Source organism: Atractosteus spatula, chromosome 18 (genome assembly GCF_055471065.1).
Source record: "Atractosteus spatula isolate fAtrSpa1 chromosome 18, fAtrSpa1.hap1, whole genome shotgun sequence".
NCBI lineage: Eukaryota > Metazoa > Chordata > Actinopteri > Semionotiformes > Lepisosteidae > Atractosteus > Atractosteus spatula.
Genome location: NC_142723.1, coordinates 14709106 through 14968948, shown reverse-complemented (window position 1 = coordinate 14968948; position 259843 = coordinate 14709106). Strand labels below are relative to the sequence as shown.

Below are 259843 nucleotides of genomic sequence, written 5' to 3'. Positions count from 1 at the left end.
GAAAATGGAGCCCTGTTTCTCAGATGGGGAAGAAGGGGGACTGGCTGAAGCTCTCCAGCAGGAATGGGACACTCAACAGCGCATCTGTAATGTGGTATCAAGATGTATGGTGATCCTCTGACCTGCCATGATCTTGTAAGAACTGTCATGTTGATGAAATAAAGTGATGGTGTCACTGGATGCCTTTGTATACAGCCATTAAGTTCTATGAACTGTTCTCTGGTGCTGTGGTACTATCGCATAATTGCCAATGCTTTATTGGGCTGAAGATCTGTGAGAGGACTATCTGATCACAGTGCCTGCAAGTGTAGCTTTTTTCATCATGTTCAAATATCTATTAAGTGTAGTGCTTTGTCAATGTTGCCAGTTCAATTTGGGGTACTATGGGGATCAGTGCTGGGACCAATATTCTCTCCCTAGCTCTTGCTGCTAGGTAGGATAATTAAAAAAAACACAATTTACTTTCATTCATATGCTGATGACACTCAAATATACATTTTGTTTACACATTACTTGTCTATTATCACTTTCTTTAATTGCAGTGAGGAAGTAAAGACTAGGATGTGACAACCTTCTTCCTCAGTGATAAAATTGAGGTTCTGTTGTTTAGAGGCAATAATACTGATAAGACTACTGTAACCTCAGCACCTAAGTCAGAGGGTTTAAATACTTGCCTCAAGGCAAGTAACCTAGGTGTCATATTAAACACAAGGCTCTCATTAAAACAGTATTGAAAACATGCTTCCTACAGTTCAGAAATACTTCAAAACTAAGGCAGTTTGTCTCCACTCAAGCCACAGCCTACTGCAATGCCCTACTAGCAGGGAGCACCCACCACTCTTTCAACACCTTACTGTGAATTCAGAATGGAGCAGCTAGACTTGTTACTAGGAGCAGAAAGTATGACCATAAACCCCCCCATATTTCTATCTCTTCAATGACTTCCTATCAGGTACAGGCTAGACTTTACAATCTTTCTACTTACTTGTAAGGCTCTCGGGGGTCTGGTACCATTATCTATCTACTAGAACTTATTCATATTTACCATCCAAGTTGCCTGCTTAGATCAGAGAATGCAGGTCTTCATATTCTATGCATTAATTAAAAAAAAAAAGGTTGGCCGTAAAGCCTTCAATTACAGGGGTCCTAGCTTATGGAATGCTCTCCAACCCCATATTTGGGATGCAGAGTCAATCTCGGTCTTCAAATCCAGACTGAAGACCTATTCCTTCAGCCTAGCTTACTGAGACTGTGGCTGCTCGTGACTTCCTCTCTAAAAACAGGGTTGCGAGAGTCTTGGCTTTATCTAGAGCACATACCATTTTTTACAAAAATGGAGTGATAGATTACATCAATTTCAATATTTTATTAGAAATTGTGGCAGGCATGTAATTACATGGTAACTTAACATCCTGCAGGGGATTTCACAAAGCTTGCATTAGTATCCAAGACGTTTCTTGGAAATACTTAAGCTGTGAGACCACAGCAGTATCTTATTGCAGGACCTAATAGTATAATCTTTGTGGTTTAAGGTTAGTAGCCCACTGTAGTCATTTCATACTACACTAAAACTGGAGTGTAAGACCTTTAGTATAGATAGTGCTTTGCTTCATACCCTAGTCCATGGAGGAGGATTTGTTGGAAGTTCATGGAAGTATAGAACTGGTAGGATCACAGAAATACATATTTTGTTTTATTTTGCAATTAAATAGAAGAGAGCAGGTTTCCTAGGAGCGGCAGGGCTGGGGGTCCTGGAGGTCTCTTGACAGACTCAGGTGTGGATACGATGAAGACAAATTTTCATTATTAAGCACCTAAGAACTAACCAAATACTAAAAGAAGTCGTACCTTTTTGTTTCCAGTTACATATTATCTGGTCCAAATGGAATGAAATACAACTATTCCAAACAAGAGACTCATGTGATGCCTTTTTCTCAATAAAACAACGTATTCTATAAGGAACATTTTTTCACATTAAGCACCTTGCAATATCCTTGCAATAGTGCTGACAATTCTAGCCAAACTGTTGTGAATTTGTTTAGTTTCAATTCATCCTCAATTGTATACTGTAGATTATCATCATTTACCATGAGCAGCAAACGGACAGCTTAGCTTTTAAAAGCTAGTACCTCTTAGAAATAAATACCCTAACATTAGGAGAGAAACTTCAGTTAGTAAACTGTACAGAGAAAGGTGAGTAAAACCTGCAATAGCAGCATTGTTTTTAATCTGCCTAGTTCAACAATAAATACAATTTCATATGTATATGCTATATACATACGTTAGGCCTCCTACGTTTGTGGTTTGTGAAGCGTGGGAGCATGAAAATCATTGAACATTATCCAATCAACCCTTTTGATCAACCTAAACAAAGACTTACACTACTCCAACTCAACACCAGGTACTACCTTAAATACGTTTAATGGGCTAAATAAAAACCATGTGATAATGCGGCTGTGAGGCCTCCATTAATCAGCTAATTCAAAAGAGAATGCACCTGATGAGAACCCATATACAGACAGCAGTCTCAAGCGACCTCTAGTGGCGACTATCTTCACTACAGCCGGCCTGCAGCAGTCTGCTTTTAACACACGCCATCTCTGTCAAGCATAACCTTTTATGAAAACCTAATATACACATCTAAAAACATTCAAATAAATTAACAGTGCATCCATGCCAATACTCTCATATATGCATTTCAGCATAATGACTTTTTTTGCACACATACTGTGCTCAAAAATAATAAAATCGAGGTGTGAAATGACACCCAAGAACTCCTTGTTGAAATGCCTTGTCATTTTCTTAAATTAGACAATCATCCCAGTATTGACCATTTTCATATTAAAGGCATGTTTTCAGCAAAGGAGCTATACTGTTACATGACGAATTACTATTTCTCAGTGATGCTCTCACGCATCTCAGAGTCTTTGAATCCAGATTACCGAGTTATTCAAGGACAGACCATTATACTTGTGTTTTTAAAGATTATATCAAGATTAAAGTTCCAAAATCTGAGCAAACTACAGCGTGGTTTCATTAAAAAAAAACAGCTAAATGTAATTAGCAAAGTGACCTATTATACAAAATCAGTAGACTTTTTCAAGCTGTTTATGTTACCGTCTTTTTTCTCTAAACACGTATCCATTTGTTGTGCGTTTGCATGAACAGTAAAATTAAGTTAGTCTCCAATAACACTGTAGTCACAAGAGCTACAGGTTTAGCCCTAAAATGTTAACATGAACAATTACGTGTTCTTAAGGCCTTAACTAGCACGTCTTAATACTTCGTACTGTAGCTGTGTAAATACTTTTTTAAATCTAAAGGAGTAATCAGTTTCTCCTTGTATTCGTTTTAAATACGCATATCAAGGGACATGTAAAGATTCGACCCTCTTTGGGGTCACGTGTTTAAAAATACTAAGATTAGCAACTTCATATATTACTAGACCTTGTATTATTTTATGCAACGTAAATTCGGAAACGTGAAAAAGAACCAGAAAATAGTGGAAGAGGCACTATGTACTAAATTGACCTAGGTACTTCATAACACATCTGCAAAATACTGCAAACGTTTACCGTCTTGAAGACACTTGAAGACCTCGGAAAATATATTTGAAAATATTTTCACATAAAATAATTTAACATACATTCAAGTTTTTTTTAAAGAAACGTCGTGCTTCAAGTGCAGGGAATGGTTGACAACATTAAATTGTTAATTTTTTTGTCAATTAACGACACTCGGGCAAATCCCAAAATCCAAACAAATTATATTCCTTCTACACATGTCATCGCTTGTAAATGACGTTTTACTTAGTTTTCCCTGTTAAAATGTCTCCTCTTTCAGTGAGCACAGTAACACTGACGGAGTCCTGCACTGTTAAAATGATGCGCTGTACAGTATGTACACACTGTGGCGGTCGCACCTCTCAGTCACCGTCAACACAGCTCAAGGCTCTTCTAGCAGTTGAATTGAAACCGACGAGTTTCGCACAAAAACAAAGTCCAAAGCGGTCGGAATAAACATCATACAGTACAAGATACGGGAAACTTATATCTACATGCCTATATACACAACAATGTTTTTTAACGGTGGATTCTGTTGTCAAACATGACATTTCTCACAAGAGCTCTGCTCTAACGTGGTCATTATAATGCTGTGAGAGTAAGACGCAAAGGTTGCCTTCTATTTAATTAAACAAAATGTATATTTCTGTAACCCAACTAGTTCTATACCATTAGGAATTTAAAACGTATCCTCCTTCATAGAGGAGTTTCTGAAGATTTTCAAGTAGGTTTGAAGAGTCATCTACCCTTCTCATCGGCTACCTAGAAATCGATATGATTGGCTGCTCAGTTCCTTACTGGCCAATAGGAATTCAATAGACACCTCCCATTGACCAATAGAAATAGTTCTTCAGATATGAACAACTGACCAATAGGAACTCCAGCTACTCCAGCTGAGAGGAGAGCTACCCTCCGCGTTCTGTTTTGTCCAAGAAAAACAGAGTCAGGAAGAAGATCTGAAGAAAAGCAATAGTATTAAGCAAACCTGGGCCAACTCAGGACTAATACAGCACCTGAAGTCTAGGCTTTTACTGAAAGCTGGGGTGGGGGAGAGACCTCTAGGTCTTCCATCTTACCCCTTGTTGTAAGAGGTTTAAGCACTTGGATGATGTTACATAAGGTCCATAAAGATTAAAGTGTAGGGGTGTTAACCCTGGAGTCTTGGCTCAATTCCCATCTAGGTGAACCACCTGGCCTTGTTACCCCTTCATTTAATTTCTCACTTCTCTCCCACAGATCGTCTGCTGGTGCAGAATGCTTGGCATGTCTCACCTTGTGCTGCTACATTTCCATAACAGCTTACAGTAAGTCAATTCTAGGCACTATGTAAAGTACGTCAGGATGAAAAGCATCATCTATTTGACAGGATAGTTTTGTACTTTTGTTTTTGTGAAGTAGGGAAATGAAAGTATACAGCCTTTCAAAACATGAAAAGAGTATTAAGCCCTGAAATGGTAAGGTACTGTACAGCTCTGCTCTTCCACAACATGTCTGGATATGTAACACTAATGCAAGCTTTGTCAAATCCCTTATCTGTACTAGTGTTAAATGATCATGTGAAGAGGAAGTGGGGGCAGGCCTATACTTACAACACCCTATATGAAATAGTTATACAAAATAGACACAGAAGAATTAACTCCTGTACCCAAATGCAATTAAAACTAATTCATGCAGATAGACGTACTCTCGTAACAAACACGATGGTATGTTCTAGATTAAGCGGAGGCTCTTTCAACGCTGTTTTTGGAGAGCCTGAGCACAGCGGGTTCTACATTTTATTAAATCATTTAGAACCTGGCCCAGGTGATGTCAAATCACAAGAAAAACAGACCTTGCAAGACAAGGAGCAGTCAGTGAGTGATCAAATCACAATAACTCCCCCCAGTGCCCCAAAACCAACTTTTAAATGTCCCCTTTCTTGTTGAGTCTTCTACAGATGAGGCATCTCCAAAGGGCTGAAGGGTCCTGGACAGGCTTACTGTGGGATTGCAGGGCTCTTGTACAATTGGGACAGACCAGTTAAGTTACTCCACACCTTCGAAAGGAGACCACATGGGATCCCTCAGTCCTGTCAATACTAGTGTTCTGCAGTTGCACTACTTAGGCTAATTAACCTGTACCTTATAGGTATGACAAGAGAACTGAAACACCTTGGTTAGTGTAAGGCATCATTTGTCCCTATTGAGGCAGAACCAGTACATATCCCTTCTTATACACATTAATTTCCTCCAGATGGCACCATTGTCTAGGAAAAGCCCTGAATGCACTGTTATTACCAATAACTGTCCTGTTAATTTATCCTGAAGATCAGTGGCAGATTATCCACTGGTACCAGAGGACAGTTATTACAAGTTAATGGCTGTATACAAAGAATTTTTAGTGACACCTTGGCTTTATTGCACAGACAAGATACAGATTGTTACAAGAACATAACAGATCGGAGGATCACAATACAAACCCAATATTTGGCTCCATATTACAGATGCAGTGTTGTCCCATTCCTGTTGCAGAGTTTCAGCTACCAGTCTCCATTCTTCCCATGCAAGCAACAGTGCTTCTCACCCCCCGATCCCCAAGGGGAAAAGAAGTTTCATGACCAAGTACAGACACTTCTGAGACCATGCTACTATGACCAGTATAGCAGTTCAGTACCAACATTTCTACCCAGTCCATTCACACTCTGGAGTCCCCAAGCTTGGAAAACAAGAGCTCCTCAAACTTACCCAGATCATGAGCCGTCATTGAAGGACTTCCACACCACCCCCCAGACTCATCCAGTGGATATTCTACCAAGAGGCACCTCACTTTAGTACAGAAGGACTAGGTTGGGATGAGAGCGTCGCTCAAACAGTTACCTTCAATTTCTCCCCATTTCAACAGCCAAGCATAGCAGTGCCCTACCTGGGATTTCAGCATAAGACTCCATCCTCAATGGCTGTACAGCAGGATCAAGCTGGGTTCGGTCTTTGGGAACCAGCTGGGCTCTTCCTGGTATACAGCTTTCCTTAAGAGCCTACAAACCTAGTCTCTTGGATACAGTTCTTGTGGAACCTTTGCTGCAACAGCATGCTGCCAAGACATACAAGACAGATCAATACAAGGTACTGTATACATCTGTGAAACCACACTTTTGCAGATGTTTCATTCAGCATCACTTACTAGGAATTCAGCAACAGCAATTTACTCCACAACATTAGCTCATCCCAACAGTTCACCCATGAGCCAGCATACAGACACACACAATCTCAGTACATGTAGCTCTCCCTACTGGACAGCATCACTTACTGCATCTCCAAGCTACGGCTCAGCTTGTCATGTTTCAAAGAGGACCAACCAGCTTCAGGAACAATCTGTTTGGTAAGTTCTGAGGTCCTGTTTCCAAGCCGTTGACATCTTGTTCTCCTCAAACAGATCCCACTGTTGTAGCACTATAAGAAAATTAACAATAAACACTTTTCCTGTTCTTCTCCAGCTCAAACCATAATCTAAATGCTTTTTGCCCAGGGCTTCACTTTTATAAGCCTCTTCATTAATTACAGGGGCGTGGCTAATTCCATAGGAACCAATCGCAAAAGCCCTACAATCCTCATGTGGAATGCCCAGGTGTGTCCAGCTTAATGATGCACACCTGCTTCCAGATCCCTGCCTGCTCAGAAGCCATCTTGGCTCAAAGAAACACCACAGCCTGGGCTTGAGCCAAAATGTCAGGTTCCTACAGAAGCCTTCTACGGACACTATGACATTCCATTGATATCTTTTCCTTGAACATTATTAGAAGTGTGTTCTTTCAGAAATCTATTTCAGAAATAACTTAAGAGAGATTTTATTATGGTTTATAAATATATTAATATATATGTGGAATATATACACATTTGTGATTTTAACTCTTAAATCACTTCAGCCCCCAGTATTATTTCTCTCCCCTTGTCAGAACTATGATTGGAATGGTGCTCTCAGTTGATGTATCACAAAGGAGAAAGTCAGAGCTGAAGAACCCATTATAAAAACATGCTTTGCTAATAAAGTCTTCTGTATTTAAAAATAATAATGATTTATGAGAGTGTTGGAATTTCAGTTAATCATCAATCAGATCGCATCGGAAGCTATAACTCACTACCTGAGTTGTATGGAACAATAGCTTCTTGGAATTCCAAGCCATTCCAGATCCTGAGGATTTTCCTCTCCGGCACCTCCATCATTGACAAAGATACCTTGCTGACGAGCAGAGATCAATGGAGTCTAAGAAGAACTCCATGGTAATACCTGGCCTTAAACTTGCTAGGTAGACCAGTCCTTTCCAGAGATCAGCCAGCAGCCCTATCACCCCCAGCTCACAACTTACAACCCACTGAATCTCAGCAGGTGTGAGCCTGGCCAGTACCTAGATGGGAGACCTCCTGGGAAAAACTAAGGCTGCTGCTGGAAGTGGTTTTAGTGGGGCCAGTAGGGGGCACTCACCCTGCAGCATGTGTGGGTCCTAATGCTCCAGTATAGTGACAGGGACACTGTATTGTAAAAAGGTGGTGTCCTTCGGATGAGACATATTACAGAGGTCCTGACTTTCTGTGGTCATAAAAAATCCCGGGGCATTTTTCAAAGAGAGAAGGGGTGTTATCCCAGCATGCTGGCCAAATTTCCCATTGGCCTTTACCAAACATGGCCTCCTAGTAAGCCCCATCTATGACCTGGCTTCATTACTCTGTTCTCCTCCCCAAAAACTGCTATATAAATGTAAGCAATTAATATTATTATGTCATCCAAAACTCAGCTTACATAAGGATATTCTTCACACCTTGGTTGTTATTGAGGTCAGCCTGAGAAGGAGATGCTGATCGTGCTCTTGACCTTTTCAGGAAATTCTTCATCTCCTGCCAGGTAAGTTCTGACTCTTCAAAAGCACTGGTGGGTCTGTCTGGTTTAGCGAGTGAAGCCATCGCCTCCAGCTCCTCCTCATGTCTGGGGTCACTGTGGGTTTGAACAAATATTCTTCCACCTCCTCTTTTGTAAACTCCAGCTTTTCTGGTCTTTTGTCCATTTATCCATTTAGTTTAGAAATGGGGTTGAGAAATTTGAATTTATTTGAATATAATAGGTTCTTTTTGTGGTCTTTGTGGCAATTAAAAATCCCAGGGCGTTTCTTGAAAAGAGTAGGGGTGTTACCCTGGTGTACTGATCAAATTTCCCATTGGCCCTTAGCAATCATGGCCTCCTAATAATCCCCATCTATGAATTGGCTTCATCACACTGCTCTCCTCCCCACTGATAGCTGGTGTGTGGTGACCGTGCTGGCGAACTTTTGCCACTGTTGCATCATCCAGGTGGATGCTGCACACTGGTGCTGGTGGAGGGGAGTCACCATTACCTGAAAAGCGCTTTGAGTGGAGTGTCCAGAAAAGCGCTATGTAAGTGTAAGCAATTATTATAATTATTATTATTACTTTGGTACAGTGCACTAGTGTTAAAAATCATGCTAATGTAGTAACTGTAGTTAACCAGTTAAATTAAGTTGAAATAATAAAGTGTGAACTACTTTGACATGAACCAAGAGAAACATGAAAGGATGTCATAGGGAAGCGTAGCTTAAATTTCTTTACACAAAGAGTTGTGGGAGAATAGCACAGGCGATCCAGCCATGTTGTTGAAACCAACAGCCTGTCATCTTTCAAGCAATGGCTGCATGAGATTATCGAATCAAACCCTTACCGGTAACCAGAAGAGCTACATGGGTTGAATACTGTCCTCTCATTTGAACTTTATCATGTTCTTGTAACTTCGTAAATGAACACATCAGCTGCATGTCTAATAAGAAGTACAATGGTAGTAAATTAAATGCATTCTAAAAAACAAACTTTTTGAAACTTGTAACTCATGGGGGCTACTGAAAACATGCTCGATTTCTTTAACAAGTTTCCAGGTGGAGCCAAGAAAAAAAGCCGCCTGCACCGTCAGTCTGTAGCCACGCCCACTCGAATGACATCTCTCGCAGGCCACGCCCCGCGCACCTGTGCGCCAGGTTCTGCTGGAGAGAGCGGAGCTGAGTGAGTTTGTTCCGCGTCTTTTAGGATTATTTTTCGTTTATTTTAATGTAGATAAAATGTAACTTATGCAATTATGTAGTCTAAACCTCGCTAGAGAAAGGGGAAAAAAACGTATTTTCGTTGGGAGCTAAATAGCATTTTTTAATGTAAGTCTTTTCTTTTTCAACACTTCTTTTATTTTTAACAAACCATTTGTGTTACATAGACAACGTGTGTATTCCTTTTACATCTATGAAAAGTTCTGTTGTAGCAGTAAAGACACTGCTGTATTAGGGGAAATGAAAACGTCGCTTTTCTTAATTTCTTTATACTAATCTTTCTCTGTTAAACATTTCGTGACCTTTATTTAAAAATCATGCGTGTGCGTTGATCCAAACTTAAAATAGCCTACCTAGAATTGTGTTTTTTTTAAAAAACATTTTCAGAGAATGTTGTGTGATTATGTTCTTATGTTCGTGCTAAACTTTTCGCTTGAAACTAAAAGTTTTTAAATAAATTCTGCTGTTTTTGTGTTTTCAGTTTACTGTCTTCGGGTAGGACATGATTCGCACTAAATAATGGAAGTGTTAAACGTAAGTATAAACATTTTGTTCATTTCTTTACACGTATGGTATTAAAATAAATGTTGCGCTATTTGCACTGGAGAAAACGCCGTTTGCTGCTAAGAAATTCCAGCAGCTGAGCCAAGCGGGCAGGACATGCTTGGCTCAGCTGCTGGAATTATCAATGTAAGTATAAACCTTTTTATTCGTTCACACGTATCATATTGAAGTGCGCCTTGCGAAAAGAAGACTCAAACTAGGCGACACTAGATTTCTCCAGGGCAGAAGTGGTTTTAACGACAACACTGTAGGCCTGATGTTCATAGAAATCTTTTTCAACTAAAGCTGCGATTACTTTCGCTTTTTTGAAGCGCATAATATTGATAAATAAGAAACCGCTTTGGCTTCCAAATTGCACCTCTACAATTAAAACAAAGAGTCTAGAAAGATTTAGGTTCATTATTCATGTTTTAGCTAAGTTGTTACAGAGAAATAATATGTTAATTAAAATGGAAATGAAAAAAAACATTATAATTTGTTTCTATTTAATCGATTCACTGTAGCTGTATTGATTGTTGTGCCATTGGTATTCACACTTAAAATGTAAGCCTGAGTACTTCGATACCTGTTACACCAGCCTAAGCGCTTTATTCCAGCTGTAAATCTTTTTAAACCGTTTCATCTTCTGAACATGTCAGTCGATACAGAAGCTCAATCTATCTGGGATAATTCCGAGATCCTGTTTGTAAGAGAAAGCACAGCTAATACTGGTTTCTGTTGTTTTGCAGGAAATGCAACGAAGTTCCAGTCTTCATTCCGGTCGCTGCCTCGACAGATACCTTGGAGAAACAGTAACGTGCTGTATGTTTCTGTTTTAACATGTAGTTGCTTGCAAATGTTTTCTTACTCTGTTGACTTGTAACAGTATTTAGCGTTGATGTAGCCGTGCTTTGACACTTTGTAATTGAAATGCATGCTCATTTTCACTTCGAAGCTTGTGCATCCGACGTATTGTAATGCTTTGTTTTGTATGCCATTTTCGCTCAATAAATCGTTGATTGAACCTTGATTTTGTTCTTTGATTTGTTGTGCAGAGTTCTGTACCCCCTTGGCCCTGAAAAACCCCGATGTTGGTGAGTTTTTTGGCGGAGAGATTTTGCTAACAGTTTGTGGCCGCAAGGGGGCACCCTATCGCTTTTTGACTTGAAAAGGTCAAAGGCTACCCCCTTTTTAAGCGTGTCCAGATTTTCCCGCCAAAAAACTTAGTATCTGGGGTCTTCTTCGGGGTGTGGTAGCAATCAAGCCGAGCCTCGCCCACCCCCCCTCATTGGAGAGGGGTAGGCGGGGGCTGGCTGATTGACCGCAGCTCTAGCCAAGCCCACTCGCTCCCGGCAGGAGAGGATGGCAGGCTGGTGGTGGCTTTGGTCCCTGCAGAGAGGCAGGTCTCCTGGGGTGTGGACTTAGAAAGCTGTCAGTTGCAAGCTGTGACTGATAGGCTGAGTCCGCCCTGGGTGCCTCCTCTCTCTCGGGCCGAGGCCATCTCCAGCCTGCCTTCCCCTCTTGCTGGGAGTGAGGGGGCTTGGCTAGAGCTATCCTCGGTTCTCCTCCCCCCAGGGCTAAACCCACGCTCCCTCCTAGGGACCCTTTCCCCCCATAGACCATCTAAAAAGGCGGGAGTCTTCGCACTTTTCCAGGTCAAAGTAGTGCGGTGCGTGGCGCACACTGCAAGACAACCCTTCGCACCTTCGACAATACAGGAAATGAAATGAGAGTTTTTATTGCAGAATTCACAGCACATACAATAGCAGCAGTCAACAAAAACATGCAGGTCAAGAATAAAATACAGCACTGAATCGGGACATTACAGATCAAGCCACTGGTAACAAAAATCAAATGTAAGAAAAAGTATACATTGTCAAGAAAAAATTGCCGGAGATCGTCGGAGCGCCGAGAACTGAAGGCACAGCACATACAATAGCAGCAGTCAACAGGAAACATGAAAGTTAACAACAGTATATATCGGTATACAAAGGGTACACTACAGACTAAGCCACCAATATAAAAATAAAATTCAAGGAAAAGCACACATTGTCAAGAAGAACTTGACAACGCACGATGAGTTGCTGGAGTGGATTGGAAAGGAGATCGTCGGAGCGCAGACAACCAGGAACCGCAGAACTGAAGGCAAAAGAAAAAGGATCAAGTTAACAAGATATCGGATTTGCAGAATCGATTAACTTGAAGTTCTGAAGTCTTAACTTTTTTAATAAACCGCCCCAATAAAGAAACATACAAACACGCTCAAATTCAACAAGAAACCAGTAGGTAACAGCATGAGAAATCACAGATACATCCCAGTCCCACTACTCCAATATTTAGAAAGTAGCTTCAGCCTATTATGAATAAAAGAAGCCATAAAAAGAACCAGCGATTTAGTGTTTCCTATTTATATTCAGCAAGAGCACAACTAAACGAAAAGAAGTGATAACGTTAGAATAAAACCGTACTGGTGTTAAAATGCGTGTCGTCTTTAATACACAAATGTAAACACTATAGCGTAAGATAAGAATAAAACTTACCTCGGAAAAAAACTTCATAAATGGAGGCCGGTTTTTGAAATCCTTTTGTCACCTGAAGAAATAAGAAAACATACAAATTAGCACATTTAATCTTGGCAAAAGTTTATCATTTCGGAACGGAAAGCGAAAATATAACCCAATTAGGAAAAGCAGATACTATCAGTTAGATACACAGTTACTAACTTTATACAGCAAATGACTGAAGATAAATTACAGCTTTTTTCGTTAAAGGAAACAGAGCTAGAGATACCATGTCTTTAAAAAAATACTTACATGAAAGGTAGTATAAGAACGCTGAATGCAGACTTTTACAACTTCATTTCGGCGTCCTAAAACACAAATTAAATAGAAACAAATGCAATTAACAAAAGTTGCAACAATACATTTTTGTCTAACTTTCCTCAAAGTAAAATTTTATTTTTTTGCATTTAAAATAAGAAAATTAGAAATAAAACGCAAACGCACCTCACGCCGCAGAAACTCATCCCGCCGCCATCTTGCCGGGCGCACCTGAGAAATCAAGAGTTTTTATTGCAGAATGCACAGCAAAGACAGTAGCAGCAGTCAACAGGAAACATGCAGGTTAAGAATAAGGCAAATCGGTATACAAAGGGTACACTACAGATCAAGCCATGGATATCAAAATAAAATTCAAGGAAAAGCACCCATTGTCACGAAGAACTTGCCAACGCTCGTCGAGTTGCTGGAGTGGAGCTGGAAAGGAGATCGTCGGAGCGCAGAGAACCAGGAGCCGCAGAACTGAAGGCAAAAGAAAAAGGATCAAGTTAACAAGATATCGGATTTGCAGAATCGATTCACTTGACGCTCTGAAGTCTATTCACTTTTTAAATAAACAACTGCCCCAATAAAGAAATATTCAAACATGCTAAAATGCTTTAATAAGCCACTAGGTAACTTTTAGTGTGGATCTCAGATACAACCCAGTCCCACTACTCCATTTTTTAAAAAATACGTTCAGCCTTACAGAAGATCTATTTTTGAAATTCTACTTCTAAATTTAAGATCAAGTGCCACTAATAGCGTTTATCATATTCGATTTAACTCGACGCATTGAAAACCATCGTGCAAATAAGTTGGTATTATCCATCTTTACCCAATGGATTCAATAGATAAATAAAAGAACCAGCGCCTTAGAGTTTCAATTTCGATTCAACAAAAGCACAACGAAAGGAGCAGAAGTTATATAGTTAGTATAAACCCGTTCTGGCGTTAAAACGTTGGGAAATACGTGTTGCCTCGTCGAGTTGCACAAATTCAAACAGTATAGTGCAAGGTAGAAATAGAACTTACCTTGGAAAAAACACTCTCATAACTGGAGGTTCGTTCTTGAAATGTTTTTCTCACCTGGAGAAATAAAAAAACATACGAATCAGTATATTAAACCATCACAATGTTTTATTATTTCGGAGCGGAAACCGTTATTATAGCCCGAATCCGACAAGCGGAGATTTCACAGCTACTAACTATGTAAAGCAAATGTTTGAAGGTTAACTACAGCCTTTTTTCGTTAAAAGAACCAGACCTTATCTTATAAAAACATACTTACATGAAAGATAGTATGAGCACGCTGAATGCAGACTTCTAAAACTTCGAGAGCACGCTCAAACAGAACACTCATTTCGGCGTCCTAAAACACAAATTAAACAGGAACAAATGGAATTATAACAAAAGTTGCAACAGCAATATATTTTTGTCTCACTTTCCTCAAAGTGAAATTTGAGTTTTTGTATTTTAAATTAAGAAAATTAAAAATAAAAAGCAAACGCACCTCACGCCGCAGAAACTCGCCCCGCCGCCATCTTGCCGGGCGCACCTGTGGAACAGGTGGACGGGGCGTGTCCGCTGAGGAAGGTCACTCTGGGGGCGGGCTCGGCTCCTGAATGACAGCTCTGCACTCGGTTACAAGGGCTCAACACTCACGCTACTGAAGATAAATAGAAAATTTAACTTACCAAATCACACATAAAGCATATAACGGCTAAGGATTTTCAGAGAACCCAATTCAGTGACATTCCCCTACAAAACTGTTCGCCGGACTCGTTTAGCTTGTGGCCGGCTGGTCGAATCAAGAGAAATGTGCTGGAGAGAGACCCCTGTCGCTCCTAGTTAGGACTGCACCTCTCTTTCACTGCTACTGCCACACCTGTCCTGAAGGTGTCACAGTGGTATAAGGGGCTGCTTTTTCGAATTGAATTCCGATCTCTGCATTTATAAAGGTCTTAAACCCCCCATTTTCCCTGTTTTGGAAGGCCCCGAAAATGGAGCCCCCCAAAACGGCCGGCGTGGTAGAGAACAGCCACCTTTACAAACTCACCCCGACAGCACGAGAGCTACACCCGGGGCTTAGATCTCAGACTGACGGGGAGGCTCGGGGCTCGACTTCAACTCACACGACTCTCCGGGAGTCGATCTGCTCTCTGAACTTTAGACGTGTCCGATGGTTCAGCCCGCGGAGCCACCAGGCCGGCCACACAGAATACCGGCCATGTACATCTCTTATTCAGCCTAAAGCCCAGTCACAGCCCCGAGACGAGGCGGTTTCCACTGTTTGCTCTCTTTTCAAGTATTAAGGCTACTGAGACGCTTTTGTAATGCGCTTTTCTAGCCTTTTTTTTGCGACTTGACATAACTTATGTATCTATTCGATTGACATTTAAAAATAAAGTATCAAAATTTGCAGTAGAGTTGGGGGAGCCTGTATTTCATGTCTGATGTGAAGTCTGAGAGGATGAAATGTTGATGTTTTTCCTTTGAACGGAGTGTGTAAAATGCTTTTAAAGTCATTTTTAAAAACTACATAAACAATTAAATTAATCAAAATGTTTTATACCGCAGCTGGTTTCTGGGCGGAGTATCCCTTTAGTTCCTTTATACCCGTAGGTGTCACAACATGATTTCCATGGGCGTTTGACAAGGTTCCACATAGAAGTTTAGTCCTTCAGAATAAAGATTTAAAAATCAAAAGCGATGCATGTAAATAGAATGTGAACTACTGTATGCCTAGAAAACAGAATAGTGATGAGGATGTGATGACTGGTTTTGCAATCATTGGAGCATCACTTCGCTCAGTATTATTACTATTAGAGACGCTATTATTAATATACTATAAGACATGAAAATTGCTGTTGTCAAGTGCAAAGAGTGCAGGTGGTAAAATGTTGTCTATGAATATCAAACAGCATTTACTGTATACACAGTTTACACAGTGAAAAGTGTTGGGGAACCACTATCAATGAATGATGTACCTGTACCAGAATCACAGGTGAGATTGACTATCAAACCCTAACAATATAATTCTTACTGCTTCATCCAAACTTAAAATATAGGAATTCTGAAACACTGTTTCTGATGCAAGGCTGACAGTAATTTCTAACCTTTGACTATTTATGATCTGAATCCCTGGGGCTGAATAAAGTATTTTGAATTCAATGGTACAGAAAACCAATCGGAAATGTTCAATTAAAGTTTCAATACCTAATCAAAGGGGAATCATAATTACTTGTGATATAAGACATGGTTCAGAGACCCTTGGATTCTCAGTCTCATTGACCCTGCATAACAACATCAGAAGACTTTATTTTCTACATTCACAAGGTCAGGAAGCATCTCGGAAAGGAAGATTATATAAAAAAAGATTTTTCTACGGAAAAGTGAGAAGAAAGCAGCCATCCCTGAATATCTGGATTTACCTGCTTCAGGAAATCAGAAGGCTGGTCCAGAGGCTGGCTCTACATAAGAAAATTATTCACAGCCAGGACTTAAGCAGTGGGATGTATCAACTGTGCACACTGCTTGCATGCTGCAGTATTTGCGGAACCTGTCGTGCCTGAGACTGCAGCCCATTCAGACAGAGCTCTGTTTCTAGTTTGCTAGAGCCTGTCCATCGGTCTGCTGGGCGCTGGCTGATTAACACCTGAGACATTGGAGGAAACTGCCCGTGCAGAGTCAGGGCCAGCAGAACTTTGATCTACAGCTTGCGCAAGGTGTTCTGCAGCCTGAACAGCTGTCAGAAAGTGCTTACTTACCTCTCTTGAGTGACTGATGTTTGGCCTTCCAAGCAATTTTTAGAATACCTGACTTCGAAGCCTCCACTGGTATTTACGACCTCTTTGGATTTCATGCTGACCTTAGCCATGGGCAGGCAGTGGGCACAAAGCTCTCAGACTGTGCTCAATAACAATCGACTCAAGTAAGTCACAAGAGAAAAGAGGCAGTAGCTGGTACATCTAATATTAGCATTACAATACAGAGTATTGGCAATTAGCTGTGCACAATATGCAATGTCTACAGCCATTATATAGTTAGTGCTAAAAATCCCCTTAGCACTTTAGGTTACTTAATGTATTTTGTTTTATTCTTTGAAAAGCATTTAAAAATGTATAAATAACTGAATACTTACAGTCACTTTATATAGTATATGGATCAAGGATAAGCGTCATAGGATGAGTCTGCTAAAAAGGATATGAATTGCATTGGGCACAACAATTAAAGAAGTCATCTAATTCTAGACTTTGGATGGAAAGATTCCTTTGGGAAGAGAACAGCAGTCTGAATGCAGTGGAAGGGTTTGCTTTTGGTGATTCGTTTCTCAGTGATTCTCTCTTACATACCTACGGTTACAGACACGAGGAGGCCATTTGACCCATCTAGCCAGGTCTGACAGTAAGTCACTGATTGATCCAAGGATCTCATTCTCTGAAAAGAAGCTAGGTTAGCATCTTGTTCCCCACACCTCTAACCCTTTACATTAGGGCACCTCTCCTCTTCTGGGTGTTAAATGCGCTTTCCCATGCTTTCCACCTGTGCCCTCTGGTCCAAGCTTGAACAGTGTCTCCCAGGGATTTAAAACAGCGCCTGAGCCACATCAACTGAGCCACTCACCCCTGTACTCTAAGAGGCAAAAAAAGTTGGTTTTTTTTGTCCTTCAATGCACTTGCATCAGCAAAGTATCTTATCATTCAAACCCATCTTACTGTACATAACAAAAAAACAACAACTCCGGCCTATTAACTACTTCAAAAGTGCAAAATACAGAACAAGTGTATATCACCATCATGATGTTGCTCTTTTGTTCTTCCATAATAAACAAATGAGAATTGACGTGGTACAGTATGTTATTCCTTGCAGATAATAAGTGAAAACTGTTAACTTTAGAGCCAATTAAACATAAAGACTTTTTTTTCGCTTATTTGTAATGCTGGTCAAGCAGTTTACTGTGTGATGCATATATCATGAGTAATGAGTAAATACCCTGTTCAGGTGTGGAAACAAATGGCTCTTCCAAATTGGGAAATATGAAAGAACACAACTGGAAACTCGACATTAAAAAGGAGCTGTCATTTTCTCAATTTCATCCAATATTTTCAGTCAGCCAGACTTCGCTACCCAGCTACAGTACCGTGGAGAGGAAGCCTAACCTCTAAGTGAGTTCAATCGCCCTTTTAATGGGATGAAATAAAAAAAAGATGTATCCTGACTTCCACTGAGACTCCAACTCAGCCCGCATTTTAATCTGACTTGCAAGGGCATACATGTTACTTATCTCAAACGAGTAGACAATATTGATTTTAATTAAAAAAACGCATAACCATAATAATCACGTTCATCAAGTTAATGTATTTTATTAAGTTTAAATACATTTAAAAAATCAGAAAATGGTACATCTTTCAAGTACCAGTACACAGACTTGTTTGACACCAAGTATTAAATACAACATGTAAATACTGTACATAGGATTATTATTAATAATAAATAAGCTAAACAGATAGACCTCTTCATCTAGAATCCTAAAATCTTAAGTAATCTGACAGAAGTCACAACACTGCGATCCCAATGTAGTCACACTCCATTTTTAATCTTTCCGACAAATTTAAAAAAGTATCTTAAATTACTATAAAGATTCTGAATAGGATTAAAAAAAAGATAAATTATCAGTAAACACTAAACAACAATACATATACAGTATTTCAGTAAAGCAGCAAAACAGTTTTTCTCTATTGATTCAAACCTGCATGAACACAAGAATTCCAGGAATATTGTGAAATATCAAATGTTTTTTTAAGTACCTGTACAACACAATTACAATTTACAAAGGACAAAAGAACCATAGTACACTTCTTTTAAAGGTGTAGCTTATTTCTGGAGCATTAATTCAGCCCAGGTCAGTTTGTTCATACTGTATATAACAACATAGTCTAAAGCGATTGCTACTTTTTATATCTGTAACGTGATAAATACATATTTGTTTCTTATGCATTCATAAAATAAACATGTATCAACATTGACCTCAATCTATAAGCTTATGTTTTTTTAATAAGAATGTTTTTCCATTTTTATTTTCTGCGATTAGGATTAGGCTGAAAATTTGGCAATTAGTATCAGAAATCAAGAATGTCTTCACCATAATGCCATAGAAACACCAAGAATTACAGACTCTTAAGCTAGTTTACCATTATTGGTATCAGGGATACCAGATCAACAACCTGACTTCAGTTATTCCCTGATATTTGACAATTTACCTTTAATTTTATTTTGCTAGATCTTCCTGCATTTCGCTGTATTTTCACAGAGATTTCCTGCAGTGTGTATGACAGCAGGATGTTTAAATTATTTATATTAAAGAACACTGTGTCATAACAGGTGCTGCACTGCATATGGTAGTCTAGCAGAGTAAAGCATGGCAAAAACACAGTACAAATAGAAGAGAAATAGGGTAAAACAGAAAAAATCACAATAAAGGTGCAAAACAGTTGAGGTTACAACAGTAAAATTTCAGAAAGTTCAGTTTTCTGAGGGTCACTATACAGCAGAACCTACGGACTAGACCCTTACAGAAATCAAGCAAGGTGACTGCACACAGAGAGCTCACGTTTAAAACTTTCACTGTACGAATTTGAAAAAAAAAAACAACGTAGATAAAAGACACATTCAAGTTCACATTGAAAACTGCAGAACAGCATTAATAAGTGTCAAACAGGAACACCTACCATTCTATTTGACACCCGACAGGTGATGAAAGAAATTAGAGAAAATGTTGCTCAGATCAATATGTTTTGGCTGTGCATCCAAGTTCACCTCTCCTCACTTTTTGGCTTTGCATAACAAAAGGTTTTTGGCAGCTCTCCTGCACCTGGGCAGTCATACAAGCTTTTGTTTAATTTATGGGCAGAGGCTCTTAAATGAACAAAAAAAAGTAAATATTCAAGAATCTGAGCTCTAATCAGGCTATGGCTTACTTTTCATTTAATATATGGTGCAGATACAGTCGTTATTTCTGATCAATTAAAAAATCTTTACTTTCTGACTATAAACTAACCTAAGAAAGTGCTGTTCCCAAATGATTTATAGCTTAAACCTCGAAAATAGTTCTCCACAATTGATTAAATGCACGTAATACAAAAAAAAAGTTTGAAGCAAAAGAACAAAACAGTATCAGCTTAGAAATACCCCTAACGCGAAGCAACGTCATTGCTTTTAAAATCTAACAATGCTGCAAAGGTGCACATTTTAGAGATAACCGACTTTGAAAAGATGGGGTTACTTTATATAATGAGTAATGCGCATATCGATGAGTAATGAGTAAACACCTTCTTCAGGTGCGAAACAGCCAAAATGTTGTGTTTCTTTTTCTCTGTTTCCACGGTGGAATAAACCTTTACCTGTTCCTCTGCAGCCTACGCATGCTGACGGAGCTCTCTTCTTGGACGTCTATTATGAGTAATGTAGCATATGAGTGACAGTGCGGATTGCTGGTCAGATTCTGCCACAGCATATACTGTACATTAAAACGAGACTAAAAGAAAGAAAAGGTATCCATACTTTAAAGTAACATCACAAATTCACATTCTATTCTGATTGCTAACTGTAGGAACAGCACTGTATACCTCTTCTGAATTCTGACCCTGAACGGGTATTAGCTTCGGAGAAAGGACTAGGCATTTGACCAATGCCAGAACTCAGGAAATGCATAAGCCATACAGGTTTCAGTTCTGTTCCCTTCAGTCAGAAGGTTTTATGAATTTACATTTAAAATGATCCTCCTCGTGCTCGCGGAGTGCTGACTGTACGACCGACCAGCGACGACCCTCTCTCCACTGGCACCATATGCATCGCAAATTTCCAGATGTCAGCTGTCGCTGGCATCTCATCTCAATTTCCTAGCCACACTTCCTGTCCGACAGCTGCACCACAAGGTCACTCTCGTGTGGTAAGAGATCGCTTTGCCTGCGCCACGAGAAACACAACCTTTACCCGCTCGTGAGATGAGTGTTCCATGATGATCTATTTATACTCATTGGCTTAGAGATACATTCTAAGTTGCAGAGGTGGGCTAGGATCAAGTGGGATATTGAACACTGATAAAAGACAAAACACTTCTACGAACTAGGTCAGAGAAACTGCTCTCAGCATTTAGATGTGCAAGTCCTGTAATGACTCTCCCTAAGGTCCACATCACTGAAGGTATGCAATCTCCTTAAAGTCAACATCAAAACCGAGGAAGCAAAACTCTTTGACATCAACGTTCCATTGATGCAGATCAAACCAACATAAACCAATTAATCCCCTATTGACTCACCCAGTTCTTACTACAGATAGATATAGGTAAGGGCACAAAGTTCTTGTTTACTAACAGTGACCTCTATTTGTTTAAATCACTATTTTGTGCTGAATTATTCCACAACAAACAAAGGGAAAAGACAATGAACAGACCATCACTTTAACATAGCACTGCTTTACAAATACACTTTATATAAAAACAAAGGCAAAGTTTGGCTCCTTATATCTCATACTGGACTACCACTGCACCCAAGCAGGTGTAGTTGTTGCAGCCCTAATTTCTCTTTTTAAGTGGTGAATAAAATGATTCATGATAATTATCTCACAGACTATAGCTGTCATAATGCATATGTACAAACATTAAATTTACCATTTGCTGTACGGTAATTAATGGTAATTAATGGTGCTGTCATTTAACATTTACAGCACAAATACTGTAATATCCACCTAAAATATTCCAGATGTATAATTATCATTAATTCCAATGAGCATTCATTTAATGCTGACTGTGAGAATTCATTAACAAGAAGTGAGTGAATATTTACCGTATTTGAATTAAGCCGAAAAAAAGCAAAACTACATATTTAGAAAGTTTTAATGCAATATACGTTATTTAAGAGACTGAATTTTGTTGTCAGTTGCAGGCAGGTTATATGTATGAAGAAAATAAGTTATAAAGGAGTTAAATCTATAGATGTCAGAACCATAGCCAATATTAAACAGACATGCACAGGCATCCAGCAAGGGTGGATAGCAAGGAGGGCCTGAATCATTTTGTGAAAAGAAAAAAAAAATACTTCAGCCCAGGCACACTTTGACACCTCTTCAGTCTACCGCACAAACACGCGTTTGAAAAACCAAAATCATGGAACGATTATGACTTGCAACATCCAGAGCTCTTCATCTCCTTGTTGACGTAGTCATGCAGTTTGAACTTGGGCTCATTCGGATTCCTCATCGATCTGTGCTTCAGTTCTCTGTGTCGGGGACAAGACAAGGGCATCGCCACGGGAGCGAGGGTCATGATCATGATGCCACTTTACGCAATGCAGTGCAGAAACGCAGACTTCTCTAGTGTTTGTAGCATCACTCAGGATGGCCACTCAAAGCCTAGTGTTGCTGAATCACGTCGAGCAGAGGAACAAGGGGATTTATTTATATCTCGAGGCTACCACTGCTAATTTGTAAGAGACCGATGTTTAGATTAGCACTGTCAGAGCATGGATTGTGCAAAATGAGAACTACGTGGCGTGAGCTCATTTTTAATAGTTTTAATAAAATTGTAGCACTTCAGCAATCAAACTAAACAAATGCCTTTTCTGGCAAGACATAAGGACATTGGAAGGGATACAATGACAGCTCAATTTTGCTCATAGTTACTCTGAAGGCAATCCTACAGGAGTAGCAATGACATCAGACATTACAGATACACAGTGATTTGCAAGTAGAGATTCTAGCATCTGTTTGTTAAGGTGTGAAGGTGATCGTTAAACGGAGAGTTACAGCTTGTGCACTTTAAAAACTCACTTTAAAAACTCACTTTAAAAACTTACTTTGCCACGGCTGTGAATGCCAAGTCAACATTAAGACCAGTTTTGGCACTCGTCTCCATAAACGGGACCCCAAAATCCTGTTGGGGAAAAGCCAACAATTACCAAAATGAATAATCCTAAATATCTTCGCAAGCGCAGAGAAAAATTAATCAAGCTTTGCAGATACGAGCCTCATCTTGGCTCTTAATTTAAATTAGACACAACATGCCATTTTGTGTCTAAAATACATTCCCGGGTGTTCACGAAGAGCTCTTCCAACCCAACCATCTGCACAAAGCACCAAACATTGAGCATTTCGAATAAAGCAACCATTGCAAATTTCTTTTTTAAACACTACAGAGATTCTGCATGCCAGGATAAAATAACGGAGTCTCTTTAGCAGTAAAGCAATGTAATGATGCAGTATATTGCATTCAGGGGGTGAAGGGGCTGTAGATGATCCTGAAATCAAGGGGCCTCAAAACTTGGACAATTTGGGCATTTTAAACTGGCAGTAAACCATTATTTGGTTGTCTCTTTTATCACAAAGTGCCTGGCTCAATTCTGGGACTACTTTTCTTCATCATAAAACTGAACCACAGTTCACATTAGACAACAAAACGTCTGTATTTTATTAACGTCACAACAAACTTAACCATCAAACACTTCTACAAAAAACTGCTTGCTTCATGCTAATAGTTTTCCAAAAACAACTGCCTTATTGAACTAAAGACATACAGTTTGTGGCTTGTGCTGCATTGTGGATCATGGCAAATGTATTTCAAAGAATGTGTAGTACAGGTAGTTTCACAAATATCCCCTATCTACTTACTCTTCCTTACTAGTATGCTAGGTAAATTCCAAGGAGAATTTGGGCAGTGGAATGGTATAGATGCAATAGTGGCAAACTTAATGCAAAAAGTGCAGAACTTGTTTCTCAATGAAACGTTGCCCAGCTTGGATCAATATTCAATAATGCAGTTTATCTGCAGATCCAGATATCTATTTGCATGAGGCTAGCAGTAGTAATCCTTTGTCTTTGGGCATTTCTGTAGATTTTATTCAAGCTGCAGGACATAATATTATTAATGTCTTTATATTTATATTCATATTAAAATATGTTACTTTCAAAACATTACCTCTCTTTTTCTTACAATCTCAGGAGGTCTCAGGAGGCTTGGGAAATAATCTCATACAGTACAAGAGAGAATACTTAGTATTTTTATGGTGTAGTTACAACAGTGATGTGGCTTTTTTGCAGATTCATGAAGTTTCACACGACACCGAACAGGGGGGGAGATCTACTAGTATTAAATGTTTGGGAGCAGGGTCTTTTTTTGGCATAAAAATCAGCAGTTTCTCACAATCAGACCTATACTATTTTCTTAGGGATTTCATCCGGAGTCTTAAGCAAGTCTTTAAGCACAATTAATTTGCCATTGTGCAGTTTCGTTTTCCTTTTTTTTATGGTTTTAAATTAGCTGCATGTGTGGCCTATTAAAAGCGAATTAATTTATTCACAATGAAAACAGCTAGAAGGACATGATTAATAATAAAGAGAACAGGACCCCCGAAAAGCCCCCGGCTGCCAAGGCGGGCAGTTTTTAGGGCAAACCTACCTTTGCCAGCTTTTCTCCCTCTTCCCTCTTCACCACCCGCTCATGGGTAGCGTCCGCCTTTGAAAGACCAGAAACACTCACATTTCAGTCCTCCAGCACTGTGTATTTCTTTTGCCAATACAGCAATTCATTCAGCAACGCAGCAACATCCTGTAAGTGTGCCCGTTCCAGTTTCAAGACACTCCAGCATTAATCTGAATCCCCAAAGGGATGATGAGAATATCTGGAAAATTCAACATGGGATCTGAACGCAGATCAGGGAACTGAGGGTGCATAATGAATGTGGTTGACTGGGGAGAAGGGGGTTAGATGCAGGAATGTGAACGTTGCAGATAGCAACTAATGCTGCAAAACGAAATCCCAAACCACTCATTAATATCACCATGTGACTATTTCTTAACCAGTGTGAACTTTACAACAGAACCCATTCAGTGCTCAAAGAGAAAACCGGGGCTATTTCTATGCCAGAGCACAAGCCAGAATGAGTGCCCCCTCTTGAAATTCATTCTCCTCCTCATCATCACTTGAACTCCCAATCATTGTTTTTGGCTCCTTTTTGCTGTTAGCCGTTTCACAGTAACTCAGCATGTGAGCTCTGGAATTCACCAAAGACACTGACAGTTAAATCAGTTTGCATTCTGCCTGGCAGTGTTCAAAGACATTTAGAAGAAAACGTCAGCTACCACAAAATAGTCTTCCTGATCGGACCAAAAGAAGTTCAGAATTGGCCTGATTTTCTGATAAAAGCTGTCATTGGTGGTGGTGGGGAGCAACTGAATTTGACTGCCTCCCGTAACTTCTGTTTAAAATCTGTTTGATCTCTTGAAATTCAAGAGTCCCCCGTAAGTAATAATCAAACATTCCTCACCTTGTTTCCCAAGAGCATGAGAACTACATCTTGCTGTGCATATTCATGGATTTCTGTAAGCCAAGCCTGTTGAGAGAGAAAAAAGCAGATTGAGCCGATGAAGCTTTCAGAGGAATAATAATTACAGCCCGATCAGATGTTGTGGGATCTAAATATTCCACGTACGCAGACTGGTGAAATATGTTTAGGAATTCCACTTCTACTACTGATAATCAGACATTTGGGAAATGAACCTCTATCTTAAAAAGACATATGACAAGCAAAATAATTAGATTAGTAGTGCTACAGCTGAAAAAAAAATGTCCGTTGCATAACAACATTAGAAAGGTTACAAAACACAAGAGAAAACCATTCAGCGCATTCGGTCATTAGTAGCTAATGAATCTGCGGATCTCATCTAGTCGTTTCTTGAAAGAAGCCTAGGTATCAGCTTCAACCGCATGGCTGGGTAGCTTGTTGCATACTCCCACAATCCTTTGTGTAAAGCTGTCTTCTGTTCTCAGTTTCAAAAGCTGCAATGCAAACAGATCATGGACAAGTGGACATGCAGACAGTTTGCTTCTCTTCCAATGTGGAGGACTGTTTGGCTGACCTCTGGCATTTCAGTAAGATATGAAAACCTTAAAGTCAATCCATGGTGAAAATTATATATTAGATAGAGATTTGCCAACAGAGTGTACCAGCTCATTAGAAGTACGAGGATCTGTGACTGTCCTGTCCGCTAGGGTCTGACTGTCCTGTCCGCTAGGGTCTGTGACTGTCCTGTCCAGTTTCTCCCTCCAGCAAAGTTTTCTTATATCTGTGACTGTCCTGTCCGCTAGGGTCTGACTGTCCTGTCCGCTAGGGTCTGTGACTGTCCCATCCAGTTTCTCCCTCCAGCAAACCACAGGCCAAAGGTGACCTAATCAAAGATGTACAAAATATAATAATTAACAAAATAAAATGACCACTTTAATAATGTAGGATTTCCTAATTAACTCATGGTGAATAAGGGTAGTAATTTGAATAACCCATAAATACACTGTGTCTTACTGTGTATTTCTCACCAAGTATGGCATTACATGTGTAAGAGTAGGGGCCTTCCCCATGTCCTGGCTAAATCTGCAGTAGCAAGGAATTCTAATTGTTATGGTCAGTGTGACTGTGACGAGTAAAAGATGACTGTCACACAGAGTGCCTGCTCAGTTTTAATGGCTGAGACACAAAGTCCATTCTGCTTGGTATTGATTGCAAAGGTGAAAAGAGAAAAAAGAGACCAGCTGAAGATAAGATGTCCTAGAAAGTGTTGTAGAGACGGTGTAACTAGCTTCCCCTCCTGGGGAATCCCAAATTACCTTAACATCCAAGAAAATGGAGAAACGGGGGGTGTTTCCCTCCCTTTTCATTCACCAGCAGCTGAGTTACAAATACACTGTGAAATACACAGAAATACACTGTGACCTACAAATATAGGTCTTCAAAAGGCATGATCAATGCTACCAACCATTCAGAAAAGGCACAGAGCAGAAGGATTCATGTGCTGGTTGAATGAAGACACCGTTTAACGACAGGGAAAAGCTGCCTTGCCCAAGAGACAATTCAACAAGCCATCTCTATTAAACCCGAGCTGCTTCAGTAATTCTAGCAAGCAGATTTGGACTCAAGTGACAAGGTGAATAAAATAAAATTAAAACAGGGCAATTGGTGCCCTTCATTGATATTTCATTGAATCCACGATTGGGCAGAGACTCTGCAAATGAAATTTAACATTAATGCTGTAAGTGCAAAGTGATCCACCTCAGAAGCAGGAACATGCACTATACTTTACATATCGTACGGGTGATCCTGAACTGTAGATGAAAGAGTCTGGGGTGTCCTCATCAAAACAATATGGGGAATCAATGAAAAAACATTTTGAGTGATTGAGTAGCTAGAGAAAGACAAGGACTGCAAAGCAAAAGAAGTTCTGCTCAAACCTCATGTAAAATACTGAACCCCCTTTTGACCACCACACCACCCAAAGGATGTCATATCCTTAGAAAGAGCTCAAAGAAGATCAAGAAGATAGATTCTTGGTCTCAGGCAATTACAATGTACAAACATATGTACAGTATGGAACAAAACAGATTCGGACCAATAATGTAAAATCCTAAGTGGGTATACTTTCTGTCCTTCGAATGAGACCATTTCATACTCAGGAACCATTTCATACTCTGTCGTGAAAACAGAGACATAGGGGAAACCAAACAGGAACGAATCTAAGAGAAAGGCTAGGAAAGGTTTCTTTACACAAAGGCTGGTGGGTGTCTGTAACAGGTTTTCCAGCCAGGCAGTTGAGACACAAACTATGGACTCTCTTAAGGAAAGACTGGAGAAAAGTTTAAATTGCCTAAGCTTGCTAACCTACCAAACTAGCAAGATGGCCAGAAATTACTTTACCATTTACTTTCCAGCATTTTTTGTGAGTTTTGAGTAAGTGCAAACAAGTCTGTTAAAAGAAAAAAACTAGAAGTTAATACAATTGACCAATTAGTTAATTGCATCTGTGTAAATATAGTTACAGTAAATCAGATCCCAACTTTAAGTGTTATTAGCTGATTTCCTATTTATTTATTGTGTGTGATTATTTTTCTTGATTCTTTCAACAACTACAATTTTTTAAATAAAAAATATCACATCTCCAATAGATTAGATACTGTATTGCCACTTGAAGTACTATGACATTATTGATCTTGGTACACCTTATACCATAAAAAACAGATCAAGTAACTTCATAGCGTTTAGTTAAGTTTGATCTTTAAATAAACATGAAACATCATTTCAGATATGTAATAAAGGAGTTCCAGTCATCTGTGATTTATTTCATGTTGTTCATGTTCATGCTATCGTGCTTGAACACAGCCCAAAATAAAATATTTCTAATATTCTGCAATGATGACTAAGAGAGACATTTATATGTACGAATTTCCTGGAGCAATCTGAATAAAACACCTCACTAAGGAGTGTCCCACATGGGATTCGAACCCACAGCTTTTCAGTTCTGAGTCCTGAGCCCTGAGCACTGTAGGCTGCTGCCTTTTATAAGTGTTTAATCTAACCACACTAAGTCAATTAAAATGGACGGGAGGGTGTCTCTAGGTGTGTGAGTATATTTCCTCCCTGCAGAAACATTCCAGTCATTAGGAATTCAGACCATAAGGCAAAATTAATTAAGAAAAATATGTTTTTTTGTCAAAGTCTCTCTCTTTGCATGCTGCAATGTGGTGAGAGATGTCACGTGACACTGTGAAGATGTCTAGCTTTGCTGTTAAGAACTGCTGGCAGGTGGCAGTCAGATGGTTAGTATACCTTCCACCGGCCACAAAGGGGTTAACAAAAAATGCAGGGATTCCTGGAAAACTGAAACCTAAAAGCAAGATTATGCTTTGAAGGTCCTGGCCCTTTTCATACATCAAGCAGTTTTCATGCTAACTTGACTGAATGGCCCTGTACTATTGAGTGAAATGTCATGTTCCCAGTTCAGTTACCCCATCAGACACTTAACACTCCTGCCAGCTGTTCTCTCCCGTACATCAGCGGGTGACTGTTATCTCAGCTGAGACATTATCATGAAGACCTCTCGGGCCCATGACTATGCTGAAAGAAGCTATTTAAATGTAAGTAGTCACTTTCCTTTTCCCATCAAATCACTGAGGTGTTGAATTCTTTTTAAAAGAGAACCGCACAGCCCTGCATGTTGAATATTGACTTCCTCAAATGACTGCCGAAGGGAGTCAGTTTTCTTATTCAATAAGCATTAAAATAATTTAATTGGCCTACGTGTACAATTTGATTTCTATACAGCTGTCCTTCTCGCACAAGAAAATATATTAAATAATCTCTGGCGTGAAAACTCCTAATGCCTATTAACTGCATTGCTGACAAAAGTATAAAATCGCTTTTAAATTAATTGTGAGTAAAGACGTTCATGACAAGCTATTAAATACAATGTAATAAGTTTTATTCTGCTAATATGAGGCTCGCATATCACAACATTACCCATCATGTTGCATGTAAGTGACTGCATTGTGACCTTGCTTTGAAATTGTCTCCTTCTGGAAAGCTTTGTGTAAATCCCTGGAATTTACTTGGCTTTAAACTGATTCCTGTACCCAGGATTTTGGTTTGCTGTGTAAAAATGATCTTGAAACTTGATTATTTGGTTGCTTTTTCTATATTGGCTGTCTATTAAGTTTTTCGTGTCTTTTTGCAACCTAGCTTTGAAAAATCCGTTTTTGTTAAAAAAGACACAGCATTTCACATGCATTTCAAAGAAATCATTTTGCCGAACCATGAGCAGTGAAGTTAATTTTTTCTGATCTTATTAGCATTTTGCTGTTTGGCTGTTAATATTCACAACCTGTTTTTTTATGTTTCATGTTTTTCTTCTGAGAACTGCTTGAAAGCTTCTTGCTGTAAAGGCTGTGGAGGATACACACTGGATTTAATGCTGGCACAAAAGTCTTCTTGCACACACAGAAAAAGAGTAGAAACTTCAGTTACAGTTCAGCACCTTGGACAGAGACAGAGTGACATTTGCCACACTTTTACAGTAGTTTTATAAACAACGGAGCCTGAAAACAAATACCTGTCCATATAAGAGTGAGAATACCTTTTTTTTCACTAATAATACAAATTTTCTTAATATCTCCAAAAAACATGGACCTCTCACAAGTAACAGCACCCAAAATTGCAGGTTAAGGTTTACAATAGTTGACTGGGGTCCTTTCAGCTTCCTGATATATGGATTCTAGTGACGTTCCAGGTGCCTACAGACTTCTAGCAATGTCAGTGAAAGATGTGCTATTCCTTTGGCTGGTGCTAACTCCCTGGTCAGGCACTGAGGAGATTGTTTCACGACAAAAAAAACAAGGGGCTCTCTGCTGGCTCTTTCTGTCCTGAGTGGTTACAGAAGTCACCATGAGACAGCCAGGCTCACACAAAAATTGACAACAGCAGAATGACAGTTTGAGACCGAACGAAAAAATGTCTAACCTTCCTAGGCATGACCACTTCAAGCCATTTGAGAAAACATTATCGATTTTCATTAGTGGTTGGTTCACGTTTGTGGTAGCAGGGTGAAGGATGTTAAGTCATTTTGGAAAAACAAATCATGTCTTCAGGTTAATGTTTTTAAACTTTACAATTAGAGTAGTCAGGAAGCACGATTAAGCCTTAACACGACTTCATATGCAAGACAGAAAGTGCTTCTTAATTAAGTATGAAGAACTGAGAGCTGTATTCTGAATTTCAAATAAGCTTGAAAGGCTTTCTTTAGCGGTCCAGTGATTTCAGGACTTTTCAAAGCTGTGGATCATGATCAATTAGGATTATGATTATTATAGTTAGAACATTATGAATTAAAAGATTTTAGAAAAGATGAGGCTGACCAAGCTCCCAATTAACAGTTTTACCAGGATGATTCAGATATACTCAACACCGAATGGAAGGACTAGACAAAAAAGTCTTCATGTGGATACCACATGGCTTGCACAGAGATGGGAAGGCCAAAAAACACACGACACAGCATGACACATGTAACTATTGCTTGTGGAGCACCTGTACCTCAGAGCAAAAACAGTCCCGCAAGTAGCACCACATTGTAAAATGCAATTTCAAATGTAAGTTCTGCAAATCAACTGCCCTGAAAATAAGAAGGCTGAAAATTTGTTGTTGGAGCCAATACCCTTGTTTCATTCACGAAACAGCTGGATGAGATCCGTGGATCAATAATAACTACCAAATGGACAACGTCAGCCAAACTGGCTTCCTCTCATCTGCAGCAAATCTCATGTTCTTCAGAAACTCCACAGCAGTGGACAAAATCCGCGGTTCACTTAGGCAATTTTTGCATAAAATAAGAGATTTGTTCATAATTGCTCATAATGCAGAGATTACTGTGAAACTATGGAAGAAGAATCACTTCTATCTTTGATAGATGGGACAGAATGAGTCTCATTGCTCTCCTACCAGTTTTATGTCAGGCTACATCCTTGCTTGGATTGCCACATGTGGCCTGGATAAGGGATATTGGCTCGACAACATCTCACAAAAACATCACAGTTAACACACTGACAAAACACATTAAAACCACACACACAAAGTTTGTCAAAGAGACAATCAAAACAGCTGGGTATTTAAAAATCATTCTATTTGTTACATGTACAGTATGTATACACTAATGGTGCTTGTCCAGACGTCTCTAAATGAATAAGAACGCTTACAATTTAGAGGAACTAAACAGTACGGTCTGGTTGCTAGCAGCTACTCAATCCAACGACTGTCTGCAGAATGATTTGGCCCTGAGATCCTTTTAAATTTGAAAAAAGTAGCTGATATTCAAGCTACCACAGTTTATTGATTTTTTTTTTCTTGTATAGAACTGAAGGCTCAGCTGACAACTGTTAAAACGAAGCAGAAAAATAATACAGTACATTCCTTGAAATGCCATTGTTTACAGGAGTTTTGAAAATCCTTCCTTGCTGTTGGTATTATTTGCCCAGGGATCACAACACATTCCATATTTGATTTATTTGACTCTGCTTAAAATAAAGATTTTTTCTTTTTTTTTTCGAAAGTTAGACTTGAAAGGCCAAAGAATAGACATGTATTCTCAACATGCCAGACATTGCCATAGAAAAGTAAAGAGATGGTATTCGGAAATTGCTTTAACTGCTGAAATACAGCCACATCATTTAAACTGGTCTTTAGCGTACTATTACCTTAAGGTCAGCCTTTACAGACGTCCTCATTGATGGTGAGTGCAGACTTTTCACAGCTTGACTTCAAATCCAAAATACACAGGCTTGAATCACCCCTTAGGGCTTTCTCTATTCACTTCAGTTACTTCTAGCCCTGGTAGATATATTTTAGTGCTTCATAAAAGTGCTGTTATATTATTCTTCATGCCCTTTACAACTTGAAGCTTGTGGAAAAAAACGGCCAGTGTTTTGAAGTCTCCACTGCAGGTTTGAATACACATCTTCAAGAGAGTGGGCTGACTGAAACCATATTGCGATATGGAGGGGTAGTTAAGCAGAAATTAAAAAAGAAAAGTGGTTACCTTTTAGGAGGCTTTGTGGCACAATGCAGTTACAGTATTAGTGTTGCCTTGTAGCAATGGGGCCCCAGGTTCAATTTGAGACCTGGGGTGCTGTATATGTGCAGTTTTTATGTTCTCTCTGTGTTCATGTGGGTTTCCTCCCACGGTCTGAACACGTATTGGTAGGTTAACTGGCTTCAGGGAAAATTGGCCCTGGTGTGTGTGTTGGCCCTGAATGTTGGAGCACCATAACAAGAGAGATTACCTTAGCCTTTCGCATGAAGTTTTGGTAAAATGTCATTATGCAGAACTGAAATCAAGTAAGGTAGAACTTCAATATAGCTTTGGAAATTTCTACAACCTTCATCGGACCAAACAACATTGACGGCTTAGCATTCGTGAGACATGACAAGGGTCAACCAGCTACTGTATAGTGAGCGACAGAAAGTCGTAGCATATTGCCTTTATTGAAAAAGCAAATATGGTCAACAGCACTTAGATGTCAAGGCCTGTCAGAGAGTTATCACGGGTGCACCTGAAATAAGAAACTCAATTCCTCCACATTACTATTGCAATCAGAACAGGTCTGCATCACTCTTTGCTTGTCCTTGCTGGGCCAGAGTTATGAATTTTCCCGAAATACTTTCTAACAAGACAATAGGGTCCTCTGTTCATTTTTGGCTAGGATATGAGCCTGGCAAATTTCACTGATGACTTTCAAAATATAGTTAGCTCTTCTAACAAAAATCACATCTGCCTTTTAATTAAGCCCTCGAGCTGTGTATACATATAGTTGAGTCACTGTCCCAGTTATTCTGTGTTACACAAAATCAGAGGTGAGGGATGAGGGATGAAGTGAAGGACTTTTGGCATATTTTCTCACTTGAATGGGACAGCCCTCTTTTGTTCCACCATCAACAAAAGAATAATCCTCAGTTCAGTGTGTGATCAAATAAAACCAAACAATAGCACACTGCTCCTACACAATCATGGAGATGGCAAGATGTTGTGAGACTTTTTTCTCCAGTCTGGTCTTAGGGCATCGACCAGCTGTGGAATGGACCACAGCTTTGAACCAAGAGCTGCTACAAATAGTTGAACAATGGCTTAATACAAATGTCACCCCTATTTGTCAGAGCAGACAGACTCATCTATTATATTCATGGAGCCTTCACTCTTAATCAGAAAAGTGCTCAATGCCAAGCATTTTGTTTTTCTTGAAAGGCTTTCAGGTATTTGATTAATGAAGTGTGTGAATGTGAGTCATTAATTTTGGAAAGACATTTTTTCCCCCCACAAATAACGACAGCAAATGAACAGAGTAATGATTATAGTAACACTTGTTCCGTTAAAACATTTCCTGCTTTTCTTGTTACTGCAGACAGCCCTCAGGTGTGTACATACACAACAAACACTATTTTCAATTGGCAATTTGTTTCTCTCACACACTCTGCAATGACAGCAAAAGTCATTCAAATGGCCATTTAAAATTGCCCTTAATTTCCGTGAATTAAATCATTCTGCACGGCATCTTTTCTTTGAAAAGAAACAGCAGACACCTCCTCTGTTACCAAATCTGTCACAAGAAAAGCAAGTTGTAAACACCAAATCTGTACAGACAAAAAAGTGCTCAGAAATAATAAAAAAGATGTTTTAATTCACCCTACATTATTTTTGTTCCAGGATTCAGTCATTATCAGCAAGCATTTGCAGCTGAGATGAATAGGCACCCTATGATTAATAGCTTATTATAAAATCCTTACTGAGCCCTTGTGAATACTAAATAAATACTGCCATTTAAATGGGTGAGATGCTTTCATAAATAATTAAGATACGAACAACTGTTTTTACATTAGCCCTTCTCTCCAGTAAAGGGCATTTCAATATGTATCCATAGAGCTTTGGACTGTGGTATGGCACAGGTTCTTTATAAATATTAGACATATAATAACATTCCAACGTTTGAAAATATTATGTACATAGAACAATATTCTTCATTGTAATCCATTGATTCATATCTAGAATCCATGAATAGGTAATTTTACATGTACCAATACCTTTTGTATATGATCAGTTATATTCTGTACACCTTTTCATTTCATTTTCATGTATCTAAATACTGACAATGCGTTTACACATTCGTGGTCACACTGTAAATAGGTAACGTCAACCATAATAGTGAATCCTAATCCAAAGTCCCTGACGTGTCACAAATGATGGCCATAAGAAGTGGGACGATTATCCTGTAGAAAAACATTAGACATTAATATTTACACACGATTCCTTTGTCAAACATTGTCTTCTAACTGTGATGGATTTATAAGCGAGCAAATGCATCTGCTTTGAGAGTGACAATCAAGAGCACAGCTCTTGATCAGGACGACTCTTAGTATCTCTTTGGCACTGAGCAGTTGCAATTGTAGTTGAGATACATCGAGGAGAGATTCTCTTTTTAAAACCATTTCTGACGTCTTGACTGTCTTCAGAATGGCTGGATGCTATCAGCACAGTGCACCTGGAGACAGAAGTCAGTAATATAGACTTGCATTAAAGTCAAATTTCTATGAGACCATTTATTATACTTCGCCCTACAAGGAGTAAAGCCCTCTGTAACGGGGGAAATACTGAGCACTGAACTGTAAATATTGAAACAACATCCTCTTGAGCTCCAAAGCACATAATCTCACCTCATGTGTTCCACAGCTTTGAGCACCCAATTTCCGTACCCTTCTCCAAGGAAATGCATAATTCTTTTTTTAAAAGATAAGGAATATAAAAAACCCCACAAATATCAAGTTTAGTTTTCAGTTGATTTCCACACCATTATGGAAGCTATAAAAAACACATTCATTGTTTTAACTGCCAAGTGCATATCTGTACAGAATAAAAGGTGGGTAAGAGTACACACACAGTCTCTTGGCAAAGGAATTCTGTTTTAGCTGTCAGCTCACACAATCAGCAGAGGGATTCTAGCTGCTCACACTCGGAGAGTTGCTGAGTAGCTCATACTGGAACATGACAGAGATAACTCTTCACAGAGCTGTAACAGAGGACTATGAATAAAAAAACCTGCATATTCAATTCTGTCTTTCTTGCTTGCAGCACTATAATTCACTGTGGTGTCACACTTACAAACCGACTGGCACAGTCCCAGTGCGTATTGTAAAATATGGAAATATGCTCTGAGAGAGACCTTTTGAGATTCATTTGGGTGCCGTAGACCAGAAAACAGGATACTTAAATGGATTCTACTGTTCTCAGTCTAACAGAAGGAAAAGGGAACCAGAGCATGTTTCAGTACCTCTCGTGTAAGTTTTATTACACTGAAACAGCATTCCAGTACTAAACACACTTAAAATGCAAATCCCTCATTTTGAAAAGGCCAGTTTCCGTACAGGTATTACTGAAATAATGCTTTTAATGTGTCAGTTCTCATTTGCAACACCTGGCAGAGAAACTTAGGCTTCCCATGTGCCGTAAGTGCAGTACATTTCTTACTGGGATATTGTCTTTTAATCAGCTATATCCCAGCTCAGAAGAAATGTTGCGACCCATGCAGCCTAGTAGGTCTGTAATACTTTTCAAGTCATATAGGACACTCACACCATATGAGACCTGTTATACGCGCCCTCTCTACAAACACCTCCTATAAACTTTCACAGTAACCTCAGTCACAATCTCAGTGATGACCCCAATCTCAGCAGGAACATCTTGTATGCAGTTTGCTTGTGGGGACTGCTATCTTTCAGACATGGCCCAGAACCCTGTGCTTCAGAAGAATGACCATGTGACACAACAGGTTGATAACACTTTTCAAGCTCTATATGAGTCTGCAACTGTAATAAGCTCATACTAATTGACCCATGTGATAAGAACACATGAAGAAGAATATTCATTCAAATATGAGAACTCTTACAAACTTCTCAATAGAGTGAATAAGTTTTTTCTCTTCAGCCTCATTTTAGTATGTTCTGCATGGTTGACAGTGCTGTTTACATGGTGCTTAAATGCCAATTTATCAAAAGACCTTATCTATCCATTTGCTGACAAAACAGTTCTGGCTTCAAGCACTAAACATTACTCTTCTGTTATCTATGCAAACAACACATTTCTGTATTCTCATCCTAAATGTCTTCAAGTCTGGAATATGAGGGAAAAAGAGATGCAGTTGGGATGATTTGTTTGTTTTTGAGTGGCTGCAGTAACGGATTAATACAAAGATTAGCAGTTTTCTTCAAGCTCTTGTGAGAAGACTTCATCACAGATGGGAAGAAAAAGAAGGTTGCAGAATTTAATTTAATAATTTTGAAAAGCAACCGGAATTCAAACCAAGGGGAAACAGAAAAGAGACCCTTCTCTAACACGAACTGCACCACTGAATTCTCATTAAAATTAATGATCCAGCCCCTATCAGAGCCTGTCAAAGGACTGGGTTAGATGATGCACAAAGACTATGGCAGAAGAGGGACAGTGTTATATGAAGCCCGACCCTATTGGTAGCTTAACTATTCTCATCAGGTGCTGAGCAGCTTTAGCAGAAACACAAATAGTACACAAAACCAAGTACAATGGAAGAGAATTGTTTTTGTTGTGTCCTTCTTGATACGCACAGCTGGCTGGCTCTCCACCTTCCACAGTGTTTCAATGAGAGAAAATTGTTATTTCTGTCCAAGATCAAGATGTTGTTGAGCTGAAAGGACTAAAGCAGTCAGGCAGTGTTTAACTGCAGTAGAGGGTATTTGCAATATTTTTAAATGGAGACTAACCAGTATTGTGCTGTAGCACATAAGCAGGAATACAGAAATTATGGGCATGTGGATACGGTACATTGTCAGGTTAAGGTTATAGACAAGTAATTATCTAATTATCTTCAAAAAGAATGAAAAATAACAATATTCAGAACATCATTCACATAAGGCCAATTTTCTCAAGATGTTCAAACGGAACATAAATATTCTCTTTGAAACAATTAAGCTGTTTTGTATTTTTTTTACCTTTATAACCTACAATCCTTTACCTTGAAAGTTCCATTGATAAGACTGTTAAACAAGATAAAAGACCAAACTAATTCTTCAGGAATCCTACTCACAGGAACATGCCCATATGAAAGCAGCCTGAAATTAGGGATAATATTATGTGACAGTGCAATCAATATATAATTAAAGCACTTCTTTGTTGTATTCAAGAATACTGCATGGTTAACTTAATAGGGATCGCTTTTCATGCCCAAAGGAGAGCAGACAAGTCCCGTCTTTCATCTCAACCAAAAACATTCAGATCGTATCTGTTTTTCGCAAGAGAGAAAACGAGTATGATAGAATGGGAATATAATATCTTGATCTTTACATGACTCAGAGGGAAATGAATTCAAAGAGTGAAAAGAGTCTGAGCTTTTCTTCTTACTGACAGCACTGTCTGATAAGCTATGAATGATAACTCTATTGATTAACCATACATCATTTGGCCAGCAATTACTGTGATGTAACCCTCAACCTTCCAACAACATCTATACAGTGGGTATAGTCCTAAGCAATTTTATGAACCTATTTTCTCTTGGTAGTCAGATCCTCGCAGATATTGGTCTTGCATCAACCGACTTGCTTCTTGGCAAGAATTAAAAAGTGCCCTGTAGGATAGAAACGGAAAACTAGGGAATGTGCATTTAAAAAGTGAGGCACTACTTTACACAAAGGGTTGGCGGGAGTCTTAAATGAACTATCTAGACAATTTATTGAAGCTGACACCCAAGAAACAGCCGGCTAAGTGGATCAATTAAACCACCAGCAAATGAACAAGCTTGATGGGTCAAATGGCTTCATCTTACCTGTAACCTTTGTCATACTGTTCAGTAATGATTTATACCATCTATCCGAACAATGTCCCGAGCAAAATCTGGGGCTTCAATTTATTTGGGAAAACATTTTTTACTACTAGGAACTTTGTACAGGTGACAGACTGTGGAATCTTCAGGAATGTAGTTCATTCTTTTCAAGAGGTAAACATTTCATCTACAATGGGAGTTGTGAGTTTTAAGTCACAGTAATTGACTAAGGTGGATAACAGTTTTGCATCTTTTACCAAAACAAGTGTTGTTCTCAAACTTTGCTTCATCAAAAAACAAGACTAGAAATGTTAAGTTTAAAAACACATCACACATATCTGTGAGGTAACTATTCTGATCCACCTGCAGTATACATAGTATACAGTATATTTATTACAAAGAAATGTCTTTAAGAGACAATTCCCACTGAACTGGGAAGATGTACTGTACCTGGGAGAACTGATGTACAGTAAAGTAAACATGAGAGAGCCAGGGCTACTCAAAAATGATTAATACAGCATTCTAACCAAGTATATGTAAATGTAACTTGTGCTTGAGCCCTGCGGTCAGATGAATCAGTTTGTTTTTGTCAGAGCGCACACAGGACTAATTGACCTGCAGCAGCTGAGATTTAATAGCACAACTACAAAGAAAGAAATAAAGTGATTACAATACTGATGAAGGTCTGCTTAGCCTGCCATCAAATAAATTCTGTCACTGCATGAAGGAGTTTTACTAGAATAATGCAACAGAGTTTTGCTGCTTTTTACAGGACCGGTTATCACTATAAAAAGTTAAATTTGTTTAAACTCATTAAGTTAAAGCCACCCATTTATCCCTCTATCACAAAGCTGCTTCAGCCTACAGATGAGCTGAAAGGGGCTTGGGCCTAAAGCAGCAGAAACAGGGTGCAAGATGAGGCTACATGCTCAAACTCATGCGGAAACACACAATCTCCACACAGAAGGAGCCCCAGTTCAGATCAGAACCCAGACCCACGATTCACTGAGAAAATGTGATGTGATAACAAAACCTATTGTCTGGCAAAGGTTGAACACCGTCTGAAAACCAGGGTTTCAGTTACCTTAGTGACAGCATTTTAGTTTGATGATTCAACGATTGAAGTGGATCAAAAAGCAACAGAAACTGAGGTATTGCTACATTCAGGCCTGAGAACAGGAGGTATAGTACTTTGCATGGAGGGTGGTGGGTGTGTGAAACTTACTGCCAAGAAATGCTATACAGTACATGCTGAGTCACTGGGAGACAGGGTTCCTGGACTGCGAACCACTTACGCACTACTCATTGAGGAGCAATACGCTGCCATGTTCTTTCTCCACATTCGCTACTTTTTATTTGTTCTGTTGATGCGGTTTGTAAATCTCCGTCTCTTCCATCTGTGAGCTATTTACATCCCACCACCTGCTTCTATTTGACCAGTGCCTGTGTAGATGAATCCATCCAGCACGGCTACCATCCCAGCTGGCACCTTGTTTCATTTCTCTCCTCCTGCCCTCTCTGTCCAATGCACCTACTTCCACTCCCACACGTGTCCTTGTTTTCAGGGGTTGTACAACAGCTGGTGCACCCAGATAACCCAGCCAGACTTCTTGATAAAGATGTGTTGGAATATGCCATGTTCTCGGATACTTTTCTTTTTGTGAGTAGAAAATTTGCGAGGTCTCCTTCAAGTTGTGCCGACAAATGTACTCTTTAGGCACTGGCAGGTCAAATCGAGAGGCAGAACCCATTAAGTTTAATTGGTATCTCATCTCCCTACAGCTTCACACTGAGTAAACCGATATGTCCTGTCGAATCGGTCAGAAATGTTCAGCTTCACATCCAGCTGCAGTCCCCTGTTTTTTATTCAACAATAAATCTTTGAAGCACGTCTCCTCGAGCGCGCCATTTAACTGTACACGAAACAGCAACAGTTTAATGTAACTTTTTGAGAAGAAAAAAAGACAAGTCAAACTGAAGAAAGAAAACTCACTGGGTGCACTTGTCTAATAAAGTCAAGTATGAAGTGAGGTGAAGACTACAGAGGTGGAAAAGACATGGACCATACTTCAAAGTTTAGATAGAACGCACACAATGAAACCAGCTTTTCGTTCAGTATGTTGAACTTGTGGAAGAGATATATAAATAAGGCTATTATTGCACTGGTGAATTCAAAGACATACAGCTTATCTCCATTTCTCAGAGTACAGCTTTTCATAACTGCAGCATTCCACAAAGAAAATCATTTAATTAGGTGCGAGACAGATGACTGTATTTCACCGCTTTTACACAAGGAGTGTCAGTTCTAACGGTTTGCTTTTGTCTTGGAGTAATTTATTATGATTATTACAGTAGGACAGAGCACACATCCCTAAGCTATAGCAGAAAAAGTCGGACAGTTTTTTTTTGTTACCGATTATTACAGATGCAATGCAATGGATGCTGTTTAAGATTCACACCTACAGCCCAACAGCAGAGTCAGTTTTTCTGGTACAGAAGCACAGAAGATCTGCTGTGGTCTGAAAGTCCTGGGCTCAGATCTCTAAGCCTATAACCCTCATTCTGTCAGTCACTGACCCAGCTACATGTGCAAGGCTTTCCAGCATTGTATATACAAATCACAATGTCTGTGCTGTACTATTTACAATAGGTTGAAATTCTGACTGGGTGGTCACTTTGAAGGAATGCTTCTTATATCACATATCTACAAATTTACCATGCACTTGGGCATTTTAGGAGGATAGGCCAGGCATATCTGCTGAGAAATCAAGGATCAGGGCTTCAATGTCCATGCAGGATGTGACTAAAAAGCTTAGTCACAGAAGTACATCATTATCTACAACCAATTTAAGCAGCATGCATTATGAAATGTTGATGGGATTAGTTTTTTTTCTAGTACTTTGTTATTATACTGAAACCAGAATCAGAAGTGCTACCGGTGCTAACAGAAGGTTTTGTCCTCAAGGTAACATGATTTTGTTAAAAAAAAACATGGTTATTTTTGTTTTTAAATCATCCGTCCTTCCATTAACTAACTGCTTCTTCCAATTCAGGGTAGTTGGAGCCAGAACCTATCCCAGGAAGCAACAAGCACAAGGCAGGGTACAACCTGGATGGGACGCCAGTCCATCACAGGGCAGACAGTCACACACACTCACACCAGGGCTGGTTTTCCCAGAAGGCCATTAACCTACCAGCAAGTCTTCTGACTGTGGGAGGAAACTTTAGCACCTGGAGGAAACCCAGGAGAACATACAACCTCCAGACAGATAGTGCCACAGGCCAGGAATTTAACCCTGGGCCCCAGCACTGTGAGGCAATGCTAACCACTGCGCCAACGTGCCACCGATTTTTAAAATATAAGTGGCAACTTACAATATAATAATACAATATAAAATGTTAAACACAGTCAGTCCAATTAAATATACTTTGAAATTTAACCAAACAACTACTACGGTACTAATAGCTGCACAGCAACTATTGGAAATACAAACAAGACACTTGAAGCATTTTTTATTCCACTGAGATTTTCTGACACGTCAAAACGAGGCCTTCCGGGTGCTCTGTTGCACAGTTTCTGGTTATCAAAAACTGGTGACCTTTCTCAAAGCGCACTGTCTGCAACGCTGGATTTTTTCACCAACTGGAATTTGCTACAAAGACAAGGAAAGAAGAAGGAAATCCTAATTAATAAAATAATCTGTATTCGAAAGAACTGAAGTCATTTGATAATGCACAGCACTTGAAAGGAAAAACAATAATCCATAATTATATAGAAACAGCAACGAATAACTTTCTTCTCAATATAAGTTAATAGAAGAAGAGATCCTGAAAATACTAATACAAGGTATGGTGTCTCAGTTTTCTTTCTTTTAAAACATTTTATTCAGTTTTATTTTCTTTGTAATTCCATTTCAAACAGAGCTGCTTGTTGTAGACAAGTATGCTGTCATATTGACGTTTTGCTCTTTGTAAACAACTCAAAGAAATGAAAAAAAATGTATGCCTTCTCCATACTCCGCATCTCTTTTTTCTGGTTTGCGGTTTCTCATTCCCCCCTCACTCTCATTTTGCAGTCTACAAAACATTCCAGCATGTTTCACAACAGTCTGTAAAACTACAACTTCTCCTAAACCATGGGCTACAAGAAATTCACTGCCGCTACAGGAGAATAGATACGGATTTCAGCACCATTTATATTACTCACACGTAAACCACAGGCATGCCAAGCATTAGTTTCTGAACAGCTGAATTATTTTGGCTTTTTGCAAACCACAGGTTAATCAGCACAACCTGTTTGCTGGTGCTCTTGAAAAATGAGCACTAATACTTTCAGTCAGGGTCAGTCTGAACTCCTCCCACAAAACACAGGCTGAATAATCAAACTGTTTCATGTAGGTTATGTAGGAAAATATTCAGTTTTCTTTCATTATCATTATCATTAGGCTCTCTGCTGTCTCCACCACCACATGCTCCTCTGAATCAATGAGTTAAACTAAGCTAATCTGATGATTTTCATATATCATACTATATGATCTATATATACAGTATGAAAGAAATTCCAATTCTATTTATACCACCACAAGTATATCTAAAGGAGAACAAGCTACGTGAACAGTTCTGCCTCACAAAGAATTTAAATTCTAATGTGGACAAGAACTCAGGTTTTAAACTCCAATCACCCTGCAAAATCTGTAGGTAAAAATGGAAGCTTAATGTTGCCAGCCCAAAAAAATCTGATGGTAGTGACCAGCACATAACCCAGGAGGTGTTCACCGGAAAACTGACTATTTCACACACAATCATGGCAAATACCGCAGCTTACCAACACAGTCACACAAGAAAACCTCAGCATGAGAGTATACTTGTCTACAACAAGCATCTCTGTTTGTATGCCTGGCTATGTTAATGTTCCTTACACATTCAGTTATAAATACTACATTTTCCCCAGATAACTGTTATGTCTACATAAGACTTCTAATAATGAGGTTTCTGTGCAAAGTCAGTAGTCTATCTTTAGAAAATAAAAAAGAAGGTTTGAAACTGATACAAGAAAGGACTTTTTTGATGCAGATTAATAGCACCCAAAGTGATTTGGCTGGAAAAACCCCTGTGTGTTAGAACACACGGAAAAGCAGTTGCACAGAATCTGAATTATTTACAGAACTGCAGGTTATTGCATCTTCAAAGTTAATCAGGAATGAAACTGGGCATGAAGAAATACAGTCCTACAATTTATCGTTACACCGTAGAATTGCAAAGATAAAGCTGTTGGAAAAAAAGCTAAGAACAGAGATTTACTACAAAATTTAAAAAATTACATTTCCATCAACTACACATTGATATTCATAATCACATACTGAGCATCAGGAGACATTTATCACTCGATTATGCGAGAGTTGATTGTGAACAGGTGAAGTGGCGATTTAACTGCAACATGTCAAGCCTGGTGTTAATCAAGAAAAACAAAGAAATAATACGCCTCACTTCTCAGGAGAACACATTTCCTGCTGATAGCTTTGTTGCAGCTATAAATAATAAGTTCCTTTTTATGTTCAGCATATATCATGTCTTTACAATTTCAATTAGCGTTCACATTCCTAATTCACATCCCGTACCTACAGATAATCACGTATATTATATTACAGGACAAAAACAACAGAAATGTACATTTAATTTTAGCTCACTACAAAGGGAGTAATTTGTGAGCTCCCTTCAGTCAAAATAGAACCTAGGTTTTAAGATTAGTGATTCAACCTATGGCTCGTATTTAACAAATCTAAATCGACATATCATTTTGTTTTACTTCCTACACCCAGTCCAGGGTTCTTCACCAGTTATAGGGTACTTACAGTAAATATTAAATTGAACCAATAGGTCTTTTATCATGTGCCACCATAGTTATCTGCTCATGTATAAGCAATTAATTTATAGAGCAGAGTACTCTAGTTTATCACCTAAAAAAGAGATTGAGTTACAATTTAGTTTTATGCAACTTCCTACACTGAATAGGAGATATACTTAAATGCACTCTGGATTTAAGTAAAATGTATGTCTGGGATTTTGCTATTTATTGAGCTAATGCCATTTCTCTGTAGGGTTTTTCTTATCATAAAAAGATCTTGTAAACTTCCATGCTACTCAAATTGACTAACACAGTAAAGCCAGAGGACTCTGAGATGCTTTGGAGCTTAAAAAATTAGTTTGTTAAAATCTATTTTCCGAGCTGTGCACTGCTAGGAGCAGTGGGTAAAATCTACTCTATTCGTGTACACAAGCACCAAGGGCACTTCAAAATCTGGATAGGGGTCACAAGTACCAATATCAACACAAATTCCCTCTCTAGCAGAGCCGTGCTACAGTATTTCAGAGAGACAGGCATTAACAAAACCTGACTTTGAATTGAAAGTTCATTGTAACATCAGATTCTCTCCCATGAAACAGGCTTTAAACAAACGTATGGCCATTTCTCCTCTGTGTGTAAAGTGTTCAAACCACATGTCCCTTTTGCATTTTCAATTGATTTTCTGTCCAGCAACTGAAAACTTGTAACTGCTAGTTTTAAGGATGAATGCCGACAACAAGCACTTTTAAAAATGAATCACGGTCATTAAACTGTTTCCCTCTGGGAGGTCTTTGCAGTAATAATCGGGAATATAAAATATCTTTATTTTAGTAAAACACATTAAATAGCTCCAATTACCTTTACCAGTGGGTGGTAATGCTTTGTCTTGTCTCTGGTGAATTGTGAGTTTTAGACAAAAAGCACAGTTTTATGAAAAAAAAGGAGGGGTGATACATTTCATTCAAAATATGAGCCCTACTTTGTACTACTTTCTTGATGGCCTGGACCCTGTGCACTGTTTCACTGAGCAATTTCACTCGGTCACCTACATACAATTACAGCGCAACCGTTTGAAGCTTCTTACATATATTTTCATTCCCTCAACACATCTGGTTTTTGGAAAGAGAAGGAATTCGCTATTACAAACTCGACTTTTTCTCGGCGTACAAAGCACTTTGCTAGAGTTTTTAGCACTGGGGAGAAAAAGAAAGCTTCTAACACAGCAGATGAGGAGGCCAATAAATATTCCCGTTTTTCCTCCACTGTGAAGCCTGATTTGTGTTAATTTTGCACGGAGGTGCAAAATATTACAGGAAACACGTGCATAGTGAAGACTGTAGCACAAAGAGCTTCAGGGAAGGCAGGAATCTAGGCCTTGTCCCTGAGGACATCTCTGGGCTCAATGAAAAGGAAAACGAGACTGGGTCTTGCAGGAAATCTCAGTCATGAGACTGCCAGTCTTGAGCTGATTAGGACAAAATTAATAGGAAGATGTGAGATCTATCTGAGACATTTGGTCCCGGACTTGAACACGCTCTTGCGCTTTTTAAATCCCTTTGCTCTTCTGGAGCCCAAGACTCCCATGATGACTTCAGTGTACCAATGACTCTCCCTCCCACTAATTTGGAGGTGCTGCCCCCCCATTTAATTCCACACCCTTCTAGAGATGCACACTGTGATCAGGTGAATGTCTGGGTTTAGTGACTTTAGAACAAAAGTAAGGTAATAAACGTAAGGATGCCATTCAGCCCATCCTGTCTGTTTGGTAGTTAATTGATCCAAGGAAATCATCCATCCTTCCAGGCTTCTCCAACACGGCCGGGTAGCTTGTTCCACGCTCCGACAGTTCTTTGGGTAAAGAAGAGCCTCTTGTTCTTGGTTTTAAATGCAGGTCCTTGTAGTTTTGCCCTCTGCTTCTGTTTGTTCTGAAACTGTCCACTGATTTGGCTTCTTCAAGCCGTTTAACAATTTTAAATACTTGTATTAAGGCCCCTCGTAGTCTCCTCTGTTCAAGACTAAATAGGTCTTGAACTTTGTTCCCAAAAGCCGGCGATTAAAAGTCAGGTGCTCCAAAACTTTACAGCTTCTTCAGCAATTCAGAGACCCATCAGTAAATGTTCTGTGAGGAGCAGTACAGTCTGTCTTGACAACTTTCTGCAGTCACTCATTTGAGGACGAAACTGTCCAAATTTTGTAAACCTCCTACTTGTGAGTTATGAGCTGTCAGATCGCCTGCAGCGTTCATTTCTAAAATCCAAAACAGAAACAGCTGAGTTTACAGTGCAAACCAGAGAACAGACACCATGCCCATGACATCCTTCCAGGCCAGCAGCCACTCCATCAATGCCAGGATCTGTTTCCGGCACAGCAAATTCACAACCTCTCTAGCAACCAAAGGACAGCAAGGGGCAACGTACTGTTACCACTGTCAGCTCAATGTCAAATCTCCCTGCATACAAACCTGTGAACGCAGAACCAGAAGATGAACTGACAATTCATCCATCTGTTTTCTAACTGCTTTATCCAATACTGGATTATGGGGGGGGCCAGAGCCTATCCCAGCAAGCAGTGGGCGCAAAGCAGGATACATCCCAGACGGGCTGCCACACCATCCCAGGCAGATAAACACACACAAACTCACACCAGGACCAGTTTTCCCAGAAGCCTATTAGCCTACCCGGTATGAGTTTGGACTGTGAGAGAAACCCAGAGCACCCTGAGGAAACCCATGCGTACATGGGGAGAACATACAAACTCCAAGAAGATAGCTCCCTAGGAACTGAATCACTGTGCTACTCTGCTGCCCAGAATCGTCTGAAATGTCCAATTATGCATTTATCACGGTGCACAGCCACAGACGTCTACAAGGTTGACTACGAGGTCATATTGGAGAGATTGAGAATGCAGGCAGACTACCCTGACCCACCCACCCTCAAACCATTCCCGACACAGTCCTATGCTAACTAGGGCTCCAGGCGCCCCCTCAGTGCCTGGAGGTTTGGGGAATCTCAGTCACAGTCGGCTAGTAACATGACACTGGGCTGCCTGGGCCTTAGAGCACAACCTGAACGCAGGCAAATGCCAACTACAAATGACTTTTACTCCTCTATTCTCTCTAAGCTTAAACAAAGGTGAATGAAAAATATAGTCACCAACTTCATCATGACATTGAGTTCCGCCATAGGTCAGTGAGAGATCAGAGAGAGGCAAATCGAGCTTGTTCTTCACTTCCAGATGCTACAACGTGAAACAATTTAATTTGCACCCACAATTACTCTGACGCCATTCAGTTACGGTCTGCTAACATCTGCTCTCATTTCTTTGTGGGAAGCCAAATGCTTTCTCTTGCAAGCTAACATCCATCAGCTAGGTCCTACACTTTAATAGGACAACACATACTGTATAAACTGGTTCCCTTTTCCATTCTGGACTGTAATCCCCACTAAAAACTGCATCATTCCTTTTGGTACCAATAACTATACAGACATTTTTATGGCTTTTTTCTTTTATCCTTGCAAAGAAAAAGACATAAAAAGAAAAAGAGCTCTAAAACTATCAGCGGCAACTGATGGCACCTGACACAGAAATAACTACCACTGCTTGCAGTGAAATTTTACTGTTAACTGATGTATACTTAGAGAATAAAACTTTGACTTTGAATGTTCCTTGGTAATACCTGTATGTGAGAGATTTGTTTTTTAAAAAAGTGTTTGTCTTACTTTTTAAAATCCTTAATTCTGTATTGTCTTTGCTCTTCAGTATTCTTTAGTTTTTATCATGCTAATGGTAAGCATGCAACCCTAGCACATATTTTATTCTGTATATTCAAAGTAGGTGAACTCATAGAAAATTGCAAGTCCAGTGGGAGCCTTCAGACTGATTAACCCATAAAGAAGCATCATATTAAAGGTTTTTAATACTACAACAAAGGACATCAGAAAAAAATTACAGTTGCAGAATTTCAAGTTCCTTGTTCATCATTACTGACAACTGCAGGACAACTGTTACATGATATACAGGTAGCACATGACTCACTTGACACTTTTGAACAAGTGTGGTGACAGAACTGGATGACTGTGTTTGAGAAGGGGGACTCTTATTTTTGTGGCACAGCACTGTATTATGCTACCTAATAAAATAAAATTGAACATTCGCTAATCTGTTTGGAGAAGCATTTTTTTCCCATGCTTTGCAGAAATGTCAGTAATACAAATCCTCAAACCTAAAAACGATGCCAAAAACCCAAAGTGAAGTAAGGGCTAAAAATCATCTAGCGTTTTAAGTGATGCAATAAACACAAATGACATTCAGTCCCCTTGGAATTCGACATTGCCACGTGACAAATCAACAGTCAGTCATTATACTTATCTACTGTATATCTAATGAACACCCTCCTCTATTGTTCTGTGAGGAGGCTAGGCTTAATTCCCCCCAAAAATGGAAACTACATACTGTATAAAGGATTAAATTATAATTACAAGTACACAGACCTTGAGGGACTGGCCTTACAAATTCTGCAGGCAGCAACTGTTACCCTCCTTCTCAACCAGTTAATAAAACTGATGATTGCATGCAGAAAAAAAATTAAAACTGAAATTAACATGCCAAACCACATTCATTTATTCACCCTTTATCCGGTAGCTGTGGCCTTATAAATATTAATATACCTTGGCGCCCCTTGGCCAAGGTATAAAAAAAAAATCCTGCCATGTGCTCAGACTCCACAAAACAGAGATTAGATTTTTTTTTGGCTGACGAAAAGTAAACCACAGTCTTGATACAGGCCTCATGAGGATAGGAAAGTTATTAAACTGAATTAAAATTCCCTAATATAAAGGTAAGGGCTTACCTGGGTTTGTAGTCATCAATGGAGAAAATACATTTCAGAAATTGGAACCACGAAAGAGAACAGTAGATCAATTGAAAGGCCATGTTAAGGTGGAGTGCACGGGCTGTCTCAATTTCTTTTCTAAAACTAGCTTTCAGAAAGATGTGCTGTAAGAGACTCAGTGAGATACCTCTGTGCCTTAAAATCGATCGGAAATTATGTTTTTAAATGGAGAGCACTAAAAAAGACAAAAGGCAGTACAGATGCAATCTCTTGCAAAGGGTTTAATGATGTCCTGTGATTGCAAAATCGTTTTTTTCCAAAACAAGAAAAGCAAAAGAGGCCAGTTATCAGCACACTGCGGAAAGCGCAAAAGTATTTATGAATGCCAGTGTGACATAATAAGGAATGAAACAATCCTAATGCCACTGCATTTCATTCAGAAGAGCAACGCAAATTATCTGAGAGTCATCCAGTAATTAGCTAAGGATGATCAACTTCTAAAAGACACATGCAGAACTTCCCACTGGAGCCACTTCAAAAGTTTATGGAATGCGGTGTATGGACTGTCATGATATCAACAGGTGATTTACACAAGTAATCCTGTCAAAAAGTTCATACTCTAAAGTATAGTAGGATTTTCACTAGGATATCAATAGTGTGTCAGACCCAGTAGGCCAACATTATTTTCCCCAGTAATGTATATCAGGGATCTCCAACCCTGAGTCCCAGTTACCATTAAATGATCAATTTCTGAAGGCCTGGAACAATTTAACTGTGATCAATTTAACAGGTGCCATGTTCAATTAATTATTCTAGAGAGAGAGTACAAAAAGCAGAATATCATTTATCCCTGAAAGACCCGTGTTCTTTCAGTGAAACATGACTTGCTTAATTGATGAACTGCTCAAACGAGTGTACCTCATCTTCAAGTAACAGGTGATTTAGGGTGTCTTTAAATAACAGCAGGTTAAACTGATACCCTGCACCGCCTGGTGATTTCTTGTATGTATATAGCACATATGGGTGAGGATTCTCTTCATCTACCACTGAACTGCAGCATCCAATAAGAGTGATGCGGACAAATGAGGATCTTCAGGAATGTCAACGTATACAAGCCCAGAGTAGAACTTAACTAGGATACTCAGTACTCAGGATTTCTGTTCAAGGTCTCATCAGTGGGATGGCAAATCAGAACAGTGTGACAATACTGGGGGGACTGATTTGAAAATTCTGGCCCAAAGGTAACAGCACCACCTACTGGTCCACCTACACGTGACATTTCAACCTGGTTTTCTCTGAACGTCTGCTAACTAGACCCAGACTTGTTTTGGCTTCTGATGTGATCAAGCAGCTACAAGGTGGTGGTAACATTTCCTTCTTTTTTTTCAGGTTTTTCAAGTTTCCAAAGCATTTTATGAAGAAGGACTACGACCCTAAAGGAAGGTAGAAGATACGTTTGCTCAAGAACAGCCTTTAAAAATGATGGGATTCCTTGAAGAAAGAACACTCTCCCTTCTCTTTCAGCTCCATTTTAAAACCCTCCTAAGACGCTGCACAGGCAGGTTTTTACAAAGGTCAGCTGAGGTTTTCACGATGATGCCTTTTCACACAACAATATGGTGTAATTTTGTGAACACTGAAGCAAAAGATATAATTTACTCCAAAACACAACATCTTAAGGCTACAAGGGAGTAAATTAACAACATTTCCCACCTTTTTTATATCCCCAGTGACGTGAGACACAGCAATGTTGGCACAATCATAAATAATGCATTGTAATACAGTAGTCCATCCTTTCCCAGCTCCTCTGAGCCTGATACATAACATTTTATATCAAATTACAGCAATCCACTCAACCCCCTCCGATTCAAGTGATGTTCTGTGATTTCAGGCTGTATAATATTTTGCTCTTCATCTGAAAACATTTCACAGAACATTATCTAAAAAGCTTTAATTCACAGGAGAAACACACACTTTAGTAAGACCTCCTCAAGCCAGATCTCTTTCTGAAGAAGCTGCATTAATTACGCATCAGTACTGAGCAGCAGAATTTCTAGATGACACATTCCATCCATTCATTTTCTACCTGCTTCATCCAATTCAGGGTTGTGGGGGGAGCCAGAGCCTATCCCAGCAAGCAAGAGGCTCAAGGCAGGGTACAATCTGGGTGGGACGTCAGTCCATCGCAGGAGAGACACACTAAGACACAGACACACACTCACACCCGTGCCGATTTTCCCAGAAGCTAAATAACCTTCTAGTATGTTTCTGGACTGGGGGAGGAAACTAGAGAACATGGAGGAAACCCTGGCAAACACGAGGAGAACATAAAAACCCCACACAGACAGCATCCCAGGCCTGGAATTGAACCCTGGGCCTCAGCACATCAAGGCAGGAATGCTAACCTCTGCGCCTCTGTGGCGCCCATGACACCAACAGATCATAAATAACAACTTCCACAGAAAACAAATCTATTATACGACAATAAAAAACTGGGTTGCAAAAAAGAATCTCAAAGAGCACTGCAACAACCGCCTGCTGTCCAGTTCTGCTCGACAGCTGTTTTCCATCCTGGCGGAAGATAAGCACAGTGGTATTGGAATATTTCAGACAGTGCAGCAGTGCCAAGAACAATCATGCAACTACAAAGTTGATACAGCAGTGCAATTAAGTTTTCCATACAGCCCCTGTCTTGTGTCTTATGAAAAAATGCAGTCTTAAAAACTCCAGTATACAAAACATCAGGATGGTGTTACGCTGACTTGCCAGCACAGAATCCCAGAGTTCCCTGCATCAGCAACAAGCCTCAGATAGCTCAACCCGTGGAGGTCTTTGTACCGAGTGCAGCTTGGGAACTTCGGTATAGTTGCTGATACTGCTGGTTCTGATCACAGCCACAATAAGTCTACTGTGACACAGGAATTGTCAAGTGACAAGTATCAGCAGGTTTGGCTGACTACGGAGTTCAGACCTTTCCTTGACCTGTGCACCTGCATGTTTTATCAAAGAGAGCTGTGCCGAATTGTGGCCCTGTGGTTAGCGACGTGGGTCAGAGTTTGAAATAAAGTAGATGATGACAGGTTTTGCAGATCAGCCAAGTATGCATTGAATTCCCATCTCTTGCATTCCTATGCAAGTGGAAGGTGAAGCTGAAATAAGGTCAGCTTGGTCCAAGTTTGAGGAGAGGGTATAAAAATGATTGGCAACTACGTTTTAAAAAAAAAAAAATACCTTTTTACATGCTTTTTATGGAGAATGTATGGCACAACATTTTCACCATCACAAATAATGGATTTTAATCCAGGGAATGTGAAAAAAAACAATCTTAATGCTTAATATATTATCTTTCGAACTAGGGGTCTCAAACTTCAAATTCCTGCGAGGGCCTAGTGTGTTCTAATTTTTGTTCCAACCCAAATAATAAATTAAACAATTACCCTCATTAGTTTCTAAATTAGACCACATCTTTAAGGTCTTTTACAGTTGATTACACAAGACCTTCACTTCATTAAAGATAAAGTTACCAATAAATCAACTCATAGTCCAGTTAGAAACATTACAGTTATGCATCTACTTAAATAAATTAGACCAACAAGGTAGCTGAGGATCTTGAATTAAAATCAGAAGACATTAGGCCCTTCAGGAAGTGAACTGGAGACCGCTGGTTTTAACCATACCACCTTTCAATAGCATTTCCAAACCTAAGGAAAAGCCCTCCTACACAAACATCACTCTGAAATGAAAAACACTTTTGCATGACCACATACAGTTCAAGAATACAAGCTTACCTTCTTTATTTAATAAAATCACCTACTGTGAAAGCTGTCCTGCGAAAAATAATTATCCTGCTCACTGGTATATAAAATCCCAGCGCGTCTTCTTGGGAGTTATAAGGTATTGGATTGTTGTTATCTCAGCGCTGTGCTGGCCACTCCATCAACCAGTCTTAATCTCTTACTCTTTTTTTGTGCCTCAACCTCACATTGTGTACCTTCTTCAAGTACGAAATTATATGTGCTAGGAAAGTCACCCTGCTACAGAAAGAAACCACCCATTCTCTCACTGCTCATTGGAGTTTGAGACAGGGGTGTCTAATCCTGATTGTGGAGGCCCAGTGTGTCTGTGGGTATTTGAGGTTTCTTTAAAGCCTTGGCTCCCTAGAGCTGGGAGAAGCTGTTCAGCTGGTCCAGTGAAGCCAGTGAAAAAAAACACAGGGGGAACACACAAACTCCAAGCAACTAATCACCTCACATCTGGAATTAAACCCAGTACACCCCAGCGCAATGAGGCAGCAATGTGCAAACAGGCCTCCCTGTAATGAGCTCAGTTCATGTAAAAGAAACGGATCTTAAAAGAAATCTGCAGAAAGATGTTTCATACTTCAAGCACTTCAAACACACAAACATTTTCTTTGGTTTGGTCTTTCTTAGTAACAACATGCCAGTCATATGCATTACACAAAGGTACTATATGGATGTGTTCACCTGAGCCCTGATGTGTACTAAGGCATATTATTTTAAACAACCTTGTTCAGCAGCCTCATATGGATCAAAACTTAATTGGCCATTGAATGCAATCTCAATTTATCAACATCAACAGTGGCTTGGCAACTCTTGTAAGACAATAACACCATGCATTATCACCCATAAAACAGACGGGAGAGGGAACACACTTTGAAGATTGTGATTAAGCTGATCAAGCTGTGATTAATATTGTTAACTCAAGGTGACTAATTGGAGGCTTTTATTAACATTTCTATAAGCACATTACTCTTGCTCACAGTCTCTGCAGTCTTACAGTATATGTCATTATCCTTGCTGGAAGAAGGTTTTCTGCACTAAAATGAAGTGGAGCTTAGCTAACAAGAAATACATAAAAGTTTAAAGTGCAAGTAAAACAAGCAAAATGTCAGTTTCAGTAATAATGTGACAGATAATACAGCATTAAATTGCATCAATTGCATTTCTCCACTAATAAAAAAGGTGACCTGGAAACAAATCAGAATTGTAACTGCTAGAGGTACATATATAGCAGGTTTATTTTTAAAGTCATCCTAAAACGTTTTGAAAGGGCCATTACTGAAGGGTAAAGATGATACTAAATTGAGATAAATGTATCACTAAATAAATTTCCTTCTCTTCATTTATTTTGTCTTAAAGACTACTATATCCTGTGGATTAAGTGTAGTCAGATTTTCATGAAACACTGCACCTACCTCTAATTTCAGTACTAATTCATAATACTACTGTTATCATTCAATAACTTTTACAGATTTTACATGCATATAAGGAAAAGCTGCAAGTGATGGGAGGCCATTTGGCCTATTTAACTCATCTAATGTTTGGTAATGTGATTAAGTGAGGGGCAGGGTCTTAGAGGGTGTGTCCTTTGGGCCTAGAGTTTTGAGAAGCCTCTACCCTCTTTGACTGTGTCACATCCTCTGTGCAGGGAAGGTGAAGAACTACACATCCCAAGATGCATTGGTGGAAATGGGCTGCTCATTTCCTGTCCCTCAGCTGTGAGGGATTAGCTGCCTTCCTGCTGGCTTTAAAAGGGCATGGCAAAGACAAGGTAGGCTCTTTTGTCTGAACAGGACCTGAGACTGGCTTTTGGTGATGTATTATGTTGGATGCTAGAAAGGACAAAGTGAGTAATGCTGAAGTTTAGCATTTATCTCAAGGATTCTATTTACTTCTATAGTTCTTCCTATAAAGAGGGAGCTTTGGTTGTGTTTTTGGGTACTGTTTTTGTCATAGGCTTGAGGCTGAAGTACTTTGCAAGCTTTTCTTTAGGAGCACAATGTTGAGATCCCAATTGGCTGTAATAACTGCAAACTGATCCAAGGGTTTCATCCATCCATCCATGATTTGAAAAGAAACTATGGTATGAGCTTCAAAAGCATAGCTGTTTGGCTTGTCCAAACACCCAGAACCCTCTGACAAAAGAAGTGCTACTTGTTCCATTTTAACTGCTCTTCCATGTAGTTTCCACTTTATATCAAATTGTATTTTGAAAAAGCTGTTGAGCACTTAATTTATGAAGATATCCTATAATCTTGGTTTATCTGATGCACCAAAACATCACAAAAGATAATCTGCAAGAACTGAGTGGTTCTTTGCATGTTTGAAAGTACAGCCTAATGCCAGTTTCAAAAATCAAACTGATTCAGTCACTACATTCTGCATGTAGAAAATCTTCTATTCTAAATTACAGAGGCTGATAAATGAGACATCTGCTCCAACACATGATCTTAAAGTGAAAATTGAAAGCTTTAGTAAATCTTGTGAATTACACAGCCAGGCAGAAATCAACCAGACCACAGCTGAAGAAACTGAGGGCTATTCGGTTAACAAATTACTTGAGAATGATAGTCTGGCAGGTCTAGTGCGGGGTCCTTAAAGATCATACAGGGGCTTGGTGAAACTCGGGGAATACAGTAAATGAAGATTAAGTAATCGCTGCTTGGCAGTGAATATCTTTGTCCCCATTCCCACTCTTTCAATTTCATAAAAATTGTTTCCCTAGATTTATTGGATTCTAGTAAAGGGCATTCACCAAACCATTTTTTCCATTAAGACACTACACTGGCTATAATATATTTTCCTGCTTGCCTGTCCTCCAAAAAAACTTTATATAATTTAAAAATGGGGAGCCAATTTGCCCTCCCTACCCAAAAAAATCCTCCCCAAAATATTGCAAGTGGATGTAGGTATGAGTTTATTTTACACAAGGCCTTTCCCGACAACCAAAACAGCGATGCAAACATCTGTTCTACTTGACTCTGAACATGTGTTTGAGTTTTTTTGTACCTCAAAACTTCCTTCTAAGTTCCCATCAACGTTGCGTTTAGGAGATGTGCACTTGGGCATTTATATAAATGCAAACTAAAGATGAATATGCGTGGTAAAAGAATTTTCAAGGCAGAAAGTATTTTACACTTTCCAACTGCTCTGAAATCATACTATCACATAAATCGCATAAGTCACATACTGTTTAGGTGCATATTCCATACTACAGGAGTCTTTCTTCACACATCAACATACCTCTACAAGTTAAATAAAATGAATTCTCATTTTAAAGCATTTGGTTTATCACCTTGGGGCTTTTCCACAGAGAATTTTAGTCGTTTGTACTCTAAAAGGCCCTTCCACTTTTTTCTAAGAGTCTGCTGCAGCTGAAAAAGGCATTTGTTACTATTCCGATGGTGTGTTTTTCGGAATCTTCTGTTAGGGTAACCTCACACAGGCAGGTTTTTATCTATGCCCGGCTACCACCACATGGGTGTGCGAGGTTAATATTATCGCAGGGAAATTCCCATCTTGTTAATACAGTGTCACGGTAAGGGCGCCAAATGAAATACAAATTTTAATGGGATGAGACGGTGAAACACAAAGGTCAGTGAGCACTATTGGCAAGATGTGCAGTCAACACGTGTAGCAAGCAATCCAAAGGATTATAAATTTACTGTTTTAAATTTTAGAATTGGTGCCGAATTTTCTGGAGCTCTTATGTTACTTTGGCCTATTTTAAATCAAGAATTAGACCTGCCCTACCATCAAAAAGTACAAACCTGGTACTTTATAGTATTTTGTCTATAAGTGGCTTCTTGTTTCTGCTGAAAGTCACCATATACTATAGAGTTTATCATTTGTGGGTATGTGGGACAAAATGGTTGTTTAATCTGAGTTTACTTAATGGGTTTATTCAATAACATACTGTAACTGCAAAGAAACTTTGCCATGTAAAAAAAAAAACATTAGTTTCTGAAGTGACCATCTTGAATGGTGTTTTGATTAAGGAGCAAAAGGCTGTTGCATTTTGAAACAAATAGCATGGAAACTAGAGAGCAAAAAAAAAAACTGTTCCTTGAAATGAATTCCTGAAAATTGCCAGTGATTTATTTTTTCAGCTTGTTGAGGAAGAATACCTGTGAAAAACAACTCTGACATGACGTCCTAATTGTGCAACTTTGAATAGTGCAGTGTTTCTGATGAACCAGAAAAGGCATCCTTTTTTTCCCCCCATTTGCAATTAACTGGTTCAGTGGTTCAGTTTTGTTTCACTCTATAGATACACTTTGTGGTGCCTCACTTTATAGATGCCCTGTATTCAATTCCAACTAAAATATAAACTAGATTTTTTTAATTCCTGTATCTCTACCTTGGATTGACATTTTCTGTTTTTGTATATCTACCTGTATATGCTCACAATTCTCAAGTGTGCTGTGAAAAACACAGCCTTTTCCCTGCTGCAATTAGTCGAGTTGAAATGGCGCAGAAACAACAGCCCAAAGACATGTCTGCATGTATTTAAACCCCAATCTCCCGCTACTATCTCTGAAGGCAAGCGAGCCTGTGTGAAAGGGTAGGTGGGAGACAGACGGAGATTAATCTGTCATTTCCCTGTCATCTCTAAGAATGGTTCGTGGCTCGCTTGAGTTGTTCCTGAACCCCTTTCCCTTTCCTAAACCGGAGAGTAACCCCCCCCCCCCCCGTCTCAAATGCCTCATTTACATGACAGGTGCTCCAGAATGGAGACCTTTAGCAAGGTCAGCCTCCGCGAGCGCGCGGTGATGTCACCGTCAAGCCGGCACACCTGTGACGCGCTCCAGCGCTGAACGGACTCCAGATGGGTGAGGGAAGGAAGAGCATTTGATCTTGCCGGAGCGTGACGAGGTAAGAGCTGGCTTCGAAACAAAGCAAGCTTTATTAACTGCAGTGGAGCAGGGAAAAAGAGAGACAAGCAAAATGAACGCATCGTAAGCTGTTCAGCTTACTTCCCCTATGTTTCATTAAATGTGAGGGGAGGACAGCGATTGTACAGGAAAGAATAGTACCAGCAGGCAGTACAGGACCTCAGAAATTCATTCAGAGCAACATTGCTGCTCTGATCTATATATCCCTCGTATTTGAAATAACCAGGTTAGTTCTCTGGCTGCTGCAGATCCCATTATTCTGGGAAAAGAGTTTAGAGCTCCTCTTCAAATATATAGTCATGAACCCCCACTTGTTAGGATTATTTTAAAAAATATCAAGTTCATACATGTATATCCAGGCATATTTAACTTCAGCCATCCATCAAACAGTTGGCCATTAGTCAAATGCAGTTTGTGTGATTGATTGCTCATTCTATGATCATTGCTATATTCCACTCATAGGCACTTTTTCATTCAATGCTATTGAGCAAACTAGCACGTTCTTATGATTAGTAGCTGCATTTATTTTCCCACACTTACAAAAAAACAACTGTACCCCAAACACTGTATAGGAGCCATGTAATCAGAAGATGAAAGTGTTAACTTCTTTGCTCAAAGAGGTGTGTAAGTGTGGAATATGCCACGCAGCTATATTGTTACACCCGATAACCTTGCTTCTTTCAAGAGGCGTTTGCATCAATTAACCCCTAACAACAGGCAAATTGGCCTACGTTCCTAATTACGCTATCATGTGGCCAAAGTAATAACAAGCAAGACAATGACAATCTTTCAAATGATCAGAACAGAAAGGTTTTGTATTCTTTATTCTTTAGCTTAAATTCAAAATGTCTTCTCTAAATCATTGGCAAAAACAACAGACCAGAAAAAACCCCATCAGGAATAATTAATGCAAAGCCTGTTTGCTCTGACTGACAAGTTAGCCCCGAGATTAAAAGATGTGACTTTTGCAGGCTCAGAAGTCGTTGGGAGATGAAAGGGAGAAGCTTGGTTTCAAGCAAGATGAAATCGCTCTGATCCACTCTAAATGCACTTTAAACCAACAGCTCCTCCAACGAGCTTCTATGGGGGAGGGGTTGGGAGGCGAATTCCATCGAGTGGTGATGAGAATTTTTGTGGGGTATCTATGTTTGTACGAGACCACAAAATAGCTCAGTCAAATGTAGCTTAAGGTGCGCAAATGAGCTTCTTTACACTAATGTTCTGTACTGTGTTTCTAACAGACTCCCACATTGTTACAGAACAAGAAACACAAGACAGTTTTAAAAGAACAAACCATCCAACCCTTCGGCGCTAATCGTTATCTTGCCACAGTCCCGGGCACAGTTCTGAAAGACGCCAGTGTATCAAACGGTACAAAAAAAGATCTTGGCAAAGTCTGCCAAAGGCATTCTAATTTATACAAACCAACCAGGAAAATCGGATCGTTCCACATGTCTGGTGCTTGCTGCCCTGAGGATTCCTTACAAACGCCTGACCCCTTGCATTCAGTAGAGTCAACACTGAAACACAAACTGGAGGACACGACTAAAACTCAGAGCAGCTGCAGGTGGTAAAAGTACACTTTAAGGGCCTTTAAAATAGTAAATATATGGAACGTACTGTATCTAGCCATTTTGTTAAAGCTGGTGTTTGTGTGTGTTTGCATTTGGTTATGGACACTTATCTCTCAGCTTCTACATGGAGGTGTCTGGAGTGAGTTTTTAAGTGCTTACCTTTTGAAATTGCAAAAGTATTGTTTTGCAATATGGATATGAACAGAAGCCTAGTGGATGCCGTTGCCTTTCACTGACATCCTACAAGAATAGCAGACACCTGTTTCAAGAAAGGAAGTTGAATGTACAAAACGTTCTGCCATTCTCTAAACCCCAATATCACTAGATACTCCTACTGTATATGTTCACCTACCCTTTTACTACTAATACTTACACTATATCACTAAGGTCTTTAATTTTATTTCAGGGTTAGTAACAAAGTTTGCATATTACATTAAGACCAGAGTGCGACTGTCTCTAGTGTGACTTGTTCAGTCACGCTACTTAATGGAACTTAATGTGTGTATTCAAACGTGTTTAAAATAATAAATAGCAAGTTAATGAATACACAGCTGCAGTTCAGTTCTTTGATAGGGGAAACAATACTGTTTCAATTCTTTTTTTTTTGTGGCGGGGTCTGTTCAGGTGCATTTTCATTCAGGTGACTAAGTTGATATTTTGCTTCAGAGGATCGTGTGTTTGGGCTAAAACGTTCTAAAAATAAAGGCTGTATCGCGAGTTGTTCTTTCAAGCCTGCCAGGCACAGCCACAAACCAGGTGTGAAGCAAAAGAGGCTTTTTTTTTTTACTGCAAGTAATAACCCCATCTGCTGTCAAGGCACTCCGGTTCTTTTAATGCATGACAAAATGTGTGGCCATGGAAACAGCAAGGATTTTTAATTGCGCAAATGATGAACAAAGCCATAAATAAAAAATGATAGCCACCTGACAGCCACTTTTGACTGATGTGCACTGACATCCATATGGATGGCACAGGCTGGGAATCTGTCATTGTGCGCTGTACCCACCCACTAAACTGGCATCTACAGTCCTGTGGTTTAAATGAGGATCTTCCTTGCTGACGGTGCAAGAGGATGCCCTAATGAGCGCGTGTGTCTGTGGGCTGAGCGCAGTCCCAACAGCAATCCAAACACCTGGCAGTGAGCCATGGGGATTTTATTTGCTAGGTTCGAGACAGCTTTGTTTTTCCCTCGGAGAACTGTCGAAGCAGAACGATTTGTTAAAGGTAAATGTTACTAATTTATTACAGGCAAGTCACACTCCAGTTTCGCCTCCCGTCTCCTTTGGTTTTAGCTGTTGCTTACACTCCAGAGCTAAACGAATAGTTAATTGGTTCATCTGGACATATTTAGCACTTTATTTCAAGGTCTTTCACAGCGCATAATTTATGGGACAAAGGCGATGGGGAGTATACTACACTCACAACATTTTTCTGCCTGGAGAAAACTGTGGCAGCAAGCGTGTCTTGGTAACAAAAGCAATTAGACCAATTAAATAGCTGAAGCTGACCTGAACTGGAAAAGCCAAGATGTTGCAGTTCTGAATCAATTAGATCGGCTCCTCCCTACCTGTTTGGTTCCGTTCTGCTAGTTTTTTCATATTATATCACACGTCAATATAAGTAGTCATTCTTTCAATCCCTTTACTACTAATAGTGCTGCATGACCAAACTGCTTTACAATGAAGCCACCTACACAAAACATTTCCCTCCAGCAGATAGGAGGTCTGTCTCAAGACTTTATAATCCAGGGCTTAATGACATACCAGTGTGACTATAAAAAAGCATTAAGCTGGAAAGGTAAAATAAGGAGCTCCCTACCGCCTCTACGTTACTGCAGTGGGTATGAAACTGTATGGGGTCATGTTTAATTGAAAGGACGATGCTACTAAGAACCGTGAACAAAATTAAAAGGCTGCTTTGGAAGTAATGCATTCAAATCCTTAATCACTTTGTTCTTCTTTCCATAAAATCTTTACAATTTTTGTCCCCTGAGGCGTTCAAAGAGAGAACAGAATTAGCATTATCTTTTTATATTTCTGCTCATCCCAAAGATGACTAAATCCCGAAATTGAACGCTGCCCCCTCCTGTGCTCAATCTGACAAGAACCGGTCAAAGCAGTGATTGTTAAAACTCGCAGCTTTAAAGAATTAATATTTTAACTTAAATGAGAGGGCCAGCATTCATCAATTTTTATCTTGGAGGTAAAATACCTGTCATTAGAATCCAAGGATGTTTCTTTGATGTATTCAGCAAAACTAAACCTAAATGACTGTTGTTAGAGTAACACTATTAGCAATGCAAGTTATCTCTGAACGGAAAAATGCCAACAACTCAAGAACAGTATTGTGTACAGATGAGAAAGCTTGATAATTTTGCTTTTATTTATACTATTTGTTACATTTCTTTCCTTTGTATTTTTTGCATGTATCGTTTATTTTCCTTCTACAGTATTTTTATCTGCATTATCTCAATTAATGCTTTATCCATGTTCACTGTATTGTTAGATTTCTGTATCTTATGTATATTTATCACTTGAATGAGTAAAGCCTATCTAGTGTGTCCAATGTTGATCACTACATTTAAAAAAAAAAACATACTTGTTGTATTAAAAAAAAAACAACTACTGTCTACTGTAGCAAACCAGTTCCATTCTCGGGCTACACGAACATGCTAAAGGAACCAAACTATTTTAGCCTTCAACTCTGGGGATATGGAGAGTCCACAATGGACTCCTTTCATTGGTCACTGTTCCTATGTTCTTACTGCACTGTATGTCACTTTGGGTGACGGACACCACACTTGCTTAATAAACATGGCACTTTGTCAGGCTTTGATTGGAGCACGTGGATTGTATGATTTGGGCTTTATAAACCCCCCCTAGAATAATAAGAAGCAATTTCTATTTTTAAATTACTTTAGTGCATGCCTGTCTCTCCCTGTGAAACTCTGTGTTAAATCCTCGAGTGGTGTCATTAAAAGCTACTCATCTTGGAGTTCTGCAATCCATACGGCTAACAGTTTGAAAGGATACATTCTTTGATTTGCTCTCTCCATTTTCACCTTCTCTGTGGAAAATTTGTGAATTTGCAATATGGATGTTAAACGCAAATATTAACTAGTGGATGCAGCGTATACTCACAATTTTTCTGCCTGTAGAAATGTCTTGCAGCGTGTCTGTGTTGGTAACAAAACAATGCGATCAATTAAATAACTGAGACCTGAGTTGGGAAAAGCCAGTAAGATGGTGTAGCTCTGAATGAACAAGGTCTACATACTAATCTCTGATATCAGCTATTGAACAGGAAGGCATTGTTTTAGAGTGTCATTTTATTTGATAATGTTTTGTGCTTTTAGCAGGGCATATTATTAATTGTGATAGTGAGCAGTATATTTTGCAGGGTGAGAACTGTACAGTAAGAGATTGAAAAATAAATTTACTGCATCGCATATCAGCCTCATTTCCACAGACATGCCATTCCAGAAGACTTTCATTTGGGATAGTGCCCATGTACAAAATGAGTGAAAAAGGGTAAAATACGTTTAGAAAAAAGCTTTTTTTTTTAAGTCAACTTCTAATAAAAGTGAAGAGAAGAGTACACAGCTAACGATCACATCAGCCATCCAAAGGATCCGTGAAGGTTTATTTAAGTGCAACACTCTTAACATTTTTTTGTAAGCAGACCTTACTTTAGACATGGCAAGATTATGTACACACAGTTTCACAGGTGTGCTATTATAGGTCATTAACAAGAGGAGTTTTGAAAAGCTCATCAGTCCCAAAATATTCACACATCCACTCAGGCACAGGTTTATGGAAGTCTTCATCAATTAAATGAAATGTCATCAAATTCTGAGCATTGGTCTGTCTCGGCCATCTCAGTCAGATTGCTGAAAATGCACAAATGAAATAAATTGGAATGTGTTGTTTAACAAGAAACCTACTAAATTCTGATGCTTTTGATCCAGTGGCTGTAGAAGAGTTTCAGCAAAGATGTGAAACTGCACAGTGCCATATTCATCAAGCTTGAGAAGCAACATCCCGACTGATTTATACTAATTGTTGTGGCTTTAGAAAGATACTTTGGACATTTGTCCTTTTTGGCAGCTGAACTAAAGAAAAAATCTTAACATTAAATAACTTTTACTGTATATGAGATAGAGCTTTGAGTTATTCTGTCTTAGAAAGATAGAAATGCAGGGAATTTATGTGCTCAGTCACAGCAAACAGCTTATAGAAATTAATTTCTAATAATAAGGGTACACCAAGCTCCTTTTAAATGATGTCTACAGGTTTGGAGTCGTATGACAATGTAGAAAGTTCGTAGTTTTGCACCCGTAGTGGGAGTATTGCTGAGCACTTAGTAGGTACTCAATGTAAAGGGACAGCTAATTACAGTATCTAGAAAATCTAGTAAACCAAATAAAACAATTTTAGAACTTGAGAATGTTTTCTTTAAAAACAGATACTGTACTTTATTGCAATGAATTTCTGCCAAAAACAACCATAAAAACAGGTATACTATTTGTTTGTTTAATTATAAATATTAATTCTGGCTTAGAAACCTAGAAGTACGTAAAACAATTTCTGAATTTTAGAATGCATAACGTGTTGCCTCAGATATGTCTGTTTTCATCTGGGACATTTCCATGGTCACAGAGTCTGCAAAAAAATGATCAAGAACGTTCTGTTACAGGTGAAAAACACATGCAGTTCTGTGTCACAGCTTAGTGCCAGTCCCCTTTATTGTACTGCTGTGAATTCTCTGGCCAAATGGCCTATTCACGTCAGAAAAAATTTATACTTCTGACAAGAGGCCCCAACTGTTTTCTGCACAAATCGCCTGAAAGATGGAACAAAACTGCCAAACGTGTAAAAATGTCACAAAACAAATACCAAGGAGCAGTTTTCAGATATTCTTAATATTAAGAGAAGCCATGCCACTTTTTGGAAAGTGTGACAGAATAACAACAGCAAGTCTAATTTCTAAACAAGCAAGTTTCTTCACGAACTGGAAAATATTTATCAGAGCAGTACAGTCTCACTGTGAGTATAGCTACATAGAAAACTTTGATTCATCCTTGCTCGAATTTCCTTCCTCTCGTAAGCACACATTTGCATTAACATTTTCTATGCAGAGTACCAGAAAATCACCCGAAAAACAGAAGCCATTACTGTCACTCTTCTGTGTCATATCAAAAGCACACTCTGAAATCCAAATTATAGGGTTGGACTATGGATTCTTTGCCTTTCTGTCTAAAACTATGCCCCCCCCCCCCCCCAATACTATGTTTTTATTAAGGCAGAAAAACAGATTGAGAAGAGGTACTGTTGCTTAAAATGTTACTAACTGGTTTTAAACAAGGGTTTAATTTTAGCCTGGAAAATAAAGACACTGTTTCCTGGCTCTGTTCATTTCTTTGTCTTATTTTAGAATCACAGCTTGGCTGCTGTCATTATTCATGTGTCTACCACTGTTTTAAAAAAAGCCCTGCTCAAGCTCTTGGTACTGTTAGGAGCACCTGCAAACAGGGCAACGGAATGCCACAGCCAAGGAATTTGGTAGATCCTTTATTTCATTATTGCCCTGTTCCTGGAATTTGAGAGCTGACACATTTTCTCACAGAGTTTTTTGGGAGACCTATGCAAAGGGTAATTTTCCCTCTCACTTTTCAGATGGCCAGGAATTTGATTGGCAGTTATGAGATTGCAGCCCTTTTAAGACATTTCTGGTACAAGGTGGGTGACTTAGTTCCTCAGCTTTGCTATGCCTTGCCTGCACCTGACATCATTCGCAGACACTCTCCTTTCCACCTTTGTAAATAAAAGTATATATGTTTAGGCTCAGTCATCAGTTTTCCCCCTTTTGGTTCCCACCCATCTGCAAGAGCCAATTATTATTCTACCTGTGACTCATCACTGAACACCCCCACACTGGTGACGGAAAAGACGAGACATGTCCCCCGAAATGTGCGTCATCGAGCCATCTGCTACTTTCTGTACTGTGAGCCTTCAAATCCTTTTGCACGGGGTGGAGGACACATTCTTTACCATCTCTGCAATCACAGACAGGAACACCCCCAAGCACCCAACCCCAAAGACACTTCTCTAACTACACGGCTCTGTATGGGACCTCTCAAACGCCCCTGCCCAAAACTCTCAATAAAGGCGCGTCAAGCTTGCTCCAGCTTAGTGCCTAGAGAATTACACATTCTAATTGGATAATAAGAGAACTATTTATACATTTGGAAAGTATTATACAGTAAATGGATCTGGCTAACTTCAGCAAATAACCTGATGAGCATTAGAGTTTATGGATATTCAATTCATCTACATTAGCTCTCTCCGTACCAGCAACAATAATAAGTACTTACAGCAGTAAGCAGTAGATGGAAAGTTGTATTTATAATTAAAAATATAATTTATTTTGAAAAGTAGAAACATAAGTGTGATGTTAACCAAGGTCATGGCCCCTGAATGAAAAATAACTTGTCAGATCAGCTGGCAGATCTCCTTACTGAAAATATACAAACTGCTTTGGAATGAAATCACTCATTATATGAAGACATGTTGAATCCAAAGCAATACAAAATGCATTTATAATAATGCTGAGGCATTAACAGTAAATACTCTGGATTATAATCTGTGGGTTGTGGGACAGACAAAAAGAAAAAATGGCAAAATGGAAAATGTTCTCAAACGAGCATTCTTGAGCACCATGTTCTAAAGATGTCTAATTTTGCTCCCATCTTCTCAGAGTCAAAGGACAGTGACACACTTGCTAGGAACTCAAAGGCCTATCATGTTCTAACAGCGTCCTTGGTGCTGATAAGGAGATAAGAAAACTTTCAGATGTTTTACCTGGGATTTTGATAAACTGAATTGAAATTCTACACTGATGCAATGTCCGATTGTTCTTTCCCTTTAGTGCACCAAGGAATTGAAATTTCTTTTGCATTGGCTGGAAGCCTGGAGTCCTGTTTAGGGCATGATCCTGCCTTGGGTTGTTGCTCAAACAGGCTCTGGGCAGCTGTGACTCTCTCAGGGAAAGAGCAGCTCTCTGTTAATGGATGGTATCAGCTAGAGGGAGGCTGCCGCTTGCAGGCTCATGGACAAATCAGCTCCTTTAAAGAACACAATTATCATTTTTAATGCCTACAGTAATTCTGATCTACGCCAGTTCATTCAAAATCCCAAGCAAAAACAGATCATGTTCCAGCAGCTGAGCCTGCAGGCGGCAATATCTGAAACACTGTAATTTGGCGATGTGATGGGAAGACATATTTCACCCCCTGAACACTGAGGCTTGTGCGGAGCAAAGACATTCTGCTGGACTGTGATTTGAAATGAAATAAGCCCGGATGTACTTTTAATAAAACCCAATTCCTTTTATTAAATCAGACCCAATATGAAATTCATTTATTAGGTTTTATGTACAATAAGGGTACCACAGAAATGTAAATTTCTTCCTGGACGCACTCAGGTGACACAAAATGTTCATAATTTAATTGACCATTATTCAAACCCTTTGGTTGTTTTGGTTCATCGGAAGCTTGTCCACATACTGCCAAGGAAATGCACTGTCTGACATCCACAAAACAAACCAGACTAAGAGATCAAAACAACTCTGAATCAGAATATATCTTGGTGAACTGATTCACCAAGTGAAATTCATAAGTGATAATCAGCTAGGTTGGCACTAAAAATGGAAAGAAACTACTCAGAAGCCAGTAGGGTCAAAATTATAGATAAAATTATAATTGTATCTATATCTCTAGGAGCTTCGTAATTCTATATGTGAAGTATAGGATCCTGATAATGTAGTCACTATAAGTATATCCCGCCTTGTGCCCATTGCTTTCCAGGACAGGTTTGCAAGGAAAATGGATGGGATGGATAATAATATATAAGAATTCCACTACTGGGAATATATCTGGTGAAGCAGCTGGAATGAAAGTTTCATTAGGAAACTGTTCATGAAATACAGGCTGAGAAAAACTGGTAAGGTGACAATTCTCTTCTAATTACAGAGTTAAATTTAGTAAAGGCATCTCCTTTAAAAAAAATTGAATTGTATTCATTGTTGTATTGCATTTAAAGGACCATTACCCTAATTTCTTAATAAAGTTGTTCAATACTGACCTGCAATTACCATGGGATAGCTGTGCAATAATATTCTATTATTATTAACAATAATAGTTTGTAACCGGAATAGTATCGTCACCCTGCCAGCAAGGGCACACTCTCACAGCATTTACTATTTACTATTGCTGTTAGTTCCAGTGACTACAAGTCCTTTAAAACCAAATCATTATCAGGATTCAGTTATATATTAAACTCCATTTCACTTTTATCTCCTTCCAGTCTTGTTTCTCCCCAGTGCTATCACACCACTGAGAATTAAGCGATACAGCTTGTTGCATGCCAGCTCACAGCAATAACTGGCCAAAATACTGTCACACTGGATCTTTTTAATTGCCAAAGGCTGCAGTTCACAATCCAAAGCAAAGTGTTCTAATTTTTCTACAATGTGCTTCCTAATCTCTTCCAATTCCAACTAGATTTATGCAGTTAAACTGTACACAGTCACCATCCAACGATCTGAGAACAGCAGGCTGGATTTGATCCAAGTTCATTGAACCCAGATGGTGTTTTTAACAGGAGATCTCAGGAGCATCTGTCAATACACTGTCATTTCTCCTGGTTCATGTCTGAGGTGCAGTCTAAAGTAGGGATGGAGAATCTTTCAGTCACTAACGAGCTGCCTGAAGATTTGACTCCAAAGATGGAGTCAATAAGGTCATAATGGTAGACCCAATTGAATAAAAACCGTAATATATAAACTCCAAAAACCATCTCTCATGACGTTTAAAATTAGATTATCGAATAGAAGGTCAGTGGTTAACATGTTCGTTTAATTCACCTAACAACAACTACAGCAATACGTTAAAAAAGGGACATGCTAAATTTCAACACAACAGCTCTAAACCTCCACATTGCTAGAGGGAAGCTGCACTTTCTGCAATCAATACTTCTTGGCACCTAGTTCACTCAACACGTTCCACAGCGTAACAACGCCTCACACTAACTCAGGAGACTGCACCTTTGAAAAGCTGTGTTTGTAATTCATTCATTATCAGGACTACATCAACACCCAAGACAGTGAAAGTGAGTCACACTGAAAGATATGTGGATGCATTTGATTTTCATCTTGGCGAAAAAGGAAATGTTTGCAAAGCCCACCTGCAAGAAAATAATCTGACAGTATTAGCCTTTCAGTCAGCAGCAGGAATTCTTATTGCCTCTACATCCTGTGTACATTTGCCCTCCACACCTTCCGAATCTTATTTTTCATGGCAACTATTAACACTCCTCACGCCACCTTTGGGGTTTTTGTAAGAAGGTACTGTTCTAATACATTCTGTATCATGCCTGTTGCTGAGAGGTGTTGTTTACTTCAAACTACTGTTACCTACCTTCTGTCTGTCATAGCTGTTTTGAGCACCAGCACCTCCTATCAGATAGACTTCATCCAGCTACCAGCTGTGTAATTTCGATTGTAAAAAGAGTTACTAAAGATCATCTAGTAGAAGCAAAATCTATTTATTATTTCAAAGCTAACATCAGTAATGCCAGGAATGAATATAGGTCTGTGTATGGAGAACAGTAAAACAGGGCTCAACTTTTCCAAGTGAAGATCACTGTGTTAAGCTGCTGTTGCACTGCAATTCTGTGTTAAGCTGCTGTTGCACTGCAATTTCCCTCACGGGATCAATAAAGTATCTATCTATCACTTGGAAAATAGCAGACAGAGAAGTTCAATTAGCGAGTCAACCATAAAAACATTTAAAAGATTACCAACAAGAGAAGGCCATAGGAATGAGTTCTTACAAAAGTGATAATCACCTGTGGTTGCTAGCTTTTATTAATGCTAATTCATTAATCACAACTGAAAGTCTCTTTAGACTGTTCTGTTATTACTGTAACATGAAATGGCCACAGCAAGTTAATTTGTAGATGGTTCTTTGTGATTTTGTTTTTTCTGTTTACACTGTACGCTAAAGTACTGCCAACAGCAACTACTGTACTAGGCATAAGGACTGAAAGTGCTCTCTTGCTCAGACTTATCCACACCATATGCTTTAGATGTTTTGTGATTTGCTTTCTGGGACGTTTTGTACTGTATATTAAGTGGAAGTGCCTATTTACGTTTACAAAACAAACCCAGTTTTATGTACTAAAGTTCAAAGGTAATTTGATATAAAAATGTTGTAAAAAGTAAATAAATCAGGGTTCATCTTGTGCTGTATTGATTGGCGAGTTGATGGCAGCTTGGTAATTTGGCAGTGAAAGATTTTAGCCCAGAGCTAAATTTTTCATTTTTACTCCTACCTGTCGTTCCTGTTAAATAGACCCAGTTTCTACATCTAGACCCAATGCATCTATTAAAAACTGACAGGTTCCTGTTCAAACATCCATAAAATGTTGCCGTCCTATAAATGCGAAGATTCTTTCGGAACAAAACACCCAAAAGCATTTCTGCACTTGGGTTTTTTTCTATATACCACATGAACCAAATATACTGTATTAATGACAGTTGATAAAAACATGTAGGAAAATCAGCATTCATACAGAAATACAGCAGACTCGCATATAGTTCTTGACATAGCACATATACCCATAATCATGTCTAATCAGAACCCTCCTACTCCTCTCCCTTAAACAAGAAAAATCAATTGTTAGTGTATTAGTATGCGTATGTATATAGTTTAAAGTATTATGAAAACAGTAATACAGCAAATACAGTACTGTACAGTATACCAAATAGATCAAATAAAATGTAATAATAAAACGCAGGGAATACAGCAGATGCAAAGCTCCCGTGAATAGCCTTCTCTTTGTCGTTAATTGCACGAATGGAAAATTAATTCTTGCCATAAATACTCGCCAGACTGGTCACTGTCATCCCAGCCCTTAACTTACTCAAAATCGCGATTTTAACTCCAAATCTGGCACTTTTCTCTACTTGTCTTTCCCTTTCGTCCTTGTTTTTGGTTTACAAGCCATACTGAGGGCGATGCCACATGAAGAAGAAAGCATCTGTGTGCTACAGGCTCAGTAGCTAGTTCCCAGATTTGAACTGGCAAAATTTCCCTCATTATTTGGTTTTCCATTTATTTTTTCTGCGCCAACGTACAACTTTTTTTTTGGGCGTAAAACGCCAGTTTACAGTACCACAAAGAAGAGAGTGAATGGTTGGCTGCTGAGGCTGGTGGTGGATACCAGGGAACCCTGAACCGAACAGCACTGGCTGGGCCATGAGGGCGTGGCTGTGATGGCACAGGCGTGTGTCCAGGATGGACAGAGGGATCTTGGGGAGGTGGACCGTGGAGCTGAAGGAGGAGGGAAGAAGATAGAGTGGAAAACCGAGGAGGAAGTGGAAGGGCAGTCCCAAAGAGGATCGTCAGGTGGACCGAGAGATTTAGAGAATGATGTAGGGTCTGCCGTGTGGCCCAGCCAAGAAACGTGATCTCCTGAGAACGTGCTGAGCTCTGTGATTGTGGGTTCGAGTCTGGGTCATGTCACTAGCTGACTGAGACCGGGGGTCCTTGAGCAACAGCCCCCGATTGGCTGAGTGTCACAAAGGGTGAGATCATATTAGCCAATCAGGGCTCTCTTGGCTGCCTGGTGAGGCCTCCTGGGTGCTAGTGGGTTGTCAGTGCTGCTGGTGAGGGACGAGCTTTTCCTCTGATTGGTGTGGAACCTCCAGTAGGGATGTTTTACCCATGAATTGTTAGAGGACAAGTGTCTCTAAGGCAGGAGGGTTGGACAAATCTGTCTATGCTGTGCAAGGTCCCAGGGTTTGCATGTCTAAAGTCAACCCATAAAAAACACACAAATGGCTGACGACTATATACTGTATTGTATATTGTAAAAAGTAAATAGAGAAAGGGACAGAGACGGCCTAACCTTGGGGGAGAGAAAGGAGAGAAAGGAATAAGAAAGTCCATGACATTCTTGGAAAAGACAACAAACACTTCATAAACTAAAAAGTAAGAAAAAATAATTGTAGAATGCAGAGTTCTTGCTAACATAACATCTCGAGGTTTCAAGAAGAGAGAATGAATGTAATAATTATAAATTAGAGATGAATGTTATTTCCCTCAAATAAATTAAAACATTTCTTTTGCAGAAAAAATATTCTCTTTTGTGCAGGACCAAGTATTATCGATGTTTTATGTTGGTTCACAAAGCAAAGGATCTGAATAGATTCTAGGCTTTTCAGAAATCACCAACATAAACATGTTTTCTGACTCTTTCAAGGCAACATTTCAAAGGAGAAATTACTATCTAATTTACCTGTGAAACCTTGCGTGGTGAAACGCTTTCTCATACAAATTCTCCCAAGGTCAGTATAGACTTCCAACCTTCAGGACTCTGATAAAACAAACAGGAGCTAGTGCTTCACTATTTTAGCTGTTTTAGAAGCAAATACATTTCTCCTTATATAGCTGTAAACACAACACTAGCTCAGAAATAGCTCCTGAAGAAACATGGTTTGACTTACCCTCTGACTCAGGGGTGTTTAACCTATGGGTCTCCACAATCCTCTTAATTACATTAAAATTTCCTCCTACCCAAGCGTGCTTTTTTTAATTGGATTTAATTGAATTTTTACTTGAATTAAAATTAAGGAGAAAAAATATTTAATTACAATTCAAAAACAAAAATGGTGTTATTTCTCAATGATTACTGAAAACCCAGAAAAAAACAGAAACAACATGTTTTCAAACTTTGTTTAAAAATGATTGCTTAGAAACCCGAATACCATCTGCATGATGAAAGTACCATCTTCATTAAGAAGAATAATATCACACTCCCCTGTGAAAAGTAATTAGTAGATATGAAAATGTTTAACGCATCTTCTCTTAGACATTAAGTATAATTCCTCATCTTTTAATCATTCCTGGGTTAAACAAGAATAACATTAAGACATATTCCTGACTAAATACAAATACAAACACATTTTAAGCACTGCTGTCTTCTTGAGCAGCTGAACCAAATCCGCCCAGACACTGCGCTAGGATTTCCAAACACAAACAGAATCACTAAAAGAGTCCTGGATCAAAGTGGGGGGAAAAAAGAAAACGGATGCAGCCTTTCAAATACACGATCACAGTTTGAACAATTTTCAAAGCTTGTGCCAAGTCGAGTTTTACATGAATGTGCTGCTCTCATGTGCTGTTCTTCCACTATTTTGTGATTTTGCAAAAACTGCTGTGTACCACCAACGAACTTGTTTATCACAATAATATACTGAATCTGTCTGTCTAACGCTAAAAGGGAATGAATTCAAAACTGAGTCTCGGGTCGCAAAGATGACATGCAAATTTAATCTGAGTCCTGGATTAAAAAGGTTAAGATCCCCTGCTCTAGCTGACCCAGGGAGATACAGTATGTGTCCTGTCTCCCCAGGCAACTCCCACTCACTGGTCGATAACCCTCAGGGGTCTGGTTCCAGAGCCATGCCTCTATATCATTTTATGTAACTTCATTGACTGCCTGAAGTAAAAAAAAAAAACAGCCCTGAGAGCCACACAGTCAGAATAATAAAGCTTAGTCCAAAGTAATCTGGGAAATGACTTTCCTAAAATCTGCACTTGGTGTTGAAAGCCAAACAAAGCATGGCAGACTGCGGTACAGGCATTAAAAAAGGATGTCTGGACCTTTTTGAAAATTAACTAAAGGCAGTTAATCAACAGTCGTTATTATGCGTGGTTCCTAGTGGAATCACCATGTGAAGTGGCCTGAAATAAAATTCAATTTCCCAAAAGTCTCACTTCTGAAAGAGACAAGATGTGCTCCCTTTTCTACAGGAGGGCTGAACATCAAACATTTAACATTAATACGATCTTTACTCTTGATTGTGTAGAATATGTAAGCCGGCTGAAAGTGTCTGTCAGTCAGTTTCCTGTGTGTCGGTTTTCTCTTTTTAAAATCTGTGAAGGAAAAGGAAAATTTTAAAACCTACTGCAAACCAAATTCTTTTTTTAGAATCTAGTAGAGGGCTTAATATTGCCAGACTAGGGCAAGTAAAATCTATATTTCATACACTGCATACAGAAGAATAGCGAAATATACATCATTTATCTCAATACAGCTCTGAAACGTATGCCTAACAAACAGATAACCACTGACTCTCCAGCTCGGGAGCTGACAAGGAACAGCATGGAGTTATTTTATGTGATTTTTACTCCCACTTGGTGTATGCCCAACTGACTCACATCCAGGGTGAATAACGGGGCTATCTGAAGCTTTTCAGAATGTCACTGTCTGGGAGGGATGAACAGCGTTAGAAAGAGAGAAAACTAATTTGAAATGTGTGCTATTTTGGAAGCTCCAGAAAACACCTTTCTCCACATACAGCAAGCCTATAAACATATATAACATTACAATGCAAATCAAGTTGTGTCTTAACAGGAAATATCTTATATATAAATATTATGTAACTATATTAAATAAAATCGAAAAATAATATAAAATATAAATTTCACTTCCAAATTGGAATCATGGTCAATCTGGAAGAGGTCAGCAGATAAAAATGTAAATGACAATGCCTTGTTAAATTATATTGGCGAGCCTCTAGAAGGACTGGGAAACAAATTTTCTGAGTGATTATTCGGTTAAGAGCAAAAGGCAGGGGAAGAAGTGCAGCTTTAATAAGGACGTCTGAGAGCACAGTGCGACAGAGCTCTGCTCAAATAAACACCTACCCTGATCATTTCATGTCTATTCCAGATTCTCAGGGGGTTGCAATGAACTCAATTATACTGTACCTGCTCCCCCCACCTTTTAGCAATGCTAAAAATTCTCAGTTTCTCCCTGTTTTCCCACAACTGTCTCAAATAAAAGTATTTTTGTTTATTTTAAAATTAATCCAATCAACCTGTGAGGCTTCTAAATCGCCATTTCCAGCTTGGAACTCATCACAGCAGTGTGTTAAGACACGGTTTTCTTTTTTATGAAACAGCATGCCTTGAATTTTAAATGAGAATTCATCTGCTCTGCTCTCTTGAAGGAGCCTTCAATAAACAGACTCGACTTGTGCTGCTCCAGCACTCTATTTCCGTGGGCACACTGATGACATTTCAATGCCCAGAGAAATGCAGCGCACACTTCCAATAGATCACGCAGAAGCAAGGAAATAGACGCAGCCATACCATGTACAGTATTAGCAGCAGAAGACACACAGCTAAAACAGAATACAAACATTTTTTCCACCAAAACCAAGAACAACTAGTCTAGAAATGAACACAGCCAGTGTGATATCATATAAAACAAAGTCGCCATCATTCAGCACTAACTTCAAGCAAATCATGTGGAGTTAAAAAACCATTGATAGAATCCATGTTATGCAATTCACTCCATATTTATACCTGTAGACTATCGGTGTGCCTGAGTCTTAATCCAGTTAAGTGGGAGTCAGCACTGTAACACAATTAGTAAAGACAGGGCCTAAAATCGAGAAAGGGTCACACTCCAGCTCCTCATGGGAGCTGGCAAATTTAGCACAGCCTTTGAAGCTCTCGGCCTGTTTTGGGGAATTGGGAGGACATTTTTGGGGCACCCAAGCAAAAACCCACACAAGCACAAAAAGAACATGCAATTTCCAAACTCAGAAAGCGCCCTCACCTAGACTTCAACCGAGATCCATAAACCTGCAAGCATAATCTCACATCCCTAGGTTAGGGACTTGTAAAAACAGACATTTAACCTCACTACCCATGAAAATAATCGGGTTTTTTTACATTAAACTTTTTAATCAAAAATTATGTAGACGTTATTTGTACTTCAACAAAATGGGAACTGTTCTAACACTGAATCTTCAAATAGTCTTCCTGCACCACAGTGAACATAAAAAGACCCATAGCAAAACAATGTGATGCCACCACTACAGTGCCAAATTTATTCCCATAAAAAACGACTGAACACATTGTTTTCTCTTAACGAATGAAGGCCAGGCTTAAAACTGATCACTTCTTTTTCAGCTGAAGTGATTCCGTTTTGAGGGGGGCGTCACACAAACATTTTTATTGACCTTAGAAGAGCATGTCAGTCTTTGTTCCAACTAAGCAGCAGGGAAATACTTAGGGAGTTGCATTAAAGCTGTGAGACAGTGATCAAATCGTCTCAGCCCCGAGCAACACAACGCATCCTCCAAAACAGAGGTGATCTCCGATATGCTGAAAGGCCTCGCTCCCATCCCACTGGGGAATTCGACAACATCCAGTTTCCTGGGAAATTGCATCACCTTCTAGCAGGTTCAGAAAGAGGCACATGGCAAGGAGGATAAGATGAATGTTATAAATCTGCAGCCTCCAACTAAACTGATGTTTTTCGGATTTGAAACGTAATCACATGAAAACAAGGCAGCCGTCTCTCCTCAAACTGAGTTTTAAAACGCACAGTTACTGCAGCCCCATTCTGCCTGTGGATCCTGGCACTCCGTCACTGCTGACCTGCTCTGTATAGTCTCACACTTCTACTGAATCTCCTTTTTTAAAGCGATCATTATCGCCACTACAGAAAACAGCAGTTGTTCAAAGCTCTCACTGGTTTCCTTAATGATCCTCTTAATGCTGTTGGCTTCCTGATGATTTTTTTTTGTTGTCGTTTCTGATGTGTTCTTTTGATTTTGGTCTGTGGACATAAAATAATGGAGATTTTTGATAATAATAATACGAAGAGGCTCTGTTTGACACCATAAATGTATTAATTAACTGGATAATTTAAACCAGCAATCTCCAGGCTACAGGTGCCAAGTTTGTGATTATGAATCTTTTCAAAATGTGAAAACTGCAAGAACTTAAAACACACTTGTGTTGCAAAGAAAAGAATGTACAGTATTATTCCTAAAACTGATGGTTTTCTAATTTCGCTTAGTCATGTGGACTTAAAGTTAGACTTTGCAGTTAAAGGCGCCATACACTTTTAATTTGTGTTTGTTCTGTCAATATAATGAATGGCTGTGAAAGTATCAGAGGGGCACAACACCAGCTTCTACTGTTTACCATCGAAAGCAGCTGTTCTTATTCATTACTGCAGCCTGCACCCCACTAGTTCTCAAAATCTGTTCTCGCACCACTTATCCAAAATTGTTGACGTAGTTTACTTCTTTAAACCTAAGATATGTCATAATTATAGAACGAAAGAGGCAGAATTATGTTTATTTAAATTTCACAGTAAAATTATGAATGTATGAAAAATGAAAAAAATTTTTTACCTTAAAATACCTAGTTTTGGTGCAACCAAGTAATTGGACTTACATACCTGTACGTTATTTGTGTTTTCAATGATTTACCTTGAAAACCCCCCCACAAAGGTTAACTCTTAACCCCACCCTGCTGTGCACCCCAGGTTAAGAACCACTGATCTAAAGACACAACTCTTTGAAGCTCACAGTACATGCCAGCCCTACCTTCTTTAGCACCATTGCACAATTACTTTCCAATTCTTTTTGTCACGTCCAGTCAAGGAAAGAAAAGCTCGGAGAAAGCAATGGTTTGTATGTCTCTATCTGTGAAATCCTGTGACAGCTGCTTAGCGACTCAAACCATTGAGAAACAGGGCCTGCGCAATCGGGACCACTGACACCTCCAATGTTCATAACAAATATTCGCTTTCAGACTTAACTCTGGTGAGATGGAAATGGCGCTTTTCCTCAGCTCTCAAGAGAATCGACTATCTAAAACACCGGCTTGGTGGTTTTGCGAGCAAGATTACACAAGCCTGTGCTGTCTTTCTACAGTCTCAGAAAGCACCTGAGGTATGAAGAGAGAGACTTAAATCACATAGTCACAGATTGCGCGGATGAGTTACAGCCTGTGGGGTACCTCACAGAATTCGTTTAAGCTCCAACAATATAGCTGGATGCTGCTTTGATATACTCTAGGAGGCTGCTTCTTTTGAAAGCCTCATAAGTTTTCTTCTTCCCTTCCTAATTCGTGCCCTTCCTTTGGGCCAGAGAAAGGCCTGACCTCATAGCCCAGACTTGGAATCTTCCAGATATTCCACAGTGGACAATGAGACAAAATGTTCCCCACACAATAACTCCAGCAATCTGCTTTGTACCTTGACCTCCCAATTTAACTGCACAGCCCCAGCAAAAGCCAACTAATTCAATCAAAAAGCCAGTATTGTTCATCCTGACAAAGCTAAGGCTTTATCAGCAAATGAAAGCTAACTTCAAAGCTGTGATAAGGGTACATTTCACCAGTAAAGGATACAATGTATAACTAGAAAAAAGACCTCTCAAATCTAAATTGAACAATTAAATGAATGCCGATTATTATGTATGTTTTAAACATCAGAAAGATATACAAATTATAATTTCTAAATTTCAACGTGACTGCCTTAGTTACAATTAAAGATGTAAGTGGAATAAAATCCTTTTATTCACAATACAAAACCAGAACCTAATTATCTCAGCCTACACTGAAGCTAATCAATTTAGAATTATTAATGAACAAAAAAATCACACCCCATCAAAACATTTGTTCACACAGAACCTGGAGAAATAACAGGCACTTTCTGAAAGCAGTTTCCCAACAGTGCTCAGGATTTCAGTTTAGGCTTAAAGGATCACGGTAAGATTTACAGTGTCAGTGGATCAAAAACAGGAGCCTACCTGAATGTTGTCAAAGGACGTTTTGTTGGTGACGTCATACAGCAACAACAGAGCTGGAGAGGGGGGAAAAAAGTGAATTACGAGATTTTTAATTGCTTAGCAAAGGAAATATGTCCATTTCAACCAATGCAACAGGAATAAATCAAAACACAAAATTAGATGGTCTGAATCAGTTTAGCAAAGATGCATGTTTAAAGACACGGCTAAGGTGCAGAACAGTAATTATAAAAATAATACAAGACAATTACTGGATTTCTAAATGACAGTATTTCCAATGCATACATTACTAGGTGCTCATTCTCTAGGAACGTTATTAGTTTAAGCATTGCAAATTTGCTAGCTTGAATCTGGATGTGAAACAAGATACTGTGGATAATGCAGCGTAAGGAGCAGGTGAGATCCGATTCACGGTAAGGTAATACTGGTGTCCAGTCCTTCCTTTCATTCGCTGCAGTGAAGCCTGAGAGTGGAACCTCTCCCTTGGCAGAGTGGACAGAGGAACAGATACTAAGTTGCGCTCTTTGTTTAAATAAACGAGGGGCATCAAAAACGCTGACGTTAACCGTCTCTTCTTAATACATTTTACTGACAGGTCGGTAATTATTTCCTGTAAATAACAATCAAATCCTGTAATCACCTAAGAGTTCATTACACTCTTAATATACGTTATACAGTTTGTGATGTAGGAGTTTTTTATGTGTTATGTATGAATATAGGTAAAGTCTGTCTTTATGTAGCAGCCAGGTGACAACAATGATAATGCTCATTTTGTTTCAGTTGTAAATAAGATGTGTTAGAAGAGGTTAATATATTTTATTATGTTTACTTAATTATACTAGTATTACAGTAAATGTAATACTAATTAGAGTAATATACTATGCCCGTATTGCTTAACAGTCTCCTCTTAATGCTTCTGGTGATCCCATGTATGTATTGCTGGGACTGTAAAGATGCAACTAAAAAGCTTCATTTGAAAATAATCACTAAGAGCTTAAGGATATGGGCAGAAACTAATTGTCCATATCATATCATCTGACACAGTAATATCTTTCTTATTTTCTTGATTTACAAGAGCAGTTAATGTAGCAGTTTTTGATTAAAAACAGTTCATGAAATGTAATTTGTTAAGCAAAGGTATCTCTCAGAAAGTGATTCATTATCATCAAATACAGGAGTAACAAACCCTCGCACCCTCCAGAATAGATTGTTAAGATTGGTTTCAATCGGCATAATTAAAGTTTTATTTTAATGGCACAATCCATAGTAGAATATTTTATTCTGAATTACAAAAGGGCCCGATCATCATAAAAATTCAGAAAGCAATGCAAAAGGTTAAAATATGCTTAAGATGCACAAATTCTAGAAGCTTTAGAAAATTAATTTTAGTATTTTTTTCAGGAAGTGCAGCTCTGAAAGATTCCACAATGAACAAATAATTATTCTAAATTACTGTCAGGATATGAAGAATAACTGCTGACTTGCCTTCATTCATATACAGAGATAACACAGTCATTTTAAAATCTAGGTCTGGAAATTACTAGGTGGTCAATAGAACTGGAATGTTTTACAGAACAAGAACTGCTTTTGAAAGTTTTTATCTGTCTTCCACAGACTGCATTACAAAGCCCAACTAATTAAATCATCCAGACATAAAAAAGAAACATATTTGGACCTTCGCAAAGGCATTGTGGCTATCTCAGACAAGGCAAGCTTTAAAGATTGATGAGCTGTTGTGGTCAGTCAAAACTGACAAAGCAAAAGGTTAATGAAAACATTGAAAGATTGAAACATAACCTTAGCTCGCAAAGAGCCCCTTGCAGACGAGAAGGAAGCTTAACAGATGAGCGTTGATTAAGAAACAAAAAAAAAAAACAAAGACAAGCACATTTTTGCATTGAGACATCAGTCCAGCAAGCAGTGGTGCTAAAGATAAATAAAGCTGACAAAGTTCACGACGGTAGGTTAGCGTTCATACAGTAGCTCAGGGTCCTCAAAGCACAACAGAGACTCCTGAGACTTGATAGGCACATGCAAGCTTGCAGTGACGTCAGAAAACACTACTACTCCTCCATCAAGTGGTGACTCTCCCTTATGGCACAATGGGACATACAATGTATCAAATTGTGAATGAATCTACAGATGGACATAATTAGGGGTCTATCTCAGCAGTACAGGGCTTTTGCTGAAGACGCTGGAAACTAAAATAGTTGTCAATTCCTAATATATTGGGTATATATCAAAAAGATTTGCCAATTTGACAAAGAAAATGACAAGCCCTTCTATTGCAATTACCTTCATGGGACAATGCTTTTCCTGCTTATCAAGGACAATGGAACTCTTCAAAAAACACTGCTGTCAGCATTTACTACATTACTTGTATGAAAAACAAATAGGATTTGCATGCATGCTCACACATATAATTATACATGCAGCCCGAGTCATACATAACATGCCATTTATGCCAGAATGTTTTAAATTATCTGCTTTTGAATAATATTGTTAGGATAATATGAAAAGAGGAATTATACAAAGCAATCACCAGTAGCTAGAAAATGAACAGCAGCTACTAGCAGAATTGCACACAACAGAATCGCACATATCATATTCTTATATCACTTCATCTGTGATATTCTTTACAAAGAATCTCACAAATGAACCACCATTTCAGCGAGCAGGAATCTGTAGATATCTGACACTTGTCCAATGTTCCACATTTACAGATGATATGACAATATTCACATATTCCACTGGACAGGCTGAAACCAGGAAGGTTCAGGAACATGCTCAAGGCAACCAACACAGGAAAACTAGAGGAAACATGGAGCTGTTTGGTGAATAATCCCTATAACTTACCCACTAGATCTCACGCCCTCTTTAAAGGACCTATGTAAGCTCATCAATAAAACATTAAACAGCTTAACTGTCAGAATCCTCAAATAATTTCTTATAATTAATTTTCCAAAGATTTGCATTCTGGGGAGCACGTTTAAACGACTTATAAATGTAAGCATGTGCCGACCATTTTGAAAGCAAAATACTTTCTTTCTGAAAGGATCATGTCCTTGACTTGACCATCTGTTTAGCGGTTGAGTAAATATTACAAAAAAAGCAGGACAGTCTACTAACGTTCATTTATTAAACAGGTATATTTTTGTCAAAATAGCAAAATGACTGGCTGCGTCTTCGCTAGAGGTCACAAGGTTGATCAAGTTGATGACAGATGATTTTCTATATAGAGAAATCCATTCAAACTGGCCTACAGAATGAACATTTTCTGAAAATCAGACTAAATCATTTGCAAGTTGAGATATTATATTAAGTTATTAATTAGTTCATACAAGCCTCCTAAATGCTTTAGGCAAACTATGACAGTGGTCCCTTGGGGCACTTTCAACTATAGAGAAACTGGATGCTTAAATTTCCTCTCTACTCACAATAGCAATAATGTCAAAACTTACAATTGTGTGGAGAGACCTAATTCTGTTGTTCAGTGATCTTACTATGAATGGTACAGCTCTCAAGGTCAGTTTCAAAGCTTTCAGTCTTATGGAATTAGGTCATTTTTCAAAATCAGCAGACATCTTCTTTACACAGAATCCCACTAATGAACCACCATTTCCGTGAGCAGGAAAGTGTAGATATCTGACACTTCTCCAGGGTTCCACATCTACATATAATATTTCCAAGCTGGACAAGTGACACCTCCACCTACAAAGTGATTCACTGTTTAATATTGCTCAGCCAACTGGTAGTGCTCTTTTTTACATGATATAAGGGACCTGCTCATAGAATAGGATTATTTTGATAGAAGTCAATAAGAATCATTCAACTCTAGGATTTAGCTATTTTTGGCTGTAAGCAGTTTGAGACCTGCTGTAAGCAGTATTTTGATCTATTTTTTGTGATTACTGGTTCAGAGATTTACCTAATGCGATTGACAACACATCTATAAGGCAGTGCCAATGCAGAACACACTCTTGATATTGCTTGAATGAAATAAAAATATGGCAAAATCCGTACAACAGTGATGCACAGACAGCAAAGAATCCAACTAGACATGAATAATTAACAATTTTGTTCTCTATTAGCAACAACTGAACATTCCAGAAATTATTTTTTTTTTACAGTTTACAATCATTCAGTCACTGGATAGAGGTACAAACAAAGCAAGAAACATTAAGCATTTTATTATTAAATGTGGCACAGCATGTCTGGGGAGTTTGTACGGCTCTGAGCCAAGCAAAAAAAAAAAATCTGAATCAGAATTGGAGCTGAATGAGAAAAACAATTTGCTACATTATAAAAATCCAAGCCAGAATTTAATTATAGTCTAGAGCTTTAATTGAATTGACAGCTATTAAAATGAGCTTTGAAAGATACTGTACTACCACGCTAGATTCCTTAATGTCTGTAAATTACCTTGCACCATTTAAATCTCATATCAGAGAGCACGGATTTATCATTCTGCAAAACAGCATATACAGTACTGTGCAATGCACTAGACCGCTTAGATTCAAGCATTAACGACAAACTGTTGTTTTTCTCTTCTCTTATTGGAACTGTTTCATAGATACACAGTATCAAAGGGATTTTTTTTTAAAAATGTTGCATGCACCGACACTGAATTTGATCTTGAAATTAATGTTGATCCAATTCTCCATCGCAAAGGCTTGTGCTATTTTTCTGGACCTGTCTCAGGTTAAAACAAGTAGCCCTATATAGAAAATAGTCATGTTTAAACAAAAATGATATTTTAGCCTTTCCAGAATAAATATCCCACTGAATTATAAATTCAAAATTCTAAAAAGTGACATTAAGTAGCTATTTTATGGAGCATCCCTGAAAACATATTGTTCCTATTTTAACAGTATGTACTTATGATTCACTCAGTTCATTGTGCATCATTCAAAAGAGACAGTTACAAAAACGCCTTCAGAGTAATGTCCTTGAAAACACAGAGAAGAGCCGTCGTGTTACAATGTGACAACAGCATTATTCTGGCTTTAGACGGGCAGAACATAACTTGCATTAATAAACAAATGTGTACCCTTCTCCCATCTCCAGCCATGCAGCAAGCTGAGTTGTTAAAAGATTTAATTGGCAGATTGTTAATCAGAGCTCTTAGCAAACAGAAACTGCTCAGAGGCCCACTCAATTGTTTTTAACAAGAGTCTCCTTGTCAGCTGTCACTCAGAATGTTCTGCTGTATTACAGCACAACAAGGTAGACAAATGAACATTCCAAATTTGGCAGCTACTTATTCTGCCTGGTACTGGGGGTGAAATGTAAGTTAAATATGTCAATGTTGATAACATCAGTCTGAGCTGGCATGGACTAAGGACATCCATCCACGATCCAACCATTTCTTCCAATCCAGGTTCATGGTGGAGCTGGAGTCTATCCTGGCATAAAATGGGCGCAAGGCAGGATACACCCTGGATGGGACACCAGTCCGTCACAGGGCAGACACACAGACATGCACACACTCACACCAGGGCTGATTTTTCCAGCAGCCAATTAACCCACCACTACAGTATGTCTTTGGACTGAATATACAAAGCTCCACACAGATAGCACCCCAGGTCTGGAACTGAACCCAGGGTGCCAGCTCTGCTAACCACAGCAGGAGTGAGACCCCTTTCCGATTATCCTCTACTGCAACACTGACCCCATCTTAGCTGGGACTGAGGGCAGCAGGGTGGAGCAGTGATCAACGTTCCTGAGTTCTAACTAGAAGACTATAGGTTCAAATCCCTGCTACTGCCATGGTCTCCTTGATTAAGGTACTTCACTCAAGTGACTCCAATAAAAAAACCTAACTATATAAAGATAAGAAAATATAATTTTCTTTGAGTAAAACTATTAAATAAATCTAAAAACGTTCTATACCGTAGCACTGAAAAACTGCCAAGTGTTTCTAGTTATTTTAAATAAAAGTGACAGAAATGCCGGGCTTCTACAATTTAAAAAGAGAGTCTTTATTATCCTCCAGGGGAAATTTGTTTCACAGCAGGCAGCAGACAATATATAGACAACAGACAAACAGTACATAGAAACATGAACAAGAGAATCAACTGTTGAGCAGGGTTATGGCCAGTGGTTTCAATAAGAACTTGAACTTGTTTGTTTTTGAATTGGGGATTCTGTATCTGCGTTCAGAGGGTAGTAATTGGAACTCATTAAACAAAGGCTGTGATGGGCCCTTGAGGATGGAATATGCATCATGCAGTATCATATCATCGTAACTGATAGACGTGGGACAGATCTGAAAGATCAGCACCTTCTGATACCGTTTGACAAGACTGCCCAGTTTCTTCTTATTTCTCCTCCAGATTCCCAAACCAGTAGATGAGGGCAAAAGTCAAAACAGACTCAGTAAAAGACTGATAATTCATTGTGGATCATGTTTTGTCAATCTTAAAAACGTTTAACCTTTCTTAAGAAAAACAGATGCTTTGCCCTTTTTTGAAAACGGAATCGACCTCATAATTTAACGTGCACTCCACATCACTTACTAAATACATTCATCTACCATTTACACGGATTCTCCCCTGAGGCTTGAGTGGTTGTTTAAGAGAGATTCAACTGCAAATAGTTTCGTTCACACCAAGTGGCAAACCCAGCTACAACTGGATCACTGTCCCCCTCATCTACTTGCAACAAACTAATAGTAACAGAGTTACTTAAAGGAGACAACAGTGGGGGAAAACAGTGGAAAACGTTCTTGACTCTTCTGCCTGTAAGGAAACCAGTAACTCAGCTGTCAAGATTAAGATCAAGACGAAAATTAGACAATAGCTTGATTGCCAGTAAATACGACTGAATACAATTACATCTGGAAGAGAAATCTACAAATGGCAACCTAGCATGAGTCTTGTTTCAAGATGCTGGAAGACAAGGGTATCAAGTAACATTGTTCACACCCCTATCTGCCCTATAAGCAAACTTTGCCACAGTCTCGCTTTTCATAATCTGTTCAAAAATGTTCATAACCAGTGAGATGAGGGCAACTGGTCTATAAGCATTGAGTACATGAGGAGTCTTGACTTTTGCCACTGAAACCACAACTAATTATTTCCAGATCTTAGGAACCTTTTGCTGATTTAACGACAATTGTTAAATAAAGGGAAAAATGACACACAGTTGTCTAGTGCACCTTTTAATACTCAACCACCAACAGAATCAGGATATGGAGACTGTTCATTTCAGCCCTTCTTGGTGCTTAAGAGTGTAAAATAAAATAAACTGCACATTACGCTTTGTTTTTTCATAAAGACAATTTGTTAAAACAAATTCTTGTTTCAGGGCAGCACGGAGGCACAGTGGATGGCACTGCTGCCCCAGAGCGCTGGGGCCCTGGGTTCACTCTCAGACGTGAGGTGCTATCTGCGTGGAGCTTGCATGTTCTCGCCATGTTCGTGAGGTTTCCTTCCACAGTCCAAAGACACACTTGTTGGTTACCTGGCTTCTGGGAAAACGGGTCACGGTGCGAGTGTGTGTGTGTTTGTATCTAGTGTGTGCCCTGCGCTGGACCGGCGTCCCGTCCAGGATGTACTCTGCCTTGCACCTGTTGCTTGCTGGGTTAGACTCCAGCTCCCCAGCAAACCTAAACTGGACAATTCACCCTGATCGGATGTTTCGGAAAATAAATAATGTAACAGCTCATTTACAGGGCTAAACGAGCTTCAGTTCGATCAGTGCTCGAATGCTGCCAGGTGACAAGACTATATATTTTTACCGCCCTGTGTGCTCAGCAGCCAATACTTGAGAGACAACAAATCGAACAGATTGAACCCAGTTCAGGGATGAACTGCACAAGCAACTACTAAAATGAACAACTGACCTAATGCTCAAATTTCTCCTAGGTTTATTAAAGTACAAACATGTGGCATTAAAGTGCTTTATATAATCCAAAAAAAAAAAGAAAAAAAGACAACTAGCATGCAATTACTGGTTTAAAAACAAGCCAATGACCTCTATGTATAATAAGTCTTGAGTGAGCTTTTCCCCTGGGGGAAAAAATGTCAATATTATCAGCAGTGACTCAAGGAACCTGCAGCATAAAGTATCTTTCTTACAAAGGAAAAAGGGTTCTTTAGAGCTTTAAGTAACTTTTCAGCTCCATGCACTTACAGAGGATTTGTGAAGGCTTGATATGGGAATGGGAGAGAGGCTGCCATTCACTGCTGTAGAATTTCATTCTCTTATTCTTTTCAACAGTTTCGAGACCTTCATGCCGCAGTTGCTAAGAAACTGTGCAGAGTTGTGCGTCAGGTTAAAGAACGATTACATACTTTGTTCTGCAAGGTCCGTTTTTGATAGAATCCCCCATCACTCAGAAAGGCAACAGAAACACATCTGCAGCATGCGTTTGAGCCACTGCTCACATTCAACCTGAATCAAATGGATTCAGAAAAAAAAACACATTCAGAAATGATAGTGTTTACTCTGTTTTGTAAATCTGCCAGTTATGTTTCCATCTTTTTGTCATTTTAAAGCTACCACCTCTGTATCTTAGAAAGAGCACAAGGCCCTGTACACACTCTTCATCGACATGGCCGCCTGTCAGAGGCATTAATGTTTCAAAGTGGTGTAAGCAGCTCCAGACAGCTTGCAGGGCAGTCAGTAGAGACTGGAAGAGTAATGCATCTCTCTCTCTCTCTCTCGCAACACTGCTAGCTTAATGGTGCCTGGCAGATCTCCAGGGTAACTTGCATGGCGAGCTGAAGATTCAATGGGAATTTCTGGGAAGTCAGCTGTAGATGCGGAGCAGGTTCAGACTGGTGATGTCACATCCTGGCACTCTGAGCAAGTGCTCTTTCAACATTTATACCCCCACTCATTCACAGTTTCGAGATACTCATCACGTTGTCTTCAGCACCATTGAGACATTTTCCATTTTCCAATTGAATGTTTTCTAAGGAGAGATCCCAAAGGTTTCTTCCGATACTTGCCCTATCAAAATTTTCTCATGACACACTTTCAGAATTTAAATCCCTAAGAGAATAAGCATGATATTTCCAATAACTTCATGTGATTGTGCCTCGTTCCAAAGCACATGTTAGGTAGTCTGAAACAGTGGTGTAGTTTCTTAAAGGATAACGGTGTGTCTAATCTTGCTCAGGTGAACTTAAGCCTGTATTCAGCTTTCGCCAAGAACAATTCATCACCAAATTACACACCTGTCCAGTGTGAGTTTAGGTGTGACAGACACAAACTAGCTTTCAACTTGTTTTTCAACATCCTGGCCTGTTCTTCTGTTTCTTGCTGGAGACTCAAACTCTCTGCGATTCTGACCGACCTTTCTGTGAAACTGGCAGGTAGAGCCCTGTCTGGACACTCATTTTGCCACCTTGTTTAGCAGATGCCAGTTTGACCCACAAGCGCCACAGTTTGCCTCAGGCCATGGTTTAGATGCAGATTTATTCAAACGACTCAAGAGAGGATTCTTGGGTCAATGGCAATAGGAAAAAAAAACACGGCAGTCCCAGTCCCTTACTTTTTGAACATTCTTTTTCTGATGTCCAGTCGCTGAGACTGCTCATCCGATTACCAAAACTGGAGAAGGATGATTAACTCTTGTCTGTGTAGGATTACTTACATGTTTTACTGAGCCTCAGAGATGATTCTTTCTCCAGTTAACTACAGTATCTTACTCTGATTTTGTTTTTCTTATTAACTGTTATACTTTGTCAATCATTTTACTTTGACTCCGATTCCTTTTCACAGTTTTTTTTTCAGTTATTCAGCAGAGTTTGTTTTTTTTACTTCTTTTTACTGTGTACACACTTTTTACTCTAACTTTCCATCCCACGACACACTAACAAACAGCAAATATTAAAATCTGATGGCACATTGCCCTCAACCCCACATATATGGTCCATTATTTGTAATATAATAAACAAAACTTCTTTTGGTGTTTAATCTGATTTTGCCTCAAAGTACAGAGTCACCTTATCCTGACAGGAACGGACAGCAGTAAAACACAAAGCTCCTCCTCAGTCGTTCTCAGACATTTAACGTTTTATTTTTTATGTCTGAGAAACTAAAACCTGAACTTGCACCACAGGTGATTCCCACATGAACTGTCTTAGAATATGGATTCTCTCTCTTGTGTATCCACTGAACATTTTGCTTTCTTCATAAAACATCGAAGCTGAACGTTTCTCCGATGTCATCATGTGACTTTTCCAAAATTCCACGGCCTCACTTGTTAATGAAACACCGGTCTAGAGTGGGACAGCTACCTCTCCTTTCAGTTAACGTTAAAATCCATCCATCCAACTGACAGCAATCGCTTCCGTCAGTCTGACCTGGTATGGACGAAAGTCCCCCATTCATTTTCTAACCATTTCATCCAATGCAGGGGCACTGGAGCCTATCAGCAAGCGAGGATACACCCCAGAGGGGACAACAGGGAAGACTGTTGAACCTGCCAGTACTGTATGTCTTTGGCCTGTGGGAGGAAACCCATGTGAACACAGGAACATACAAACTCCACAGAGACAGCACCCCAAATCTGAACCTGAACCTGGGACCCTCCAGTGCTGTGCTACCATACTGCCCAAGCAGTAAAATCATTTTGCAAATAGAGCAATGATACACGCACTAAATTACAGATTTCCCCAACTACTTCTTGTTAGCACAATGTGAAAACATATTGCAGATGTCTCGGAGATATCCCTGAAGACTTCCATGTGCGTTGAGCGATGAGATTTAAGTCAGACAAGGATAGACGGAAACTGGCCTGCAATGGGACTGCATGATACCGTGCATGCTCAGAAATCCAAGATAAATAAATCAGCACGCATTCTTTTCTGTAAAAGTGATAAGCAGCTTGGCATATTGAGTCAGAGAAGCGTGGCTCTTTAACTATCAATTATTAATGATAACAGCACTGTTCATCAGAATTATTATTGAGATTGGCATTGGTTTGGAGGTAAGGGGAAGTACTAGCTAAGCACTTATTTAACAACCTGTTTGTGCTACGCAGTCAGTTTCATTGTCCCTGTTGTGCTGCATGTCAGCTGGCTGGTTGCAGCTCATTACCCTCCTGCAAGTCCACTTGCTCTATACAGACAAGCCTCTGTGATTTGGGTTCCACAATAACTGCCCTATACTTGACATATTTGTGGATGAAGGACCTCGCTAGCCAACCCCACTCGGGTATTTGAACTCCTCAAGCTCTATTAACTTTCTGAAAACAATCCAGTACTCTTTGAAGCATGCTGTATTTGAGAGCAGGTCTCTCTGAAATTCAGGAGCATGAAGGGCGAATATAATAGGAAAGAAGGAAACCTAACTTCTGAAAACATGTCACAAAAGCTCAGCAGCAGTCTATTAGTGCTGATTCTGGGGGAGCTTCTGAACACTCTTTTCTTTCTTTCAATTAAAGGGCATTTTGGTAAACGTACAGGACGTATGAATCAAAAGTGTAAGTTCACAATGTTCTCAATCTTTTAGCTCACATCTTTTTATGAAACTTTTACAATACGTCAAGAAAACCAAGTGAGAAAAGTTTCCAAATTATAAATCCCCTAAACTGCTGATTCGAAATCCTCACACCACACAAACACTCTAAACCACAGAAATATATCAACTTAAAAAAATACAGGTGCAGAAAGCAACAGGCAGAAGGCAGGGTACACCCTGGACAGCACACCAGTCCATCACAGGGCACACACTGGCACAAACACACACACTCACACAAGGGCCTGTTTCCCCAGAAGCCAATTATCCCACCAGTATGTCTTTGGACTGCGGGAGGAAACCAGAGCACCTGGAGGAAACTCACACGAATACAGGGAGAACATACAAACTCCATACAGACAGCACCCAGATCTGGAACTGAACCTAGTGCCCCAGCTCTGCGAGGAAGCAATGCTAACCACTGTGCCACCTTTAAGCAAACGTAAAAAAACAACACATATTAGTTAGAGGAGAAAAAGGTACCAATATGTAATTAAAAGGCAATTCCACTGTAATGGGATAGCACCCAACATTACTGAATAACTTATGCAAAAATGACCTGTCCAGCAATGCCTGGTCAATCATATGACATCATTGACCAGATCTTTGACCAACAAGTGCTAAAGTCTCCCATTAGTCCACTGCCTGTGAATTCCTTCAGGTTTCTGTCCTGGAAATGAGCTGCACTAGGAATGCTGGTCGCGTATTCACACTTTATAAGCATGATACTGCCTGGCATATGGGAAATTCAGCATTCACAGACTGTGAACTCCACACTCATTTTGGGACTGCAATATATTTTGACTAATGTGAAAGGGCACGCATTCATGCATGACTACATTAAATTAATTTTACACTTTGAAATGTCAAAACGTATCATTTAAAGTTACAATAAAACCATGATATTATATGAGAGCATTAAACAGAAAAAGGTCCATTTCTGATTCCTAGCAAGTAGTTTTATTGGGTATGTTATTAGATAACATAATTCTACAGCCTTTTGTCGATAAGGAGAAAACACAACATAACTGAAGAATGTGTCTAACTACAGTTATTTTGGGTATGATGAATCAGTAATGTTCAATGATATGTAGGGGATGAAAGACGTTACAGCGCAGTACAGAGAAGGTTTAAGATGAGTTTGCTTGTGATGAAAAAGACCCTTTCTGGAAAACACTGAAGGAGACATGCACAAGGTGTATTTCCCAAAAGGTGTAACCCCATGTTATTACCATGAATGGGAGTTGAGTATGACCATTCCACTTATGACTCGATGGCTATTCCTGATGATATTATTCCCACCTTTCAGCTATTCCTGAGATGTCATGTACAACAACAGGTGTCTGATGAAAATTCACTCAAGTTAGGTCAAAATTCACTCAAGTCCGGTCAATAGTAATGAACCCACCAGAGTCAGGATTTCTACAGATATTACAACTTCTTCAGTACATTACTAAAAGTCCTTAATCTCCCTTTCGGCACAAACAAATACAACCCTAATGCCAGTGTTCAGTTTAATCCACAGATTTAGCTTTAATTCCCCACACGATTTTAAACTAAAACCCCCCATTGTAACTAGAAATCCTTCATTTCCTCTTTTAATCCATGAATCTCCTTCTTCTCTCCGACACAGAGGGACATTTACAAATTTGAATATAATACGCATTGTTAACATCTTTAACAGGTTCCAGGTGCTGAAACCGAAAGTGCTGCCGCGCTTCAATTTTCTTCATTGCGTTGGATGAGGGCAGGTAGTGAAGGCAGACCTGGGCCTTTGGTTTAGCAGACTTAGCTGCCGTCTAGGGAGTGTCTGGTCTAAGCCCACAAAGAGATGTGTCACATATGGGGCATTATATGGAGACGCATATCTTTGGACTACAAGAGGAAGCCATCAGACAGAGAGCTGCAGACTCCCAATATAAGGTGCAATAGTCCAGCATCAAACCCTGGACTCAAGAACTTTGACACAGCAACACTGTCTGTCATGCTATGTGCTGCCCTATAAAAATGCTATTAAAAAATTACTTACGAAAATGAAAGATACAGTTATTAAAAAAGTGTCTCAGTGCTTTATAATAATAATTATAATAATTGTTTACACTTATATAGCGCTTTTCTGGACACTCCACTCAAAGCGCTTTACAGGTAATGGGGATCCCCTCCACCACCACCAGTGTGCAGCCCCACCTGGATGATGCAACGGCAGCCATAGTGCACCAGAACTCATGACTACACCACACATCAGCTATTAGTGAGGAGGAGAACAGAGTGATAAAGCCAATTCATAGATGGGGATTATTAGGAGGCCATGATTGGTAAGGGCCAATGGGAAATTTGGTCAGGACGCCGGGGTTACACCCCTACTCTTTTCGAGAAGAGTTTCCATAGGTATACAGTACACAAAGATAAATTCTTCGCTACCCAGTAAAGCATTCCTGAGTACAACTTTATCATTAGCTCTTGTGTTAATATTGCCTTGCCACAACAGCTGGTGTATTAGAAATATTCTACAAATAGTAATATTTCATTCCTGCATGCCACTGCTAAATTACTAATCAGCACCTAAGGACTGACAGAAACAAAGACAAATTGCTTAGCAGGCTATTCAGACACAGATGCAATTTGAAACCTGCATTAATTGGCTACTGCACTCCTTTAAGACATAATTAAGAAGTAAGGACTGCTCTGTAATTACACAATACACCATGAACACAAACTCGCCACCCTGCTCAGAATAATGATATAATAAAGAGTCCTGCATAGACAGAAACACAGAATCATATAAAATTTTAAAGTACACCCACAGTGCCAGGTGCACCTCATCACAGTTAAATTATTTGTGTTTAGCTATAACTTTGGGTACAGTACATCCTTTCCCATTTATACTGTAGGTCGATTCAATATAAAAGTGTGGAGAATAACAAGGTGCAGAGACGCTATTTATAAGCGTATGCTTCTGAAAGTTTCTTGTTCCTGAAACAGACCTGATGCCGTCAAAACAGGCTCATACTGTCCAACAATCTTCTCAAGGTGCTAATAAATTCTGTTTCTGATACTTTTCTTTTACCCCTTCTGGTTCAATCCTGCATTTAAAACATCATAATCAACCCCTTTCGGGAAAGCTTCAACTGGATGACAAGGTTAAGGTCCGTGAGCTGTTAGGACAAGGTTCATGGGGTTCATTTAGGTTCACAAGGGTTTTCATCAGGATGAGACATCCGCAACAAAATGTGTTTGAATTTGCTGGTGTGTTTAAATTAATTGTGTACATAATAACATACATTTATTATGAAGCAAGCAAGAGAAGGCCATTTGGCCCACTGTGGTCCTTTTGGCTGCTGAGAGATAAGTGATCAACACATCTCATCCAGGCACTTATATGAAAAGCAGTAAGGGTTTCATTTTCAACATTTTCACCAAGGAAGCTGGTACAGACTCCTTCACCCCTTGGTGTAAAGTCTCTCCTGCGTACTTGTGTCCATTGGTTCGCCTTTCACTGTTGAATAAGAAGTAGCCAACTGGGCTGGCTTTGTCAGTGCCTTTGAGGACACTGAATCCTTAAGTCTCCAGGTGTGAGTCTAAACAGATTCAGTGCGTTAAGTCCCTTCAGAGTACAATATTCCTTTAAAACCCAGGAACTGATATCACTGTCCTACTCTAATGATTGCAGTGCAACAAAATGATTTTTGTATCGCGATGGCCAAACTATGTCCAATGCTTTGTACTATTTTAATATAGCATTGTAACATTCTAATATAACTGACAGTCTTTTTTAGTAGCCCCTTCTAGCTCAGCGTTTCCTGCATTACACCTAAAGTTCACCTGAAAACTTTCTTGAATGATGAAAAAACTCTGGCCACTGATTTTTTAGCCTTCGATTGACTTACTCTTGGGGTGTGCCTCGGGCAGAATATATTCAAACCTTTTCCAGCCCTCCTCCGCTGATTCTGTATCTGTCCAGTCCCATTCCACTTTTCTTAAGCATTGTCTCATGAGCAAGAATCCCATGTGCACAGAAACTTAACAATACACAATCTATAATTGGCTCTTTTTTTGTGGAAATTTCCAGTATTCTTTTGTAGGTAAAGAAAACTATCGTTTATGCAATGGGATCAACCTGGGAGTTAATTATCATCATTATTTTCACAGCTGTCCTCTTCAGAAAAGAACCTCATCAGTCTCTTACTAGCATGCTGACCGGTAAACGTGTGAAAGATAACGTTCTAATTGTTCACCATACCTATTACCAAGTGTTACCAAGCATTAATTAAAACAGCCCGAAGGCTTCAACAGATAACATATTCCCTGTGTTTTTTTTTTAATTTACAAGACAATAGAGCCTTTTGAGCGCCACGTTTTTACAACACTACATAATAAAGCAAAATAAAAGCAGACAACAAAAGTTGAGTAACAGCTGCTTCTTTATGACAAGTCTTTAAAGTTTGAAGACGACATTTCATTCCACATCCTGACCACATTCTAGCCTGATGGCGCCAGGACCTGGAAATGCATCCAAAAAGGATATCAAGAGGCGTCTCTTTATGGAAAGGCTCCTGGGATTACTGAACAAGTGACCCAGCAAAGATGTTGAAGTCTATACCTTGGCTTCCATCAATAGTTGGATGAAATCCTTTGCTTTTTGAGACATTCAGCCATTTGACATGAAAGACGTGGCCTTTAATTTCAGGAAGAACTCTCAAGTCTCCCACTCCAACCTGCACCAGGGGTGAATCAGTGGATCTGGGAGATAAATATAATATTTGAGAACTCCTAAATTGTGAGGGAAACCTTGATTTTATTTTCAAAAAAGGGCAACAGCGTTTATTTTACCTAAGGAAGGTCAAACATTTTAAGGTCGATATGTATAAATGGATCATGTTTTAGTGGTCTTCTATTGAATCGGTTTGAACTTGCACCCTGATTTTCTGGTCTGGGAATGTGAAACTGAGGAGAACCAACCGCGGAGGACGGTCAAACCGTGTCAGAAAGACACTGGTGCTGATCTTTCGGCCCAATCCCCTGTCTGTCACTGACGAGTTTCAATTGAAGCACGTTCCGTTGTAGAGGACCCTTAACATCCTTTGTTTCATGAATTCCAATTACTCCACTAACTGTCGAATGCACTACATATATTCCAATTTAAAAACAAATCGGTTTGAGTTATCATTTATACCTGTGGCTATCACCGAGCTGAAATTATTTTTTTGCATATGCACATGTGTATTGTTTTTGGGTCTTCTTTATATTATCTGGTGCGGCAAAACAAACTGCCCCTCTTTTTCTATGGATCAGTTGGCCACAAATTACCAAAAGGGCTAGATCTCAAAAGGTGTGAAAATCGCTATATTAACACAATTCTATGCATTATACACAGTACAGCATATGCAAAAAACATGTAATGGAAAAAACAGTGCTAAATTGTGTTTGTCATACATGCAATGCTTCAAATATGTCTGAAAGCTTTCAAAATTAAGAATTACGGATTCAACTTTTGGTGCCGTTTGGAGTCTAAGGTTTACTAATGAAAATAATGTAGGAAAGGGCACATGGTTTTCACCATGTACACACAGACTGGCGCTTGAAGACGTGCTAAAACGTAAAACCAATTCCCTTGCAGAGATGGATTATCTTTCTGTTCCATCTGTCCACAGTTTTCTGTAAAAGAGCCCTATTCCAATATTAATTCAATTAGCTCTACCGACACCCAGCCCTGGGAAGCAACACCGAGGATTTAGTTTGGGGAAAATCTGGAAATGATCTCATGTTGATGCTGCTGGTGTTCTGCCGGACATGTGCAGTAATTAGTTAAGAAGAGCTTCGTGATTAATGAGCATTCAAGTTGTGCTGCTGTACTACAGTAGCAAGGCTCATCCTTCTATTTCATATAAAAACATGCCCTCAGCAAAGAATATCATCCCTAGTCTGAATCTAAAGCTTTTTCACAAATAAACATGTGTCGGCTACACTTCCAGAGGCCTGACAGACAGCAGAGTGAGTCTCGGCCAGATACAGCAGGAGCAGTACACAGAACCAGCAAGCATACAACAGACACAGGTATTATAACGATACGAGTCAACAGCTGATGCATGATGGCGAGTCTTCCAGTTGTTGCACGTTTATTTTTCAGAAAACAAATATAAAGGAACCTGCCGGATTGACATAGTTGCATATTAGTGTGTCTAAACAATTTTCTAACAGTTTGAAAAACGTAACACGACTTAATGGAGAATACACGGGATCCTCTGTGGCAACAACAGTTTGCATCTCTTCCAACATCTCTGTGCATCACACCAGCTTTGCATTTACGGTAAATGGGAGCGGCAAGCTCAGGCAGGACTAAAAAGAAACGCGGCACACCAGTTACTAAAATCAGACTTACCGTGAGCATCCCGATAGTAGGCATGGGTGACACTGCGAAACCGTTCTTGTCCGGCAGTATCCCATATCTGCACAAGAAATCAAAATAAAAGTGGGAGTCGTACAGTAACTTCCGAGCTGCAAACCGTAATTTCTTAAGAAGCATTTACGGTCTGTAATGAACAGGCAGTGGTTCTCCTAAAAAAACAACAGAATTCCTGCCCTACAAAATAAGTGAAGCAAGTGCAAACTGACATATCCGGTGTCGTGTTCAATGAACATGTGAAAGGATTGTTTATCGCATTTTTATCACACGTTTATCACGGGAAGTTCCATTATTCTAACTTTTCACTTTAACCAATTACTACTAAAAGACACATGCAGTATGAAATAAACGCACATTCAGCACTCGAGGACAGACGGTCGCCATTAAAGCTTAATATTTTAATTAGCGGGTAACTACATCTGCGTAAATTTCCCACAGGTGTTCCAAGTACAGTGCTAACAGAAGGCACATATTCATCAGCGTGTCTTTAATAAGGTCATTTAAAGGAATGCCAGTGCAATCGAACCCAAGTAACCGAAGAAGTAAAGATAAGGAAAGAAAAATAAAGATCTAAGCATTAAGTTTAAATTGAGACATGTGTGATATGCAAATCCGCGTTTCCCAGTATCAATACACGCTGTATAGTTATTAAAGATCCATGCTACTGTATAATAACATGCCATGTCTGAAATCTGAAATAACGTTGAATATAAAGTAACTGTAAAACTACTCCAAGACGCAGAACTACTAATCAGGTCAGGACACTTGATTTAACTGTTTTTCATTTCTTATTTCTCCGGTAAGGGACGTGACTACACAAAGGGAAGTGTTGGACGTCTGCAGCCAACATCTTCTCATTTGTCATTGTGATCCTTTATTTATAGCCCACAGGATATATTTTTTATATGTTTTTATTTCCAAAAACAGTTTTAATCGTCTCTCAAAATATTGCAAATGCATGTTGCAGTGAAACTGCTTTGTAATAAACAATGTAACGCAAACAACAGCACTTTGGCCAAAAACTGCACAACAGGTGAAAAATATTTATACCCGCAAGATCAAAACACAACACTACTATGACAAAACACAAAACAATCGTTTAATCGTTTCTGAAAATATCGCAAACGCATCTCCGATGTTATTGAAACACGATCATTAAATGTGTTTTCACTGCAGTGAAACTGATTTCTAATAAACAAATAGTGTAATGCTGACAACAGCACTTGAAACAGAAACTGCACAACGGGTGAATAATATACAGTATATTTTTACCAGCAAATTCAAAACGGAACCCCGCAGACTATAAAAATCGTGCCGTTCTTTTTTATAGTTGTTCAACAACTTTCAAATTGTTATCCAAGGTAGTAAACATTTTAGAGAAGACCCAGAAAAAGAATTTCACATCCTGGGTGTGCCACAACGTGCGAAATTGACTTTTGAAGAAAGACCATAAAATGCATCTGTGTTTTCATGACGTGTCTGTTCTGAACATTTCCTTCTAATGCGTGTATCCTTTCCAGGATCGCATTGAGCTAGACTTCTATTCGGGATAGGGGATGGATAAGGTTAAGAAATCAGACTGTGACATACTGTACTTGGATCGTTAAGTTTCCAATTAAGGTTTAACAAGATGGGCCATATAAAGAATAGCTAGACTTGAGGAACAATTTCCAAGTCTTCTTCCACAAATGCAGTTTAATTTCTTTCCTGCTCAACTCCAGAACCATAAATACACGTTTATCTATTTTTTAAGTACCCATCCTTTATAAAACTGAATAAAAACCACAGGCAGTATGTAGGCAGATATTTTGACGTCTGCATTTTTCACCCACTCAAATCAGGTTGGAATAAGCACTACAGATCTCTATGGCAGTGATACTCACACAGCTGATCAGACAGAGGCAACTGCCAGGCAGAACTAACCTGAATTGAAATTTAATGGGCAAAGACTTGCAAAGAGTATGGATTTAGATCAGCATAAGCAATACTCGATTCGATTAATAATCAAGAGGAATGCTGGCACTTAAAGCTGCCAAACCAGGAGAGAGCACTACTGCACTCCCCTCATAATTACATGATGCACCATACAGTGGTAAACGAGCAAGATGTCTTGTTGTATAATTAAAGGACCTAGAAGGCTGAACTTTCTGCACCTTCGATTGTGATTCAGAATTATTACTTACAGCCATCAGACAGCAATGAAACAGCAGAGTGCCTGCACAAGCAGATTAATTATATGTAGAACTATTTCTGTGAGGTACCATGGACCGGTGACCCGCTGTGCCCAGTACTGAAAGTCTGATTACATTCATACGGAGTTTAGCTTGTGAGAAATTATGCATCATCTTTAGAAAACAGATTTTAAGTGGGACTCAAGTAAAAACACACTGGGAAGGCCTGAGCTCTTCATCCAGACATGGCAGGTGTGAGTTTGTGTTACTGGCTGACTGTCACTGGGTTTGCCCGTGCCAAGTGGTGGCACGCTGTTAGGATTAGAATGCCAAGGCACTCTTGAATCCCACTCAAGCAGTGACCCTTGTGCCTTCTGGGCACTTCTGGACACCTGCAGGAGCTCAGCGACACCACTGAGGGACACATGTATCCTCTGATCTGTGCTCACCCCCCGATTGGTCGTTTCAGAGTTTGCACTGTGACAAAAGGTGAGGAGTCAATTAAGAGTCTGTTTGTAATTCCTCGTTGTCCCCGTGTGGATAGGAGGGCTGTTACAACATGCCCAGGCATTGAAACACAATTTGTCGATTCTACATAGAAGAACATGCAAACCCCACAACAGATGGTCCCACAACTCAGAAACCCACCCATGACCAAACTGAAGAGAAGCGGTTACAATGAATTAAAAGCCTTAGAAGAGAGTCAATCGAATTCTTGTTGAGCTCATTGTCGTCACTGCCTAAATTACTGCTTCTTGAAAACAAAAGAAGTTGTGCAAGTCTTACCTGTAGCTTCACCTTCACTCCATCGATGTTCAACACCTTGTTCTGAAAAATAAAGGTTGAATTAATGCACTGAATGCAAAGGAACCATGAGATTCACGGGGATTCAGCAGTGAGCATACAACCAACAGACTGGTCTGGTCCCCAAGGACAGGCAGCCCGGTCATTAATAATATCAGAAATGTACATTTTAAAACGTAAAATTGCCTATTTGTTTCCACTGGTTTATAAAAGTGTTCAGTAATGTCTGCCTGAAATTACCCACATTCTATAATAATGGATTTTCCAGTCTCAGTCGTTACCTTTTAATTCCTCAAGGGAACAAGAGATAAATTCTGGGTCAAAAAAGAAAAGGATATGAATGCCCTTACAAAGGAGTCTTTCTGCCCGGATGCGTTTTGTCACGTTACACTGGCCAGCTCAGCTACCTCTGAACAAAAGAAAAAAACTCTAGACATTTGTATCACTGCATTAAACTGCAGACTTAGAAATAAAAAGGAACACCTTCACACCATTTCAAGGGGCGCGTGAAGTTTGTATTTTCAAAAGAAAAATGTATAAGCATCAGTAGACTGCTCACCAGTTTGTGTCAAGTGCATCGTTTTTCACTTGTGTGCTTGACAAAGGACCAGACACTGTGTTATATCTGAGATACTGAGGTGATAATCACTATTGTAACTAATGTGTGAAGATTAATTATACTATTAGGCAAGTTACACATTCAAAATGTACACAACAGTTTCAGTATACTGTGATGAACAGAACAATGGGAGAGCTATTTTGTTTTGACAACACACAGTTTTGCCATTCCCAGCGAAGAAATTACTATATGCCTGACCTAGACTTCAGCAACATTTCTGCTCAAAGCTCTATGTTAATGTACTGCTCCCAAAACATCCTACCCTACCTTTCACTTTCTACCAATAATTTCTGTCTCTCTGGTGCTTTACCCAAGTGTCTAAGTACAATTATATTTTTTTTATTTGAATTCAAGTAAAATTAAAGTGTAAAGCTAGCAAAAGGTCTTAAGTTTTGTCAAGTTCTCAAGTTCTGCAATTAGAGAATGAGGCTAGCCGGGTAGGCTCCGGCTTCCCGGAACACCGTATGGTATAAAGCAGTTTGGCAAATGACATGACTTTAGGTCAGTTGAGAGCAGATCTCTTTCCAGTAAAGTTTTGCAGAGGATCCATTTGTACATCAGGGCATTTACTGGGGCAATAACAGTTAAGTACCCAAGGGTACAACAGCAGTGCCCTTCTAGTAAGGAGCCTCAGCACTCTCTGTGAGGAGTTTGCATGTTCTCCCGTGATCACTGGGTTTCCACCAGGTGCTCTGGTTTCCTCCCACAGTCCAAAGACACACTGGTTGGGTAACTGGCGTCTAGGAAATTTGGCCCTGGTGTGAGTGTGTGTCTCTGTCTGTCCCATGCTGGGTGTACCCTGCTTTGTGCCCACTGCGTGCCGGGATTGGCTCTGGTTCACTGAACAGGGACCCTGAATTGGAAGAAGCAGTCAGAAAATGGAAGGATGAATAATAAACTACAGTTAAAAGTTACTTCAGGTTATTTGGAAAAAAAAAACAAAACATTGCATCTAGAATGCTTTTGAACACCATGCCCACACATACACATCCCACTAAAAATCCAGGTCCATCACACACTCATTTAACCTAGTTCTGACATTGATTAATTTTGGAATTTCTGCATTGTCAGCAATGAGTCAGTCCTGGGTTTTCACAACTATTTAGCATCAAAGAATGCTGAATTAAAGGAACACAGACAAGCCTGTGCTTCTTCACTCTGGGGCTTACATTGAAGCCAAGCTGTCCGCTTACAGCTTTTATTTTTCTAGAACAAGGAAGAAGCCAAAGTCGCTGTTTCTATGTAGATATTCCCATATTCCCAATTTAGGTTTTTACATTTTTTAGACATTTCTCAAAAGGCCTGTGTCTGGAAACAAACAAAAGAAGTTATTTTGGAGCCTGAATACCAACAACTAAGAGAAAAAAAATGCGTGTGTGACTATTAATCAACACTGTGATGATTGTCAGAGTGCATTGCATCCGATGTAATTACTGCCCAAGACCTGTGTAGAATAAGGTCGTCTCATCTCAAGCAGAAAGTTTCACATGTAATTACCGGGAACATGGTAGGGCTTGCAATAAATAAATGCCTGATAAAAGATACATGATTAATACCAAAAGGCAATCAAGCCCAGTTCAAGTAAACAAAGTTTAAATTAGTTCGAAACACTGATCATACTGCAATGTGTCTAAACACTGGTAGACAAATGCAGATACCTTTTGCAGAGTCAAAATGTATGTTTCACCAATAACACAGACATTTGTCCATTCATAATTATATACAAACACACACTGAGATAGGCCTAATATAACTTCATTATTTTAATCAAGCGTGACAATGCACTCTGTGAAAGGAATAAGAAATGTCCCATTCCAAATCGAAATAATTTTTTTTTATTTTTTCATTTGTTCCCTTCTGGTTTTGTTCTTTATTTTGATGTTATTTGAAATGCAATAGTTCCAGTCTGTCAATGTTCACGAACTGTCTGCAGCTAAGATTCTGCAGTAGTGCTGTGCATTAAAAGAAGAAAACAGGACTGTTTGCTTTCATTCGATACAAGGAAACCCCCCCAACAAAATTACTCTTCACATTTTGTACAAATAATTGGCCACATCTGATTGAGGTGATCTTCCCATCTCACTGCCCGGAGATCTGGTTGATTTTTGGTTCTTTTCAAACAAGTGAATAAAAACTTCATACATCCATGTACTGTAAAACCAGAAAGCAACAAGCTGCAAGCAGCATTTCGGCATTTTACATTTCATCACCTTTCATACACTCAAGACGTATTGTGATTAAAAGTGAAGCAATGTTTAAAGACAAGAATCATGACTTAATGTCATGAAACACCTCTCAAAATTAAATCTTTAACATCCTTTAAATGCATTTGTACAATTACTATACATGTCCATTACAGGCAAAGTGTGTATAGAACTGTAAGGAAACAGCTTTAACAATATTCAGTACTTATTCTATCCTTTCTGCCAGACCCATGCATATAACCTGAAAGATAAATATATTAGACCAGGACATTTGAGCTTTTTTTCCTTTATCAGAGGGTACCTAGTAAATAAATAAATTACATCCTGAGGCCGGTATCTTCTGTCATTTCTGTCCTTTTTTAAAGCTACGATAAGGGTGCCATTTTACCGTCCCTGAAGTAGCTGTACTACTGTAGCTGCCTTAAGGTACTATCCTTAGAACAGCAAGAGAAAGGACTTTTACATAATGAATTGTTACCTTATGCATGACAGGTCTGCAAAATACCTTTTCACTATATCGGTTTTAGTGCTTATCCCAAAGTTCACCTTCACAGACAAATTGCGTCATGGCATTTTATGACCAGCTTCTACAGTCAAAGACAGGAAGCATCCATTCTCCAGCATAAAATACGTAAAACAGGGAAAATGAGCGCAAGATGGGTTGCGTTCAAGTTTTAGAAAAGATCAACATACAGAAAATGCAAGCCTATGAATATAATGTTCTTCTTGAAAAACTACAGTGCTAACCCAAGGCACAAATTCATCACAACCTCTAGACCTCAGTAATAAGCTAATACAAGAAGCTAATAAGACACACAATACACAAAACAAAAGATGTCACATTCCAGTCGTCAATTATATTTGCATTTATATAGGGAGGAATTTTTGAGTAGGGACTAAAGGCTGTTTTATTCCACAATCAGTTTAGAATGTAAGCATAGTTGTGAAGGACTCTCTATTTTATCAGAACTTAATGCTTACCACATCAGGGCAGGCCACCATTGGTAATTATGTGTGTCGTACTGTATAAAATGGTTTGAATTCTGGAACTCATTCCAGCTGTAGTAGTCTGGAAATACTAGTTTGTATGAGCTACTGTATGTCTTGCATGCTTATCCATCCATTTTCTAACCACTTCATCCAATTTAGGGGTGTGGGGGAACCAGAGCTTATTTCGGTAAGCATCGGACACAGGCCAAGGTCCACCCTAGGTGGGACACCACTCCATCACAGGGCAGGGTACACCCTAGGTGGGACACCCCTCCATCATAGGGCAGGGTACACCCTAGGTGGGACACCCCTCCATCATAGGGCAGGGTACACCCTAGGTGGGACACCACTCCATCACAGGGCAGGGTACACCCTAGGTTGGGCACCCCTCCATCATAGGGCAGGGTACACCCTAGGTGGGACACCCCTCCATCACAGGGCAGACACACAGATACACATACTCACGCCAAGGGCCATTCTTCCACAACCTACCAGTGTGCCTTTGGACTGTGGGAGAAAACTGGAGCACCCAGACCAGTCATGACCTGCAGGGTCTCCTGGTCCTGTTATGGTAACTTTAAATGCTCAGTGATTATAAGGTGTATTAAGTCAAAATTCAGTTAAAGTGGATACGTCTTAACCTTAATTAGTACAAATCTGCATGTCTGTTTTCTAATGTTTAAAAAGGAATGCTTCCTGTAAGGACTAAAGGTTATATCTGCTGGATATGAGCAGGATTTGATATCTGTACAAGTGGATACTTTCTCTCCTCTAGGTGTGGTTGTCCTTGGGGGCTTTAGGGCCCAGGTTATAGAAAAACTCTGAGGCACCCTAACTGAAGAAATTTGAGCAGTTCAGAATTAGAAACCTATAAATTAAGCTGACCTGAGGCCAGGTGAGTTGTTCACTCCTTTTTAGGGTATGTTAATATTCTTTTTTAAACTTGTTGTCAAATTTTAGACCTATAGTAGCCAACCACCTAATGCTTTTCAAATAACCCATTTTGAGAGCTTGAAAGTTTTCAAGACATACCCAACTGACTGGGTCACGTGACATGTAACCAAAGGGGAACATGTGAGTAACATGTTTTCACAGTACAGTGTCAGGAGGTTTGAGCAACATGTGTTTTTTATTCCTTTTACCTTTAATAAATATCTACTTTGAGCTCAGAGCAACTCGAATCAATAATGTGCCTCTTCTTCATTTCTTAGAAGCTTGCCCTTATTGATCCTGTAAGGTCTTCTGAGACATTTAACTTTGGTTTTGTCTTCTTCAACACAGAATCTGTCAGCGTGATCTGTCTCCGAGATCGCTGCTTGGAGAGCGATGTTAGAATCTGTGTTTGGCAGGGACTTTGATTTAAAGTTGCTTGAGGATGTGGCCTCTGTGGGGGTGTGAATTAAGAGGTCTTTATGAAATTAGTACACAACATCATGGCTGCTGGAATGACTATTGACTAACGATCTTCCTTAGAATTAACAGTGCTCATTCATTATTGATAATGTCTGAAGGGGACAGGTCTTATCCAGAATGGAAAAAAAACATTGATCGAGACTAGGAGCAAAGGAACTTCATTGATATTTTAAATATGTGCATGTAAGGGAAAAGTGCAGGTATTCAGTGTAGCAGATATCCTTACATCAATTACACTAGAAGGACAAAAGTCCAATGAGATGCTATATAGAATCAGAATACCTATCCAAACTGCAAATATGTAAGAAAAAGACTTCCACAACCACAGAAACAATTTAAGAAAGAGGTGTACCGGTAGGCTGCATGGTTTTTCACCGAACAGTGAAAACCTGGACAACATACTGTTGAGGAAACAAAGGATGAGCAAAAGGTTTCAGTGGGACAGTCATATGAAATAAGTCCCAAGTCTGTAAAAGGTTCAGATTCATGGGCAAGGGTCTATTCACTGTTCGATATACCAGCATTTCTAAATTTCCATCACTTTACTGCAACAGGCAGCTTACTACAAGCAACAGGAGGCGTCTGCTTACTTTGCCTGAATAATGTAATCATTCCAATAGCTGCTGCCTTCATCATGAGAGGTTTTATCAGGAATGTGGGCACTGAAATTCTATCACAGGTCTTCAGCAATACAAATGTTAAAATCACTGTATCATAAAAGGCAAGGAATCACTGGAGAAAAGACTAGATTTTGTCCTTATTTTGCAACCTAGATGCTGTACCACCTCCAACCAGCAGAGATCACTCTAACCTTGGTTCCTCCCATCCCTACTGATGAAGCCATGGACAGCTCTCTGTCACAGCAGTCCAGACACACTCCAAGCACACACACTTTATTGCTTCTCACTCACAACCCACAACAAAACTTAGGAAAGTGTGCGTAAACAATGAGTGCATTCCCAACTTTAGCATAATTTGTCATCAGAACGAAGGCTGAGTCACAGTGGCTGAAGTCACTAAGATAAAATATAGAAAAAGTTCAAAGAAATGTCACCCCTTGGCTAGAGTCACACTTGAACAGTTTGGATCTCAAGCTGTCGTTTTTCTTTTATTTGAGCAATTATTTTTAGCAAGATAGTGCAAGCTCGTATCTGCTGTAAACCACTTCTATTAGTGAAACAGACATTGCAGGAGGTAAAATCTAACTGACATCCTGAGCTCATCTGTAGCCTTTTACATTTCTTGCAGCAAACTACAACAGCTACAAAAGGCTCAGATCAAAAAGCGGATAGAGCAGAATAATGTACAGCTGTGTTACTGCAATGGAAATGCCTATAATCCTATTTACTACACATCTAAGCCTTTCAAACATTTAACGCTCACACAGAGACATGGACACCAGCACAGCAGAAATTCATGTTGCAAACAGCTGAGCTCAGAGGTACTGTACTGCAATCAAAGTACCTGAAAGCATAAAGGCTCAAGCACCTAAAGGAGAGTGATGACCACAATTACAGGAATTTAAGAGGTACAATACCCATATCTCTCTAGGGATAAAACATCACGATTCCATTGTAAGCCATGAGTCTCCAACCCTGGTCCTGGAGAGCCCCAGTCCAGCAGGTTTTATAGATAGTACTTTAAATCATCAATTTCTAAAGGCCTGGAACAATTCACCTATGAGAAACATGTGGAGTGCTAAACTACGTATTCTAGAGATCGTTTGGGACAAAACATCAGCATATCCTTCAGATCTCAAAGACCAGTGTTTACCCTTAATTGAAGCATTACTTGTTTATTGATCAATGACACAAAGAACATTCCTAATCTTTACAGAACAGCTGATTTAGGGTGACCCATGAGAATGACCAGATTGGTGCTCTCTGTGTCCGGGGCTGCAGTCATAAAACCAGTATGGCAAAAGAGGAAAAAAGAGGGAAAGAGAGAGCGGATTAACTGTAAATCGTTCCCAATGGAAAATCACTCCTACCTCCAAAAAGTCAGGACTGGCTATGGAGGTTTTACACGAGCTTGCTATAACAAAAACCACATGCCTGAAAAAGCACAGGTGTGTTTGTTAATCTATTGTAATTCCAAGTTTTATTTTTAACTAATACCTGGCCCTGAAATCAGTATTGTGTTTACACACTACTGTTATCACTGCTTTTTAAAAAGGGGGGTTTAGGGGACCTAGGGGTAAACTAAGTAATCCCCTTAATATCCAGGAAGACCTCAAAATTTGCTTTAGTTCACACATTGTTTCAGGAAATTTGTCAGATCAATTTTACTTTTAGGGTGACACTGGTACGGAGGGTAGTGCTCCTGCCCCACCACTCATGAGGTCAGTTCCAGACTGTGGCACCTTCCGTACGGAGTATGCACATTCTGCCCACAGTGGTCTCTTCCTCCAGTTGAAACGCATGTTGTCTAGGTTTATGGGCCTCTCCTACTTTCTCTGCGAACGCGTGCCGTAGCCCTGTAATGAACTGGCATCGCGTCCGGGGTGTAGTCCTGGGCCTACCAGGTTAGGTTCCACTGTCCTACGAACATATGAGAAAAAAAATTACGAATGGATTGATTCGTTACCCCTTCTTCAGAACCTTTCAATCTTTCATGCATCATTGACAGCTCCTTCACTTCTCGTCCATGACCGAACTGCTGCGATGACCTGACCTTTGAGCACAATAGATATACTGCTTGACAGCTTTAATGTTACACAGGGACTGTACTTAAAGTGATATGCTTAAACCGCATTGCCTTGGCAGTAAAATACGAAATCTTGGTTCAGGAAAGCTGCCATTGTACTTCTTAGCACAGGTAGGTCTAAGAAGAAGAGTGTGTGTGACCAGCCGCTGGATTTCAGCTTTTTAATTAGCTTATCGAACTAATTCTCCACATGACTGTTCCAAAAGATATGCCTTCCCATCAACCTATTCAGCTACTAACTAAACATCACCTATAAAACCCACTAATGTGCCCCCTATGGGTTGGAGTTAATAACCATTCACTCATTTACATTCATTAGTTGATACAGTAGGAAGATTCTGATTAGTAGAACTTTTATAAATTACCTCTTATTGTATACAGAGGTTAAAGATTTCTGCTAGAGCAAGCATCTCTTGGTGTTGGACTCCAATGAGCTGAGGAAGCACATTTTAGAGGAGGCATTGTTGCAACAACAAAAGACCACAACATTAACTTTCCAATACTTCTGCAGGGGCATTTTTTTTCTTCGTTCCTGCTGGGAGTCAGAGTGTTGCATAAAAACTAATGATCAGGCCAGAAAATGCAAAAAGTGGAAGTGTGTAAGGATACTTAATGAGAGAGAACAAATCATTTTAAAAATGAAGATCCTATAAGCCAGTGCTTTATGGAAATGCAATTTCTGTTGTAATTCATCATGCTTGTATAAGAAGAACAACCAAAAATAAGACCTGTCACAGATATTTCAAGCTCCAGATTAAGTAATCAATGTTCTCACAATCATTAGCCAAACTGCCACAGATAAGGCTGTTTTTCTGAAACAGTCCTTTTCTCTTCAGGGTTCAGTTCAGATTCATCTCTCTTTACTTCACCGATAAAATTATTTGCTTAATGAGGTCTTTAAAATTGTCTTGAGCTCTTTCAGCAGTTGTAGACTTCACGCTACCTTTCTTTGAACACCCAACTTCTTCGGATCAGACAACAATTAAATTACATCGTTTTAATAAGGAAGAGTAGTAGTTCCATTACGGGTTTAATTAAGTAATTAAGGTTAAATAATTAAGAGAGAACGAATGAGAGCATCCTGAGCACAGTGTTTGAAAACCAATTCACACAGGTTCTCAGCAATATGTAAGCAATTGCATAACGTCTAAACCCAAGCTTCAAAACAAGTAGTAATAATAATAAATAATAATAATGCAAGTTTTTGAGTGTTTCAATTAACTTAAAGCATTTTTGGTTATGTTCATGTGTGTAAGAGGGCCCACATTAAGTAACAACAAGGTTAGTGGCAAAGGAAGCATTCAGGATCTCACACATGTAAAACTAAACTGCACTAGACTGTCGTCCACAATTAGAGGATGGAGATACTGATCCTGTTAACTTGCTTATTAACGTCTTTGGTATATGATATTTAACATCCAGATTATAGACACGGAGAAATCTGGCGTGAGAGAATTTTGAACAGACACCTGCGGTTGTACTGTATGTGACACCTCAAAAGTAGCTGAAAAGCAAGATAAGATCATCAGGAATAGCCACTGGACCATAAGTAGAATGTGGAATCTTAAAGCCACATTCATGGAAATAACATGGCTGGACCCAGTGTAACACTCCTGCAATTCAGGGCACTTTGGGAAATACACCTTGTGGACACCTGGACACCTTGGACACCTGAAGAACGCTCCACGGCCGAAACGTTGTGTTTTCTTTCTTTCTTCTTTTTTTCAGCATGGAATAAACCTATTACTTGTTCCTTTGCAGCCTACGCATGCTGACGCAGCTACCCACCTGAACTACTACACCTTGTGTGTGTCTCCTTCAGTGTTCTCTGGAAGTGGACATTTTCATTACTATTAAACTCATCTCAAACCTTCACTGGACTGCACTGTGATTCCTTGCATCCCTACAGACCGACACCATGCCAGGAGATCTTTTTTCCTGAAACTCTTGTTACTAACTTGCAGATTAATGTCAGCCTTCTAACTTAGAGCGTTTAGTCCAATAAAAAAGAGCTCTGTTTTCACAGGGCCACAGGTAAAGGGGGCCTTTTCAGAAAAGTTTTTGCTCCAAAGATTAAATGCTTCTGAACCAATGCAATCAACTCACTTCAGCCCTTGAAAGTGCATGGTTTTTGAGATTGAGCAATAGTCCACACCTGAAGCTTCTGAAAAAGCGCAATAAAATTGTCAGACCTGAGCAGTTATCTAGCTGGGGTGTGGTGAGGTTCGACGTTATCACTGGGCTGTTCTGTGTGAAGTAACTGGGAGTTGGGGGGGGGGGGGGGGGGGGGGGGTGTCCAATGAGTAATCTCCGTTCTTGTGAAGTCTCCCATGAAGTAAATGCTGGTCTGAGGAGCTTAAAAGCATCTTTTTTTCTTAAAGCACAACATCTCCAGACATACTGTGGCAATCCCCCAGAGTAGGACTGTCCCTACTACCTCTCCCCTTTCACCCCAAGTTCACAATTTCTTGCCATTTCCCTCTATAAAACCAGGAAAACCAGGGAATAATCCCCTCTCTCTCCTTCCTCTTCTCTGAGTCCAGAGGACGCCTGCTCTCTCTCTGCCTTCTTAGCTTTACTGGCTCCGTGACCAGCAGACCAGCACTCCCTGCTGTAATGTATAGGGCAATAAAACTGTCAGTAAGCTTGTGTAGGTCTCCAGCCTGTCTTTCCTAATGCCATGAAATGGGAGTAATTTAAAGTGGAGAATCTCTCTTTACAAAAAGGAACTTTTTTTTCTGGTAGCGATGGGAATGTTTCTTTCGCATCTGTTATCAAAAGGGTGATTTTCTTCAATTCGGGCACTGAACTCAAACAAACACACCATGATGTTCTGCATGATAGATACTGTAGCTACTGAGTGTTTCACCATATGACAGCTTCAACCCACAATGAGATGAACAACAGCAACCTGGGGATGACAAGTAATCAGGCATAGACAGATATTTGCATACAATCAGTCGACAGCTGATTGTGGTGGGCAGAATATTGAATCACCCTTATTTCTTTGGAAGAGCAGGAATCTAAGTCCATCTGAAAGTCACTCATACTTCCTAAAAGACCCCATAAATCCTGAGATGCACGTCCTGAAGAGCGCATAAAAGCTGATAATCTGAGATCCCGGTGGGAACAAAGCTGAATGTATCTTCCAGGTCTTAAGTTAGGAGAGCGCAGGATCTCACCCGATTTCCATATTGATCCTTAAGGCCTCCTTATGCTCTAATTTTCCTGGGACCAGAGCTGTTCTGGAATATATCGACAAAATGACTTTGGCTATCAATAAGTTCAATACATTCCAATTTGGATCTCTTTATCCTAAAAATGCTTATATTCGGACTATTATCATCATCCAGAAAACGTGAATATCTGCACGTCGTTCCTAGCGCAGTAGAGAAAATTTGTGATTCAAATCATGGCTTGGAGAATATGGGATATGTAAATCATTACAGAAGGTCAAAATGAGTTCATGTGGAAAGAATTTGTTAGCCCTCCTCTTTATTAGTAGAGAATCAATATTTAGATGTTTTTATTAGACTTCTGTAACCAGAGCCATACATACTCTGTATTCTACTGTCATATAGCTGAGATATTGTTAATAGGATAAAGTTACTTCTAATTAAGTTTAAATTGCTCCCTGCAGTAAATCAGAGAATACTACATTTTAAAGTTTTTTTATTACAGCGTATATGGCCAATTCACATTCACTGAAGAGAAGAGGACAACGGATTAATGCTGATTGCCTGCTAATAAAGACCAAACGAAGCAGAGCACTCTACGGAGAAAATATTGACTGGAATTAATGAGTTATTTCCCGCGCTTCAAAATGCCCATCAAATTATATGAAGTTACCTCCTGCACCACAACTGTAAAGGAATCAAAGGTTAGAACATCTTTCATTTTTACACAAAAACAGCAGCCTGCCACAAATATACTGGAATTCATAGTATAAAGACAGGTTTATATTGTGTGTTCTGCAGAGAGCAATACACAGACTTCAGAGTCTTCAGCTTGGTAATAGTAAAAGACGTTTTTTTTTTCCACATAGCAAAGTAATGCAGCTTATTGAGGGGATCTCAAAACAGAAAAGAAAATATTTAGAACATCCGAATAACACATACAGGCAGCGCAGATAGGGATGTGAGGTTCTGTAAATATGCAACTTGATTCTGTATTTATAAAACCACTGTCCTCCCCCCCCCAAGAGGCAGTAATACACATTGTTTCACAGAGCCTTACCATCTGAACTTAATTTGTGACCTGAAACAAAGGTGAGCTGACCAGCAATACCTCTGACTTTTCTGAAACATTAAATAAGACATGGCTGGAATATCCACTAATAGTCCTGCATATAAAATCAATGAAAACCAACCAAGAGCAGCTCTTGAAAGGACATTTCCTGCTTTAAAGAATTCAAGCACAAAAAGGGAATGATGTCCAAACGCGCCCTAGTTGTGCTTACAACAAAACTCCCCTGATCCTCCAGGATCTGTTTTTTTTTTTTTTGCTTCAGTCGTCCCTGTGTATCGATCTTCAAAACCGACTAAAACCCAGTGACCTTTAAAGCGACTGTACATGGGACAAAGTACAGGGCATCAAGCAGATGAGAAAACTCTTCTGCATCCAAAGGAGCAGGAGTAAATCAAAAGAAATGTCCCTCCCCCACCCAAGAAAATGAAATAGTCACAGCCATACTTCAAGGCTGCACATCCATCATCCTGATGACATTGAAGCTAAGGTAATATGCTTAACAATAAGTGCTGTTCCGTTAGTTAAGAAACATCATCTCTGGCCTTCCCGTTTCAACAGGAAACTGTAACAGTTATGTATTGTTGATGGAAAGAGAACATAGAACACTGTTACCAAACAAAATTATTTCTGATGCGCAATAGAAGATAGCTGGATGATTTTATTTAATAAGTACTCTATCTTTAATATCAGGCTTTCCTGTCCCTTGTACGGTAAATAAAAGTGGAGTATAGAGATTCTTTTTTATTCGATTGCTTCTGGAACCTACAGGCATGATGACTCAAGACAGACAGTGCAATGCCACAGAATGGAGGCTCTCAAAGGTACATTGAAGAATAAAAGGGAATAGGACCCACTGTAACACTGGCTGCATTCCCCAGGGCTATCATAACAAATCGGACCTTGATTATTAGAGTGCAGTTCGGTCAGCACTGAGAGTGGCCCTCACAGCAGAACTGTGATTTCTGCAGGACCAATGTCTCCCTGGTGCTCTGCCGGTATAGAACTGAATTTGACCCTGGAGTCTCGTGGATGTCCACAGCTGGGGCCGGCAGTGAAAAGGAGCTTTCAACTGAAACTGAAATACCAATGGTTTGGGTTGGCCTGCTGGCTATTTGTATGGAGCTGTGGGTGTTTGGATCTAACTGCATGTTGCTAGCTTGGAACGGTCAGAAAGCAGTCTGCTGCACTTATAAACTACAGGCAAAGAAAATGCCTGCTTTTCATCTGTAAACCTTTCTTGTGTTTAACTGCGAGATTGTAAAATATATTAATCATTGACCTTCTGTTTTTATGAGATAATACCACTCTCTTGGCCTCCTTAGAGAAAATGCCCTTATAAGAAAGACTACAGTACTGCAGTAAAACGTGGGCGAAACTAAAACGTGCTGCAAAAAAAGGAGCTAGTTTTTAACACAACAGCAATAACACGTAATCCAATTTGTAAAGATTGAATATGTAATACAACAGCTTGTGCACTGCAACCAGGATGTGCATGTTTTTGAGCTACGTACTGTGGAAGAACTGTATGAAGCCAAGAATCCCTTGATCTGACTCATCAGAAATGAGAGTCAATAAAGCTGTGGAACCATTCCTAAAACCATTCATCTGAGCTCTTCATAAGGAAGGCGCATTGTCGTTAGATGCAATGTGCAAATCATACATTCCAATCGTTACCAAACTTCTCCCATCACTTCTTCTTGCTACCTGTTCTTTGGCCACTCTGCTAAGAATGATGCAACGAATTCGATAATACGTTCTCTGCATCGCCCTGAAAAAAAAGCTGCAAAAAATGAGTATTAGGAGGAAGGCTATCCTAAGAGAAAAATGTTTAGCTGAAAAGAAAAACATAAGTTAGTTTTCTGTTGTATTTCTCACCATCACCACCCCTTCCAATCTCCCTATAAATATTATGAGCTATTCCCCACCCCCAAAACAGCTGATTTCCAAAATCAGTTGTATTCGAACTCAAGAACGTGATTGGATCCACAGTCAATAGTTTAAGCCCTTGCTTTCATTTTTTGTCCTTATTTCAGTTTTAATAGTCCCATTTTGATGACTGGGCAAGGCCAGTGCCCGAGAACAGTTTTGTAAGCCTATGCTGTGAGAGATTGCTGTGATTTTTCTTTTTCTTTGAATCAAGCAGAATCCCGTCTGAAAGAACAGAAGTTTAAAACACTTTCAAGTGAGTAAGGTTGAACACTTTTCAGTCCCTGGTGGCTGCTATCTGAAATCCAGATCATCATCCCCTATGTCTCTTTAAATCGCCAGTTTAAGGTCAGAGTATAAGGCTTGAAATCGGTCTCACTAAACCCTAAGATGAACTCATTCAGCACTTATCCTCGATCTACAGCCATTGAGGATCTAAGCTGAAAAGCCCAGATCTAATTCATTTGTTAAGTACCCATTTTAACTAATTATTGAATAAAATATTTTTTTTAATTGTTTTCAACTTTTAAAGAAAAGATTTTATATAATGAGTGCTTGCATCTGTATAGCATTTTTCATCCAGTAATATATCAATTTGCTTTACATGCGAATGGGCAGGGACCCAACCGTGGAGCGTGGTACCTACAACGAGTGTAGTACTTCTTCTGCAGCAGACGTTCACCTGACAGCAGGGGAGAAAGGGAGTTCTCCCTTCACCCAATCAAACAAGGGGCAAACCGCTTCCTTATTCTTACAATGTTAAACCAAGGTCCCGACTATTCGAATGTTTACAGTTAGTAGAGTCAATGTCTCATCTGATCTAGGAAGGTGTCCCCATGTGTCCCTTAAGTTCTGATTTTATGACCCAGAGGGAACCGAACCACCTACTGGTGCACCACCGGTTCCAGAGGCAGCAACCTGATTTTCCTATAGAAAAACTTGATTATGGAATCTCGTTTTTCAATAATTGAAACAGAAAAACCTATTACCTTTAACTTAATTAGTTCAATAATAAGATTCAGTCTGGTTGCTACACCCACCCAAGTAGCGACCAGCCTGAGAATTTATTATTGAACTAATTAAGTTAAAGGTAATAGGAAATCTCCATGTAAAAGCAGAAATTTGATAAAACAATAAATAATTAGCTTGAGGAACTGAGAAGGAGAGAAGAGGAGGCAAACTCTTCATTCCAGGATTTCCAGGTGGCTTTTCAATTGTCACCTGTTGACGCCCTGGGGGGTAGTATTACAGTAGCCAGTGGAGCAGACAGGAAAGAGAGCTCGGTAATTGTGTGTTGTGAAACACAGCTGGGCATCCCTGGGGTACAGTAAAGCAATTGGCAACACAATCTTCTAAACCTCGCTGGTTTCAATATGATTTTTTCCCTGGTTGTTCCTTTCATAAGAATATCGTCCTTGGAAACCAAGCTGCTGCTGTAAATGGGGTTTAGTACAACAGTCCACTTTCCTGGGAATGTTCTGGTCCAGGCTAGCTTAGCTTCTGAGCCCTGACAAGGAGGCAATGGGCCTGGCTGAATCAAGCTCATCTGCCTTGTTTAGTAGCTAAGTGGTTCTAAACCTTTGTCCAGCAGTATGCTAAACATGTCTCAACCATCCAGGTGGGAAGATTTAGTTCCCTCAACCATCTCAAACTGAGACCAGGAATCATCTTTTGTTGCTCATCTAAGGGTATAATAAATATAATATGTTTTCAGTGGTATGGCGACCAAATCTAAACACAGTATTCTAGATGATGTCGTATACTTCCTAGGATTTTGTTTACTTTCTTTTGGTTTCTTCACATTCCCATTGCATGAGGACAAAATTTGGACAAAATAAATAATATCACATTAAGTACAGAAATTTCTGCTTGTTAGCATATATACGTTTTCTATATCCCTTTGGGTTTTAATTGCTTTTTATGAAAAGAGTCCTTAACAGAAATGTAAAAAGTATGAAATAAGCAGGAAAGCACACAGGATAAAGCCTGCTTGATCACGATTTGTAACTAGTTACTACTAGGCATTTCTTTCTAACAAATATTGGAGGTATTAAATGAAGCAGTCCTGAACGTTTTCCTAATTAGGGCGCTTTTATGTACATTTTTAAGTGGAACATACTGGATGTATTTTCCAGAGCTTGATTAAGTGGCACTGGCTTCTAGTTTGCCTATAATGGAGTATGGCTCTTGTCAGAGCCCTTCAACTGTGAGATTGCAGCTCTCACTTATGGTCAGTGCCTTTCAATCTCTTGTAAAGTGCACTGACATCCTTTCTCCTGAGGTCAGATTTTAATGCAGTACTTTCATTCAGAGCGGTCATGCTGCTCTTCCATTTTGTTTTCGGAGTCTTTAATAAGCCTGGCTAGAAACTGCAGGCCGAAAAAAAAGAAGAAATATAAATAAAGGTAGTGCTTACACAGTAGGTTTTGAAAGTAAAATTATAGTTGCTGCAGAAAAAAATGACCTACTTTGAAAGGCCTGCACCTGTTGGCAAAGGCACAGTGATAACTTTAAGGTAAACAGCCGCGACTTGGCAGTTAGTAAGTTATAATGAACACACGTCTCTTTACTTGGCAAAGATCCGAAAGATTTCCAGCTACTGTGTGGGTTACTCCTTCAGGCAGTTATTTATTAATGAAATTCTTGGGGTTGCATATATGCCTTCAGCAGTGAAATGCACTTGATACCCATTTGCCCTCTGGGAGGTGAAAAGACAAACAATGGCCTCACATGCTCTTGAACCAGTGTCAAAGCCAGGTGTGGAAACTGTTTGCTTAACACTCTACCAACAGACCCCAAGGAAATAAACAATTACTTCAGTCAGCACATGTAATGTGTCACACACATAATGAACAGTAGGTACAGCATTACATTATTAGGAAAGATACAATGTACTGTCGCATATCCAACTGCACAAACTAGATGTAAGATTAAAGACAAGCATGGACAATTACTAAATATTTACATCTGTTATATTAAAGATGGAAATTAATAACCAATTTCATCTAATTTTACAAGATGGCTCCTGTAGCGACCTGTAGTGGGTTCTGGGCTATTTTTTTAACCTTTCCTCCAGGCAGAAGTGATTTTGGACCCTATGGTTTTGATTTGTAGACTCCAGTCTAGAGTTTGAACCACAAATGCTCCATGTGATTGAGACCTGGAGATTGAGCCAGACAGTCGAGAACATTTATTTTCTGTGCAATCAACCATGTCTTTGTCCATAGGGATGCATGCTTTGAATCACTGTCATGCTGGTATGTCAGTTTTTCACGTTGGAGCTTTTTGATAGAGGGATCCAGGGGTTTGGCCAAAACGTCCTGGTACACATCTCACAATGGGCACGGGTGTTTTCTCAACACGAGCCTTACGTTTTGAAAAAAAGTTGCCTCTTTTTTAAGGTTATGTGGGCATACCACCCACGTCATTCAGCAAATCCATCTTAGATGACGTTGTATTTCGCCAAATCAGTGTTCAACTCGGGAGAACGAAGCTCATGAGAGATTGATGCCTGGACTTGTCAGACCCCAGGGAACCTTCAAATTATTGTCTGGCCTGCAAACCACCTTTGATTCTTCATTCTCTCCAGAATGATGCAGTGTAAGCTGTATATCATCACATGTTCCAATGTTAATCTCAGCAATAATTTGGAAAGGGTGCCTACTGAAGAGGTAAGATTATCCTGCAGGCAAACAGAATGAAATGCATGGAACTGTTGACACAGACTACAACAAAACCCAGTTTCAAAGATGGTTAAATTCATTGCTCAAAGCTCGGATTCCCAGAGGTTTTATGGGTTTCCTTAAATAACTCCAGTCTGCAAAAGACATTAAATTTGACAAGTTAAATGAAAAATTAGTTCAATTTAGTAATTACTGTCTCAGCTGGAACATGATCCAGGAGTCTATGGCCTATCAATATCTGCCACCTCTGGCTTACCTGACATAAATATTGTTACAAAATAGAGGGGTCAGGAAATAACTGGATCAAGCGTTAGGTAAAATGCGAGGCGCATGTGATATTTTTATTCTCTGACACAGCTCTGGTGAAAGAGCAATTAATCAAACTTAGTCAGGACCAACACATATTCATTAATAACGTTTTAGACGTCTACACCAGACATACTGTTACACATTATGTGCAAATCTGTGTTTTCCAGAAGCCTACAGACCTAGAAAACGTCGAATTTTTAGCCTAGGAATCTAAAAACACTACGCAACACCTCAACAGGCCAAAAAGAGAAACAAAAACCCGCATCCTAATAAATGAGGGCGAAACAGAACTACATCTGCCTGCCTACAACACGGATGCCAGAAACTGAAGGGCAATCAATCTCCCTGTCCCAACGATGCCTCACCAAACTAGAAGAGAATGATTGAAGACTCCATAATGAAGTTGTGACAACCAGTGCCGCCCCCTGGGAGATGGGGGCGAGGCCATAAGTGTTACGGACCCAAGAGCTAGGGCACAACAGTCCAGGGGTCGGGGGTCAGCGGCCGGCTCACTGAACCCTGGGTGCAAGGCAGGCTGGCGATACGGTCTGCTCACATCTGCGTCAGGGTCTGGAAGCAAGGGGCCGCATGAGGAGTCGGCCCCATCAGGATCGGTCTGGACTCCTGAGGCCGGAGAAGGGGCCGCGTGGAGTGGTGGACAGCCCATCTGGGACGCAGGCAAGGGGGGACTGGAGACTGAAACTAAGGAGAGGGAAGAGCCACCAGACTCGTGCTTACGCAGGTTATGCCCAGTGGGGAGGTCATCCTCTTGACTGTCTCTGGGCCGAACGGAGCACAGGCTCACTGGGGGGGAGGGGACTTCTCTGGAGACCGGGCCAGCCGTTGACTGGGCCGAGGGAGTCGGCTGCTGAGGTCAGCAGCCTGGTGAAGCCCTGGACAGCACAGCCATGGGCAGAGCTCCCCGGCAGAGCCCAGGAGAACTGGAAACCAGGAACAGAAAGAGCTCTGCTGGGACACGGGACGGCAGCTCAGGAGTGACATATAGTCGTCAGTGCCGGGTCTGGATTTCAATGCTGGGCAGGGTCTGAATACCCACAGAGTACCTGCTACCGTGAGAGCTCTCACTAGAGCCAAGTGCTCTGTATCCGCCGTCTCCATGGTGACCAGGGCAGAGCGGAGGTCGCGGCCACCAGCCTCTGCGACTGCAACACGCCCGCTACGGGGCAGCTGGGTGAGCATACATGCTTTTGCAGTTTCTTTCCCTCCCTGTCTTTCTTTCTTGCCTCTGCATTTAAGTTGTGCTCTACGGCTGTTGAATGTTTATGCTTTATTATGGTTCTAATGATTCACCATGAAGTTAATTAACCGAAGCACACCACCAGAAGCACGCTTTGATCGTTTGTGTTTTCCTGCCTCTTAAGCCACCTACTCCTAGGAAAACAGCCTACATCTTTAGAGGTTTCTGAGCAAGACCCTGAGTAGTGCAATCAAGATGAGAACTCGAGTAATGCAAATGTTATTAGATTTTACGCCCCCTGGATCATAACAATATTCAACAACAAAAATGATAAAGAACACACAAGAGCAGAATATAGCAGAAGCCCATTTTGAATTCTTTGTTCATTTCAACAAACGTTTTTGACTCTACAGAAGAATGAAAAAATAAGCCTGAAAGTATAGAAATGAGAAAGCAGAAATGATGCACAGGAGCTCATTAGCACTAATGATTTAATTTTGAGTTGATACAATGGATATGGGGTGCTCACAAATGCATCCATCTGTTATAGTCACAACAAAAGGTAGAAAATGAAAGAGGGTACGAGAATATCTGTTACAGTGCTAAAGATAAATGCCTCACACAGCAAGATTTGTATCTGTTGTTTCTTGCAGAGATCTGATATTCCTACATAAAACCCCTATTAATTTCATAGTTCACAATATAAAAATATAGCACAAGAAATTGCACAACATTATTAAATGTTCTGTTGTTCGTCAGTCTTTATCTTGTTTAGTACATTTCTTTGTTGTTAAAGTCCAATATTTTATAAATCACATGAAATAAAGCTTTATAGCTGGAGTATAAAGGTGATACACCCAGTGTGACTTCTTTAGCAACTGTGCATTCTCCCACAGTCAATCTTTATTTCTGCAGATAGCAGCATCCTTGATAATATTGACCATAAGGAGAATTTCTTACACACCATTCAGCTGCTGAGCTATTAGAAACTCCATTGATTTACAGTACTCCTGTCCACTCCCTGGATATACTGCAAGAGAGAGGTTTTCATTTCTGTGCACTGCAAACACAGCCTATGATTAGTTTCTTTGAGCAATAATGTTAAGTGGAAGTTACGGGGAGATTTTTAATCTCCTTTTTGAGTGTAGCTGAAAATCGTCAGCATTACCAGCAAACCTTTCAGTTTTGGGGCACATCTAGCTGTGTCACTTACCTTTCCAAAGGCACCAAAATAAGGAATTAACCACTTCAACCTAAGACACAAAAACGAATCCAGGTACTTAGTAACAGACTTGGAAACCACTCATGGAATATGACAGCAGGACTCCCAGTTGCTTGGGAAGCAACACTGGGTGCGAGACGAAGGGGCCTTGTCAATTCAGAGCTGTAAGACAGATCCGAGGGACTGATACCTACAGTATCAGTCACTAAGGTTGGTGGGGAGGAGAGGAAGAGACTGTAACAGGGCTCATTAGGCACTTAAGAACATTAGAATGATGAAGAAGGAAGAGGCCGTCCGGCCCGTGTACTGTGTTCTGTCTGGTAGTTAGAAGTTAACTGATCCAAGGACCTCTACCACCAGGTACTGTACAGTACATGAAAGATTATTGAGTATTGGCTAAAACAACATCACTGGGTAGCTTGTTCCATACTCTCAGTACCTCTTGGGTAAAGAAGTGCCTCCTGTTAAATGCAATTTCACGTACAGGTAGGCCTTTTGGTGTGAATTCTGGTGTTTTAAATGAGTTTGTGTGTGTGTGCATGCGTGCGTGTGTGTAAATTCAAAACTACCCTTGTCGAACCTCTATTGTGATGCGTCTGTGTTTTTAACCACATGTACCACTAGCATTCCCGCTCTGGAAGCACACGTTCTTTTGTTCCATCGAGTCAGAGAAACCATTCATCCTCTTTAAACAACACCACTCAAAAGTGTCAGCTTTTCCATCCAACTCCAGTGACACTTTTGCCAGGAACTAAAAATGCACCTGCCTGTCACAGATTCCTAAAAAGGTGATGCCGCTGTATCAAACGTTTTAAGCAATAAAAACAGACTGCGAAAAGTAAAACACTTCCATTCCACTTTCATACTTTTTTTTAATATACCAAGGATTCAGAAGTGCTTTTTCCCTCCTGGTGTTAGAGTGGTATAGACTTCAATTAAGAGTTTAAAGCTGTCTTGGCACAAACCTTCTTTATGGACTCTATTAATGAGGTACAGCACATGTCCGGAATACAGAGATACAGTAGTCTCCTGTTAGCAAACTCACAGAACCTATATTGCTATGGGCTTAGACACGTTGATTTACTGCGATACCAACCTACAGTATAGAGTCTATAAATACTGAAGGACTCATCAGGGATCCTATCTGTACCATGCGAAGGTGAAAAATTGGAGTTATTACTCTAAAAACACAACACATGTCTAAGAACATGGTGTACTGAACAGACGTCCTGGCCACTGGACCATTTTCTACAGTATGCCAATGGCCATCAGTACAGAATAGGTGGATTATCAGCTTAGGCCAAAGATCTACAGTGAATTTCACTGCACAGGGAGGAGACTAAAAAAAACAGAGAACCCAAGGGAAATCGAACACGTCAAGGACCAGGTAATTAAATGCAAGAAAAGAGAATTCATGCCTGCAAACTTTTAGTATAACGTAAAATAATCACCTACAGTGTAACAAAGAACCTTGTAATTAACTGCTTATTTTGTTTGGATTCAACCCTTTGAAAGATGCTGAGTTAACACTTTTTAGAACAAGAGGTAAAGAAGCAATGGACAAGTTAATATCCATTATTCAGTTTTCCTCCAGTCAGCAATTAGACATTGCCAACTTCAGGAGGCATGCACAGGATGTCTGCTTGAATGGTATTCAAGATGATTTCTAGACACAACACAGTGATTGAGCAGATGCGCCTAAATGTGTTTTCACCCTTACGCAAGTGAAACAGTGGCTAAAAAGATCCATTCAATAAATTGCATAATGTGAGAATTTTTACAGATTGCAAGATACAACTAGAATTTGACACATTAGCAAAAGAAATGTATATCATATAAGGAACTGTCCATCAGTTTCTTTCAATGACAGCAAACCTGTGCAATTTGTCGCCCCTTAACAGATGCATGCACAGCAAAAAGGTAGAAACGGGAAAATAATATTCCAATAATTGACAATTTGGGGGAAAAAAATACATTCTGTATGTCCACACATTTTCATTTAATAATGTCGTGCATGGCTTTTTCTAATAAATTCCTAATGTTACTAAACACTGAATTTCTCCAGTAATATTTTCAATAAACAATGCTGCTTAGTAGGTGATTTTACTTGGTCAGTTCAAACTCAGGCAGAAGCAGAATAAACTGACCAGGATTTGTATTAAATAGCAAAGAGGTTATGATTTGGAAAAAAAAGTGGAAAAAAGTGCAGAGTGGTAGACACAGGAAACAGACATGAATTGTTGCAGCAATTGCTGCAGATCTCTGTGCTGTACAGGGGCCACCTCAGGTCCATGTGAGTTCGGCACACATGGCCACACCTATGCCATAGGATACCGCCTATGTGAGGGATATACTGTACAAGCATTCAGCAACAGCCATTACATTGTGCACCACTGGAAACATCTATTTATTTTCCTGCCATGCAATTTCAGTATTTCATAATGCAGTGGTATCCTGTAGGAAATAAGTTCTTGGTTGCAGGTGTGGTCAATTTGATGTGCCTGGAAAATAAGCTATCGTGCACGAGCAGATAATTGCACTGCCATCTCAGCACAGAACAGCCTCATTCAGAGCTCACGTTCTCACTATACAAACCTGTGCAGCTTTACACTGCGTTTCTCCAGAGCAGCAGTGCACCTCTCCAGTCTACTAGAACCACACAGTCCTTTGTTGTTCATTCCAGCTAAATCCTAAAGGACTTAACTGGATCAATTACTTGGCAAATCAGTACAAATTAACACGTGCTCCAGACCTTTTCTCATTGATCAAATAATCTGTCCATAAACTGGCAAGACAATGGCTCCCTGAGACAACAATAAAACAAAGTGCTAAATCATTGTCTTACGGCACCTCTGTGCCTCCTCCTATTTACCCCATGCCCTGCTTATACACGAGACTGCTTCCACAATATTTTCATCTTTGTGAGATACCACACAGCATGTCCTGTAAAGTCAAGTCAGCTTCCTGACAGTATTCCAAATTGTGTTGGAGCTAAGCTACTTACTGTAAATTTATCAAAGAAAAAAAAAGCGTTTTTTAAAACACTTTCAGGGATTTTTCATTTTACTACCTAGAATTTCGATTAATTTTGCCCCGTTAGTTAAAAAAAATACAATGGCAAAAAGCTCACTGGCGGAAAGGAATTCATCTTTATTGCTAATAGCAGTGTCGTGCGTCTCATTTATTCCATAAGCATTGTTTTACAGCTCTCTAATGCTTCTGTATATCATCTCGCAACAGAGGTTCTTTGCCAAAACCTAACAAAACACCAATACAAATCCTGCAATTACAGAAGGAAAATAAAGAGTAAGAAAATGCCTGGGGTTAAGATACTAGGAGAAAAACTGAATTTAGCATTTGCAGCTGAACCCAAGAGCTCTCTGAGGCTGGCCACAAAGAAGCTGTCATGCTTATAAAGACTTAAGTTAAATTCCAGCTCTGGGTGAATGCACAGCAGCAAACATTCAGAATAAAGTTAAGTGCAAGAAGAGAAAGAAGAATACATCTAAACTAAAAACGTGCCTAAAATAACAATGTTTCATGGGTTGCACAAGTACAAAAAGCTTAATTAGTAATTAGTCATATTAAAGCTGAGGTTTTAATTAAACTGAGTAATTATGATGTTTATGTATCAAGAGTCCACATGAGTATTATGTTCTTTGCTAACAAATATGCAGTATGTGGTAATGTGTGTGCAGGTTTAATAAATGAGATGCAAACTCTTCAGGTAACAGCACAAGGCATTTGCCTTCATTCTTTGAACATACAGTATACAGTACTATAAAGAGCAATCATATGTATCGAGTGTTCTATATATACAGCTATAAAATAAAAAAAATAGCAGAAGGTTTGATCTGATTCTAACTACTGTCGCATTAGGGAAGGTTAACATAAATATCCTATTTCAGCCTTTCCTGAAAGCATGACAATAGATCAGCACGTCTGGATAATGCTGCTAGCAATAGTAGTCAAGGTCACTTATTCCTGATTGTTATCAGGCCTCGACTCAGACATTTACAGTGATTACAGTCTAATCATCACATTCAAATGAAAAATAATATGAACCATAATAATCAGGGAACATTTCGATTTTAATGTCATATTCACAGTCACAGCTTGTGGTAACTGCCGTGAATCTGAGCACAGTGGCAAACTCCGGCCCTAGGCAAATCCTGACAAGATCCTGGAAAAAGAGCAGCACCATCCAATATATGCAAGAGGCTGGATTAACTAAAGGATGTGAGAAATTTCAGGAGCATTTGGAGATGTGTGGCCAAACAATTAGATGTTATCTTTGCGTACTGTGGTCAATCTGAATGTGACCTTGATGTTTTCCTCCACATTATACATTTAGTGTAATTCTTAGGTTGCTTAGTCACTTGTACTCCTATAGATTATATGATGAGTATTGTTATTTATCTGATGTATTGTATTTTGTTGCGCGCAGTTGTATTTACTGCACAGCACTGTCTTGATTTTATTTTAGAGCACAATTTTCAATTCCTGAAATTTGTTGATTATAGACAGTACAAGGATCATTATTATAGAGATATCTGCTTTGACAGGTTACTACTGTGGCACAGTGTAATAAGGCACAATGGAATCTTGCTTAAACACTAGTTAAGGAGCTTAGACTGAATTGCAGAAGGAATCCAGGTGTTACATTCTAATCTACTCCACAGTATTCTTTAAAAAAAAGGGCACACAGAATGTTAGGCACAAACATCCTTTAAACTCGTCACCTGGCCAGAGATGGTGCAAAAGCCTCTACAACCTAATCTTCACATCTTGAATGATCTTTATTTGCCCTAATTCAGACAGTCCATCAGCCAGAGAGACAGTCGGCATCCGGATCAAAGCTGAGTTTGTTTCTAGTTCCTCAAGAGCGGAAAGTCAGTGGCCAGTATGTCCCCTTGGGCACGCCAAGGAAGGGCCTATAAGGAAGTGCCTGTGACCTGGAAGTGGGGTTCAGTCTTACACATCATGCGAGGTGCTTCTTTGTGCAACAATCAGGGCCTGAAAACTCCAACACTTTACAATCTTTAAAGGATTTTAATCAAACACTTGGAGGTCTGTCTCTCTCTCTCCTCCACAGGAACCCAGAAAACCTTAAAACTCCTTCATACGATTGTCAGGAGAGATCTAAAGATCTTATCACATGCTTTCACTTTATGATACTGAGCAGTAAACCGATGCTGTTGCAGCAGTTTTATTGTAACATTTTGCAAAGAAGAAGAAGTGTAATATCATGCATACATGCCTACAGTGCTGACATGGTCTCCTTGTCACAGCAAGCGCCTCTCAAGTGTTTAAACGCCAGCAAAACGTCTGTTATGCAGACCACAAAATAGTACCCAGGAATAAATATGTTTAAGGATACACACCAATGTGTCACACATAATTTCTTATCAAAGTTGATTTAGAAACTAATTCAGACTACATGTATTTTATGTTCAAGATTAAAATAGACACAAACTCTGTGTATAACACCGAATATGAACACACCACCCACAACATATGCAACACAGCCATGCTCGTTGGAGCCTGAATCCAAGTGAAGAGAGTTTTATGTAATTATCTGTTTAGATTTCTTTATTGGTTTCTAAGTAAAATGACAGGAATTTCTCAAGAAGCAGATAAGGTGTGCATGATATCAGCTAATTAAAGCTTTTTTTATATTGCTGCTTAATTCCTTCATTTATAATCTGCATTGTCTGGCAGAAATGCTGTACTGAGAACTGTATTCACTGAAACAAAACAACTGCCATATTTCCAAGAATAATACATTTCCCAAAGCACTTGATAAATGTAGAGATGCTAATGTATAGAATGTATAATAGTGCCTTTTTGTAAGATATATGCATTGAAATGTTTTTATAGATAACTTTGAAGTTTACATTGGACTTGAACAACACTGCAATCCTGTTCGGGATAATATGGAAAAGAATTTCAAATTTGGTGCCCAATTTCTGTCCAAAAGTTTCTTAAAAAGAAGATGCAAATAATAGAAAGTACTAAATGGAGGTGAATGACAAGAACTGCAATTATTCTGTAGAAATGACTTTTTTTCAGAACGAATCAAAAAAATGTCTTACATATAATATAAATCTAATTCAGTTTACATTCAAGGTACACTTCACCTACATAATCAGTCCAAAACGTTGTGGGTTGGTCATATCACAGCAATTACTGTATGCACATTACAAACTGGAAAGGTTAATAAGATAAGATCACTTTATTAGCTATATACAATTTCTTGTATTAGGAATTTGTCTTTTCACAGACCCCAGCTTGCTCTCCATGAGACACACAGACAAGGAGAGAACCTGTGGATCAGAGCGCAGGGTCGGCCATTTATACGGCGCCCCTGGAGCAGCTGGGGTGAAGCGCTTTGCTCAGGGGCCCCACAGAGTAGGATGCCTCTGCTGGCCGTGGGATATGAACCGACAACCTTCCAGCCACAGGCGCAGATCCTTAGCCACAGAGCAGATAGTGCACTCAGAATAGTTCATGATGTGATTAATACTTGGAAGTGCAGAGAACACAAGGAGGGAACCATTCACAAGTATTCACAAGTCCCAAAGAAACTGGCCAAGCCAACACAGCAGACTTCTTCTGAATGAAATGTGAACCAGGGAGCACAAGCAGAAGCTAGGTGGAAGTACATTAAAAATCAAATTTTTACACAATCATGATATAATGGATGTGACCACTGACCATTTACAATGAGTGTCATTATACTGAGGGATTTGTATACTGTATGCAGTAAAATCACACAACAACAAACATCATGGCTCAAACCATTTTTAAATTTATTTTCAACTTTTAGCCTTTACAAGCCTTTTAGTTACAGCTGGAGAAGTTTGTGTGTTAAGATTAGCACAAGGGATTAAGGCGCCGCAAATATTTTCATACCTAAAAGCATTTTTCAAGTACTGTATATCAACTTCACCGCTTAATTTGAGCACCCAAACCGAGAAAAGTCATCTTGTGTCAGTGGGGTGAACAATCCCTCATTATTGATCATACCTGGATGGCAAAGACTTCAATAATAATTGCATTACTACTTAATTACCCCTACTGATAGCCAAGCAACAAAATGACCTCAGCTTAAGTTCTCTAATGTTTCCCAGCAGGTAACTGCTTTTCCCATTGTGAAGAGCTGCCTGGGTCCATTGTTAGCTCATCAATCAGTCTTATCGAGGCACTGCGCAGCCTCTTGTCATCTGAGCTCCATCGGCTACTTTCATTAGGCAAGACCACCTCGTCTCTTTCTCATTATTTTTGTTTGGTTGATAAGTGAGCCTTGGCGCTTGCGATAGTCATGAAAAAGAAACATCCCTTCAAAAGGTTCACAAGTGAAGCAATGCTTAGCTCTGGAATAGCAGTAATTTGGCTAAAAATGGTCGGGCAAAGGGAGGGTTTTTAAAAATAAAGCAAGTCCTCTGCATTTAGACACTGAGCATCAAAAAGAAACCCATCGCCTACTGACGTATGCATGGTTGTAAAAAAATATCTGGACTTTGGATATTGATGCAGTTCTGACTAATTGATCATTCATGATTGTGATGCACTTGAGGGACTATTGCACAAGCACAGAATACATTTGGTATAGGTGATTTAACCAAGAAAATCAAGAAAGAAAAACACAGAAAAGAAGGAATTTCCCTCCTTAAATCGAGAGAGCAATACTATGTTGTCATCTCTGTGCTGGAGGCAGGATACAATCAGTGCACATGCGGGATACAGCCAGCCAGCAATTTCTAACCTGGCAAAGCATTACAGCTGGACACAGATTGTCAATGATCAGCCACGATCTGGAGCAAGGGCACATCAAGATAAATGGCAATTTCCAAGTACTGCACAACGTCCTGGCCAAGAGTCCCACAGCTGTAGTGATTGATGTCAGTGCTGGGACCTCACTCGCTGCCCTTCCTGTAGGCTCATCCTGATGTGGCAGCCGTCCAGAAGGACAACACGTCCTCATGCTGCTTGCGGGACGACCTTCTCGCAAGACCGTTACGCCAAGAATATCACTCATAGTCTATTCACCTGATTTGAGCATCATTCAACACGTCTAACGAGCTGCAATGAAGTGTGGCGTCCAGGGCTCAGAGACCAGTGAGGAGGCACGTGTTTTGTCCTAGCTACCTGAGAAGCATGGGACAGAAACCCACAGCACTGCATCTGCAACCTAGAGCAAAGCATTTGTCACAGAGGCACAGCTTGTACTGCTTCCAGCAGTGGCCACACCTGGTACCAGCTGGCAGTTTTCACATTGGAGCTCCTGTTGAGGGAAAAAAAGTTAACCGGAATAATGACTTTACCTGTGTCACATCTGTCCAATGCAATGTCAGTGCACCCGTTACAAAAGGATTGCCATTTTCTAGATAATGACTTTGTGACTTTGTTGCAGTTTTAAGTGCTAAACGTCATTTAATGCTCACTATGCAATGCATAGATGGGCCTGACTGCAGTTCAGGTCACAGCATTAAGGTGTGTCACACGTACACAAAGACAATACACAATTAATCAAAGCGTGGCATTCTAGCATGAAAGAAACAGTAGGCTGAATAAAATAAGCTGTTCAAACGAGGCTTGATAAGCTCACCTGGGAGAGCTATAAATGCCGAACCTAGAGATTACCAATACAGAACTGAGCAGAACAGGGAGTTCTATCACAGCCACTGAAATTGTAGTGAACTACATATTTTCTCATTTATCAGAAAAAATGTTGCCTCTTATTTTGCCAGCATCAGAGTACAGTATTTATTGATAAATTGCTTGAATGTACTATGTTGGGGTAAATGAAGAGCCCTCTCTGTCAACATCTTTTCATGCACAGACTAATCTTACTTATTTGGAGTTCTGGTTCTGCAACTGAGAAATGAAATCTGGAATAACATAAAACAGGCTTAGATTAAAATGCATCATGGCTTATCACTGAAGCCAGATGCATTACACAGTGAAAACCGACTTGCTATCTTTTAACACCTTGCCAGTTACTAAACTGAAAGTTGTAAAAAAAATAGTGTCACAATGATAATGCTAATACTGTAAATGCACAATATTACATAATAAATGGAATCCCATGGCTCTCGCTAATCTTTGCATTATCTTAAAGTACAGATCAGAAAAAAAACAGCTGTACTGAAACTGTACAGGTTTTACTGCACTGGAGTCCAGCACTGACCATGTGTTCATGAATATGTAAAGACGTTTAGAGCCACTTGCCTGCAGCTAAATTCTGCCTCTTGTCCTGTCTTAGCATGACAGATGCTAAGAACACACAGGAATTAGAAGGCATGGCCAACAAAATAATAATCAGCATTAACTGTGCCACAATTTAGGGAAAAGGGAATAAAAAGATAGAAGGGCCTTTATTTTTAGTCCAGTCTAATGCAGCCCTTACAGTATAGATGTTGGCACATAAAATAAAGGAATCAGATGCAGACCTTTTTGCACCTTGCCTTGCTTTGCTTTTTTTCAAATTTAATTTAATTTAGAGGCCTGCTCTAACATGGGAGTGTGTCTGTTCCGTTTATCTTCTCCAAATATGGATTTCTGCCCAAACAGGATCTACCCAGGTTCTGCAAATCTGTAAAACCATCTTTATCATGAATTAATTTCAGTATTACCATCTGTTCCTATTACTCCTTGCCATCAAAACTCTTTAAAAGGTATATGAAAGTGATCCCAAAAATAGTGCAGTTTGCGTGAAAGGTGAGCTGTAATCCCATTTTCTCAGACCGGTTATTAGATCTCAGTAACAAATTCATTGACAGTATTGTAACATTTTACAAACTTTGAATTAAGCACAAAACTGTGAACTTTGTGAAAGTACTGTATGGTCTCTGTTTTGTCACAAACCCGTGGTTTCACCACAGGCGAGAGCGGGAGTTCACGCATATTGCGACATGAAGCAGCCCTTCTCGCTCACTAGTCACTGTAATAACTAATGTAGTGTGATGGACGAGCGAATAAGTACAGGTTGTGCAGCAGATACCGCAGAAATGTTCCAATGTGATCCGCATGCAGAGTTAACAAGTAGTATTTGTCGGCAAAACCGTTTCAAAATTGAGAGCAATATTTCTATTGGATTAAAAGAGATGTATTCACAAGCCTGTTCATTTAATAAGGCCGCTTCACCTCAACGGAAGTTTGGTTGCCTCGATCTGAATGGCAGAATACGGCACTGCACTTCCACACCTGGAAATTTAATGTCTTGTGATGTAAATTGAAGGCTTTTTACATTATTGTGTTCATTACACACTACCTTAATTGTGGTTTGAAATGCACTCATCAATTCTTTCTTACCCCAGAATATTAAAAAAAGCATTGCAGCTCCCCTTTAATTATTTGAAATAAAAATGAACATTTAGCAATACCCCAAAAAGTTCATGAGCAGTGGTGTAATTTATAAATATAAAGAAATACAGAAGGAATGTAATTAATCTGCCTGTTGATGTGGACATAGGAACAGCCACCTAAACTCTAAAGCAGACTTTCTCTTTCATAAAAGGATTTATTTCTACCCTAAGAATATTATGCATTGTCGCTGGCGCATTTGATTTTAAATCAAAGCTAGACCACGCAACTGGCCCTCCAATGAGTAAATAAATGAACAAAATTAAACTTAAAAACTATCATCCATCTATTTTAAAGATGAGCACTGCCAACATATTTGGCATTGTTTCAGAAAGACAAAGTGTTTGGCAGTCTGAGCTGCAATCCATCTCATCGGGTTGAGAAAGGCTTTTATCTCATCCCTGGTGAATAGCAAAACCCACTATTAAGCATTAGAATTCTAATGTTTTTTTCCCCCATGTACAGTACGTAACAAATGCCTCATTCTAATAATTACTACATCCAAATCTAGATCATTCCCAGGAATTGCTTAGAACTTCTATTAAACGCCACTCCTTAAAGAGCAGACTGTCCCAGACTGCAAAAGTTACACGTTTGAATCCAGGCAGTGCATCATCATCTGTGGGTGCTGGGTCAACTCTGCATCTAGCACAAAAGCTCCACTGATATACACTCTTGATTGGAAACCAAGCACATTTTAGAGAATGTGTAAGTACTGTATAGTAAGCAGCCTTCATCCCTTTCAGGCCAGTGCAGAGACTACTGAAATTAGGTAGAAGAATGATCAACAAAAATACTGGCTTTTGACGAGGTCAACCGTTGTTCACCAACAAACAGGGTGGCACGGTGGCGCTGTGCTTAGCATTGCTGCCCCGTGGCACTGGGGCACTGGGCTCAATTACTGGGGTGCTATCTGTATGGAATTTGTATATTCTCCCCAGCTTTGCATGGGTTTTCTCTGTGTGCTCCGGTGTCCTCTCACAGTCCAAAGAGCTGCTGGTAGATGAAATGGTTTCTGAGAAAATGGACATTGATGTGACTCTGTGCGTTTGTTTCTGTACGTGCCCTGCGATGGACTGGCATCCCATCCAGAGCGTAATCCTGCCTTGTGCCCATTGCCTGCAGGGTTAGGATCCGGCTCCTCGGCGACTCTGTATTAGATAAGGCCATTAGAAAACGGATGGATGTTCACCAGCATTTTTAGGATACTGGCATGAGACTCCCAGCTCACACATCACCCACAATGCCATAGAGGAAGTACTGTAGTAGTCTGAGTAGCAATATTACAAATACACCCTGCTTGTGCAAAGCTTCTGTACACTGAAAACACAATAAATAGTCAAATGACATTCTCCTCTGCTTTTAATGCAGCAATTCTAAATTCTTCTTCCATGTCAAAATCTTTTTTTTTTTACAAAAGAAATAAAAGGCAACATAACCTCAAAAAATGTGTGTATTGGCAGAACCACTTATGAGAGCAAAACTGTGCCTGAAGGTGAGACACCTTTTTAATGGAGACCCATCGAGTCTCCCGCATCCAACACTGTGTAAACTAATATCCAGATTATCAATCATTTTTTGATATTCATTCTGGGCCCCACACACTACGTGAAGAATGATTTGGATGGACTTTTTTTAAACCCGAATGTTTTTGTTCTATTTTTGTGGAGGGGGGAGCAGTAGCTTGCATAGGAGTGGAAAGAAACAGATTTCTTCCAAGTGTCGGCAATCAGTTGGTCCAAACCATTCCTCTGGGGTTGACAGAGCGGTGTTGAATGAGCACGCGGAAGGGAGAAAAATGTAGAGGCATCATATAGTGTTGAGTAATGACGCACAGCTCCATTGGTTCTCCCTTGGTGATCACACAGAATGAATTATCGCGCAGCCTGGGGGGAGAGAAGATGGAAGGAAGGGTATCACCGGAGGTCAAGAACGTGTTTGCATTTTAATTTGCTGCATCTTCACCGGAAAGCTTTAGTTTGCCCAAAATCGAAATATCGCAATATCCAAAAAAAAAGACATCCAGTCAGAAACCTTGCAGAAAACCATGCTCAGGGAGGGGTAATTGTGTATATTACCAAGCCCGTTATACACCTCATACTAATTTAAAATTCTTTCCAGCCTCCAAATCAGAGGTCTTAGGATGGGAAGGAGACTGAGGGTGTCAGTACTGTCAGGGTCATCTGTGGTTAAATGGAACGGCTGTCACAGATCTGATTAATCCGTGGGGTCCGGAGGACTGGGGGAAACGGGTGCGATGTTCGTACTTATTTTCTTAATGTTCTGATGCTTTGTTGATCTCCAAACAAAGAAATTGTCAAGGGCACTCCAAACCAACTCATCAAACACACACAGGTTTGAGACAAGTTAAATAAAGAAGGAGAAACTGAGGCACTTTGCTCAGTGTGGTGAGGACAGAGATACAGCTACCAAATTATGTTGTGGACATTAGATCTTTCAGATGCAACATCCTGATAAAAATCCCGGAAATTACATTTTGGAGATCGGAAACAACAGTTCGTGGAACGGATCTGTGATGAACGAGAATTGCAACGGCCGCTGCAGTGCTTTGTAAAATAAAAGATAACTGCAGCGAAGTTCACTACAAATCGATCTCATGTTACAAGCCTAAGACCTGCGGAAGAAAGAATGGGGAGTGTGAAGGATTACACAAGCAACAGCAGCTGAGAAAATTACAAAAGGTGCATAATGGCATTTCAAAATTTTACATTTGAAACAGGAAATGTGCAGTGGGTTAAATAAATCTGAAATTGAGCTGTGAATGAAAAAAATAAACCCGACTAAGGATTTTGATGACAGTGTTGTTTTGCAGCCAAGATTATTTCCCATTGTATTTCACTCTCTGTCAAAGTTAAAACCTAGCTATTGCCAAGGATATTCTATTTTACAGCTATAGAAACAACCAAAACATTTAGTTGGCAGATGATTTAAAAAAAAATAAATAGAAAAAGGATTTGTTGGTTTTTTTAGATTTGTTTTCGTGACGTAGCAAAAGTATAAAAATGAAAATCATGCTACCATCTGCCACTGTGGCTGGATTCGATTGTGAATGGGAAATTAACAAACGTTCAATTCAATGCTGGAAGCAAAGGTCCACAGAAGAAAAAAAAAACAGCGGCAAATTCAAGACCCACTGAGTGCAGTGTCCACGGGTTCAAATCCTGGGAGAGACGCAGATATTGTACCCCTGAGCAAGGTAGCTAGGACCACTCATCACCTCAGGGCCACAGATTCAAATTTGAATCTGTTCTCTATCGATTTACCTGGCAAAATATACACATTTTAAAAAAGGATGAAGTAGTTCAGGTGGGGAGCTGTGTCAGCATGCGTAGACTACAAAGGAAACAGTAATGGTTTTGGCTGTGGAGCTTTCTTCAGGTGTAAGGAAGAAGGCTCCACAGCTGAAACGTTGTTTTCTTTCTTCTCTTTTCAGCATGGAATAAACCTATTACTTATGCATTTTTTTAAATATAAAATATTCTATAAAGCAAGAACTGTAGAGCAAAAGGGTCTTAGAAGATATTACAGCTTTTTTTTTTGGTAAAGATTGCTTTTCTGAAGTGAATTCAGACAAGTGTACACCAAATTGTATTTCTGTTCAGATTCCCCTTGGGGAATCTTATTTCTTTATTTAGTTTTTAACTGATCAAAGTGTCTTTTGTCTAAAAAGAACATATCACTGTGACAGTTTTTAAACCAGGATTTTGACCAGAGTTGCTGGAAAACAGCAGAGCGCGAAAAAGTGTTCAATTGTGATCAAAACATCTGGGGCTTTGCACAGCAGACTGGCATACTGAAAGTTATTGAGATTCTATTCAGGTCTTGAAATGTGAAGTGAATAACATACAGTTTATTTAGATATTCTACAAGATGTACCGTATGATTTCCAGGATTCGTGTCTAACAGAGGTCTCACTGCACAGTTTAGGGGAACTGATTTTTAGCTTGTTTTTCAGCAGTTTACATTGGCATCCAAAATACAACCATGACCCTGAATTGAGTGAAGCATATAGAGAATGAACGGATGGAAGCTAGGTTTTAATACTGTGTAAGTCGACGCACAATTTTAGAGGCTGCATTTGTGAATCAATTCATGCAAAAACAATATCGATAAATGGAAATCAATGACTTCCCCCCCCCCCCCGCTCAACCCTGAAACAGATTACTCTGCGTCACAAAGACCACCAGCAAGCCATGTCCAGCGCTGTTCAAGAGAGAGGAGGTCACAAAATCAGCTTAACAATAGTCTTTGTACAGCATGAAGAAAACCAATGCTGCAGATTGCTGCTGGCAGTACATGAATAAGTCATATGAATCATTTGCCAATACTGGTAAATAAAAAGCCCTCATGTTGTCTCTGACAGGGTTCTCCTGTACTATAGCGCTTTGCGGACGTCAGCAGGTGCTCAAGTGTTTTTAGTCCACTCTCAGCATTTAGGTTTGCATATTTTCATTTTGGCCAACTTTTTCCTCATCAATATCTATTAATCCAATTGTGCTGTGAGGATATGTTCGGATTTCGGCGGCCCATACTGCTCAGCAGTTTTTGGGGCAAAGAAAAGACAGCCTCCTGCGAAGGAGTCTGAAGAGAAGCCGATACATCTTACTCTTGGGTGGGTGGGGAGGAGGAGGAGGGGGGGGGGGGGGGTGGTCTTCATTTCACACACGGGCATGCTGAGAGGGCCCAGATCTCTTCAAGATAAAAAAAAACAGACCTCAGGGAACCGAGACAAAAATATCTCAAATCCTAAAAGAGGCCAGACAAAGTCAATTGCAAGACATAAATCAAAACCAACTGGAACGCGAATCGGGACTCTCAGTCAGAGAAAGTAATCGTCTGCCGCACGGAACTCACAAATGATTATCTACCATGGTAAGAGTCAGTCACATGCTAAAGGTACAAATTGAATGTTTAGGTAATGATGAAGAAATGAAAAGGGAACATTAAAACAGACCCTTTTGCCCTAACACATTACTGAAGAATACTGTGCACTTACGTTCACCTGTACAATTTTAATCCATTACCTTCTATTTTAGAGCTTTGCTTCTGTAAATGGTATTTAATTTTCTCTGTAACCATTTCAAGTGCTGTTTTTGCAACTGGGCTCTATGAAACAATGCTTCACTGCTTCTGGAATTGTAAGAGGATATTTCTCTAAAAGCGTTTTTCATGCAATTTCTATTAAGAGCCTGGGATCCACACGTACCATTAACACACTCAAAGTCCTACAGCTCTGATGGCGATAAATGTGTTGCAACAGCAGCAAACCCGTCTGTTCACACTTTACCAGTGAGAGACCACTGTAATAATGTACCCACTGCCTCAACTGTTCCCTGTACACTTCCTGAATAGAGGCTTGTTTTTTCCTTCTATTAAAAGACATCAGTCAGACAATTTCCAGGATCTTGTCCATTTTAAAATCATTGCAAATCGCTTTTCAAAGCATGATAAACGTCTGATTGTGCTTTTCATGTGTACTTCACTTGCGAAATGAAATGCCACAAGAAGCTTGCGCATAAATAAAAAAAAACAAATTGTTTACAGGCTCAATTCAAAGCTCTGATTACTTGTCAAATGACACTGGGGTGGCTCAGCCAGTGACCCAGATGCCTTTGTCACATCACTAGTTAAATACTGACACACAAATGGCCGAATACAACCAGGAGGATTGGTAGAAGTCAGCCATGGATCTCTCGACTTTCCAGCAAACAGCAATTCCAGCGACTCACCAATCACTTGCAGGCTTCAGTGACATGATTCTCCACCAATTGGATTTGATTCTCCTGTCAGGCACTATGGAGGGCATGGTGTGTCAAACAGTAAGTACAGGCCATGATAGTAAAGCAAGCCTATTGTACATGATTTACTCTCTGCGGAGATTCCAAATTTATTTTAAAAAAAGACAACCGCACGTGTGTGTGGGAGAAGGGGTGGCTGTGATTCATGAACTACTGAATGCCTGCATAACAATACTCTTTAAAAACTACCAAAGAGATGGTGGCACATGATAAGAGGGATCATAAAAGAAGAGATTTAACATTGGTAAGATGTTAATCAAGATTACAAAAACCCAAGACAAAAACTAAATGTCCACGTGTGCAAAATAATTAAAGGAGCTAAAACTTGTAATGAATTAGTTTAATTATGTTTAGGATGCAGGGTTAAATTCTGGCTGTCACTCTGAGAAAAAGAATATCAATTCATTATGACAAGATCAAAGACCAGTACAGTTCAGGATGAACAGATGGGCTTCACACTGACAGATTTCTTTCCATTTCAATGGGCTATTGTTCTAAATGCCTCGTGCGCGAGTGATTTATTTTAATTGAACATTCACCTTACCAGAGAATAGTTTAAAAGTTCCCTTTGTTAAAAGTCAAGTGCCCTTCAAACATACTGAGGTATTTTTTTACCTGATTTCCTAGAGATGACAAAGAAGCTCTCAAGTTACATAAAAATGTAATTGTGAAATGGCTTGACACATTTTGTGGTTTAGTGACTACTTGCTAATGCTATTCTCTTGCACATTAACAGCTTCAAAAAGAATAAGTGACACATACCCTGCTTTGAATAATGATTTTTTAAATACATAACAGTGCTGTCAATGTAATCTCAGAGTGCACTTTAGCCTTCTGTAGGATGTATATGCATGTGCATGCCTGCTCCTCTGAATGGACATACTGGACTCCTGCTGACTGCTAAAGCCACATTACTTTCAAGAAATGCCCTTATTTTAATGCTTCCCAAAATTACAACAGATAAGAACAATAAAAAGCAACATGCCCATGGAACATCTAAAATAAACCTGATGAAGACTTTCAATGAGTAAAAATATTGAATAAATATTGAACTAAAAACAAAATTATTTGTACAAATGACCATTGATACAGCAGGGCTTTAATCGTTGAAATCTTGGGTGACACCAGACCAGACGCATCTCCACCTGGGATCTGAACCCTCGAACCCACTTTTCCACCCTGTAGCCTAATGTAACTAACGGTAATCGAAGTAGGACGGGCGTCTCTTTTTTTCCAGAAAGTTTGTTCTTCAATCCAGGCTGTGACACTGCAGTACACAATTAGCTGAATGAAGATCCAAGACAACAAGGGGAAAAAAAACGCGTCTCTCCCCACTTTGGCTCAGCATTTTGGCTTAGCAGGTGCAAAACAAAACATTGGGCTTTGAAGAGGAAGCAGGTGTATTGCCTTCATCCCTCTTGGGCAGTCGCAAGTGAGCGAGAACTCGGTGGTGGCGGATTTTGATTAAGAACAAAGCAGAAGTTGTCTATTCATGAGTCAGACTAATCTTGGCGAGACTCGCCTAAGAGTTACCAGCCAGACCAAGGAGGGGGAAAAATACTGGTTTTGAATTCGATTTGTTGCAGCCATAAAATTAAGGGCACTAATAAACATGCTCACCACAAAGAAGTCATTACTGTCCATCTAGAAGACACATTGGCAAGCTCCTTCCTTTTCCCACATTCTCCCAGCTTGTGCAACAGTAGCACCACTGTTTGAAAATTAGGGCACTGCAGATGAGAAGGTGGCAAGTCAGAGGCTGGCAAATAACTGTAATTTTCAGCACTCCTATGAAATCATACAGTATCTCAGCAGACAGCTAATGGAGTCATAATAAGGGTAAGGTGTTATTACACCCATACCTCAGGCCATTACAATATTATTCCGCAGCAGTTTGGATGCCTCTGTGAATGCCACTTGCCTGGGCTCTGCTTCCTTCTCACTCGTCTTAAGGAATGGGTGCTTTATTGTGCTGGCTAAGGCAGGATTGAGGCCTTATGTGGGAGGTCAATGACCGCATCTTCCTGTGTGCCAGACGCTACACTTGCATTACTGACAGGGGGGTGGATAAGTAATGTCGTTACGATGTTCCAGAGTGGTGGAAATATCCGATTACATTATCCGAGGACATTCCCCAGCCTACAACAGTTGCAGCTCCATCATCTGTGGTGAGTGTATTAAAAAAAAATCAAAGTCACACTTTTTTCAAGAAGACCATATACTGTAGCCATCCGATAGTGAATTAGAAGAAAAAAACTAATTATAGAAGCTGATATTAAAAGCCGACATGCTAAAGAATACTTCAAGCAGGTGGTTCGTCACCTTTGTTCCAGTGTTCTCTCATAAAATAACAACAACATACTGTAAAGCACTCAATAGGTTTAGCTCAACAGCACCAATTCTTCATTTCAAACAACAATCTACGTTGTAAATGTTGGAGCCATGTGGGCAGGCATTATCTTCATCCATTCAGCCGTGACAATCCAGCTGTGTCAAAGAGGTGTTTACATAGCATCCACAGATAATGGGACTCATCCACAGTATAATCAGGCGCACTTAAGTCTTCTCGTAATGATTTAATATCGAAGGACCCTAGTATGCAAAGAAAAGCTATGCTTCCCTTAAAACGTCCAAAGTAGCTGTTATTTCTTAAGACTCCGTCTATATAGAACAAACAAATTGTTTTTGCATTAATGCATGCAGTTTGAAAGGAAAATTGTAGGTGTTGTCAAATTAAATTTGCAATGCTGCGACGACATCCCAATTTCACGGAATTAAGAGGAGGGATATCAGCACCACGTGTGCACCAGAATCATCAACACCTAATCAACAGCTTCACTGAGCACACATCGGCTGAGGCTGCAGGAGCGTGCTGCAGCATCTTGCTTCCCAGCAAATGAATGCTCCCGGGTATTGAGGATGCACCTGACATATGGCCATCGCATTCCTCTCCAGATCTCCAGGGCGCAGTTTGACAGAAAGCGACAGATCTTTGCCAGGCTTCTGAAAGGCCCGCACCAGGTGGAAGAAACACAAGAGGAACATACTTGATTGTACTGGCTTATTAGTGGCAGTGTGCTCACAGAACCTTTGAAGGTAATGTAATATTAAAAAACACATTTTGCATCTCTTAGTTTATACCGATGCATGCAAGGGTGGTCTTTGATCGCTTTTGAACCCTGTGTCACCGTGTGCGTTTCCAGACGTTCGAAGCTGGCGTAGAATCAGCCTATTAAAGCTGGCCTTTGTGGTTTCCAAGTACAGCTCAAACAGGAGATGTCTTTGTTGGGAGGCCTGATATCACCATGCCATGCAAGCTAGTTTCTGGGTTACAGTGACGGTCAGTGGAGAGGTCCAGTAACCCAGAGGGCTGTGGAATTAATCAAGTACCTTCATATTCAGTTAGTATTTCCTTCTTTCACCTCAAAACAGGTACTACTGATGACTGCTAGGTACCTGTAGGTACCTGTGAAATTTGGCAGTGCACATTTTGATGGTCCTGCTCTCTGGCAACAACTGTGCTGCTTTAACTCCAAAATGTCCTGCCTTGCCCGGAGTCCACCTGTCACATAATCATGAAATATCTGGCACTCTGGACTGGAGTCCCATCCAGGGAGTACCGGGGCTTCCTCCCATTGCTTGCCAGGATAGGCTCCAGCTCCCCTGCGACTGTGTGTGGGATAAAAAAAGATGGAGAGATCCATCTGCACCCATCAAACCATGATGTCATCAAACAAATGCAGCTTCCCCAGGGAATCCAAGACAAACACATCTGTCGGGCTTCTGCTCCGTGGTGATGTGTTAATTGCAGAGTTGTTTTTTTTTGCCACATCAGCTCAGCTGTTCTTTGATCTTCTGTCATCTCTTTAAGTCTTTAAAATTACCCCTCACCTTTCTGCAAGCTGAGAACCTCTTAACTACATCTTTTTGCCATTTAAACTGTACTTTGCCAGCTGAAGGATAAACAACAAATGTTGAGTCCAAAATCATTAATGGTGACAAAAACAAATTGTTAATGTATAAATGAAGTTAATGATCTACAGACAGAAGAGTGCTTATTTTATTTCTTAATTTTTGTTTGGTATACCCCTTAATGAGTATTTATGTGAGTTGTGTGTTTATTATGGTATTCTCCATATTCATCTCGTGAGGAACACTTCAGGTTTATGGAGCGTTACCAGAGCATGCCCTCACTATGAATTATGGGAATGAATATTAATTCGCTCTTGTCGATTCGCACCAGCGAAGAGGTCAGAGCCTTCTGAAGAGACTTATGATTCTCCCTTCTGCATATATAAAACCAAAATTATCAGTCACAGACAAGTCTTACATCCTTGTTTTATAATTCAGAGTAAAACAGCAAACTATATATCCATATACAGAATATATACACAAGAAACCATGCTGGGTCTTTAAGATAATTTGTTGTGGACTATAGCCCCTGTTGCTTGTGTTGATGTACTGAAGGCTAGTGAGGAAAAAGCAATTAATAATGGTACATCTGTGCTCCTGAAACTCTGAGTGCTGAGCTGTCAGTAAGCCTCACCATGTGTGTAATTGTGAATAGCCATTGACTGCCACATTCGTTGTCCTAAAGAGTGAAAAAGGAGATTGATCACTGCTCTTCCTTATCCAAGAGGAAGGATATTTGCTAGGTCCGACTGACCGCTCTCACAGAGCTCAGTCACAGCACACTCTCATACTCATTGTAAAACCGAGTGCCCTGCTTGAGTATGGAGAGGTAATTACAGCGTTTCTGACATTGAAGTGACTCCTGCATTTTAATATCGCGCCAATGGAAAGTGTTCTTTTCATCTCAGTGCCAGTCAACCATACAAAAGAAAGCATAATTGTTCCAAATCAATCTATCAGTGCTGAAATGAGCTGCTTTGCCACCACATGCATCAAACCCCATTCAGAATTGTACAGTAGACCTGCCTGTCAACTCTAAAGACATGGCATCAAACCTTTCCTTCTCAAAATACATTTCTGCATTTTCAACTGTCTTAAAATATTTACCGCTACCTTGCATGTGCCTTTTATCCTAAAAAGAACAGAATACTCAAACAATTTCATGCGTGCGTGCCCCAATGCACGTCATAAGACACAGTTGATGTTTTTTAATAGTAGGTTATTTTCATTTCCAAAAAGATTGCCAAAATTTAATATGTCACAAAATGTTTGATGAATACTGAGTGTCCTCTGTAGCACAAGGGCATGTGTTGCCAAATTGGAGCTTCCACCCTAGGACGATGAATTTACATGTCGGGCATTACCATAGGAGGTTTTTTTTAAAAAGGTATAATTCACTGTTCCATACTACAAAGCACATGTGGGAATTAAGGGAGGGAAAACTCGGCAAAAACATTCAAGTTAACACGCAACGCTCATTGACATTCTAACGCAGTTCTAACAGGAATTCTCTCTACTGCTGTTAAATTGCACTCCGTCCTCGAAACAGCCTGAACCAAACATGAGCTCGACATTAAAAGCACAAAGACCGAGAGACGCAGCATATGCAACGCAAGCCTGCTGCTTTGTTCAGTGTAATGCGCGCAGCTGCCGTGAACGGAATGTGGCAATGGGGTTGCCATAGCGACGAACGCCAGGGCAGGCAGAAGGAAGAGTATTAGCATCCATTTCTCCGACGGACTCCTATGGCACGCGACAAGGCCGGGTTTTATTAGAGGAAGATGAGGCACACATTGTTGGGTGGGGGGGGGGAATCCCTAACCCTAACCCCTAAAAATGTTATCTTCTGTTAAAATATACCAGAGCTTGCTTACTGTGCCTATTACAGAGGAAAAAAACAAAGTGACACACAGCCCTGACAGTTATTGAGGATAACAAGACATATAACTGAGGTACCGCAAAGTAGGCAGCAGTGTCTGCTTTGATTGCCTCTTTATAACTTCAATACACAGCATGACGTGCCCCCTGCTTCGTGCTCACTTTCAAAGTTATCTTCTGCATAGCAAGAATCCGCCTGCACGAGTGATTCTGGAGACGACGAGCTGGCCCTCGCTCAGAATTGACACAAATATACCACATTAAAATGCAGAATGGATCACATCGTGGGATCACCCCAAGTGGATATGACCATCATCCAGGTGGATGCTGCACATTGGTGGTGGTGGAGGGGAGTCCCCATTACCTGTAAAGCGCTTTGAGTGGAGTGTCCAGAAAAGCGCTATATAAGTGTAAGCAATTATTATTATTATAATTATACCCCAGCCGTCACGGGGGGGGGGGGTCAAATCACAAATTCCTTAGATTTCAACAGTGCTTTACATCTGAAAGCGCTTCAGAGAGCACTTCACACACTGCTTAAGTTCAGTAGCCATCGGGAAGACACATAGTAGCCACGATGGGCCAAGAGATAACAGAAAAGGTAGAAAAGTGAACAAGGGTCCCATCTGTAGCACACCCCCTCCTACCTCCTCCAGTGTCCCTACTCAAGTGTACCACCTACTGGTCTTCTGGTGCCAATTACAGCAGCCAGCTGGTCTTCCTTGGAGGTCTGCCATCCCAGCACTGACCAGGCACAGGTGGTAATTCTAGATATCACGTCTTGGGAATGTTTAGGTTTATAGAACCTTTATTAATCACAGCTAGAAATAAGGATTGAACTGATTCAAAAGATAATGAGTAAAGATCTACTTCAACAACTCCAGAGACTTTTGCCACCTCTTCATTGGACAAAGATTTACAGTCACTAGCCTTAGTGACTCATATGATTTTAAGTCTCTTCAGCTTGTACAGCATTGAGCACTCAGCAATCTCAAAATGCTGTATGTACCTGCCCGTGGATGGGACACAGGATCATTAAAGGTTAATTGTATCCCTTTACAAAGATATGACCTAATCTATGGATGTAACTGGGTTACTACAGAAACTGAACTGTAGTATGACTTCTGGCCATTGCCTAGAGTCTTAATTACAACTCCACACATCTAAAATCTAGCAAATTGCCTCATAGCATTTTTTTTTCTATCAGAGAAATGAAGTTCTGAACTTTAGTTGCACAGCAGTGTTAATTTCAGTACTTTCATTTCAATTACAGAATGACCTTCCTCCTATCAAAAATGTACGCAGGTACAGTATAAGGTGAGGAGGCCAAAATCTCACCAATAGCCTGGAGGTTCATTTTATTGACTGTTGTTGACTGAAGTCAAGTGATTGCTGGAATAACACACAGCAGGCACAGACAGTGGTATTGGCAAACAGTGGCATGCTGGTGAGCACAAAACAATTACTGCTGTCTTTCTGAACTGCACCTCCAAATTGTTCTTAATCCTCCCAAGACAAGCCATCTTAACAAGCCTCAGAACGCCATCAATCTAATAAGAGGAACTGTGGAAAACACAAGTGACTGAAAGAGTAAGTTTGGCTTATGTTACCGTCTCCCAGTGGGAGCAACTCAAAGGCTTATTGAAAACAAATTCACTTTCTGCTTTCATTTTTTACTCTGTCCCGAGGGCATGTTGAAAAAAGCCCTACACTTCCATTTGGAGTGTTAACTGTACTGAAAGATTTGTGACAATGGAAAATATATTTACAAGCCCAGAACTCTGGGAGTCTGGCTGATCTTGCAGAACCAAAATCTTTTTAACAACTAAAATCTAGTCAGAATGCAAGCACTGCTTACTGTATATACTGTACACTGAGAAAGGTTGGTTTTTAAACAAGTCTCATTACAAATTTAAACAGATACTGGATGCTGCTCCAATTTCTTGGGAACGTGCTAAATGTGAATACAGCATTCAACACTTTTGAAAGAGAAGAGAATGGACCATCATACTTGATGAATTTTCAGTTGTTAACATTTGGAACAAGCAAAAGAACACAGCATACTACATTACTGTGCCACACAGATGTTTCAATTTCAGCTGACTTTTCAGAGCATTCTTCAAAATTATTAGTTATTAGAAGCTATGTCTTCTGGCCACAGCCAGAAAACCCATATGAGTCCTTTCTTGTGGTGTTGCTGGTCACTGCACAAAAAGACCAGTTCATATTAACATATTTGTCCTGGTCTTTAGTCAATGAAAAATGTATGTTTCCTATAAAATGGGCAGCACTTGGGGTCTCTCAACCCAGGAGTGAATTTTACTGTTCACTACCACCAAGAAAGTTTCAAGAAAACAACAAAGTTCCTGGGAGCCTTTGTTATGCCAGATCTGTCATGTCTGATAGAACCGTATATAATGTATCCACAGTACAGATTTAGAGCACAGGAACATGACAGGGTTTGCAAGTGAGAGGAAACCATTTGTCACATCTTGTTCACAATTCTATTCCCCTCTAACCATTTCTTGAAGGATTCCAGAGAATCGGCTTGGACAACATGGCCGGGCAGTTTCAGACACCCACAACTCTTCTTCACGTGTCCCCTTGTGTCCTCAGGTTTTACTTTCATTGATAGCCCTGAATTTGACCTCCGTTTTGACTCTGTCGATACCTTTCTGGATTTTGAACACTTCTACCAAACCCTTCATAGCCTCCAGCACTCAAGGCTAAAGAGTTTAATTTCCTTTATCCTGTCTCTGCATGCTGTATTTTTAAAATCAGGAATTAACTGACACCAAATTGCAATGTCCTTTTTGTAACATGGTAATTTTAAGAAAAACCAACACCAGGACACCCGTGCACCAGACACATCTTTTTTCTTAGAAATTAAGTTGCTTAGAAACTGATATGCATGTTGAAAAGAAAGCTAACAGATGGACTAACCAGAGCCAATCAAGTTAATGCTAATAAGTAGTGGACTCTATCACAAGGATGAGGCATTTTTTGGGCAGTCAGAATGTAGGCTGAGCCTTACAGTTCATCACAAGTTGAAGTCAGAGCTAGAGAAAGTCACCGAATGACTCAAGTCCCCAAGCGCCATGCAGACATTGGCAGTGGTATGAGTTGGACAAGCAGGGGTTGGTAAAGCATATCATTGGCCTGCTGTTTTGGGACGCTGTGAGTTTTCAGAACTGTCTGACAGATCTTTATCACTCCTGAAATCCATGGTTACTGTACTGGGACTGAAAAACGTCCTGGAGTGGACGTTTCAGAGGAGAGTGTGCATGGGCAATTAACATGTGGAAAATCCAAACTGGGAAAAAGAATGAAGTGTACTCAAAATTTTAAGACAAAAATAAAAAGATAAATACTGCATGACCTTATTTTTCATTTTTTTGGAAGAAAACCTACTGATAATGGATATTAACATAACCAAAGTACAATTTACATAACTATTCCCACAGCATCATTAAGGCACACACGAGAACCATTAAACTAAATCCCGTATCTTCAAGCACAAAATGGAAAGAGCACTTCAAAGAGAAGCAAAAGCTTCTTTTTATCTTTTTGTTCTACTGTATGGCACAAAGGGCAGAAAAATAAAATGAAGAAAATATGTACTTTCTAGGCTTTTAATTCCAACACCAAGGCTGACCCTCAACTGGGACAATGCTACAAGTTTGTAGGCATATTCCAATAAGAAATGTTTTAAATGAAAAAATAATAACATTTATACATAACATCATAATCATTTGACTGGGCTCCCTATTTTATTTGGTCTACTTTTCAGAAAATAATTTCTCTCAGCCGTTAGAATAACAGGAAGGAAAAACAAGATTGTCCTCCACTTTGATTATGTGCTATGATAAAATTTATATTTTTGACCTTTATTAACGTGTCCTTTTTTCAAACATTTTATGGAGAGGAATAAACAGTTTTGGCCTAAAGGGAATGTGGCTGTAAAGATAAAAATCATAGATCAAAGGATAAAATAAATTACAGGTCAAAGGTCAAACACAGGGTGTGGGGGCTTAAGTCTGTGCTTGGTTTATCATGGACTATTAATGCCTTAGTATTTCCGAAAATGCTCATTTTTAAATAAACCATGGAAAAACTTGACAGGAGCAGCTCGGCTCCTGGATGATGTGTGTCTAGTCTGAGAAATTAAATTAGGATCCCTGCACATTTCTGAACAGAGAAATCTTTCCTATTTCATGTCACGGAAATGTTTTTAATGAACAATCTGCCTCACAATATCAAGCCAAAATGCAGTTCACATAAACAATTACCCTTTACATTTTTGATTAAATTTTCTAGATCAATTGCCTTGAAAATACTTCCATGAACAAAAAAAAACAACAAATAAGAAGTATTCCAGTGCTTGGCACTGTGACTTTGGCAGACATACCGAAAGAGAGTGAATTTGCCACCTAGTATTACTGCATTGGAACCAAAAGTAGGCTTGAGATTCTGTCTGAATTCTGTGAAAGACTATGCTTTTCTGATAATTCAAACAGCCTGCTCTGCGAAAATAAGATATTTATTGAGCAAGTACTGTTGCCAAAGCTGATTCCTCAGGCAGCATACACACATACACACACACCTTCCGTACGTTTACAGCTTTTCTAGCAAAAGCAGGACATAACGGAGAGGCATATTGCAGGCAGCTTCCTGGAGATGGGAATCTAGTCATGTACGGTCATATCTTTATAAAAATGTAATAAGATAAACCCACAGAGGGGACATGTAAAGTACATCAAGAAGGCTTCCTAGTCAAAACTCAAACCCAGTGCCCAAGAACTAATAGTAAACAGCCCTAACTATGAACGATATCGTGCACAGTTAACTGTTAACCTGGGAAATGACATCAAAAGAGCGCATATGAAGATAAACTTCAAACTACTCATGTCCCTCAACACAAGGTACTTAAAATGTACAGGATGATTCAGAAGTCTATACAAAAAAGGATCGAAAACCACAACAAATGAAGATGGGTTACACAAAATGACGGTTGCCAATATGGGGAATATGGAAAGACCCCTCAAGAGTGAGTGCTAGCAAAAAAAATTCCTACACTTGCAATTCGATGTATGACAGCTGTCATCAGGCATAAATGAAAGCATTCTGGACAGATTTCATTTGCAGAATAAAAGGCAGATCTCAGCTCCATCACAGCTGCTCAGCCTGTGACACAGTAGCTACTGCAGAGTTTGGGACATCTCAAAGGCAACATTAGCAATTAAGTCCAATTCATCAATAGCCTGCAATGGCTTCAGTCGCCGGGTTACAAACGACAACAACGCCCTTCTCCAGCAAAGATAACTTCAGGATGCTGGCGTGTCAAAAGATTACTGAGATTATTACCAAAGCTTCTATGACTGAGAGGCAATGCTCAAGTCCTTAAAACCAATCTTCTTGTGTATATTTATACACTACAAATGTCATTTAGCATCTTTTGATTGCTACTAGCAATTTTGTTTTAAAAATTGGACCAAAAAAAGCGAAAAGGCCGAGTTGGTCACTGGAAGAAAACATGACCTTGGGAATGCTGTCTTACCAACCATCCTCTCATACTGTGGTCTTTATAATAGAAGATGACTAAACAAAATGCTTTATCACTCTCTTATTATTTTATTATTTATTATCTATTCACAGCACAGAAACAGCAGACGGGTCATCCATTCTGTGGTATATTCTAACCAAACTAAAGAGCATTAAAAGTACTGCAAATACATTTTCAAAATTATTATTTGCTGTAGTCTGTTATCGCAGCTGTTTAATTCCTGGTGACTTGAATTCTCTTTAGACATACAGCTATTTCCTCTAATCAGCTGGCCCGATCGCTTAGTGGTCACTGCTGCTTGTACTGGTACCACACAGCACCTGATGCTTCCATGCCCTTTCAATACCACAGCTGGTGAACATAAAACTGCATTTATTCGCACACAGGGAAAATGAAAGAGAGGGGAAACGTTTGGAAGTGGTGAATACTTGCGCATCCGATTGCTGATTCAACAGGAAAATGGCTGCATGTTGCTGGTTAAGGAGGACAAATGGTTCTTTTTGCAAATTAAAAAAAAGTAGATCAACCAAAGAAACCTAAACACCTAAACCACAGGGCAAAAATGGCATTTAAGTGCAATCCATTTCAAGACTTATTACTTATTGCACGCAGGGCAATTAGTACTCAGAAGGTAGCTGAAAGGTCAGGTTGTGGCTGTGGCATCTCAGGGGTGTCCACAAAATGGCGTTCAGGGCTCATCAGGCAACTGACAGCCATATAAGCAAGATGGGCTTAACAGTCTGTCATCCCTGCCTTCCTTACGGTCTTCCATGCCAAGACCAGCCTTTTTCCAACATCTTCCTCCAAGGCAGCATCCACATGGATACAGTGCGTCTCAACCATTGGCATTTCTGTAAAGCCAGTTAATAGAAATATTTTAATACCTTCCCTCGATGCTTAGAGGAATAATACTGTATATATCCACCAAACGGTCAGGTGTGTTATTAAATCCCTTGTGACAGGAGAGCGTCTGAACAGTATTTAACGTGGCTCATAACCATTTTTGTTAGCCTGCTTATTAGCTCAAAACGTAAAAATAAGCAGTTGCAACTTCACTATATCATTCTTAAATATGTGCTGTTTGGAAATGCATAGGGGAGCAGTGCTTTTTTTTTTTCCCAAAGCAACTGAACAGATAGCGGGTCGCCGTTTAGCTCGTCTTCCCTCAAATTTGATTTTTCCTAAAGTATTCTTGAGCTATGCCATTCGTGCTAAAACACAGTCAGTCAGTCACTATCAAGCAAGCCCAAATGTATCATTTCAAAAGCATTTTAGTGATTGAGAGAATGACAGAAGGGTATCCACAGTAGCTGTTTGGTGTGTTCTCAAGTCTGCTTTCCTATGCTCCTATTTTAAGAAACTATTTTGTAACCAAAGTTGGTCATGTGTTGGTTTATAGCATTGTGCTGCTGGCTGGCAGAGATCCAGTCTTTCAAAGAAGGTTTATACTGCACATCACCATATACGTCAAACTAAAAGACACACAAACAGATGGCAAGGTATGCTCAGATCAGACAAGTACAGTACCATTTCTTTAATAAGCACAAAGGTTGCTCAGCTGTCGACGATATCAGAGTGGCTCCGAGCTGAAGCAATTAGATTCGACTGAGTTAGAAGACCCACTTCAAAATAGATCTTGTTAACACGTTGAACTGGCTGATCCTTAAAGTCTGAAATGAAGCAATTAAACACACCGCAGGAGATATCCAAAATTCGATTATGTGACTCAACTGGCTGCCTGATCTTATTCTGGTGAATACTATAACTCAGTTAAAAAGTGAGAGCTGCACAACGATCAGATTAGATTCATTCTTAAAAAATGAGGTTGGAAAAGAACATAAAATCACAAAAAAGGACGAAAATTGGAAAGTTGAAGAGAGTATTCAGTTTAAAACCGTTCTGCTTATAAAGAACTTAGCCCAGTTTCTTGATGATGGCTAAAGATGTACAAGGACCGTTAAAGATACACCTATAAATAACCATCAAGTCGTTAATTCCTGTTAAAGGTCATGACATTCCAGCTCCTGCCCTGAGGAGTTTATGCTCAAGGAGGGACAAGACCACCAGTTACACCAATTCAATGCAGGACACCCGCATAATTTACAGACGCCAATTAACCTAGACACGCATCACGTTATTTTTCAGCTCACAAAGCATCCTTCTTTTAAATTGGCAGTTCAGCATACATTTGTTAAAAGTTAATCATAAGAAAAAGAACAAGAATTCAGCTTCGACAGAAGCAGTTGGATACTGAAATTTAATAAGAACCACTCTCTGTGGGTCTAATAAAATGTTTAAGTGCTAGAACTAAATCTGATTAGCACCCTATTTAAAAGTGTTTGAATTTTCATGTTGTGATAATTCCTTTGAAACCCCATTACACACAAATGGGGGAATTCCATGAAATCTAATAAAAAAAATGACCTGTTTAGTCAGCATAAATTAAGATCTCATTGTGGCTAATAAATCACCTCAGATGGATTTTGAGCTCCAGCTTATTCTATCCAATCTACAACTTAATTATCAACAGCAGAGATTCAAAGAGTCTCTTCAGGTAGATCTATATCACATTTAATTTAATCATCATGTCCCTGTTTCTTCGTTAGATGTTTTTGCTCGTTATCATTACATTTTACTTTAGACTTCTGCGATTAAAAGATGCAGGTTGTAGTCAGGAGTTCACATTTACACGAAGACAACGCACCCAGTTTTGAGTCTAGTCGTCAAATATCAATAAAACTGTTATTTTTACACTGGGAATGCCAGTAAAAGATACAAAAATACAAACCTTCCAGGAAAGGAGGTCAATCTTCCAGATTATACAAAATTTAAAAACAAATGCCACTTTCGTTTGAAGTTCTGGGGCATAATCAATCAAAGTAGTCAGGCCCGTTTTCTGGTAAAAAGAACATCAAGGACCATGGATTGTACAACTAGGTTATAAAGAGTAGCAATCAATCAGATCTTTATCCATTTCCTCAAGAGAGACTTGTTAGGAAGTGAGGCTATAAAAATAAAAGTAGGAATGAAGAAGATTATAGAAGGAGGTCAGATTTTACATGGGCTATTGCTTGCTTGTATCTGATTTAACACCTCAATTTTAACATTTTTACTGGTCTATAAAGGAGCCCATTGAATTACATTCAGCAATGACTTCTCTAACCATTTAAAGTGCACGGTTTTACAAAAGAGTAGACAACGTTTCGTGAGACCTGGCACTTTGAAAATGATCCTGGCCGTAACTTGTGGAATTCTTTGATTCACAAGACTTGATGAATATTTAGACTGATGCAAAAGCTTTATTTGCAAACAAATTCAAGCAATAAAATAACCCATATAGGCCAGGCCACCTATAGTTTGGTGTGGTTGAACAAGAAGGCTATTTCTGGGGATCAGTATGGTATGATCCTATTTGAATTCTGACTTCATGTCACCACGGTCTCTGCAAGTTAGCTGCAAGTTCCCCAGTTTCTAAAAATCAGTACTCTGGGTCAAAGATTTACAGATAGATCTTATCAAATTCACAAATTCTCTTGCGCTTTCAAACTGTCTTTGGACATGGACTTCTCAAGGCAGTCTGTGGTAAATTTGCTGCCAGCTAAAATCTGACAGTATTAGATGTTCACAAAAGGTAATTTTTTTAATTTGGCGATCTTCTCTTGCCCCTGCAAGTACAATGGATGCCCCACCTCTGGCAAATATTTGTTCAATTAAATTATGTGTTCAATTCTGCAATTAAGGAATCTGAAAGCCCTGGAGCTCCAAAAAGGTCAACATTTGCCCACTCCCCCTTTAGTGTAACATATTTCTTCAAATTAAATTCAACTGAGAAGAAACTGATGATATAAATGTGGTCAATCCTGTGCCTTTCTAAGGTAGTGGATTAAAGACTACACAGATAGGACTCTGCAAGGTTAGAGAGATCTTTGCATCAGATGCATGGCAACTCAGGGTTTCAAAGCGACCCTTAAACGCAAGAAAATGCGTGCAACATAGTTTGATGGATCCAATTTTTTTTCTGAATTCTTCCCTCTCCTTCTTTCTCTGAAAGACAAAATTCTCTCACTCTTTTCCAAATGTCTTTGGAAATGGACTTTTCAAGGCAGTCCGTGCTGAATTGCTGCCAGCTAAGATCTGATGGTATTAGATATTCTCAAAAAGGGTCATTATTAATTAGATAGATACAGTATTTATAAGAAATATATTGCACTACTATAAATCGTGGAAGTGGACTGGCCTTATAGCACTTTATTATGAGCTATTAGCTTTTCATTTTAACAGCTGCAGATGCATAAGGACTTAAGCCTTGACCTGCCAAATTTGAGTGTTTCAATGAGAACAGTGCAAAAAGAAAAAGACACATATATTCCATCTATAATTTCATACATGATTCTCTATATATAGGAGTGCGGTGCTTCTCTCTCATGAGCACAGCACGTGATTATATTGCTATTCAGGTCCTCAAACTGTTTTAATGAACAACTGCTACTGCCGAACAAAGGGAAAATGAAGAAAACACTCCTTTGAAGTGGATGAGCTAGAAGACTTTCAAATCCCATTTGTGGCAAATTGCTTTCCCGTCCTGAACCCTGATAGAATCAGAATAGTTCTTCCTATAAATGCGCTCACAGCGGGGAGTGGCTACACTGTGGCTATGGTGGCTGTACTGCATTCGGACCATCACCTACTAATGGAGTCTCGCTCAACCTCAAAGGCAGCTCCCTGGAAACACGATTTGACTGACGGACACAATGCTCTTTCTAGATTTCACAGCCTGGCCCTTCCTTTCAACAGCAGAATCTTACTCACCAGGCTCCAAATACAACTGCACTATATACACAGCCTTCACGAGCAGTCTAGTCACTGCTGTCCTGTTCCCAGTACCAGCTTTCAGAACAGGTTCTGCTGGTTGCAGTCTGGACCACACAGGTCATTTTTGTTATTTTATGAAAGTGAGGCTGCGATATCTAAAATGCATTTCATACTGTACATATTTTGTCGCATGAAGAAATCACAGGGTCTCCAATTCCTGGAACTGTGCTGTATGGCACAAGATGAGACTACACCCCAGATGGGATGCCAGATCACTGCAAGCAGGACACACGTATGCCAACACACAAAGACAATTAAGAAACCCCAGTTAATCCCTCCAGTTTGTCTTCACAAGCCGGAGGAGGAAGGCTTGGAGAAAACCCACATGAACATGGTGAGAGCATGCAAACTCCGCACAGAAGGTGCTCCAGGCCAGAAGGCTATCTGCCTATACACCATGCTCCCCTGTATACAAAGGTGTCAATGAAAATCATCAGCATTTTGATGCCACATCTTTAAAAATGTGAAATTGAAAAATACTCCTATTATCCAAGAGATGTTGAGATTTATTAGCACCTGCAGGATGTAAACGTACTTGTTCTGTGCAATCAAAAGGAGATTTATGGGGAATTCACTGTGGGGAATTCATTAAGAGGTTCAAACATTTTTCATGTAACAGAAGGGACTGAAACACTACTTAGATACCAGAAACTCCACATACAAAGGCTGAAAAGGCATGTCAATAGAGTACATCTACCACTCAAAATATCCTGAGCTGTCATTCTCTTACTTTATTCTCAACAACCATCGGCTTTGAGGTCTCCCTCAGTTTGTAGCTCTATTTATGAGTCTTTCAGGTTAGAAAAGCAAGGCACACTGCAGTGTGTTTAGATGTCTGTAGGAAATCATTTGCCCTTTATCAGAAAGCCACTTACTCCGGGCAAGAATAACAGCCCAAGTCCTATCCTAGGAGCATATGGGACAAGGACACTAGTCAGAGGTTCAACAGAGGCTATTTCAAACAGTTAACCGAGTCATGCAAATGAGTGAGATTGCAGCATCTGAATTTACAGATCAAACTAATATTTCACTTACACTTGGATCTCTGTCTTTTTAACGAAAAAGCACCACGGTGGAGCATTTTTTCAGAATATCCAGACCAGACTAAATGAGTATGCTAGTAAGTCCCACTGTAAAGAGCCTCATGTTTCAAAACAGTCCCCAGACATGCAAAGAAAGTGCCTAATAGCAGCAAACTCTAAAGATCACAGCTGCCTCTACATGTTACTGATATGGTTGACTACATAAAACCAGCTAACAATTTTGACTGAATACTAGAATGAACTCCACAAGGTTAAAGCACTGAGGCATTACAGTGAGCAAAATACTTGAAGACTATTTTAACATCTGCCTGACGGTGTGCAAATGAATGGCACTGCACAAAGTGGAAATGAAGAAAAAAGTTCAATAGCAATCCCAAGGTCCTTCAAGGACATATTTTAATATAAAACACACTGAAATTGTTTCAATGCTCATTGTGTAGACAATAAAAATCTCTCCTTCAAATGACTCTGCATCTTTTTTGTGTGTCCTCAAGATTCTTAACTGCCTGCAATTATGTGGTGAAAAGTTTATTTATGTTGTAAGAAGTTCAACTTAATTTTTTTGACACAGTATAAGGTATATCTATACACAATATTAGTATTCTTTTATATATACATTGGAAGACAGTTTTTCAATACCTACAGTACTGTGCCGCTTGACTGTCTCTTATTATCAAACCAGAAAGTCTGAAGGATTTTACTCTACAATGTGTACAAGTCTGTTTCCCTCTTACCGACAGTCGTCCCCTCACGAGCTGTGACAAACGCGGTTTCACAGATGTGTGTATGTTTAAAATGTCTGCGTGTATCTCCAACAAAAGCAGAAAATGAGGTATTATTCCAGGGAGAGCCTGTGAATCCACTCCAGTAATGTCAATGCAGCCAACCTCTTCAATGGGAGATACAAAACAGGTAACTGGAATCAGTCGAGATGTACAGGAAAGAGATCACTGTCCCATCAGCTTTGAGAAACTGCAGTGTTAAACTGTTATAATCACAGACCAAATATCCATGTGCTGTAAGACATCCTTCTCACTTGCTACAATACAGACTTCCAGTGGTCTTGCAGATTCTGATTTGGTAGCGGTCTGATCCTGAGGGAGTCAAAGGAGCAGAGCAACCAGCATATTTAAATTTGAATTAATGAACAATCCAACAGAGATTGTGTTAGCATTTTTACAGACTTGTTAACAGTACATTAGTTAACCCAAGCCGTTGCTTAAAATAAATCAATATTCTTAAATTCAAGAGATCACGTTTTGGCCTGAACACAGTGCAGTACGCACAAGGAGGGTTGCTATAACCACCACAATGGGACATATCCAAAAACAAAAAGTGGAAAGCAGCTTGTTCCTAAAATGTTGGCAGCTAAGAGTACTGTACTACAAAAGGAAGATGTTGAATTTGATCCGGGTTCGTTCTAAACGTGCTCTTTTAAGGCATTTGTTTTGACATTTTAGAATAATTGGAAGGCAGAGAGGGGAGACATTGCTCCCAGCAGCACCAAGGTCCTTGGCTGGTTCCTGGGAACTGGCCTTTGGGAAACCTGGCCTTGGCGTGAGTGTTTGCGCGTCTATGTTTGTGTGTGCCCTTGAATGGACTGGCATCTCACCCAGGGTGTATCCTGCCTTGATTCCAATGCTTACCAAGATAGGCTCCGACTCCCCTGCATCCCTGAACTGGATGAAACAGTTGCATAAATGGAAGGATAAGAGTCGGAGTTAACCACTGTCAGAAACCGCCGTTGTGCCATAAGTTGAAATCTTCGTATAGGTTTAAATGCATATAAAATTATCACATCTGGACATTTTCACAATAATATCAGAGTGAGATCATTTCTATACTCAGATTATAAGGCCCCTTCAAAATGGCTCAATGCAGAGCATTACAAGAAGACAAATTGTGTGTGTTTCAATGTGTTCTCTGGAACACGGCCAGTTCAAACCTATGCTGAAATAGGTTGCAGTGGAGAAGAAAGTACTGAAAGCATACTGTTGTCTATCCATAGGATGTGTAGGACGTGTCCCTAGTGTGCTATACCCTCCATTCTTCTTACTTTCATTAAGTGGAATACTAGTGTGTCTTGTCACTTGGTAGCCAGTTTGTCAGCTGCGGCATTTACATCACCAAAAGTGTGTGGGGTTCTGCCCTGTTCCTTCCTGTGAGTTTTTGTATCCCCTATAGAGAGGCATTCGATTTAAAGGCAAATTCATCAGGCGCTGCCACTCCGAGCTCACCTCCAGAGCCCCCTCCCCCCCAGGAAGAAGCGCTGGAGAGACGAGAATCCGAAATCGGGCCTCCTGGCAATGATACAAATGTTGTGATGAGAGTGTCACTTACCCTGAAGTCGATGCCCACAGTCGAAATGAAGCTCCCCGCCAGAAAGGCGCCATCTTTAAAACGGACCAGCAAGCACGTCTTTCCAACACCAGAGTCCCCAACTAACATCACCTAGAGACGAGAAGAACCAGAACTTTACTGGCTGACTGAACATGCATGGCGCACTGCTCACTCTCATGTGTACTGAAATGACCCGGCAGACCACAGAGATATGAATCCATTTTTACCTGAGGAGGGACAGTTTGCAAATGGATATTTGCAATGCATGCCTTTGTATACAGAAGCAATGGTTTGTGAGATATTCGAACACACTTTAGAAATGAAACAGCCTTCGGAATTACCGGCAGGGTAATTCCCATGTCATTCAATTTTACAAACACAACAGCATTCTCGTATTCTGTTATAACAAACTTGGAAAAACAAGGACATTCGCACTTTCAGGACTTTGCTCTAGACGTGATCGGTTTCCTCCTGCTTGCTGGGCAGACAAAGGAAAAGCACATCACAAGTGATAGTTTCTTTAATTGAGTCCCGGTTGAATTTAGTCAATTTAGTCACATAGAGAGCATCTGGTCTGCAGGCTTGGAGCTGGTATCCCTGCTGTTTGGGGACAGTGCATCATGTTGTTTTTTTACCAAAAGATCAATCCTGGGTTCCATTCATTTGTCTTGTCAAGAGAGTAATAAGTCTCGCTTGCTATGACACAGACTTCCAATGGTTTGGCAAATTCTGATTCAGTACCAGTCTGATCCTGAGGGACCTGGATAAGATGTTCTTCCTGGATCTTTCAAATCTGAATCACTGAACAACCCAAGACTGCTTCACCATGTTTAGGGACTTTGTCGTCATTCTTGACTCGTCTGTCTGTCGTGCTCAAATATATTGCCGCAAAGCAGAGCAGCCAGGATGAGAGACAGCGCCTCCAAATCTGGGGTCACGCGCCTCTCCTTAAAAATAATGACGGGCAGACTTGAGTGGTGGCGCTGTAGAGATGCCCCGGGGAGGTGAAGCAAGAGCTCGACTTTCAGAACAAGCTCTCGGTTCACAAGTCGTTCTTGGCCCTCGTCCTCGCCCGAGGGTTCTGGGTAATTCTGGAATTCTGGGTAACGACCAAGAAAGGACCAGATTATGGGTACAAGCAGCAGAAGGGAAGTTTCTCTTCCCGGCTGCTGGGCTTACCCTCCGTGACAGGGCAAGAAGGTCAGCTCTACAGGAGAGTCTTGGAATAGCTGGCACTCCTTGGGATTAGCAGAAATCACTTGAGGTGGTTTGGACACCTGGTAAGGATCCTCCCCAGGAGAGCCCTTCTGAGACTCTACCAGGAATATTCCATTGAGAAAAGACCTCCGGGCTGACCCAGGACAGGCTGGAGCTACTATATCTGGTCTGCGAGCCTCTTGCAGAAGAAAAAGATCTTGACTGAAAAGGGACAGGCAGACAGGTAGTGTACTGTGCGTCAGTCAGATTCATTTTGGCTGATAATGGACCGAAGTGACTTGACAATCAGTGATATTTTGTGCCTCTAAACCACAGCCGAGATCTGAAATAGTTCTACTTCAGGTTATTTCTTGTACGGGGAAGGTGTGTTGGTAGATTAAATGAAAATTTAATTTGACACAGATTAACAAGGAAGATTTCAACTAGCTGGAATTCCAACCGCTGCAAAAAAAACAGGAGCCCTGGCGAACAACATCCGTTTAATCGCGAAAATATTGTATTTCACCACACCTCACTGATTAAATAAATCAGTTCATTCCTGTAACAGACTTTACCACACAAGGATGTATGGTATTTAGTTTTTTACAAGTCAATTAACTGAGACTGATTTCATAACTGCATTTCTCAGCAGGAGACACCAAGTTAAATGTGAATTCAAAATTGAAGTACGTTGAAATAATCGAAGATTTTTCTCTTAAATTACCAGAGTATTTTAAAGTTGTGACAGGTAAAAAAAAAGGAGATTTTATATAATTCATGGCAACAGTCAGAGTCGGGTACCAGTATATTAAGCGTTAATTCTTTGTTGAAATCTATGACGTATGTGTAATGAATTAAGTAAGACCTGGATATTCTCAGTTCTTGCAGTATGTTTTATAAATAGCATTACGAGTGCCAAATTGTAAGAGTAAAAGGTAAACAGAATCTAAAGTAGGCCATTCAACCTGACTTGCTTGCCTCACAGCACAAAGCTTAGTGTTGCAAAAATGACATCAAGGAGCTTTTGAGTGATGCTTGAGAAACAGCACACACAAAAGATTTGGCAGTTTGATCTGTACACCTACAATGGACAAGATCTGCCATCTCATCTTCTTTCGAAGTGATTGTGTCGGCTACCGTAGTCAATCCTTTTCATGATGGAGACAGCTGGCAGGTCTTCTCATAGGATGTCTTTATGCCAAGCTAAGGAGATCCAATTCTTTCAAACCGTCCCAAGAAACCAAATCCAGTTCCCAAGGAGTGACATTTTATCCGTTTGCTAGAGGCGGGCTCTTGTCCAAATTGTCCTGTCAAAATGTAAGAGCGATATACTGTACTTCTTATTTTACCATCATCTGTCCTACCAAGCAAATTGACCTCGGCATATTGTCAAACTTCCACCACCTAGAATGAGCTGAAGTAGGAGCCTGAGTGGCGAGAGCAGCTCTGCCTGTTGGGATTCGATCCCGATCTCTCGCGGGCTCCCAGCATGCATAGCGCCACTCCCTAGACCAAGGGTGACTCTGATGCTCCAAACGACCAGTCCACTGCCGCCACAGAGCTGTACACTGGCTAGATTTTAGAGGTGGGGGACATCACTGCAGCAATTCCCTCAGAGCACGCCTGCAGCTCATAAGTCACAAGAAAACTGTTGATCTGTCGTCCTCTTCCAGTAAACAAAAAAAGCACTGCAGTGCTGCACTCAAATGCAAGACTTTAAGCAAGGACACAATCTTTTTTTCCTATCCTCCCCAGTTTTTAAACCAACTTGTTGATCCTCACTCTCCCAGAGGGTGGCCTGGGCACTCTTTCCTCCAGAATTTTGTCAGAGCCCATACAGGGGCTTGGTCCCCATCAGGCGGAGGACAAGCAACCAGCTGGATGCTGCTGCAAGACGCTGAGCCCCTGCCCACTCAACCTCAGTGATGCTCATCCAGTTGTGCGCCACCACCTGGAGAAACCCAGTCATGACAGGCCACTGACATGATTCCCAATTCCTGAATCGACCGGTATCTCTGTCAAGGGGGCCACCCGTACATTCTCTCACCGCTTCATCCAATTCAGGGTCATGGGGGAAGTGGAGCCAATTGACAAGCTACAGGCGCAAGGTCAGATACACCCTGGACAGGACACCAGTTCACCGCCGGGTACACACAGACACACACTCACACCAGGGCCAGTTAACCTACCAGTACATCTTTGGACAGTGGGAGGCAACTGTTGCACCCAGAGGAAACTCAAGCAAACATGGATAGACAAACTCCACACAGATAGCACCCCAAAAATTGAACCTCATAAATCTCACAGATTTATAAAGATCTAAGCCGTTCCCTTACCAAGGTATCTGCATTCTTCCTCTGCCCTAGGAAAACAACATCACTGCACAACTTCATCGTACAAGGCAGTTTGTGTTTTGGAATCACACAAAGGGGTAACAGCGATCTAAAATTGGTAGTTCTTTTCTGTTTAAACACAGATGAAAGGTTATAGTGACCAAGCACTTCTAAAGGCTAAAGCAAACAGATCTCCCCGAAAAATAATACATCTTCATAAGTGCTTACAAACAGGAACATGACAGATTAGGGCTCAGATACCACAAAAGGGGAATGAAGGAGCTTTTTCACTCCATCAAATAGAAAACAAGAAGAGGTTGGGCAATAATACCATGTTAGAAGGCAGCAGGAAATTTCCTAGGTCCTGAGTAATCCACTGCCAGCTCCTCACAGGTTTCTAATTCCAAAACAAGCCAAAAAGCCAACTGTTCAGGGCGTCTTGGCTAACCAAAGCCAACAGAGCAGACAATTCACACTGTCAAGAGGGCCAACAAAATTAAACCCTGGCAAACCACGGAAAGCAGTGCAGAACGCCTGCAGGCGTCTTGAAGAAAAGCTTCGAACACAACGTCTCCAGCATGGAAACAGCGCTGACCGGTCCTCGACACGTGCACTGGCAGCTACAGACCGCAAAGGGCAAGTCACGCTGCACTGCTATGCCAACACCCCTGTAGTGAAGCCTCAGCTTTCAGTCCAGCTACTGGCACTTTGCAGATAAAGCTGCTGTTTACATACAGTGTTACATAAGAAAGGTTACAAACGACAGGAGGGCGTTCAGAGCAACTTGTCCGGTTGCTAGTTAGTAGTTATTTTGATTCAATAATCTCATCTAACCGTTTCTTGTATGAAACTGACGTACCTAAAAGAGGGTGGTCTACAATCCCACAGTGCTGGGTAAAGATGTGCCACCTATTGCTGGTTTTAGATGCAGTTCCAAGTAGTTGGCACGTGTGTCTCTGGGTCACGTTTACCTGTTCATTTTGAAGACGTCCTCCAGGTTGACACCGACGATGGTTTCGAGGTCTTCGAACAAACAAACTGTACAAAAGTTTTGACCGAGTCAAACACAAGCCATGATAAAATGTTGCCATCTGTCATGTTGCCAAGTATTACTGCTCTTCTGTTACTGAACTTCTGTTCAGTAAAGGTTAAGGGCATTTCAAATGTGCTACAACTTAATCAAGAGTTTTGTTTCTTGATTAAGCAACCGAACGATCAAAACCAGCTCCTAGTGTTTCTAGTTCAAGAAAGCTTATCAAGTTTATTAATAACTAACCCCCCCATAACGAATAGCTTGATACCTACAATTCAAAATGACCATTATAACTGTAAATCTGTTGTAGAAGAACAGAAGAGCATAGCAGACAAGAATGCCCTTTGTCATCATTCAGGATAAATCGCACTATTGTAAACTGAATCATTATTAGATACCATTAGATTAAAGATTCTTTCATCACAACGTAAACATCGGGCCGCAGCTCTTTTTAACATAACCATTTAGAGGCTGTTTAGATTGGTCAATCAAACAAGCACGTTGCATTGAAACCTCTTATCGACATCCTACGACGTTCTCCTGAGGTTAAACAGGGCAGGAAGCGCTTGACATCGTTATGTGCAGGAAATAGTGTATAAACGGACAAAGACAAGTGAAATGGGTCTAAGTAAATCATACTTTGGAAGAACAGGACGACACTCATGTTGAACCTACAGACGTGGAAATTGCTTCACATACACATCAAGTACTGGCCACAGTACTGCTGCCTCTCACCTGGCAAAACCTGACAGAAACGCACAGGACATACCGCTGCAGGCGCACAGCCTGTTCCAATGACGTTACCCGGCGACAGCGGAATATTCCGACCATTTCGTCATGAGCTGCACCGACAGTTCGCAGGTATTTCTCATACACACTGGGCAATCAACTTTATCCGACAAATGCACAGGTATCTTTAGTTCACTAGTTTCCACACCGTGCCGGTATTCTCTTTTCACTTGATGCATACTGCCATTGTTTCTGCGCTACATGTGCTTGCTGCTTGAGACCATCAGATTATTTACACAGCAGTGCCAGATCCGGCTGTACTGATAATGTGCTTCGATACAGACTCACACCTTTGTACGTGTCTGCTGCTATTTATATAAACTAATTCTACTCGCTTGAATGGAGTATATCCATAATATTAGAGTGCAAATGAATAATTTAAGGGCATTTCTAATTAAAAAGAATCACGCGAAGAGTTCAAGTGGAATACCGAGTTTTCAACTATTATCACTACACCGAAATATGATTAATAATGAGACCGCTTTAATAAAAAACAACCGAATCAAATTCATGTGAATCAGAAGACTTTTCAAATGCAATTGCATTACGCTTAAAACGTGCCGTGCACATTTTATTCGCGCATTACAAACAAGTCCTGTTGGCTGCAGCCGTAATCGTGTATCTGACGTACAGTAGTACATCAGAACAGTGTTTAAACGGAAGTCTTCATCCGTTGTGCCCTATATCATCAATAGGGGGGAAAAAAAACTGTCTAGTAACTTTACTTGCCGGAAAGCGCAACACTTGTTTCTGTTTGCTAAGAGCGCAACAACGCTTTGTTTACAAACAGCAGTATCCGTACGGTGTAACATATAATATAAAGGGCTCACCTTAAAGGCAATATCATAAAACTCGCTGCTGTTGCTCAAAGAAGGTCTGCTAGGATACACCACGCCGTTTAGGGGAGCGTCTGATCCAGCGGTACCCTTTCCAGCTTTCCCGTTCTCTTTGCTATGCAGGGCGGCTGTTGGGGCGGCGGTGCTAGTCTTGCTTTTTACGGCCCTTTTCCTGGACATGTTTTTTCAGCCAGGCAAACGAGATTAATGTTTTCAGTTTTCGTACTAGTAACCACCCCCCTCCCAGACCGTACGGTACCTTCGGCAGGAAAAATGTAACAACAATGCAACTAAGTACGGAATCAGCCTTTTCTTCTTGGAAGATACTTCTTAGTTTTAAATGTCCGACTCAGACGGATGAGTTTTGCATTTGATTTTCACCTGTATGTCAGTATCATGACTGTCAGTGGTTTATTCATTTTGTTTTCCGAGAGCGCTCCACTTTCTTTACGCCTCACAACACTGTCCCTATCGGTTCTCTCTCTTCTCTCCCAGTTGATAATGAGTAGGTTGGGTTGGCGTGCTATTGACAGCTTGCCTGGCTCTTTGAGCAAAAAATGTCTTCCAATCGCCGCGCAGGTTGGGCGCAGGGCAGCCAATACTGAAATAACATTACTAATAAGGGGACGGCGGCAGGCAATAGCTTCAATGCAAAACAAAAGCAACACCTTGCAGCATGAGACCGCTAGCTGGAAAACTGCGAGGAGTCCACTTGTAACGCTGGAAATTAAAGGCGCAGAAATATATATTTTTTTCTTTGGGCTTTCGTTTTTTTTTTTGCTTCAGACATTCGGCATATAAAGTATGTGGAGCTTTGCTCAAAGTTCCTTTCTTAAAACTCCAGCTTCCACTTTCTGTAGGCCTGTACACCGGCAGCAGCAGTCCTGAGACAGCCAACCTGCAAACTCGCTAAGCGCGCGTCAGAGGTACCTGCTAAAATCACTGGAAGATCACGCGGACCTCCTGAGACAGGACGGACCTCGCTTGTCGCATCGAAATGGGACCACATAAACGTGTAAATTAACTAGAATTACACAACTGGTTTATTTTCTTTTGGCACCCAGAGTTTACACTGATGAAATGCTCCGAGCAGCATTCGTGTCTTTGCTAATTAAGAAGATGCGTGACTGGGCAAAAGCAAAAATCATAATACGCGTTACCAGCAAAGGTAAGAGTAGCAAATACAACATGATCAAGATACCCTCTTTCTGCCATTCTACAGTGCCGAGTCGCAGTTAGCATTGCTGCTTCACAGCCCGCCGGTCATAAAACCTTCCGTGTGGAGCCTGTATGTTGTTCTTGTGTTTGTACGGGGTTTTGCCAGATGCTCTGGTTTTCGTCCCTCTTTCCAAAGATGTGCTGGCTAGTTTAACAGCTTCCTCTAAATTGTTCCTGTATGCGTGTGGCCTGCGATGCTAGTTGGCTGTTGGCTACCACCTGTGCAAACCAGTTCGGAGACGTTAGAAACACAGAACCACACCGAACAACTGATGGGTGAGATACCACTCCCACAGGGAGGTAAAAGCACCTATTTTACACCCTTCTCACTGAACCAGGATCAAGTACAAGTCCCGTCCTATTGTTCATTGACAGTGAACCCTAAACCAAGATTGCTATCCTATTCTCTACTGGCTCACAATGTCCCCTGCACCAGCTCAGCCAAAGCCAGCTTCCCCTCGCAGCTCTGAGCCCTGGGCTGTGTGATGCTCCTGTATCCCAGAGGGGAGTCTGGTCTGACGGTTGTTACGCAGATTGCTGGGTGTGAGCGTGCCGATGCTGGGGCTCACCTGAGCCCACCCACCCCTTCAACCACGGGGAGATATGTCAAGCTTTCCACAGCTACAGCTCTCTCAGACCCAAGGAAACACTGTAGCTCCCCAAAGGTGAAAGGTTATTCAGCCCATCTGGTCCGTTTGATAGTGGGGGGGGGGGGGGTTCACGCGGCTTTAGATCCGGCGGAGACATTGTAGGTTTTCCCTTGCCGTAGTTTTCCTGCCATCTTTGGAACACAGGCTTCATCCCCTATTCCGGAATCCTGGATCTTGACCTGTCCTTCCCATTTTTCCCTTCAGAGCTGATCTTTGGGGAAATGAGGGATTAGTGCTGGAGCTGCTAGGGAGGTCTAAACTCCCCAGGACTCCGCTCCCACTGGATCTTGGGGTTTTGGGAGCAATATCCCACAGCCGTTCCCAGATTTCCTTAGGCTTTTCCAGGATTGAACTGGAAACTCGGAGAGAGGCGAGTACCTGGTTTCCTTGTGTTGCTTCATGGCAGGTGGTCCTTCTCAGTGTTACCATCTTTATCACTGGGGTGGGATCAGCCCCCCACACACACAAGGGATCCAGTTCCTCACCACCAGCCCAAGCCAACCATTCCCAGTACTACCATAGACCCCCCCCCCCCCCCTTCTGGGAACTGCCCACAGAGCACTTAAAAGCTCACTTTTCTTTCTCAAAGACTCTCATTCGTTTTCATTTTTTAAATTGGACTTTGTTGTATTGTGGAAAACATCTATTAAGAGAACTCTATAATGATCAATCTTACAAAACAGAACATATGAGTCAGACTGGTTCAGAGTGGACAATTTTTTGTTTTATTAAACTGCTTTTATAGCCTGACATGAAATGCATTATGTAACTAATGCATTCCACCAGCCCATTTTTTTTTTTCAAAAGCACTAGAAAATGTACACAGGAATGTTCGCCCTTGAGTGTTATTAGTTTTCAAAATCTTTTTGTATTTTAACCTTTTCTAAACCTCATATAATGAGCTTTCATGGAAAATGAAAAAGAGTCTTGTTCAACAGTTTACTACCTCAATAATTTAACCGAGGTTAAGTAGTTTATAAAGCTGTTTTCTGAGGCAGTGTTCAATTTAAAGGTGGGGGTTGCCACCTTTAAATCTTAACTGCAGTTTGGTTTTTACTGATTAAAGCTGTTTAAAATATCTTTAAATTATACATAATGTGATGTTGAGTTTAAAATTACAAGCTTTGCAAACTTCATCCAGTCTCTACTTAACCCTCAAATGTTTGCTGGTTTCAACGTTTGTTTTTCCATTTGAACAAATCGTTCAGAAAGACTGTCACTCAAGTACATTTTAATGAATCTATCATCAAGGTCAGCACAACCATCTAAAGAGGACTAAGATAAAGTTTTCTGTAATTGGCAACTAGCATTCTGAATTAAATATTTCTCCCTGCTGTGGTTATGCAACACTGTCACTGTTAGTTATGGACAATCTATCCAGTTTTATCAGGATTAAATATCTCTGCCCAAGAAGCAGGATCCGAAGATTAAGGTTCAGAGATAAAACAATGGAAAAAGCAGTGAGTGTTCTGTAGGATGTGAAAATCTTTCCTGGTACTCTACTAGAGATGAACTACAGTCACACTGTTTTCTAAAAAAAGCCTAAAAACCCTCCTGAATCCCTTTCCTTTATGACAGAAATTATTCTGAGCCAGAGGCTTTGTTCTAAATTAAGCTCTTAGTTATCATCATTAATTATTGATAATGGATCTCCCTAGAACTTGTAATGTTTTTTCTTTTTCTGGTTATGATTCCCTAGCATCCAATAGCATTTTGACTTTTTTATAATATCACCCTGCAACTCACAACTAGCACCCCACTGAAGCTCAGCAGGTGTGAGCCTGGCCAGTACCTGGATGGGAGACCTCCTGGGAAAGCTAAGGTTGCAGCTGGAAGAGGTGTTAGTGGGGCCAGCAGGGAGCGCTCCCCCTGCAGTCTGTGTGGGTCCTAATGCCCCAGTATAGTGACGGGGACACTATACTGTAAAAAGGCGCCATCCTTTGGATGAGACATAAAACTGAGGTGCTGACTCTCTGTGGTCATCAAAAATCCCAGGATGTTTCTCAAAAAGAGTAAGGGTGTTACCTTGGCATCCTGGCCAAATTTCCCTTTACCATTCACGGCCTCCTTGATAATCCCCATCTCTGAACTGGCTTCATCACTCTGCTCTCCTCCCCACTGACAGCTGGTGTGTGGGGAGCATACTGGTGCACTATGGCTGCCGTTGCATCATGCAGGTGGGGCTGCACACTGGTGGTGGTGGAGGGGAGTCACTATTACCTGTAAAGCGCTTTGAGTGGAGTGTCCAGAAAAGTGCTATATAAGTGTGAGCAATTATATAGTAATAATTATCATTATTAAATATTGTTGTTATTAATTATGATATTTCTATTAAAATATCTGTTTAAGCACTTTGGCTAATGTTTTTCTTAACATATTCTTAACTGTGGCATTATTTGTATTTCTACAGCCTGTGTTTTTCCCTTGAACTTTCAAACTCCACTTCATAATTATACACATCAGGCATACAGTACAGCCCTTGAAGCGGCAAATGTTTTAAATACACACACACAGACTATCCAATTTAAGATACTGACAAGTCTTAATAAGCTCAGCAATTGTCATCTCAGGCTGCCAGCCAAAAGTACAAGCAGTAGAGTTAAGCATTGTGTGGTGGACTGTTGCATGGAAAACACTGCAAGATTACTGGCCACTGCCAAACTACAGGTCATTGCTAATCCTACCCTACCTCACCAATTTCTAGCCAGTGAGAATAAGCCTCATCAAGGCCAGCAATCTCTAAACCAGAGGAGAAAGACCCAGACAAGACTGATGTTTTTCCTTCACGGAGTACAGACCTCTTTCAGTTTAGAGCAAAGACTGCTCTGGGAGGCCACGTTTACCAAATCAACAGACATCACAACAGTCTCAACACAGCAAGCAGAACCATAGAAAACCTTAAAACAAAAGAGCACATTCATTCATGACCTAAGAATGGCACATTATTCACAAAAAGCTGTGGGTGTACAGAGCAAGCTACAGAGCAGTGTTATTGAAGCACCTTCAATGAGCTCTTAGAAGAAAGAGTTTAGCAAGGTTATCAGAAAGTTACTAGAATCCAAGAAAGAAGGATGAGCTGGTTATTTTCTTCGTCTTTAAATTCTTTTTTTGTTTCATCAGATTTCAAATGATTAATAAAGTGGTTTAGGCTAAAGATGCTAAGGAGTTCACACATTGTTTTATGGTGCGATGATGTAGCCTTCACATTCCTGCAAGTGATTTAATTAAAGAATGTTATATTCAATATCAAACAAAAGGGACAAAATCATATACAGGGTGACGGTATATTGAAGTTTAAACTTGCAAAATTGAGGAACATCTCTTCTTCTTCAATTTTTGCTCTGTCCTTTGAGGATGAGAGTGAGTCAAATCTGGCACACACAGGGCACAGGGTGAGAGTACTCTTTAGATGGGACACCAGCCCACTGCAGGGTGTGCATACAGGAAATTTCTGCCTATATCAGCCTGAACATCATGTTGAAGGAAACCATAAAACATGCAAACTCCACATAGCAGGTGCTCCAGACTAAGACTGACACCAGGACCCCAGAGCTGTGAGGAAGCCTCACTAACAGCCAGGCCTTGATGCTGACCAACATCAGGAACAAAGAACTGAACATACACCTTAGAAATGGAAAACTGTTTAAAACTACAACGCACGCAGAGATATTATCACATTTGATCATTTTTCTTCTGACTGATCATTCCGTTTACTGCACCAAAAAGAATGACACTGAACTGATGAACTTGTGAATTTCCTGTGTGAAGACAACCGTGCAAAGACGCCTTGCGCACAGACAAGTCTTGTTCAGCGATTGTTTTATTCAGGGAATGTCAGGGTGGGGCCAGTGTCGAGCCTCAAAGTACTTCCTAAGCCCCGCTAGACTGACAGGAGGGAAATAGGGTCCGATTCTCTTCCGGATCCACCATTTGCCTTGTGCTGCATGGATCCCGCCTGGATCGCTAAACTTGTAGCGGAAATGTTCTCCTCTGATCCACCTGAAAAGAACAGAGAAACAAGGAGCTGAAACAGAAGAACATACTTTCCTAGTTATGTGTTGCCAGTAAGGCTGGAAACACAATGAACTTTTGTTGAAAGCCTGCAGAGCAGTGTTCCCCTGTCAATGGCAGGAAAATCAATCAACTGCAGCTTAAAAATGACACAAACACTACTATGTTTCTCTAGCAAGATACCCAGGTTTCCTAAGAATGCTAAATAAAATTAATCCTAAATAATCCTATAAGAAATCACAGGTATTCTGTGGCACTCCAGTCATGAAAACTGTGAACAAGTTTGGAATACGCCTGAACAGGTGTTGGTGGTCCATAATAGATAGGAGGCAAAAAAGGGAAAACTGATGAAAGCATGGAAGCACACAATATAATTTTCATTCTATTTTTTGCATTTATATTAACAATATTAGTACATTATTCACAACATGATCATATATTAGATGTAGCTTTGAGCGGGTTCATTTACTGGTGTTATTTAGGAAACAACATATCCCAGGAAATGGGTGATAAAGCAGTAGCCACAAGGGGGAGCTAAAGACCAAGTAAAAATGTTCTTTGTATCGAAGGATGAATACAACAGATGTAAAAAAATAAGTCTATTCCTAAATGCTTTTTGTTTAATCCAATTACTACACAATAGTACATGTAACAGAAGTATAGGAACTGAAAAACATAGAGCACAGTAAGTCTGCCTTATAACATAACATCACTTTATTAGCCAAATACAATTTCATGCATTTGGAATTTGTCCTAAATCCATGAGTAAAATTAAATTGTATAATAATAACACTGGAAATTATTTATTAATCTGGTCAAATAAGCAAGCTTTAAAGATAACAACAAATGCTGATCATCAGACAGATCTGGACAAGGACGTCTACAGACAGACATGGTTCTACACACTGGAAGGTTTTATAACCCAGTGCATCCTGTTTGGCAGAGCAAAGAGGCCTCAATCAGCCCAGATTAGGTACTGGGCTATACTCATACAATTAGCCTTTTCAATTATCTGGAGGCAAACTGTTTATATGTGAGCAGAAGAACCTATAAGTCCACTGTAAACCTCAAAGGGAGCCAGCAGAATTCATAGAGCACAGGAGCTATGTTCTAGTGCAGAGCATTTTTAGCACGCAAACAAGCCGAAGAGTTCTGGACATAATGAAGCTTGTGTGGCACCTTAGAAGACACCTCAGTAATAAGGTATTACACTGGTGGTCTAATTTGATGGAATTAAGGCATCCATCATTATTTCATCATCAGATGGGCAGAGCAAGGATTTCAGCCAACGGCAACACTGACGGCACCAACTTTACAAAGCTGATGTTTTGCCCTGGGTGCCCTGGGTTCTTCCCAGCTCTCAAAACCTGCTGGGTAAGCTAATTTGTGTCTTGCGTGGACCCAACTATAGACTGGCGTACCATCCAGGGTGTTGTCCTGACTTGTCCTGACACCTTAAGCTTCTGGGGTAGGTTTGCAGATGCCGCAATTCTGAACTAACAATAATAAGTGGCTTTCTGATAATTGATAGATGGTTGAAGGTAGCCTATGACCTTGGTCCTCAGTCTTGTCATAGTTTAGCTTAAAGGGGAACCAATTTCTCAGACTGGTTATTAAATCTCAGTGAAATAAATTCGGCATAGAAAGAAAATTGACAAATGTCAAATTAAGCACAAAATGGTGAACTTTGTGGGAGTACTGTAAGTCACCATGTTGTCGCAATCCCCTGATCTTCATTTATTTTCAAAAGAACACAGTAACATGGAGGTTTTACTCCAATTTACATCACAAAATAGATTAAATTTCCAGGTATGCGCAGCGACATATTCTGCGATTCAGAACGGGGCGTCCAAATTTCCAGCTCGGTGAAGCAGCCCTATCACATTGTAGACAAGTAGGCTAGGGAATACATCCCGTTTAATCCAAGAGAAATATTGCTCTCGATTTTGTTTTGATGGAAAATACAACTTAACTCTGCATGCAGATCACGTTGACACATTTCTGTGGTGAAATGTCTACTGCTGTACGAGTACTTATTTGCTCGTACGTAACATTACATTAGTCATTAGAGGGACTAGTGAGCAGGAAGGGCCGCTTCACATCACAATTCAGGCAAACTCTCACTCTGCCTGTGGTTTCAGTCTCAGGAGTTTGCAACAACAGGGCGACTTATAGTACTTTCACAAAGTTCCCAGTTTTGTGCTGAATTTAGATTTTGTCAAATTTCACATAGTGTCAATAACTTTATTTTGTTACCGAGATTTAATAACCAGTCTTAGAAATCGGGACCTGTTCCCCCTTAACCTACCAGCATGTCTTTGGACTCTGGGAGGAAACCAGAGCATCTGGAGGAAACCCATACAGACACCGAGAGAACATACAAATTCCACGCAGACAGCAAAGCAGGAACTGAACCCAGGGACCCAGTGCTACAGTACTGTATATATTACATAAAACTGGGAAAGTGACTGGAACAGGTGTTGTACATGTTGTTCATGTTAATAATATATTCTACAGCTATATTCTAGTCCTGACCTTAAAATGACAAACTGGACCAATACTTAGGATAATTCCTCATGGCTGTAGTTGACCTCAAGTGCTATGAAATGCTAAACAACAAATCAACAGTTTAAGGCCAGAACACAGCCTCTCTCCCGAAACAAAACGTGTGGTGAAAACCCAGCTAAAGCACCAAACAATGTAATTTCCAGTAGTGGAAATGCCAAACGTTTATAGGTCTATTATTTTGGAGATACGGCTCTTGAAATTCTCGAGCGTTCCCCAATCAAAACAGAATAAATGGATAAAATGACTCTATCTGTGAATGTAAGAAAACAAAAATTATTCTGCCGACCCTTGTGTTCAGGAACTTTACACCCCTGGCACAACTTAAATCTTCCAAAACCCGCAGAAAGTTGGAGAAATATTCTTAGTTGCAACCACTACCATAAAAGTTATGACAATAAATCTTCATAAGAATGTGGTTTTAATGCATTATTTTTTTTTAGAATGAACCCCTTGACTTGTAGACTAACAGAGGAGCTCCGTTTAATGTCATGCAAGGGATTTCTTTTTTTCCCCCTTCCATCGGCTCTGAATTATGTAAAAGTGCACTTTTAACACCCCTTTTATTTATATTAAAATATTTCATTTTAGCACAAAGATTTTTAAATGCAATACCAACCAATGACACTGAAGATCCTGGTGAAAACCCACACAAACATGGGAAGAACATGCAACCTCTGCAATAGATGCTGCCGTATTCCTGACTTGAACCGATGAAAATATAAGAGCACAGCTACAGACTTCACTAATGAGGAGAAACCCTCTTCGTTCTACACAACGTTCCATGTTATTTCTGTGAAAACAATTTTCACCATTGATCAAAATGCTGACACTCTGTAGCATCAAACATGTGTCAGACGAAACATCTGAATATAAATGAGAAACACATTCGTAAGAGCATCTCTGAAAATAGAAATCAATATTTTGTGCAAATGAGTTGTGTCAATAGACTCAATCAAAACATTGTTACTGATGGCAAAAAAACATTCAGCGGCAGTGAGGAGCAGTAGTTAGGACTCTGGACTCATAACGAGAAGGTTATGGGTTCAAATCCCGAGTGCAACAATACTGTTGTACTGAGCACCCAGATTTCACCATTAAAACTCACATTTATCGTGTCATTTTGGATAAAAGCATCGGCCAAATAAATCACAGATTTGCAAAATTAAAATGAAAAAGTCTACTGATTGGCCGAGCTGTACAACTACAACTCCCTCTCAGGGATTGCAGGGACTGATCTGAAAGACCGTTCCTCAGAAGATGGGTTCAAGTGCCTCCTTCCATCTGTCACCTTTACATGTGCCCCTTTCTACAACCTCTCCTCACCCCAGAATGTAACTGTGAGGCCGTGGACAAAAGAAGTTCATGTTGCCAAATACCTAGTAGCAGCTGACCCCTGACACCTTTCCCATTTTGCTGTGCGTCAGCATATTATGACATCCACAACTGAGCGAACCAATACTAAGTAGCGATATTCGTGTCACTGGTTCAAGCCTTAAATCTCCCGGACAGCTGTAATTAGTTCCAGAGGAGAGCAGCTGTCTCCGAGGCAACAGCTGGAAATTTTAGAGGGAAAAACAGGAATTCCTTTTTGTCCAAATTAACAGCCTGTCTGGGAAGCTATATGATATAAGAGCACAACACACAGGCTGGAAGGAGGATGGGATATTTGTCTCATTACTTCTTGATCAAAAACTATTTATATATCTAACCTTGCATGGAAAACCCAGACTTTGTGAAATGGCACCGTTCTACTGCAAATCAGTGGAATGACAAGGGGAATTATTTCAACATTTGAGTTTGCTTTAAATCTGCCTGTGTTCAGTTTCTCATTAAATCTCCACATTTTGTGGTGTGAACTGGCCCAGATAACTGCGGCAGTAGGCTTTATTTATTCTTTGCAATATTGTACTTTGTAGAGCTCATAAACTCTCCAGCTCTGCTGTCATTAACTGAACTTTAGAAAGATTTAGTTCCCTTCCTCTGTCACCCAAAGCCATCAGTTCGGGAGTGGGTCTAGTTGTCAATCTCTAGACCTTCTCTAAGTTATTTCCTTTTTATGATGTTATAAAAAGAACTGTAAGTAATATCCCAAAGGCCATCTTAGTGAAGCACTGAGCCTCTCTTAGTTACAAGCCTAAGCCCCTATTTTTGTCTTGAATTGCTTCTCCCCAGTGCATATACATACCGACAATTATGAAAGCAGCAAAAATGGCTTTCTTTGCACCCAAAAATGTAATGTAATGCCACAATAATTCAGCCATCACCATAAATTTCAAGCATGTGAGCACTATTAAGGCTTTTCGGTGGTTATCATATCTACAGGAAGCCTGGGCAGTTTTAGAATCTGTGTGCTACAACCATTATGGCTCATCATGTGTTCCTGTAGAGTTCATCAAGTGCATGACCCAGTGTGAATGACAGATTGCACATGACAAATCAGATTCAGAGCCTGCAGCAGAATATGGATTACAATACCTCATTAAGCTGTTTTATAGAGGAAGCCAGGTCTTCAACAGCACAGCTGGTTCCATACTCCCACAACCCTTTGGGTAAAGAGGTGCATCTTGTTCTTGTTTTTTAATGTACATGGCTACGTAGCTTGTTCTATCCTCTCACAAACCCTCTCATACAGCCAGTGCAATGCGGGGTAGAAATGAATTACGAGTCATGCACAGTTAAAATGAACATACTATCATTTGTAATGGTGGCTGAAATACCAAGGCAGAGTTCTACACAAAATCGTGAAGACGTGAATGAAAAGATGCCTGAGAAAAACAGTCATTACAGTGGTCTTCACTTTAAGCATTATGTTCCATGATCTGGCAACCCTGCAGCCTTTTCGTCATCAGCTCTTAGTGCAATGTCGCCCAAAGAATCAAAAACCAGTTGGACGGAAGCCTTAGTCACAGAGGATCAATACGTACAATCCTTTCCTGAATAATTCATTACACCAGAGAAAAGGTGCACATTGATCTCACACTCATGTCTCAAATTAATTTTTTCTTCTTTGTTCCTTTCAGCGCTTATATTAAAATTTCTTCAAGTATTCCATATCCAGTTTTAAATACAGAAAACTGTATATAGGCGCATGTTTTGGGGCGATGGACTGGAGAAATTTAATTAAGAAAATAGCCATTCGTTTTCTCTATTTTATACACTGCTAGTACACTGAGCTGTTCTTCGTTCCAGCGCTGAGCACCGAGACACAGCCTTTTTAGTTCTACAGTACATGAGGATTCTACCAAAGCTTACCTTGGGGGTTTTCTGCCCTCAAATGGATTGTGTGCAAGCAGCGATAAAGCTATGGAGTCATTCGCCAGCAGTCTTCCTGCCAGCTGGATCACCCACTCATTCTGCTCGTATGTCTGCAAGGAGAAAAGTGTTGAGGTGGTCAGACTCCTGGCTTTGGCTGATGTGACCTCCCCCCTGCAGGACTTCTGTTGGTCAACCTTTTACTCGTATTCCGAAACGGATGAAAAGTGATCGTCTGTATTATACACTTGAAAATTTACGAGAATGGTGCAGTAGTTCCATAACATGAATAATAGATTAACTAATGCCTTTGTTCTGTACAAGTTTAGCTTATGGATGCATATTTCAATAAAACATACAACAAGCTATTAATACTGTAGTATACAGTATTACATTTATGCATGAAACTAATTTGATTGTAAAGAAACACGCAATTAATCATTACCAAAGATTAGTTCTTACTAGGTAACTGAGGTTACTTAGCACACGTTACAGGTTAAAAACAACTTATAAAAGACTTTGAGTCCTTACATTGAACAACCTGTAATGTAACGTCCTGTCACAATTATTGTTGCAGCAACTTCAATGAAAACGTACCTCTAATACTGTAACTGTTGTTATATTTTCTTCTAAAATGTCATTAAATGTTCTATGAGGTTATTTTACAGATATAAACCTGAATACTATTCAATTTTCAAGCGGAATACTAATGGTCTGAATATCATATCTTCAGCCAGTTTCAGGCTACAAGGTGGCAGAATTCACAGCAATTACTGAAGCTCTGTCACCACTGCCAGGTGCTGCTTTGTTTAGGACATATGCTTATTTTATTATTTTCTGCATTTCAGTGCCTAACAGAGTGTCATATTATCTCAGTGATCATTGTTAGCTAATACGTAAGCTTGTGAGGTGTTCCTTTAGAAATAAAACTTTATTTTAACAAGAATCTCTGAATGGATGTTCATCTGGCATCCCAGAAACCCATATTTCCAGTTTGACGATATGAAACACAGCACCTTCCTCACGCCTTTATGTTGTAAGCCGAGCATTACCTTTATGAAACATGGCCAGAGAAGGTACTCAAGAACAGAGATCTGTGATCATCACGGACAGGAAGATATGCGTCATCCACAGTTTGTTTTTATTCCACTCTATCAAGCATATTCAATTTCATGGTCACTTGAAGCTTCATGCATTGGGCATAGGTGCTTGTAAAATCACTGTTTGATGCAATGAATCACACCTTGACCACGCAGTAACACAAAAGCACCTCCAAAATCAAGTGTTTGCATCTCACTTGAAGCTCTAGACCTGCAACTGGCCCCACAGTATATTGTGGCCAAGTCGCTTTGACTAGCTTACAGTGATACTTTATAAATCTTCCTGTATCGTACCCAAACAGGATATATTTTTAGCTTACATTTCTGAATAAAACAGCAGGGGGCAGACCACAACTGCAAACAGTGTGTAACTGCTTCTTAATTATGCCTTGGAGAGTAATACTCAGGTTTAATTTGAAGTGTTTATAATAATAATTTGCTCATTGGGCTCTTAGAGGAAATTACTTTTGTAAAGGTATTTCTGCTAGTGTTAGCAGCTGAATCACAGTAAAGAATGAGACAATGGAAAACTAGTAATTATGCCGTGACAAGCCCCTTTAAATCTCATTTTTCTTTCCATACTCTGACTTGTATAATTAAAGCATAAATCAATTTAATTCGTTAGGAGTTTATTTGCCTAACTGCAACATTTTAAATTGGGCTTCATAATGATGATGTTTTGCAATCTGGACAATGAACAGGGGCCTAGAACCAGGTATGCAATCTTGTTATCTTAAGTAAGAATTATCATATTACATCGTTGCAATTTTTACTGTGTGAACTTCCACACTTTTTAATACTTAAAAAAAAACAGATGTAGTTCTTCATAAGGAAAATATGCCTTTTAATTGTAATTTCTTCCCAACTGCAGTTGCATTAATTATTACATGAATTTATTACAATAAAATTGCCTCGATTAATTTTTATTTTATAAGCACTGACTAAAATTTAAAATATTAATGAAGTCCAAACATAAGAGCAGAATTTAATCTCTCTTTACAGCAGATATACAAGAACCTCCTGGAATCTTATGAGACCACTGTGTCATGACAGCCTTGAATTTCTCACATCTGGGCCAGGAAAATCCAGTGGCGCTGATGGACATCACTAGTCTGAGCATTCATGGTTTGTTTAATTATACTGAAATTAACAAAATGTGTTATACCTCATTTGTAATTCAACAAAATGGGACATGACTGGAAGAAAATGAATACTTTTGCAAGGCACGGTATCTATTTTGGAGATATTTTGGAAAAAGAGGGGCCAAATTCAAGACCCTCCGTATACTATATAAGAACAGAAGACAAGTTGCAGGCAAGAAGAGGCCATTCAGACCATCTTGCCTGTTTCGTAGTTAGTAGCTCATAGATTCCAGGATCACATTCAGCTGTTTCTTGAAAAATGACAGGCTTCAAGAACTAGGTACCTTGGATAAAGAGCGGTTCTCAGTTTAGGAGGCTGTCCTCATCTATATTAGGCCACTTGCCTGAAAGGCAGCAAACCACATCAGCCAATCCAGCCGATAGTGGTATGGTGAGATTAGACACGGACGCCTCCTCAGATCGCCTGGCTTGCATTTGAACTCGTACTCTTCCCAGATAGCTGTGGGCTCTGCGTGGTCAGGACTATGTGTGCCTTGGAAGACGACTTCTGTCCTTTCTTTCGTAATACTGGCAAGAGAGAGAGAGAAGCAATGCAAGGCACATCACGCTTTGTAACTTTTTCAAAACCTACCAGGGACTCATCTAGATGAAATTAAGATGTAAGATGGATGTGTCTGTGACACACTATGTTTGAAATACAAGTGCAACACTATCAGGTCAATTTATGACCTGAACAGACTTTCATAGGAAACATTGCATCCACTGGAAAAGATGAACGATTACACTGATGAGCAATTGCAATACAACATCCTTATCTCACTTATCACAGGTCTGGAATCGAACGCAGGGCCCTAGCACGGCGATCAACCTTCACAATATATCACTGTGTCAGTACAGAATGTCTTGAGAGTAAGTAGTACCTTCCAAACGCGCCGTATGTATTTACTATTCTTAATGGGTTGAAGGAGGTGTTCATAATTTGTCTGGAGCTCAACAGGTTTAGCACCACTGGTAAACTGAGGTAGGCTATCAGGAGGCCCAGAGAGATATTCACCACTCGTCGGAGTAGGGTGCCTTGGGAAAACACAAAGAAAAAGTCAGTCAGCAAGACGATGGAACCAGTCATTTAGCAATGGTCTATATGACAACTGGGGGACTCATTGTTGACTGAGCATTCTTCTAATGTTGACAAATCCTGGAAACTTCCAAGTTTTCCTTCTTTTCCAGATGAGGTTCAGCAAACACACTCTTCATGCTTACGCTTTTAATCAGCGCTTAAGACATGCAACTAGATAAGGCAATGTCTCCCGTGCAAAAAAAAAACCTTTTGGTGACAACACCTAAAAATAGGATCGTAACAACAGTGGGAAAGAGTGGAAAGATTTTTTTATTAAAAAAGACAAAAAAATTCACATCTATTAAGAAATAGCTATTGCTCATTTCTTGGTAGACATCTATGGGCTATTTGAGGCAATAGATCAGCAACTTTCAAGAGTGGGTCTACAGCCCATTTCAGCACTTTTATTAATATTTATTATTTATTATACTCAATTTGCTGACATATTCATTTTAAAACAATTTCCATATTATGGATGATCCAATCATCAAAGTAAAAGGTGATGCATATTCAATATATATACAAAATAGAAGGATTCTGTTCCTCTTTTCCACAAAGAGAAACGATTTCTGTTAGCGCAAAGCCATCTGCAGGTCCAGACTACACAATCAAACTAAGACTCATGTATATAAATATATATTTTGTGTGAAAAAAAAATCCTCTTTGTCTTTAATTGCCGGTAAGACCCAATGTTTGAGTACCGTAAAAAACAGTCCTGCACAATTTTCATGCCCAGTTAATATAAAGATCCTTCACATAAAACTGAAAGTGTTAGTTGGTCCTCAGAGACCAATTACTGAATGCAAAATAAAACTGGGCTCCTGTTTTACTACATTTTTCAATGCTAAGCACCCATTTAATTTTTAGGGGCTTTGGCCCTGAATGCATTAATAACAAGTGATTAATTTGCACCAGCCTAAAAGCCCTCACTCTGTAACAATAGAAGCTCCTTTGCTCCTTGGCTGCCAAAACTAGGACTAGGTGAAGTCTTCCAGATGTGTGTCTGCTGGCTTAATTATGGGGGAAAATATTGATTTCTTGAGCTCTAATTATCCCTCTTGGCTCTTTTTGTAACAAGGTGTAATGAAGAGATGTGGCCAGCATTGCGAGAGAATATTATGAGAACTCTGGATACTGCTACTCCTAGACAGTTAGCCCCTCATAAGTTCTTTGCAATCGTTTTCAATGGTTTCGATTGCAGTTTGGGGTCCTAGAGACCCTCGGTTTTCACAGATCTGGAATACGTGTTAACTTGTACGAGTTAAGAAAGTTATTAATCCTAATCTGTCATACAGAATGAGTCTAAAGAAAACAATAAAAACTATGCCTGACTTAAGGTCCCCAGGCTAAAGGCGTGTTCTAGATTGATGTTCTACATCTGTAAAGCAAAACAATAGCACAAGACTTTACCATCTACAAGTAATAATTGTGTAACAAGTAATAATTTCCCTCCAGAGGAACACACAAAGAGTATCCATCTACATCCAAGTTATTTTTTAAACACTCATAAAACCTACAAAGTGATAGGATGGCACCTAGTAAATGAACTAATGTAAGTGAAAGGTTTTTAATAACTCCACACACCTTCATAAGAGTTCGAAGAATCAGTTATGGAAGCTTGATTCATTCCTTTCAAATCCTTTTGTGTAGTGAGTCAGGATTGCTCAGGGGTCTCATGTCAGATGGAGGACAGACAGCCTCCACTAAAATTAAAATTGCAGGCTATGCAACATGGACTGTTGGCATAGGATAGGTCAAGAATCGCTAAGCTCAATCTTCACCTTAGCCATGCTAAGCCTGCTCAGATCACTGGGCCCACAGCTACCTACTAGCAAAACTCAATTTTCAGGCACCCATTCTGCACATTACCTTCAATTAAATTACAAATTGGGAGCTTCCCCTGTTTTATCCAATCTGACAAGATCCAGAACAGCCCTTTGCATAGCATGGATTTCAGCTGTAATACCTACCTAAAGTCGGGACTGGCTTCTGCCCAGATGCTTCTTGTGCCTGAATCGTGGTCACCAGCTCCTTAGCTTTGCCTCCTCTGGAACTGAAGAAGAAGCTCAAGCTTGCGTCATCAAAACAGGCAATGCTGGGGACAATGGACAGCCAGTTCAGGAAGCTAAGGTTCCCACTCAGGATAAGCGCCACCTTGAGGAAGATAGTGAATACACAGGTAACAAGAGACCATAAGACGACTAAAACAGTGCAGAACTCCGGTAGTGTTTTAAATGACATGTGTGCACAGTGATAGGACCGAAATAGCAAAAGTTATCTACAAAACATGCAAAATAAAGCAATTTTAATTTCCAACTGTAAACAGGATAATGCTTTGAAAGGGAAAAAAGGAAAATGTACAGGCAGGATAGTTGACTGAAACACAACTTAACAGCTTACATGAACTGTACAATGTGTACTTAGAACCACAAGATGGTAGTATAACTACAGAGTACCAGATCGTAACCACCTTAATAAATGCCAGATTGATATCATATTCCAAATGTCACACTGGGAAAAGGCTTGGTGTCATAATCTGTGCTGTTTATTTTCACCATTATTTTCCTAAAATCCTGGTACACTAGATTGAATTACTTTAACCTCCACATCAACAAAAATATTAATAGAGCTATATATACTGTACTAAGGTCTCTTTTTAAATTTTGTTAATTTTAACGAGGCGGGCTCTCTTAATGCACAGCTTGACAAAATTAATCTGTGACTGTCTGAAAAGCATTCAGAACCACGTGACTGCCTGAGAATGACTGAGTACAATCAAATTCAATGGGCAGTGTCCTCTACCCATGGTATCATTAATATAATTAAATTTGAATTCTGCTCATTAAACCAGTGTAGGTTATGCAACTAATATTTCTAGGTGCTAAAAAGCTATTTTATCACAGATGGCATACTCCACTAAGCTCCATGCCTTAGACTGCTGTTATTACCCTTGCAATAGCCTATGCTTCTACATACGAAACTCCTAAGCTCTCAGAATGATTTGATATCCAGGTATGGCATCTTTGAAGATGTACTGTACAACAAGCAGCTTCACTGGAAACCACAGGTGCAGAGAAGCATTTTCATACTGTACGAAGGATGTACCCTTTCCACACTTCCTAAAGGCAAATACAACAACAATAACAACGATGGGAATTAAATCAGTCTGCTGCAAAGAGATGGGGAATGTTGCAAACTCCTGTGCAGAAAATACTGTTGATTAAGCAAAATGCACATACAGTATATAGTATATTCATGTGCAAATTAATAAAACCGTAATAAATTAAAAATTAAATAAGAATAGCATCTCTTGATTCGCGACTGTTTATTCACCCAGCGCAGTACAACATATATCTGTGATAGCTGCTGTTCTGAATGTATTTGCACTCTACATCTATATTTGTGTGTAGACACAGACACAAACAGGCCACAGTGAAGCGCATAAAGAGAAATGTGTTTATTTGAAGAAAACTGGAGGGCCATAGATACCAGGAGCATCAGCTGTGACTTGGTTTGAGGGTGCCAGCTTTGCATTTGAAGCGCGATCAAAATGCCAGGCTTTACTCCAATTTATAACCCCAAATTGATCCAATTAATTTACTGTAAATACTGCCCGAACCAGACTTTTGGTATTTCATATTTTCTTAAAATCTTTGTAAGCTGATGATTTAAAAGATCATCTTGAGTCAATGCAGTTAGCTATGCAGATATTTTTCTGAGGGCTTGGACTGCAGCATTTGAGTTTTTCAGTGGAACGGCGAAGAACGAATGAAATAAACCACTTAAGTGTGTGAAGAGTTGGATGGAGTACAAGCAAGAGGAGCCAGCAGCATTTCAGGAACCCCGTTAATCACCCCTAATTCCGGCTGCTGATGACGTTACTTAACGATCACAAGAATTTGACAACATTTCTGTTCTCAGCAAGCTTTAACATAACTTGTGGCTGAATTATTAATGTATTATCAAGTTTTCCCGTCTACTCTGAGCATCTGAGCATAAATTCCCATACAGACAGGCTACTGCTTCTGTGCCGTTGCTTTCTCTGGTGATAAAAATCAGTTTTTAACAATCCCAGTCTTACTGGACCCTGGATCTTTATACTAGCTGAACTGTTAATCACCAATTAATTGGTGCCTTCAATTGATCTGCTGTTAGTTCAGACTTTTGTATACTAGTTTCTGCACAGCAAGCAATCCTTGGTTTGATGTATTGTTCTAACAACTTCAGCATTCAATTGTTAATTAAGAATTTGCTCCCTAATTTCTGACTAAAAGGCTCCTTAACAGATGACTGATTTCCGATGAACAGACACAAGGCAGGATGATAATGTGTCAAATACTCCCGCAGTAAGAGTTTTTAATTTGAAAATATGCCTGGAATAGAAAATTCAAATCAATTGCAAATTAAGCAAAGCAATTAAGTCAGCTGGGTCAAAAAAACAACCAAAACGGCAGATACAGGGGTCTCCCAGGTCCCTAGTCAGGACCAGCTAGGATAAAGGACAGGCGATCAGACAGTGTCACTAAGTTAACTGCAGGAAGCGCTTCACATGGACAGAACATACCTGGAAGAGAATCTGCAGAACGCCATGAATGATGCACATCCGACGTCCCAGAAAAACGAAGAAGGGGACGACGAGCTCGATGAAGTGGTTGACCAAGGTTTCAAAGCGATGGAACCACCAGGGGGATCGGTGCACATAGTAAGAGATGGGATTGGGCACCGGCTGGGTCTGGATTAGCAGGAAAGGAATGAACAAATCCGTGGAAAGATTAGAATCAGAATCACCTTGATTCACTTCATGCACAAGGGACTTACTCTGGTGTACCTGGTGCTGCACAAACCTTCCACCTGGACCATATACAAACAAGACAGTAGACATCATTCAGACAGTGCACGTTTCGCTAGGAGGTCTGGCTAAGCATAAAGCCAGCCATAAGAAAGAAGCTGTTCAAATACCAGGTGGTCCTGGTTTTAATAGACCAGTAGCATCTTCCTGAGGGAAGTTTATGAGACAGGTGGTAACCTGGGAGGGAGGGGTCATCAGCCATCTTTCCTGCCCGCTTCGTTGCTCTGGAATTGTACACATCATCAATGGAGGGCAGATGACAGCCAATGACCCTCTCAGCAGGGCAAACAACATACTGCAGTTTACACCATATGCTGGCAGTTTTTTGGGAAGCCTGTAGATAACCCCCAAAATAAACACAAAGGAGGATACACTAACAGCTGTTGAAACAGTATTCTGTGAAAAAGAGTTCTTTATACCTAATCAGATCAAATGCTTAACACATCCAATTGTAACCGAAAAACAAATCTCTCACTTGACATACACATTTTTTCAGGTCAAAGATTCTTAATGACCATTAATGCACCGTCAGCTACTACCAATACGGTGATTTGTGTGCAACAGCATTGTCTCCTCTGGAGCATAATTTTAACGTTAGCAATAACCCTTAATCAGGAACAAAAATTAAGATTTCTAAATTTTCAGGAACACAAAATTGTAGTTAAAATAAAAGTAATCCAACGTCAACAATACAGACTGAATTATTTTCACCTCAATCCAAAATTAATCTTTCGTACTGGCAGAGCCTTCGAGCCCCACTGGACAAACAAAGCCAACACAAGCATCTCTTATTTCTGACCTGGTGTTTTTTTACACCAGGCCATTGATTATTAGAGAACCAGGGGTGTTTATTTATTAAAGCAGGGCTCCACATGTTGTTATAGTTCCCCACACTTATTTGTTGATATGAAGTTCTAGTGAACATTATGGCTGTTTTTCCATTTATAACTGCATCAGTTTCTTTCAATGACAATATAGAAATAAAGAGAACATCCTGGTAAGAGCTTTTCACATAATAGGCATTTTTTAACCAGATAAGACAGGTTTTAGCCATAGAAAAGTTAACCTTTGGTATAGGGGATAAACACTTCCCATTTCGGACAATTGTCTCTCTTTTGTTATTGACAATCACGGCACTCCTCTGTATAAAGGCAATGACATCCCCTTTAACTCTAAAACTGCTCTCTTACATGCATTTAAATACAAGTGCTCCCTGCTAAATTTTTAAAAATAATTGTTCTGTATAAACGCTCAGGATGAGTGGGCTATTTTATAATTTTAAGTCTTTGTCACACAAAATCATTTTTAGCCTTTACTTTGACATATGAACTAACCATTTGCATTAGCATAATTTTAAAATGGCCTATTGTCTTGGCAAAGTGTTCTGCATGAAACTAAGGGCACAAATTCAGACTAACCTGGCCTAATAAAGAATAAAATGATGAATAAATCATATCACTCAAAATCTTCATCACAAATGCTTTTAATCCATAGGCAAATGACAGCTTTTAAAACTGGAAACATATTACACTCAATAGTTTTAACAAATGTGGTGCAATATTGTAAAATAATCTGAAATCCACAGCTTGAGATGCCCTATGTATATGTTGCAACAGGAACACATCAATCTGTCTCCAGCAATTTCTACACATCTATTTTTATCTTCCTAGATTCATGTTTAAAAATGTTCACATGCTTCAGATTAGTTACCAACTGCAGTACCTGTTCATCCTCCATTCAACCCTGGAAAGAAAAGAAACAAATAAGATAGAAGCTGCTTTAAAAATCTTCTCTCTGTACATTTAAAAAAACTCAAAAAGACATCTAAACTGTACATGACTCAACATCACTTTGCATTATTTGTAACGAAACAACTAACGCAAGAGAAACAAGATTGTCCCTAAATCCATGGCAAGCAATGATATTGTGGTTGCCAACATCCACAATGTTTTCTTATGTCTCACAAGACGGCCTGGAATTAATAAAGCTGTTTCTTTATTTGGGATGAACTACGGCGCCTGAGGACAGTAAACCGCATCCTTCCTTCCTGTAACACTGGGACAGGAAGAAAAGTACCAAAAGGTCAAACAACCACAGCCGAACGCGTTTCCGCCTGGGAGAGGTCACAGCTAAGTACTTCCGAGGTCAGCAAGGTGCAATCTGTCTCAAATGTTTCCCTCCAGGAATGTGGAGAAATGCAAGCATCGCTCGAAACAGGATCAGGTTACTGTTGAGGATCCCAACAGACTGAGCCGAACCACTACGCCTGTATTAAAATACTCATCACAGCAATCCTAGACTGTTATAGTCCCTTTTCTTGGCTCCTAAGAGTTTAATCAGAAAATGTATCACAACCTTTTACTCCATTCTCGCTTGAACAAAGTCTCCTTTGTGCCACTTTAACACTGTTGAGATGCAATGACTCTTCAACTGATGCATTGCTGTTTGTAGGCCATAAAAGTACTGTGAATGTATTTTGAAGGGTGCATGGCCAATATTACAGGTGCACAGGGTGTAGTTGTTAGAGTGAATTGGGCTGTATACTACAGCATCCACTGCACACCCCTGACATAATGAGCAATCAAATACCAGACCATAATCCTGTACAGTAATCCCTGCGTTTCTGATCTTCAAGCTATATGGTTGCCCACGGTCACACAACATTATTTAAATAATGATCACTATGCCTTAGTATCCAGGTTCTTAATCTAATATCCAGTATTCTTTTTCCCGACTCTTTGCAACCACTTCCAATTGACGTAATCATGAAAGAATCTCACAAAGAAAAGGAGAGCATAGCAGTTAGCAGTCCATAATGTGTCCACCATCACGTTTCTCATGTTTCAGTGTCTTTCACTGCTGCGTTGGACTGCTGAGTGGAGGAGCAGTTAGAGGAATGGACTCATACTAAGAAAGGCTGTGGGTTTAAATCCTGCATAGGGTGATACTATTTTACTCAAATGCGTCGTTTTCATTTCACTGAAACTATCAATGTAAAATGTCCAGCTATACAGACAGGTACAAATCTAAGCCGCTTTGCTTAAAAGTGTCAGATCAGACAATTAATAATAACATCTCTACTCTCTCAGGACATAAAGGCAGAGTAATTGTTTCTGCAGAGGTTTTGTTCTGGCTTGTGGAGGGTGTTTTGCTTTTCACTGGTGAACATCCCATAATAGACCTGGCATGAAGTTTGTGTCTGACTGTAATGAGTCTAGACATCAGCCAGTTTTTGACCTTACACTGCCATATTTCTTTACTCTCTGGACAACGCAATGATCTGTTGCACTGCTCATAGCTCCAGGGAATCCTCCTCCTCCTTTTCTGCTAGCAGCAGTCCCCACTGCAATGTCTTTTGCAATTACTCTGCCAGATGATTGGTGCTTCACCAAGGGATCATCAAAGGTTTGTAACATCTGGATGATCAGATTGCTTCTTCTTGGTTTTCCTGTTTCATACTGATTCCAGTACAACCCAGGGAAGGTTGCCTGTTTAATGTGACAAACTCCAGCGCTCACTCATTCACTCCTAATCTCCCATCAAAACAAAAGGGTTGCACATTTTTTAAATAAAAAACGAGAAGAGAATATAAAGAATTATGATATGATACATTATAAAAAGATCTTGTAAAAATCCCAATAGCTCAAGAAAGCATTACCTTAAACAAATTATGGCGACCTGAACATTATGATTGGAAATTTGCCACAACCATGGCTTAAAAGTTGATAGTCTGAGCTATTCAAGAAATACAGGCAGGATTGCTAAGACTTCTAGAAATGAGGCTTTTCTCCAAAATAATAACCATGTACCATTGTTCTTAAAGGAGATGTCAGTAGGTTTTTTTTAATCAGTTACAACTTGTCTCCTGACATTTTCTCATAAAGCTGCCTGTGCAATTACCTTCCCACCAGTGACTTTCATATTTTGACTGCATAATTACAGTCATGGGGAAAAATACCAAAGTCTGCAATTGCACATGATTTGAGCAGTGTGGGGTAGTGTCCATGGTTGCAAAACAGGGCTGTCAGCATTGGTTAACTTCGTATAGAACATCCAAATAAAGAGACTGCAAAACGGTGCCTTAGGCTCCTCTCCTTTCAGCTCACAAGGCCTCAAAGACAGGCAGTGCCATTTCCTTCTCCTATGATGGCATGACTACAATATTTCACTTACAGACCTATAGGATCAAGACGGAAGCCCTTTTTCAGTTACGACTCAGACTTACTTTCTAGACCTACATCTACATGCAGATGTTATATTTGAATTGGGAAACACCAAATTCTCTTTATTTTATACCCTCTCAGTTTGGATTTGCCTAAAAAGCAGCTGAAGAACCCCAAAACCTAAACAACCCCACCAGCACAACAAGGGGAAATGAGAGCATGTACAGTATACACTTGTTCAATCTGACATACTATACAATGTTGCCTAAATATCGACTTGCCTGGAGTAACACAACATCTCCTACTGATGACACTAGAAGCTCACAAACATTCAACACTTCTCTCTTGTTTTGCTCTTTTGGGCTATCTTCTGCGCAGGCTACACTTGCAAGTTAGTCGCCGATTGGAGAATCCCAGTTACAGTTGAAGGCTTAAACCTGATGATGTCCAGACTTTACACAAGGACAGAAGCATTGTTACAAATGAAGGGAGACCATTCAGCTCTACCTGCGCTCAGAGCACGGGTCTTTAATGGCTGAGCCCCTTGTGAGGCCAAAATCTCATGCTTTTCAGAAAAGAATAAAATTGATCTATTTGTGCTAATTAAGAGGTCAGTTTATTAAGTACCTAAGCCTCTAAGGCCCTAGAGTTCAGGTTTGGAAAGCCCCCACTAAGTCAATTCAAGTAATAAACTAGTAAGTAATAGTTCAGCACATTATCACTGAGTTCACAGGGTACAGACAATTGTGTGTCATACAGCTGTCAATAAATCAATTGGTCATATAGCAAGCACACACAACTTCTCATATAAAGACATTTTTGCTGACCAAATCGCATGAATTCTAGCATTCCTTAAACTTACTGCTGACTGGTGCATTGTTTATCAACTCCTCAATGGACATGAGACTGAAAAATAATATATATTCACCAGTTTATTTATTCTGTTTTTAGAGGTCTCGTTACAGTATGCCACTAAAACTGTTTAGCCTGTATAAAACACTACAAAGTTCTCAAAGAGAGCCATACCCAATGTGTTGTGTTTTTGACACAATGCCAGGTTAACCATCAAATGCTGGCAATTTACTAGAGACACTGTGCCGCGCCACACTCCCTAGAGAGGTCAAATAAACTTCAGATGTACACTGTGTATTTCTGTTGCAGAAAAGCAATTTTTGCCATTTCATTTTTAACTCCTTACTATGTCATCTGTCAAATGCTTCTCTCTTGTTCAAAAGTACAGTTTACGTGTAGAAAAGTTAGAAGTCATTGTCCCGAAACAAATCAATGAACAGAACATCTATTTACTGTATAAGTGAAAACAGTAAGAGATATTGGGGTTGAAATAGTGCTGAAAGCTACTGTACACCTGCTGTGATATTCCAAAAACCACGGACATCAAAGTTCTAGTGGTTGTGTTGCAGTGATTGAAGACAAATAGGTAGAAATCTATCAGCCCACCTACATGTAAAATAATTTCATACTTCAGCCCTAAAACTAATTAAAGGTCTTAAATTAAAAGACAATTTCTTCATTCTTAGAGCTCAGGCAGATTTGGTCATTTTCGTGCAGTTTACGTGAACAAATACAGGGACTCTACATGACAAATAAAAAAATTACTAATATTAATATATGCTCAGGGATACAGGGAGCCTGGAACTATACTTTTTTTGCTGCAACTTGTACTCAATGTGCTCTTCTATATAAAACTCACACACTAAGCTGGACTGAAACAAAATGAAAATATTGACAGGTAAAGCAGAAAGTGTCTCAGTTACTTCATGCCACAAAGTCGTGGCAAAAAATGTGCACTTTTTTCCCCCAAATTGAACAGCCTCTCACTGTGCTGTGCTTTTGAATTTAAGGCCACATTGTGATGTACAGGATATTGATCATGAAATGAAACGTTCCAGCTACAATTCAGTAAAAACTAAAAACAGAATATGCATAAGATTCGATGATACATCTGGCATGATTGTTCATTTAGAATTCATCGCTACATGGAGTGAATGAGATGATTTGCCATAAAAGATACTGTATAAAATTAGGGTTATATTACATAGTTTGCTACATATAGAACATACATCCCCATTGCTTTTGTGTTAATATTAAAAATCCGTAAACATGTTGAGCAAATACTCTGTTTACTTGCCTATAAATCATGAACAAAGTATCTTTGGATTGTAATTCATGTGACCGCAAATAAAATTTATGTTTATTGTATTCATGATAAAAGGATGAAGTCAGAGCATTGTGTATTTGTGCATAATGACATTCACCTGGAGGACACATGCAGAAATCCCTCTGCTACACCCCTACTTTACAGTACATGGGACAGATTAGATTTCATTTTTGGTTTTGCTAGAAGGACTTTATTGTCTTAGATAATGTATTTAACTCAGAAGAATTATACTAATTGTACATCTATCCAGAAAGCCACTCATTCCTGTTAAGGCTAATCTCAAAGTATAGTCTAACTCAAAAGGACAAGAAGGGCACAAGGCTGGATTAATTAAAAAAGTTTCGCTGGTTTTGAGGCTGAATGTTGTTTGGGCCCAGCTGAGGTTAGCATTGTGGACAAATCAAGTCTGCTGTTGATTTGAAGTCAAGTGGCTGTGTACTGAGCTTTCTCTGAACAACTCCCGGGTCTTTTGAAAAACTCCCAAGTTTCCCTTCCTAAATGTAAAGTTAGATCCAGCTTTTCTCTGCTGTTCCCGCTACAAGATTACAAAGCAGGCATGATCATATACTTCTAAACTCTGAAACTCGCCACCTTGGGTGCTTTTAAATAATGCAAAAAGTAAATGCACACGTTTAAAATGACATTCTCTAAGACATCATTTCATTTTAGTTTATTATATTTTACTATACATTTCTGTTTTATTTTCTACATGCAGCACTTTGTAACGTGCAGTATAAAATAACGTTTCTTACATATTTAGGATCATGGCATTTATCATATTTAAATTTTGCTCCATTTTACAGTGAAACGGGAACATTTCATTTTTCCTTTCATTCTCCTCAAACAGCCTTCTACACCATACTTGGAACTGCTTTGCAAACTCAAAACTGCACTATTCGATGTTTTCAATTAATCATCTTGAAACTTTCGTAAAAAATGAAGATATTAATCTTTCAGATCATATTGTGCATGTGAATTATGTTGGCATGAATTACTTGTTCTCAAGTATGTTTTTTTTCCATAAACATTTTAGGTGGTTTTGGTAGGATGAGATTATAATAAAACAATTATTTAAGAATGACTTAAATATTATTATTTGCAGTTTTTATAATAAAATCTGTCTATACTGCACAAAATAAAGAGAACTGTTATTTTACTATTAATATTTTCTGAAACAATTATCTATTTCTATTATTTATTTCTAATCAAGAGTTCATCCGATAGGAGAAAACCCCAATAAATATTAAAATGAGCAAAGGCATTTTAAAAGGACTTTATTTGGAAGCAATTAGAAATGTCCAGAGTAGTTTGATGTATCATGGATTGTAGTTTTTTAGTATAGGTGGAACCTAGTCTCCTGTAACAACCAACATCATATCTGGCGCCACAAATTCAGGTGAGGAATCCAGGAAAAATCATTTTAAAAACACTTTCTACAGGCCTAAAAAATCTTTAAACTCTAGAACAAAGAAACTCAAACTCTGTGGGCGTATTTTGCATTTTATCTGAATGGTTGCAGTGTTATGGTTGCTATAGGCAGATCTCAAGAGATTAAAACACAATTCCAGATGTCACAGGGGTGAGGACTGAAGATTACAGAAATCTAGCCTCCAAACAGCTCCGGATTACTCAGCACTGCTGAAGCTGTGTTTTCAGTACTTGAGCTACTGTTTGGCTATGGTGTTTCTGACATACAGTAACAGATTGACATGTTGTGTTCTACTCCTCACTAATAGCTGTGTGGGGAGTGTACTGGTGCACTTTGGCTGCCGTCACATCATCCAGGTGGGGGCTACACATTGGTAATGGTGGAGGGGAGTCCCCATTAGCTGTCCTTTGAAAGGACTATCCAGAAAAGTCCCTTATTATTATTATAATAACATGCCAGCCCTGATGTTCGATAAATGTGAAGATTTGCCTTCACACTACCATTACAATTGGTGAAACTTGCATTCTTCTGCAGTAGTCAAATTTAACCGAGGGAAACCAAACTTTTATTCCCATAAAACTAGACACTGTGCTGTTCATTAACTGTGAATATTTGCCACACAAGTAACAGGAAGAAATGCCCATACTGAGATTTGTGAATAGTAAACATACTGTACAGGATTTGAGCAAGATACATCTTAGTCTCTCAACAAAATACTTTCAACATAGAAAAAGCCTTTACTAGTTTAATCACTCAGGATCTGTGTAAAGGCTTTTTAAAAATGTGTTAAATTTAGCACTTTACAATAACTCCTATGTTTAATTATTGCAGCACTTTATACATTTCATATGAAGATTACCTGTAATTGTGTGATCAGGTCCATACAAATACCACAACATGACCACAAATGCAAGACATCCAGTTACATTCCAGTTAGAGTCTTGTGTAACTTCACCCTGAGCAACAGAGAATGAAAGACCACATGACTGTGTCTGCTGCATTCCTGTAAAGAACAGATACAGCAGGATGCAGGAAAGGAAAAAGGACAGAATGGTGCAGAGAAAAGCCATAACTAATGACCGACTGCAAAAACATCCTGCAAGTGTGACCGAGCAGAAAAGCAAATGGAATCACACTGTAAAGACCACCTTTCCACGGTCTAGCAGGTTACACAGGGAACTGCAGATACACAAGGAATGACTGATTGATTAGGCAAATATGTATAGGAATCCATAGCTTTAACACTCAAGGAAAACTGATCAATCAATCAAAAATCCCCATGAGCCGTCAAGCTAATGTACCGAGCTGTTCAAAGGATAGGTATTTTCTAATAATGTGACGGTCACACATATAAGTGGACAGAAAATGGATAGGTGTATGGGTTTGTGTATAATCAATACAATTAACAAGCTAAGAGTGCAATTTTATTGGATGTTTTGCAATGAGAAAGCAAGGGAGGGCTAACTTTCAAGCATTACAGCATGTGATCTCTGAGTAAGAATTACAGTTAAACGGTATTATTTCCTTACTATGCTGGTACGGCTTTTTTTGGTTGCACTCTGCAAAGAGTTTATTTAAAATTGCAGACGGTTTATTTTTTAACGCCTCGACAAGGTATTAACTGTGTGCTTTTTAGCTTCCTACTTAAACTGTGATCCAGAAGGCGCTGGCACAGGATCCACTGGTTCCAGATCTGTTGGAATCAATCCCTGGGGGAAGGGTGGAATCTATAAGAGTAAAGTTCTATGTTTCCAGAAGAAAATTCCACATCAACACCACCAGAAGTCACATGTGGGGGATCCAGTTTTATTAAATCAACATTATAACGACAGCCGCATGGCACACTGCCTTTTTTTCCCCAAAATATACATAGGTACTGGCTCTGGGACACGAGGAACAAAGTGCTTATTGAGTACTGCGGTTTGGCACAAAACCAAATGGCTTTCCACACCTAGTACTTGGGGATACTTTATTAAATACAGGCTCAATCCACATTACCGTTGTGATTACACTCAACACATGGGTAACAATTTTAATAGCTTCCCTGCTACCCAGATCAGCTAATGGAAGCGCTTATATTCAAAACACATTAGTCTTCAGGAAATTAGACTTAATAATAATAGCGATATTCAACATTGCTTTAATTATAAATAGAAATATCAAAAATGATAACTTACTATGTACTTAATGCCTTTCAGGAAGCTATATAATTGAGTCACTTGCACTAGTTCCTTCTGCAAATGCTTATAGCACCCTTATCACCTGTAACAAGAACCACCAGCACCCTTCTAACAGCAAACAATCTAGGACATAAATGTGTTGAGTTTCCACAACATGGGAAGCCTAGCAATTCCAAGTTTAAATGGGTCGTTCGAAGGACATCGGACGACAAACAATGTTTCACGAACACAGGTCTTCTCTGTCAGGGAGAACCAGCAAGACTGGTGCTATAATCCACACCTGAGATGACTGAACATCAGAGGTTCCCGGAGGCACTTGAAACCACTGGAGCATACAAGCACACGTGCTGTTTTTCATACTGACACAGGCCAGCGCTGAAGCCGAATTTGAATGCTACTCGAGGATTTTAATAGCATTACAAAGGAAGGCCATTGAACCATCTTTAAAGCTATATTTGTCAGTAACGGAACAGTTGCTTAGCTGCCGGGCATTTCTGAACCAAATGCTTTAGAGAGGGCAAAAGATTTTTTGTATGTATGGCAGTAAACTGACTGCCAGCTATGTAAAGTCAAACCAATGGCCTTGCAAAGTAAACACGCTGAAGCCCAACAATACCAGAGTAAATAAACGGAGACTAAGATGTTCTAGTGTTTCCATTTTGCAGTTCCTTTAATTATTTTGAGGTATTCCAGGAGAAAAAATCATTTTCGTTATATATTAGAAAAGCAATTTTTTTGTTTATGTTTATGGCACACATTAAACAAGGTTAAATTTCCTCTCCCAAGCGATGATTCTATTTGAATCTGATGTGATGGGATTTTCATTTTGTTTTCCAAACTCAGCCTTTTAACCCCAGAGCACTAACATTAGATACATGAATTTGGTTTCAAAAGACAACTTTAATGATCAAAATAATCAAAATTAGGGTAACTGAAATAATAAGAAAAAAAAGAAAACAGTCTCTCTGCAAAGCAATTTGAAACGTTTATTGTATCCGGGGCACATTTTCATTGTTTTCAAGTACGTTTTCATGTTGTATGAAACATGACAGAAAAAGAAACAGACTAAAATGAAAGACAGGATGATTTATAGTGTCCCTGTGTCTATATTGCTAACAATCCACCAGTCAGACACTACCCTAAAGGGCCAATGTCCCTTTTTAAAACTTTTACTCTACCTTACTCTATCTGAAGTAAATAGGGATATAATAGCATAATTCCACATGGATTAATAGTGCTTGTTGATCTTCTTATTTTGGTATTGTCTGAAAATCTGACTAGTTAACTATATGTATAATGTATAATATAGATCAGGGGTCTCCAAACATTTCCTGGCATATTTTATCAACTGTCTTTAAATCATCAATTTGTAAAAGCCTGAAACAAACAATTGATTAAAAACAGGTGGTGTGTTGGATGAAGTAATGTAATGATCATCTGGAACAACTAATCATTTGCTTAAAGTGTGTTTCTAATTTTTAGTGATTTAGGAAGACCTATAAGAATAACTGGATTCAGGCTCTGCTGGACTAAGGTTGGAAACCCCCGATCTAGATCATTAATTTAAAGAAAGTACAGTGGTCCTAATACAGATCCCTGTGACTGTACAGATCACTTCTTATCTGTACTGTTTTCTATTTACTAACCAGGTCTCACTCCAAACACACACACAGTTCCTCAAAACCACAAAAGGCTGATTTCCCTCTTCACTAAACTAAAGAATTCATTTGAATTTGATTGGGATTGACAAGGTGAACCTTAAAATCAATCAATCAAGGGAGACATACATGGAGACAAAAAATAAAAGCCTTAAAACCCTATGTCAAGTTCTTAAATTTACACATTTATCACACCTCTGTCCTGTCGGAAATGATTATTCACTTTGCACTTGATTCTAACGGCTATACTATTGGTTTGGCACTCTGATTTCTACAGGTAAAGCTCTCCAGCATTTACAAAACTGAAATAGGTTTCCTGGTCATGTATTTAAATCTGTACCACAGACTTGTGGTACAGTAATTCAAATGTCTTCGTTGCTTTTTTCCAGTGCTATTCTCTATGGATATTCTGCAACTAAGATGATATCAGAAATACTCACAAGTTCAGAAACACCTTTTACATATTTCCAACAAGGATGGGTAATGGTTTGACTGAGGGGTCCCCTCACCTGAACTATGCCACTAAGCTACTTTGTCTGACACACCCCAGTGACAGTCCTTAACTCTTAATATAACATTCCTTGATTTAAGATGATGGCATAACATCGTTGTGGTTGACTTACTTGTTTTTCTCGTTGGGTGTGTTATGAGTGAGTACATTACACTTTGTTGACATTCTGGACGTGACTTTTTTATTGTTAGTTTTCAAATGTAAAAAAATGCTCTGCTCAGGGTGATGTTGGGTCCCCTTATCCCTTATAAAACAAGTGTTAAATAGGAACAGTTCGATCTGAAGCGTTGAAGAAAAGAAGGACCGGGAAAGTGAAATGAACTTAAAATTAACTCGTTTTACTGTTGGGTGTTTCAGAACGAGAGGTCAGACATCTAATATTTCAGGCCGTCCTGGAGGATTGAGCCATGACCCCTCCCCAGACAGAATTTGACCCCCCCAGCAGGAAGTGGAGTGTCTGTCCGAATGACCACAACAATTCAGAATCTCTTGCAGAGCAAGACACGTGCATGGTGAGAAACAAAGAATAGCACTCATGAATTAAGGAATATAGGATCCATCATTAAACATGTCACTAAAATACATACTGTACGTTTCGCCCCAGCTGAACACCTGATTTGCAAGTACAGTACTTACCAAACCTTTTCAGCTTGCAACACATTTTGTTCCTAAAAAAACGTTTTGGCAGGATACCGAATGATTCTAAAATAATCAGCACTCATTTTGCAAGAAGTAACATTCAAACCGAATCACAGTTAACAATTTAATGAGAAAAATAACCTTTTTTTTCTTTACCTGAGCGCTCATGTGAGCTTGTTAACTTCATCAGTTTCAATATTTGGTTTACTGCTAGAAAGAGCTACGAGAAGCTTCTGATACTCAGTTTTTAACACAGCTTGAAAAGAACTAGATTAACAAACTCAAAACCAAACTGTGGATCAGAAGCTTTATGAAGTAGCCTCAAATCCAATCCCTTGCGAAAAAACATTTTTTTTAAATCAAGCTTTGAGACCCTTGATTAATGCATTTAAATGTACTTTAACACCCACAGCAAACACAGACCTCTGCACTTTTATTATCCAAGAGCAGAACACAGAAATTAGAGAGTGGGGGAAACCTTTAATTATGCTAATTAAACTCTCTGAATATAAACCTGACATTATATTTATGTATATGTATTTTCAATATGACAAGGACCAGGTCAGAGACCTGTATTATCCCACTCCATATCTCAACATGCAATATTAATTTAGCCATCCTCATGTTGGTACAGAAATAGAGTGATTTCTGCTGATCTCATCTTTGGCAACAAGATTCATACCGTAGGATCTTTAGAAAACCCAGAAAAGGAAAAAGGATTATGAAATGTATCAGATTAAACCTTGGTGAAGCTCTGTTAAACTAAAGTTATAATACATTCAACTGCTATGCACTTTATATAAGTGTATAAATGCCTGCTTTTTAACACATTTAACAAGGTGTTGTGGTTAAGAGCTACTTCACAAAATTAACACAGAGTTAATTTTTATAGTTCATGAATCAAATTAGTTATTCAGCTTGTGCACAAAATATAGAACATAATTACTAAGGATTCCTGTGTGATGAAGTGTATGCTCATGCTTACTTGATGATGAAGGAAATATAACACATTTTTCAAGAGAGCAGAATTGAAACATTCTGAAAAATTGAAAAAAAAACCCTCCAATTTTGTGCAGGACAATTAAACCAAAAATAATAATATTACTAATACTAAACTCTTTCAAACATAGTTGCACAGGCTCCTGTCAGCAATAGTCAGAGGCTTGCTTATTAATGTGCACATTATTTAGTACCGAACCATTAGGGTGAAAAATGTTTACAAAAACACTAGTATCTTCACCACCGTGAAATGCTTATACAGTACAGTGTTCCTGATGTTTTAACATTTCCAACGCTTGCTTTCAGGTACCTTTTTAGCAGTTATCAAATAGATTTTTTAAATCATTGTAAGGATGTGTGCTCTTTGAAAACACTAACCGAAAGTCATGAGATGGCCACAGCAATGTTTATGTTTCTAGGACCAAAGCCAGGATATCTATTTGAAATTCACAGTTAAAGAAGCAGTGGGAACTTGGCTCATTAGAAAATTGCCAGACAAAAATAGCACCATTATAAATTTTGCATTTCAGTTTGACATTATTTAATGGTGCTCTCAAGTTAAAGGATTAGGTTTTTAAGCAAATAATTTATTTGGACAAAGGAGATTGAAACAATACAATCAAGTTATCTAGCTATTAATTACAAATGTTTCCTGGCCAAAATGAATTAATTTAAAAAAATCAAAGCAACTTAACAGACACAATCTTCCTGTTTTTTTTTTTCAGACATGCAAATCTGTGTCTGAAACTGTCTTCGTGAAGTACAGTATGATGACATAAATGTGTATTTATTGCCCAGCTGGAGCCCAGTCATGAAGCACCACTCCTCTCGAATGGCAGTCTGGCTGATCCTTAGACTCAATGATTAAAGTCACATGCTTTTGCAGGATCTGACAGGATCCTACAAGACAGGATCTGGCAATTAATTACATAACAAACCCAGCCGTTCACATCTTTAAAGTACTCTGTGTGAAAAAAAAAATCCTCTTTCTATCCTAACACCAGATGACTTCAGACGACATGTTGGTGATGGAGGATGTAACATCAGAAAACCAATTGAAGAAATTCTTTCAATATCATGTCCTGTAATCTTCATTTTAAAAACCGATGGAGGTTTCTTAACCTCAATGCGTATCATTCACTTTGCATCTTTAGGCAGGGACTTATAGTATAGGACCAATACAGTATGTATTCATTAGCACCAAAACCTTGAGCTCACTAAAAACAGACCTCGATGAAACAGGTGTGCAGCAGTCTACATAAGTGACACTGCGTACCAAATAGTGTTGCTCAGCAGACAACTTCAGCTGCATTTTCACCAATCTTAACTGTCCCACAATTGTTCTCTAAGTCACTAAGAACCTTCAAGAAATACCTTGATGAGGTTCTTGAACCCGTGAGTGAACAGCAATCGCACAAGCGAGGTCCTCCATTAAGATATATTTCCCATGCACGTGACCTTTGCTCGTTCTGTTTAAAACACACCCATCATGCGATTTTAATCATCATACTTTTGCAAAAGCTTTTGTGATATTTATTGACTTAAATTCCTACCACCATCTAAACTCTCTAACACCTTCCTCCTGGTTTAAGTTCTAGTTTCCCTCTCTTCCTTACCAAACGTCTTGCTGTTGCATCTTAATTCCATAATCTCTTTGGATTCTTGTATCAGCGACAACGCTTAATAGCACCTGAAAATCTCCCTTACCTCAGTTCCTTTATAACTGCTACAACTTATCCTGCGTGCATGTCTACAGCTGGAGGCTGGACAGTGTTACGGATGGATTGCTTGCTCTGCCAAAAGCCATGCAAATAAGTCTAACTACTCATGCAAATCTAGAAAAATGATAACAGACATTTCTTTTTACTGTACTGGCTAACATCTCCACTGAAAAAACAAACAAGCTGCACATTACATGCAGATCCTAGTATCAATCCAACAAATTGAGCAGGAGCAGCCCAAATGAGTTTAACTTGACATGAAAACATGAAAATGATTCAATCATCAGTCATCAGCAATCTCTCAACTGTGCACCCTCAGATTAAATACTGTTTTGTAAATCAGCAATATGATATTGCATAAGTAAACAAAAATAAAACTGATGAAAAAAATAGTGTACAAATATCAAATAAGGGATGATATTAACAAATAACTGACAAAACATTATTTTAAAACAGACGTATTTTAATAAGCTTGCATTAAAACAAATGTCCAAACAATACCTAAAAATGACTATTTTTTACTTTATTTTGTCTCTTAAGAATGGATTTGTTTTAAAAATGGGCCTGGTCATTGCTTCATATTCTGACTTTCTGCCAGCAATGGACCACTGCCATATTGGCAAGACATTTTTTCCTTTACATACTACTTAGTGTGATATTTTCCTTTGGCACACTGCAAAATGCATAGAGGGGTGTGCTTTTCAATTTTAAAGCCAATTTAAAAAAGTACCTTTAGCACACGGTGTTTGCATGCAGTTCAGAAGACCGCGTGTCACAGACAAGATAAACCAACAAAATATGACACACCATAGTCTAAGCGATATTTCATTTCCATAACCACCAGCTGCCCTTTAACAGGGCTCCGGGGAGACTGCACTTTTTGGGAAGAATGAAAATACAGTTTAGAATTTGTATCTGTGCTAGAACTGAGGTTGCACTTAAGGTAACTGAAACATGTGTCATTTTTTAAAGTCCCCCAGAGTCTGACTGTATTTTAGACGTGTTCATCATATCTTTTTCCTTGGTATTGTTCCTTGAATACAAACTGAAAGATGAATGTGGTGTACTGTAGGTCTATGGAGAAACTCTAAGTATTATCAGTCACTATGTGATTGTATCACCATTCTGTTTTATTTGGACGGCGTTCTTTAGAGGTAAGGTTCATAAAATAGCGTTCTTTTTCTTCCGGGGAATGCCATCAGAGGTCTTTTTAAAACTTTCTTTTGCAATACCATGGAATACACAAGGAACTGAACCTTTTCAGTCATGCCCTGAGAAGATTACAGTGAGACCGGATACAAGTATTTAAAATCCTCGGGATTGTGGATTTTTTTTTCAAAATGAGCAGTGAAAAATGAACCAGAGAGCACAAATGGAAACTATGCTGAAGTATATTTAAGACTAAGAACAGTCCATTTTTCAAGCTGATACCCTGGAACCCTGGTTTATTTAAAGAGATATCTCGGAATGAATGAGTTTCTCGGCTTAACAACCAACTACCAAACAGGCTAGATGGGTTGAGTGTCTCCTCTTGCTTGTAACTTCTCTTATATTCTTATATGAAACGAAGCCCTGTGGATTTTAATATTAAGATGCTTTTTAGTCGAATGTGAAATTTTGCACACTTAACAAATATACTTTTGTTTAGACTTAGCTCTTCAGTGAATTGGAACCACCTCATTAAGAGTCATTACAGTGTAATGATCTTAGAACAAGGAAGACATCGGCACATCAATACCTGGCTAATTATAAACCTGGGTCTAAGGACAAAGCCTCACTGCATGAGACAAGAGGAAAACCGTTCTTTTTTTCTCACGTGAAAAAAGAAAAGCTCAGTCCTTTGCTTTCCGTTCATCTCGGAGCCACACGGACGTCTTCCTTAACAAATTCTAGGTGTTGATGAACAGAAGCAAAATACAGCCCCAAAAAACGGAGATAAAGTTGAAAACACACAAAAGGAATCAGTGCGATGATGTTACCCTGAGAACGGGCACTCTTGACCTCTTGCAAACCACACAGGGGCAATTGGAGGGGGGGGGGGGGGGGGGGGTCTGCCTTGAGGAACTTCATGTGCAATGCTGCAAAACAGCCCCCCCAAGACATCGCCGAACAAAGGGACTCTTCTCCCTAACAAAAGACAGAGCCGCGCAAATTCTCCCCATGACCAATGAATTACGGACTGTCAGCTTTCAACCAGAACCTTATGACGGGAACGAAATAAATTCTTGTCATTTCTTTGGCCAAATCAGGCAAAAGACCCATAAGATACGATATTTTCTTCCCCGCATGCCATCTCGGAAGAAATCAGATCGACTGATTAGACCGTTTTCGTTTCAAAACGCAACAAACAATTATTCATTAGTCGAGCGATAGTCTACATTTACTGCTTAACAAGACTGATCTAATTCTTACGGGTTCAGTGCACGAATGTACTGTTAATTTATGTGGTCCAGGTGGGTAAAAGTGATGAAAAGGCAGGATTAATCAAAGCCAAGCATGTAAGAGACTTTGCAACTTGCTAGTAATCATAATTATATATACAAAGTGCATATTACAGCGTGCAGCAAAACAATTGTTCAAATGGATCAGTATCTACAGTACCTCAGAAGATGAGCCATATTTATATATTCATATCTTTCAGATAAACACAAAGGCCTTTACAACTGCAATGTAAGTGAAGGAACCTTTAGTTCAAATATCATTTAGGACTTGACGGTAAAGTAGGGGAAATAAAATTAGATATTAATTTCCTTACATTAACAGTCATAACACACTGTGTAACAGTATAAACAGTTAATATAAGCAGTTTCTCCCCATAAACAGTTTTGCAGTTTAGATCACCACATTGTGTCAAGACTGATTTAATCATAGAGACTGTGGTAGAGCTGCCTGAAGGGTGTGAGACCTCAAGCAAAGACAAACACCTTCAAATAAGGATTCCCACTGAGAGCAACTGCATTTAAACCCAGAGCAGAATTTAGAAAGGCCCTAACTATTATGGACAGTGCAAGGCGATCATTAATTTCCAAGTAGTAAGGACCTCTGCCTGTTTGAAGGAGGGGGCTATTTACTGTACCATTCACTTGTGACGCATTTTTACATGAAACGTTGCTACATCATAAAAAATACTGGCTTTAAAACTGAAACAAAAACCTGGACGGCAGGTGCAGGAATGGGTTGATGGAGCTATAAAAACCACACAGAACCGTGCCCTGCTGAACACTTCCAACGAGCAACAGCCGCACTGGAAAGCGAAATCCCGTGGCGACGCAGAGCAGATGTGCGCTTGGCCACGGATGCGTCAGTAACCAGGCGCACCGCAGCTGGGGTCACTGGCGGCTGCAGAGCTAGCAGGGGTGAAATTCTACTTAAGAGCACCCGGGTCACGTGTGCATTTCAGAAGAAAGCGAGGCAATACGCTCAAGGGGCAGGAACACAATTTTGCTCTCCAGTGTGTGCCTCGCCATAAATTGCTTATCTTTGGAGGACAGCCTTGCCTGAGTTTAAAAGATGCAATTCAGACAAAGCATGTGGCCAATCCAAGCACATGGTGATGCAAGCTTTGCCATTATTTTGGCATGGATTGCTTCTGTCAGAGTTCTCTTACTTCATAGTTTACCCTGTGGACATTGCTGCTTGATTGGGAACAGACCTGAGTAAACGTATGTAGCTTTTCCATTCTCTCCTCCCCCCTCTTCAGGAATATTGCGCAATTAAATTTTAGAACCCCCTTAAAGCAACCCTAATTACTAGTTAAAATGCCAGTATGTTCTGTGAGCCTCTCAGTAAGTGCTAATGATTACAATTTGTTCTGCGTGCTGATTGAGGAAGTAGCCATTATTGCATTACCGTGATGAGACGGAGCTGCTCGCCAAGCTCAAAAGGTTTTATTTGTTAATGGAAGGTGGAAGGTCAGAATGGAAATGCTGTTTTTCCAGCTCTTAAAATACATCAGTGTTTTACTGAGGTGGTAGCAGCAGCCCCTGCTTAAAAGTAATACAAACCACAAGGTGCTGCAATGTAAGCACAGACTCTCAGAAGTCTTGAACTTTTTCATTCCTTTGGAAAAACAGGAAACCAGACCTTGCAGACGTATAGCTGAAGAATTGTAAAATAAAATGTTGCGTTATTATCTTCATCATAAACTAGGGAAAAAGGGTTAATTTGTTACAGATATGTTAGTGGGCTGTGGCAACCATAATTACTCTTGTGATGAGTGCTTTTGCTTATTACGAATCATTCCAGTCACCTGATCATCCTGGCTCTAAGAAACCCAACACATGGGCTTCTTGATGGCTCTTGGCTTAGCAGCTACACCATTATATTTTATGCCATAGAGCTGGTGAAGAGAATATAAAGCCAGGACTGGCTGGTGCCATAAAAGGGAAGGGTGTGCAACTCTGTGGCAGAGAATCTGGACTATCTAATAATCTAACTTTCTTCAGCTACCATGGCAGTGGGCCATCTTGGCTCTACACAACAGGGACTGGGCCCAGAGCCAAGATGGCTGCTACAAGAGCAGATACTGAAAAACACCTGAAAACAATTAGCTCAAATTAGCAGGCTTTACAGACACCTTGTGAGTCAGCCACTGAGGAGAAAAAAAGTAAGTAGTCTTAAGTGGTGCTTTTCTGTTTGTTCATTTTGTGTTTTGGAAACTGAGTCACAAATTGCAAAACAATTTAGTATTTTCTTTCATTTAGCCTTTAGGCAGGGGGAAGCTCCAAGTATTAAAAGTTTAGAAGGTTTTTTTTTTATTTTTCTATGGCTTATACACTGGAAAACTGTTCAAAAGATAATTCCAAAACGTAAAGGATGTACTATTATGAAAAGACTGTGCCAATAATTTGTTATTACTGAAGCTGCATCATCTGAAGCCCAGGTCCTAAATTCAGATCTCCTTGGTGTGAAATGATTAATGACCCAAACAAGACTTTATTGTTAGGTAACTAAACTTTATGACAGCAGGCTTCATTTCAAGTCATGCCTTGCTAACAGTTCTGTTTTACAACTCAACCAATACTTCCCATTCAACCAAGATTAATATTTAACCAGAATAAGATAATAACCAACAGGTGTGAATGACAGTCAAGTTAGCAATAAACAGGATGGAGTGTTTATTGTCTTCACGAACTCTCTTATTTCCCTCTGCTACTCAATAGGAGCAAATGGGCTACAATTTACTTTCCTCTTAAAAATAATTAATACCTAATGAATTCTTAATTATACCAAAGGACATGACCATAAAAATGCTCCAGAAGTGCTCTTGGACAGATGAAAATAAAAAAGAACAGATAGTATGAGGCTCTGATGTGAGGACCGTAGACAACAAGAATAAAGAAAATGGAATCAGGACCTCTCATCTCATCAAGTGTAGGATGAGTCTTCTTCTGTTGTTTAATGTAAGTGTGTGTAATTACAAATGTCAGACTTCAATTTTATGAGAGTCATCGTATAAATAAGTGTATTATAATGGGAGACTCAAAAGTCTTCCTGAGACAGAGTAGAGAGAGAAAGCGAAAGATAAGCGAAAAGACTTTAATAAAGACTCCACTAATGTATGTATGCAGTATAGTTTCCTCCTTGGTGGCTGCTGCTCAGCAAAACCATATAAAACTTTCCCAGAACACTCACTGCTCCAAATAAGAAAACTGCATCTAAAAAAAAACCTCGCTGCTCCACCTGGCACAAAAAAAATGTTTCCGCTGGCATGCAGGCTACAAAATCCCTGCAGCAAAACAGACTGGCATCTGAATGTGCCCTGGTGCCAATCAAATACCCTCGGATATTAACATCTCCATTTGTGGACAGTGCCACGAGGAACTGCAATGTCTGATTTTGTAAGGGCGATTGCTTTATTTTTAATTAAAGATCTCATATTATACACATACTAATGCCATTCAGAACACAGAGATCTTACCTGCAGTTTTTAAACAAGTTGATAATATTCATAATGGGCATTTCAAAGCATGTCCAAAAGCATTTTATATTGCTAACAAAGTACCCTGTTGGTTGTCTTGTGTCCTGACAATAATCCAAACTAACAACATACAACAATTATTGGAAAAAGTAAAGGTTTATTCAATGCTGAAAAGAGAAGAAATGAAACACAATGTTTTGGCTGTGGAGTCTTCGGATGTCACACAGCTGAAACATTGTGTTTCCTTTCTTCTCTTTTCAGCAGGGAATAAACCTTTTCTTGTTCCTTTGCAGCCTGCACATGCTGGTGCAGCCACCTACTTGAACTACTACAACAGTTAATGTTCTGATGGGTAGGTTTTTGCCTAATTCGCTGAAATAAAAGTGACTTTTCTGACAGTCAAGTCAAATTGCTCTAAGAGTTATTTGTAACAGACGGCAGAGCAGTTAGCATTACTGCCTCGCAGCACTGGGGCCCATGGTTCAATTGCTAGGGTGCTACCTGCGTGGAGTTGGTATGTCCTCTCCATGTTTTTGTGGGTTTCCTCTGGGTGCTCTGGTTTCCTCCCACAGTCAAAAGACATAGGTGAGTTGGCTTCTGGGAAAACTGGTCCCAATGTGAGTGTCTGCCCTGTGATGAACTAGTGTCTCTCCCAGGGTGTAACTTGCCAGGTTAGCCTCTGGCTCCCCCTGTGTCTCTGTACTGGATAGGCGAATTAGGATATGGATGGGCTTTTGCTAACCTCAAGATCTGATGAATAATCACAAAAGGCATTTCAATACTGAGTGTGCTTTGTTGACAGTCTTCACTTACAGTTCATATAAAAACTGCAATGTTAAGCTCTGATCCACCCAAAAGAGGTCTACCCAGGTTTACACACTTTCAACCAAGTTCACTGAGACAGACAGAACTATAGCAAAAGCATATTGAAAGAAAGGAAGCCATCTGTATCCTTAGGTGCCCACTAAAATCCAGCCTAACCTTTGTTCGTGATTTTCTGTTTATAAGCTGGTCACCAGTACAAAAAGGAGAAATCGTTAATGATCAGACTAAAGAGGGGGAACATATTTTACAAGGAAGAAAACCAACACTTTCATCACAAGCCTTGTAATATTTCTCGGGAAATTCAGGTTTTAACGGTTACAGATGCAAGCTTGGCGCAGCCCACACTCTCTGCGGGAACCGAGAAGGAAACATTCCTCCCGCTCAGCTGATAAAAGAGCTCCTGTCTACGACTGAGTTTCACTTCCTACTTTTTCCTGTAACAGATGGACACAATAGCTCCAAAACTCATACCACAGTCTGGCACAGAGAGGTTATAACCAAGGTTTATCAATAAAATGTTCTAGAATAATTACTGTTTTTACTCATTTATCATTTTTAAGGACTCTTTTGAGATGTACAGGAACAGAACCGTGAACTCCCCTTCCATCTAAGAGTAGACAAATGTGTACAAAATAAAACCTTTACCAATTTTACCAATTACCCTTTACCACTGTAATTTGGATCTTACATTAGTCAAAACCCTCTTACAGTTTAACTGGGCCCCTTTACGTTTTGATATCCGTGCTTAGAAACCACTACAAACGCTCTCACCAAGAGTATATAAAATCCTAGCAATCCCGAAGACAAAATATGAATACAGTGAATCAGAATATTTAAAATGTTCTCATAATTTTTCTTTGGTTAATTCTCTGTCACCTCTTTGTAAAAAAACAAAACACGACCTAGATTATGTGGCCACCAGGCTAGTAGGAGTTTGCAGCTCCTACTACAAAGAGTTCTTCTCATTAGAAACATGTAGAAATTCAGGTAAAAAGCACAGACGCACAGCTCCTTCCCGTGACATCCGGGCCTCCTCTTCCCAATATATGAAATTTATTTGAAGAATATTCATTTATGAGATTCCCCAGACAAATCCATAACACACAATACACATGGGGTCATTTGCTATGTTACGTAAATGAAAAACCACACATTCTGCACCAAACAGGGATAAGACTGTCCAAGCAGCACGTGACATACTTACAAATTTAGCATTTCTGACAACGCTTCCCGTACACTTGAGTTGGATCACGTGAAGTACAGTACATTCTAATCTCAGCGTACTGAAGCCTCATTCCCAGTATTGTTGTGGTAAAGCAACCAGGATAGTTCCCAGGATGCATCTAATCTGTTTATGTAAAAAGGCAGTAGCTTTTTTTTTCATACTTTGCTTGCCCCCTCCAGTGATTTAGATCATGACAATTTAGAGCAATGGCAATGTTTGAAGACAAACGTATTTAAAAAAAAAGCGTTTGTTTTTTTTTTTAGACAAGCTCAACATCAGTCCCCAAACCTCTGATAGGAAACCTACAGTATATGATCTATTGATTTTCATGCAACTTCTAAATACACCTTAAATCTTTCGTTATTTCCTTTTTTAGAACATACCCCCTTTAAAACAGGCTGTGTAATTCTATATGTACATGATTTATATACTACTAACTAAAATTTGTCAAGGTCAAATAACTGAGATAGTTAATAATGCAAACAATATGATTATAATGATATTTAATCCAATAGTCTTTCAATGAGTGACAAATAATTAGCCACTAGAATACTAATAAACATAGCCTTTTTGATAAAAGTGAGACAAGTTGCTTGTTGCTTTTGTTTTTAGGCTTGCTTAAGTTTGATCTTTCCGTTGTTAATTCCATCCTGTAGAAAGCAAATATTATTGCACCTGACACCTGGTTACATCAAGCTGGTTTGTGAGCTACAGAGGAAAAAAAAGAATCCTAGACGTACTGTACGTACGATTAGAAAACAAAATAGAAATAACAGAAAACAAAAAGAAAACCTAAATCGACAGCTGGGGAACTAGCAATTCCTCATGATTTTAAAAGTCACTGCGCTCGGTAAAAAGGCAACACATTCTTCGATCGCAGAAATACAAAGATCCAAGGATCCTGCATCGATTCATCGACTTGCCTGGACACATGCAGAATCATTCTGTGTAAGTATTCGGGAAGACTTTGTAAATAGTATGTTGGATGAAGGTCCAGTTACCAGCTGCCAGATGTGTTTGGCTCAGATGTGATGGTGCAAAGCTACAATCTATTAGGCAAGGTTTCTGTGCAAAAAAACAATTGTGGATAGACACAGGAAAAACCAGTGTCGCATGTTGAATCAGCGCTTCACACAGCTCAGTTATTTACCTTATATGGTCAGAGTTAGTGGTAATAAATTCAATCAGATAAAAGTCAGGTCTTGATATAATTACATAAACGGGAATTTAGGAAACCCAATCTGCCAATTGGAACACTACAGTAAATCCTTTTATGAGTAGGCATGAGCACTATATTCCGCAACTTCTCCATAATGATTTAACCCTATTAAAAATATCATATTAGAAAGAATAAAACTTGCAAGCTGGCAAAGGTCCCAGTATAATTGAATAAGCTGCAATTCAGGACAATCAGGAAAAAACACGTTTTTTAAACATTATATATAGCCTGTATTTGAGGGAGGTTATCATCAGATCTTTATTTTCTTTGCCCGGGCCAGCCTGAATACAGTTTTGTCATTTGCAATTTTCAAATCTGAGAAACAAATTTGAATCATCACAGCGCCGTCTAACCAACAGCAGTGTGATCAATCACGTGGACATACAGCTTCTTTCTTCTCAGAAACTTAAAGCAGATTAAGTTTACCTTTTTTGAATCAGATTTGAACAATAATAATGTTCTGGCAAGCTCGTACGCCTCATGTTTCATGGAAGAGCTGTCATCTACTAAGACGTCATTTGGCCAGAATCACGTGTCTCCTTGCTTATGTAAGAAAATTTGAAAACATCCTAGAACCTCATTATGAAGCTCCTTAAAGGACAATGTTTAATGAGGAGCACAACACAATATGGCAGGTTTGTTTGGTAAAAATATAATTCAGAATCCTTGAGACCACATACCCTACAGAGCCCTACAAACCTACATGTTAAAAGGACTGTATGGAACAGTTTTTATCAATAAATTTCTTGGACGTTTATGTGACAGTCTGAAACTTTCCCTAGGCATTAATATTAAATAAATGCTGACACATAATTATATGATTGTAAGAACATAAAAAATGTTACAAACAAGAGGTGGCCATATGGTCCATCATCTTGTTTGTTAGTAGATTCTCTGTTAGGAACAAATTGAAGTAGGTTGGAAAGATGTATCAGAATTTATATAAACCACTTTAAAATCATGAGTGACACAAACCAGGTTCCCTTGTTGCAAAACAGCGCTACATTTGTTGGTTTTCAGACTATTGTCATCAATTTCTTTCAGCCCCTATGGAAAAACAGAATTACTGTAGGAGTCTATGTCATGCAACGGCCCGACAGGATCGACCACTTATAGCAGAACGGAGGTGACTCAATCACCAGCCATCTCTATGATTCACCAGAAAATGTTCTCAGGAGGCTTTGGGATCAGATCAGTTTAATTATATATCATATAAGATAAATTATATGAAGTATGGCTTCTAAGTAGGAATCATTACAAGAGCAAACTGAATTGCACGAGGAACCATGTTATTTCCAGCCACTCAGCTTTAACATAATCTTTAGCCTCTGACTGAAGACACCGTTAAATCTGAAGGCCTGAATGACGACTGGAACACATGGAATCAAAAGAAATGTAACTGCGCTGTGCACAACCACCGAACTGAACAAGATTTTAACATGAAATAATTTATCTATGAACATGAATGTAGTATCTTAACTTCAGCTGCCATGGAACGAACATCTCTTTGAATTAGCCGGCAAAATGGTTCAGAATGTGTCCATCTGTTTTCTTCGGGCTGGTCAATTCATTTTAAACAATGTCCATCCCATGTCAACAAGTAAAATGAGCTTGTGTTCACAGGTGGTAATCAAAGCTTTTTTTCTTTTGCAATATATCATTTATACTGTATTCTCCATCTATATAAAAGGCCAAGGAAAACACTAGAGGTCTATCTACGCAGAAGAAGAAAGGAGAAATTCTGTTTTTGCTCTTCCATACATAAAACTGCAGCTTCCTCAATCCACATCTTTGGAATCCTGCGATTTATTTCAATAAAACTGCTTAAGTCTTGTTTGACCTACAGTTCCACCTTTGAAAATCAGGCTAATTTTGTGCAAGTAACCCCTTTATTTTAATTTGTTTGCCATGCAAATATTCAACAAATGAAGTGGTTTTCAGTTGATCATCACTTCATAATATTTTTTTTTTTCCTCGACACATGAAACCCTATAGTTTAGATCGATCTGAAAGAAACTCTCTAGCATCCCTGACTTGTTATAGTGGTATCCACAGTGTGACACTGCCTGCAGCAAGAACACAAACAAGCATTTGTTGCAGTGTGGTTCTGCTTCACAGAGCTGATCTCATCAGCAGAGATCAATTGGCCTTTTATGTGTGGAGATCAGAGGGAGGAGGAGACACTTTTTAGCACATTTGACTTTTTTGGCGCAGAACTTTTTGGCAGTTCCCAATAATCAGTGCACACACTACCCAATTCCAGTAATCACAGAGCTTGTAAAACGAAATAACACTTTTATTTTAATCAAAAAGCTAATCACTCCGTTACCGTGCCACTGAGATGAACCATATTACAAAATTACTATTAAATGCAATTAACAGTGGGAACACAAATGTTCATTTACATATCTGGGAATCTGAAACAAATGTGGAGATTTAAAATCATGCACGGATACAAAAAAAACAAACAATTCACTGACAGTGAGTCCTTGTGATCATGTGGAGCTCCAGCTAAACTAGGGAAGGGTCACCTACCTCATAATGATAGTCCATACAGGTGAGGTCCCTCCAGCAATGGTCACCTCGTAATTTTATCAGCCCCTGCAGAAAAAGCACAGCCTTTAGTTTTCTGAGCTTGTCAAACATGGACATTAAAAATGTCATTTGTCATATTGTGGCAGACTCCCCTAACCCCGTATCATGGAGTACAGTACCTACACACGTGAACCCCCTGTTAAATGGTTTCTACACTCTGTTCACTGTAGCTTGAATAATAAATCTGGGATACTGTGCAACCGACGATGAGGCTGGACCAACCCTAGTGAAAAAATTTACCTTTAAACCTTAAATACTGTATATAGGAAAACTGACCATACTTTGCCCTTTTATATCAATGTGAGAGCAAAGCCCAGTTCTCTCTAAAACACTACTGAAAACATACTGCTTTTCCTGATCTAACTGAATCCTTACAAGTTCTCGGCACAGGTCTTTTCATAGTCGTGCGAATGCCTGCGTATTTTCTCTTTCTGACTGGTCTCTAAACCGCACGTCCGGAGGGGAAACCAGGTCACACTGTTCAGCGAAACAGTTGCTCAGATTTGCATATCATCTTAAATAAATGGCATTTAAAAAAAATGTGTAAGTGCTGTGGGCAGGAACAAAATGCTTGTGGAAAACAAACACTAAAAAACAATGCAAAAGCTGTTTGAGCGAGAACGAACCTGGATATAAGTCTTTTGCCTGTAGTATTACATAATGTACTATAACATGACCTTAGTATACTGTAATATGCCTATTTAAGAAAATTATACATCTATTTTTCAGTGTCACTTAATACCATTTTTCCCCACAATGTGCCAACTCTTAAATCTAGGTAGGAACTCCACTGTTGAAGAGTGTGCTGCCCCAAAACAGCTATTTCTTATTCTCAGTCTGCAGTTATTATCCTTTTAAAAAAACCTGCTCATTAATTATCAGCCGATATCTAGTTTAACATTTTGGCACAGATTCTATAGCATGCTATTGCTACTCAGTTCCTAGTTGCAAATAAGTTGGATGAGCTATTTCAGTCTACATTCCAATTAATTTGAAGTACTAAAACAGCTCTTGTAAGGGTTAGAAACAATTTACTGCCGACTCTTTTTTTCCTCTCATTTTTGTCCTACTGGATCTCAGTGCTGCCCTGATACTGTTTATCTCACCATCTTGAACAGATCGGAGTGGGTTGGTGAAATGACTAGAACTTCTTTTGCCATGGTTTCAATTTCTAATTTGCACTGATTGGAAGATGAAAAGATTCAGAATGATTGAGCCAGAATTCTCCGATCCAGATCTGTTTCAGTCACTGAAGTATTTTGCAAAATTGAAAATACATAGAGTACAGCAACAAATTGGGTTGACTGCACATTACTGAAATACGCTACCTGAAAGAAACCAAGCGAAAACTATACATATATACAAAACTGTCAATGTGAAATACAAACAAGGAACATAGGGGGGTACTGTGTGATAAGATCACTTTGTTGCATTTCAAAAGTAATATTGGCGTTAGCAGTGCAAAACACCAGAAGGAAGAGCTTTGGGCTGCAAAAATGTTTATTTTGATTTTACAACCAAAGTAGAATTTAGTGTCCATTCTGACAGTTTCTCTGGATTAGATCTCAAGGTTTTGTCATTTGTTTGTGTGTACAGGAACCTGTCCATTTGCATGAAAAACATCACATACATACAGCATACTTATAAAATACACCAACACACACAGTGACATTTTCCCCCATAATATACATTTTCTCTTGATGTACTTTCTCTTGATGTTTCTGCTGCGTAGAAAACCAGCAATTAATTTATTTTTTTAACTGAAAATGGCTCTGAAATTCTAACTAGGCCTTGATTTGGAAATGTAAAAATATTTTGTAAGAAAAATAATGTTGAAACGTATTATTTTCTGGGACTGCTACAAGTTATATATTTAGATATGTCTAATACATACTGTATATGTTTAATTTGTTTTTTGATTTGTTTTTTCTTCTTGTTCCTATTTTCCCTACTAAACGAAATTTAATAAAGCAATACATTAAAATACAGTATGATATACAAACTTGCATTCCAGAAATACACATCCTGAGGTAACTATGTAAGCTACATTTTTGGGGAAAAAAATTCCTAACATTAGCTAAGATGCACCCGGCAAAAATTTGGGAAGCCAGGAAAGATTGCCAATTACTCATGGTGGACATTAAATAACAAGATGCAGCAAGTGTGAAAAAAATGTGCAATTTTTTAGACCAACAAACTTAATTTCTGACAAAAGCACAGCAGCTGAGGTGGCCAATGTTCACCACATGGCGTGATACAGCCATTTCTACAGATCATCAGATTGTGGAAGAAAATTGTTCTCTATCGTATTCCCATATTTGGACATAGCTAGGAAAATGTCACGTGGTTGTATAAAATGTGAAGCAATCAATACAGACATGCTTGCTCCTGACCCCCCTCAAGATGTATGTGCCTGATTTGAAAACCTAGATGCTTCCAGATGTTAGTGCCATTCAATTCCATCCTTTCAGATGTTTCAAATCACGGCACATCAAACCTTTTTCCACTGGCACTGTAATAATGGACACCTGATCTTGGCTTACAAAATTGTTGGAGCTACCTTCTGTCACTGCAAGATGTGTGGTGCCTGCGATTTCTGTGGAAATATGTTCAGAATGACAAGGATGGTGAGGGAGCTCAAGGTGTACATCATTCCTACAAACCGCACTGAAGCTCATCAATGTTGAAGGAATGAGGGGAATACCAGTGAACTGTACGACACCATGTTTACCCTCAGTGTCAAACTCCAGCAGAGAAAAACCGACTCCTTCTCGGAATCTGAGACAAGTGCTTTGCTCAAACAATTTCCTGCTCCCCGGGCAGTAGCAACTGGAGATTACATCTTAGCTTTCTATCAGTCTTCTTCAACTTATTTGCCCGAGTGGTTTGATGTTTCTGAGCAGTATTACTGTATATAAAGTGATAAAACTGCTTGGTATTTAACAAAGAGTTCAGCTTCCCTAAACTGAGCAAAGCTTCCGAAGCCCTCCCGTTGCATGCCAGACAGGCCGTGGACACACTTTACAAAATGGGTTTTGTGTCATTTTGCCAAGACTCAGAGCCGTGGCCACAACAACAGACACTGCTGCCAATTTGCAAATTTTACTGAAAAGGACAGGAACGCGAAACGCATCCAGTTCACCAACACTTTAACTAAAAGACACTGTTCATGTTAAGGACTCAAGCATGGAATTATCTATGGAACATCTTATCATTGTGAGCAAAGGCAGGAATGTGCTCCATTTTACTCTTCTTGAAATGAGCGAAGGCACAAACACCTATGCAGTCCCCTGAAGTGTAAAACCTACCATTAACCACAGAATGCAGCTTGAAGTCGGCACGTCGCATTAACACTGATCCAGAACTTGTGGACAGAACCCCTCTGGGCTCCACGATGAACTGGTGGTCCCCTTTCGGAGAAGCCTGCACAGTCCACTGTTCAGACTGAACCTTGAAGGTAGTACAATCACTTTATATCCACTTCAACTCTTCAGATGAACTCTTCCGTCTTCACTCGATCTCTGGAAGGTCGTAATGGGTAAACTCTACTACTCAACTTCTCCATGTCTCTCCATGATAAATTCTCAAACTTGCTTCTTTTATACCTGGACACCTTCATGCTCTTAGTGACCGATCTCTCAAAGACACACGTGTTAAGATGACTTTTAAGCTGCATTTTGCGGTTCGCGGGTTGGTGTTCACCACACCCTGCCTGTGTGATTTTGTGTTCCGATTTCGATTTGTAGGTAAATCAAAGACATTTGTTTTCGGCGCTCACAAGACAGTGCTGAGCCAGCGCACAAGCAGGACAATCATGTGCCCCCTGTGAGTGGAAGCAGGAAACATTTGCAGAGCATGTGCACAGTCAGGAGAGATATTTGGATGGACTATCCATACACACAAACCATACATTCCCATTTGCAATTACACAAAAATATATGTAACACAATGAGCAGACTGAAGTCATTATTTTAAAGATTACGGATGGACGGGACAGCCTCTACGTAACCCATTTGTGTTACAAATACACAGCTGCTTAAATGAAAGGTTGCCTGCCTTACCCCAACTATAATTCAATTTCTCTCTCTTTAGTGGGAAAAGAGGAAGGTTTTTTTTTGCCGCAGGAATGACAGTTATATATTTGACTTTAATCCATATAATCGGATTAACTCTTCATGAAACCTGAGATTGCATAACTTTTCCCAGTGATAAAATAAGTTGCAAAATGATTCAGATGATAATTTAATATTATACTCTTGGAAATGCAAAACATCTTTCAAAAGAGAAGAGATAATTATATTCATCCTATATCATTAATTTTTTAAACTCCAGATGTCAGATTTCCCTCTGATGATTTTTTTCATGCGTTTTGCTGCAGCGATCAAGAAACAAAGCTGTCTTTCACTGTGTTTTTTTTCTTTCCTACAGAAAGCGGATTTAGAACGAAAGTGCAGGCTGACTGGGGCACAGGAGATAAAGGAAGGCCAAAGACCTTAGGGGAAAAGCAGTGAAATACTATTCATATCTCCTTGAGAATCAGAAATGTATAGACATGCCACAACCACAACAGGCAAAAATAACTGCAACAGTTAACTGCATTGAATTTATGCACCCCAACACCCACAGGGGAATCAAAGTTTCTAGATTCCTAAATTAATGACTTTGGAAGAAAATGAGCCTATTATAATGGTACAGCGCTAATGACGAATCTACTTTGTGAGGAATTAAAGCTTTGCATGCTTAACTGCCATTTTTACAAATTTATTGCATAATCACAGCATGCATAGCAATATTTAATACATATTTATATTATACATATACTGTATACAGCATATATATATATACTGTATATTATGATATACATAAATATATCAATATTTATAGCATATATATAGCATATTATATCTTAAGTCATTTCATGGTTGGGTAATAAGCAGCGATAATGCATAATAGCAAAATCACTTATAATCCTCTAATTTTTTAATTTCCTTCAAAAAAAATGATAAAAAAGAAAATGAAGGCCTTTGTTCATATGTTGTCTAGTAGTTTATTCCCTTATGGGGGAATGTTAAAAAATAATCTCTTTTTAAGGCTTTTTTAAATTTGTACACATCCACACGTTGGTTCACGCTGCCTGAAAACTCTGCACAACAGCAACAGTGTAAATAAAGCTGAACTGAAATTGAGCGGTTTAAAGGCCAGGACGTATCAAAACATATTTGAAAATTAAAATTTAAACACTGCACAGAAGTAATCAAAGCATGTCTGAGATTTGGGATTTACTGAGGAACTTCGTGTGAATAGTTTTTTCTTTAATAATATAGGCTTTGTGCCAGCGTAACCTTTAACACGTCGAGTGCAACTCAAACAGAGAAGTGAAATTGTGTCTGTTTGTTTTAAACAGGTGAACTGTTGATGTATCACAGTATCTCACGCCTGAGGTAAGTTGTCACGCCACAGTCTGAAATGAATAATGGAAATTGGCCTAGTGATAAACTTCCAGTGTTTTTAATGCTGTTAGGCAGAGGCGTCAAAGGTAGCTAAATAAGGAACCTTTTTTGCTTGAGTAAGAACATCTGCACCAATACCTTACCATCTACACATGGCATTAAATATAGAGTACACGGCACACCCGAATAAGGCTCCACAGCCAAAATGGGTTTCTTTTCTTCTCTTTTCAGCATGGAATAGACCTTTACTTGTTCCATTAAATATACATGTTTTAAAAGGAAAAGATTTAGGAATATCTATGGCAAAACTAGCATATATACTTAGTATATTTACAGCTAATATTGTACAATAATAATTACAGTAAAACAGACTACCCGTTTTTTTAAAACCGTATCCTTTAAGCTTTTCAGTCTCTCACACAGAGAAACGTTTACAGCGCAAAAAGAATGCAAGACGTACGGCAGCATCTATTTTCGAATCTCACAGCTAAGTGTTCCTGGAGTTCTTGGGTTCGCCTCTGTGTGACTTCACGTGGCTTTATCTGCGAAAGCTGAAAAGAAGAGCTCTGGGCATTATGCGCAAGGCTTCCACAAACAGGGCAAGAAGTGTCGGGGGGGGAGATGGATGAAAAGAATGGAAGTAAGGGACCATCGTGAAGAAGTGACTGCCAGAGGGAGGTCAAAGATCAGAATGTGGCAGTGGCCCCCTCCACCCCCGTCAACGCCAAGCACCGAGTCACAAGCGAGGAGACTGCGTAAGAGGGAAGCCTGGTTAAGAAAGAGGCCTTGTCTTCCCTTCATCCTACGCTAATGCAATCAGACAAATTAGTATAATTACGATCCATATTCTCCAAAATGGGTGACATATACACTGATGGGAATAAGCCATTCATGATATTTTTGCTATTTATCAGAGGACATTCTTGCATTGATGACATTACAGCTAATCAAATAAGGAGTACCGGAATGCATGTTTTTCCAAATGACATTCTATTAATCTTGTCTTTTTGTGCAAAATGAAATCTTGCAAAGAACCCCATCTGCTTTATCTGACAACATGTTCTGGGCCACATCGTTTAAATTAGAAATTTTTGACAGCTTGGCTGAAGCCAAAGACGGAAAACAATTCAAGCAAAATTTAGCCAAAACTGTTTTACTTTTTTTGTCAAGTGCCCGAAGAGAAATAAATAGTGAAATCTGACCCAATGTGTAGGTGGGTAAAACCAGCTCATTTATTTGTTTGTAAGAGATAACTACTGTTGAACGAGACAGATGTATACTGTAACAATCAAGATGTGTTTTTAAAACACATAATATATCTTGTAGTTTAAAATTAAGATGTTTCAGAAATTTTAATTAAATTAGATGATTTGGCTTTGATAGTATATATCACAGAATTTTACAGAGACGTTTAAAGCAAGTAGGGTGTTATTTTAAAAGTGAATTAAAAACAGAAGTATCTCAAAAGGATTACAAACCATAAAAAAAACAGATATTTCTTTTTCTAAATGTTCCTGACACTGAAATTCCATGTGTATTCAGGATTGTGAAGTATTGAAAAAGTACAAAAATAAGATTACTTGTATCATATGTGAACATTACATATACAGATATAATATTGAATTTCCGCAATGGGAAGAGGCGACAAATTCCAGAATAAGCTCTGAAAGAATTTATACGTTTATTTTTATTTAAATCTACAGTATGGCTTTCTGTAAATGGACAAAACAGACATGAGATGAGTTTTTAAAGTTAATATATAATTCATACAACGACAGAAATCCTCAAATATTTATAGAACGTTGTAGGGATTTTCTTGCAGATATATAATGATATTGACATGTAATGGTAATTTAAAAAAATCTAGTGTTGTCATTCATTGCAATATGTGTATTCATTCATTGCAACTTAGAGCTTGCAGCCCATATTAGTTTAACCTCTCCATGCACAAATGCAGGAGAAGGAACAGTTACAAGGAAAACCAGAAAAGGAACAATTTGCATTTGATCGCTGGTCTTATAAAACAGCAGGCCCAGTGATTCATATCCTGTTTCTCAAACCATCCTTTGGAAAACGATCTGCTCAGCACAGTCCCAGTAGTAACATCAGAATCCAACAGAAGAAATTTACACATGCTGCTTTCAATTGAAAACGTCTACCCTGTTCTGCATAATTGGCAATTGAAGTGATACTAAACAACAAGTTTTTCCCCGGTTGTTAAAAATTCAGGGTCCAAATTCACATAGCTCCTCCTAAGCAAAATGAGAAGTGATAAAACATGTCAGCCCAGCCACTTCAAATACTTTAATTATCAATATCTGATTTGTGAGCGTCACATCCATGTAATACATGTCTATGAATTAATAAAAGGTTAATGGACAGGAAATAGAGAGTACAGATGAGGGGTGAATACTCAAGTGATGTAATTGGTTGTTGAGTACCTCAGGGACCTGTGTTAGATTTCTAAAAATGATTTAAATTCTTGAATAGTTGGCAAACTTGTCAATACACGGGCGGAGCGGTGGCTCTGTGGCTAAGGATCTGCACCTGTGGCTGGAAGGTTGCCGGTTCATATCCCGCGGCCAGCAGAGGAATCCTACTCCATTGGGCCCCTGAGCAAGGCCCTTAACCCCAACTGCTCCAGGGGCGCCGTATAAATGGCCGACCCTGTGCTCTGACCCCATGCTTCTCTCCTTGTCTGTGTGTCTCATGGAGAGCAAGCTGGGGTCAGCGAAAAGACAAATTCCTAATGTAAGAAATTGTATGTGGCTAATAAAGTGATCTTATCTCTTCTCTTATCTTACACAGATGAGCCCAAAATAGGAAGATTAGATTTAGAGATTTTGTGTTATTTTTGTCTTGACATATCACCAGTTTGACAGGCAGAAAGAACTGAATCCTGATTAGAGAAGATTATGGGTGGGGAAAATGAAGAAGAGGAAGAAGACACAAGTGAATCCTACTAGGAACCAACAGAGAACAGAAGGTTCTTTGTTACACAAAGGGATATCTTGGCTTCTTTCAAGCAATGGATGCATCTTCAGAATGTTTTTTGTCTAAAAGTCAAATGAGTTATACGGCCCAAATGGCACCCCTCACGTGTTTTAGCTGTTCTTATGTTCTCATTGCTGGGAGCATCAGGCTTCTCCCCAGCAGGTTCCAATTAGCATGCATGATGGTTGTACCTGGCTTTACTATCCTAGAAAAAAAAACTTTCATTCACAGTCACAAACTAAAGATTCATGGTCAAAAGTGTAAAAAATCCGAAAGGAAAATGACACAAACTGAACGGACATGTATGCAGAGAATAACGGGACAAATCCACAGTTCGACAGGAAAAAAAACAGTCACATAATTGCTTGGGGGAACACACAGTAAATCACTGGCAGAGACGTTGCGTGTTTCAAGCATCAATGGGTTTTCTGTGCCAGTGGACCACCTAGCCTGTCCACATGAACACTGCGGCTGAACTGAAACCTTCCGGTTTGCTTGTGTGTAAAAGCTGGGACAATCTCAGGTCAGCTCAGGTCGGGTCTCCAGGACTTTTGACTCCAGCTCAGAAGAAATCTACGCTCTGTTCTGTAACTTTGAGAAATTCGCAGACAACCCTCAACCATTTTTCTTGACTGTAAATGACGATGAGTGATCAATCAGAATGACCGCAGAAGAGAGGATGCCATTTTGTCTATCTTGCTTATTTGGTTCCGTTTTGGTCACTGGGTTTTGAATCGAACCCAGGATCCGGGATCCAGGATCTGTGAAGTACAGTAGCATTGCTAACCATAAAATCAACCATCCAAAAGAGGTAGCGGCTCTCATACAAACCGATTCCATCTACACTGGTTATGTAAAAAGATACATAGGTAAACTCGCTGTCCTTTCACATACTGGATAAGCATACCACATACTGGATACATACTGGATACCATTATTACCCAAAATCAAGACTAAAAAATATAGGGAAAAATAAAAATATCTGGGGAAAAACATCAGTGGGTCACAATTCGGGGAGTGTGTGTCCCAAGTTATTCCTCTTATACCCCTTTTCGGTCAGAACCAAAAGCAGATTTGATACTGGTCATCAGTTCGGTGCTGCATTTGTCAAACTGAATTGGCTTACAGGAGGTTTAAAGGAGGGTCATGTGATGAAAAATAATTACTGAAAACGTGACACAAAGAAACAAAGAATGTTTCCCCTAAAATTGGCACAAGGAATAAAAATATAAAATATCAAGAAACACAAACTGGAAGCACAGTACTGCAGCCAACACTGCCATTAAAGGGCAATGGAAGTTTCGAAGATAAAGGAAACGAAATCTCACTATAAACTTTTAATTTCCTGTTTAGACAGCACTTTCAGCTACACTCTCAATTTAATGACAGCCATCAACAGCATTGCTTCATTTGATTACCCTCATTTTCAAGACACAGAAACACACAGTCACAATACACCTGTAACTGTTCGAATGTGTCAAATTAATTCAGAGCAGCATCATTTTACAATTCTACAAAAACATCAAGATGTTGATGGAGTCAGTTTATATGTTTATAATGAATAGTAAACATTTACTAATAACTTAATTTTTGTGAAGATTAGCATGCCCATGTTGTGATGTTGTGCAATGTGCAATCAAATAAAAAAATGTATAATGATCAAAATGAAATATCTGAATTATTTTGATATGAATATCAAATATTTCTTCACCTAAACCAATTTAAGCGAAAGTTTAGCTTCATTTTTGACTACATGATTAGGGAAAACAGCTTTTTATGTTTTGCTCGAAAAGATTTATCTAAATGCGTTTTTGAAACTTAACTTCCACATGAAGAACAAGACCTCAGCAATATTCCAACATCTGTTCAGTAGAAAGTCAGGAATGCGTGATAACTGCATTACTCAATTAAGATTATCAAGACTACATTTATAAGTGGCATCGTACTGTTTTTGCTCTCAAGCATTCAAGCTAGAAATTATTCCTTGTATGGCTCACATCAGCAATTGGTTGTGTAATTGCTTTATGTTAGTGAATTAGATTTTTACAGATGAACTTTTTCATCATTCTCGATTAGTCTCAATGGGCAAAATGCCTTCTCACTTCTTTTAAATGGACTTCATTTAAAGAAGCTTTTTTAACATCGGGACCTCAAAGAATGGCATAGGATAAAAAATGCAGATGATTTACTCTATAAGACATTATGCAAGTTCCCAGAGGTTGTATTTCCATCCAAAATTCACATTGTAGGCGACTACCTGCAGGAGTTGCAGTTACAGCCTGTGAGTTACCCCACCAATTGGGAATTTTCAATTCACCATGTTATAAAAGATACATAAGCAAACTCACTCTCCTATCATATACTGGATAAGCAACCTACTGTTTGCATAACTTATGCTGCTATATACAGACCCCAAATTACCACATTACCATGTCGTGGCCCTTTTTAACTTCTTCAACACCTTGGAAGTTCATTCTCTGTAGAATCCTGCAAAAGATTGGTTTCATGAAGGAAGCTCATTGCACTTATGGGCCATGTTTTGCTTAGGTCTCTTTTCATGATTAGGTGCTGCAAAAAATGTGATCTCACATATGAAAATGTATCTATCTATGTATGACTATCAGCCCCAATGAACCTTCAGTCACTTGTTTATTAATTCCTTTAATAATCCTTTTCAGTTATTAAGGGGTATCTGAACTACAATTAGCTTAACTCTGGGTTATCCCTCTTCCCTGGGCACTAGTGACCCTCTGATGTGCTTCTTTTATCTGTTTCTGAATTTATTTTGCCTGCACAACTGACTAGGAATTAGGCAGTTAGCTATTTCGGTTGAAAAACATGCACAGTTTTTTTTGTGATCCAGACTGATAAGATCCTTCCCTGAAGCATGTCCGTCAGCATGAAAAACTAAGCCTACAAACGTAAATCATTGCTACAGGAGATCAGGAAACAGAAGCGTTATAACCGTAGACTACTGTCCCACAAGACCTACTACCCCAAGGCCAAATTCACTGTAAGCTGTGGTTATAGTAACTGTGCGAAAAAATATACTAATGTTAACTAGAAAATAGTGTGCATGGTTAACCACTAACTTCCTTGACTTACATGCACATTGTTTGTGTCCATTAACAAACATTTAATTCTCATGTATTAAAGTCCTTGTTTCCCATAGAACAGCAATGCCAAATTGACCTATCGGATATTTCTTCACCCAAAGCACTAACATATGCACACATCCGTCGTATATGGGCACGCGTCGTACCGACACCCCATCATTTTTGACAGAACATATGAGACTTATTTACATTCTCTTATATGGTGGAAAACTGTCTACTTCCATTTTCTTTGTCGTTAGTCAATCATCGAGTAGCTCGGGCCAACATGTTCTCTCAGGAAGTCATTAGTGTGGTTGACTGGCTGTAATAAAACGCTCCAGTGTGGGGAATCATATACTCTGGCAAAAGCTAACAGCCATGAGCAGGAGGGTCAGGGGTCACTGATTTAAATATGTCAGAATGGATCCAGGCTGAAAGATGAAGTGAAGTGCTGAAGTGTGCACAGAATTTTCCTTGGGAGAGTTCCTGGCACTGGTGTCGACTTCCATTTTGGACTAAAGAGCTACCGTAGGGCCTACTGTTGCAAACACTTGTTTCTTCAGAAACTACAGGTAACAAACAAAAAAAAAACCCACAATGATGGAACATCTCACACGCCGGCCCTAACAAGCTCACACCTCCTGGACTTCAGGCAACTAACGCATGCAGCTCTCCCTGCTCCTACAGGGATCCGATCCCAGGTGGGTTCCCACTCCATGGACAGAGGAGAACCCCACACACCACATGCAATCAATCACAGTCGCTAGCGAGCCCAGAACAACACAGCACCACTCCATAACCAGTGGGAAACTCCATCATGCCACAAACGGGCAACATCTTGCGCAACAGCAGAGTTACACCGTCTAGATTTAAGATGGGGGGTGGCATCACCTCTGTAACTACCTCAGTGCATGAGCCCTGTTACACGCTGCCCTTTCAAATTCCCTTTGTGCCCACGGGGGGGAAAAGGAACACTGGAATTTTTTCCATCTACACAAATGATTGACCCAAGATGGTATCTGGAGTATTCTCTGCCCCAGAACAATTAAATAACTAATTCATATTCGTATTCACCAGGAAGTACATTTTCAGCCTAACTGTGATCATTTCTGCACGCAAAAAGCTTAGGAATTTTACCTTCATCCTGTATCTACAACCCCACCAAATGAGCCAACGCAGTAGTACGCAGTGAAGTCCAGAACATTCAGGTCCTGCCTAGAACATGAGGCAGCAATTCATCACAGTGTAAACCATATGAAAGCTCTTAAGTCTTAGCACAAAAGTAATTAATAAAAGAGCTCGAATACCTGTACAATTTGGGATCCAATTAGGCGTTGTCTATTAAATGAGGGTTCGGTTTGCTCTGCCATAAATACATTCTTACAGAGCTCGGCACTCCAGGGAGGAAAAAGAAAGAAAGTCAGTGCTTTAAACTCGGCTTGACAGCATCACCTGGCTGCTTCTCCCAGAAGCCTTGGCTGGAAAAACACTTGAGTATCGGAAACTCAAACTAAATGAGATCAATATGTTTCTCCCTAATGTAATTAAGGACATGAAAAATGAAAATGTTGCCTTTTTTAAGCCTAATTTTTTCCTGATGGGGCTGCAGCCACTGGTCCACATTGCCTTCTTTTTGAATGTTGTAAAGTGAAAAAAGCACATAAGTGGTTGAAGGTTCTGGAGTCCCAACTTCCACAGCTTGCAAATGTTGTTTTCCCCTCTGCGAGACACAGGAAACTTACAAGAAACAAAAACCTTAAATCAAAGGGCTAGAAACCAAGAAGAAAGTCGAACTGTGGTTTGCATGAAGCAACATTACATTATGTTCTAATCTAACATGCAAATCGGCCAAGGTTGCTGCAGTCATAACAAAACGGGACTGTTAATGATAAAAAAAACAAAATCACCACTTCAAACTCAACAGAGGGGAAAAAAAAGAATGAGAGGATGCTTAAAGATATCCAGATTCAGAACTGCAAAAAGAACGGACTTGTTTTAATTGAAGGTATGTAGGTCAATATCTTACTTTAGATTCTAGTGCGAGTGTCCAAATTGGTTTTAACGTCAAAAACACCTACTGGAATTTTGCTGGGCTCGTTAAGTCAAGATAATGCCCTGCCGTGAATAACTCTCAAAAAAATAAGCAAATGAAAGATAATTTTACTGAGTATTTTATTATGCCACCCCTGCAACTAATTTCATATGCCATGGGAAAAAAGAGCCCAAACTCAGAGGCTGAAGAGCATGGGAATCGTGGTGTTGACCCTCCACAGATAACGATCGTGGGTCAGCATAACTACTACAGCTCTGCATCATGCTATTCCAACTGGGAGGAAGCTGTTTGGGCAGAATGTCATTTTCCAGATAGATAAAGACCCTGAACCCACTTCACAGAAATTTTGAACTATGGTTTTCATTTTCAATGAGTTTTGTGCCGAATTTGAAAGAGTTACTTTCTGCGGTATATTTCCTGGTACGCAGACACCGAAATTTCCACACTCCTGTACTTGCCTAAAGGCGTTTCAAAACAATAACTGGAAAGGTATGCAAAGGTGGGAGGCTATTTGGTTTAGCAATCAAAGCCATAGTATGAGCAAGCAAAAAGTTTAAAGGCAGGTGTTCACTATTACAGGTGTTTCGATAATAGTGTCTGAACTAGATTTAGGCTTACCCTAGCTGTGTAAAAACCCTTCTACCACTCAAATTCACATATTTTAAATCTAGAACCCAGTCTTTGATTACATTTAACCCTATATAAACTTAAAGAATGTATACTTTCCAGCTTTTGGTAGGTAAGAGTTTAGATTTAAGCTAGGCTTAACTATAAGGTTCATTTTATTTAAAAAAACACAACAACAAGTCTGATGCATCTGATCTTGAACCTTGAATGTCACAACTGGCCTCTCATAAGAACGGTGACAAACAAGACCCATCTAGTCTATATTCAAGGCAGGATATAAGCTTCCACAATGTAGCTAGTTAGCTTGTTCTGGATTCAGAACCCACAACCCAGAACAAACTGCATGTAATCTCACATGCAATGTCCCCATGTGAGAATCAAACCCAAGTCTTCTGCATAACAGACTGGCACTCATGCTACTTTACTAATGAAAAACGTGTTCACCGTCTTTCAGACTGTAGTAGAAAAGGTTTATTTCATGGGCTTTTTGTCACTTGCCAAAACACTCATGTTTACCACACTTCAAAATTAGATGCAGTAACCCATCTTAATTTGGAACTGGATCTGATTGAACAAATATGCAAAATAAGGTCATTTACCACTTAAAATAAAATCAACGAATTAATAAATTCTGGAATTTCTTGCATCTGAATTAAAGAACAGTTAAACCATTAGGGTAGTCGCTATCATACTCTGTCAGGGGGAATTAATTTAAGCTTTTATTATATTTCGCAGATGACGAGCAAACACTGTCCTACAGTTTTAAATATAGTTTAGAAAGTTGTTTTTGGTTTTTCTTCTGTCACACATGTGTACAAAACAGCATACATTTTAAATCTTTTATCTTATAAAAAAAAGTAAAAGCACACAAAATGGGAACTTTCTGAAAGATGTGCTCCTATATTTAATCGGGGCCTGCCATTGGGAATGCAATATGAACAAACCCACATAAAAAAAAACTATGAAAAGGCAAGAAATATGATCCACAGTCAAAAACAAAAACAAAAATCCAAATGAAATCCATTTAACAAACTGTTTAAAAGTAATCCAGTGCAAAATGTCTTCCATTAGTTCAATTTTAATTAGTAAAGTTCTGAAACACAATATAAAAGAAATTGGATAAGTCAGAATAAACAAGTCTCCAGTTCTGCTGTGTGCTCCCAACTGCTCCCTTTGAAGTTTATTAAAAACGTATTCTTCTGGTAGGATATTGAATATTATGCATACAGTGGTCAGCCACAAATTTGTGCGGTTTTCTCAGGATTCCACATGAAAAAAAGAGCCCATTCCTCTTAGAAGCTGAACAGGTTTGACTAAAAGGTATAAGAAACTGAAGTTACGCTGACAACTGCCTAGGGTATTTGACAGAAATTATTTTGCAACAGACATTATTTTGGACAGTACTTGCGCTGCAAAAGACGAACAATGCCCAGGAATGACTAAAACAATGGACTAAGATCATTTGCAATACTTCTCAAACACAACAGAACAGTAAACACTTCAATCAGAGCCCCACTGTGGGCCACATCACTAAACTATTTAGTGCCCTTCTTTAAAACTTTAAAAAATTAAACTAGCTTCAGGGATTTAACGACACATACTGAAAGGTCTTTGTGATACTTTGCAACCTGTTGCATTGTTTTCGTAAGAAAAAATGAACTATTCAATTGAAGTGGGATGTCAAATCAATTGCTGGTTAAACTTCATTAAACATCTAAAAACTAACAATATAGAAGTATCACAGTTGTTACTCTCAAAAGCAACTCAGAGACTCTCAGTACTCTAAAGCACTTTCATAAAGCTGTAATATCTCATTGCCTTTGTGTATGCAGCTGGGTTTAAAAAAACTGCCAATTTTGTTAGTTTCGCAAAATCTCAAAAGATCCCAAATGTCTTGAGTTTTTAAAAGTTTCGTTTTTAACAAAGATCTCAAGACAGAAACTTTAGCCTTTTGCTTTCATGAAATGAACTGAGGTTTGCACAGACCAGTGTGAGGACTTGTTAGAGTGAGTGACTTGTCTCCTACGCACCTGTTATAAGCATCTGGTGTGCAGGTTTACAAGCTCGTTTTGGTACTAACGCGTTTATTTACAACTCTTACAACTCTTAGGCAAACCCTTGCAAAAAACATTAAGTAATTTTTAAACCTTCAAATGTTACCTTTGTTTCCATCCTTTTGCTTTTTGACTATGATTTGAATGAATGCTCTGTAGTGGTCTCAATTTGTTTTGTTAAAATTGAGCATTCGTTGTTGTTTTGAGTGATTCAACTGAGCCATCTGTAGTTATTTAGAGCAGTTGGATCTGTAACAGGCTAATAACATTAGCATTTAGTTCAGCAACTTTATGTTTCAAATTGTAATTCAGCACTATATTTAAGTAATCAATACAAACCCGTTATATGGACACTTTTGCAGACATAATATGTCTAACTTTTTTCTTAACTTGACATTTTTAATACATTTGTAATGTTTTGGTCAATATCAGCTTTTTCTATGACATATTTAAGGTTTCGTTGCCAGGATCTGAAACAATATTATGTTTTGCAGGCTGCTAAACCTTTTAGTTGAGCACAATATGTCAGAAAAGCCGCCTAGCTCTTAAAACCTTTAAGAGTAACTTGGACTCTTTAAGATACAATTGTTGTTACTGATTTGCAAGATTTCTTTAATAAAACACAGCATGCGGACGAATGTAGCTCACTATAACATTTTTAAAGCTTCAAGACCTTATGGTACATAATCAGCTTTTTACGGATATTTTTTCATGATTCAATTTCCTGAAAACCTACATCTTGGTTATGGCTTACCAAGCCAGACGTTTTGCAACTATGTAAATTTTCCAAGCCAAGTAGAAATTATGCACAGATGAACAAAATTTATGTTTGTTAGCAATAATCTAAACAAAATAAGCATGAAAGGTATGGCTGAAGAAAATATTAAGAACTGTGGCTAACTCTGGATACCTCTTTCCAATGCAGTTTTGTCAGAGAACAGCTAGTTGTGCTTGATGCACACAGGTTTAGAGGATATCTGACAGGAATAAACACTGAAATCAGTGCAAGGAAAAGATGTGATCATTACCAGCATCTCACTGTGATCAATACTGTGCTCCTTGTTTTTCCTATTTTTTCCCCGTTTTGTGTGAGACATTTCTGAATAAAACAGCCAGAATATTATCAGAAAAACAAGTGGCAAAGTGAGAATGTGAAGTCCAAACTTCCTGATGTGATGTGTGGTCCTGTGAAGAGCCACTGTAGTACTACCCCACCCTTCGCAAACATGACTACATTTCTATGGAATCTTAATGTTCCATGTGAAACAATGAATCATGCTAAATGAGGTATATGATGCGAGTAATTATTAAATTTATGAAAGACGGAGTGGGGAAAGGGATCCTTAATGTTGTAGATAATTAAGTGACAGCCTTCTTCAGAACGGATTAAACAAATATCTCTTCTCATTAAAATAAGCCTTCTCAAAGAACTTTCCTTAATTTCAAGAAATAATGCATGCCTTTCTTGCAAATATTGAGGAACTGAAAACTTTTGCAAGATGAGGGTATATTATAATTCCTTACAGTTATATAATGGGGACTCCCCTCCACCACCAATGTGCAGCCCCACCTGGATGATGCGACAGCAGCCATAGCGCACACAGTACGCTCACCGATTAGGAAGATCATTGGTCCCAGTACAGATGCTTGTGGTAATTCACCGAACACATCACCCTAATGTGAGCATTTTCTTCTTATCTGTTTGGCTTGTGTATGTAGCCAATGTAATCAAGCATCTCATCCAGCCATTTCATGAAAGAAGCCAGTTTCCACACATTTTCTGTTAACCAGATCTCAGTCCAAACAGGTTTACCTGAAAGACTCCCACCAGTAATTTGAAAAGCCATCTAATGACGAACTTCATCAAAAATCTTTTGATAGGTTCTGCACGTATCCATTGTCGTTGCTTATTCAAAGAATGTTTCTAAATCCCTGTTGAATAGGATATAATTTCCATGTAAGTGACTCTTTAGTTTAGTACTAATAATTGTTTCCACAACCTTATATGCAATGAAAGTCAGAAATTTTGGTTTAGAATGATTTGTTTCATTTTTGCACCCTTCTTTTGGATTTGGACTACATTAGCAATTTTCCAGCCCATAGGTATTACCTCTGTCTTGAGAAACTGTTGGAAGAGTTACACCAATTGTTTCTGAATGACACCTGGTTTCCCCGAGTTCAATTGGCAAGATCCTGTCTGGCCTTGGGGAGGTGTGTATCAGACAAGAAGTTTGATAAGCATAGTATAAATGGCTTATGGAATCGAAAAACCTCCATGTGCACTGCAATCAGAGGGCGCAAACCTAACTAAACCGCTAAGAGCTGACCTGAAGGGAGTTCGGAACAAGGTTTTCCTTTCCACCTGCTGGTAATCTCTGTGCAGAAACCTTCCACCCGGCTATCGCCGCTGTAACAGGAAGTCAGCACAAAGAAAGATATTCAAAGCACCATCAAACACCCGAACAAATGAAAGAAGTGAAATTACAGGGAAAAGCACCAGAGGTGCAGCCAAAATCCATTTAAACAAAAGGAAGTGTGAGAGACATCGGCTCAGGGAGATATTAAGGGTCTTCCGTCTTCATTAAAAACATAATGCCTGCTGTCTTTGCGTATGTTCCTCGTTACCCATGGGATAGCCTCACTGCATCACTCAACACAAATAACAGCCCTCTCTGTGGATTAATGCAATTACCCCAGCCTTACTCCAGAACAGGTGCTCCGTCACGGTCAGAAGACGGGACACTGGAGTCCAGCCTTTGATCATCTGTCTTTGACTGACTCCAACAAGGAAGGATTACGCACTGAATGAAATGCCAACACGCAAACTTCCATCCGTGTGCTGATCTCAAAATACTTTGCATGTCCCTCGACTTATTTTGTTTTTGCTTCCTCCACTGTTTTTTTTAGATTCAGGTATTCAGAAAAGAAACCAAAATCCAGAAAAGGCAAAGACTGAAATTTTCACCATGCAAGGTCTGAACAAAGCCAAACATCTCATCCCTCCCCCGCGACAGACACAAATATTCAGATGGGAATTTCATTATTGAGAGCGCTGCATGCTGTCTAAGGCTTTGGACCGCAGACAAAACCAAACGAGCGCTGTTATAGTCAGACATCTCTGGATGATCCTGCCTCTCTGTGGATCTGAATACAAAAAAAGCTTTTTCATCACACACTATAAGTTATTTTATATTACTACACTGAAGAAGTAATAGTACCGAAAGACGTAACTCACATACTGACACAATGCACCTTTCGTCCTCAGCAATTTATCCAAAATGGGCAGATGTCCAAGACATCCGTCATCACTGTGTTACTCATCTTCTTCATACAGCAACTGAAAGCACATAACAATCTATTTCTCCTTAGATTAAAAAATAAATAAATAGAAACAAGGGAATCTGTAAAGGCAGATTATCCATTGTTATATAATAATGTATCATTGTGATAACCTATAAAAGACTAACATTTGCTGTAGGTTATTCTAACATTTGTTCCATACATATTAGTCAGGAGTCTAAAAAATGCAAACTCCCCATGACCTAATTCATTTTTTTACTTAACATTTGCTGTGCAAAATCACACTCATGAAACATGTAAATGCAGATTGAGGGTCACCTGACGGACCGGAATATGAAAATAACAGCTAAAAAACACCAATGGGGGACTTTATAGGGTTCTATTATAAAATTGTAACATTAGGATTTTTATCAGACAATTATGAATAAAACCTTGCAAATGTGTGCGTTTCTAATATATCTGTTCAGTGCAGTTTATTCTATATTTTTAAAACTGAAACAGAATGGCACATTGAATATCCACACCACACAGAATGCATAAAGTGACAGAATACATGTTTTTTTCATCTGATAACTTAACTAATTCAAGCCAATGTCTTACCACATACTGAAAATACAGAGTAAACATCCAGCAGAGAATATGAAAATTACAACACTACACTTCATTAAGCAAATCACACTGCCAGTAGTTGCCTGTTTTGTTTTTTGTTTTTAGTCCTTAGTGTTTAAATACTGTACTTAATACCTTTTTGTTACATGTATGCTAATTGCTTTGAATCTTAAGGAAATAAACTTTGGTTTTTATAGTTGTAAGCACTTCAGAAAAACTGTATTCTTGGCACCTGCATTAATAAATGTACACTATGTTATCCAAGCCCCATATAGCCTTAATTGAAAAAACACAGAGGGCAATGTAGAAACCCTGTTTGGCTGACAACAGAACAAAGTTGGAGTCCCAGCCTTAGAAACCATAAAAAAAAACAACAGACAATCTGTCTAGCTTTTTTTTTGTATGATAAAATGTAGATCTCGGTTTGGAACAGTAAAATAAAAAATAAAGTACCAACAAAGAGAATTGCACACAGGCAGCTACTGTGCGTGGAAAAATGACAAGCGGATGGCTACAAAAAAAATGTATTTCTCGGAAGCTCAGAGGGCTCGAAAGGCTCAGCAGTCGCCGATGAAGCCCTCCACATATCAATTCAATCTCTTAGAGGATTCCCTGAAGACACGCTTTTGGGATTTATCTGGGGATTTCCTGAGCCGATATCCCTCCCTGGCTTGATTCGGATCTCAAAGCGTTAACACGTTTTAGCAGAATTCCAGATTCTTCCGTTGCTGGAAGAACCAAAAGTTTAAAAACCCCTTGCTAAACGAGCTCAGTCTGGGAGAGGAGATGACGCCTGGGTAAAATAACGTCGAAAGGACATGTGCAAAGAGTGAAGGGGTCTCAAAACGAGGTGCTCGGACGCCCTCTGCAAGATATCTTCTTTACTGAACCTATAATGAGAAGGCAGGTCAGTCTCCCTGGGTATTCCCTGCTGGCTATGATACACAAGCTGTATTATACAGATGAGTAACTTTTATATTTCAACATCTTTTACTGATTTTAGAGACACTGGTAAGTTCCTGGCAGACATTCCCTCTGGCGACAGAAAATAACTCCCTCTTAGGCCAATTAGGTCTCCAGTAGTGGGAATATTTTTTGAAAGGCATATGTGGGATGGATGAATCCATATGGAAAGCAGCTTTGCGGAGCCGTCAATTAGTAACAAGTGACTTTTTTTTCATCTCTGCTTCAACTTAATCAAGTAACAAGACATAAAACGGACTGACTCAAGTTGTCGTCCGCATATGTTTTTAGCTCAGTGTGTGCCACAAGGCTGGTGCAGTATTTCATTTTCATTTGCTCACCACAGATAAATGAAATGCCCAAGAGGTAAACAAATCAATAGCTTCTACTTGGTGCGAAATGGAGTGAATCAATTTGTTTCATGAAAAGCAGAACTGCCATTTAATTAACAACGCTTCTTTGATCAAAGCTACAAATTCATAGCAGGGTAACCCCCCTCGCACCAAAGCCGATCACAAATTATTTTTTAGGAATTACCAAATAAACATCACACAAAGAAATACTGTGCAATACCTTGAGAAACGGATACCTAATACTGTTCACCCTCACTTAGTTCCAGCTCTATCTTGGAAGCACACAGCTTGCAGCTCACTGCAAGTCCTTCACACCTACAGTTAATGTCTCAAACAGGTTGCTTCTTTGTTTCAGTTGTGTCACATGATTATGAAAAACAGAGAAGCAACTCCATGAAGAGAAACCCCAGCTGGATGAGAATTTAAACTTCATACAAGAACACAAATGTAAAAGTTCAGGATCGGTGAGGACTTGGCCAATATCCTTATCTGATTTCCTCTCTCGTCACTTCATTAATTGAAGCTCCCCTACGCTGTACATTTTACATTTTAGAAACAGTAGAGGAAATAGGTACTGTAATTGCACAGCAATCCTGCCATGAAATACTAAGGGTAGACAGTATTTTGCAGTCTTTTATAATGACCGGAAAGCCACGTCTTTCAAGTCACGCGATTTCCTTCATCATCAACATTAAATTTTTAATGACATTCTTTACTACCCTTTTGTAACTTTCAATTTTAAAAACCAGAATCATTCTTAGCACAGAATTACTAACAACAGCTCCTTACAGGCGCCTTTCTTCTTGACTCCCATCTGCATTTGTTCTCTTTCTTTTTTCTTAGCGGTGCCTCATGTATTACAGATACAATCGGAAATTTAAACTCATATTATCCCTCGCTGATCTAGCCACAAAGTTTGATTGTTTTTTTGGATCAAAACTGACTCAGCCCTGAGTCTGACCAGGTCTCTGTGAACTTCAAGAACTCAGCTGACGTCTGGCATCTCATCACAGCTCCGACGGCCCAGTCCCAATCTGACGTCCTCCCAGGTCGGTACGCCCAAGAGGCAGCTACTCACCGCTCCAAGCATGATGCGAAATACAAGCCACCGAAAGGCCCATATGACAATACGGGAGGGTGGGCTGTCATGGGGCACTTGCTGTAGGCTCCACAGCGGGCACAAGAAAATACCCAGGAATCCCGTTTCAAGTAACTGACTCTCCCAACCTGGAAATGAAAAATACAATTGCTGTAGCAACTTGAATGAATGCCTTTGGAAGACCTTTAGACAGGATCAGCTTGGATTTAGCACCCCCCCCCCATCTCATCCCCAGAACATTTTTGTTTCTGAAACAAACACAGTATCGAGGATAAATAATCTTAAATCAGTTTGGTCCTAAAGGTAAAAGATATCAGTGTACCAAAGAAAAAACACCATCATAACACTGTCTTAAAAGCTAATATGGCCCCTTACCATCTTAACAGCCCACCATAAGGATAAGACTCATATTTGTGCATCATTTATGCAAGACATAGTGCTGCTCAGAGAGAAACTTCAACACAAGCACTGTTCATAATACAGCGTACAATACATATCACCATGTTAGTTTTCCTTCAAAAGCCAGTATCTGCCTACATAAGATGTTAGTTTTGAGTTCAGGTTGGACTGAATATCCAGCATTAGCTAGTGGTGGCATTTGTCCGTCTTTGGGATTAGATTGGGGCCAGGACTGCATTATCACCTTGTTGATCCCAAAACGGTGCAGGTACCATGATACAGCCACACCCAAGACAACCAGACTGAACATGAGCCATTAGCGACTTGAAATCTTGTCACACACGCCGATAGCGATTTAATCACAGGACATGACACTACATTTTGAAACCACAACTCAGAGAAGTGCCATGTACTGTTTTCTCTCTACAAAACATAGGCAATTAAACTTTACCTGACTGCAGGATGACCTCCTCATCGTTTAAGAGAGATGTCTACGATTAGTGCATGCGTTTAAAAATGCCAAAGGCAATATACATTTAAAAGAATGATTCTACTTCCGTAAAAAACACTTAACACTCCTCGTTCTTATAATAATCATTTAGTTTGACGTCTAATATACCTTTTACCCTGTACATAAATGTGGTTTAATTGTGTTTAATATTCTGTTTAAATCTGGCACTATATTAAAAAGTGCAGTGAACCACATCCTTTTCTTCTAAATTACTATATGTCAATTAGGTGTTATAATGAAATTGCAAAGTATAAGTATTGCATATGCAACAAAAACAAATTGTATTTCATTTTTCCCATCGTAGGCTTTCTTCCAAACACTGAAATTCTCAGAGATTTGAGATCTTAAAGGAGTCCCTCACCCCTCCAAATGGCGAGGAAAAGCTCAATTTCTCTAATCTAACTTGTGATGTGTTAGAGTTTCAGGACATGCATTTAACAGAGTGTTATCTCACCAGAAGCTATGGTGTTTGGGTCTACTCAGTGTTGTGCTTGGTCTTTTGTTAAGGCTGCTTTTTTCACAGGAGACACCTCTGCATACAAACACACGTCTAATTTTACATTGGTCTCAGGAAACAGATATTTTCCAATTTGAGACTATAAATTAACAAAGTTTTATGACATCACATCAAATTCACAAGCACATTAGTAGCAATTGGCTAACACAAAGAAAAAAAATGCAAATAACAGCTTTTGCATTTTACTTTGCATTCAAAATATCCTGGTTGATTATTACGGCAGGAAAGGAGAAGTTACAGGAAAAAGGGAGAGCAGAGGTGTTTTGAATAATCAAATCCACGCTGTCTTCACCAAGGCTTATCTTCGAAAAACGTACCATAGGCTAGAAAATTTGTCAATGCAAACTACTCTAGCTGGCATGATCCTTATCGGCGCATATGTTTTTGAGCAAAAGCACAAGTGAGGAAATGGAGCGCACTGGCCTGACAGTTATTTCATGCAGGAGTGTGCTGCCAAACTTCCTCTTACTGTTTCAGCACTTACAAACGCTTAAAAAAAAAGAGAGCCTTAACAAACCGTTTGGTCATTTCATGGCAATGGAAAAATAAAACTGCAATATAGCAGGATCTGGATCTGGCTGGGTTCCAACGAGCTCAATTTCACATTATTCCAGCTGAGAAATTTAAAAATGCACAGCACTTTTCGCCCCCACACAGCATGTTTCAGATATCTGAAAATAATCCCAATCCTAATCTGGTGAGAGGGGAAGGTTTGAAGACTCCCTTCACTCTTAAAAGAGCATCAGGGGATGCATCAAATGACAGCTGGTGAGCTATAAAGACTGGACCCTGTGGCAATGTACAAACTTGACACTTTATTTCCATGTATCAGCACAAGTTACTTTATGAAAAAGCATCAAAGATGCTGCACTTCTAGGGGAACTGCAGCCCCGATTTCTCAGACCTGTTATTACATCTTGCTAACAAAATAAATTCAGCGAAGGTATGGCAAAATTTTTGAAATTCCAAATCAAGCACAAAACCATTTACTTTGCAGAAGTACTGCACGGCCGCTAATGTTGTCACAAATCGCTGGTCCTGCCACAGGTGAGAGCGAGAGTTTGTGGAAATTGCGATAGAAACTGGCCCTTCCTGCTTACGAGCCACCGTAATGACCAATGTAATGCGATACATGAGCAAAAAAGTACAGGTTGTGCAACAGAAATTTCACTGCAGAAATGTTCCAACGCGATCTGCATGCACAGTTAACAAGTAAGTAGTATTTGACTGGAAGACGAGACCAATATTTCTCTTGGATTAAAAGAAATGTATTCACAAGCCTGCTTGTTTACAGTGTCACAGGGCTGTTTCACTCGAAAGTGTTGTTGCCATGTTCTGAATCGCAGAATGCGGCACTTGGCATACCTGGAAATGTCTATTTTCTGATGTAAATCGGAGGCTTTACATGTTACCGTGTACATTTTACTTTCATTGTAGTTTGAAATGCTCTCAATAAATTCCAATTCTTTCTAACCCTGAAATATAAAAATAGCTTTACAGTTTCCCTTTAACCAGAACACAAGCTTCCTACAGTTAAACAGCCGTCGCTGGCTATGCTGCTGTGCAAGCGTAAGTCATTTTAACCACAGACTAGGAAACACTGGTAAGTTATGAGATGGCTCTGTATTTTTCTTACATAAAACGAAACATCAAATATAGCCTGTGACAGATTAATCCTGCTGTGCTACTTCCATGGACGTAGACCGAGAAACAGGTAAGCAAGGAGTTCACCCTCTGGAGCACTGCAGGAGGAGGAAAGTTACAAATAGCTCAAACAAAGATAAGATGGTAACAGAAGCAGCACATTTTGCATCCCCCAGTTCCAAATTGTAAACCAGCCAGCTGGGAAGAAGCTGTTGTATTAAAGAAAAGTAGCAGGGACCACTGGCGCATGAGCAAATGCAGAAGTGAGGGGCTGGTCAAAGCAATAAACCAGAGAGCGAGAGACCGAATATTTCTAAAATCAAAGATGAAGAAAAAACCACTCCGCCCCCTGCTACCATTTTACTGCCACATGAAAGACAGGTTAATATGCGTATTGGTCCTGGTGGACCCGAATGGAGTGGGCATCATTCATCAATATCTGAAAACGTGCTGATGGATTACAAAGGTCTGATTAAGGGCGATTTATAAAACTTGGGTGATAGCTGGCCAAACATCAGGGAGCTAATTTAAACACAGGCCTTCTCTATTAGCCCAACACAGCTGAGATGGCATGTTCAGCAGTTCTTTTGAATTCGAATAATGTGATATATTTCCTCCACAACCACTGGCACGACTCCTGTGGATTTTCCCCGTCTCTCCACCCTTCGAAACACGTAGGAAGACTGGAATTTTGACGGAGACACTGACAGCTCTACAACACTTTTGGCAAAGCTTCGTTTCCGTGGATAAGCCTTTTACATAATTCTTGTGGAGAGAATAATAAACTGCCCTTTGCAAACACATTTTGAAAAAGCTAAATTCCAAATTGAGAAAAACCTAAACTTTTGGGCTAAAAGTCCCCAGCTGCCTTCTTGTTTTTAAAGCTAGCCTTTGGCAAGAGCTCCGTGAACCTGCAGCAATGTGATAGTTATGCATATCATTAGATAGCGCTGATAACCAGTGTCACCTACACAAGAACGCCTCTGTTGTTGAGCTTTTCATATGGAAATCACACTCCCTTTCTGCGGTCGAAAGCATTGAGCCTTTCATTTTCTGAATTGCTGCATAAAATGCAGACTGAAATACAAATTGAGATGGTTTTTAGGTCTATGGATGAAAAAGGTGGGTGAAAAACCACCTTTTTTAACCTAAAATGACTAGAAAATTCACATTTGACTCATTTATTCTTTAATATCTCCAGGATATAAAACAGTATAGTATACGTGCACAGTACACGCAATTCAATTCTCAAATTCCAGTACTCGGGAGAAGCTGAAGGGAATCACTGTGGGGTGTGCTCTAGAAACGACAGATTTCGATCTCAAAGGTAAAATACGACGCATCTTATCCCATCTTCTCTTTCCTACAAAATGGCCCAACAATCAGCCCTGAACTTCACTGTTACTACAAAACTGTACTTTTCACAAACCAATATTCTTTTCAGTATTTTACTTAACAAGTTTTGAAAATTTCAAGATGTACAAAAACTAAGCAACACAAACAGCAGCCAATGAGCAAAAAGGCCAAACTTGCTTATGCCTTTTTACAGTTTTCATGTTGAGAGAAGAAGTCAAATTCTGCGATATAAATAATAACAAAATGATTAGATGTATAAAACAATCAGGAAAAAGTACAAAGCTCAGTTTTTTGCATTTAAGGATATATACACTGGAAATAGCAATCCAGAGCACATTTATATTTATAGGGTCTTTGAACTTGAAGGACATCATTTCTCTCCATCGGGACATTCTTTGCTGTGAATATTAGCAGATGTTGACGGGAACTTTTGAATATTAATCAAATAGCTAGAAATAATTAATAAAATAGAACACCCCAAAGTGGCAAATTTGTTACGGGCCCCTCTAAATGGAAATGATACAACTCCCAGCTTTATGCAAGTCTCATGTCATGATTAATAAATGATCTCTAAAAGTTTTCTTTAAAATTCTTTCAAGCAAATAATGGCAGGCTTCCTAACACTACAGTGTCCCGCATCGCCACACATGAATAATTGACACTCTATGATGGTTTCAATTTGCTTTTTTCTTTGTTCACATTCTGAAATGTGTACGTTTGACAAGTCACGTTCCTCTGTCAGTTGGTCAGGTGCAGGTGTATGTGGCGCATTAGAAACGCGTTTCTTTAGCAGACTTTGAACAGACAGTATAGTCGAGCCCACATGAAAGCTGACATCCTGGATGGGTTGCACTGGACACACCAAGGGCACATCAGATAAGCACCTGTAGCTCTTTATACAGAGACTATCCTTCAAGCTTCCTCTTTCTTTGCATGGGCTTCTTACATGAAAATTCACATACTGCTGTCAGAACTCAAACACTTTTGGTACGAGATACTATTTCAAGTATAATAGTATTATACTATTTCAGCATAATACCTTCCTCTATATCAACTTTATCTAGCCGTATATTCAAAATAATGAAAATAATGGGAAGAACGGGTGCAATCACCTTTCTAAGGCTTTGAGAAAATGTTGCTGTTTAAAACGGAATACAGCCTTAGTTGGTTTGCAGTCAATTTCTGTTGCTTTTCAAAAGATGGTCACTAAAAAAGTAGAAAATAGAGGTTCTGAGTAATTTATTGCTTTGTTGAGTGCTAAAAAGTTTTCCTTTGTGCCAGCAACTAAAAATCCTGGGAGACATATTAACCAACCTGAAACTACATATTGATACTACCAGCAGTTGCAGAAATTACCAGAGCAAGTGAAACTAACTATTCATCAGTTACGGATCAGAAATACATGAGGGTACTACAAAATAATACATGGACTTGTGTCTCCGTCCCTCTGCTGTATCTGTGGTCACAGCCTCCGTTTTTTTTAGAATTCAGTCAAACCCCTTATGAAGGACAGAAACAGGAGACTAATCCTGTTAATAATACCTATGCAACCGAACAAAAAACCTACTGTTTCACAAATCCAAACTTGGAATATATGAGCATTTTGTCTAGCTAAAAGGAGGATGTAAGCAAAATATAGAATCAAAACAGACAAATTCAAATTCAGCATCTTAGGTAGAGGTTATATAAGTGTCCTACTTAGTTTACACTAAATGAAAAATAAACTATTTCAAGCGATTTCTCTAATCCCTTAAATCTGCAACTAATGTATGTAGTTTCACAAGGCTTGCTAGCTAATGTGAAGTTGTTTAGGAATACGAATCATGAATACAGCAGGATGCTTCAACATGAATTAACTAGGCTCAAGATCGCAGTGTCTTACTGAAAGTACTCTAAAAAAAATCAAAATGGGTCAGATTTTCCCCTTGTAGCCATTCCTTGTGTGACCTTAAAGGATTTTAAGACTATTGGAAAATTTGAACAAAAACTGGGAAACATAAAAACACCACCAAAACAGAAACAAAAACCAACAGCCAAACAAAGAACAAAAAGCTCAACCTTGCCTTTTTAAAGTTTTCTTGTTAAGATAAATTTGAAATCTATTACAGAAGTATTCCGAACGATTACATGACTAAGATCTACAGTACTTTTATGCATACAACAAGTTTCTGATACAGCCAAACTTTCAAATGCACGTTGAATCTCTATCAAATTGGACTTTGTAGAGAAAACCGATAGTCCACAAAACAAATATTGAATTCAACAGACACCAAAACGCTTTTGATACTGTTGCACTGTATGTTACAAAGACTTTCCAAAAGAGCATTTCCAATTCTGAGCCTTTGTCTTTCATTGGCTGCTAAGTTGAAATATTTAAATAGTTATTTTGATATCCATGCAATCTGTAGCTCATACTGACGTTTGAATCTAAAGTGACGCATGTTATTCACGATCCACGACAACAACTGTGCTTGTTAGCTGTGCTTTTGTTTTCTTTTTTCATAAAGTCAGATAAGGGTCAGCTTACTAACATCTCTATTATCGACGCAGAACTGCAGATGGCAACAAACAAGCAGACAGCATCTTTGTTTCACCATGTCCACAGGACCTCCCTTCTCAAAACAACCTTCTACTTAACCCATTCTTGCTCCTCTACAGTTCACAGCTTCCTTTGTGTTTTAGGTAATATGAATATACATATACACTACTTCCTCATATGAACCTTATCCCAGCTGTGCTGGGCTTGTTTTTGTAGCAGTGCAATAGGACTGATCAATGTAGATGACTCCCCAGTTCTGATCCCCATAAAATCAGCAATTTATCAGTCAACCTACCAGCAGACCTCTGAAAGGAAGGAGGAAACTAGACAGGATGGAGAAAATCAGTGGTTAAATGGGGAGAACATGCAAACTCCACACAGAAGGAAACTCTGCTCAAAACCTAACCACTAATGTCCATGCCACCATCACCTGTTTGTAACATCTTTCTGGGGTTCGTCAACTTTGGCAAACAGTGTCCAGGCCGTTGCAAATCTTTTCTCGAGATAATTTTCTCAGTGTGATCTGCAGCTCCTAGGTTAATTAGGGTGGTGCGGTGGGCCTGTGGCTAAGGATCTGCGCCTCTGGCTGGAAGGTTACCGGTTCGTATCCCGCAGCCGGCAGAGGAATCCTACTCCATTGGGCCCTTGAGCAAGACCCTTAACCCCAATTGCTCCAGGGGCACCGTATAAATGGCTGACCCTGTGCTGTGACCCCAAGCTTCTCTCCCTGTCTGTGTCTCATGGAGAGCAAGCTGAGGTATGTGAAAAGAAATTCCTAATACACAAAATTGTATATGGCTAATAAAGTGATCTTATCTTATTAAGCATTTAAGGGTCAATTGACCAACCCTGATCTATACTTTACTGAAAGGTACAAAGTAAAAAAAAAAACACACTAAGATGCAGAATTCTTTTTCAATTTAGGGCTTACAAAGTGTTCGCAATTTTAGGAATGTGAAAAGCCCACGCAGGCTGGATGTCCTCTCATTTATAACCACTGCTATGTTCTAAAAGAGAAATAATCTTGTCTCAATTCATGCATTTTCAGAGAGTCCTGGTTAGCCGTAAAAAAAGTCAATTGTGGAATGAATGCGGTACTGTATCCATGTGCTAGCCCTTTGAGCTGCTGCAACAATGGCTTCAGATTTATGAAAACGCTTGACTGGTATAAAATGCACCTTTGTTTTAATTATTTATTTTCACTCCAAGGAAGTGTGCAGTGGAAGTCTGCTGTGGCTGGCACATAAAGCAAAGTTAAAATGATACACAAATGCAGTTGTTTGTGATCCCAGTCTGGTGTCCCCCCCCCACCCCCCCAACACAAAAGACACTTCTATTCATTTGGAAAAAAAAATCTGCAAGTGGGCTATTCCTCTGGGCCAGCAGTGCAGTCTGATATTTCTGGGAATGGAACAGTCTTGTTGTTGACCCACCTGCTTCTCTCCTCCTCAGCTGGATCTAGTCAGATTTCAGCAGCTGCATTCCCTGACAAAGCAGGTCTTTGTAATCCTCCCAAGGCGACATGGTGGATAAATACAACCTCGAGAGAGAGAGAGAAAAAAAAAAGGGCGCCAACAGCTCGTGCTGGCTTTGAATGGGCTCACTTGCACCACATGTCTTTCACCATCGCCCGCTATGATTTACAGTAGCAAACGCTCCTATAAACGTGAAGCCTCAAGGAATGCCCTCGCAGAGCGGCAGGACAGTCGAGGCCGCCTTTCTGACCGCAGAGCAAAAACTGCAACCCGGCTCTGAAGAGCCAAAGTGCCTCCAATACTTTCAAAGCAGGAAATGACAGATCGGTTCTAGTCCATGTTATTTATTTATTTATTTATTTTTTGCTCAAGCAGAAAATATTTGCGTATACAAAGGCAGAGCAAGAACTGCGAGGTACGGGTAGGTGGCAGTAGTTGTGCCACCTGCATACGCTTGTGCTCACAATTCGGAAATTAAATAATTATTAAAAAGATTCTCTTCTGAGGCTTGTTACACTTGGGGGACTTTCTATACGGAGTTAGCACGGTCTCTGCACATTTCTGTGGGAAAGACTTGCTGGTTATATTTACCGATGTCTCTAAACTATGTCTGAATTGACTGTATATGTGAGTGTGTGTGTCAGAGACGGACCAGTGCTTCACCCAGGATGCGCTGTGCTTCTGGGAGAGGCTGTGGAGATCCGCAACCCTGGCTGGGATTTAATGTTTTTTGACTCATGGGTGGACGGATTAGCTCATGCACACATCAGTAGCTGTACAGCACGGACATCAACAGTCAACAGCACAGTGGTGTAGTGGTTAGCATACCTGCCTCATGGCTCTGGGGCCATATATGGGGTTATAATTCCAGGGGTGCGGTCTATGTGGAGTTTGTATGTTCTTCCTGCATTTGCATGGGTTTCCTCCAGGTGATCTAGTTTTCCCCCATAGTGCAAAGACATACTTGTAGGTTAATTGGCTTCTGGGGAAACTGACACTAGGTGTCAATGGGTGCATTTCTGTGTCTGCCCTGTGATGGACTGGTGTCCAGTCCAAGGCGTTTCCTGCCTTGCACCAGTTGCTCACTGGAATAGGTTTCTCCACCACCCTGAACTGAAAAAAGGAGTTACAATAAGGTTGGATGGATGGATAACTAGCACCATTCTTTATTGTAATGACGATGCGTATTGCTGACCTTGCTATTTTTTGCTGGAAAGCTACTCCAGTGGAGGGCAAGAGCTTAGTGATCAGTGATGTGTGTGCTTGTGCACATAAACCAAACAACTCTGTCCAGAACAGGAGACACCAGCAATCAATATGACTAATTTATTATTAATGCCAGAAATGACTTAATGCACAGACACAAAGACCACACAGAGTTACAAACAAAAGACTTACTGAATATCAAACATGATCAAGCGAAAAATTCACTTCCCATTTGGAAATCAGCACTTTGACAAAGCATATTTCATTAAAATCTTTTTACTCTTTTTTATGAAGGTTATATGGGACAGAACTGGGAACCAGCCCTAGTCTAGATGGTTTACATTACTCTCAGTGATGTGCCAGTCAGTAACCGAGCACAGCTGCAGTAGACTATTAAATTTTCCTTTAATACTATCCAATACCTGGCAACACAGCACCCCAAAACCTGCATTATACAACATATCAGTGCCTTAAAAATATACATATATTCAAAAAAGTAAACTCTGTCAATAAGCACTTTTATGCATAGAAACATCTGACATTTGTTTCCTATTAATTTTCCTTTGGCATCGCACTGTGGTAGGACCTCCAATTTAGTAGCTGCTATGTCTTATGCTAATAAGCCACCATCTCCATCACGAGACCAGGAAAGCCGCAAAAGAAGCTCCCAGCATAACTCTGTGACCAGCTAAAAGAGCACTCAGATTAACAGCAGCATAACACTTCACTGGGCCCATAAATTAAAAACGCCGGCAGTGGAAAACAGAGCTGGCCACAAAGACGAAACGCCACCAGCTCCCTGTTTTTAATTAAAAATCCAGTTTGCATTGGCTTTGCCTTCCTATGGTGGCGACTGAAAGCAATGGTGCACCTGACAGAAGCTTGCATGCTCTGAGAAAGACTGTGCTCCCTAACCCCACCGATAACTGAATCCATAACAGTTCACGCCAGTTTTCGCATTTGTGGATGAATGTTAGCTGACCTGTGGACTTCACTGGAAGTTTAATGTACAACTCTGAGAGACTTGGAAATGGGAAGATTTTTCCTGCGCCCTTCTCCAACTGTGGGCTGCAAAGCAATGCAATTCAGTATGAGGCAATCCAGACGGTGCCTTAGGGAAAACCGTACCCCAGGCACAAAGATTATCTGACAAAAACACCAACTGCTTTAAGCATGGGGGAAACCTTTTCTTTAAAAGCAAGCACATGCAATGGAGATCAGTTATACTGTAAATACTGCACATTCCTACATGGTTAACAAACCAAGCAAGCGTTTAACAAGCAGACCGCTCTGCTGCGGCATCGCAAGATGCACAGCATTTCTCGACAGTAGTAGGAAAAGAGTTTCTCTTGGACCTGTTTTTTTCTGCCGTTTTAAAAGTAGTGCAATGCATTTTCTGATCAGTTATGTCAATGTACTATGCTATACGTCCGTTTTTGGAGTAATGTCATATCAGTGCAGCTTGTTCTTGATCATTTACTGCATGTCTACGAGCTGTGCTGGCAACTTAAATTCTCCCTTGGGGATTAACAAATTGTATCGTATCGTAAAATGCACTTCCACTACATTTCCAACTCAGAAATAAGAAATAGCTTGTGGATCTCTATACAGAAATCAAGTTGTGGTTCTGGCGTCATTAACCGTCATATATAATTCTGGAATATTTCTATGGGCTAAGGTAGTGTGCCTTATTGTTTAGATGTTTTCAAAGAGGCCACAGGCCATATGCATATAACCTTCACCATCATGCTAAAATTGAAAATAAATCTTAGTAAGAATAACACAGGAATCTTCGGTGGACAAAACAACTGAACATGTATGAGACGCATAAAAAGCAACATTTTCAGTAATAAGAGTGGTTTGGAAAAAGAGTTATTCCGACAAAAATTAAAAACAATCAAAAGGTAGCAACAGCGTTTTAGAACAAAATATGAATAACTTCACAAGGATTTAAAGTGTAAGCCTTTGACAGATTTATTGAAAACATTTAAACTGCCCTTATTCCTCTCTTGGGTTGTCATTAAAAGACACTTTGGTAACAGCAGGGCAGCTTAATGCCATTTATGTGGCATTAAATCAGGCACTGCAATGATGTTAGTAATAAAAAATATAAAGAATGCAAAAACACTTAGAAAATAAGGTTAAATTTCAGTAAAGTAGGAAAGTGTGCCTTTTTTTCTTGAAGTCAATCCAACAAAACTCCAACAGCCTCTGACAGGGCAGACATGCTGGAAGAGAGAGGTACTATAGCAGATATACAATGGGACCACGTAGTACAGGTCATTCCTGCTATGCTAACACAAAGGGCATTAAAACCATCCAAATGAATTAAAAATGAATTAATGAATCAATTAAAAAGGAGATCACAGCTGAACCAAAATTACCCCATTAATCTTAAAGTTTAACACTGTATGTTGAATCAACAGCTGCTTGTCGAAGAGAGTTGTTCTAAACAAAAACTAAAATACAAAATCAGAATACCAGCCACGGTACCTCTCAGTGCTGGACTTGTCTACATGTAAAGTACCTATATAATCAGAGTGCGCCTGCTCAGATTATTGTCTCCAGTCTTTAAAAAAAGGCACTTAAGATGCTGGGGGTATAGTATTGGCAAGAAATCTTGTCGTGGACTTTCGTTCAGGGTAAGAGGAAGTCACGTTTCCAAATTACTGGGACGGCGTCTTACTGTTTTTCCTACAGTGTGCAGCAGCTGTTCTTCTAACATTCTGACAAATGCTCACCCTCACCAGGTTTGGCTCATCGCCGCTTCCTAAAGGACAAACAAACCACCAGGATCGACTGACCTGCAAGGTCACCTCAGTCTAAACCTCAGCCCTGTGCAACATGTGTGGGGTGGTCTTGGAAGACATGGTGCATCCCGCCAACACCCTAACTGAGCCCTTCCACAGCTGCTCGCCTGCGTCACGTTATTATTAGACACTGCATGGGAGGGAAATCATTTTTTACAAACAAGTCGGGGAAAAAAAAAAGTCAGGCAAAATTGCATTCCATCATCCACTTCAAGTGCGACAAGCTCCAGGTTCCTGTACGAACTGCACGGATGAAGGAACATTTTCAAAATTCACCTTAACGTCACTTATTGGCACGGCAGTTTTATTCAAAGTAAAGTGAAACGCATCCAGCGCCTCTTGATGGCTTAAATGTGAGGATGTAGCTTACAAAAACCTGATTAAAGTGTCATGCAATGAGTTTGTATTTGCATGAAAATAGCTTAAGCACTAATGTACATTTTATACCCTTGCAATATGAACACAATGTGCTTACTGAAGAAGTTGTAGCTAATATAATAATGCCACAATTTTATAATTTATTATACAATTTATAAAATATAATAATGCCCCAATAATATTTTTATAATAAAAGCTAAACAGGGTGTGTCTTGCTACCTTAGTGTTAAACTACTTCACGTACAAGGCTCAGAAGTTTATTTCTAAGCATTGAAAATATGAACTTTAAGGCTTTAAGAACACTTGACTTGTTAGCTGATACTGTCCTCACAGCAGCAAAGGATGAGAATGAAGGAACTGAGACCCCAGGCAGATTCCCTGACCTGCAGGAGGATCAAGACTTCCGCAGACTCCACGCTGACATTCGGACTACAGCTGCCTGACTGCAGGAATCCCAAAAGTTATCAATCTGCTGAGAGCAAAACACCTGCTTTAAACTTTTTTTTACCACCAGAAGTAACAGAACTGTAAATGGGACTTTTCCCGGTTGACATTCTGCTTCCTTAGTAGGGTTTTGGATTAACAATAAACATCAGCATTACCCCCCACTTGTTGTATAATACCACATTTTATTCTTTTAATATCCACATGCATTGTGATGCTATATACTGAATTACTGACATCTAGTTTTCAGAAAAGCATTACCTGGCAGCTGGCTAGCTTGAAGATACGCTTTATTTACATTCAGTTTATTTGTGTGTTATATTGCAAACAAAGTACGGAATCGTTACGCTACAGTATGTTATGCTATGTCATGCTATTGTTAAATTAGCCTTTGGGGCGCATAACTTATTAAACAGATATCTATTATAATGTGTAAATGGTATTGCCCTCAGAAGATCGGTCCAATACATGGCTGTGGTGAGCTACTCCTGCAACCTAACCTGCCAGACAGAACGCAGAAAGCAGGATACACCTTGGATGGGACGCCAATCCGTCACAGGGTGTACACACTGAAGAGAGGAACAATTTCATTTAATGCCAATCATTTAGACGGCATGTGTTAGGACCGTAGGAAGACACTGTAGCACCTGGCTAAATGCCACATGACTACAATGAGAACACACAAACTACACACAGAAGGCTGGAATCATACCTGGGACCAAATGGCTGAGAGGCAGCAACACTGACCACTACACTACTGAGTCATCAATAAATGGTCTTCATATTCCAGGAATCCTAGCACATTTCTAGGTGTTGCTGCTAAACATTTAAGTCTTAACTACTCAGTTCTTAATTCTATCATTTAATTGTGATAAGACGGCATTACACATTACTAACAGGGAATACACTGCTTATATTCGTCTGTTCTCTCCCTCTCTCCTGCACACACCTAAAAGAATACTCCACAGTTTAAAAGCTTTTTACCCTTTCATTTAAGTTTTCCCATTTGGATTTAACCTCTACATGATGTTAAACAGGGAACATAGAGATATAGATGTCACCATGGACAACCAAAGCACAAAATAAAAATTTGCACATTGCTGAAAAGTAATAAGCAATGACTCTAGAGTCATCAAATTTCAACATAGGCCAAATGCCCTTGCATTTGTAACCTTCTTACATTTATAGCTGATATCACTTATTTTATTGCATGAGTCCCCGATGAATAACCATACTTTTTTGCGCATTGCTCACAAACATTTACATTTTAATGAAATCCCATACCTTTGAGCTGAAAATCAAAATAAAAACAAAACAGACTTTAAAAACTATGTTACTGAACTGAGGGCAACCAAAGTGTTTGAACCCCGGGACAAGTTCTTTTTATTATGTTTCAGAAACCCTTACAGAGGTTCTCTGAAGGAAACAGGAAGTGACCTCCATACCCCAGACGCCCACTGACATGACCCTTCCCTGGAAGTGCCTCCTACCGCTGTTGGCTGCACCCTAGGTCTACGACAAGCACCCATCCCCCTTCTCACAGATGTCCTCCATTGCCTTAATTTACTCAGGTGTCCCATGCCTAGTCTTTCAGAACTGAGCACCTCTGACATCACCTCGGCCCACCCAGCGCAGGGTTCCCTTGAAATTGGGTTAACCCTAGAAAGCGGTGATACCAACAAAAGAACGTTTCAACTTTTTGAACCACACATATCACGGCTTTTTCTAACAAGAGAAGATCTTCGGCTACAGGAGGACAAGTCCTGATCTTTCTTCCTGAAGTCCACATCGATCTGGGGGCGGAGCGGTGGCTCTGTGGCTAAGGATCTGCGCCTGTGGCTGAAAGGTTGCCGGTTCAAATCCCGCGGCCGGCAGAGGAATCCTACCCCGTTGGGCTCCTGAGCAAGGCCCTTAACCCCAGCTGCTCTAGGGGTGCTGTACAATGGCTGACCCTGCGCTCTGACCCCGAGCTTCTCTCCCTGTCAGTGTGTCTCATGGAGAGCAAGCTGGGGTATGTGAAAAGAGACAAATTCCTAATGTGAGAAATTGTATATGGCCAATAAAGTGATCTTATCTCTCATCTTATCTACAATGATGGCTACAATAGTACTGGGGTAAATCTTCAGATCGATTGGTCAGGACATGGTGCCTGGACACTCTGATCAACCCTTGTCATCACTCTATGTGCTTCAAGGCACCCAATTTTCACCCTACTCCCATGGGATCTATCACTATTATTCCTTCAAACAGGAGATGTTATTGCAGTATTACATTACAGAGGGGCTGCTGTACGAATACAAATTGCTTCTTGCTTGTCAAAGCTTTCCTGGGAATCATATTGCATTCCTTTGTTCTCAGGATGGATAAGGCATGTAAATTCTTACACATTCTGTAAAGAATAAAGTATAGTCTAAAGGCATAATGACTTTTTTTTTCCAGCACTCATCATTATAAGGTTTTACTCTTCCATTCAGATCAGAACAGAAGAAAGATTACAAACGAGAAAAGGACATCTGGCAAATCGTAGTTAACTGATCCAAAGATCTTATCCAGCGATTTCTTGAAAGAAGCCAAGATTTCATGTTCAACAACGTGGCTGGGTAGCTTTGTTCCATACTCCCACAAGCCTTAGTGCAGAGAAGCAAGCACTGTTCTCAGACTTAAACGCGCTCTCACTTAGTTAACACTTGTGATCTGTAGTGAAACACCATTTCTATCTGGTTCACACTTTTGCTATCAATTTAATTTTTTAACAGATTAAACAGAGATTCCTGCAATAGAAATGTCTTGAACAATCTGTAAACAGCTGCTTTCCATAAAAATGTACAAACATGTAAATTCTCATGACAGCATATTAAAATATTCATGTGACACTTTGCAACTTCAATATTTCACTTAAGGAAGAAAAGCTGTTAAATACGTGTGGTGGTAAACGTATAAGGTCACTTTTTTCTCGGGTATAAGCCAGGTAATGGGATAAATGATAAATATTCCCTTGACATAATTTAAACCAAAATCTCTGATTCGGTTAAAAAGCCTTATGAAATTAATTTCAAAATTGGTTTCCTAAATTATTTGTGGTTGTCACCATAAATAAGCAAGCAAAACCCATCAGTCATCTTGCTTTTATATTGTTTTAAAGCTTTCACATTTGGAAGTGATTTCTTTGGTGTTTTTGCTTTGGCACAGTAGGTACAAATTTAATTTAGCAATTTGACATTTTTGGAAAAGTCCTTCCAAGAAAGCTACGTCATGCAAATATGGGCTTTGCACTTCGTATCAAAGGGTCTCCGGGAGGGAATTCCCCTTTAACATAGCACACAATTTAAAAGACTGACAGTGGTAGTCTAAAACACTGGCAAGATAACGCACTGCAGAATAGCTTTAGAAATTTGCATACGCATTTGCACAGGTTCATGCTCCTACAAAAAACAGTCTTCTTCAGTCCCCATCTTTTTCTGGGAGTCATGATCCATGAAGATGAAAATATACAGCTGTCTAAAATGGGCACAAGTGCAAGTCACTTTGATAAAAATAATCAGAGCCATAATAACATCTGACACCCAATTAAAAGGCCTTCATAAAATAAATTCCAACTCTTAATATTACTGAATTTTACAAGACGTATTACTAAAATCTGCAGCATTCTCACCTTTAAGCCACTCTTCTCTCAGAACTTCTAGAGGATGTGTTATCAGTAAAACCTACAAAGAATTTTAAGTGTTAACATGACATTTAAATATAGGGCCTCACTTTGGAGAGAAAGTAAGAAATGCCACTGCAGCCTAGTATATGAAGAATAATATCCTGCAGGTAACTTACCCATCCTATTGACAGCATTATTACCATCTTGTAGCCTTATATAATCTGATCACAGAAGCTAAGCAAGACTGGGCTTGATCAGTGATGGAATAGCAAATCTCTCAACTCTGCGCTGCTTGTGCAAGAGGTTTGGGTGGACCTGTAAGTGGCAGTCTCTCTTCTGGACCAGAATTTGCAAATCAATGCCCCCGTATGGTGAGATACAATCCCTTGGGTGAAGCCATAAATCAAGGGAACAGGTAAAGGTTTATGCCATGCCGAAAAGAAAAAGAGACACAATGTTCTTCACGTGCCAAGGTCTCCCTTAAGAACCATCTAATTCAAATGGCGAAGTGATTTCTGATTTCTCAGAAGCTGTTGGCGCAGGGTGGCTGCCGCCCGTCACCCAGGTGGGTGGATGATGGTGGCAGTGGGTCCTCTCATGTGCAAAGGATGCTTTGGGATCCTTCGGGATGGAGAGCAAAGTGCTTTATGCGTAGGAGGGTTCCCACTTCATCCAGCACTGAAGTGCTGCCCCCACCAAGGTGACGCACAGCAATAGCCCTACTACACAGTAGCTCAGATGGAGAAGTGACGATTGCCTCACTAATTAAATTAATCGTCAATCAGTGTGCAATTTCACACTAATTCGTAAACTACTTTGGCATATAAGATGCAATATACATCTTCTGTGTGTGTTGTAATTATGGAATTCATTATGATATTCACAGATCTTAAAGTGAAACTGGGATTTAGAAGCCACATATGTCTTCATGCTGAACACAAACTATCTATAGTATATATTAATATAATAACATAAAACTATTTACAGCATATAATAATAGTTTAATAGAAGACAAACACCGTTCTTCAAAGAGAAGCCAATTTCAAAATTCCTGTTGCAAAATCATTACTTTGTCACTACCGAGGTCAGCCTGGAAGGAAAACTTTGACTTCAACTAAGCCGTTTAAAAGATTTAAATGAGAGAAACACTGTAAAATGTAAAAATCATGTGATCAGGAATTACAGCATACAGAATACAAAAAAGTATTGGACCTGTTAACTTTGTTGGTATGTTTATGGGACAATCCTTGTCAACAGCTCAAAGTGTCCTTAACCAATAAAGAAACTGATGGCGTTCAACATTTAACCCTATTCCTGCAATGCATTCTATTTTTAGGTTTTGGTACTGCTCCTATTAGTTTATGCAATTACTTAGTTTTAGAGAAAATGCTGCACGTCATAAAAAGTTAAAGGCCTTTATTAAATTTCATGTTTTGAGAGAACTTCTAAGGCTCTTTCTCAGTTATTGACATGGATTGCTTTAATCTCTCTAGAATTAATTAATTTCATCTTCAAGATCTGCTCATCTGGCATGAAGAGCATTGCAGTCCGCACAAAATGTGCGAAACAGGCTAACCCATGCAGCCCTCTGAGTTACTTACGTGATTACTTGACATTAAAAATTGTGCAAAAGCAACAGCTGATGCATATTGCCGTCTTGATAAAAGTGTACGGAGAAACACATTCCCCACTCATACACACACGTTAATGTTACGTTACAATTGTACAATACACAAGTAAGACCTCATTTAGAATACTGCATTTGGGGCTCTACATTACAAAAAAGGTACTGCTGCTCTGGAATAAATACACAGAATAACCAGATATGTTCCCAGGTTTAAAGAAATGTTCTACTCTGGCTGGATGAAAGAAGTGAGCCTTTTCAGTCTTGAACCAAGAAGACTATGGAGGAAACTGGGCCAAGAACTCACAATCCCCAAAGCCACCGACCACCCAGTGGTCTTCAGTGAAACCCAAACCAGAGGACATAAGTGGAAACGTTATAAAAATGAATTTGAATCTGAGAACAGGACTCGCTTCTTTACACAAAGGGCTGGGGAAGTATGGAACAATCTACAGTATGCGTGTGCTGAAGCGTTTACTAGGCCTTCTTTGGAGAAACAGCTGGGTGAGATCCTCATCCGACCAACTACCCATTGGGTTATAGGGGCTGAATGGCCTCCTCTCATCTGCGACTTTTCTTATGTTCCAATTTCTTCAAGGAAATTGTCGTTTTAGATAAATACCCATTTGACAGAGTAAAAAAAACCAACAATCAAAACTCATTCCAGCTAACAGGTAACATTATCTGCCTGCATCATCTAATAAACAGTTTCACCTTTATTTCAATCATTGAGAGATTTAGCGTGTCATGCAATATCAGTTAGGGGAGAAGAAATGATCCAAACGCAATCATTTTGTGATTTGCAAAACCACCCTAAATCCCTCCCGACCCCTTTAATGGCTTTTAAAGAATCAGAAATACCTCAAAGGTCACATGATCCTTTCAGTTCTGGTTAACGCATCTTTTCGGGTTTGTTTTGTCTGACACAAGACATTCCAAAAGCAACTGAGGATCTCGGATGCATTGTTCTCTGTTGTGTTTTGTTCTGTTTTATTACGAAAGGGGCATCCCCTCCAAGAATAAATGAAATGCGAATGCGACTTTGCGAGAGCTTTGCATTTTCACACTCTCGCAGCCTGTACACCACTCGGCCAGAAGGCACGAGCCTGGATGGCATTTCCGCGGAGAGAGAACCAGCCACATCTCCCTGGCCTCGGCTCTGGCCTCTGTCCGTGTGGGCGGAGGGAGGCAGGAGCACAGCGGCGCAGCTGCCGTTGGAGGTAATCCCACAAAACAGTGCGGTGGCTCTGTCTTTTAAGGCTGAAAATGGAAAAATCGTTTAACTACATTTGACATGCATTTGTCTCCTGTGCGGGATGAGTAACCAGCAAATAAAACTGTGAGAGTAATTGAAAGATTAAGCTATTCATCCGCATGTCCAGTATCGTCTGCTGTGTATTACATCGTGCTCAGAAGACATTGTCAAATTGCTACATTTTAAATTTCATTTGATGGTCTTTGTTCAACAACTCACGACGCTAACTAGTGAATTTCTGCTGTTATGCATGTTTCAGCAACCCCAGGTCAATGTCACTTTTAAAACACTCTGTTCATATATTAAAATGAAAAAATAAATTCAATTCATTTTCTACTCAAAGTAGGAGGGAAAAGGCTTTGATTTATACCGATATTGGGGGAGTGAGGTGGCTCTGTGGCTAAAGATCTGCTCCTGTGGCTGGTGGCTGAATGGTTGCCGGTTCGTATCCCGCGGCCGGCAGAGGAATCCTACTCCGTTGGGCCCCTGAGCAAAGCCCTTAACCCCAGCTGCTCCAGGGGCGCCGTATAAATGGCTGACCCTGTGCTCTGACCCCAAGCTTCTCTCCCTGTCTGTGTGTCTCCTGGAGAGCAAGCTGGGGTATGTGAAAAAGAAATTCCTAATACAAGAAATTGTATATGGTCAATAAAGTGATCTTATCTTAAATCCCAGCAAAGCTGCCAGTCTGGACTCTGTGGAGCCCTCACCAGAGCCCTAACCGATAGGACTTGCTCAGAATCAGCCACAGCCAGCCGCATGTAACATTACATGTTCCTACAACCAATATTAGTCTGGCTTGGTTTTTTTGTCCAAACGTAGGGCTTGTCTTTTTTTAGACCCCAGACGAAATAGAGAGGCATACGGAGGCAGTGATGCTTAGAGGGACATTCAGCACAATACCACTAGTGATCGCACCGCTGTGCAAAGACATCTCATCTCCAGTGAATGCAGAGCGGTTCTCCAAGAAGCTAACTCCAGTGAGTGCTGGGCCATCCTTCCTTTGCAAGGAAATCAGTGACATGAATTACAACCACTGTGAACAACCAGTCAATGGGGAACACAGTACACCCGCAATCCATACCGCAGGCTTCAAAGAACTGAACTTTGCCTAGGGTCTACTTCATCTCCAGCTGAGGGATGTGCTGTACACCACAAACAAGAGCTTAACTCGCATCCCAGCCCAGATGCCAAGACTCCATTGCGACTGTACTTGACATTTGAAAGTTCACGAGTGGTCTTGAAGATTCCTAGGGCAATATGAGCTCCTTCAACTGTGTTTCCTCTTGAGAGTGTAATACTAAACTGATAAAAAAGAAACTTCCTGTGAGATTATAGGAAACATCATGTTCATATAAATACATCACCAAAAGCAGCACTGTCCCCCCGTTATTCCTAATGAAAACACACAGATTTCTGTAACTGTACAAAACTGAGTTCCTGCATTTACAATGTCTTGGCCTGTCTGAATTATTTTTAATAGGTTGCTACATCTGCCTTTGGTGTCATTTTATTTTTTTCTTAGTAGTTTACATTGCTTCCTCTATCATTCACCTATATTTCACAGTTTTGCTAAGTTTCTGGAACACCAATAACTACAGAAATCTCAGCAGCAACATAACCTTAGCACATTATTCATTAACATCGCTAGCATTCATATTTACTTTTAATTGTGGTTGCTCTTTGCTAAGCTTCCCACTACAATCCTTTAAAATTAGACCATAAGAAACACTTTAATTCACTCAATTGTCATTGCAATGATGATTCAACAGGCTATTGAACCATTTGTTGAAAAGTCTCTGTAATTCTCTATGATTCATCTCTACATTTAAAGTGTCACCTAATATTCATTCCGAACAGATTTCTACTTAACTCTCCTTGCATCCTCGAGTCATGGTTTCAGTTTGAAGCTGAACAACATTTTTTGGGCAGGTCCATCATTTATCAAATGTCTAATTGCTAACTGCACTTACCACTAAAATTAACAGGCTTCTCTGACCAATTGGGTTCACACTGAAATACATTAATGGCCTAGTTTACCTTTTCTCCTACTAGCATCTAAAACAGGCAGCTTCCTTTCCAGCACATTACCTACAAAAATGCAATTAAACAATAGTTTAGATAAGTCTTTCTTTACCTAGATGAAGAAATCATTGAACTGTTAATGGTCTAGCACTGTTACATGAAACTGTTTTATATGTGGTTATTTAAAACGTGTATGTTTAAGAGTTGTGAAATGTTAATAATAAAAAGCCAGGAAATCAAAGCGCTTTGCCTTTGAGCCTTCATTTACGATACAATTTACAATAATTCAGTGCCTATATCCTAATATCTCTCTTCTATTTCACCAGAACCTATAAAAGGGATATTAAAGGCCACTGATCTAGCACCCCCGGACAGTTCACTGAGTTTCTTTGCTAAAGATATGTTTGGCAGCTACAAGTCTGGTTCTCTGCAATACAATATCCGATACAGAACAGGACCTGTCTTTGACTTCCTCTTGTGAACATATTGTAACCACATTCATCTTGAACATTGAGTCCCAGAGCTTTATTTGATATAAAATCAGCTGAAAAATAAAGATATCTCGGTATATGGCAATTAAAGTTATTTTTAGTTAACATCGATAAGGCTAGCAAGCTTTCCCTCGGTAGGAAGGGGAGTTTTTGCGAGGGCAGAGTTCGAAGAAAGGATGTGAGAATCAGTGCAGAGGAGGGCCCTTGAGTGAGGACATGTGACATATACATTTGCTACACAGCCAGCAGCTGTTTGAAGGCACGCTTCCGAAGGGCCACACAGACAAAAACCACAGAGCCTATCTGCAGGATTACAGCACAGGAACGTCCCGCTGAAAGGACACTCCCATTCAGGCCTGTGGTGCTTTCTTTAAAACTAAAGCGCAAGGCAAAGCAAGAAATTCTATTTCTCCATTTCATTACCTTACACAGCATCGTGTCACTATGAAAAACAAGTCAAAGAAACAACATGACCCAAAAGGCTTGCACACCTGTTGCAGGACACGGACACAGATACTTCAGACTTTGCAGGTGGATCCAGCTTCTTCTTCCCGATCTCTGACTGAGAAACCTGGCAGGTATGATGCTCCATTTGTGTTCAAACCAATCAATCTCATCCACTGACAACTGAAATTACCGCAACCTTTTTTTTTCCAGGGGCAATCTGCAAAGCTGCTCCTTTGGCAGGCTTGCAAACTGCCTGTAATTAATGTCCGTCTTCATTCTCGTCTATTCTCCCTGACCCTTCGGGAACAGAGATCGAGCACGCTCTTTAAATCGACTAGCTACCAGCCATGACACATGGGCACCCCTCTTTCTTTACATTTCTACCACAGCAGAACAACAGCCTTGCTGAGCTCAGGCAGGCAAAAATACTTACTAACAGGACAACTACGTGTCAGGGTGAAAACACAATAGAATCTGGAAATACTTTATTTTTAAATGACATGGCTCAGGGCCAGCTAAACTCAAAGTCATTTGTACTAATTGTTTCCTTTAGTCAAAATACCCAACTCCCTACATCCCCTGTTGCTCCCCCTACCTCCACCGTCACTACCTTCTCCCCAAGCCCACTAATAGGTTTTAATAAAACTTCCAATTGGGCTAGTAAACCCCTCATTAAGCTGTTTTTACAGAATGAATTTAAGAGGACCAGGGTGAAAGGTCCGAAGGAGAGCTTAATGCAGACCAGCTGTTTGGAGGCGTTGTTGTGATTAGAAACATCAGAGTTCAAATGGCAGGCCCACATGAACATCTGAGTGCTACACCAACCTGACAACCTGGAAAATAGATTTAGCATGGCTTAACGGGGGGGAGGAACATCTACCGCAATCTCAAGAGGAAAAGCCTGAACCTAATATAATTTCTTTGAATCCACCAGCATCCGAAAAAAAAAAAGTATTGTGTCCCTCCTCATGTTCAACATGCTTTTCGAGAGAACAGTTTCAAAAATGCATTTTCCTGTTGCGCAGTTTTGGACTTTGGTTTACTGTCAAACCAACAATGAAAAGCAGGAGATATTTTAAAATATGTCATGTCCGATGGCTCTTAATCCAAAGTAGGAAGCTCAGGACAGGTCAAGAACAAACAGTTTCAGGGCTCATGAGCGGTTCAAATGCCAAATTAATGTTTCAGTTTCAGTGCTCACTCGGACACTTTAAGTGCAGAAGGAGCTTTATGAGCCTTCTGCCAGGCGTGCTCAGAGCTGGCTGGTGACATCACTCAGGCTCAGAGCTGGCTGGTGACATCACTCAGGCTCAGAGCTGGCTGGTGACATCACCTAGGCTCAGAGCTGGGATTCTTCAGCCAGGCTTCTCTCAGTTTTGAGACTCCTGTGGTTCCTGAGCACCTGCAGGCTTGCGTTGATGTCACTGAGAAGTGGTCCACTCCTCCACGCCGCACAACCTCTCCTCTCAGACACAGTGCATCTTACAAAGTATCAAGAGTCAAGCACGTCGAAGAAAAACATTTTCTGTCTCATGCCCAAGAAAATAGAAAAAGCTTCTTTACAAAAAAGTTTATTATTAATATTAACAATACCACAACCAGGATTAATGGACACAAGTGGACAAGCTTGGGAACAGTAACCTTCTCTCACACGGTTACAGGAATCTGTGATTTGACTCCTATTCTCTTCTCCAATTCTCTGTTTTTCTTAGACTCTCTCACCACACAGACTCCAGGGCATCTTTTAAATAAACTGCTGGAATACTTGAATCGTTTACACCATTACTAACCAAACACGGAAGATGGTAAAATGAGAAACCAACAAGCTCAAACCTGAAGAAGGCTCAATGGCCGTAACACTGCTTCTTCTTTCTACCTTTCAACGTGAAATTAAACTTTACTGGTTCCCTAATAAACAAGAGGGCCTGAATGACCTCCTTTCAATCACCTGTCCTCTTCTTTTTCATAGCCAAGCTAGCAGCCAAATTGGTACAATCCAACCATCTCTGGGCTACTCCAAGGCCTCCTGCATGTCTGGCTATGGATGTCGCCCTTTTTCCCTGAAAGCGTGCTTTAGTAAACCGAGAAACAATGCCGGATTTCCCATTAGGCACTGGAGGCATGGTATCTAAGGCTTACGAAATTTTAAGGGCCTACGAAGGAGGGAACCACTCATGAACGAAAAATGAGCTGAAACAACAGGCTTGCGATTGACTCTAGGTGCTCCAAATCAATAATCATATGCTATCTAGCGCTCCATCAATCACATGGTTTAGCAATAGAATAGTTTAAAGTGCATCATGTCAATCGACGTAATTCAATTGGCATTTACCCCTCTTTTTGCACTTTTCAGAGTGAAAGTGCCTAGCGCCTATGAAAACCAAAATCCGTCTCTGCCCAGAACGGCTCACCATCTAAAGCAGCCATTCTGTGGTAAATTGCATTATCATATTCTCATACAAGGCATTCAATTGTTAAGTCATTTCTCACAGCCTTTGGCAGCTCAGATATACAGTACAAGCTCAGTCTACTCAATGGAGTGATCATTTATGTTCAGGGAACCAAGGTTGAATTTGTAACATGTTTGCACAGCAGGAGAGTTATTTAAAAAGGAAAATCTTTTCTACAGATTCTCTCATGTTTGCAGTAGACTCAACAACACGACCACCCATAATTTTCTTTGTTTGTGTTTGAAGCATAAATTGCTCCCAAGTCCTTGATGAGCAGGCCGATGCTTTGGTGTAGCAACCGAGACATTTGCATATCTAAATTTTTCAGACTACAGAAAGATACATTGTGACACCATGATATTTGCTTATTGGGTTCCATGAACCTTTCTAACAATAATATTGTAGGTAATTCTTTTTACGCTTGATTTCTATCCACTGGCTTGAAGTAATTTTGTTTTCCCAAAAAAAGAAAGACACCCTGCTTCACACCCGAGCCAAAATGAAGAATATTCAGAAAAAAAGGTTCACTTACCAAAAGAATACCTGAAAAAAGAAAGAAAAAATATGTATCAGAACAACATATGAAGAAATCTTAACTACATTTTCTTTAATTATTTTCTGATGAAAAATAATTGGCTGATCTTATATCTTAGAAAAGACCTGCATAACCGAAACATTACAAAAACCATGAATATGACCAGATCGGTCAAAACACTTGCTCAGAGCAGAGGTTAATATCAACAGTTCGAGTCTAGGACTGGTCACTAGCTGCCTTCATGTAGGTTTCCCCAGTTGGCACAGCATCACTAGGGCCAGTGCAGGTGTACGTCACACAGAATCCTTTCCACAGCTGGCACAACTCCTGCCATTTGTCTGGCTTCTGCTGGCTTGCAGTGACACCACTAAAAGAAGATCTGATCCTCCAATAAGAGCTAAGTCTTCTAAATGGCACTGTGGTGCTTAAAGCTCATCAAAGGATGAATGGCACTGAAGGTAGGCATGTTGGAGGAGCTTATCTATGTGTCTCCTTCCCCTTTGAGTGGGTGCAAGAGTTGATGCTGGAAAACTGAACCTTACAACAGCTGGCAAGTCCAAATTGGATGGGTACACAATAAAGGTATGAAAGTCTATGTGTTAACTCTGCATGCAGATCACACTGGGACATTTACTGAGGTGAAATGTATGCTGCACAACTATTCACAGCACTTTCACAAAGTTCACAATTTTGGGCTTAATTTGGAATTAGTAAAACTGTTCCATAACATCAATGGGCAGTGTTGACACATAGACCTGATCAGCCTTTGGACAGACTGCTGTGGGATGTCTTGCTGCTTGTCTTGTGCATCTATAGCCAGCTGGCAAAGGTTGGCCTGAATAACATGCGCACCATGATGTCTCTATTCTGCTTGTATTCTCTCAAGTCTCATATGGGCATTCTTCAATGAATAAAACTCTTTCTGCCACTAGCGCATATGTTCTTTGGTTGACAAAACATCAACATTTCCTATCTGAGCTTCCAGCACATTTCAGAACAGCCTCCAAGCATGCAGATGCTGCGCTACAACCATTCTGCTGATGTGCTATTTATTGCTTCCTCAGGTTTAGTGAGCTGTAGTCACTGCTGTGTGGAAACGATTCCATTGGTAGATCTGACAGTCGTGGGTCAGAGGGGTCATGTGCAGTCTTCTAGGTCATGTCCTGTCCCTCACAAAACTAGTCTCCTGTTGTCTCTGCTGTTTGTTGAAGCATGACATCTCATTCTCTCAGGAACCAGCTGAAAACAACCAGGCAATCTTCAGTATCAAACACTGATTGAAAAGACATGATGTGAGCCGAATGATTTTGTGCTCTTGATGTAATGCCTAGGCTATTGCATTTTCTTTGCAGAATATTTGGAAAGATCTGTAAAACATGAATGACTGTGTATTAAAGTTTATTAAGCTGCCAAATGCATCTTTCATCTCCTTTGTTCCAAACAAAGGTGTTTTGGGAAGAATTAGTAAACAAGCACAAAGCCATAGAAAATGGCTGCACATGGAAAAGTGTTCCATATAAAATATATGATGCAAGCAAAAGACACAACAACTACTTATGCTAGCTTCCAGTTCATTTAGGCAAAAATTACAGAAACATCATGGAAGTCAAAACTTAACTGTTAAGTATTTCTGTCCAAGAAAAACGGTATAGTAAATCTCAAACATTTGATTGGCTTTTGAAATCCAGCTGTGGAGTACTCAGGAGGTACCTTGAGTAGGAAAATAACAAATTCAGTAGTTATGGATTTGCAGATTTAGTACACAGTTCACTGTGGTTAGTGGTAATCTTGGACATTAGAGTGCAACACAGCCAGAGTAAATTGCAGCTTTATCAGCTCACCAAACAGGTGCCAGACAGGTTGAAGGGATTGACAAACAGCACAACAATGAGAGCAATTTCAGATGCAAGTTACACAAGTTGCATTTTTTGAAAGTACTCTATTTCTTCCAGTGGAGACTGATTTATTTTAATGTCATGCTGTAAAGACAGCATACAATAAGAATGACAGCGCTGAAGATCAGCATTATGTTTTTGTCTTCCTGCAAGTTTGAATGACACTTAATGGTGTGTCTTCTTTTATATACGTCTAAAATTTGGAATGAAGAATTCTTTTTAAACACCTCATTTTAGAATCACCCACAGTGGATGATATCTATCTATCGATAGGCTTCAATCATGGGCTTGACACCAACACAGGCCAGAGACAGACCACGCTAGTAAGTGCCACTTGCGACTTTTCATGCTGTAAGGTGCACAGCAGTGGAAGAAACAGCTTTATTTGGAAGAGCTATATGACTGCCGCTGACAATTTCACAACTATCACATCAAGGATCAACTGCAGTTCCTATAACTCTGTGCCACGATATTGCAGTCTCAGTTAGTGAATAGCAAAACACAGACTGAACTTGCAATCCAAACAATAGCCCTTCCTTGCTGAGTCACACAGGAATCCCACAGGTGTGCCTTCTTAACCATTGATGTAACTGACTAGACTAATGTCAAGAGAACATTGACAACTGGTCTTTGGATAAACAATTTCTATGTTACAAATCAATTTCATGCCAATAATGTTGTCTAATACCATACAGTTGTTTACCATCCATTAAACGAAAAGTCCTGTATTTAATTTAAAGTACAAACTGTGCTGAAAAGCAATACATCTCCTATTACCAAGGAAGCCGACACTACTGAAGTGAAACAAAAAAGCAGCCCTTTGTGTCAAAAGTCCAAATGAGGAAAAAGCCCTGCAAGTTCATAACTTTCTTTTTTTCCTTCTTGAGGAGTCAGTGTTGTAATCACAAAGCCTAGGACCCTGCTTTCTAGAACCCCAACCACAACAGAGGGAGTCATGAAAGCCAGCGTTTGGTTTCACTTACCACCGTTCTAACTCATTTCCTTCCTCACTGACCACTGCAAAATACCAAGGTTTGGCAACAACTAAAAACAGCTGTCAAATGACGTTACGTTTTTTTTGCCTCCTTTGAATAATGATACTTCCTGAAATTAACGACAGTCCGAAACTGAGCTTTTCATAATTTGCTGAGCAAGAATTGTATATTACAAATCCACTGCTACAGTATATGTCTCGCCATCTGTAACGCAGAATCTCCTGTAAATAATTCTCCTTTCTGACTTGATGTTTTTAAGTAACATATCTGGATAAATGCACAGCAAAATGAAGCCCA

General features: G+C 39.6%; 2 protein-coding genes across 2 annotated transcripts; both read right to left on the bottom strand.

The window, feature by feature from the left end:
* Positions 1-18343: 18343 nt before the first annotated feature.
* On the bottom strand, positions 18344-161700 carry rab26 (RAB26, member RAS oncogene family). The gene is made up of 9 exons (XM_088936632.1): positions 161174-161700; positions 154992-155102; positions 98661-98702; positions 95680-95746; positions 77832-77884; positions 25319-25384; positions 24451-24507; positions 22853-22929; positions 18344-22276 (listed from the first exon to the last, which is right to left on the bottom strand). Exons 1-9 carry the CDS (start codon positions 161357-161359, stop codon positions 22174-22176), a joined length of 762 nt encoding a protein of 253 aa, XP_088792758.1. The 5' UTR covers positions 161360-161700; the 3' UTR covers positions 18344-22173.
* Positions 161701-163749: 2049 nt separating this feature from the next.
* lmf1 (lipase maturation factor 1) lies at positions 163750-231051 on the bottom strand. The gene is made up of 8 exons (XM_088936960.1): positions 230887-231051; positions 208251-208316; positions 180763-180930; positions 178169-178352; positions 176002-176155; positions 175465-175648; positions 172879-172991; positions 163750-167046 (listed from the first exon to the last, which is right to left on the bottom strand). The coding sequence occupies exons 1-8, from the start codon at positions 230896-230898 to the stop codon at positions 166872-166874; spliced, it is 1056 nt and encodes a 351-aa protein (XP_088793086.1). The 5' UTR covers positions 230899-231051; the 3' UTR covers positions 163750-166871.
* Positions 231052-259843: the final 28792 nt, after the last annotated feature.

Excerpts from the sequence above, each read along its gene's own strand:
- lmf1 (XM_088936960.1), bottom strand. Across the intron at positions 180,931-208,250 it reads GTATGGACTATCATTATGAG|ACCCAGCCGGTGCCCAATCC; the intron begins GTAGGTGACCCT and ends CTGCTAATCCAG. Across the intron at positions 167,047-172,878 it reads GAGGGCAGAAAACCCCCAAG|GTGGATCAGAGGAGAACATT; the intron begins GTAAGCTTTGGT and ends TGTTCTTTTCAG.
- rab26 (XM_088936632.1), bottom strand. The coding sequence starts at position 161,359 with ATGTCCAGGAAAAGGGCCGTAAAAAGCAAGACTAGCACCGCCGCCCCA. Across the intron at positions 25,385-77,831 it reads CGTCCTTTGACAACATTCAG|GCTTGGCTTACAGAAATCCA; the intron begins GTAGGCTCCTGT and ends CTCTCTCAACAG. Across the intron at positions 22,930-24,450 it reads AGGGAGAAAAGCTGGCAAAG|GATTTTGGGGTCCCGTTTAT; the intron begins GTAGGTTTGCCC and ends TTTCCCCAACAG.